General features: G+C 41.4%; 1 protein-coding gene across 2 annotated transcripts; it reads left to right on the forward strand.

Annotated features, from left to right (window-relative positions):
* Positions 1 to 56,308: 56,308 nt before the first annotated feature.
* On the forward strand, positions 56,309 to 234,850 carry SLC35F3 (solute carrier family 35 member F3). Of its 2 annotated transcripts, XM_069852329.1 has the most exons (8): positions 56,309 to 56,432; positions 56,665 to 56,894; positions 187,054 to 187,378; positions 221,348 to 221,567; positions 227,619 to 227,744; positions 230,232 to 230,424; positions 231,913 to 232,002; positions 233,179 to 234,850. In XM_069852329.1, exons 1-8 carry the CDS (start codon positions 56,380 to 56,382, stop codon positions 233,421 to 233,423), a joined length of 1,482 nt encoding a protein of 493 aa, XP_069708430.1. In that variant the 5' UTR covers positions 56,309 to 56,379; the 3' UTR covers positions 233,424 to 234,850. The 2 variants fall into 2 exon arrangements, with proteins under 2 accessions (XP_069708430.1, XP_069708431.1); XM_069852330.1 differs by lacking the exons at positions 56,309 to 56,432; positions 56,665 to 56,894 and adding an exon at positions 172,687 to 172,895 and having other exon boundaries at positions 233,179 to 234,848.
* The last annotated feature ends 12,284 nt before the right edge of the window (positions 234,851 to 247,134 follow it).

The raw sequence follows: 247,134 nt of genomic DNA on the forward strand, positions 1-247,134 counted from the left end.
AATAAGAGCCCTAACTCAAGGATACCAAGGTGGGTAAAGCAATGTCACGAGTCAGGCACCAAGGACCCATCTCTAAACAATCCCAAAACCTGTGAGTATCTGCCAAGTTACTAATTATTTTGATGGTGCAAGTATTGCTATCTCATCTTCTCACAATGAAGAGCGACAAAGCTGGTGAAGGGGCTGGAGAACAGGCCTTATGAGGAACGGCTGAGAGAGCTGGGGTTGTTTACCCTGGAGAAGAGGAGACTGAGGGAAGACCTCATTGCTCTCTACAACTACCTGAAAGGAGGTTGTGGAGGGGAGGGTGCTGGCCTCTTCTCCCAAGTGACAGGGGACAGGACAAGAGGGAATGGCCTCAAGATCCACCAGGGGAGGTTTAGGCTGGACATTAGGAAAGAATTTTTCACAGAAAGGGTCATTGGGCACTGGCAGAGGCTGCCCAGGGAGGTGGTTGAGTCACCTTCCCTGGAGGTGTTTAAGGGACGGGTGGATGAGGTGCTGAGGGGCATGGTTTAGTGTTTGATAGGAAAGGTTGGACTCGATGATCTGGTGGGTCTCTTTCAACCCGGTGATTCTATGATTCTAATAAGGTTTAAATTTTTTTTCTTTGTATGATATTAATTGAAACAAAACCTAATCTCAAAATATCAATAGTTTTTCCAATGGTTTCAGTCCTCAATGCCCTTAAATGTGAGTTTGGTGACTAAACAGGATAACATATTGATCTGTACACAAATGAGAGACTGACACTAAATGCTTGAACAAAAATAGATCCACTGGGAAAATTGTTTTCCAGGATCTTCTTCCCCATCTGCAAAATCTAAGCCTGCTGAAAACTCCCAGGGAATATAGCTGGAGCAGACAAGCAGGAATGAATGGAAAGCACACAACTCCAGTTCAGCAAGCCCGCAGGAAGGCAATTTTGCTGTATCCCAAGAAACAAGAGGATATGTATGCACCAAAATGACCGAGTAGGACAGCTAACATAACAATTTGCTGCTGCTATTTTTCTACCCTTTTATCACTGTTACACTTCTCACTCATCCTGCAAATCCAGGGGGTATGACCCTGCTGGAATGCAATCCAACCTTATTTTGAATTTATTTTTAGAGAGGATGCATCAGCATCATAATGGTGTCCTAAAGCCATTGTGTTGGCACCTCCATGAGGCATTCCCCAAGGCACATAGTCAGTCTCAAATTTTAATAACTCATTGCATTCCATAAGGTGTGAGATATAAAAACTAGAAAACCCATTTGTTGAATAATAAAAGTCATTACTGCTCTGATTTCAGAGAGTAGTTTTTCATCTCTTTCAATAGGAACCAGGTTTATCTTATTAATTGATTTTATAAATCCTCCTGTTGACAGATCATGGCTCTATCATGCTCTAGAAATGCAACCAGATTCTGTCCCTGTCATATTTGTGCTACTGTTTTACCAGAAATTGTATTGTGTGTCAATACTTTGTATTGACACACAAAGTTTATCCAAGAAGCCTGTACAAGAACTGGAACTTCTCCCTCCATGCCAAAATCCTAAATCCAGCTCCTTAATGACAACCTGGTCTCTGAAGGACTGAGGAAGTAAGAACAGGCATTGAGCTGGAATGTGAGTTCTTGTTCCTATCTTGCTTAAATTCAGTTCATCTTCTCACCCCCATGCAGCAGTCATGGTGCGCAGTTTCACGGGAGCTTAGCAATTTTAACCTAAATTTGCCCTGTTTTGCATCCAAAATTTAATGCCACTCACAAGCCATAGCACTGACAGCACTTCTTCTATACAATACTGTTTAAGCTGAAGACCAGCTAAATGGATCACAGAAAAATGTTTGTGACAGGCTGGAAGATGTTGGATAAACATTTATCATCTAGAGGGACAAACTCAAAACAAATAGAGATTTAGGCTTCATGTCAGCTGTAGGTATGTATTAATGCCACAGCAGAGCTGTGTATGTTTTCAACAGGCTTAAGACTAAGTTATCTGTCCTCTGACAGATGCTGCTGTCAAATGGGTTAGTCTAAATAGAATCATAGAATCATAGAATCATAGAATAACCAGGTTGGAAGAGACCCACTGGATCATCGAGTCCAACCATTCCTATCAAACGCTAAACCATGCCCCTTAGCACCTCGTCCACCTGTGCCTTAAACACCTCCAGGGAAGGTGAATCAACCACCTCCCTGGGCAGCCTGTTCCAGTGCCCAATGACCCTTTCAATGAAAAATTCCTCTTCTCCAGGCTAAACACCCCCAACTCTGTCAGCTGTTCCTCATAAGGCCTGTTCTCCAGTCCCCTCACCAGCTTCATTGCTCGTCTCTGGACTCGCTCCAGAGCCTTAACATCCTTCCTGCGGTGAGGGGCCCAGAACGGAACACCATTTTTTGAACCCCTCCAGAGATGGGAACTCCACCACTGCCCTGGTGGATCTTCTAGGTGGATCTGTTCCATGATCTTCCCATGCACAGATATGAGGCCAACAGCTCAGTAGTTCCCAGGATCGCCTTTTCTACCCTTTTTAAATATGGGCACAATATACCCTTCTTCCAGTCACCAGAGACTTCTCCTGACTGCCATGACTTTTCAAATATAATTGAGAGTGTCTTGGCAACCACACCGGCCAATTCCCTCAGGCCTCTGGGCCAGGTCCCATTGACTCATATATGTTCAGGTTCTTCAGGTATTCATGAACTTGATCCTCCCCTATAGTGGAAAGGGCTTTATCCCTCTGGTCCCAATCTTGTTGTTCATTGACCCAGGAGGGGTGAGGAGAGCAATTGTTGGTGAAGGCTGAGGCAAAGAAGTTGTTGAGTACCTCAGCCTTTTGGTCTGTTGATACAAGGTCACTATTTTCATCCATTCGTTAGGGGTACATTCTCTTTAACCTTCCTTTTCTGATTGTTGTACCTGTAGAAGTCCATCTTTTTAGCCTTCATGTCCCTTGCCAAGTTCAGCTCCAGCTGTGCCTGGGCCTTCCTGACCCTATCCCTACACAATCAGGAAGTATTCCTGTACTCTTCCTAGGTTCTCTGTCCCTGCTTGCACTGCTTGTGTAGTTCTCTCTTGGTCTCCAGTTTGACCAACAGGTCTCAACTCAGCCACCTTGGTCTCTTCCCTTTCCTGCCTGATTTCCTACATCTTGGGACAGAGCGCTCTTGCACTTTATGGAAAGCGTCCTTAAACATTTGCCAGCTCTGTTCTGCTCTCTTGTCCCTGAGGACCACATCCCAGGGGGTCCCTATTGACTAACTCCTTGAAGAGATGGAATTCTGCTTTCCTGAAGTTTAGGGTCCTGGCTATACTCCTTGCCTGTCCCATATGCCTCAGGACCTTGAACTCCAGCAGTGTATGATCACTGCAGCCCAGGCTGCCTCTGATCTTGATGTGACTCATGAGCTCACTTGCATTGGCGATCATCAGGTCCAGTATTGCATCCCCTCGGGTAAGGATGTCTGTTCTCTGCATTAAGAAGTTCTTTTTAATATACTCTCGAAGTCTCCTGGATTGTCTAAATTTTGCCATGCTACTTTTCCAGCATTTTCTACTCTTCCAGTAGAACTTCTTTGCTAGGGACTGAAGATGCACCAACAAGTAAGAAGTGTAAGTCCATTGTCTTTACTGACCAGGGTAGCATCACTTAAAGTCTTGAACTTTTGAATACATCCAAGGTGTTCAATAGCTAGGCAAGACTGGTTCTGAGGGAGGTTTTAGGTGAGGAAAAAAAGATTTCATGCCCATTTGCACTGCAGATTAGCAGCTGGAAAATATTGCTGGGCAAAAAATATGCACTTCAAATACCAGCTCCTTTGGTTATGTTTAAATAGGTTGTTAGTTCTTGGATTATTTATATGCATTTTTTTTTTCAGTTTGTTGTCACTTAATAGGATTTGGTTCTAATAAAACAAGAAAGCCTGAACGAGCATTCAGCTTGGGAAGGGTACAGGCTGAAAGCCCCACTTTACAAATACTCATGGTTTCTGCAAGTAAATTTTCCCCCAACCAGAAGGTCTCTCCCAAGCCAGATCTATTGATGTGTGGAAATGTTCGCAAGGCTGGACTCAGTCCAAGTCAGAGGAAAACATCCATACATTGCAAGGGCTTCCCACTTGCAGATGGCAATGCCTTTCTTCATCATGCTCTTTTCTTCAGTTTCATGCTGTCAACTGTCAAACAAGAGTTTTCCCTTGTCACACCAATACAACTTAAAATTTTTAAGAAATTAACAAGCAGAATTGTCCTGTAGTCTCATCTGTGTCACTCTAGGAGTGGAAAGCAAACCAGTCAGGTACCTAAAAGTAGTCTCTGTGCCACTGAGGCATTCATGCACCCATACCAAAAAAATATTGCTGCCTGCAATCACTCTGGTGCCCTCGAGAAGAATAAAAACCAAAATCAAAATGAACAGCATCAAGCAAGAAGGAGAAAATCTGTACTGGAGCCTAAGGATAACCAGGAAACTGGCCTGGCATGGCACTAAATCATCTCAATCTAGTGTCACAAATGCAGGTGACTAGGTCTCCTTTCAACAGGGACACTGAATAACACTAAAGAAATCAAAACCCTGTATCTTACACAACCATTTTCAAAACCAAGAAGCATCCTGGTGTTCACACAACCTCTTCTGTAACCTAATCTGATATTATCTTGTAACCATCAGATACTGTCTCTCAGCATACCTGCTCTAAGTCTGCTCTGGCACTTTATTTCTTAATACTAAATATCATCTTCTTTCCAACTCAAATAATTTCAGGGTCAGCATACACCTGGCTGATCTTAGAGCAGCTTTTATCTGATTGGAAATAATTCCTCCTTTTCTGGATTGATTGCTGAAGTGTAATCCAAGCCCCTCTCAGTCTTCTGTTAACACAGCTATGCAAGCCAGGCTATTTAATCTACTCTTAAGAAACAGAGCGAATCATCTCTTATTTCCCTTTAGCCCATTTCCCACTTGTCTGTTTCAAATCATCTTTTTGTATGGTAGAGGATGAGAAGTGCGCACTCACAGCTCAATGAGGCTGTGACAGAGCCTTAGCCAGCACTAGGGCCTTCTCTGCTACTGTGGAAAACATTCAACATGATACCATCTGGATTTGCTGTCACGTCTTTTCCAGCTGCTGAGTGCAGGAGGCTGAGCAGCTGTGGATTGTTTTACAGTACACTCAGATGACCCTCCTACTCAGCATCCCTCAACAATACCTTAGCATGTGGCAACAGACCTTCTTTGACCCCAGCTCAGTTACGCCACACACTTTCCATCACATTTCATACTTTTACCAGCCCCAGGGCTACATAAGTCTTCCCATAGAATAATCCAGTCATCCATTATAAACACAGGCCTTGTCTTGCTCCATAGGCATGAAGGGAAATGGGCTTATTTGCAATTTTGAGATACCTCTGTGTGCTGGGAACACCTTTACCTATTAATCTTCTTGCACTGTCTTCTTCATCCTTACTCTGTTTATCCCATCTCTACAAACCAATCCTTGTGAGTCACTGTACTAAATACTTCTGTAGAGATGAGGCGAAACAATCCATGCTATTGACTGGAATAACCTTTATTGCTGCATCCTCCATGTGTATGCATTTGTACATAATAATTAGGTATTTATATGATGACATTTTCTAACTCTTTTTATTGAATGTGATGTTTTTTGTAACCTGCCTAACTTCAGTCCTGCCAGTTGATAAAATGTAACAAAGGAGACTAAAAATACTTGCCAAGTGTGCCTGAAAGAAAAAGCAATGGGTTGACAGATAGAAAAACACCAACTCCATGTAGCATGAAATACAAATTCTTACATGGTTTAATCTAGTGGGTGTTTCTTCTCGTTATCTTTCCCTTTCTCCCAGTAGGAGGTGACCACACAGAGCCTGGACATGCCACTCCCCAGGCAAACAGTGTGTTTTACTTGTACAACTTCCAGCTGGTCCCCAAATCCAAATGCCAGAGCTCAAGAGTTAAATGAACCCCCCTGCATAAGAGTGAGCAGCTCTCACCTTCCCTTGCCTGCGAGAGGGGACACTGTCCTGGGCCAGGGCTGGCCAGTGGCCATCAGCCTTACTATTGCTTGGCAGGCAGGATCACAGATGGTCCGGAAATCAACCTCCTTCCACTCCAGCCCATCTCTCTGCCGTGGTCATTAATAAAAGCATTTATGCCAGTTTTCTCAGAAAGGTCAGACGTATGCTAAGGAACGACTAACACCAGTTCATTTTCCCCCAGTAATTTAAAGTTGCCATTTCCTGGCTTTCCAGGCCTGCCAGCTTACCGCGGAATTAGCTTCCTACAGAAGAAGCCTGCAGCTACCTGTTTGTGCTGTTTTAATAATTTCCTTCTTGGTGTGGGAGGGTTATTTGTTTGTTTGTTTGTTTAATCATCTCCTGCTCTGTTGTGCCAAACTCTTTCTCAGTGCCTCACACTCCCCCACTCTGTTCCAGTGCCTGCTGTTATTCTTGGCATCTGAATCGATGCTAACTGGTATATCATCAGCCTGTGTTTTACCGACCAACATTTGTTCCACTGTCAGCTTTCATTTCAGCTTCTGCTCTGATGCCAGTTGCTGTTCTACTCTCCACTGTGGGGCTCTGATTGCTTTTCTGGCTGCTCTACACCATTCTTTGGGACACTTCTAATTATTTCCATATCCACACCGGTACAGCTTGTCGCCCAGTGTTTCATCCTCACTTCTTGCTAATCCGTGTCTGTGTGTCCTGGCTTTTACACACCCTCTTGTATGCACAGGTTCATGTGGCTGTAATTCTGTACAGAATATTTCCTGATTTTAAGCCTAATATGATTAAATTTGATATTAATGGCTTCTGACAGACACACTTATACATTATAAGATACTAGTTTGAGTGTTTTGTCATAGAACCACTTCGCTACATTCTGCTTGTGATAATCCAAATGCTAAAAACCTATTTCACTCAATCCGGACTTTTCCAAATTTATGTTTTCTTGATCACTAAAACCTTGTGTTATGGCAAACAAAGCTATCTGGGCATTTATCTGCCTGTTGTCTGTGCTCACAATCTTTTCCATTGTGTAGATTGCATAGATTAGCTTTGATCTTTGTGAATAAGAGGCCACAATTAAAATAGTCTTAAGGAAAGCTGGTTTCTAAGTGTCCCAATTCCTCCTTTCCCACTCAGAGCTGTGCCAGTCACCTTTTCAGACCACCTGCCTGTTTTCTACTGAAGCATCTACATGCTAAAGTCTCGTTTGAGAGTGGCTTTCAACCCCCACTGACAGCTCCAGGAGGTGCACCAGCTTTCTCCTGTTGCAAGCACAATTGTGATGAGCGAGTGGCTGCTGACGCTGGCTGGCCATAATGCAGTGACCACATGGAGCATACACTGTCACAGGTGGAATAATAGGTGAAAGCCCCAGACATCTAGGAATATTCAGATGCCAAGGGGCTAGGAAGTCTTGTATGGACTTCTCACACTTATTAAACATCTGAAAATGATCCTCAGAACTTTCATGCCACTTACAGCAGGAGGTCTTAAAATCATATTCTGAATGTGTCTGTCCTGACTCCTCAGACCATGTCCAAGCCCTGTAACAATGATGTACACTGATAGGCATATTCACTTATTTCAGAGCAGGGTGCATTTGAGAAAATACTGCCTTTCTTTAGCATAAATTGTTTTAACAAGCAGTAAATTGTTTAAACTAATTTAAGCAATAAGTTTTTTAAATTACTGTAGGACAGGATTTGGCTAGCTTCAGGAAGACCCCCAGCAGGGACCAGTTGATAAAGGAGGATGTGCTGGACGTGCTGGAACTCGCCGCAGGCCTTGGGAAGAGCGAGATAAGGCTTTTGTTTAGAAGGAACAAAAGAGTACTGGCTATGTGAGGATGAGCACAGGTGTCTGTGGTTACAAGACAGTTACCTTGATAAGAGGAACTATTGTTGTTGCTAAAGGAAGTAAATGTTTGAAAAAGTCTTCTTTGTATTAACCAATTTGTGATCACATAGTTTAGTGTAAGGACCAATCAGTTTGAAACACGCTTCTTGTAACTAGTATAAATATGTCTTAAGAACACACTAAAATTGACATTCTTGCTTGTTTCAAGTTTTGTCCCGTCTCTCAATTGCGGCAAATTACTGCATTTCTTTGGAATAGATCAGACACTGCAACCTCTGTGCACAAATTTATTGTGCCTAGATAGACAGCAGTTATTAACAAAACCAGCGGTTTCTAGCATGGTGGAAAGGGACATTGTGTTTGGGCTGGTAGGACGTGGCATAGAGGTCACAATATTAAACCTGTGGTTAATGAAGCAGGAAAAGTGAGGTAGAGCAGGTGGGCTCATGTATCACCTGTTCTAGTCTCTAGGAGCCCTTCTTCTCCAGGGTCACATTGCTGATGCATTCCAGACAAACTGGAGGACACAGCGGGTTTGTCATCCAGCATGCAAGAAAAGTCAGCTGGAAAGAGCTGAACAGCTGTGAAGAACACTCACACCAGGGAAGCAGAATAGAAACTGCTTTTTAAAAATTTCCCCAGTTTATGAAGCAATGAGCTAAAACACCGATTATCAAAGAAGAAGAATCACAATGCTTTCCTTTCCATGCTGTGAATAAAGAAGAGATGTAAGAGTGAAGAAGGATAAAATATTCTAAAAGAGATAAGATGTGGCAGTTAATTTAAAAATAATTAAAGATGACAGCCTGGATCCCATGATGAGGCAAACAAGGATACAAAATGAGTTATCAGCTCATTAAGAACTTTGCAGATCTTTTGTGTGGCCTGATGTGTTTTCAGAACTAAATAGTTTTTTCTGTTGAGCAAATACCAATGGAGATAAACATAGCTCTATCTTTTGGCAATAGATAAAGTAGGTATTAGCTTAAAGGAAGAGTTATTCCTCAGTGGACCAAGTTCTGCCTCCAAAATTACACTCAATGCTATCTTTATGATGTTGTCATTTTCTTTCAGCTAAACATGTTTGCTGGCTTTACTAGATTAAATGTGAGTGAACAGGCACAGAGTGATCTACTGAGCTACTTAAAGAAAAAAAGTATATCCTCTGGGGTTCGGGCAGCTCTCCCTTTAACTGAGGCCAGATGGTTGGAGTACGTAAAAGCAATTAGCAGCTTCGATGGGAAAGGGCTGTATTTGAAAGGCAAGAGCTTCTTTTCTGCAGAGGGTCAGGCTAGCTGAAAAGGGATATTGTAAAATTTGAAGCAGTGTGCATGGAAAAAACATCTGGTGACACAAGTCCTGGCAGCTTTAGCTATAGAGTGAGGACTTGCAGCAGAGTAATGGTGGCTTTTATTGATGCTGGCAGGTGCAGGATGTGTTAGCAGCCTTGCAGGCAGCCTATCTAGGTCAACGCATCCATGTATGTGCAACAGCCCTGGCCTCACTCACAGAGAAAGGTAAGACCCTAGCTTGTATCTTCTGCTCGCTGCAGTTTTCCCCAGCCCAGAGTCAGAGTTGTGGAGTGTCCTGGACTGGTCTGGGGATACAGGGGCTGGGAAGTGGGATATAACTGCTGTTTGGGGTGGGTGCAGCTGTGAAGGACCTAGGGCAATGGTGCGGAGCAGGAAACTGAGACTAGAGAGAAATTAGCATGTTGTGCTGGGTGCAAGCGTAAGCCAAGAGATTTTAGACTCTTGAAATAGTTGTTTCGAGACCTAGAGAAAAAATGTTGATCTGCCCTGGGACTAAAGGATGAGCTTCCTGTCTGACAGCAAAGAGCAAGGCAAGGATAAAACCTTTATTATGAGAACAACTAAATATATTCCTTTGATCCAGCTGGGTTTAAACCTCATCCATATGTTTATTAGCCTCCTCTTATCCAGGCCATATGCTTCTTGCAGCTGTATTTCCCTTGTTGCACAGACTCAAAATGCCAAAAAGCATGTCACCCTTTAATTTGCTTCATACACCCCAGCTGTCACCTGTATCACTGTCACAAGTTCATAACTGCCCTAAGTCCTCCTTACATTCCACTTGATTGCCTGCTCCTTTCTTCTCCCAGTCTTTCCTTCACCCTTGTCCTCCCTCTCCTCTGACCATCTCCTACAGCACAACCCCACTCCAGTGATCCCCTGGGTTCTTGATTCCTTTCTGCTTGCTCAATGCACCAAGTGAATGCCTGATTTAAAACCTATTGGCATACAAAAGCATCTTCATCATAAATCTCTGGCACTGTTAGAAACTCAGGTGCTCGGAACGTTTATCAGGGGAAGGAATCGCCCGGTTGCAATGCCAAGCGAATGCCAAACAGCTGACTGCTGCAGAGTGTCAGAGGTTAGGGATGAATGCTGATGAAGTTCCAAAAAATAAAGCAACCTTCACTAAAATGTAGTCTATCAGAGACTAGAAATCTGATATGACCTTACTATGGTTATTTGGAAGAGATTTTTTTTCATGGGGACATCCTCTCAAGCCTGTGAGGAGCTGGAGGTATATTTTGATGCCCTAAGACACACCTGTAATGGTATCACCTCTGTTTGATCTCCTCCTAAGGCCACTTCTTGGCTTGATTTAAGTCAAGTGAAATTTCACATAGTGAATGCATTTGAATAGTTGAATGCAAGAAATAAATTTCCTGCTTGGTCCTAACTGTGAAAGTAGGACACAAGAAACCACGATATGTGTGTAGAGCCTGTGAGAAGCTGTTGATCTTGTAGGAGGTGAGGCATAGGAGTGTACAAAAGAGCAGACACCCCAGACAAGTTGAGTCTGAACTGGTATGAAAACCTCACCCATGCAGAGGCTTGTGGAGTGTGCAGACATGTGCTGAAGCCTCCTGGCAGAGGAGTCAGGGAGTTATTTTCTTTTTGTACTAATGTTCTAAACTTCACTGAGGGAATTGCCCAAGACATGCAGAATTGCAGCTTTTGTGTGTTTGATTTGTCAAACCACCCTTTGCGTGATGGATTTGGAAAGGATCATAATGTTTGACTGCAGCCTGCCAGAGATTTTGCTTTTGAATTTAACCTTAGCTGGCTCTCAGCAAAAAAAGCATCTTTTTTTTTTTCCCCCCATCAATAGATTTTCTTTCCTTCTTTCCTTCTTTCCTTCTTTCCTTCTTTCCTTCTTTCCTTCTTTCCTTCTTTCCTTCTTTCCTTCTTTCCTTCTTTCCTTCTTTCCTTCTTTCCTTCTTTCCTTCTTTCCTTCTTTCCTTCTTTCCTTCTTTCCTTCTTTCCTTCCCAAACTTTCTTCATGAATGAATTAACAGAGTGATCTACTGGCTCAAGTAGAGACTGATTGTTGCCTGCACCTCCACGAGTTTTCTGTATTGCTGAAGCCTCATTTCTGGTCTGCTAACCAGGGAAAGTATTTGACAGGGGATAATGTAGAGAGGAGCACATGACTGTGGAAAAAGGACAAGGGCACAGACACAAGACAGCCTGGCACAAGCTCCTGTGTACCACTTCACTGAGGGAAACAACTCTAGAAAGTTCCCAGTTCTGGCAAGTCTTCGGCCTTCCCTGAGCAGTGTATTAATGAAGGAAAACAACTGGGACAGAGCACGGCCAGAACACCAAGGTGTCACTGAAGCACAGGCATTGCTCTCATGACTATGCTCAGCAAAGGGCTGCTACAAAGGATAATGCAGTGGAAAAGTGTAAACAGGCTTAGACCAATAGTCTACAATAACACAAACTACTTCTAAACACTTCCTGCACTAAATTGTCATTAAAATGAAAATAAATAAACAAAATAAGTTTAGGTGTATGTTAGGAAGATTGATTAGGACCACTGATTTAGCCTCAGTGGCAGCCAATAAACCACCATGTCCCTATCTCTTAGAGGTTTCACCTAGTGTGAGATCCCCATGCTCCTATTTCACTCTCTGAAATGCCTGGTAGTTTTTTCCTGTTTGATTAGTGCAGTCCCAGGCATAGCTGGCCAGCTGCTTTCCCTGTTCCATTCTCTGCAATGTTTGGCTCTTTTCCATACATTTTTCCTGTTAGCTCAGCCTTAGGGCTGGCCACCAGTATGCAGAGTTTAACAGCCAATACTTCCTTCTAAATGCTGCAGCGTATAAAGGCTTTATGGATCTATTCAGTTTTGTTGGTTTCAAAAGTTCCACTTTCCATACTTTGTCTTACCAAAAAGTAAGGTTGAGTGAAAAGTAAAAAGTCTGACAAATTCTGAATCCTCTATATTTCACATACATAATGCCAGTCTCTCCCAAGCTGTTCAGCTGGCATGAACAATACACCTGGCTTCAAGGTTTAACACACTTCTAATGTTTTTGCTAAAAAATACTTGCTTTCAAACCCAGATCTGACTTCATAATAAATATCTGGTGTTCAATGTAAGGCCTTTTCGGGCATTATCAGCCACAAGCTTTCATCATGTCAGTGGCTGAGCTATTTGATTTTTCATTACCTGTGTGGTCTCACTTGCTCTCTGTGCCCTGCATTTGCTGTGGGGCTAATTGCACCTTGCCTTATCAGACAGATCACCAGGGCTCTTGGGTGCTGTTCACAACAGAATCAATCATTTTGAATATTGATCTTGGACCCAGCAAAAAAGAAACCACTTTCTCGACTTTCTGCCCAAGTCTGTAGCAACTTGAAATGTTGATTTACTTACTAATGTGTTTGGGAACAAGTGTTGCACGACGTATTAGCAGAGCTAAGGTGAGGTCCCAAGGGAGCATTCAGAAGAGCAGAAGTCTTTAAATGTTGAGTATGTGGCTGAGGGAAGCCAGAGAAGAGAAGGATGGGACAGGCTGGGGCACCGAGGGAAGAAAAACTGGAGACAGGGACCGTGCAAAAAGAGGCCACAAAGGACAAGTAAGATATGTACAGAAGGGGCAATGATTTGACCTTTTGTAACTAATATGGAGAGAATGGTTTTCACCCTCTGCAATTTATTGTTGCCAGTGACAGCTTTCATAAATCATGTTGCTTTTCTTAGTGGGAAGATGCAGTTTTGAGGGAGAAATCTCACAAAGCCCCTGTTCTAAGTCTCCGTGAGAGGGAGCTCTCTGGCAATTAAATGTTGACATCAGGCAAGTTGCTGCCTCCACACACTGAGGTCCTACCTGAATCTGCTTTGAGACTGTGCTTGCTCTTAGGAATTGATAAAGAGTGGCCTCATTTTAGAATTACCGTACATAACTGCTTAGTAAATGTGATACATTTGCTCCTGCAAGCCATAAACAGAACCATAAATAAAAAGCATTGCCTGTCTGCATAGGCCGTAACTAATGAGCATCCACAGTTACCTAGGTCCTTCTCCAAGTGACAAATTGCAAACCCTTCTTAAGTCTCCTTCACCCATGGCATTTGCCCCACTACCTTGTTTATGCAAAAGCTGACACACCTTATTTTGCTGTGCAGACAAATCCTGTAATTTATAACCCATCTTTTCTGATTTAGGACTTATGAAAGCACTTAACACTCAAACATGCCACCTATAAATATCTAGGAACTGGGCTTCAAAGCTGGAGGTCATGCCTAGATGATGTGGCACTGGGGTATGAGAAGGATGGTGTTCGCTTGCATAATGCAACTACTGTGGTCCTCCGTGTGTATCCCAGCACTGCTGGTTTGTCTAGAACATCTAAAGTAGTTCAAGTGTCACTGTGCCTCCAGCACATCAAATATTACAGAAATATTTAATTATCATGTATTTCAAGTTTGTATAATGTGAGTGCTCTAAAAGGGGAAATCCTACCTGTCTGAAGCTAGCCACGCAACAAATAGATGGTCTGACAATTCAATTTCTCTTGCTCCTCCAGCTGTAAAAAGGAAGAGAAATTGAAGGTCCCTCAACTCCAGATTTTCTATCTATTATGTATGCAGTCATTACAGTGTAAGTGCACAGAAAAGTGCAGGAGAAGCAACAATTCTCTAGTCACAAAAGAATAGAAATACAGTGTAGTTAGACAAGACAAAGAAGGTGAGATAAAACACTCCATAGCTGTATTAAGTAAGGTCCTACCTCACTCACTGTACAAATGGGTTTTGCATAGAAAAGCAAAACAAAAAGCAAGCAAAAAAGCTAAAGGAATCCTTTAATCCAATCCATTGTTTGAAAAAAATTACCTCAGTCGTAGTGTCTCCTAGAGTCCAAATAGTTCAACCAATATTACAAGATCATTAACGTCATAAGATGTGTTTTATTATACTCGTAATCCAAGAAAAGGGAAGGAGTAAAGAGATTTGTCACAGGCATTTAAGGTAGAAAGTCTCTACAAAGGTAAATGTCTGACATGGCAGGAGACAGCTCATCTGAATTTATGGCATTCCCCCTAGGACTGAAGAACTGAAAAGTGTCTGCACTGCTATGCCACACAGTATGCAATGTATTTGGCATGATGGTTGAAAGAAAAGCTGTAAATAAAAGTGGTACAGCTGAAGCAACAGATAAACAGCATTTTGGAAACTGCTTTCAGTGTGGGAAAGCATGTGACAAAACCTGATTGACAGAAAGGGTAGGAGAAGAAGGAGGGAGGAGTTGGATGTGCGTCTAATTTGTCTGTTCATCACTCGCCTCCTCTGTACAGTTAGCATCACACAAGGCATAGTCTCTCCTACAATGGGTCACCTGTTGCCTACCATCTGGATGAAATTGATAATGGATTGGGGTTCTTCCTCCTGGTTTGGTGACTGAACTTAAAAAAAAAATTAATAAAGAAGTACTTTAATCTGAAAGGAAAAGCTCAGGTTTGTGGGTTCTTGAAAAGACTATTTGATATGAAAAATAATCCTGTAGAGAGGGAGCTCTTATTCACCCTTTTCTTTGTCAAGTATTAGCATTAGCATTAAGACAGTTGTAAAGATTTTTTAATAACAAACTCTGATAAACAAGTTGCTCTATATAATAACATGTGGAAACTCTTTCATAAGCCTCTCTTCCACTGATATAGAAAAAGAAATAGAGTAAAAATTGCGTGCAAACTGTTTCCATAAAGTCACAACATGCTGGGGTATCACAGAATCATAGAATGGTTTGAGTAGGAAGGGACTTTAAAGATCATCTAATTCCAAGCCCCCTGCCATGGGCGGGGACACCCCCCACCAGATGAGGCTCCATGATTTTTCCAAACAATGTATTGCCACTGGCTCAGGATTTTTCCATATCTGCTAGGTAGAATACTTCTAAAAATGCTTCTAGTTTAACAATTACTTCCTACAGCCATGTATGAGCAGGGTATGATCACAGCTCCATGGAGGAAAAGAATGTTCTGGGACAAGTAAGAAAAACTCTGAGGTAATGCTCAAAAGGTAAATGTGCTTCAGAGAAACTTGAGTTGGGGAGGATTATATCACGAAACATCTATGTTATGGCTACACATACACATTTAACGTGTATTAATATACCTATTATACCTGTTAAAATACATATTTTAAATATGTCATTGTTTTTTATTTCCATCTTAAAGGCATTTGCATAATGAAAGCATGAACAAATAGGGTATTTAATCAAGACATTAAACTGACAGTTACAGGCATGAACCTGTCTCATATTCTGTGAACAGTTTTTAATTTAAAAAAAGCCAATAACAGCAGTTTATGGTCCATCAATATTAAAGACAAAGAGAGGGATTGAAATCTGATTAATTAATGGATTTGTATTTTGCCTCCTGAGAAAAAGGGAATTGTGCAGTACTTATTTGTGACAATAATGAAACTGTCTGGCACTGTGTCAAAGGATATATATAACCAGGGGAATATCACATGGGCAGAAAGAATGTTGTTTCTGTACAGGATAATACACACTGCAGGAATATAACGACCTGCTCTAACACTAATACTCTTTCTTAGTATGCTTTGTGCAAAAGGATTCAAGAAAGAATTTTAAATGGGAGGAAAAGGATACAAAATTTAATCTATTTGCTTACTGCAGTTGAAGGATAAGAAGTGACTTGATTGTAGAATTTTAGATTAATAGAATTGTTTAGGTTGGAAAAGACCTTTCAGATGATCAAGTCCAACCGTAAACCTAACATTGCAAAGTTTGCCACTAAACCATGTCTCTAAGCACCAGAACTACAAGTCACCTAAATACCTCCAGGGATGGTGACTCAGCTACTTCCCTGGGCAGCCTGTTCTAATGCTTGACAAGCCTTTTGGAGAAAAAAAGTTTCCTAATGTCCTGTCTAAACCTCTACTAGTGCAACTTGAGGCCATTTCCTCTATCCTATCTCTTGTTACTTGGGAGAATAAACCAACATCCTCCTCAATACAACCTCCTTTCAGGTAGTTGTAAAGAGGCATAAGGTCTCCCACAGCCTCCTTTTCTCCAGACTAAACAACTCGTTATAAGACTTGTGCTCCAGACCCTTCACCAGTTTTCTTGCCCTCCTTTGCACACATTCCAGCAGCTCTGTCTTTTCAACAGTCTTTCTTGTAGTGAGAGGCCCAAAACTCAACACAGTATTCGAGATGCGGCTTCATCAGCACCAAGTATAGGAGGACACTTACTTCCCTAGTCAGGCTGGCTGCATTATTTCTGATATAAGCCAGGATGCTCATTCTTTCAGTACTCTCGGGTGGATCCCATCTGGCCCCATAAACTTGTACGTCTCTAGGTGGAGTAGCATATTGCTAAGCATTTCCTTTTGTATTATGGGGGCTCCATTCTGCTCCTCATCCCTGTCTACCAGCTTAGGGGGCTGGTCTTACTATTAAAGACTGAGATAAATAATGCATCAAGTACCTCAGCTTTTTCCTCATCCTTTGTCACTAAGTTTTCCCCCCATGTCCAATAAAGACTGGAGATTCTCCACAGCCCTCCTTTTGCTGCTGATATATTCATAGAAACATTTTTTACTCTCCTTTACCTTAGTAGCCAGATTAATTTCTAGTTGGGCTTTGCCCCTTCTAATTTTCTCCCTGCATAACCTCACAACATCCTTGTAGTCCCCCTGAGTCACCTGCCCATTCCTCCAAGGGCCATAAACTCATTTTTCCTGAATTCCAGCTGAAGTTCTCTGTTCAGCCAGATTTGCCTTCTTCCTCACCAGCTTGTCTTTTGGCACATAGGCACAGCCTGCTCTTGTGCCTTTAAGATTTCCTCCTTGAAGAATATCCAGAGTTCCTGGACTCTCGCCATGATACCTGCCTTGTTGGCTTTCATTTCTGATTCTTACCCATAAACACTCAACTCTATCATAACTGTCATTGAGCTCTAGACAATGAAAACACTCCTTAACACACAGGGCTACCCTACCACCACTCCTTCCTTGCCTGTCCCTTCTGAAGATGGGTCTACATGTACGTGAATAAGAGAGGGATTTAAATGTTTAGGGAGAAAAGCACAAAACCTAGAAATCTTTGGTGCCTTAATGACAAAACTATCACATATCTGTATTCCCTGATCAGTTTGAATTCAGAGAACTTCTGCAACTTAGCCCATAATCTACTAATACAGATGTGAAGTAATTCTGAAATCCTCTTCTTATCTCATGATTGTTCGAAGAAATATTGAGCTGTTCAACTAAAGACATCATGAATCAGGTAATCTGAAGCATTCAACCATAAAAGTGATTTATCTGTCCAGTTTAGAGCAGAGTTTCCGAAGACTGTGCTTTAATTCTTGGTCTTGTTCAAACATCATAAATCAGGTTCAGTTCTGGACAAAGCTAAGCTGTCATCCTCCTGGCTAAAGTGTTTGACTGTACTTGTAGAAATTCTGTTTCAGAGATTTATGTGAAATATCCAAGGCAGTGGGAAATACTGATATAGAAAAGGTATGACTTGCAAGCTCCATCAAGAGGTAGAATTTACAGAAATGTCTTTGGGTCATTAAGATCTGTTTTGGAGTTGTGTAGGAAAATGAACAATGTATATATAAAGGAAAATCTGATTTTTTTTTTTTGTTCTTTTCTATGGTGAACTGCTGAGTCTTGCTCCCTGTAGCATCAACATTTGCAGTGTGGAACAAAGAAAGACAAATTAGGGCAAGGTAAGAAAAGCATGGTAACAGGAAACAGGTGTTTTTGTTTTGTTTTAAAGCACTCTGAAGAATAAGGCAGAAAAGAGTACCGAATAAGCTCTTACAGGACTGTGGGAGGAACTAGCAGTGTTCAGAGCTGCACTCTGCTGTGCTGTGTGGAGAAGCATATTGGTAAATGGAAGTTTATTTCCCATGATTGTAGGGATAGACAAGCAGGTTGATGAGAAGTGGTTATCCTTGCTGTGCAGCAGGAGCTACAACATGGGGAAACCAAGGAGGGGGGAAACATTGTAGGAAACGTTAAATACTGAAACCTTGACAAAGCAAGACAGGTAACTCAGCAGTGCTCTGAAAGAAGAGCAAGGACCTGTGAGTTAGAGGCCTCAAATTCTTCTTTGCTGTTAAAGTACACATGTCCAGGGCTGGGCTCACCCTGCAGAATGGGTCTGCAGGGACAGCTTGGAGTCAGGGGACTGCAATGGACCCCAGGTCCAAAATAATCACCAGAGCAGTAATCTGCAAGTGGAAGAATTTTCTGAGGCAAAGAGGGAGAAACTTGAAAGCAGTCATTAACTTGAGGGGGAAGATTATTAAAGATTGGTCTGTGTGGGGCAGGCCTGCAGGCTGGAGGCTGAAGAGAAGTCACTAGAGACATGCTGGTAGATTGTGCGACATCTGGATGAAGGAGTAACGCAAGTGTGTTCCCTAACTGGTGTCTGATTTGTCTTGAAATGGGATTAATATATACATTTAACTCTGCTTGACACCAGCAGCTTCTCTATATGATGTTCAACCCATCCACTCTCTTCTCTCATCTTGGTGCAGAAATTCAAGAATCTTTAAAATCTATAGCAGTTAGCATAGCTCTACAAAATTGTCCCCAAAATGTGCCAGCATAGATCCTAAATATTACACATCCTTGATCTTCATCAGATGCAAGGAAAGTAAACCCAAGCAACTCAAAAGATTGCTGTAAGTTGCTGTAAGTAAAGGTAAACTACATCTCTGACGTGGCTGAGTCTGTCCAAAAGTTCTGTTTTCTGACATATATATAATACAGCCTCATTGAATATACATTTTAAGGCTTATTTTTAGATGTTTTAGGATCAAAGTTATCCTTTTGGTGGATCTACAGCAGTCAGTGTGATTATTGGTGGACAGGATAATTTCTTTACATGCATAAATGTTTTCTGAAAGAAAAGAACAGACTATCAGCCTTGTCTCAGGTGAAAATGCTAGCTATTCATTGCACATTTTCAGGCTGATGCATAAGATCCGATGCTAATTAAGCCCCTGCTATCTATGCTTCTCTGAAAAGTGACTCCCTGATGTTTCTTGCTTCTTTCATTTGCAATCATGTGAACTCAAAAGCAATTGGCTTTTTCTCTTTCCTATATATCATACAATTTATATTCTTTACTTGCACAATGGTTATCTTCAGAATTGGCATGGTAGTTCTGAAAACTGCACTTAGACCATGAAAGCTACAATCGATTTTAAAATAATGTCTATTCCCACTTCCTGTGATCTCAGAGCAGGCTTGAATACACTAAACTTTATCTAAATTTGCTGGGCATCTCTGTAGAAGTATTTCATTCATGGCAATCTACTGTTTTCCAAAATTTTAATGGGTCTATGACCTCTCATGATATCAGCTTGGATCTCCTATTGAAACTAATTGGAGTTGTTTTGTGAGAGTAATGGCTTCTGAAGAGTACCTATGTGCAAAGACTTCCATGTGGTTTGTGAAGATGGCTCTGCAAATAAATTCTGCCCAGATAGGGTATTTCTGTACAAATTGGCTCTAACACCCACCACAAGCAGTCATAGTTACCTACTATATTTCAGATCTTCAGTCTCCTTTGTTCTATTCCTGCCTCTAGCCTCAGCAGCTATAAACAGCTGTGAGAGAGTAAGATGTATTGCTCTTAGCCCACCTAGGTATGCGAGTCTTGAACAGCTTTGCAGAAGAGCTAAGGCACACACAAAGTAACTCAACATGGCTCTGTGATGTCTTGTAGAAAAAGCTTACCAGCTGAGTGAAATCCACCTGCAGGGAAGCCCTATGAAGTCTTCTCATCGTATTAGATCTTAGACTTCAGGACCCCAAACTGTGGGCCAGGGAGTAGTTAAAAATCTAGTGACTGGCCTCACTCCTCAGTCAACACATCCACTGATACACTTGATCACGCTCCCGGCAAGCCAAGCTTTGCTGTATTTTTCCTCCTATCAATGCATGGCAAAATGACGTCTCTATACTTTAGCTTTGCCTCAGGCTTAGTGTGTCTCTAGTAAATGTTATGCTGCAGTTGTTGCCTGAGCTGCAAACACAGTGCTGTTTTGCTACAGCTGAGATATTTCTCCCCTAGTGAATTGCACTTATATTTTGATGCAGTGGTCAAACACGCAGTGTTATGATCATTGCTGCTCTGTATGTCTTCTGGAATGGGTTTTGTGGTTTTTTTTTTTTCTTTTTTTGTCCAGCACTTTCATGAAGGTCAAAATTGCTTTTCTCATGCTAGCTGTAAAGCTTGCCATGGAACGGTTGCAACTGACACCTATATGCTCTCTTTGCAGAGACCATGATCCTTTGCTTGACACTTCAGATTAGCTACAAATACTTAGAAATGGGCATTTTGTGTCTGGTAGATCAAATTCCAGGTGTGCTTGTCACATAATGGATGTAACGGGAAAGATCTGTCCCACTGAATCATAATTACAGCTGTATTGTACAGTCTTGCCTGTAAATTTGCTGCAGTAGAATCCAAACATCATATTGATGGGACCATCAATGGAAATGGGTGGAAAACTGGTTGGATGGCCAGGCCCAGAGAGTGGTGGTAAATGGTGTTAAATCCAGCTGGAGGCCAGTTACAAGTGGGGTTCCCCAGGGCTCAGTGCTGGGTCCAGCCCTGTTCCATGTCTTTATCAATGACCTGGAAGAAGGCATCGAGTGCACCCTTAGCAAGTTTGTGGACGACACTAAGCTGGGTGGAAGTGTAGATCTGCTGGAGGGTAGGGAGGCTCTGCAAAGGGATCTGAACAGGCTGGACCACTGGGCTGAGACCAACGGCATGAGGTTTAACAAGGCCAAATTTACAGGTTTAACAAGGTCCTGCACTTGGGGCACAACAACCCTGTGCAGTGCTACAGACTAGGAGAAGTCTGTCTAGAAAGCTGCCTGGAGGAGAGGGACCTGGGGGTGTTGGTTGACAGCCAACTGAACATGAGCCAGCAGTGTGCCCAGGTGGCCAAGAAGGCCAATGGCATCTTGGCTTGTATCAGAAACGGTGTGACCAGCAGGTCCAGGGAGGTTATTGTCCCTCTGTACTCGGCACTGGTGAGACCGCTCCTCAAATACTGTGTTCAGTTCTGGGCCCCTCACCACAAGAAGGACGTTGAGGCTCTGGAGAGAGTCCAGAGAAGAGCAACAAAGCTGGTGAGGGGCCTGGAGAACAGGCCTTATGAGGAACGGCTGAGAGAGCTGGGGTTGTTCAGCCTTGAGAAGAGGAGGCTGAGGGGAGATCTCATTGCTCTCTACAACTACCTGAAAGGAGGTTGTAGAGAGGAGGGAGCTGGCCTCTTCTCCCAAGTGACAAGGGACAGGACAAGAGGGAATGGCCTCAAGATCTGCCAGGGGAGATTTAGGCTGGACATTAGGAAAAAAGTTTTTACAGAAAGGGTCATTGGGCACTGGCAGAGGCTGCCCAGGGAGGTGGTTGAGTCACCATCCCTGGAGGTGTTTAAGGGACGGGTGGACGAGGTGTTGAGGGGCATGGTTTAGTGTTTGATAGGAATGGTTGGACTCGATGATCCGGTGGGTTTCTTCCAACCTGGTTATTCTATGATTCTCCCAGCAATGTAGGTAACGTGGTAGGTCACTCCATAGAAATGTGGGGTGGTTCAGATAGCCAGGTGGTACCAGGACATACAGAGCAAAAATATTTCTGAAGTGAGAACTTTTTTGCTGGTGGGCACTAAGGGACACGGTGATAGTATCTGGCTGAGGAAACCTAGCTCAGTTTCTGCTTGCTTTTAGGGAAAAAGACCAGTTTCAATGTGGAAGGAGTCTTCTGACACCTGGATGTAAAGAGCTGCTTATTCCCCACAGGCTGTCTTATCTCCTGCTGCCAGATATAGTGCCCTGAGCACACCACACTGATCTCAGCTCTCTGTGCCACACAATGCACTCTGAACAGCATTTTCAATCCTATTTGCTGCTTTAAAAATGCCATAGAGACAGCACTGGGCACGGTCTTGAGTGGTTGGTAAGTTCATCTTAGGATCTACACAAAAAGGGAAAAATATTTTGGAATAAAACTCACATGAAAGTACTCTTTGTACTACCATACGTATTTCAAGAGTCTAAAAAAAAAATTGCCGTAGCTCTTTGGTTATAGTGCAGCTCTTTTCTCTCAGGATTATCAAATGTGACACTGAACAGACAACCAAGGCACTGCATGAGCTTAAAGAAGTAACAACTTACACAGCATATGAGTTACTAGGAGCATAAGTCATTTGCAACACACAGGAACTGGTTGTCTGGTGAATCTATTCATTCCTAAACAAAAGCTTATTGAAAGTTAGCTAAATGTCTGTAAAGATTTCTATTAATATTGTATATATAGTATTCTGCAAGGATAAATAATATTTTTAAAATTCTTTATCAAATGGAGGTGTTTGCAATTGAGAACAACTTTAAAATCAAATTAGTATTTCTAGCTTTTTCGAACATACTGAAGTGAAACCAATGATGTAGCTTAGATTTCTGCTCTTCCCATGAACGAATATTACAGATGCATCTTTCACAAGCTGTAGGCTGCAATCTGTGTGGGCTTTAAAGCTCTGTCTCTTTGCTACTGCATGCTTCGACAGCATAGACATTGGACAGCCAACTCAATTTCAACAGCAGTAAATTAGTAAAGTTAGTCTGGCTTGAAACTTGTTATGTGATTTGAAATACACAGGGTTGTTCTGCTGCAACAAAAATACTTTATTCCCTAAATTTATTGTGGTTATTACAAAAAGAATATTGCCAGTATTGTAAAATAAGATATTTTCTTCCCATTGGCTTAAAAGGCTCAATGGTCTTGGGAACATGAAGGACTGCATTTAGGAAAGCTGGAGAATCCACAGTCTCAAAAAGGTTTATGAAAAAGTGATACCAGGAAATGCTGAAGGCATAATCTTTCTTTTCTGATTCAAGTTAAGGCTAATGGAGACTTAAGATTAATCTGTCTTTATCTAGATACCAATTTGACTTATAGGTTATATGAACCCACCTGATCCAGCCTTTGCGATATGAGTTAAAGCCCACTGAATTCAGCAGAGGTCAGAGTGGAGCTTGTATGTTTCAGGGAATCATGGAAGAAAAAGCAGTGTCTGGCATGACTTTGCCAGGTGAACAGTATGGATTTTGTAGCTTGAAAATCCGGGTGCAATTTGTTATTGCACAGTCCCTATACCTTCCCCCAAAGTATGATTTAAAGTATTATTTAAAAATAATGACTGTATTAGTGTATCCACAGCCAACATGACAATATTTCAGTTTTACGGTCTGTCACATCACCAATGCTTCCTATATGCTAATATTTGGCTTGCACAAGTAACACTATCTGAATGCATATTTTGACCATCCCAAAAGTTACTGATGCTGGAAAACAGCTGAAGGAAATTAACTACTGGATGGTCTCAGGCTAGATTAGAAAGACAATAAATGTTGTTTGGGCAAAACAAAATAGTTTATGGCTACAGTAGCTTCTCCACAGGCTCACATCAGCACCTCCATAATGGAAATTCATATTTTTCTGGTGTTAGAAAGCTCTAATCCATAAGCTGTGTGGTCTTCATGTTCATAATATTAGCCCAATGAAACACGTGCAAGGACAATCCTGAATATAGAGGGATCCCTGTACATTACTACACACAGGTTTTTTTCCAGTTTTAAGGAGTGCCTGGGTCAATATGACTAGCCTGGCTTTTTGAGAGCACTTACTTAGCACTGTGGGTGCTAACATCATTTGCAGCTCAGCACTTGAATAAATCAACCCCTGGATCACATCAAGGGCAGCTTATTAGTGTGTGCAAAGACTGACACCGAGTGACTTGTGGCACTTTGTAGGGTTGTCTGTGGCTGAGGTAGTGATAGAAAAATTGTACCCTGGGCAGCATTAATTTGCTTTAATCATGAGCTCATCCCTTCTGACTCATCCACTGTATGCTTTCCAGTTCTTACAACAGGCACAGGTGTTGTTTTTAGTCCTTTTCCTTGCATGGCCTTGATTCATTCCATGAGCAGCTCCATCCTGTGATCTGAAGGAGGAAGGCCCTGTGCCACAGCCTGCAATGAAGTGGGTACGTAAGAACAACATGGTAAAGCTGCAAGAGAAATATTAATTCTCCAAGCTCATAATTTCCACTTTCCTTTGCAACCCTCTATTCTTTTATACTCTCTGGTGTACAATTCTAAATACAATGTCTTACCTTCCCATACTGAATAGTCACTGCCACAGAAGTACTCAAAAAATGAATTAAATTGTGCTTAAACAAAAAATGAAACCTGCACTGTCCAGGATATCTAAGTCAACTGCTTCACCTATTCCATTTCTTGCTTGGGGGATTTTACAGTGTCTCCAAATTCCTGCTGCTGCTTCAGAAAGTACCATGAAGAAAGGCAATAAAATGTACCCAGGTATAATATTTCGAGCTATAGGCAGATGATTACCATTACACTTTTAAATATCTTTCTGTCTTTATACAGAACCATTACACTCAAAATTAAGTATTATTTTTGTATGATGAAAATCAATAAAAACATATGATGCAAGTATGGGCTTATACAGGCATGAAATAACAGAATGAGTCACACAACTCCATTTGATAATAAGACTTTTTGTTTTTACTTCAGTCTGTCACAGCTCTTTAACTTCATCCTCCCTCAGATAATGTTATTTGAATAAAGGGTTGTTTTCATGAAAAGTCTTGTGACAAGTAAGAGTTATATTAAAATGACATGAGTAACACAAAGGCAGCATAGTCCTTTGTTTTGCACGTGATGTTGGCAGTTTGGAACCCTTAAGCCGGTTGTATAGTTTAGAACCAGTTTGCTTTATGGCATAGCAACCCCATCATTTCTAATAATTTAAAATAGGCAGGATAGCTTAGCTTACTGTTCCCTCAGAGGACAGTGAGAATTCAGCTAGATCGAGCCAGACTCAAAGCCATATACAAATAGATATCAGGAGAAAGTGGGATCACTGTTTGGAGAGCAGCTGGGATACCTTTCCAGAGCATTTGATTGACCCAACAGTCACCCAGGACAGTCTTGGGGAAAATACGTAACTTTTCACAGAGTTGCAAGTGGACCTGTAGAAGAGAAACACTGACTCTCCTGTGGCTCAAGTAGAGAGCATTTGGTCTAAGCAGAAGTGGGGACACTGCATAAAAAGTTTCTGACTGCCCACATGAATTCTAATTAATCCTATAGAAAAATATAGAGATATTTTAATAGGTATTATTAATATTTTGTCTTAGTGTGCACATTTAATCACAAACCATCCATTTGGTGAGCACTGGTTTTATTCCAGGCAGTAAGAAGAGCAGTGAATCCTGAAATACTCTTCTGAAAACTAGTAAAGTCAAGTAACAGTCTTTAAATAAAAATAGGCTGTTAGCTCAAGAGGAATTTTGATCTCTGCCTACTTCCCTGGATTTTACTGACACTTAAGCTTTTTATCCATATCTGTATGAATACCGTATCATGCACAAGCAAAATTATCCCTGCACTTCTCTAACTTTTATTATCCAAAGTAAAATATAGCTATGGTGATGTTTCTTGCATTTAGAAAAATAACACATACCTACTACAGTGCCTTCCTTACAGGTGATGAGAATATTCCACCTGTATTCAAGTTCAGTGAAAATGCTGAGAAGGAATGGAATTCTTCAGCCTGTTTTATGGACACAAAAGATGCTGAAACAGGAAAATCCAAAGTCTTGGGACATACTGCTTGAACTCTATGTAGAAACAGATGGACACTGTAGGCTTCAGTCTTCATAACAGTTTTCAACTGGTCTTCAGTCTTCATAACAGTTTTCACTTGTTATGTACCTGGGTTCAAATACTGTAAGTGTGAACCTGAAATGAAGAAAACAGTTCATTAGACTGAAATCTTGCACATTGACAGGTTAGAAACAAGTAGTACATAGATGATTGGGCATATTTGGAAGTAATAATTGAAATCATATCAGAAATTCTGCTTTATCTAAGTGATGTAAGTGTGACTGGATGTCTCTGAATATTATCCTGAAAACTCTACAGAAAAAAATACTTAAACCCAGGACAAATTTAGTACAAATAAATAGTTCCAAGTTCTCTTACAGAGTTATTTCCAAGTTTCTATGACTACAAAAATCTCCCCTGCAAAGATATTTGGTTCCATGTGTATGAGCCATGACACTGACATCTGTCATATCCACAGGTGATCCCATGCAAACTACTTTTTTTTTCTTTCAGTTTCCCAGGTTGCTACATTCTTAACACTCATTGTAACAATTTTTGCTTGCTCAGATTGACACCATTGTCAGAGCATAAGTGAAAGTATTTACAGAGTACAAAATGCAGAAAATCATAGAGTATATTGCATTTGTAACGTCTCCTTTCACATGGCTTGGGATTTCTCTGTGTTCCGGCATTAGTGCTTGCTATTTCTGTTTAGAAACTATAACTTTCTGACCGCTTTGTATTTCTTTGCAAGTTTAATTACTTGATAATGAAGGGGGGGTGTTAATATACCATCGGAACATTTAATGCTTGTTCTGAGGTTTTATGCAACAGCTTGACCATTTTTTTTTTCAATTTGGTAAAATGTGTGTGTTTAGGTGTATCAATCAACAGCTATGTGATACTGAAAACTGGAGAGAGAGGATAGCTCAATAGCAGTTATGGAGGATCTAGGACATCAGAGGGTTCTGGATCTTACCAGCAGACTTCCTAAACCTACCCAGTGAGCCACCTCAGCCTTTCCTCTATCTTCTTCAGACCCATGCAGGAGCAGAAGATGGCATAACAGCCCCAGGGCTACCTGGAGAGCAGGCATGAGGTCCCACAGCAGTACACAGCACAGCTGCCAGAGCACTGCTGCTCATCTTGCAGCATGCTGGTTGTCACCTCCTCCCAGGTAACAAGAAGATTTGTGTTTTCCCTGGTGACTTCTGCACACTAATGTTTGAATGTGTCTCTCCTTGCTTCCTGCTAGCTGACAAGCTTCTCTTTCCTGTGGCCAGCACTGCACAAAATGAGTATCTGTAACAAGAATTCTTGGCCTGGTCTTACAGCTCTGAGATGCATGGGCACACTGCTGCAGAAAGCAATTGGCAAGGCAGAAAAGAAACCCCTCCAATCACAGAACAATGGAGGCTGGAAGGCACCTCTGGAAATCACCTGGTCCAGCCTTCCTGCTCAACCACGATCTGCTAGGTCTTTCCCAGGATGGTATCTAGATTTGGTAAAGCTTCTAAAATAAAGGTCGGAATAGTCTCCAACATCTTTTAGAACAGCTTTGATTTTTCTCCTTCATGGCTAAAACACTTCAAAATGCTGCAGTTTTTAGGGAACCTATTCTACTTCTATTCTCAGGGCCAGTCCAGAGGCCCCAGATGTGTGCCAACCTTGCCCTGCAAGGGCACAGAGTGTTGCATACATTGAACTTACACAGTACGGGCAGGAAACCCCTTATGTTCATAGTCAAAGTACTGGAGGGGGCCTTTGCACACAACTTATCTAAAAGTAGGATGGTTTAGTGCACTTTTTACCTTAAAGACATCTTAAAACAGGAAGAAAAGGTGTGAAGCTTGTATTTAGAAAAAATAATATTTATGCTTTTAAAATACAGAAAAGCAATTGAAAGACTTAATCCTCTGCTCCACGAAGTAAGTTCAGCGAAATACATATGCTGACTATGAAATGTATCAATCCATTCTGAATGCATGGAAGACCCCTTGGAAACAGCTAGTGTGAAGGAACTGCATTGTGGGATTTTTCCGTTGGCAGGACAATGCAAGAGAATGAATCCAAGCAGTTTGTATATCACATTGACACAAAAACCCATGCTCCTCAATGTCCGTACAAATGTACCTGCAAACAAGAAGAATGATTGTCAAAACCTATACCTTATGAAAGAGATACATGGTATTCTAGAATGTATAGAATGGCTTAATTATGGAAGTGATTGCTTTTTACACAAAAACCCTTTTCTTTTTTTCTTGTCATGAGATATTGCCATGGAGGAGGCAATCCCTCCCTGTATGTAGAGATATATTTACAACAATGGCTTTTAGAAAGAGGTATCAAGGACGTGTCGTCCTTGTAAAATGTGAGTTATGCTGGTTAAACAGAAACTTTAGTGTCAAAGGAGGAACACATTGAGGGAGTAGTCAAGATAGAATATAGCTGTGCAAGCATGATAGACCGCAACTTCTGCAGGTGGATAGCTTTTGCAATATGTATGAACTAATTAAATGTAACCAATCATGAGCTAGATTTTTGTAATATGTATAAGCTAATTAAACACTGTATAAAAGAAGCAACCGTAAATCAATAAACGGAGCTTTGATCACCTAACCAAGTTTGGTCAACTCCCTCCGTCGCTCTCCAATTTCAACACCTGTATTTTGTAGGCATATTCCAGAGGTATTCCTCTCCTGCTTGTTTATTTTTGGGTGAGGAGGCTGTTTTGGGGTGTTTATTAGGATTACAGAATTGTAAAAAATGTCCTATTTTAGTAATATTAAATGTCGGTCAAAATGCTCTTTAATTTTGGTTGTTCTTTATGAGGGAAACAGTGACCTGCTTTCTGTGGAGTGGAAAGATGCTTTAAATTACAAATATTGTAAGACTCCATAGAATTAATCCAGGAGATAAACCAACAAATTCTCCAGAAGACACTATTGTTGCTATAGAAACATGCCTAAATCCAGACCTTCATTGTGAGGTAAAACGAGAGAATTTGCCTCATTAATCATTCTTACTATCCTGTCATTGTTTGGTCGATGGGAACCCTGGAAACCACAGTGCAGAGAGTCAGAGACACAGAAAAGTGTCTCCTGCCCTTTCCAGAAGTAAAAAGAGACCAACAGAGATGCAAGCTGTTATTCAGAGCTGGGGTTAAGGTGGCCTTTCCTTCAGCCATCCAGCTGTGTGTTACAGAAAGTGATCACCAAATATGGTCTCAGTCACCTCCCATCAAAAGTTAGCTATAGTTCTGTAGTTATTTCTTCAAGATTAAAAAAAGTGAACCTCTTGTGAACCTGCAATGCTGTCACAGACCTGTCCTCTTGCGTCTTCAGCCCAAAAGAGGACTTCTTTTGTATTTACTGTTTCTTCATGGCAGTTTTTCATTAATTGGTGGATTGTGCTGCTGCACAACATCACTGGGGCAAGTACTGCACTAGGAATTTTAAAAGTGGATAGACAGTATTATTACTAAAGTTTTATCTAATACAGTAGCTAAATCCCAGGCTTCTGAAAGTATGGATGCTTTCCTCTGCTACTTCACCACTGCTCTCCTTTAGGTTTTAACAGTACAACACACATGCTTCCACCTTCCCCATTGTCATTTTTCCAAGAGCTATCAAAGAGAGTCCTCTACATAGCCAAAACATCTCCAGGAGGCAGAGCTGGTCTGTTATTTCCCTTAAGCACCATCTTAGTGATTTAGTTACAAAACAACAAATTATGAGCCAGGTTGTTCACCAAATAGAGCACAGAAAGGCAGATCAAGGATGCGCCCAGGGTGGCATGGAGATCTGCAGCATTTTTGCTTCTTTTTTTCCACCGCAGCTTCCAGAAGCAGGGTCATGCTAAGATGAACATCAATAGCATTGGCATGCATGGCATCCCTTGCTGGGAGCAAAGGCTGACTTGCTGAGATGACAGCCATGCTCTCTGGCAAAGTTATTCACTTGGCCAGAGTCCGTTGAATTTAGAAGTCAAGGAGCAGCTAGAAGCACAAAAAAATGTGTGCACTGAACTCCTCATTAAACTCTTAACATGCTCCCTGCAAAGTAAGAGAGAAAATCTTGTGTGAAGGCAGGAAAGGATGTTTTGGTACAGCTCCTTGGGGCCAAGTTAGAAAGGAGAGGGCATTTGCAATAGCCATTTCTAAATCAAGGAACTCTCAGCTTCTCCAAGCACTTAGACCTATCTCTCAGCTACATCCCCACACTCATGTCTTCACTCATGTCATGCTCTAAGATAAAAACACAGCAGCATGTTGCCTGGGAGGTATCTGCACTGCACTCTAAACAGCTGCACCCTCAGCCTGGTTGCAGAGGAAGTAAGGGCTCACCATGGATCTGCCCAGGCAAGACACACAACCACTCCTGGGGCCACTTGTGCATTGACAGACAATGTGCCATTCCAGAGGGATGCAAACTGAGCTGCTGACTCCTCTCGGCACATCATGAAGAAGGTAAAATTATGTAAAATCATTCAAAAGCTGACATGACTTCAACCACAGTCAAGTTCTCATGAAAAAATCTTTACAAGGATTAGTAAAGATTAAACCAGAAGACTGTTTGAGAAACTATTGTCATGACTACAAAAGTTGATACAGAATACTTTCTCTATTGAGTTATTTCAAGAACACCAATTTAAATATACAGTTGGAAGGATGATTTAAGTTCCCAATGGATATTCAGCAGATTTTATAAGGAGATTCGCCAGGAAGAAAACCCATTAACTTTTTTTATCAGACTCTCTAGGAATCTCCCATAAATTGATTAACATCCAAAACAGAAAGTACATCACTTTGCCTGTATTTCCTCTGAGAAAAAGCTTATTTCTAGCCTTTGCCCACTAAAATCTCATTAGAAACTTATGGTCCTTTCTAGAAAAGATATTAAAAACTAGGTTTCTGTCAAAGTCATAATTAACAGCCAATTAACCAGGAGTCGCATACTAGCCTCATTTTTTCTGTGTTTAATAAAATTTTACCATATAAATATCCTAATATTTATAATTTTAAGATAATCTTTTTTCATTAATGGCACAGGGGTATATTGATTTTTAAATGAGTAAAAAAAAAAAAAGAAAGTGCTACCAAGTTATAATGTCTGAAATAATGAAGATGAAAACTGAAAAAAAGGAATACATTAATTTTCTTCATGGGTGGTTTCTTGAAAACTACATTTCATGCAAAGTTAAAACATGAGCCTTCTCATTTGAATTTTTTATTACTTCTGGATTACAGAGAACATTAATACCATTTTTTTTTGTTATAATTTTTTCTTTGGTACAGTAGTCTATGTTCCTCAGGCTCTTTGTTGACAAAAAATTAACTACCTCCTGAAGTCTTTCACTGCAGGGAATTTCCTCCAGCCCTTGAATCACTTCACAATAGTTCATTGCATTCATTTGATTTTGCAACACTCTTTAAAAAAATGGAAATAGTGGAGCTGAATACTGTCTTGCTGTATCAGCCTCACTAGTCCACAGAGTTGTTCTCCTCCCTTCTGTGTTCTTTATCCCAGCAGTCACACGAGCCCTCTTAGCAAAGCAATTACAATAACAGCTTGACTTCAGCAAGAGTAACCCATGCAGGGCTACAAGTGCTGTTTTCTTCCCCTTGTAGTGGCCTGAAAGAGTGCGCTTTCTCCTTTTGCCCCAGTTGCCGGTTAGGCACAACTGTTCTAAAAGAGACGTCTCCAAGCACAAGTGGGCAGCAGGTGAGGGTGCTGAGGATTGCTCTGGAGAGCCCGTCAGTGAAAGGGGTAGAGAGAGGATGCTTGGAGACCACTGTGGGAAGGTTGTTGCATGTGGAAGATAGGAAAGCAGTCTTGGAGGAGGGTGAAAAAATAAAAGAAGGTAAGGGTTTATATGAGATCTGTGTGTAGCAAATGAATGTAGAGAACCCATTGCAGGATCTTACAGAAAGGGCAAACGATCTCATTTTAAGCAGAATGTATCTTGCTCACACATGTTCTCTCATGTTTCTATATATTGCTTAGGTTTTCACATCTGTGTACTGTAAGCAGAGACAGTGTTGCACAAGAAATGGGTGGCTATGAGAAATCATGTGCAACATGCAGGTCATCCAGCCTTTTCTTCTTCGCCTCACACCTATGCTTTGGAGACTGATGGTCTGGGCCACAGGGAAGTTGTTTTGGTTTGTTTTCTGTTCTCAGTGGTATAAGGACACTGATGTGCGTATTTGATACTGGGAGGTGGAGTCTCAAGGCTGGGATTTATAAAATCAGCTCTCTATGTGCTTCTTACCAAACAAAAAGGAAGTCCAGAGCTTCAGCCAGGTGGCGTGGAGATGACAGAGTGAAATGATTGCAGCTGTTCTCTGGCAGCAATTTACCCACCTAACCTCACCTTTAGGCTCTTTGAGAGATACTGAGGAAGTTACTGATATATGTAAACATTTTGGGATGGAGTTGTGGACTCAGAGGACCTGTGGGGCTTTCATGGGGCTAGGTGGTGGGATGACAGGTTCCTGTGCCCCAGGCAACCTGGGGGAGACTGAGCCCCAAAGAGCCTTTGTATATGGTTTCTGCAAGTGGCTATGGAAAAAATGAGATGCTTGTGCTAGGTAGCACAGCGGGTGGAGGCTCCTGGAGGAGGTGCAGTGTGACCACAGGTGGGAGGTTTCAGCTCTAGTCCCTCCTCAGAAGCACTGTAATCAGCAGAATCATGTTTTGGGAAGCTGCCATTTGCTAGTCTAGTGACAAGTGATGACTATAGACTGATTAATTACTTGTGTGAGTCCTTTAGACTGCTCTAACATATGGTAGCTCCCTCTGATTTGGTCTAGCAGTCCAAAGTAGCTTTCTACTCCCTCTCCTCCCAAAAACTTGGTAGCTGGCACATAGTGGTGTCGGGGTGGGGCTGTGGTTTTCTCGTCCTAGTTTTTCTCTTTACAATGTATGAAATAAACATCACTTCTCAGGTTTTTGGGTGTTAAGAACACAATGGTGAAAGTCTGGATGTGAAAATAAATGACTTGCAGCAATTTTCATTTGAAACTAATGCTTTCTTATGAATCCCTGTTTCCTATAGAAAGTTATAACTGTAAGGTTTCTGCCCTAATTGTAATTGTACCTTAAAGATATATTTTAAAATAATCGGAATAAACAATTTCTCAAAGATCTTAAAGAAATTACTTGTTTTATTGACCTTTTTTTAATAAGGAGAATTAAAAAATAAAAATAGATTGAAGACTTGTTTTCATCCAAGAGACTGTTTTTTGTCAGAAAGACAACATTACTTCTGTCATTGTTGGGTTGTAAAATGGATCCTGGAGAGATCTAATCTGTTGGGTCATGGTTTATGATCTATAAGGCTTATGGTTTGATTTTCTTTTTATTTTGTCTTTTATAAAGCTGTAACAATGGTCCAGGTTACAAAGAATTGCACAGATCTAGGAACAAATACATAATGAATTCTCTCATGACGGCAAAGCAAACCACACCAAGAAAACTGACATCTTTCTCATGCCCCTACTCTCTCAACCTAGTATATTCTGAGCATTGTACAAATTAATTTAAGCAAAGTATCTTCCCACTGGCTAGCTTGGAGAGTGCCAACCACTCTTGTTAAGTTTCTTAATACTCTGTCATTTCATGTTAGTCATACCAGAGTTAAAAAAGGAGATATGTCTGCCAGTGAAGAATATGTCTATAAACTCACATAGACCAAGAGAAGATAGTCATAGAATCATAGAATAACCAGGTTGGAAGAGACCCACCGGATCATCGAGTCCAACCATTCCTATCAAACACTAAACCATGCCCCTTAGCACCTCGTCCACCGGTGCCTTAAACACCTCCAGGGAAGGTGAATCAACCACCTCCTGTGAGTGGACTGCAAAAGGAAAAACTGAATTGTACCTCAGGTCCCTGTTCTAGCGGTTACACCTCCCTTGCATAGCCGGAAGAAATGGAGTGGAATTTTGAAATAGTGTGAATAAAAGAATTGGTCTTATAAGGTTTGAGGGAGACAACTGTTGTGTACTGGGACCGCAATGAATAAATATTCTTACCTGAGTATATATTTCAGGGGAAACAAAGATCATGCCTGAGACAGGTGCTGCTGGGGGAGGGATGTAAGTCGGATACATGGTGAATCATATGTTCAAGCTGAGTGTGTATTCAAGGGTTTGCCTGTGTTTTGTATGTATGATCTTCACAGATCTTTGTTTCTGTTAAACTGTTTTGCTAGTCAGGCATATTTTGGGCCATCTGCCAGACCAAAGGGAGCACGTTCTTCTTTTGAAATTTAGACTAGAGGTGACTGAAATTTCGTGGCTTTGTGTTGCACAGTTCATAGACCCTAAATGCAGGCAAATGAGGATGCTGGATGTGTGGAGTATCTTGGTCAGTCCCCATTGTTCTGGGGTGGGATGAAGACAAAGCCATCCTTGTAATTGCACCCAACTGATTACCTGAAGGAAAAGCTTTTATCTGCCTCTCCTCACAGCTTCCCGTCCCATCTTCCCCCCGCACCGACATTTACTAAGACGCATGCAAAACATTATTTATGAGAGGTGCACAACTCTATTAGAAGCTGTTTTCAGTGTAAGTAAATTGGCACGCGCTCCCTCTTACACAAAGAGATAAAAAGGAACTGGAGAACAGGGTACATGATAGAGGGGTTTTTTGAGATTTGCCTTTGAGATTCATATCAAATTCTTCAGCAATGTTTTTAAGCTTGGTTTAATTCTCTAAATAACTCTAAATAATTCTCTAAATAACTAATAACCATTGAGTTCATTTTCTAATGCAATTCATTTAATGCACAGTATAAAATACAGTAAGGAGTGAACGACATGGGTGTGCGATTATGCTTGCAAAAATGTATTGTAATGAACTTTTTAATTTATAGGCAGGATAGGAAGCTCTGCAATTATGGGACAGCATAAAATCAGAGCAGTGAAATCAGAATTTAGTCTTTTCTTTATCTAGGCCTATCGTCAGCAAACATGACCTTGGCCCATTCTCCTTTTCATGTAGCTCTAAAAAGATTTCTGATGAGGAACAGGTAATTTAGAGACTTATGAAGAGTGCATCATGGCCCAGAGCCTGCAGAGATATACGGCTCTAGCACTGGTGAGCAACAGGGCAATGCCCCATGGCACCCTAGCTTCCTCGTAAACACAGACATATGTGCTTATGTCCTAAAGACCTTATTGTAATCACACTAAAGCACCCCTCAACAGAGATAGACTATTTTAAGGTAGTTTTGGAATCTGCCCTGTTCTGACGCATGGTCATGCCATAAGCTACACTTCTGAGAGGAAAGAACAAACTCCACAAACTCCTTGTCCTACACCAGCCATCATCTCAAGCCACAGAGACTGAAGGTATTGAACCTTTTGTGCTTAATTACTATGAAAGTGTGGTTTACAATAGAGTACTGATACCTACTGGACTTGACAATACAAGTTCCATATAAACCTTTTTAAAAATTTATAGAAAGAATAAGGTTTGAAAGAATAAGGTTTCAAAGAAACAAAATAGATATTTAATTAATAATGCATTGATTTTTCTTTTGCAGAAAACACATCTAATAAGAATTGTATAATTCAGTATAACGTGCTCTTCATAACAATGATACTCTCTGAAGCATAGTTTCCTTTAAAGAATAATAGTTAGCTCTACATTTCCACAGAAAATACTTTGGATTTATTGCATCCGTATGAACACTTACTATCAAAAGATATGAACTTTAGAGCAGAAAGAGCTGTGTCTGAATACTCTCACTAGGAATTCTGCTTCAGCTGAAGTAATCCATGGCTACCTTTGTGATATCTAGCTGTATACAGAGAATGGAAGACAGAGGAAAGAAACTGAAAAATATCTTTGCGGTGAGGGTTAAGAGAGGCTGGAGTTCCAGCCTGCACAGGGCTGGAAAGGGGCTGCTGAATGAAAGGCTGGGCCACCAAAGGGACTAGGCCTTGTAAACAGCTGCATCTGAGCTATGGCTGGGGATCTTTTGCCAAAGCTCTTTTAGGGAGCTGAGAAATACTGATAACAAATCTAGGACAGTGTTTTCTCATGGAAAGTGCAGACACATAGTTAATTGCTAGCAAAACCACAACCCCTAAGTCTTCATTTTAAAGCAGCCCTTATGAAGAGACACTTGCACTGACCTGTTTCCTCTGAAGCTGACACAATTCAGGCATGCTTCTAGCTCTCTGGAAGATATTTTTCATGACCACTGGATATTAATTGGTTTCTACTACAGACCTGCAGTATTTAATGAATAAGCAGATTAATGTTGATTCCTTTTTTCAGTTACATAATCTTTATATTACATTTCTTTGTATTTGTATAATTGTTTTCAGTAATATGAGAATAGAAGGTATTTGTGGTCCAAAGACCTTATCTTGATTAAGCCAGAGGAGGTCATCACTTACATACATAATGCATACCTGAGCTATAAAAGCTTTTGAATCAGTGATCCCTAGCAGGTGCACTCTAGGTTACACTGCTGCTAGTGTTATGGTCTATCTAGTTTAATAAGAGGAATATATTAACAAAATTTTTAACTGTCTTAAGAAATACAAATATCCTTTTTTTCTCTTCATGTTCATAGAACCTATAACTACTTGCTACTGAAATACAAATATTCATTGTGTTAACAAGAAGCAGGATACCTATCTTTGTAATACAGAATACTGAATATTGAAGTATAGATGTTTAACATGGAAAACAAATTGCATAATCTGTGTTAATAACAAGGAACCTTCCAGATATCTGAAACTATATTGCAAATGAGAACAGATTGCAGGTCTCAAGCTCTTGCTTACTGCAAAGTCATGCTTGCTTCCTATTTGCATAACAGAACTTGATATTAAAAAAGGCAAAGTGTGACTGAGAGAGTGGTGTATATCTCGCTAGCACTGGCAGGTTTTTGTTGGAGCCTTTACTCCTTTCCAGAGTGAGGAGGCGGAGTAACATAAGACTGTTAATAAGGCTTGCTTTGGCACATGATCTGTGTGCTCAATATTGACTGCAGATGCTCTATGTATATATTCATAGAATCACCAGATTGGAAAAGATCTCTTGGACCATCAAGTCCAACCATTATGACTATTGAGCTGTCACCCATTATACTGCAAATCATCTGTTTGGGTAAACTGTGTTTGATCCTTTGGCTGGAAGTTAAGTGTTATGCTGTCCCACAAGCTGCAGTATAAACTCACCGAGACTTCTGCATTAGTGGATGCAGATCTGATGTAACTGCAAAATTAAGAGATCAGTTTTGGGGAACTCAAAGGAAACCTCTCTAAGAAGTCTGCCTTTTTCCTGTACATAGTGTTTGCTCAGATTGCCCTTTCTTCCTGTGCATCAAGAAAACAAGGAGGTAAAATTACCATACCTCCTTCACGCCACTTTATTTTTTCTCTCACTCCCAAAGACAGGTGATCTATAGAAAGTATTCTGAAAGCCCGTTGAATGAATCGGAGCTGAATTATCTTATCAATGATCTCAGAGGATATGCCTGACTTCAAATCCCAGCAATTCTATCTATCTGTCACTGGGTATGCTTATTAGGGGTCATAACACCCTCAGCCAGCTTCGGACTCCAGATAACATCCAAGCTTGATGATAGAGGACGAGGATCCTTCCTATGTCCCTTTCTGGATGACGAACTGCCATAGGAGGCTACTGCTGAATACAGTAGTTCACCTTCTAAAGCAGTCCTAAATAGGCAGGAATAGATGTGCACACATGCAAAAAAAAAATTCTGACTTTATATTTTCTGAACTTCCTGTCTTGTGAAAAGATATATCAGATATCTATAAACAAAATATTTCTGAAAGCTTTGGGGAAGCACCCCTTGTTTTTGGAAAAGCTTGTTTGGTTACAACTATTTAAGACCTAAATAAACTCAAATACTAATTCTTGTGCAACTGCTGTACTTGTCTAAATTCTCCTCCACAGTTGTGCATCTTCTATTTAATATACAGAGTAGACAAACACTTTAATACACAATTTGATTCTACTGTATTTTAACAGGACTTTTAAATTAAAGTTAGCAACTGAGCAGCTAGGAATTAGTAAAACAAAGTTTTATTTTTTTACACTTATTCTTCTAAACTGGAGTGCTTTGAAAATCAAGCGATGATATTTGAGCTTCCAGCTCAGGCCAGGATAGTGAAAATCTATGTGGTCCTGTCAAGAGGAAAAATTCTCTATAGGTTGCATTTTGTACATTAGAACAAATTTTCAACCTAATGTTCCTGACATTTATTGATATTTTTAAATGCCAACTATTAAAAAAAACCTGACTTTGAGAAAGATGATATTCTGGACTGTATGAACGGCCAAGAAAACGCTTTCAGAGGTGTTAATTGCACCATTTATCTCAATAGAATTTTTGTGCTAAAGCTGGACAGTGATGGCCTTTTTAATTTCCTCACAGAAGATCAAAGCATGAAAGAAAAGAGAGAAATTATGTTGTGGGTTGTGTTTGTTGTTGTTGGGTGTTTTTTTTTTAAGATCTTAATAAAACCTCATTTATCTTAGGCAAGTGCATGCTATTTTGGAAAGCACTGCAAAGTCAGATCTGCTTTCCCTGCCATTCGAATGCATTTTCTCCCTGTTAATGAAAATAGTATGTTTGTGCCAATGCTAGCCTTGACGTTATATCAAGTAGAACTATTCTTAGCATTCAGGTAGCTCAATACTTTTCAATACTGAAATTCTTTTCCGTTGACGGTTGAGTAGACAAGCATACACTTACATCTATCTCTAAGGTGAAGTTTGAGGAAATTGAAAGTTGCTTTGAAATTAGATGTCTGTCTTCTTTGTCTTAGCTTCTGACAGGACACATGATCAGATGAGTTGCCCAATTTATTTTTTTAGTGGAAGCAGTGTGTAAAAAGCATACAGATACCAAGAGGAATTGACTCAGAGTGCACCACGACCATCAAATGAACCAAGAGCTGGAGGAAACTCTGTGCTTGCACCTCCTATATACTAGGGGGAAGAGTTCACACCAGTGATGTGTCTTTGCTGCTCTGTGCTCTGCTGAAGACTCACCCTTAACATTTGATTTTGGTTTCACTGAGACAGTCAACAATGAGAAATGCAAGTAAAAGCTGAGAGAGATCAGACTTGGGTACTTCAAAAGTCACTGAAAGATTGGAAGGGTTTGTGCAAGCACTTCTCATAAGACTGTTTTGTGCTCTGAGTGAGGGTACGTGAACTTCAGAGAGAAAACAATCATGGCAGAATAAGACTTTCACCTCAAACTAATTTCTTCACTACTAAGCATGATGTTGCTTTTATTTCTTAAGCTAGTTGTAAATCCTTCTGAATATGATGCCACAAATGCATGAACTCAGAGTCATATGGTTAAGTAGGGAAAGATAAGAGCAATCATCTTAATGTTCCCTTTCATGTAAAATCCTTTGGTACTTGCTTACTACAGGTTCAGGGACTTTATCCCTTAATGTATTTGAAGACGTCTTGAATATATTTTTAATACAATAGTGCTCAATCAGGTGATCCTTAAACATTGATTCACAGTGTTGGAAAATTAAGATAAGATGTTGATTAAAATGCTTAAAGCAGGACTGCAAATGCTGGGGAAAATAATACCACAGCATTTTCATATTTCTGTCCATAGCACGCCCTGAGATAAGAGTGCAAGTTCACTGCCCACAGAAAATGGATTCCTGCTCACATTGACCTTAGCCCTATAATCTTATCAAGGATCAGTTATGAAGTGCTTAAGACAAAGATGATGATTAAAGTCTTGAATACGCAAGAAAAACAGACACTGAACTACAGTATTCTAAAAACTATATTGAGCTGGCGCCTGTTCCTTTGGTCAGAAATCCCAGCTCTGCAGCTCTGTGTCTAGCTTACATCAAAGTTGTCCTGGAATCCTTGGAATCCTTCCAAGGGAGCCAGTAGTTACATTTTCAGAACCTGGGTAGCAGACTCAAGTCCCTCCAGAAAATGCAGGTATGGCCACTGATTTTAAAATGTCAGGTCTCAGATGATGTGATAAAAGCAGTGCAAGTGTGAGATCTGTTTTCACATCCAATGCTACTGGTGGATGTTTAATCTCTTTTTTTTTTTTCACTAGGACAGTGCTACAGCCATCACACCAGTCTGAGATGCTTAGGAAGAGCAAAGCTCATCCAAGCAAGCCTATTCAGTTCTTTTGTTCAGGAGCAATCAGTGAGCCACTGGGAAAGAGAAGTGAAATGCGGAGAACACACAATCCTGATACTCTAGACTATCTCATTAGTGATTAGGCTATCCTTCAGTGAATGGACAGATGGACACCTGAGTTCTGTTCTTAATCATGAAAAGCTGAAAAAAAATCCTGGGGAAAGCTACAGACAGGGTCATGAGAAAAGGAGCTAAATATAGCTTAATGTTATAATATATAAATGCAAAGCACTGATTAACGGCATATTCAGTACATGTTTTAAAAGCACTGTCTTCATGTCAGAATGGAGGTGTGAGGTATTCTGCTCTCTTATGGGTTTTTCATTGCTTTGGGTGCTAACACAAAACTGCCTGTTCCACAAGCACTGAAGAAACAGATCACAATGCTCACATCATCATGTCTGCAGGAAAGCTCTGGTGGGCCTTTTCCTAGTGGTGCTGGAGGTACTAGGTGAACAACACCACCAGCATGTTGAAAGACATGGCAGTCCCAACTAGCCTGGGAACTCCAGGGTCTTGTCTGTCTTCTGTGATCTTTGTCTTCCTTTCTCTCTTAGGGCTTTTATCTGACCTCTTTGTTCTGGTTCGTAGTTTTTATATTTGGAATTTACCTTTCTCTGTCCTCTTTGAACTGTTTTTTACTCAGATGACTATGCTTGTTGTGAACTCTCTGCAATTAGTAATCAAAAGGCCCCAGAGTACAGGGAACAGTATAAAGTTCATATTTCATGAAGTAAAAAAAGTGTGTGGACCAGGCAAACAAACTCTACCTTAGTATTTGCAAGGATAAGAACGGTCTAATTTCAGTTTCTATCTTTCTCTTTCCTTTTGCTATGATAGAATAAGCATGGTACAGATGTTACCCTCTATAATATGAGCTAAGCCATCTAATTAACCTGGCAAATAGTCTCTGCTTTCCTTCTTCACTACTTCTCTTCAAGCTATGGCAGTGCATTTACCTTTCACACTCACCATATCAAAAGGCAGTATGCATCATTAATTCCTCTCTCTAAAGTTTGCATGTCATGTATGGTAGGATGTAGCCTAAAAAAAACACTAAAGAGAGCAGGTGATGTCTGTGTGATTAAAGTTAGAAGCAAGTGCTATACTTAGGGGCACTGGTGGTTACACTACTGCACTATGTAGGCCATTGTGTCAAAGGATTTTTCTGGTTCATGGGATTATTCTGATCACAGGTTGTGTAGCGGGATGCACAAGTACACTGTTTTGTTGTTCCACTCCAAAGTTCTTGCTCTGAGGCTCATGATTTCTGCAAGTTCTCATAAGAGAAATTGCAGACAGTGAGCTCAGACTTTTCTTTGGCGCAAGCACAGCTTTCAGAGTTGATGGAGTTATTTGATCTAAATCTTTGTATTTGGCCTAGTAGTCTCAGTCATGTTACAATCTACTCTGAAACGAAGGATCAATTTCTTTTAGCCCTAAGCAGAGATTAGTGCATGCAAGCAGCCCCTTGACAGGATATCATTATGTGTATGATACTGTATGTTTATCATTGCAGAGGTCTTTTGCAGATTTTTGTATGCACGCACATGAGAAAATCAACACATTCATAATCTGCGAAGCAGTGGAAAACTGCAGATGTGTGTACAATGTAAAACCTAAAGCAGGTATCCTTCTAACAAATACTTGATGAAGCAAAGAGGTTTGTGTTAGCATGTTATTATTCATTTTCATTCTAACACTGGAACCTGGAGATATATTTACCTAAGCTAATATTGTAACATTGTAAACAAATGAATTGAGTTCATTATACAGACAAGAAGAAAAATATTAGCACAAAAACATAGTAATTTATCTCATCTTGAAGCTTGTATAAACAATGAGAAATAGTTACGGGGAAAGCAGAACAGAATGGTTAGTACAGCCACCAGAGGAAACAGCCGAAAGCGCAAGTAATTTAGCGTGGAGGTAGCAGAACCTTCTTCATGGAGCTTAGTGTTAAATTCACCTGTTCAAAGCCTTGCTTTTGCACCACCTGGAGGCTCTAAGTGTCTCTGAAATGAACCTCTCCAAATTGGAGAAACATGCTTTTTTTCATTTAGTCTATTGAGACAGCCTAGTGACTTGGTGCTATTTAGTATCAAAACTTGTTCCACTGGGATTCTTTTTTTGCCACCTGTGCCCATTGCCACTAGAATTGATGCTTTACAGAAACTCAGCATAAAATTACTAACACTACTGTGGTAAGAAAATCCTGAATTAAAGTGGTCTTGTTTCCCCCCTGTTCTTCCTGACAGCAAACTCTCATGCTATTGTTTGAATGCCAAACAATTCTCACTTATTCTCGCTTATTCTCGCTCTCCAACATTAGCTCAGCTGAGGAGACTGCTACTTATGGATTTTTGGGTGGGTTTTTTGGTTTGGCTAAGTTACACAAGGGGATCCTATAGCAAAGTGGATAGGATTAATGTCCATGCCAGTGAAAAGTACATTTGGAGCTTCACTGTCATTCACTGGGTGTCACAGGTTAGGTGCCAGTACTAGGAATTGGGTTTTCATTTTTGTGCCTACCACAACCTTTTAGTGATATTAATTAAATCTCTCTTTTGTGCTGTACTGTCACCAGCTAAAAGATAGAGTTGAAGGTACCTACAGGACAGAGAAACGCTGTGTTCAGGTAAGTGATTCTTGGGTAGAAAGTATCACAGAAGTACCAGTGACATGCAGGTTGCTGCCAATCCCCACCACCTTCTGATATAAAGCATCCAGTATCACACCTCAGATCTTTTATTGAGTGTTTTCAAATGGGAGGGAAATCTAGGAATCACTTTAGCTTACCTCAAAAGACATATCCTAACAACTCATATTTGCAGTTTTAACCAGGTGCTTAATTACCTATGTGTAATGCCTGCCAGTTTAGAACTAGCCAAACAATATGAAAAGACATTATTGCACTCCACAGTGAAGGGGACACCTCTGGGATGGATTTATGACTTTAATGAGCCCCACAAAATGTTATCTCATTGCAGACAAGCTAGGACTATTAATTCATGTGGATAATGCTTGTAGTTTTCTAGAAATTATTTAAACACTGTTTAAACATACTGTTTCTGGAGAAAATGGAAACATTTTTCAGCCACCACCTTCCTCCAATGCTATCTTTGTGCAAGGAAAATCTAACACAAGTGTTTATGCATAAATGACTCAAATTTTGAACTGAGCTCGTTGCATTTGCACCTAATGATGGCACATGGAGGGTAGGGGGTGTGGCAGAGGAGAGAGGGAGGAGAAGGTAACCATTTCCAGCAGGTTCTCTATAGTTTGACAGTTAGAGCAGGAGCTGCAAACTAGACAAAACTAGAAGATGCCCAATGAATTACCAAGGCCTACAAAGCTTTATCTCTTGTCACAAGATGAGCAGAGCTGAAAGTTTCCATTTGTTCTATGAAGCATGAAGACTCCCTGGCCTCCCCAGCCTCTTGTCCAGATGGAATAGGTTCTTCTCCAGATTCTCAGCTTGCTACTGGAGAGAACAGCCTCAAAATCAAATATATGTCACCCGCCCACAACTCTGCAGCATTTGTTGGTCTCATTTCAAATGATGGCAGCTCAGCATCCCTACTAAATGTTGTTATGGTAACAACAGAAATCTAACACTGTGCACTACATCTGTCTGCTTATCTACTACTAGTGAGCCTGCTGTGTACAACTTCAAAAGAAAGGGAACGAATAGGTTGTTTTTTAAAACCTCCTTGAAGATCAAAGAGGAGAGAGACTACAAAAGTGTCCTTATATTAAAATTTAATGCTTGGGTTTGATCCCAGGTAGAGTAAGGGAGGGAAGGTAAGTCTCTATACATCTCCACAGCTAGGTCCTTTGCCTGTTTAGAGTCTGGCCATGTTCCTGCAGAAGATGGTAAAAATTCCCTAGTCTCATGTGAGCAGTCTACAGTGGGCCCCACAGCTGGTACAGTAGCTTGGAGAATGAGCTGATCAGTGCCATGGTCTGGGGCTAGGTATTTATCTGTGCGCAAATATACACAACAACCCTTGTTGGGAAGGCTCTAACAGATGGTCAGAATATGTATATACTGCCTTTAGGCAGTTTTACACCTCAGAATTGCATGGTTTGCTCACAGGGATATTTCCCTATCATTCCTTTCATCCCTCATTGTCCTTTGCTTAACATTAGCAGCAATTATGTCTTCGTAGGTGAATACCTTTAAAAATAAACAACATCAATGGGTGCTTTGGAAAGGTATAGAAACAAAGTGAGGGGTGAACTATTTTAAACTCCAATTAAAAATACAATTGGCATGTTTAACGTAGGTGAACAACATAATTGTACATTAGCTCTTCCCCCACCCTCTCCACCCCAGTATGACAGTGGTCACAGCCATAGGAGATCTTGCTTCCTTCCTTCACAGCACGAGTGGCTCTAGATGAAACCCCCTGCAATCAGCTGGACTTCAAGGTGACAAGTGGGTGCTTGAGAGTCACACTGCCTATTCCTGGAAAAGGTAACAGAGAACAGGCTAAACTTTGGAAGAAAAACTGCTGCCACTGGTAGAAAACTATAGCCCTTCTTGTCTGATGCTTAGCAATTTAGATTCCATAGTACTCTGACTTCTCAAGCATGACTTCTTCAGGTTTTTTCTCCCAAAGTTTCCTTTCCCACTTCTGAGTAGTATGAAGAGGTTCTGTGTTTTTTTGTTTGTACTTTCTACTTACACTGGGGGCTGATGAAAAAATCAGGGCCACCCTTCACCTGGATCATCTTCCTTTTAACCTTGGCTGCCTCCGTTTTGTCATTTTGATGATTGCCTCTTGCACGTGGCAAGCTGCCCTGTGTTGCAGACTGCAGGGAACTCTCTTTTGTATCTTTATAAAATGTCACCAAAGAAGCTCTTCAAAGGTTACTGCTACAAACCACATTTTGGAAAGGTGTGACATAGATAGTACTCTCTGGAGCTCTGAACTGGCTTATATGCAATAGAGCTAATGTGTATCCATAGGTAAGGGATAAGAATCACAAGTAACTTAATTTTATCAGATTAAATGATAGCTTAACTCTGGAGGGGGGAAAGTTCATTCTTAACCAGAGAATGAGCATTCAGAAAAGGGAAAACAAGTCATTACTCAAGCTCCAGGATTTATTTTCAATCTTGTTTGACAACTAAAATGTAATAAACCAGAAAAAACGAGAAGGCTACAAATAATGAGGTAGCTATTGACTAACACAATACAAAATACTAAATAGAATAAAAGCAGCAACTGCAGCAACACTTCTCTGGAAATCTAATATTAAGCCTGTGGGGTTTTTAGCATGATTTTGGCCTGGCACATGAAATGACTGCTGCCAGTGAAAAATGGAGATTGAGGCCTCCACTGTGGAGGAAAGAACCGGATGGGCCAGGATTAACCCCTTGACAGATGTTTCTAGGTGCTTATATACTAGCAATACAGACTCCAGCAAAATTCCTGAGGAAGGCACCTCTCTGTTGATAACTATCCTTACCTTACAAGGAGGTGATTAGTGGTAGCCAGCACGGCTTTACCAGGGGCAAGTCCTGTATGACCAGCCTAGTGGCTTTCTGTGGTGGGGTAACCACAGCAGTGGACATGGGAAAACAAACAGATGTGATCTATCTGGACTTCTGTAAAGCTTTTGACACTGTCCCCCACGACATCCTTCTCTCTAAATTGGAGAGATATGGATTTGATGGGTGGACTGTTCGGTGGATAAGAAACTGATTGGACAGTCATATTCAGAGAGGAGGGGTCAATGGCTTGATGTCCAGATGGAGATCCATGACAAGTGGTGTCCCTCAGGGGTCCGTACTGGGATCAGTGCTGTTTAATATCTTCATCAATAATATTGACAGCAAGATTGAATGCACCCCCAGCAAGTTTGCAGAGGACACCAAGATGAGTGGTGTAGTTGCCACACCAGAAGGATGGGATGTCATCCAGGGGGACCTGGACAGGCTGGAGAAATGGGCCTGTGAGAACCTCATGAGGTTAAACAAGGCCAAGTGCAGGGTCCTATACCTGGGTTAGGGCAAACCACGGTTTCAATACAAGATGGGGGACAACGTGATAGGTCTTGGGGGTGCTGATTGATGAGAAGTCTCTGTCCATGGCAGCAGGGTTAAAATCAGTTGATCTTTAAGGTCCCTTCCAACTCAAACCATTCCATGATTCTATGAAAGTTTTGCTCACTACCTAATCTGTAAGCATTTAACTAAGATGTAAGACCTGTCCTACGCAAACAGGAAAAATCATGCATTATCTCTCTCATAACAAACAGATTTAAGTGATCTGTGTAGGTATCTTTTTTTTTTTCCCTTGCCCAGTCTCTCAACTACAGAACAGTGAAACTCTAAAGATAGCATTTTCTTGCTGCATCCTGTCTGTTCTGTGGACTTAGGTAAAGGATGTGTTACTCCGTGCAGTCCTATTGCTACTTGGAGGATAAAATAGGTGAGAAAGTGAAAACAATTCTCCTGTTTCTCCTTACTTGGAAGTAGTAAGTATTGCCTAAATGGTGCACCTTTGTTCATGCTGCTGATGCACAAGCCTGAAAAATAGCTTTCAACCCTAGACTACCTCATAGGGAGTGTGTGTGGGTGTTTTTCATAAAACTTTGCATATGACCTGATGGTGTGCTGTCATGATGGATGCAGGTTCTCTTAATACACAGAGGTTTTCCTTTTGGAATGTAAGTGCACTCTGGAAGTACTGGGAGGCAGCCAGGATTTTTTGCATATTTTCTCCTACTGCAGATGATATTGTTTCTGTTGTTGGCCATTTTGCAAGATTTAGTCACTAATTGTAGAACGGTCTAATAAAGCTACTACTTGAATTTACTAATTTGCAAAATTGTTAAATAAGCACAAACATTGCTCCTCAGCTTAATTTAAAGATCTTGCTTTAGTCAATGGAAATTCTACTTCAGTTATTTTGTAGTATTTTTGTTCTTACTTGTCCTACACTCACAGAATACCTTAATACTAAAATAATATAAGCACACGCTGCAAAACCTACTGATTACAGAAGAAAGATGAGTATTTAGTCTTTACTGGGAGTTACACCAGAGGCTAGAATCAGCTTGCTAGCTCATGGATTATTACAATGTCAGAAAAATTGCTATTAATAATTTGTATGGGTTTTTTCATACCTCTTCAACTTCATGAGCAGAGCTGGAATATTTCTGTTGAGGTTTTTTAATTTGACTGTTAAGATTAGGCTTAAAAAAAGAAATGACCTCTGTACACTACAATATCCTGTATAGATATGCTTGTGTATAATAATAGAGACTATTATACCTGACAAAGTAGACAATGTCCACAGCTAGTGGAAGAGAGAAAGAAGGGAGGTATCACTAAGCTCTACAAGGACAGATGCATGGACTAATGGAGCACAAAGTGAACTTGAGGGGTGAGGAATAACATGACCACCTCGATAACTGCACAGCATGAGTGGGCTTTTGTCTCAAATAACATCTTAGTAACTGACAATGAGTAAGTGGGAGAAGAAGATGCAGAGAAGGCACTTTCATTTATGACAACAAAAGAAATACATAAAATTTTGGTCAGTAATTGGTGCCAAAAGGCAGGCTAAAATCTGTTGCAATGAGGAATTATTTTGTTTCAGTAGAGAATCATCATATTTAAAGTTACGAGACATAAATTTTAGTAGTAGATGAGAGGTAAAACTCTTGGCATATAGGCATGTACTGGAGGATGGCAAAACACTATCTGCAGCTCATTGTTCAGGCAGTAATAATGACTTTTACAGGGGTTATTTTAATTCCCTTTCAGTGTCTACAAAAAATACATTGAAGGCAATATAAAAATCCCATGTGAGATACAAAGGGTGCAAATTACCTCTTTACTGCACAGTAAAGTGTAAAATGTCATTTTTCAACTTTTTAATATGTGAAATCTCAACTGCTTCATCCATATGTTTTGTATCAGGAGAAAAAATAAAATTGAATTATTATAATTTTTTTTTTAGATCATTGATATAACTAAAATTTGTATTTCTGGCAGGCATTGGAAAAAGTTGTATTAGGGAATTTTGCAATATCCTTGGTTTTATTATGTACTACAGGTTCTAACAAAATAATATCAAGTTTACAATTTTTGCTTATTTTTATATCCAAATGCTTGATTAAAAAATCCACAGCGCCCTGAAGAATGTTTCTCTCCTCCAGCCTTTCTCACAGGTCCTCAATCTCACACAGCACTGTCATTTTCTGAAGTGCCATGGAGTCCTATAGCCTAGGAAACCTTTTTGTAATTTTTGTCTCTGGATTGCTATTCCAGGGACAATATGTGTATTTCAGGACAGTCAAGGTGAGTGCTCCTTTCCTTCTGAATATATCTAAGCATAATGTGATCTCTTCCTTACCTTCATATACGGTTTTTAGTTTGCCTTCCATGTACTGCTTCAAGTCTATCACATTGCTGATATGGTTTAATTTGTCTTTGCTCGATTTTCTCACATTCGCCTATTTTTCCTTGAACAGGAATTTTGCATGGGCCAACAAATGAAAGCTTATATATAAAGGAAAACATAGTGCAAACCCAAGAAAGGTAACCTAGAAAAAGGAATATAAAAGTGCACTTTAGAAGAAACATTACCAAAAGAGGAACACAAGTACCTCTTGATTTTCAAAAAGTTTTCGTGTGCTCAGCTTAAACAAAATTAAAAGTAGATAAGACACTTGCAATAAAATTTTCCTTGCAGTTACATTTCTTCTGAAAATATTATAAGGCGATCAATCACAAAAATCATGCTGCTCTTCAAAATGCAAGCCTACCTAGGAATTCAGACGCTACACACTGGAGGCAACTCAACTAAGCTGGTGAAGTTTCACCAGTGTGTAATAAATAATATTAACTGAGCTGGTGAATAAATTTACCTTACATTTTAATGACTTTAAAGTAGTTTGCTCGAGCACTTCTCACTTCTGTTGAGAAATGCACCTGCTTGTGTCTACATACAAGAAACCTATTTCCATCAGGACAACTAGCTGTGAAGAATGTTTTAATTACCTGAGATGGCCAACCTACATGTCTAAGTAAATAATCTGAACAGTGCTTCCAAAGCATAAGTTTCAGATCTGTATTATGAGCTGTTCTGATGAGAACTATAATGCAATTTACTTGACAATATAACATTCTGTAGTTATGTCTGCCACTAATGCCACTAATCATTTTTTTAAAGAAAAATGATGATATTCTTGGTAGGCATGATTATGCACAATTGGTGTTTTAATCCATTTTCTCCATGTCTTTCTGAACCATAACTGCTTATATAGAAAGTGAGGCATTAAAAGTTGTATGGTGTGGGGGGCCTGTACCAATTATTATAAATGAAAATATACCTTTAGACCATCAGGTGATGCTAGTGTACTTTCAGCTATTAAAAACATGCTAAAGGATGCTAGTGCATGCTGCTTTTTCCAAACTAAGCTTTTGTATCAAGCCTCCCAACCAGCAAGCACAGCAAAATCAAGCTTTATGCGTTGAATTACAAAAGGAGAAGCCACATTATTTAACATATTGTTTTCTGCAATAAGCAGCTCTAGCATGAATGGGCTGGGGGGAGGTATAGACAATTCAAGACTACAGCTTTTGCAAGGTCATGTTCTTGTGATTTAACCTTTAGAGAATAAGATTTAAAAGCTTTCTGACTTTCCTCAGCAAATGCCCTTTGGCAGGATCAAACTGCACCACTGCCAATCCAGCTCAATACCAAGCATGTTAATAAGGTGTCTTGGCCTTTTTATTAATTCTACAAGCAGGGCAGTCCATTCAGCAGTGACTGAAAAAGTTTAATCAAATAATCTCATTGTTCCAAATTTATCACCACAATAAAAGAACCTACTAAAGAAATAAAGATGGAAGAACTGATTTTTTAATGCTATATCATTTTTATACTAAGAAGCAGTGCAGCCTTGGAGGGCACTGTAGTGCTAACATCTGCCCCTGTGTGGGAATAAAGTATATAGGGATGATGTTGCTTACAGGACCTAGCTGCATAGTACCTGTGCCCATGGTTCTTACTGTTACTTTCACTACAAATTTATATTGTTAACAGATTTTTTTAATGCAATTTCTTGATTTTAAAAAAACCCCAAAACTGGCATAAGTGCAGTGAGACACTGTATCTATGATACGATGAAATATATCCATTGCAGGTGACAAAAGATGAAGAAATGACACCTTTTTGTACATTCTGGGGGCTGGGTGGGTTCAGCAGAATATTTGTAGTAGCTTCCAAAATTATTTCCAGAAGATCTGGAAAAATATGTGTAAGTTAACTATACTTAGGATTCAAAATGTATACATGGAAGTGAGTTGCTACGCCCCACACTACAGAACCATTTGGCAGAAGCGTACTGCTCCTTGTTCATCAGTGCTTCCAGATCAAAAATTCAGCTGTGGGATTTTTAATGTTTCAGACACATGAGCAGCTTCAAACAGCTGCCAATAACTTTATACAGTAAAAACTGCCTGTCACATCAGCCTCCAAGTGTTCCCTTCTCTTCAGAAATCTCTCCTGTAGAGAAAGCTGCACAGTCCAAGGCTAGTGACACATTTTCTGCATCAAAAAAATGTCAACTTTAAAAACCACCTTCAAAGCTAGAAAACAAGAAGTTTATCTGATGGGAAAGAATTATCTGATTTTTCTTGGGGCCAGCACACCTTTCAGATAAGCAGCTTTAAACATAATATGAATATTGTGCTCTAATTCACTGAAACTGCCTTCCATGAGAACAAATCCTTTTAAAGTTTTCTTTCAAGTTGTCTCCACAGTCCTTCATTCTCTCATCCATACCTCTGTAGCCATTGTTTTTTTTAAAATTCTGACACCTGCCCCATCTCTTTGGGTTCTTATGGGCTAGCCAGGGTAGATTGCTGCTGCTGCTGCTATGATTTTCCTCTTACTTATTCCCTGGGTCATTTGGATTGCCTCTAAGCCAAACTCAGGTGAAAAGGACAAATCAGGAATGAGACACAGATAAATACAGAAAACTTGCAAGACTAGTATTTAGTCTTTCCTTAATCTCTGTTTTGTAGCCCATTATTTCCGGTACAAATTAATTGAAAATGCAGAACAAGAAGGGATACCAAGGCTACGCAGAACACAGACAGAGTTTGAGATTCAAGTCTCTGGCATTTCTCAAAATATGGGATACTGAAGAGGACTGCTGTCCTGTGTTTTCTGTCATTGGCACCTCCTGTGGTCCCTTTGGGGCCTCTTGTTGGAGAAAATAAATGTTACTACTTTTCTGCTCTTTGCATTTCAGTTTTCAATTTCAGCTGGGAAGAGGGGCAACAGCAGTGCTCGTACACCGCCAAGACATTGTGTCATATCCCAAATTACTTTTTTTTGCACTTCTCATCTAATAATGGGTAGCAAAACAACCAATAGACCTATTTTCAACTCCAAATATAAGGGACTTATATTTTCCACTGTGTCTGACAAAAGAAGCTGAACAGTTTATACTCAACCACTTCAAAGTAGCAGATTTAAATCGGCTTTCTTTAAAGCAGCATACCTCCCAGGAACCAGGACACTGACCCTGTATGTCCCTTCCTGACAACAATAGGCAGCTACATCACAATTTTCAGAGCTTTCCAGTTGCTTTCAGCAAGGAGTCTTGTCAGAAATCCTGATGCTTGTTTGTTTTCACTTGTGCATTGCAAGGGACTTAGAACAACGTGGGATCTCACATGAAAAATGTGCTGCAACATGTCATTAATTCATCTGATTGTTCTTTCAAGCACAGTCTCTGTCTTTCTATTTGAGAGAGCAAGTGTGAGTCTGTTGAAGGTGGCTGGGCTGATTTTTACTTATTATTTGGTCTTGCATTGGGCTGTTCTCTGCTTTATCATTTTTTTCTTGGCTCTTTGGGTTTATTTAAACCATTAAAGGTGGTACTAAAAATATTAAAACACGAATGCAAGCAAGATTATCTAAGCTAGAAATTTTCTAGCTATGTTTTTTCTTTTGTTGCTGATTCAGAGTTTTGTGGGAGAAACAGATGATGCTCAAAGTTGTATCCCTATTCAGTCTCAATACGCACTAAAATTAGTCCCACTGATTGAGTTGGAGCCACTTAGATATATGATAGCATTATATTCCTGTGGATATCAAATTTCACTTCAGCTAGAGAAAATTAATATCTAGGACTCCTATAATATATACTGTATTTATGTCTAACACCCAAACCCCCTTGGAGTGAGCACATCCGATTAATGTCTTGAGTATATACCTTCACTGCTAACATACATCAGCTACAGCAGGTTCTGTTAGAAGAATCTCCCTTCTGCTTAAGGAGGGAGTCAGGTTGTCTTCTAAAAGACTTGAGTTCCTAGGGGAGATTTTTATGAACCGCATATAGGGAACACATCAACTTCATATTACAGTTTCTGCAGTTGTGATCATTTTGTCACCCAATGAAATATCTTTGCTATCTTATCCCACTACTTTCACTGTATCCTTTAAATGTTACACTTTTGGGGGGAGGGAGGAAAATAAAAAAAATCACTTATCCTTCTTATAAAATAAGTAGTATTTTTATAAGTATAGATTCATCCCAAAGAAACATTTAGTAAGTTAGTATTGATGGCAGGTTAAAATAAAGACAGTTTAAATAATATTTTCATCTGACATGGTATCACATTGTAGACAACACAATGCTAATATAACAATGGCTGTGTGTTTTAAGAGCTAATGATCAGTCAAGCATACAATTTCATGTTGTCTGGAGAAAAATAAAAAGGTGTATCTAACAGGGCAGAACAAATCACCACACTCTGGAACAAGTAGTAATTATTCCCTTGCTATAGGATTCTGCCATCTTCTAGGAATAGACCATTTCCTAACTAATAAAACAACCACAATCATCCAATCAGAATGAAGTAAAGCACTAGTAAGAGGTTCAGAAAAGCTGTTTATCGTGGCTCCTGCTTGGTGCTGCATACCATGCCATGTGGATCAAACCTGAACTGAGTCAAATCCTGCTCCATTTTGCCCACTATTCCTTAAATAGGCATGCACTGTATAGCAAATGCTTTCTTTTTAAATTTTTCCTTAGTCATGGTTGCATTGCTAGTATACCACAGTATGTTCTCTCCTCATTAAAAATCTTAAGTAACACATAAATCTACAAATTCCAAATCATATGGTATCCTATGCTTTAACTTTTAATGTCCAATGTCATATTGTTATATTTCAGTTTTAGCGACAATGCTTAAACATAATTAAAATAATATACACAAGAATTTTTACTGGCATGTCTCCACAGCTGCTATTTTTATAAGAAACATCACTTACAGCAAGATTTGACGAGATCCTAATACCTAGCTACATTGATGTTGCCTCTTACTACAATTTTGAAATGTTGTCTGTATTAAACATTTCAGTAAACTTTAAAATTTTCACTCCCACACATTTTTTTCTCTCTTGCAAGACACATGCTCACTTCAAGTTTGTCAGCACTGCCACTCCACCTGTCCAAAGTCACTTGACTGCATGACAGGAAAAAATATTAATGCCCTTTGTCATTTCATTTACACCTTGAAATGACAACTGCTGGGAAAGAATAAAACAGCAGAAAAACAATCGTAATTGGACAGAGGAATTGAGATGGTTCTAGCATATTAAAGTGGAGATGTGTGTAACAGAGCTTCTGAGTTCCATGGCTCCTCTCTGAGACTACCAAAACTGGGCAGCTAAATACTTCAATGACGGAGGCAAAATTTCTAGCAGGGCTGACCCAGGCTCTGCAAATCTGCAGTAGCCTGTGCTGAGAGGTAAGTGAGTGGTCAGCAGGTACTTGACTGGTCAACAGTCATAAAATCATAGAAACATAGAATCACCAGGTTAGAAAAGACCTCTGAGATCATTGAATCCAACCATACTTATCTGCCACTAAACAATATCCTTAAGTACCTCATCTACCCTTCTTCTAAATACCTCTAGGAATGGTGACAACCTCTAGGGATGTTGACAAACAATGTCACTTGTTTGGTTATTGGCATCTTTCCTTGCTCTGACACTCAGAACTTAGTTATACTGTTTCTCGTGCCAATGTGAATTAGTCCTGTATTGAACGTAGCCAGCCCAGACTTAGATTTCTGGGCCTGTATTATGTTATTTTTAGTAGGCTTTGATAATCTTGTACCTATAATAATGGTGGAATTTGACACTAGATACATACAGTATTACAGGCAATTCTCAGACAAAATCCTATTCTAGTTCATCACTTAAAGCCAGAGAGAGCACAGGGTCTGCATACAGAACAGTGCCGAATTTTGGAGGCCTGACTGAAATGTTTAATCCCATCCATGCCTGTCACTGCTACTCCTGCCCTGAGTGACCCTGAGAAACTTAAACCAAGCCAGTAATCAGTATCTGTAGATTTAGTGAGCACGGTGTTTTCTTTCATCCTCTCATCTCAACTTAAATCATCCTCTGGCATTGGTTTGTGTACCTTGCAAGGAGCTCTGTCACTTTGCAGGTAGGAAGCAGCAAACGCCTGCACAGTTACTCTCAGCTTGCACTGCTGGATCACGGCTGTTCACCTGTATTGGATTTTGGGACTGAACTCCATAGCAACAAACATCTTCACTTTCACAGGCTCAAAATAAGGGTTGCATGCATAAGAAATAAATTTAGGGCATCATTTGGTACACGTGTATGTAGGAAGGTAATTAGTTTGTCTTGCATCTGCCTGAGATTTTTTTTGTTTTCTATTTCTGACGACAGTGCTGTGATCTTGTGACATTACCTTCAGGTTCCATTTAGCCGATATCAGCTTTCTTTCCACATCCAACACCTTGGTGTTTTAACATGCCACATAAACCAAGCTCGTGCAGTAGTGGAAGGGAACAACCCTTTCTCTTTGGATTTAATTTTTTTTCCATACAAGACACATACCTATATGCAAAAAGTTCCTTAGCTCCAACGATCTCTTTATGTAATTTTGTCTAGGTATCAATTTCTTGTTGTCATTTGCGGATAAAACGTTTGTATAAACTACACGGCCATGCTCACACACTCATTTAAGCTTAACGGTGCATTTGCCACTTAACCTAGGTAAGTGCAGTTAAGAAAAAGAGAACAGAATAAATTGATGGAAGGTGGTACGGGCTCAGCAGCCACACGGGGACGTAGGGAAGGGTGGTCTTGTCAGGCGGGGACACACTCACCCCAGGACGGTCTCTGCATGGGTGTTATCACTCATGACCACTCCTCTGGCTGCGACTCCCTCAAAGAATCACAGAATCACTAGGTGGGAAAAGACCCCCAGGATCATGGAGTCCAACCATTTGTATCAGTCACTAAACCATGTCCCTCAGCACCTCCTTCACCCATCTTTTAAACACCTCCAGGGAAGGTGACTCAACCACCTCCCTGGGCAGCCTCTGCCAGTGCCCAATGACCCTTTCCGTGAAAAATTCTTTCCTGATGTCCAGCCTGAACCTTCCCTGGTGGATCTTGAGGCCGTTCCCTCTTGTCCTGTCCCCTGTCACTTGAGAGAAGAGGCCATCACCCTCCTCTCTACAACCTCCTTTCAGGTAGTTGTAGAGAGCAATGAGGTCTCCCCTCAGCCTCCTCTTCTCAAGGCTAAACAACCCCAGCTCTCTCAGCTGCTCCTCATAAGACTTGCTCTCCCACAGCTTCACCAGCTTTGTTGCTCTTCTCTGGACTCGCTCCAGAGCCTCAACATCCTTCTTGTGGTGAGGGGCCCAGAACTGAACACAGGATTCGAGGAGCGGTCTCACCAGTGCCGAGTACAGGGGGAGAATAACCTCCCTGGACCTGCTGGTCACGACGTTTCTGACACAAGCCAAGATGCCACTGGCCTTCTTGGGCACCTGGGCACACTGCTGCCTCAGGTTCAGACGGGCCGCTCGTCCCTTCGCTCCATCCCGCCAGAGGAGCAGTTAGGGGGCGCTCCCTCCTCCCCTCCGCCCCGCCCGCCCCTCGCTCCGCTCCCCGCCCGCTCTCCGGGGAGGGCGACACCGCCCCGCGACCGGCCGGCTGTCTGCGGTGGGGCGCCCCCTGGCGGCGGCGGGCGGCGAGGCGCTGGGAGGGGGGCGCGGAGCGTGCCCTGCCCGGTCCCCCCCTCCCTCCGCCGCCGCCGGCAGCGCCTCGCCTCGCGGGCGACGGCAGCGCTCCGAGCTGCCCTGCCCCTCCTCGGCGGGGGAAAACGACTAATTCCTTTAATTCCTCCTCTTCCCCGGCCGGTGAAGAGCCGCCGGCTCGCCCCGCCGGGAAGTCTGGGCGCCCCCCAGCCCTCGCTGCTGCTCCCCATGGGGATCCGGGAGTTCCCCAGCGGCTCCGCGCGGGGCAAAGCCGCCACGCTGTGAGTACCGCGGGCCCGGGGTGGGCGGGGGGACGCGGCCGCCCCGTCCCGGAGGGAAGGAGGGAGGGTGGGTGGGTGGCGAGGAAAGTTTGCCGCCGCGGGCGTCGTGCCCGCTCACCTGCCGGGGAAGGGGAGGGAGGTGTGGGGGGGAGGTCCCGCCGCCCGTCGCCGAGTTCGCCTGGGAGCGGCGGGGCCGCTGTCGCCGCTGACCCCGCCGTCTCCCTGCTCGCAGCGGCATGCGGCGCTCCCCCGATGTCAGCCCCCGGCGGCTCTCCGACATCAGCCCGCAGCTGCGGCAGCTCAAGTACCTGGTGGTGGACGAGGCCATCAAGGAGGACTTGAAGGCGTCCCGCTCCGTGGAGGACCTCACCAGCGCGTCCGTGGGGCTCACCTCCATCGAGGAGCGCATCCTCCGCATCACCGGCTACTACGGCTACCAGCCCTGGGCTGCCAGCTACAAACGTGAGTCCCCCGGCGCGGCCGGGCGTGGGAGGAGGAGGAGGGGGAGAAAGAGTTGAAGGGGAAACGCTGGGGCTCGGCGTGGGGGTCGCCCTGACCCCGAGTGGCCGAGAGGCGTTGGATGCGGGGGTCCGAGCGCTTTATCCGTGGGGAAAACTCGCTGCCGCTCCCCGCTAAGCGCTCCGTGTCGCCTGGGTCCTTAGGCGCCTGCTGCTTCGCAGGAGCCGAGCGCGAGAATCGCGACAGTCGAGAAAATAGGTCAAATATTTGTCTTAATGTTGCGGACGTGCTTAGTGATGCTGGCGGCCGTGTAGAAGCCCCGGTGCATTCGTGCAGGTGCTGTTCGCGCAGGTAATTTGTTAGCAGTGCGTGTCTCTGTTGTTCTGGTGGTCTGTCTGGTTATCGCAGCACTTGACCTGATAACGTGCCTTTTCCTGCATCAAATGGAGCTGCTTCTCCCATATGCCTGCACTTGCAAAAGAAACTTCTTATGGTGTCAATACGAAGAGAAGCCTGGCTTTGTTCCTCTGCGTATCTGATTCACAAAGAAAGGGATACCTTGAGTGGTTGTAATATATCGACTGGTACTTTTTGCCTTTAATCACACCTTATTTTTTGACAGTCTTTTACCACTGTGATGATTTAACATGTTCTAGGATAATTTACCAATCAACTGAAGTCATAAAAATATTTTGGTTGTCTTAATTTTCTTTATAACATCGCAGTGGATTTTCTTGTAAAAGGGATTCTGCTGTAACAGAAATCATTGCTTTACTGGAAAGACTAGCTCTGACAAAGTGATTGTTTTCATGTTGTGCTTTCCTAAGTATTACATGTAAATGTTCTGAAATGTTTACTCCTGGATTATCTGTTTGGCAGTGTGCTTAATAGTGGAAGTGAATGATACAAGAAAGTGTGGTACACAGTGTTAGTTCAGTTTTTCAGTAAGGAACAGCCACTCCCGACTTCACTAATAAATATTCTAAGACTTTTTCTGCAAGAACCTTTTGCTTTTCTTGATTGTGACGATGACAGAAAGGTCTGATATTTGCTACTTTACTCACAGGGTGTGTGGCATTGCTCTAAGACCCATTCCCTTGCCTGGATTGGGACCATTCTAAAGCTTATTGAAGTTAGTTTCTAAGATCAAATCGTATGCTGATGCCAGACGGAGTTGGATGCTAGTGCTTCTGTCTGACAGAGTTGACTAATAGTCCAGCTGAAGTTGCACTGAGCTGCTGTGGCTGAACCTTCTGAAATAATAAGGGTCGTGCTGACTCCTCAATTATAACCTATTTGTTGAAATTTATAACTCTGTCTGAAAAGTTAATTGCAACCCTAAGCCTGCTATTTTAGTTATATTTTCTCTCCTAACTCGTTCTGAATAACAAAATTACATACTCGAGTGTAATGGTGGGGGATAAATATACAAAAAGTGTCTGAGTTTCATAAATGTATGTCTAAAAATAATAGGTTATGCGAAGCTGTTGCCAATTTAAAATCTGAGTTGCTAGGAATGTGGAAGAACACACAGGAGAAAAGCCCTATCTCTCTAGCTCATATAACATGTCATGGCTGAAGCAGAGCTGTGTCCATCTGCATCGGCTGAACAGCTGACTGAATGTTTGTAAATGGGGTCAATCATCAAAAGTGGGAAGTACTTTGAAACCTCATTGAATACTCCTTCAAGCTGGGCTTATGCCCAGTTTTGGGATGTGGACTTCCCTTGTGGCTTTCTAGGTAGAAGGTTTAATTGGACCGAGAACTATGAACAAACAATTTTTATTAAGTTCAAATTGCACCCTGGGTACTTCTTGTCATCTTATTGTGCATGCTTGTAGATATTTAGGTGCTGTTGGCACTATAATATAGAATGCATTAACAATGGACCTGCTTTCTGGCAAATGAGTCTTTAATCTAGTCTAGTCTAGATTTGGTCTCTCGGTAACTTCATTTTTGTTAGAACTAAGTCACCTGTAAGGCTAGATCTGTTTCTTTCCACACTGGAGTGTATTCCACTCATACTTTGTTTAGACTGTTTATAAATATATACACAGATATATATATGTAGCTATGTATAAAATTGTTTGAGGCATTCAGAAAGGTTTTGCTAGTTGTTTGTTTTTTTTTTTAATAAAACTCCATGAGGGAAACTAGTAGAAATAATCAAAGATAGCGTTGCCATGACCCCAAAAATTGCTTGGAGACTAGTTCTGCTGTGGTAAAAATGTGACAGTTTAAGACATTCTGGGGTGCCTCAAGGTTATCTACCAACTCCAGGATTTAATATGCTTATAAATTAGATAGAAAGAGGGAAGGAAGAGGTGAAAATCTGTTGCAGACACAAACTGACCCAGATTGGACAGAACGAGAAAGTACTTGTCATTACTCTAGGGAGACCGGACCTAGCCAGGTGAATAGCCTGAAGGGCAATAAGTGACATTCAGGTATCACAAAACAGAGAAGCCTGTGTGTCCTGAAAATGGCAAAATTACCTTCAAAATTCCACATCATTGCATCATCTGGTGAGAGAGAATAGTTTGGGATGGTACACAGCTCAGGGAAGACCTCTGCTGTTTGACTGCCCTTGCAAACCAGATTTTAGGAACTGAAATAATATAACTTACCTCTGTGTTACGATGCCTTCAGAAAATTTAGTGTGCAGCCTAGTGAAGTACTGTATAGTATTGGCCATCTCCACTCAAAAATTAAGTTTACAGAAGGCCCTGAGATCAATAAGGAGAAAGAGTACAGACAATCCACAAAGAGTCTTGAGAGTTTTGGCTATTTACCTTAAATAGGTTGAAACAAAAATATTGAAAGTGCTGACACATATTGGCTAGACAGATAGAGAGTTTTTCTTCCTATTGAGTCCTAGAAGGAAAACAAGTGGACAGTCAATGAAGCTGAAAAGCCATCAATTAAAAACTGATAGAAAAATAAATAATTCTAAGCAAACACATAATTTGTTCTTGGGACCAGGAATTCAAGGGCTTGTAATTGATATCAGTGACAAGATCTAGAATTGTAATCAGTTGGGAAAAATATTGGAGACAATATTTAATGTTGTTATTTAGAGTTCAGATTAGCCCATCTTAGGCTGGGAAGGGGCTTCTTGAGGGTTTCTTGTGGTTTCCTCCATAGCATCTGCCTACCTTTGGACAGAGGATAGGAGTGTTTCCTAATCCAATCTAACAGTTCTTATTTTTCTGAAATTCTCCCTATTGATTCACAGGGTAACTAATCATCTGAATTACTGCCCTCCAGTCTAAATCAAATATTCATACTTGTCCCGTGGGGACTATTTTGCAGCTTTTGATTTAGTTTCTCAAATGCAAAGGCAGAGGGGAAGAAACACATGTAAAATGCAGTCAGATTGTACAATCATACTTTAGCATGGCTACATCAATAACATCTTTGACACTAGATACATGTAGTATTACAGTCAATAACACGTCAGTGACAGATTTTTGAAATGCTAGTTATCAACGAGAGTTATGTTCATTGACTTATAAATATTTTTAATTAACATGAAGTGATCAAAGCGTTTGATTTAAAAAAAAAACACGCCACAAAATGGATAGATCCCAGTGACAGCCTTTTTGTTGTGTGGAGATGAAACCATTGTTGGAGCTGTATTAAGAGCACTGTTCTCTTTCATGAAGGCTAAGTAAATTACTATGATTTCTGCCTCTAACAGGCTCTGACTTCAGCTTAATAGCAGAGGCAAATTTGGAGGTGAACAGCCGTATTTTAAGTTTCTGTTTTGCACCGTTCAGTGTAGGATTTAGATTCTATATATTTTTAGAAGCATAGTTCCTAGGAACTTTTCTGTACTTGAGAAATACAGGTGTCACTGAACTCTGGAACTGTCTTGCTGATCTGTGTGGAAGAGTTGTCTGTCTTAGTTATTGTAGGAATTGGCAGGGTGCTTGTTTCCACCTGAAATGTGCACAGCTAGCACCTTTGCCAAACATTCGTTTTTCTCTACGTTGAATAGGTCTGTTCTGTGGTGATTCAATATCAAAGCCTGTCGTTGTGTGATTTGTATTTTAAGTACACTCATGTGGGCTTGAGCCAGCTATACCTATTTTGCATTGCTTGCCTCTTCTTACAGATCACCTGCTTCTTCTCCTTGTTTAAGATGAGGATCTTTCTTCTAAAGCAGGGACTTTCAAATATCCTTAGTGTGTTTTTGTTAATACAGACTTGTTATGGACACATCAGGATTGTATGAGTCCCTCCCTCCTCTTAGATGTCTAAGAGACTACCTGACTTCTTTTATTCACTTACCTTCTTTTTGTGTTTACAGATGTTACTCAACCTGCAGAAAGAGTATTAAGAGAATAGTGTACACTTTTAACTCCTATCAGAGCTATTTAGTAGGAATTGATTGCAGTTCAGACTGTGGTTCATGGCTTGCGAACATACATTTCTGTGAGACATTGACTTTGTGAATAATTCTGGGTTGTTCCAGTGACGACATTTAAGTGTCGTGCTCTTGTTCAGGTGAAGGGGAAGGATTGTGTACAGTAACCTGGAAGATCTCCTGTGCTCCTCCCTGCTACTTTAAATATGTTTCCTGTTTTTAATTTTCTTCATAGTTACTGCAACGATAACAAAATACACCATACAGTTTTAATGCCCAGAATTTCAGTGTAGTACTCATTCAACATGTGGCACAGTAAGTCTTGATTTGGCCATGGAATTTAAATGCTCTCAGCAATACATGTAACATACTGGAACACATTGGCTTACAAATATCCTGAACATTGCTTAGAAAACATAAATATCTGTGTATGAAAATGCCTCAGTTACTGAACTTCGATAGCCTTTCAAGATAGTATTTTCATGTTGGTTTCAGCTTATAAAAAGTATAAGCATTGTACTCTTACAAATATTGGAGTGTCAGTTATACAGCTAAAGACCAGTGTTTCCAGCTGATCCGCAGTGCTCCTCCCTGTGATCTGCTTTTCATGTATTGTTGAGTCGTGTAACTTTCACAGTTGCTGAAAACAAATCCAGTGGTGATATGAATCAAGATAAAAATACTAATGCTAGAAATTTGTGCAAGTGCTGGTTTTGCGTATTTGCATCTGAAAGAGAACTTTATTTTTTAGGGTGATATACAGGAATCACCAGGAGTTGAGGAGTATTGTTTTCTCTGGAGAAAGCCATGTTCAGGCCAGCTGTAAGCAATTCATTTAAAAACGATTACTTCCTTTTCATAGAATCACTAGGTTGGAAAAGACCTTTGAAGTCATCAAGCCCAACCAGTACCTGTCTACTACTAAATCACATCCCTACCAATACATTTCGAAGCATAAATACTGAATACAATGCTCTTATAACTAATGCAAGACTTGGTGGTGTTGTTCATGTTGCTGTTCCTAAGGTCAAATGATTATGTGAGAATCTCCCTTTTCAGGTGAAAATATGGAGTAACCTGTAAATGTCTTGCTCTGGGAGAGCAAGTTGCATAGCTGCCTCAGGATCAATCTGTAGGTCAACTGCCTCCCTGCTCCTGAAGCTTAGAAGACAAGTAAAAATACGTGCGTTATATCCTTGTTTTAAGCCAGGCTTATGACGTCTGAGGCCTGATTTTTTATTTTTGTTTTTTTAATGCTCTTCATTGGTAGTACTAACAGAACTAATTATTATGCTACCAACAAAAGCTAAGTAAACATGGTAACTCCTACAGGTGAAAGAAAACAATGGTAATGAATTGCATTACAGATTTAAAAGTAGTAGTTGTTGTAGTGTTGTTGTTTCAAATGTCTTCTGTAGTTCTGTGCTGCAAGCTAAACCTATGCACGGTTGTACATAAACCAGGGATATTGCTGATTTATATCCACAAGACAGCTCATACAAAGCCTCCAAAAGCCCTTTCCCCGTGCATGTGGTACTCACTGTAGCTGAGAAGAACTGTCCCCAGAGACAGTCTCTTAGAATGTTTCAGAGACCTAATAAGCCTGTAGTCACAGAATATTACAGGAGACTGTTCTTATTGGAAGGGGGACCCGTTGGCCCCCAGTTGGCTTTAACTCTTTGCGTGGTTTTGCAGCTGAGAATGAGTATTAGAATAGCATAATCTGGCCACATGAAACAGGGCAGGGGAGTACGGTTGATGAAAACCGAGCAGCTGCCAAGATGTGACATGAAAAATGGAGATTGAAATATAGCTGGGCTTTCAGAAATTTCTTTTTCAAGACAGTTGCAATGGAGAAGATACATGAGGGTTTTTGGCTCTTGTCAGGTGGTAAGAAAAGTACTTTTTTGCTAATGTTTAGCAGAAAATTGGTTCCTGTTACAACATACAGCTTCATTACTCAAAATTTTAAGTTTTAAATTGCTAGCAAGCCAAACAAAGTGCAGTTTCACCTGTTTTACTAAACAATTTGAGTTGTTTAGTGAATTTTTAGTAAATGATAAATGTTTAGTGACTATTCAATAACTTGTTTACTAAACAATTCAAATTGTGTAGTGTTAAGTAGCCACCACTTTTAACTAGGGAGCTGGATAAATATTTTGTATTTTGTATCTAGTTTTCACAGTGAAGAAACTAAAATTTACCACCCTTTTTGTTTGTTTGTTTGTTTATTATTTTAAAAAACTGATTCATTGCTGCAAATTTTTTTTTCAGTACAGCTTTAATTACGTATGATCTGCAGTATGCTATTTATGCAAAGCACTCCATGGGACAGCAACTAGGGGTCTCTTGGCTTTCGACATTCATTTTATACCCTTAACAAATGTTTTCATCAAATGTTGTTATTTTGGTGGAGTATTCCACTGAAGTCTCCATTGTGAAAAGCTACTACTAAAGCTAGTTGTTCATCTTTTTAAAGTTAGAGCCTGCAGTAGCAGTTTTGACATTTGAGACTCCTTTCACTACTGAACTGTGATTTTTTAAAATAGAAATGTGAATGTGTTCACTAATCAATGTGTTGAATCCATAGTAATGGATTGTTGCTAAAACCACAAACTACTCTGTATTGATATGGAATAATGAGGGAGCAAGCTAATTTGTTAAAAAATAATTTGGAGCCTACCAAGAATTATGAACAAATGTTTATTTTTTGAACTATCTTTATTGGAGGCCCTTTCTTCTGTAATACTTCAAGGGTGTACTATATAGTCTATATTTGCAACTTAAATCAGTGTTTTGTTTAATAAAACCAATTAATTGCATAAGATAATGGCACTGTAATCTGGCTGCAAGGTCTGTGCTGGTTACCATAATATCAGATACCGTTGTGTAATTGGAGTGTCACTGAAACACAAAGCCACAAAAGGACAGAGACTCTTACTCCCAGATGGTTGTGCCTCTTGAAATTTCTTAATGCATCACCAGCAATGTTCATTAACCTTATCGCTAACTTTACCAGATTCTGCCTCATTTCAGGGTTGTCTTCGAGGGGAATTTTTGTGCCCTAATCTCACTTGAATGTTATGAGGTGTTTTATGTTTCATATTCCTGGTGTAAATCAGAAGCTGCTGCTAACTGCTGCCATTTACTTAAGGTGAAGTAGCCCTCAGAATAAAGAGAAGGATGGAGAATTTACATGAAAGGGAACTTTACCCCTTTGACTAACTGCCATTCTCTGGAGCATCTGAGGGTGTAGTTCTGGCCTTCTCTTTGTTTTGGAAGCTGAAGCTGTAGACTTTGCACTATTGCTAATGAATGATGACTACTCTGCCAATGGTAATACAATAAGCATTTATGTGTGGAGAAAGAAATCTTTCTGCAGATCATGATTCCTACCTGGGGAGTAGCTAGCCTTCATGTGTGATATATCTTGCAGAACCTACTTCCCTGAGCATATTTGATTCTTCGATAATATTTACTCGGCACATAATGTTTAGTTCCTCAGCATATCTGTGGCAGAAAAAAAAAGATGCTGTGATTGCATATAAGGCCATAGAGAACTATTTATTTTATGAACCACTCCATGAACCATGACATACATAGGAAAGATGCAGGGGTGGTATTCCCTGATTTAATTTTCTTTAATTTTTGACAAGCTTGTGCTGCACTTGGCCAACTCCTCTTATGAAAATGTGCATCTAAGTGGTTTCAGACACTTCTATTTTCTCTTGAACTTGAGGAATCTCATAAAGTTAATTTTTGTGACAAATCTGCCTTATTTTGCTTCCTGACATTTTTGTTTCCATGATCGTATCTGGCTAACGTAAGGAACAGGCTTCTTCTGGGAGCTGGAAAGGTATTCCAGTAGTGTAGGAATTTAGGTGGCCTAACACTTCGAAAAAATACGGATGACACCATGTAGCCAACAGCACATATTAACTCAGCAAGCCAGTCATATGTGGCAAGGCAGTTTAGATCGTTGAGCTCCTCCTGGGCAAGAGAATGTGACTGGCTGCTAATGAAACTGTTGCATGCTTTCTAATAAGGCAATTAAATATTCTTTTTGTTTTGCCATAACTGACCCCTGCACAACAGTTCATGAAAAGGAGCTTTACTGTCTAAAGGAAGCAACCAGATTTTCAGTTTTGAACCATGGTGCAAAGACCTACCAGTCCCACTGCCATATAAATAATGGCTAGTAGAGCTAATCTGATTGTGGTAAGCCAAAGGGTTTTATCTTTTTTTCCTTTTCTTTTATATTGGAAATAGCACAAAGCTGATGTTTTTCCTCACTATCTCTTCTTCACACCAGTTAAGGTACTAAATTAGCATGAAAGTTGAGCTTGTCCCAGGTCCACGTATGATAAAGCAGGCCAAGCCATTTGACTCTTACACTCTTTGGCAGTTGTGCTGGTTTTGAGCCTTGTGGCAGTCTGGGGGCTCTACCTCGTCCAGGGTATCTTGCTCTGACTTTGCCAGGTCCATGCAGTTGTGTGAACGGGCGTGTGCTCAAGTGGGAAGTGAACCAAGGACCTGCAACTTCAGAGATGTCTTGCTTGTGTGAGGGTGGTGACGGTGTCTTCATGGTCGTGACCTGAAAGCTTGGGAGCTGGTATTCCTTTTTCAAACAGTAACTTGTATCCAGGCAGTGTGCTTTAGCCAGTGTTCCGTAGGGATTATCTGCTTGTAAGTTTTTGCCCTAGCTGAAATGCTCAATACCAGGATTAAGATCAACCATCCAGGGTTTGCAGCGTGAAATAGAAAATACATCTTCATGGCTAAATGATTTTGTTTGCTCTCCTGCTCACTTTATGCAATGTCTTTTGAAAGCTTTGAGTCGGGTTTGATAAAATACGCAGCCATATATACTGGTGTTTGTTTGAGCGAACTAGCATGGTTATACTTATGGTAATCATGTTTAATTTTTCAGCTTACATACCAGCTACTGCTTACAGTTTTGGGTAGCACTTTCCATGGAACAGGAATTAACAGAAAGCATATTGTTCCTTGTACTTATGCTGAAATTATTTTTTGCTGTCTAGCATTTAGTTTTACAGTGTTCCACTAACCTGATAACTTCTCAGTTGTGGATCTTCCCTTTCAGAAACAAGACATTTATAATATAAAGGAATATGTCTAGGTTTGATTTTCAGAGGCTAGTTGAAGAGAAGAAATTACAAAATAATGTAAAAGTAGAAAAAGGCAGGCAAGAAACAAGACCCCAAAAATCAGTAAAGCCATGGAAAATGTCTGTAATCAGTTAGGATTTTAGATCACTTCCAAGCTGAGTAAGAGGAGTAAAAAGGGGGAAGAAAAGGCTTTTTTTTTTTTTTTTTCCCTTTTTCACTGGCCTATTGATGCTTCTACATCAGGTGTTGTGACTATGGACCTCTGTTCTTCAGGACTTACATTTCAATTGTTTCTTACAGTCATTACAAATATATCCTGTGGGCCTTAATTTGGGAGCTCAGGTTTCATGCAAGCCAGGCATTATACCCCAATGAGGCAAAGTATGATGCATTCAGGAGTTAAAAAGCAATTTAAGCTATCTGTAAAGTCCTGGGAATGGCAGGTGTGTCTTGACTTTAAAATGAATATAAGCCCACATTTACTTGGTATTGTAGGTATATTGTGGGACTTCTGCATCCAATCACACAAACTTTCTCCCAGTGTAAGTAGAGTAAAGCTCTTCTTCAAAAGATTCTCTTTTTCAGTCTGAGGAGATGCATGAGTTGGAATGAGAGCTAGATTAACATGGAGGAATAGAACTACTATATGCGCAGCTTCAGAGATTTCAGGAGGCTGTCTGATTCCTGGACAGTTTCTTCAGCTTGCCAGGTTATGCTGCTAGAATGTATGAGGATTACTTAAAGATATCTTGTGTCACCACACTCCACCAGTTGGCTTGTAAGAATTATGAAAATCCCCTTAGAGGGTCCAGCATAGAATTCAACCTCAAGTTCCTGCTCATAAAATTACTTACCAGTCTTTGGGAAGTATTATTTAATAAATAACTTTTTTAATAATCAACTTCTTTGCTTGTTTTTTATTTGTGGAAGATAGAAAATATATTGTGTAGTACTGTAGGAAAGTTTTTGTCCTCTGCAGACAGTGAGGTCAACAGGTAGAGAGCTCTGTGTACATTCTGATTTCATACAGGTTGAAAAGTAGATTTGTGTTTTACAGTATTTCTTCAAATGGAAACAAAAATGGGCAGTAAATCATAGAAGTATGAATGAGTATATTAATTTTTGAGAAATGCCTGGACAAGAAATGGGTCTTGAATCTTGTACTGTGAGCAATACTTTGGGCCTCCTGTTTCTGGTGTCTGCATAGTGTAAATTGAATCTCACTGGAAATTGTTCTGGCAAACAGTATTAGGCATTCTGTATTTATTCCTAAAACGTCAGAAGATGAAAAGATTTTTGCTTGGCATCTTTGTAAGAATCTTTGCTATTAATATTACTTTAAAATGACACTCATATACCAGGCACTGTTTTCTTTCTGCATGTCAAATTCATTTACATCCTACAATAACACTTCTTTAAAAGCACAATATCTCTTGTGTACATAATGAAAATACATTGGAAGTGGGAATGGTATCAGTACCTCCAGAGTATAGACCTAGACTCTTATGACTCCTTAGGTATTTTTCATTTCTTGATGAAATTATTGCACAAAGGAAACCAGGATATGTGCCCTCCAGTAGAGCACTGCTAGCTCAAAATAATCTATTATTCAGTTCTATACTCGTACTAATATTGCGAATATGAGAGAATTAGAAAAGCTTTTAGGATGAACTTCAGTCAAGCCAGGTTTCACCCACTAGGCTTAAGTCTTTGAGTTTGCCTTTTAAGCAGGCTTCCTGCTTTACATACTGAACATCTGTTCCTAAGGCAACTGCATCCAATTACACCTACCCATACATGGGCTTTATTATATGTTCCTGAACACTATTGAGGAGCTCTGTTTAAATTATAGAATAATTATTTCTTTTAATAGATGTGGAGTTTTAATTTTCTTTCATCTTGAACTTGGTATTTAATTACTGCTTACTAGCTTGTCCCAACATGGGTAGAAAGCATCTACAGCAATAGAGAAGGGACCACTCTTACTTCCCATTGCCTATAGAACTGACTACCCGAGGCATAAGTGTTGGAGGGAGAAAAAACATGCATACAGTAATTGGAAGTTTTAGGTTAGTTAAGGATTGAGAACTTTAACAGGGGATGCTACCAAGGCCCTGGAATAGGAGGAGAAGGTCCTCAAACTGGTCTGTTACCAGCAGAAAATGCCTGTTTCCCTAAGCACTTACTCCTTTGTTTATGCTAAATGCTAAATTGTTGTTCATGTCTTTCCAATTCAGATGACAACAAAGAATCCTTCTGTGGGGGGACTAGTGTGGGGAACAGTGCAGGGCTAGTGTGGGGAACAGTGAATGGGTCTGAGGCAGGAGCCTTCTATAAAAAAAAAAACTAGAAAGGCATTTTAGTTCCTCAGTTGTATAAACTATAACTTGGATAGCCCTAATCAGTCAACTGAGCAGTATAAGCATATAAAACAGGACCTCTTTGCAAATGTAGACAAAGGACATGGTGCAGTAGGATAGAGTTACAGTGTTCCTGGAGAAGTTTGAAATGCTAAAGATAACAAAATGTTACATGTGCATCTTTTTTTTCTTTATTTATTATTAAATTATTCCCGCACAAAACCGTACTAGTAATATGCAGGATGCGGTCTGGAGAAACTCCTGGGTAAAATTTAAAATCCATCTAATGAAGCTAGTCAATTGGGTTAGTACATTAATCTCCTATATTTCTATTTTTAAAGACCAAAATCATTCAGTCTTCACAGTAGTAAAACTATGACAGAAGCTAAGAGGAATTTTGCCTTACTAAAACCAGCAATGAATGATGTGCAGAAGTCATGAATGGAAGCGAGGGTCCGGATCTAACTGTGATTGTAATGGATCTGTGAAAGCTGTGCAGTTTGGCAGGCTTGGACACTCATAAACCTCTGGAGAGCTTCATGAGTAAACTAGCCAAAGTATTTTTACAAATACAACATGCTATCGCAAGGCCAGAGTCTCTTTTCCTCTTCTAGTGCTTCCTGCACTTTTCAAATGGAGCTGCAGAGTGGCTGCATCTGGTCCCAGCTCCCAGAGAGCATTCTTGTTGTAGCTATTGATTGATCTAAATGTGTAGTAAATTCACTTCTAGTTAAGAGCATTCTCCTTGTAAAAGTCTAGTAAATTCCTTTGTTTTCTTAACTTTGTTTCCATGCAGAAGGCAGTTAGACTGTAGGTATTTGTGATCCTCTGATTATTTATAAGAAAGTGACCCTTTTTATTTAGGCTAGATGAGGACAACACAGCAGCAATGAAACTGCCTTTCTGTCTGAAGCAATTCAAAACAGGGAGAAGTAATACATTCTCAGATGTTGAGGTAATTTGGGTCTTGAAACAAGTCTTTGGAGGGAAGATAGTAGAACCTTAGCCAAAGTTGCATGCCCACCAATAGGAATTGTACCGGAGGAATAGGAGAAATCTAGATCAATAGATTTAATATTACTTAATATGTTAGAGAATCATAGCAATGTCTGGGTTGGAAGGGACCTTTAAAGCTCATCTAGTCCAACTTCCCTGCAGTAAGCAGGAGCATCTTCAACTGGATCAGGTTTCTCAGAGGCCTGTCCAATCTGGCTTCAAATGTTTCCAGTGATGGGGCTTCTACCACTGCTCTGGGCAACCTGTTCCAGTGTTTCACCATCTGCATTGTAAAAGATTTTTTTCCTAATGTCTAGTCTGAATCTACCCTCTTTTAAAACCATTACCCTTTCTCTTGTCACAACAGATCCTGTTAAAAAGTCTATTCTCATCTTTCTTATAGGCCTCCTTTAAGTACTGAAAGGCTGCAAATAAGGTTTTCCTGGAGCCTTCTCTTCTCCAGGCTGAACAAGCCCAGTTCTCTCAGCTTTTCCTTACAGCAGAGGTGCTCCAGCCCTCTTATCATCTTTGTGGTCCTCCTATGGACCCGTTTCAACAGTTCCATATCCTTATTATGTTGGGGATTCCAGATCTGGACACAGTACTCAGGTGGAGTCTCACCAGAGCAGAGGGGCGGAATCACCTCCCTCAACTTGCTGGCCATGCTTCTTTTGATGAAGACCAGGATATGCTTGGCTTTCTGACCTGTGAGCACACGTTGCTGGCTCATGTCCAGCTTTTCATCCACCAGTACCCCCAAGTCCTTCTCCCAGCCTGTGTTGATACCAGGGGTTGCCCTGACCTAGGTGCAGGACCTTGTACTTGGCCTCATTGAACCTCATGAGGTTTGCATGGAGACACTTCTCTAGCTTGTCCACGTCCCTCTGGATGGCATGACATCCCCCAGCTGTGTCAACCACACCACACAGCTTGTTGAATACAAACTTGTTGGGGGTGGACTTGGTCATGCTATGTCACTGATGAAGATACTAAACAATGCTGGTCCCAATGGGGACACTTGAGGGTCACTACTCATCACCAGTCTCCCTCTGGACATCCAACTGTTGACCATTACCATCTAGATGTGACCATCCAATCAATTGCTCATCCACTGAGCAACCCACTCATCAAATCCATGTCTCCCCAATTTAGAGAGAAGGACTTTAAGGGGCATGATGTCAGATGTCTTACATTTTGTCCAGATGGATGACATCTGTAGCTCTTCCCCTGTCCACTGATGTAGTCACTCCAGCATAGAAAGCCACTGGATTGGTCAGGCAGGACTTGCCCTTGGTGAAGCCATGTTTGCTGGCTTGAAAACATAGATGTTTTCAGGCACATAGATGAGGCTGACAGGTCGGTAATTCTTAGGGTCCTCCTTTCTACCCTCTTTAAAGATGTGTGCAATGTTTCCCTTTTTCCAGTCTCCAGGGACTTCACCCAATTGATGTGAGTTTTCAGCTGTAATGGAGAATGGCTTGGCAAATGCATCAGCCAATTCCCTATGGATTCTGGGGTGCCTCTCATCAGGTCTTATAGACTTAGGTACATTCAGGTTGCTCAATGGGTCGTGAAGCTGATCTTCTCCTAAAGTGCAAGGGACTTTGCTCCCCCAATCCCTGTCTTGTGGTCTATACACTCGAGAGGGGTGGGACAAGAGATTGCCATTGGAGACCAAGGCAAAGTAGTTGTTGATACCTCAGCCTTCTCCTCATCTGATTTTACCAATATGCCAGTGTTAGTAGTCAGGGAGGATACACTTTCTTTTCTTTTAACCTTCCTTTTCTGGCTGACATACCCACAAGAAGACTTTATTATTATTCTTTACATCCCTTGTAAAAGTTCAGTTTCAACCCTGCCTTTGCCTTCTTGACTGCATCCCTATACGCTTACAGGGTAGTTGTCCCTGCTTCCACTGCCTATGCATTTCCTTTTTACCTTTTAGTTTAACCAGCAGATCTCAACTCATCCATGCTGGTCTCTTGCCTCACTTTCCTAATTTCTTACACCCGGGGATTGAAAGCTCTTGCACTCTGTGGAAAGTATCCTTAAGTATCTGCCAGCTCTGTTTTGCTCCCTTGTCTCTGAGGGCAGTTTCACAGGGAGTCCTATTCACTAACTCCTTGAACAGCTGGAAATTTGCTTTCCTAAAATCCAAGGTCCTGACTTCACCCTTCACCTGACCCATATTCCTCAGGACTGTGAACTCCACCAGTAACTGCCCTAGCTAAATGACCATGCATTTAAGCGTAGTTGGTAGGTAAAAAACATCAACACAATGCAGTAAGACTTCTTTTACCTGAGTTGTATAACTCTCAGCTAGTACAAGGTTAAACCAGTTGCACTATACTGTACTTTGTGCAACGGCAGCTAATTTTATGCAAGAAAATTGATGGTGTAAATCTAAGCTCCGTGTCAAAGATGGAGAATTTCTCTGACAATAACCAACCTTGCAGATCCTGATCTTTCTTGCTTTTTTATTGCTGTTCGTTTGTTTCTAACAGTCTGAATTATTCTGTCATCTGATGAGCATGGTTTCATTAGGTTTTTTTTTTATTTTAGAGCTAAAATCAGAGCAATTCTCAACCATTACCTCCTTGAAATAGTATTTCTCACATAATTTCACATTAGTTAGCTTTGGAACTAACTAATGAATTAAGTTTAAACCTTATAGTAGTTGCTAGAATGTAAGGCCCCCCTAAGCCTGTCAGTGTTGAAGAGGCATTTGAACAATGCCTGTAATAATATACTTTAACTTTCGATCAGTCCTGAAGTGGTCAGGCATTTGGACTAAACTATCATTGTAGGTCCCTTCCAGCTGAAACTATTCAATTTTATTATACTCTTTATCTCTCTCATGTTAATGTTGCACCAGTAAAATATTAAGGACCTTATCCAGTACCCAGAATAACAACTGAAAGTACCCATGGGTATTAGTATGCATGCATGGGTCATGCATCTGCTTCATACTTGAAAGATAATTCTTCAGTGTTTTTTATTCAGTTAAATAATAAGGGAACTATATTTCTTTGTGGCTACGGAGTTCCAAGGAAGTATCTCCTCAAATTTTTGATGCACGAGTTTCAAGACTGCAAAATTATAACTAACTTAAACTGTGCAGCAGCTGTGTGACCAGAAGTATTTGTTTATATATATTAACTTTTAGGATATTGATTATTTGTAACACCCAAATAGCTGGTTTCTACTGATTGTGAATCTGATTTTTTAAAATACTTATTTAATATTCTTCAAAACATAAAATATAATTTGTGTTTGTCTATGCTGATTGTAGTGATCCAGAAGTTTTCATCATTGCTATTATATATACATTGTAGGTCAATTTGACTGTGAATAAACCAGATACTTTTCCTGTGGAAACAGAAATAATTCCATTCTGTGTCAAAATACTTCCGTTCTCTTAATCATTTTGTCCTTTCCGACATACTTGTTGATCTGTGTTTTAATTTTTTTCATCAATCTGATCTTGTCATTTTTCCAGAATGTAAATTACAAAGTAATTCATGTGTGCAGGCCAGTTAAGCTGTACACAATGGTTTGTCTGTAGGGAAAAAATCTGTGTAACAGATTTGCAGTTTATTTAATGCAAATTAAAAACTATATAAATTAATGTTTTGATGGATGTTTGATTTATTTGAGAAATATATTTCTCCTGGTAATATTTCTGAATGAGCAATTAAACATTATAGCACCATGTTGTGAAATTAAGTCTTTGATATTTCTTTGCAAGAAGCCCCACTTCCTTAGTATAAAACTCTGTTCAAACGAAGTATGTCATTCATTTTATTTAAATTGGTTCTCTGTTGTTTCCATTGGAGTAAAGTACTATTTGAGCAGCACAAGTTTGTAGAATCCAGCTTAAAGTAAGTAGCCTGAAAAAAAAGATTAATGCAGGCAATTATCAGTTATAGGGCTTGTAAGAAACAGCATTGTATTTGCAAATATCTGGCTGAAAAAAAATTATTCAGATGTCCCGGATCTCAAATGTGACACGTGACAAGAAACTGTAGTTGCCCATTTTTTTGTGATCAAATTTAACTCTGGGTCAGATTTTTGAAATAAGGTAAACTGTTGGCACACACAAATCTTAGATAGACTTGTAGACTGTAAGAGACTTAATCTCATTTAGAACACAAGTCTTCATGTTCTATGTAATCCATACCTAAGGGACTGTCATCTTTAAGGAGCCACTATTAACTGCACTTTATTTGCAAGTGATTATCTGTGATTTGAACAGGTGGAATAAGAGGAGAGGGAGAGAAATTAGTCTTAGCTACCATGAGGTGAGTCATGGGAAGTTGTGCTGTTGCTTTCTGTTCTCCAACCACTGCTCTTTTTGCTCAGGTACCAGATTATCCCATTCACGTGGGAAGTGAAAAAAAGCAAGAGAGCATTCTGTAACAAAAATGATACTGAAGTTTGGACAAAGATTCCCATGAACATCAGGACAAATTACTCTATACAACTTTCTTTGTTCTTTTTCCTTTCTGAAGGAGAAGTCACTTCATTGATGTGACGTACAGTTGCAAATCCTCTGCGGATGTGTTAGCTGATTGTCATATATGAGTACAGCTGAACAAGAATCATTCTCCTCGCAAAGCTGATGAAGGGGCTGGAGAACAAGTCTTACGAGGAGCAGCTGAGAGAGCTGGGGTTGTTTAGCCTTGAGAAGAGGAGGCTGAGGGGAGACCTCATTGCTCTCTACACCTACCTGAAAGGAGGTTGTAGAAAGGTGGGTGCTGGCCTCTTCTCCCACGTGATAGGTGATAAGACAAGGAGGAATGGCCTCAAGCTGCGCCAGGGGAGGTTCAGGCTGTATATTGGGAAAAAAATTTTTCACAGAAAGTGTCGTTGGGTATTGGAACAGGCTACCCAGGGAGGTGGTTGAGCCACCAACCCTGGAGGTATTTAAAAGACAGGTAGACGAGGTACCCGAGGACATGGTTTAGTGGCAGATAGGAATGCTTGGACTCAATGATCTAAGAGGTCTTTTCCAACCTAATTATTCTATCATTCTAAGTGCACTTCAGTGTGGCTTGCATAGCCATCTAATGACCTTCCTGGTGTAGACTTTGGCAAGAAAAGGAACTATCCAAAGCAAGAAAAGGAAGAGTACCAGGTTTTATTCTTAGATTAAACACCCCGGTTTATCAGTGTTTCAGATAATAAGTGTGAGCCAGCAGCAGCCAGAAACAGTTAAGCTTCTATTACCTAGACTGATTTTCAAGTTCTGTCAGAAGACTGATACCCCAAAAGTTTTGCTGAATCTGTGTTCAGTTAACTTCAGTGAGTTAGATGCTCCAATATAAGGGTTTGCACCTTAAATTCATCCTGCTGCATTGGTCTTCATTTTCTTTTTAGTGAAGTTTCTCTAAGATGTAGCCTGGGATCTGTGACTACCTCCATGTCATTCTTCTCTGAGAGGGGCTTTATTGCCTGATGTGGTACCATGTTTGATCTCTAGCTTATATGCCATTCTTTCACCCCATGTCCTCAACTTCTTCAGTTCTGTTATTTCTACCCCATTAACCAAGACATCTGTCTTCTTTCTCAACTACTAACCAATTCCCCCTGCCTCCCTCCACCTATTTAGGCTTCTTGTCAGTTGCCAGTATGTCTCTTTCTTCTGATAGGCAGTTGCACTACTGGTTTCAGAACTAGTCATGGATAGATAAAGATCAGACCTAAAATGAAAAGAGACCTTGAAAGAATAATAGCACCCTGGGCACTGATACTTAGAAAAAAACCAAACCTGTGAACATGTTCTGAATTGTCTATAGGAAGGTGAGAGAGTCAGGGTGGCCAGTGCCAGAAAGGCAGTTCTCAAAGCAGTTTGGGGAAAATGGCAAGGGAGGAGGCTGGGAAATCATCAGTTATGCCAGTTAATGTTAACAAAAGGAGTGAAGATAGGTGTGTAAATGACAAAAGGAGGTTTCAAATCAGTACCAAGCTAAAAGTCAGATTTGGTTTTATGCTTTAGGAGAGGATCTATACAACTCCTGGGCGCCAACACAAATATTATGAATATAAAGTAGTATCTGTCCTGCAGAGGAATATATTTCCCCATCGGTTTGTATGTAGGCAGTCATCTCTGAGAACAAAATGTTAGCAAATTATACTGAAGCCCTCAGCCTCCTTTAAGCCAGCCTTTTCTGAAGAGCCTGTACAAGCTATTTGGCTTTCCCTCAAAGCTCCTGCAGGTGAAATAAGAAAAGTGATTTCAGAAAGCAAATGTCAAGGAACTCAACTGAGTTCTAGTTTGATAGTTACAATGTGCTGTAGTATTCACATGCATGTGTATTTTGGCAGTAACAAAACAACAGTGTTAAAATATGGAAATATAAAGAAAACACTGTGAATCAATTTAGTAAATAAAAAATACAAAGCAAAATAAAACAAAGTGAAAAAGATCGTTATGGAAGTATAAGAGTACGTGGGTGAGGATGCCATATGGAGCATTAGATTGCAGGCAGCCAAATTCGCATCTGATGTGAGTTCTGTGAAAACTTGTAAGGAAATAAATAGTATAAGAAAGACACCGAAGAATAGCAAAAGCACAGGAGAGGTCACGAAAGCTTCAAACAGGTCTGAAGAGCTAGAACTAGGAAGGAATCTAGGCTGCTGAAAATTTAAGAAGTGTCAGAGTTTATGGTATCTTTACACATTTCTCATACTCTTATTTAAATAGTTTACAAGCTCAAACATTTACACAGAAACTGATTGTACTCCCCAACATGCTAGCTGGGCTATGTTGCAGTTGTATTGTTTTGTTTTGTGGGTAGGCAGAGAGGAAAAAGAAAGCAACTTTATCTGAAATAACCAAACCAAAACCCAGACAGCCTAGTATGAGTCAGTAATTACCTTCACCAATAGCCATATAAAGGCTAAAGAAGAATGCTTAGAAGTTTCCCTCAAATTTCCCTCTCTCTGTAATTATATTCTAAGCATCTGTGATAAACAATTATACTTTTTGCTCACCAATAGTAAAGGGCTTTAAATTGTTGTTTGAGGTAGAAGATACAGCTCTTCCATGGAAAGTAGATTTTTAGATGGAAAATGACGTGCAATGTGGTAATATTTGTAGAAGCAGAAAATCTCTACATGTTATTTTCTGCTGACATAGTTTAGACCAGCCCAGTCCTGTATCAGGCCAGGATCACAGGAGCGAAGAAGGTGGTGTAGTATAATGGTGTGGTTTATGCCATCTCCAGATGTGCTATGTACTGGGTATTTGACTGAGAAAGTTACCCTTTATTTCCCCCCACTCCTTTACAGATAAACTGTTCTTAAACAAGGTAATACTGGAATTCACAGTTCAATCTCCTTCTTTTGCCTAGTGGCTGAGCCTATATGTGTGCAAAATCATACATATCCAAATCAAGACTGTAAACTTAATGTTACAGTGTTCTGTATTTTTTCATTGTTTTAAATTGTTTTAGCCTGGAGAAGAGGAGGCTGAGGGGTGACCTCATTGCTCTCTACAACTACCTGAAAGGACGTTGTAGAGAGGAGGGTGCTGGCCTCTTCTCCCAAGTGACAGGGGACAGGACAAGAGGGAATGGCCTCAAGCTCCACCAGGGGAGGTTTAGGCTGGACATTAGGAAAAAATTCTTTACAGAAAGGGTCATTGGGCACTGGAACAGGCTGCCCAGGGAGGTGGTTGAGTCACCTTCCCTGGAGGTGTTTAAGGCACGGGTGGACGAGGTGCTGAGGGATATGGTTTAGTGGTTGATAGGAACGGTTGGACTCGATGATCCGGTGGGTCTCTTCCAACCTGGTTATTCTGTGATTCTGTGAAATATAAACACATGATTCAAATGCATGCACACTAAATGCATGTGTGTGCAGTGTTAACCAGTGCTGCTGGTATTTAAGTGTTACCTTGATGAAAACTGTATCCCTGAACAGAAACAGTTAAATTTTGTTATAACAAGTACCCTCAGAGAACATTATGTAATGATCCACACTGATGTTTTCAGATGGTTTCTTTACATTGACTGATTGCTCTTACAGCTCATCTTCCCCCTCTCTTTCTAATCATTTAATTCATTCACTTGTGCAAATCCCATTAGTTTTGCACTGAATTTATTGTCTATATCACAGCTATGGATTTGTTCATCTGAGGCATTTTGCAGGCATTAATTTAGCCTTTTCTACTGTTGCAGCAATAAATATTGTAGTTTGACAACCAGTTATTTCAAACTCCATATGGCATTACTTGAGTGGTATTCTTAGAGAAATGGAAAAATGAGTAGGGGATAAGGGAGTTTGATAGAGAAATCTATCAAGCTTTTTACCTGGGTAGAAGAAATAAGGTAAACCCATCTAGGCAAAAATAGAGGGGAGGTATCAGAAAAGAAAATTTCCTGTGACTAAATCTGTCTGATTTAGTTGCTGTGCTAAGAAGTCTATAAGCACCCACAGTGTATTAAGATCACTGGCTTGGGCACTCAGTAGAATTCAGAGGCAGATTTTTAATGCAGGAATTGGAACATGCATTGAAAAAATTATTTCAAAATACTGCAGAAGTTTTTGTGATGCATAATGTTGAGCAGGTAGTGTATAAAAGTATAATTTGAAATAATGTGACAATATGCTTACAATGAAAAAGTTTGAGTATTTAAATGAATACTTGTTCAGGAACCTCTGGGATCCACAGACAGGGTACTATAACTGAAAGATTCCATGTTAGCTAGTACCTTTGCCAAACCCCAGATCAGACGTGCTTATTCTGGGCTGGTACTCCTCCTATTTTAGATTTTATAACACTAAGACGTAGCCTATGACCACTTAGAGCACTCCTTGCAGTGATGTTACTTGTGGATAGAAACTTAGGAATTGCCATGATTGCTATGAGTTGTGGTCCATCTAATTGTTATTCTGCCTTCAAGAGAAAGCTAGATTAGGCATCTCTGAGAAGGTCTTACAAGGGAAATGCTCCATAAAGGTGGTAGGTGTTTTGGTTTTTTTTTCTGGTGCATAAGAGTTAGCTGGTAAAAATAGGATTTAACATACTTAAGTTCTGGTTTTGGCAGCTGGTGTCTTACAGGTTCAGATACAGCCTTAAAATAGTCCAGCAGCTTGCCTATCTGTACTTAAAACTGCAAGGTAAAAAATACTGTGCCAGTTATAATGAATGGTATAGAACAAATATCTTTGGCCATGCAAGTAACAGTGGACTTTATTGGTAAGATTATCATCGATTTACTTCAGAATTCTCAAATAACAGAAAAGATAGAACAGGATTAGCTAGTAACAGTAAGCTGATCATGAAATTATGTTTTGCTAAGCAGTGAGCAAAGCTTAGCTACCGAAATAACAACAAATAAATAACTGAACATGATGTCATTCCTCCCCCTTATGCCTTATACCTTAGGAAGCAAACTTGTCTGAAGTACGAACACAAGCAGGGGATCCAAGTAAAGGAGTTTAACCTAGGGTATTTCTTTATCTCGAAAATATGAAAATGTAAAAAGTAACCACACTGATACCTATATGTCCCATGTAGTTTTGATGAAAGGCAGGAAGATGAAGAAAGTAATCTTTAATTTTCAAAAGTATTAACAGAAGATAGACTTATTTGAGTCTTGGTTTGTGTCTCAAATTAAATTAGAATACGTGTAGGATTTTTCTGAGATTGAGAGGCCTATACAAAAGTATGTAGTTCAATGGTGTGGGTATTCGTCCCCATTAAGTAAAAACCAAACTGGTCACATACTGAAACTGTTCAAAAGTGAAGACAGATCCTTGAATGCTTATTCTGTTTCACAATATCGTCCTCTTAAAAGTTTGACTTGATACCTTTAGTAGAGTTCAGATTTTCAATTATCTGTAAGTAAGCTTGAACTTCACTGTTTTGTAGGATTGTTCCTAACCAGTCACAGGTGGTGTTTTAGGGTTTTGAAAAAGTGAAATGTGTGCTTAAAATCGAAGTTTCCATGTCTGGTGATGAGGTCAAAAGTGAATTCTCTCACTTGAGTCTTACTGGTTCAATTTAGGAATTGAAAAAATTGTTTAGACAGCTTTAATGAGTTTAATAGACTTACGACATGCTTCAAGACTGTAGCAACTGAACAGGGGTATAAATAAAAACTAATTTCTGACAGACTATTAATAGAGACTGACATGAAGCCATATGCATGTATTAATACTCAGTGGGATTAAAGTATCGATAGAAAATGACAAGTAAAAATAAGTGCGGTTAGTAAAGCAAGGTTGCTTGTATTTGTAATGCCTGTAATGTCTTAGTAGTTCAAAATTCTTTGCTGAAATACTTCCATTAAAGTTGAAATGCCTTTTTTTAAAGATAAGATTAAGAACAATTAAGAAGGAAGTATTATTACTGTTAATTTGGAATGCTTTTTTACCAACATTAGAGCACCTGCAGGGCCCACTTGACAGTGTAGGGTTTTGAATGACCCAGTCTATGCTAATCTTGTGCGTCTTCGTGAGGAATCTGTAGCACAATATTAACCACCCAGTGGTGAGCAGTAGGGTGGGGTTTGACTTGTCTTGAGACATGTATTCCCAGACATATCTTCCTTTCCCAGGATTTAGCACTGTGCGTTGGTCAGGAATTTGTCTTAGGAAAAAAGTTGCTTTGCGATAGTGCAAGGAAATTTAAAGCATGATAATATATTTAGACATAGATACTTTTTGTGGCATGTTGAAATTAATTTTAATGCATGTAATGCACCAGAAATGAGTAATAGCCACTGAATGTGTCACAGTAAGATGAAAAAAAAAGCCTAAATTCCACTTACCAATTCTAATGTATAGGGATTTAGTGTCTGTTGAAGACAGAGGTAAGGTGACCATCAACTACAAGGGATGTTACCAGATCAGACATGTGTTTGAAATGTGTTATAAATATTTTTTAAAGATTATATAAGGGAGTCTACATAAAAAGTCTTTACCTCAATCAGTTCCCCACTACTGGAACAGTTGAAGAATGTGTGATGAAAGGGCAAGAAGAGTCTAATTATTATAGCATACATAGAGTTCTCTAGCATTTCTCTTGTTCGGGGTTTTATTAAGGCAACCTAGAATGGCGTTGGTTTAAAATACATTTGTGCATTGTTAATTTTATCTTTAAATGGAAGTGTATGGCTTAAACTCTTGCTATTGTTATGTTTTCAAATGTATTTACAACAAACAAAAAAACCCAAAACATATTAGATTCTTAAACTGCCATTCCAAAAAGTACAATACAGAAATGGCAAAATTGCAGATGCCAGCGCGTGGAAAAGTCAAGTCTTTACTTCTGAGAGACAGTGGAGCACATTATAAAGCAAATAGCTTGACAGTACAACCTGGTTATTCTGTGATTCTATGATTCCTGTGCTAGTTTTTTTACATACTGGAAGTACGTCTTCAAAATTTCTCTTCCGTGCTATCTATAAAAAAACCTATACCCTGATAACAGGAGTGAATTTTGAATATTGCTCCAAGCTTGGCTAAGAATTTGGTATATTTTTGCCACTGCATTTTGTCCCTAGTCCTTTTCTGTCTGTCCTTCTGTTATAGAACCCTTTTAATCCTGTTCAGCTTGCATGCTGTTGGGGGAAAGTGCTCTAAATAGTGGTGCTTTTACTGTATGTAATACTGATGATCCCAGTTTAGCTGGATTCTGAATGTTACCACAATATAAGGGTTAATAAGCTATGCCTGCTGATTGTACCACCAAGGGTCACTGTGGTTCTTGTCTGACATGGGGAGGCTGCACAGATGCAAACCAGTCAGATGACATATTTTGTGACATGGTTGGGAAGGAGGAACTGTGTGTGGCGTAGTATTAAATGGGCACCAGCTCACACAGTCAGACATAGCACTTGAATTCTCCTTATTTTGCAGGAAAAAATACATCTGTAGTAGTTGCATAAATGTTTCTCTTTTTTTAACAGAAAAAGGTACTCAAGAACTTTCCTGTTTATAACATCTATAAATATGAGACAGGGTGTTTGGACATACTGTAGAAGTTTGTTAGATAATGACTAGCAGAAGAATGCTGTTCTCTTTTCATCTGTGTCCTGTGAGGTAGTTTTGGACCTTTACACGCTGGCTTGCAGGACATGTGATGATCATGTTGTAAGGTGAGTGATCTCAGACCAGGGAGCAGCCTGGATCCTTCTCCTGCATGCTGCTCTGCAACTTGGATTTTTTTAAATTTTGTTTCACTGATTCCTTGGTGGTCAGAAAGATTATATCATGTTAATTACCAAGAAGTATTTGACAAGCTGAGTTCTTTCACAAGGTGGAAGCGTGAAGTGCAGGACTATAAATCAATAGTGTCAAACCTTCTGCAGTACTGAGATATGAAGTGGCTAGTGACGGAACAGACAAGCATCTTGGTTATTTTATAAGCAAAAAATGCATCTCTGCATTCTCCATGAATGTAAGTTCAAAAGGAAGAGAACTACATTCTGTGCTGTTCTTGGCAGTGTTTTCTTAACACCTGGTCAATTGGCCTGTGAACAGGCATGTGCAGGGAACAGCAGCAATCCTATGAGGGAAGTAAATAGCATGAGTGATGGCCTCTTCCATCTCTGGTTATTCCTGATAATGTCTTCCTACTGTGTGATTTTTCCCATGATTTAATACTTTTGTACATTGTTCTCCCAAGGAAGGGAGAATACTGGGCCAGGAATGATTTGTGAGGATTTCTTTTCTTGGTGCCATGCTTCTGGAATATAATGGCAGCTGCAAGGAAGACTTCTCTTTTTCTGTGTCAGGCTTAACTGTATGATATTGTTGAAACAGATATTTCTCACTGCATGTTCAAGGATTTTGGTTTTTATAGTGTAGGGATATGCCTGCTGAAACAATTTTAAAAAAGCTTTGCAGTGATGAAATCATGCTTCCATTTAGAAGCATTTCTCATATAACAACTGAGGATGGGAGATTCTGATGGTCCAGATGAAACTAACAGACTTGTTTGATTAGCAGCACTGGGTTGCACTTTCCTCTTTATACAAGGATGAGATCTGCAAAGCCTGAAGCAGTCCTGACATTTCCAATTTATTTTTTAGGCGACAGTGTGTTACACAAGAGTCTTGAACTTTTAGAAGTTTATTGAATTGCCGCCCCTTTCTTTAAACTTTCTTGTATTCCAGCTTCAGTACAGTGGCTTCTTGCCTGAATCTTAGGATTGTTAGTCATGGACATGGTAAACTGTAGTAAATTTTCTTTTCTTTATAGAAATAAATAAATGTGTAACTTTAATTATTTGAAGTGTTATGAAAAAAATCCCTTAAATGTAAGTAAAGTCTCATTATGAAAATTTGTGGGACTTTAATTATGCTTAAGTAAATATAATCTATTCAGATAATTCCAAGTGAGTTTTTAAAACATACCAGTGTAGCAGCTTTGTTTGCTGCTGAAATTTTAAGAAATGTCAGTCATGAAAGAGGTGAAAGCCTTGGCTGTTTAACCAGGACTACATTATTTTGAATGGGTAAGCCCACTTTTGGTATTTGTAGCCTTGTCTGGAGGAGTGGAAATAATTTTCTCTTGACTGATTAAATCACATGAGTATGCTTAGAAGCTGAAAATCAAATTATAAAACCAAGTTCATTTTCTCGTCTATGAATGAAGATAGAGTGTGTGGTTTGGGTTTGTGGTTGTTTTTATTTTGTAAAGGATGTTCTAGCTCTAGACTATGGAATGAGACAGCAGCTGGGCACAGATCGTTATCATACTTCGATTTATTACAAGAAATTAATTTTTGTGCAGACTGAACTTACTTGAAATTCAAGATAAGTTATAGTAGACTAGTTTTTCTTGCCCCAGGAATCCACTTCTCTTAGGGTAGTGTAATTAAAAGTAATAACAAAATTTTATGCTCGTTTTGCAATGTCTGTATCGAGTTGCTGTTTTCATCCAAACCCAGCATGATAAAACTGTAACATATACAAGGTTAATCATTAATATCAAGCAGCAACTCTATTACTAATTAAGAATCTGAGTAACTTACATCAATATTTAAATGACTATATACTTACCTGCTATGAGTTGTTAAAAGTGTGGCAAATCTGGTGTAAAGGCCATCTTAGGTCTTTTTTTTCTAAGTAATTTAAGAAAAAACATGTGTGATCAGAACTATAATGCAGCATTCATTGTTAATTAGATACTGAATTAAATGATTGTAGGCATCTATGAGAAGACTGTTTGGATGTTGCTTTAGTTTGTTTCTCTTCTGCGAGATTGAGGAGGTTTAGGCTGGAAATTAGAAAAAATTTCTTCACAGAAAGGGTCATTGGGCACTGGAACAGGCTGCCCAGGGAGGTGGTTGAGTCACCTTCCCTGGAGTTGTTTAAGGCACAGTGGACGAGGTGCTAAGGGGAATGGTTTAGTGTTTGATAGGAATGGTTGGACTTGATGATCCGGTGGGTCTCTTCCAACCTGGTTATTCTATGATTCTATGATTCTATGACTGTTGTTAAGATTATGGCCCTTGCTGACACCGTATATATGGAAGCCAAAAAGGACCAGGATGTGTTGGAGAAGGAACAAGATGTTTACAGGGAATAGCTGTGTTGCTGATCTTGGTCTAGATGTAACCTCTTACTTATCAAATATGTAGATGTCTGCTTGATGAAACATATGTGAGTGGAGCAGTCACACTGTGTTCATGCTGTTTCCTGTTGGGCACTGATTGTACTGGCTTTCCCCATTTCCCCACAGATGCCAGCTGTACCTTAGCAAACAAATCCCCTTCCTCACCCTCTTTGTGTTTTATTAACAAAAATGAAAAGAGGAGGCTTGAAGATTAATTTAAAAATACATAGAGGGAGCTGGGGAATTTGGGGAAAGGCTGGACAGATACTTGGACAGAGCACCCCTACTGCTCCCTGGGGGCATCAGATGATCTGCGTGAACACTGCCCTGTAGTGCTGTGCTCATGGACGTGATAACATAGAGGAATTCAGTCCTTCCTCCTTCAGCAGTTCTCCTGGATAGTCCCACAGTGTGATGGAGCCTTGGATGGGGAAGAGATTTATAAAAAGTTGAAGGGCAAAACACGAAGGGAAACAGCCAGTGTGTCGAGAGGTTTTCGGGGAGCTGACAGAGAGGCTGCAGCGTGGCGTGTTTTAACTACATATGCACCAAGTGCTGCCTTTGGCTACCAAAGGGACTTTCTCAGAGCTCCCATCACCCTTGCTGTGAACATGTCAGGGCAACTGCCCCATAGAGAGACTCTTCAGTTCCTGTCCCCCATGGCTGTGGAGTTGGCTCAGGGTGTCTACTAGGCCATTCCAGTGCCATGTGGGCCACCTCTTGGTACAGAGACATCAATTTATGTCTTAATGGGATGGAAGAAAAAGGAAATGCAGTGAGCACAGCTCAGTCACATGTAAGTATTTCCAGAGAGCTGTTTGAATTCATGTGACCCAGTGAAGAGGAATATGGTTGATATCCAGGCAGACTCAAAAAATAGAGGTAGATGTTGCTGTTCTATGTGACAATGGTTGAGGAGACTTTGCCTGTCTGCTGGTGTTACGAGACAGAGAAGACAGTTGCCAGATTCAGGACAACATTCTTTTACTGGAGTGAGCAGTGGCGACTGCTGCAGGTGGATGCCTTGTCAGCCTCTGGGTTCACCTCCTGTGGATCATTTAAACTGTAGTCCTCTGCCTCCTTTTTAAGCTGATTCTTCAGTCATTTAAAGCTATCTCCCTTCTCTTGATTGCTGATCCTTTTACAAAGCATACACGCATGTCTGATCTTCCATGGGTGAAAATTACTGGATTTGAGAGTTAACAGTGAAATCCAAGTAAAAATGGGTTTTTCTTATACACCTTCCAAGCTTCATAATGTCTCTATCTCAAACAGAAATCACTTCAGGATTACTTTTTTCTTGTTGTCTCTTTTTTGTTGTTTGTTTTTGTCTTGCTCTCTACCTAAGAAAGGTCAGGAAGACTAAGACTGGTTGTATTGGTTGAAGTACCCTCTGAAATACTGCAAAAATTTATTCACAGTGAGATATTATACCATGATTTTGTGTTAAACAGGTTTACGCAGAAATAAAAAGTAAACAAAGAATTTCAAATAACCTAACCTAACATCCTTTCTCCTTAATGAGAAACAGCACAAGTCTGAAGCTACTGAAGCTACTTTATTCTATCATGATTTCATACTGTCATTATTTTTCATTTATCCAGCAAAATGTGAAGAATCTAGAGCTATATTTAATGTAAGTGAGAAAGAACACCCATCATGGTCTTTTATTTAACACCTCCTTCTAAACATCCTTCATTCTTTGTAAAGAAGGAATAAAAGACACCAGCCTCTTTTTGGTTTGGGTGTTTGTTTTTTTTGCATATTAGTCACCTTTCTACCCATTGCCTTTTGTCAGTTCCTTGAAATGTTTCCCTTTCAGACTGAATTGTGCAGATGATTTCTTTTGCTTTTTCCCTCTCCTTAGTATAGGTAAGTGCAGATAGATTTCAATGCTGATTTAAAGGTCAAATATCTTATTTAATTCTGGCTTTGTTAGGGATTTTGAGACGTTACCCATTTTGTTTGTATAGATGAGTAATTTCATTTTCATTAGGACCTAAGATATCTTCTGCATTCACAGGGAAAGACAGGATCATATCTAATTCTAACAGACTTTTAAAAGTGAGCTATCGAGTTACTGGAACAAAAATAAAAGAAACTTTGATTTAGACTTTCATCTGGAAGTTCTATCTATTGATTTACTTCTTTGTCTCTTAGACTAACCTTAGTTCTTCCTTTTTTGTTTCCTTTAAAGCCCTAAAACTTAGTGTTTACTGGATAGTTTTTTGTGTGATTTTTTTTCATTCTTCAGACAATATTGTATGCATAGAGCAATTTTCATGTGGAAGCAGTTAGATATGCACCTAAGTCTGTCCATTTTCAGTAAAAGGACATATATACTCTTGATCCTAGTAGATCTTGTTCATTACAGCCATTCTTGTATTGCAGTCTTCCTGTTTCTGTCTTATGGGCTTTTCTTCAGAAACTGTGTCTGACGTGAGGAAGATGATGTTAATCTGTAGTCTCAATACATCTGTGCAATTAATGCAACCAGAAGGTTTGACCTGCACGTGTAGTACTGAATCCTAAATTACTTCTTTGCTGTATAGTAGAGTTGGTACTGTTACGCTCTCCCAGCAGTGTTATTCTTTACAAGTAATATCAAGTTTTAATATTGTTGCTTAATTGAATATTTATTAGATGTGAACCCAAACTATTGTGTAGAGCTGCTGAAATAATCTACTTGCAAATTGTATAAAAGAATTGGGTTTTTTATGTAACTTAACACTTTTATTATGAACAGGTCAAAGGGATGTGGAGGATGCAATTCTTTGGTGCAGTCAGATTATGTTGTTACCAAATTGGGCTTTGTTGGAATTTGCATGGTGGGTTTTTCTTTGCTTTTTGGTGGCTTGTTGGGTCTGGGTTTTTTAAAATCTTATTACACAATTACTGGTACCTTGAAGGTGATGTCCTCATTAGGGAACAGAAAATGATTAATGCTGTAACATCCAAGAGTATAAAAGCGCACTGTCTACAAAAGTGTTTTAGTTGTTTTCTGGTTGACATGTTATCAAATGATAGGGAATTCTGACTTAAATGGTATCTTTTCATGAAAAGATTCATAAAATTAGCAAAGCATCTCTGATTAAACGGGGAGAAGAATCATCGGAGCAAATAATGTATTGCTGATGCACTAACACATTTAACACTAATTCTACAGAACATCAACAGGGTCAGCGAAGTCATATTAAAGGACTGAAAGCATTTAGAAATATGAGCAGAAAAAGTATTTCTGAATTTGGAAAAGTGATAGGCTACATCCACACTCATGAGCATTTCACTTGATACTGCTTCAGAAAAGTAATTTTCAATGTCAATATTTAGTAGAAAGAGGAAAAGCCTGAGACACAGCAGTAACGAATGCGGTCTAAGAGTAGGAAAAACACTGTAGACGTGTCTTTACAATGAGATATACTGATGGGTAAAAATGTGACTGTTCATGCATAGTCAGCCCTCCTTGGAAAAAAAGCAATTGATGCAATGATGGAATTGAGTTGAACATATACTTAGTTTGGTTCTGGACATCATTTCTTTGGTGTATTGTCAAACTTGAGCGAGCCCAAGGGAAAAAACGTATTTGTGTTGGGTGGCAGGAGGGGACCAACTTGTAAGGAAAAATAGTTTGAAATAATAAGAGGAAAAGACAGAAAAGTACAACACTGATGCTCTTAGTTTAGCGTTCACATCTCTGGAAGTAGTAAAGGGACTGTGATTGTGCCGTTTTCCACATAGGTTATCAGAATCAATGTTGTCTGAGACAAACACTTTCAAGAGCACATTTGATGTGCTTTTCTGCCCATGAAGCATTGTGCTTATTGGGAGGAAATGCTTCAGGAGGTCTTGCTGGAGTTGTACGTCTTTGATCTGCTGGCAGTCACCGCATCATTTGTAGTGCAGTTACTGAGGCCTGCATTTTGCAAGAAACTACCTTGAGGAGGAGTTGATGTGTACTACCAATGGCATGTTTAAAAAATAGGTCCTGCACTGTTTGCAGGCATATAAATAAGTTGTGCCTTTCTGCAGGGTTTTATAAGTTATTAAAAGGCAACATAAGAAGTAGAAGCTGGAAGAGATTTATATCCAGGTGGCATGAGCTGACACAAAGCAAATGGATCAAAGACATTGAAAGCCTGAACAGCTCAAGGAAAAAAGTGAGCCTCCCTAGACATTTGCTGCAAATAGCCACACTTGCTTTGTTTTCCAGGCCATTTAATTTAATGAATAATGACTTTTTTACCCATAATCATGACTGATTGCATAGCTCTTTGTCCTGAGGTTGAGACCAGAAAATGTTATTCTTACTGCAATTTTGCAGAGGTTTCCTACTGCTTTAGTTCCCTCCTAATAATCCAGTAATTTTTTTGTATTAAACAAGGCCTGCAAAATATTGCAGTATATTATGGTAAGGTCTCTGCTGTGCAAAGGCTCACTTTCTGTTCTATGGAAAACTTGTGAAAGGAACTGTAGTAGACTTAGCGATGGCATAGTTGACTTCTGTATTTTATTTCAGTGGCCCTTCTTTCAAACATCAGGGAAGAAGAGTGGTAAAGTGTATTCCCTGATTTCTGCCATCTTAGTCAGGACCTGGTTAGCTACCCTTATAAAAAAAAAAGAGACCTCCTTTCTTTCAGTTGTGTCTGAAAGTTGGTCCCCACACGCCAAAAGGCTGTTTCGTACCTAGCATGGTGAGTGGGAAAGTCTTGCAAAAGTGTAGTATTGCCAAGAGGATCTGAAAAATGTGATCCTGTTCCAGGAGTAAGAGCTCTTCTTTCTGTTGCATTATTGCTCTCTAGGGACATGTCTAGGGACATGAAAGACAATAGCTCCACGGGTTCCATTTTTGTTTGACGTTTCTTGTATTTTAGGTCTGCCTCTTTGCCATTTACAAAATGATACAAAGGATTCCTGGGAAAGAGAGGAAGGGAGTGGACTGGAGACATTGAAATACCTTCCGAAGACAAATCTGAGACATAAATCTTTGTCTTTTTACCGAGTTCAAACAAATTCTTGTCTCTTCACTGAGCTTTGACTCAAACTGCCCCAACTAGCCTCTTAGTACACTGAAGTCTAGGAACAGTGATTGTCCCTGTATCGCCTAGAACGATTGGTATCTACAGCAGCTTCATCTGTGAACATTGCTCCACTGGCACCAACCAATACGTATACAGTTAACTTAGACTAGTAACTGATGAATTAATCTACATTTAGCTTGACATTATTGCTTTTGAGATCTAAACATCTTGTGTCACTGAATGCTTATCTTAATTTTCTTTTTCTTTTTTTCTCAAAACTATCAACATGAGTTGCTTATGTCATCATTCTATAATAATACTATTGACATACTCTGTTTGCTAGGCAGTCCAGTTACTCTTAAGATATGGAAGTGTTCTGTAGAAAAGGTCATAAGCTCTGAGCTTGTGAGTTTCATCAGGAATCATCACTTAGAAAAACTAAGGCTGTGATCAAAAATGTTTGTCTTTGGTGGTTTTTTGTGGCAATCTCTGCTTCCAGTAGACATTCCCCTTAACGAAGCAGAATATTTAAAATAAAATGCTCATTTTTTTAACTGAGATTTTTTTTCCAATCAGTTGTTTTAGTTTTTAGTGCTATTTCAAAGCACTAGACATGGTTTAAAATGTCAGCTTTGTTTTAGAGAAGAATCTGTTCTGGAAAGCTGTCTTTAGAATGAAATACAATAGCAGAAAGTTCTTAGATAAACCAACTGAGTTAACTTGTAAAACGCCCACTTTTTAGTACAAGCATTACATATGCCTATCTTTTTATTTTGCTGCTTGCTGGGAAAGCTAGGTGTTCTATTATTAAAATCTATTTGAAAATATTTTTAAGGACTATTTTTTTTGAATCTTACTCTCTTTGTTTCTCTTTATCCTAAGGTCAGTTGCATAAATCTTCCTTTGATAAGGTTTTGGTGTAATAATGTTTCATGTAGGTTAATGAGGTCAAACCCCAAGATCTTAAATAAATAGCTGTTTTCTTTTTTTTCCAATATATGTAATGCTTTGAAACATTTGCTTTTTCTTAGGTTTTCTGTGGGTTGTCTGAATCTGACTTAATCATGCGTTAAAGTGGGCTTCATTTAATGAAAGCACTTGTATGAAGAAGGCCTGACGCATACTCCACAACATCACAGGAAAAAATGTCAAGAAGCTTTGGTGTTCTGCATCGTCTTGGAAGATTTGAACATAAAAGGAAAAAAACATGTTTCTTAGAACTTCTTGACTTGATCTAGTTTTGTTCCTATTAACATCAGTGGTAGAATTCCCATGTTTTGAAGAGCAGCCAGTACTGAGAACTTGGAGTGTGCAGAAAGGGGTTTTCAAAAGCACTAAATAAGCACAAATTGGTCAGCTAAGTGCCTAGTACTCCTGAGGGAAGTGGTGATGGCATAAAGGGTTTATTTTAAAACAAACAAACAAAACCTGTACTTCCCTGTCTTCCATTCACCTTTTCAAACCAGTGATTGTTGTCATTTTCCTGGAGCAGTTGTGAGAGGTTTAGGGCATGTCTCAGACATATTTCATGCAGAAGTTTTATCTGTTGTCACCCTCAGCTGCCTATCCTGTGGCAGACTTGGCAAGAGTGGTTAGCATGTGTGCCCCCTCAGCACAGTCCCATTTGCAGTGCAGTTTCTGTGCTGAAACCCAGTGTCACTGGTAGTTTCAGCTTGGATGCTTAAAGGCAAAGCCTTGCATGAGAGCGAGTGATAAGTGTGCTTTTTCTTCTACTGTTGCGTGGTAAGGCAGGCAACACAGTGGAAAAAAGAACTGTGGAGTGAAAACTTACACTACTGCCACAAGATTGCCACAAAACATCTGGTAGTACTTTCAGAACAAGTTATGGAGGAGCTGGATTATTTGCTGTATTGTAGGTGAGATTATTGATATTGAATAACACCGCAACAGATTATATAGTTGGTGCCACATGGTGGTAGAAGTATGTGTCCACATGGTTATTAATTTGGCTTGTCTATTGTTTTTTTTCAAGAGATATTAAACAGAATTCAAATAATGCATACCCTAAACTGCAAATAAATTTAGTTATGACAGTTACATCGGTCGTGCGCCTTTTATGTTTATACATCTCTCTGTTTTTCATATAGAAACAGAATAACTTAAACGTGCAAAAGATTTCATGGATATATCTAAGAAATCCAGTTCTGTGGAGAGCCATTGTGAGATAGGCCTGATCCATGTGAGGATAAAGAATAAACAATGTGTTGGTCCCCTTTCAAATGATGCTGAACCTGTGGCTTTTCCTACTGTTGCGTCATCTGCTGTAATTTCAACCTACTACCAACCCCAGAGGCTTATACTACAGTGCAAGGCTTAATTATTCCCATCTGAAGAAAAGTGCCAATGAATCAGCTCATCAGCAGACTGACTATTAAAATAGTTCAGAATAAGATATTTGCTGCATTTACAGATGTAAAAGATTCTGTGGTTGCCCAGCAACCTTGGGAGAAAAAGCAAACAGAGAATACTGTTCTTCAGTAGTTGTGAGGAGCAGCAATGTTTCATTGTCATGGAAGTACTCCAAAATGGAAGAACACCTCTACTAATCTATATTTCTGCTCAGATGAACACATCCACCTCCTTCTGGACTCGTTAACCTTCACATATGCAGTCATCATTAGCCAAAAGATCAATCAGCCATAGAAGTACTTGCCCAAATGGAGAGTTATGTAGCCAGCCTTTCTAAGGAGAATGTGTGGAAGAGGAGGTGTCTCTGTAGAAAGTTCAGACTTTGAAGACTGTAAGAGCCTCTAAGCATTTAGAAAGAGAAATACATAATCACCCAGGTAAATTGCGCCACTGCATGTGGAAGGGGAGAGAGTGAACTGTAACAGGTGCCTAGTAAAAGGAGTAGTGCTAGTTTCCTCTGCCCTGGCTTTAATGCCAAGGAACAGTTTGAGCACTGAAATGGTGAAAAACAATAGAGATTTTTAAAACTATTCTAAAAAAATTAAAATTAATTTTTCGGTATGTCAGGAAATTCCGTATTGAAAATCTGGGTTTTACCTGTTTGATGCCCAGTGCATCTTTCATCTTTCTGTAGTTGTGTCAGGGTGGTCTGTACCGTGTGCAGAAAATTTGTGGTCAACTAACGTACTTGCTATTTGGTGTTGCTATCAATCGTTCCTTCTTTGCTCTTAAAAATCCATAAAGTTTATTTTTACTCTTTTCATGGTAGACCAAGACAACAACTATTATTACTACTACTACTATTACTTTTTTTCATTGGGAGAGTTCTTCTGCTGGTAAGAAGAAGTATGCAGGGGCATTATAACTTCCATAATATCCTGGGTGGTACTTAACAACCAGTTTCTCAAGTGGTTGATTGCCCCTGACCTCACAATGCAGTCATTTTCATAAGTCTGTGCTTCATAATTGGCCTTTATATTTTCCCAGTGGATTCTTTCCACGTACTTTCACAGCCTGGATAAAACTGATTCAAAAAGAGATTCTTGCAGGCTCATTATCTTCTGTGTTTTATAAACTGACATGTATAATGTCTACATATAAACTTTTCTAATTGTGAAAGCCTCAGATTGTGTAGGGCTTTCAAAAGCTTCAGATCATGCAGATGGTTTTTCCCTACTAACTTCAAGTTTAAAATACTTGTCTAAGTTACAAAACACAGTTCCAGGGCTGCATTAGTATCCGTATCACAGAAACAGTACAGAGGTAGCCCAGAAGTAAATGGTGTGAGTGGTATTTGTAGCCACTATTGCTATGCAGTATTCTGCACTTCTGATTGTTAGGGAAGCTGATGATTTACAGCTCTCCAGCAAGATGTGCAGGTGAGAGCTTTGGGACTTGTGCTTCCATGTCACTTAAGTGCTTTTCGAAATTTTTCGGCATGTCTGAGTATTACTCCAGGAGCCTCTCAGAGGCTCTTAAACAAATCTGTTCTGTCTGTATTTCAGAAGTTCACCATGACTCTGCTAAAAAGCTGAAAATTAAGATTACTTTCCTTTCTTAAGGGTCTGCCGTTTTGTTGTGTTGGAACTAAATCTTGTGAAAATCAAAAAATAAAAAACTTAGCTCCTGATGCTGCATTAGTTATACATGTTTAATTTTAAGTACAGAAGCAGTTTGTGGAAGACTTCGGGAATAACTGTATGAGTAACATTTCAGTAGTATCTATTTGCCTACAGAGTTTGGTTTCATTATTTTATTTTTTTTTGTAAGTGGAAGTAACATTATCTAGCAATAGGAACATTTTAGAAATACTGCCTTTTCAATTTCCATCTTTACAGAAATTTATCTGAAATTGGAGCAGTATATTGTTCTGATAATTTAAGCTTTGAAAAAAAAAAGATAAATTATTTTTTAAAAGTGAAGTAATTTTGAAACAGTAATTGGAGCTGACTAGGTGCAATCACTGTTCTTTGTTTTGTCAGTAATTTCACTCCTCTGCTGCCTTTGCTTTGTTTGCTGTATGGTTCCCTGCTGGCCACTTTTTTCCCTTGTCCACCCATCTCTCAACTTGCTGTATTCTTTCTTGTTTAGGTTTTAGTGTTCTGTTGCCAGCTGACACTGCATTGTCAGATCCTTTGATTTGCTTAAACAAACTGCATTGCAAATGCAGTACCTGTCTGCTGTGGCTTTGATTTGGAAGTATGGGACCTGTTGAAGGCCCCGATGTCCTTCAGCATTGAGGGCTGGCAAATATTTTAAGGACATGCAGCTCAGCATCTGTGACGCATTATCTCTTATGACTGGTCAGCAGGATTTTCCCTCTACATTTCAATCTGTAGGCTCATAAAATTTTTTATAAGGTGTCTGACATCTGCTCTCATGAAGGTGATTCAGGGATAAGCAAAACCCATGTTGGTTAATGAGCTTATTCATAGGTGATTTTTAATACGCGATCTTGTGTGTTGAATAGCAGATGTAATTAATTGTGCTTTTCCCAACAGTGGAAGTATACCAGCAGCAGAGATAATCAGTACACATCCACACTAGTGCAGACATACCTGGGGTGCTACTGCTAATTTTCAGTCAGAGTAGTTTCCTGGGTAATTTTAATAACATTGCCAGAAAGCTCACAGAGAATTCAAGGTAAACAAGCAAACCTGCACAGAGCAGAAGCCGCACCATCTCCTTGCAGAGCCCATTTGCCTTGGCTTTGAGAGAAAGCAGGTGATGTAGTCCAGGGTAATGATACCTGTCTGTATTAGGTTTGAGTGGCGAGGGTTTGGTAGCAGGGGGGCTACAAGCATGGCTACTGTGAGCAGCTGCTAGAAACTTGCCAAATGTCTGATAGTGCCAATGCCAGCTGGCTCCGAATGGACCTGCCACTAATAAAGAGCAAGACCATCAACAACTGTGGAAGCACCTTAGGGATAACAGTTAAAAAGGATGAAAAGTTGCTGCGCATTGGCAATTACAGAAGGAGAGAGGAGTGGCAATATATGAGAGAAACCAAGGTCAGTGGAGAATGAGAGGGAAGAGGTTCTGCAGGCACTGAAGCAGAGATTCCCTGGCAGCCTGTGGTGAAGAACATGGTGAGGCAGGCTGTCCCCCCTGCAGCACATGGAGGTTAACAGTGGAGAAGATATCCACCTGTGGCTCATGGAAGACCCTGTGCCAGAGCAGGTGGATGCTCCCAAAGGAGGCTGTGACTCCATGGGAGCCCTGTGCTGGAGCAGGCTCCTGGCAGGACCTGTGGAGAGAGAGAGGAGGCCACGCTGGAATCGGTTTGCTGGCAGAACTCGTGATCTTGTGGGGTATCCGTGCTGGCGCGCTCTTTTCCTGAAGGACTGCACCCCTTGAAAGGGATGCATACTGGAGAAGTTTGTGAAGAGCTGTGGCCTGTGAGAGGGATTTGTGTTGAAGTTCATGGAGGACTGTCTCCTGTGGGAGGGACCCCACACGGGGTCAGAGAGTGTGAGGAGCAGCAGAGACAATGTGTGATGGACTGACTGCAACCCTCATTCCCCATGAGGGAGGTAGAGAAATCAGGAGTGAACTTAAGCTTGAAAAGAATGGAGGGGTGAGGAAAGGAGATTATCCTACTCTGATTTGATTGGTAATTGAAGTAATTTTCCCCAAGCTGAGCCTGGTTTGCCCATGATGGTAATTGGTGAGTGATGTCTCCCTGTCCTTATCTTGACCCATGAGCCTTTTGTTATATTTTCTCCTCTGAGGAGAGGGCATGATAGAGCCAACCCACCACAATGCTGGAGACCAGATGTTGCCTGGGACCTGTCTCTGCCTACCAAGCAACAGTGCCTCTGTGGATGTGTGAAGAAGAGGAAGGCTGGTCAGAGCCGTGCAGCTGGGGAGCACAGCTGCAAGGGCAGAAAGAGTCATATGAAGTGCATCTGTCCTGTGTGTCATGGTGCAGTGCTTATTGTGCTTCCACCCAGTAGTCCGAGGACCTCTGCCCAGGAGATGAGGGACTGTGAGATCAAGTGAAAACATTTTTCTAGGAATACACATGGTCTTGGTGGCTAAAGTGTTTTGATTCAACAAAATTCGTCAGGCAGTGCTACTGGCAAGGTAATTCAGATGGGATTGCCGCCTGATTTGTCTCCAGCTGACTCGATGACTCTTGCAGACCAGACCTTTGCTGCAGGAAATACTGAGCACTGACCATTTGACCAATGAAGACTAGAGGTACTTTGCAGAGGTATCCACCTTGCAAGAGCTAATACAAGGAAATTTAAGCAGTTGTTTGATTGGTACAGTAAACTTGTACTGATGTATAAATTTGAATACAAAGGTAATTGGGGACTAGGCCTATGTACATAAAAGCAGCAGTCACACAAAATGCAGAGTGTGGCTTGAATTAAACTTAAATGCCAGCAAATCTAGCAAGCCAGAAGAAAAAAAACTGGTGGGGATTTTGTGGTCAAAAAGCCAATTAAAGCTTTACAGAGCTTACAGAAGAGATTTAAGTTTAAAACCTCTGTGAAAGCTTGCATATGCCAAGCAGAAAATTAGGAACAGTTTGCCATAGCCAATTCTTTTATCCAAAGTGAACTCTGTCATCTTAAATTGTTACTGTTTATAATCTGCATTGACTACAATCATTGCAAAAGGAAAAGCTGAGGTGAGGTTGATAATGGCAAAATACCTAGGAAACTATGTGCGATCATACAATGCAAATAAGTAAACCTGATCTTCAGGTAGTGGCAAAATGCCAAGTTCAAGCATGATACTGAATAATTTTGCTTAAAAACAAATTCCTTTGTTGGACGTCTGGTTAAAGTGTGTTATTTAGAAACAGTTTCTGATACTGTCTGAGGGGCAAGAAGAGGATTTATGAGCTGAAAATGCATAATCTCAGCACTTTGAAGGATCCTTCTTTTTTTCTCCTCTTCTTCAAGGATAAAACATTAGGAATCACAAAATATTTCATAATTTTTAAAGGAAGAACTTGTTGATATATAGGCTGTACCTCTGCAGAATGCATTGTTGTGCTGCACCTGATTATATAGATCTAGAAAGGGATACAGCTGGATGCTTCAGTACGATCAGGTTTTCAATAGATGATTCTGATTATTTTCAGTAGGTGATGGGAGCAGTTGCTAATGCAAACAACCGAAGGTGTTTTCATCAGTAACAGGTGTTGGAGGACAAAGACACTACTGCACACAGAGTGCCTAATACAATGTTTTATTCCTCTTTAGACACAACAATATAAAAAATGTCATATAATATAATATAATAGCAGTAAAAATATCTGGCTAATAGAGTTGTTTACTAAATACCTTTTTTCCTTAAGATAAGTATCTCAGGAACATTGTATCTCTCTGATGTGTTGTAGGCTTTTCTGAAGATTCTTAGCAAAACAATCGGAACAACCCAAGGACAAGTGTCCACACAGATTCTGACAAATAACAGATTTGTATTTAGCTGTGTCATATTGATCTCTTGATCTTTCTTGTGACTGCTGCTGGATTTGTTAGGATGGATCAGTGATGTAGACTCTTTGTTTACCCTCTGAGTCACTGACATGATTTACGTCAGTTTTAGGAAAGGTTGGCTGAAATGTTTTGCATTTGTGCCTAACACTTTCTTATCAACGATTATTACAGAAACTTAGATGATCAGTCCCAAATTATTACCTCAGTAGTGTATTATTCCATTTTCTCCAATTCTGCCATTCACATTTATCTTTTTATTTTTAATAATTCTTGGCTATTCTCAGGAACCAAGTGTTTAAAATTGGATGTGCTGTTAAATATTTGCTTCTGTTACTAGCCAAATTTATCTTTTAAGTAATCTGGCAGGAGAAGAAAAAGTCTGGGTCTGGTAAAATATTATCCCTTTTAGAGCTGTAAATGTCCAGGATTTATGAATCTCAGCATTCCTCAAAGTTAACAAATAACTATGAAAACCTGTGTGTGCCTCATGCTAATTAGCTTGTGCTGTTCACGTACGTGGTATCAGTTCTTTCACTAGTTGAAGTAAGAGAAGGACATTGCATCCAGAAAGATTTCACCTGGCTTGATGAATGAAGTTTCAGTAGGATGCTGAGAGTTTGGGGTTTTTTTTCTCACTTTGCTTTCACTTCAGAAGTAGAAAAATTGCCTGTGCAACCTGGATGTGACCCAATATGTATAGGTGGAGTCACCAGAGTCCTTAAATTCAGGCAATTGCAGCCTCCAGTAGCCAGTCAGTAGCTGGTTAGGTCAAAACAGTGTACCTACATCTTCTCCACATGCTTTTACTCATGACTGGCCATAGAATACTTTTGATCCTATAATTACTCTCCAATAAACCTTAGGCCTACTGAAAAGGACCAAAAAGTGTGTAGAGGGAAACACAACACAAGTGGTGACGGGCACTGCTTATGTTTTATGTCCTGCAGTTGCTGAAAATGTTCTAGTTAAATTTCACATAGACCACACCATGGAAGAGGGAGAATGCAGTCCTGAAATTCTGGACCCAGCTGAGCTATCAGCTAAGGAGGAGAAACTCAGAACTGATGAAGGCAACATAAATATGATGTGAACAGATAGCAGCCATCTACAAAAAATGTTGCAGTGTAGCAATCTGAGCTCTGTCTGCATCTACCACACAGTTGTTTGCAGCATCTGTCAAGTGCTCCGGGACAGGAATAAAGTGCAGCCACCCTTACATCTGCTACAGGAGACAAGTACAAGAACATCATTATACTTAATGAAGAGGTGCTACATTTTCTCACCACCCACTCAGCTACCTTCAGGTTAGAAAGCAGAGCAGCTGTGTAGAGCCTGCACGCCTGCATTCAGAAGAAGGTAGCTCAGGGTGCTTATGCAGCAACGGATGCAGATTCGTACCTCTTTACCAAGGTGCTACTACAACTGTGAGCTCTGAGAGGAGCTGATATTGCAGGCTTGCAGCAGCACTTTTCTTCCTTCTGCTTTGTATACTTCTGTTTATGTGGCACAGACAGAGCTGTTGATGCAGAGTCATTGTAGCAAAATGGAGTTTTGAGCATGTATCCATGAAGGTAAACTAAAGGGAAAATTTGTTTAAAAGGCACATGCTGGGCTGAATATTACAAACAGTCCTGACCGTCAGATTTGACCGAAGGCTAAGCAGAGAGTAGTGTGGGCCATACTGCAGCAGCGTGGAACCAGTGAAGAGACTAAAAAGCCAATTCTCTGCATTCCATATGTGGCAAGTCTTGCACCTTGCTTACATTCCTGTATTGGGTGCTGTGTTATTTTTTTAATCCAAAATTAAATGCCTTCTTTATAAATAGGCATGCTTATATAGAAAATGCTTTATTATTTACATAGCTTTGTGTGTAAAGCCACTTTGCAGCTTTAAGTAATCTCATATGTTCATGATAATATTGGTATTTTGCATGTTAATCAAATGTTGGTCATTTCAATTTTTAATTATCTTTTGACAGGCAGTTTTAGAACTTTCTGTGCTGATTTGTTGTCTTTTGCACAGTCACACTGGAGGTTTTTTAAATCTGCAATGCAAGTTGTAGGAAATGATTTTGTGACTAGAGGTGACTTTAAATGTCGTGGTTGTTTAAGACCACAGTTGGAATTCAAAAAATCCTTCTGATACTCCATATGATCCTGTCAGGAAGAGAAAAGTAATGATCCATTGTGTAGAAGTCAAGAAGTGTGTGTGAACAGCCACATTTGCAGACTTGAAGGTGTAGTTCTTCAGAAAAATTTTTAAACTCAGTTTTCTTCCTGCCTTATGATTGGCAAAGTGGTAATTATTCTACAAGTATAATAATTGAGTAATATTTGGAATGATTTTCCATTTCTGTCACTGAAAAAGTAACTGAATTCACAATGGCATGTGATTTTTATACTTAAAGGAAAAATCAATGTAGTTCTTAACTTACTGTATGCTTAATAATAACTTTTTCAGGGATATAGAATAAATGAGAGCCAAAAAAATCTGAGAAATGTGTTCCTTATTTGAAACTCATTCATTTCACTTTGCAAACACATTCTTAGGTTTTCTTGTCATATAAGAAATGTCAGACAAAGATAATACAGAAATTAAAGATATTTTTAAGAGGCAAAGCTCTAATATCTTGCTGAACAAGAAGAAAGTAAATACTATGTCTGTGGAGCTTATAAATCGTGGAGCTGTAACTTACTATGAGGAGAGACAAGTGGGTAGGAGTGAAAAAAACAAAATCCTCTTTGAAAAATACAAGCTAATACAATCAAGAAATTGAATGAGGTGGAAGCTCTAGTTTATCAGAAGACATTAAACAGTATTGTTTGAGCACCTCTGCAAATACATTGCATTGATCAGAACATCCCTGAAGCTTTTATGGCCTCTTTAGACAAGGAAAGTATTAAGAATATTTTTCTAGATTACAGGTATTTTGATGTTTTATGAGGAAATTATTACACCTATTTTTTAAATAAGTATGAGTGATAGTATGAGTGCAGACATTCTGGCTCTTGTAAATAGCAGAATTTATGCTCCAAAGTCTCTCCTTTTCTTGCCTGGAATTTAGTCTGGAGTAAATCATAACTGAAGAGAGTTCAGTGTTCTCATATTAGCATTCCCTAAACATCTTTGCACGTTGAAAAGGCAGTACAGACTGCAGTACATTTATGCTCTGTTTGCAGCCTTCCTCTTCAAAGCTTCAAGCACAAAACCAGACTTTACATCCAGTGCTTGGCCATTATGGACAGTGCTGTGAAGGAGATGGGGCTTCTGATTGCAACCTCTGTTTAGGCAGCGCCCCACCCACACTGAGTCTAACTCTTCTCTTGTACTTGCTGTCATAAACATCCCTGTCTACAAGGTTCTCCAACAAAATGTTTTTAAAAAGAGTGGGAGATGCATTGTGCATCTCATCTCACCCTCCAGTGAGACTTCTATTTAGTGTAAACATCAGGCAAGTATGACAGCCTTCTTCCTGCAAAGAGGATGATGGATTCTGACTTGAGGGGGAAACACAGCTCATCTACAGTTAGTGGCAGAACTCCAGCTGACTTGAGCGGAACTAGAATTTGGCCCTGGGTGCTCATCTCATCTCATCTCTAACTAGCTAAGGACAGAATAAAGCTTGGAAATCCATGTGTTTATACTTAGCGTTTGTTCATCAGATAGCTTTCTGTCAGCTCCTTAAAGCCATCTGTGGGGTTGTTTTCAGCTCAGGAACTTGAATTTCTGCCACGTTCATGCTTGGAAAGCCCAAAGATTTTCAGTGTGGTCCTACACTGAAAAATGAGTATGTGACTCAGATAGGTACAGCCATAGGTGTTCATTTTAGAAGTTAAAGCATGTTTGGGTTTTTTGTTACTCCTGCTTGCCTTGCAGAGTCTGCACACAGTAGAGCAGGTATGCATTGTGACCACTGTTGTCATCAACATGATTTTTCTTTTCCTTTATAAAACCTACCCCCGAATTCCAGCTGATGGCTCACAAACCTCTCTAAACTTTACACAGTAATGACAAGGAAACTGTACAATTTCAGTGTGGCTTAGACTTTGCCAGAAGAACTTTGGAAGGGAGGCAGCAGTAAAGGATGTTCCCTGCCACCACTCTCTTCCAGACTGCAAGTGTGCATCTGTCTGAGCTAGGATGAGAAGAGGTTGTGTACACTCCTTGAAGCTACTGTTTCTCACAATGTGCAACTGTGCATAGGCATACGTGGCTCAGAGCAAACCATGCCATGCATCTAGTCAGGCTAGAAACATAATTTCAGAGGAGAAGCAGAGATTTCAGTTCTGTCCCAGGGGTTCAGAAACAAGGACACTAACTCTGCCTTATGTATTTGGAGTCCTAGTTCTTTTGGCCCAAGCTGAGCTTTGGATCTTCATTAGCAAACCAAGTAGCCTTCATTCTGTCTGTACAGAACAGCAAATTGTTATCTTTAACTTCAAAAAATACCTTAAATGTTTTTGATGTTTGCTAAATTATTTTCATAAAAAGCTTTAAATAAAAGCCTGTACAGGAACATGTTATGTGACTGACCAGACTGTCATTTTTAAATGCCATTAGAGATGCTTGCAAAGAATCCATTTTATTCTAACTACTTTGTTATTTGTGGGAAGCAATTAAGATTTTTTTTTTCCTTCAGAGTGAGTGTTTTTTCATAAGGTCATCAAGACAAGTACTTTCTACAAACCAGCTTTAAAATAAATGAAGAAATTCCCATTTAATCCTGTATGACTTTAGTGTTGTAGGTCTTGACTTGCAATCTTGCAGAATGGTGGGTAATGATTTGCTTTTCAGTGTTTTTCTCAAATTAGCATCTGCAATTTGGAAGCACAATTTTAAATAAAACAAACGACAAACCCAAAACCTGCACAAAACCCAAAACTTTGTCCTAGCACAGTGTCGTCTGTTTGTCTCTGACTTATATGAAGTGTTTATAACCTGATTTTTTTCAACAATGTCAGTCAGTCATGTATCTGTAAAGCTGAGGTCTAAGGAACATATTTGTAAGGAATAATATCTTAGTGTGACAGGTAGTCACTGCTAAGCTTAATGAGATACCTGTTCTCCCAACTTGCCTTACATTTTAGAAGTGAATATTCTATGCAAAGAGTAGGGATTAATAGAATCATTTAATTTAGGTTGGAAAATATCTTTAAGATCTTTAAGTCCAACCATAAAGCTAACACTAACAAGTTCACCTCTAAACTATGTTCATAAGCACCACATCTGCCCGTCTTTTAAATACCTCCAGGAATGGTGACTCAACCACTCCCCTGGGCAGCCTGTGCAAATTCTTGACAACCCTTTCAGTGAAAGGTTTTTTTCCTAATATCCAATCTAAACATTCCTTAGCACAACTTGAGGCCATTTCCTGTCATCCTGTCCTTGTTACTTAGGAGAAGAGATCCGCACCCACCATGCTACATGTTCCTTTCAGGTAGTTGTATAGAGAGATGAGGTCTCCCCCTCAGACTCTTTTTTTCCAGGCTAAACAATCTCTCAGCTCTTTCTCATAAGGCTTGTGCTCCAGACCCTTCAGCAGCTTTGTTAATTTTCTTTGGACCCACTCCATCAGCTTCATGCCTTTCTTGTAGTGAGGGATCCACAAGTTAACTCAGGTGCAGCCTCACCAGTGCTGAGTGCAGGGGGAAATAAACATGAACTCTGTGTTGAACACAAACTCTATCTTAAAATTAAATGAAAGAAGACATCTCTCACTTCAGGTATGTTTCTGTGTTTGTGACTAGCATTTGAATGCATTCTGAAAAGCATTTTGTGATTTTCCAATAAAATTGTGGGGAAAACCCCAATTTTTTTATATTAATTTTATGATTACAATTAGACTTATTTGTGATAGCTACTATAGTGATGACCATTAATTCACTGATGTTTCAGAGAAGTATCCTGATGTACTCTAGGGTGACTTAAAGTAAGTTTTAAAGGGCCAGAGATCTCTGAATTTTTTTTCATCTATTTTTAGTGAACTTCTCTGCAAGGGAAAACAGCCTTTATGCAGATAAAGTCTACTTCTCCATCTTGCTTAACAGGAAAAAAGTATTTATAGATTATGGTTTCTTTGCTGTGTATTTTCATTCTTTTATGATACTTGGTGTTAACATTACACTGAAATCTTAGGGTGTTGGAATGAATAACTGAAGAATACCAGCATGGCATCACGGATGGCTTCAGTCTTTCTGTATGCTACTATATATAATTGTTCGGTTTTCTGATAAGCCTAAGTAAATGAGTTTCTTTTTAGACCTGAAAGTGATAGATACATATTAATGTGAGTATAGATGAGTGATAACAAGAACAAATTGTATTTTTCAATAGAGGTCTGGTTTCTTCCTGATAGTGTTTCTCAGTGTTTCTTTGTAATGATCTCATCTATATGATGTCTTTTGAGAGCTTTCTTTTGAAAACTGACTGGTGCAAACCTGCCACACTTTTTCTGACGCAACGTATGAACGTTGTGCCAGATCACAGAGCCTTCTAAGTAAGTGCAGTTGTTTCTTGGAGTGGCCATTATCACATATTTTGAGAGCGAAGTATGAAGAGGACACATATAAAATAGGCATTTCCTGGCAGGGAGTGAATTCCCTGCTCTTGGAAGGCTTTTACTTATGGTCTTGGGGTTTTGCAGTGAAGAAAAGTATACCAGTACGTCATGTCACGGAAGTGGGAGGAAGGGAAGCATCCTGATGGTGTGAAAAACGAGTCAATATTTCTTGACTTCATGTCTCTTTAGTAGGTACTTGGTCTTGGTTGTCACCAGGTAGTGATTGTTAAATAGGTCAACTTGGTAAAGCATCGCGATACCAGAACCCCTTTGAGTATAGGTCAGCCCCACAGACTGCTGAGTGCTGTGGTTCTTCCCTGCTCAGAGACCTCCAGTGCTTGAGGTGGTTCACTGGTGAGTTTAGGCAGCTGTGCTAGCACAGGTAATGAGGGGGCAAAGACAACTTGAGTACAAACTAATTGCATACAACCGTTGTTTCCCATGCAAGATACTTCCAGTGTACTAATACATTTTACAGTCACAGCTGTATTTTCTTCATAGACATATCCACACATAAAGCACAATTGCTTTTCTGTGATAACAGTCATTGCCATTGTACATACATGATGTAGACAATATTTTTTTTATATGTAATTCTTTGTGGGTCTTCCCCCACCCCGTTGCTTGAAATGACTCCTTAGAAATTTCCAAATGGCATTCTTCACGCTGTTGCATTTCTCTCGCCATTTATTTGTTCCCATGCTTCCCACAGAGCCAAAACTTCAGGCAATTTTGTAGTTATTTCCTTCCTAAAGCCTCACCATATTGATTGATATAGCAACAACGTCCACACAGCTTTGAGAGTATGCTTTAACTTACGTCTCCTTCCCTGACTGCAAGGATTTTCAGAAATTAAAGTCCACATATTGTAGCTATAACTTAAAGAGTGTCTATTTATTTGAGATTTTATTTTACTGTTTCCTGGCAACAGAGTGGTCAATATTTCTTGACTTCATGTCTCTTTAGTAGGTACTTGGTCTTGGTTGTCACCAGGTAGTGATTGTTAAATAGGTCAACTTTAGGGCAGAAAATGTCTATGCATTTTTTTAGACTATTATATTCTTCAATTAGTTTGTTCTCTTTCTTGCACAACTTCTCATCTTGAATACTTCTTATGTGCCATAGCTTCCGCATCTTTAGCCAAAGGCAAAAGGCTAACTGATATCTTGAAAATAGGTGGTTGCTGTTCTCTGGATAGTAAATGTACATCTCATCAGAAAATAGTTTCTCAGATTCTGGTAGATAGTAAATGTGAATGCTGCTGGGTATTAAATATATACAAAGGGATAAACCAAAGTAAACAAAAAATTAGCTTCAGAGGAAAGCATAAAAACATTCACTTATTCATTGTATAGAATATGTCTGAATGTATAGTACCTGACAAAGAGTCACTTTTTTAAATATTGCCTTGTACCTTTTTTTTTTTATGTTCAGCGGTCCTGTTTCTGACCAGTTTTGAGAGAGTGAAAGCATGTGCATGCAGTGTGTAGTGTAATCCTCCTTGAATGTTTTGTGTACAAGAAGAGCTATACTAAGTCATATAAAAGGTCCATGTCCTTCAGCATCCTCACTCCATCAGTGATTGTAAAAAATTTCCTAAGAAGGAGTAAGATCAGGACAAGCCCATACTGTGACACCTCTTTCTAATACTCTGCCAGTGTTTGCATCTCAGCACCTTCCTGGGCAATATGTTTTTTATTTTGCTTAATGACCTTCACTGGAAGCTTTTCTATGAGCTTGTCTGATTTCTCCTTGAATTCTTGTAAGCTTTGCACATTCCACATTATCCTTTGGCAAGGATTTCTGCAGATCTACTTCGTAGTGTGTGACAAGCCACTTCCTTTTTTTTTTTTTTTTTTTGTTGTGAACCAGTTTCCTACAATCTTTATTTGATTCCTGCTGGTTCTTGCACAGGAAGAAAGAGTTGACACCAACCCCTGTCCAGTCTTTTTATGACATTTATGATTTAGGTAGACCCTTTTCGTATTCCCTGAAGTCATTTCTCTTCCTGGCTGAAGAGGTGTAGCGTAGACATTTATGCCTTCTATAGAAGGCGTTCCATTTGATATCCTTTTTGCCCTTCTCTGAACTTTTTCTAGCTTTGCTATATCCTTTCTCAGATGAAGGGATGAAAACTGCATGCAGTATTCAAGGTGCAGCAACCATAAATTTTCATAGTGTCATAGCCATGCATTCATCTATTCCTTTGCTAAGAATTCCAAATATTGGATTGCCTTTTTTTGCCTGTTGCTGAGCATTGAGCTGTTTTCATGATTTTTCATGATTTATTGTGACCTCAGGATCCCACTTCTGGCCGATAGTAATCAGAACAGAGCCTTTCATTTTATGTGTGAAGCTAGAATGGTTTTTTGACATATGCATCACTTACACATATGAATATACATGAGCTGTTGAAAGTGGATATCCTGTAGATTTGACTAGGCTACTGAAATAAGTCAAGATGAGTTTGGAGTTGGCTAGTACATTTTATCATTTATTACACATCAACTTGGGATAGTGAAAAATGAATACTTATAACTCAGTAGTTAGGATCCACTGGAGATTCTCCCAAACACATGCCTCAGCCTGCTAGGAAAAAGACCCTAACCTGTATATGCATGAGGAATGAGATCAAGCTGAGGTCATTGCTAGTGGGGAAAATGCAATGCTGAACTGTTCTGAGCCACTTGTCTGCATCTTGACAGATCTATTGTCTGAGTATCTTCTGTAAGTCTCTGTTGGTTGTTGTGGAGTACTATGGATTAGGTATTTAATTGCAATAATTTCAGATCCATTTGAGAACATTAGGTACCTCTTGTTTTTCACTTTTTTTAAATAGACTTTGACCTTAATTCTTCTCTATTCAAAATCCATGTTGCAACATTCAGCTAGTGAATTGAAGGCTTAAAATAAGTATAAATGTAATTTGAAGCCCATTTTTCTACCATTATTGTTGAAAATGCTTCTGGTATAAGCAATAATCAGAGTCCTTATTTTGAACACAAAAATAAAGAGTATTATTTTATCCATGTCTGAAAAACAAGCACAAAGTGTAATTGTACTCTTAAGCACAATCTGAGGCCATTTCTAAATGGATATGGTTTGTTATTGTATGGTTCGTTACCATAAAAGAAAGGAAATGCTGCTATTCATTTGTCTAGTGTATTCTCCTCTGTTGGATGTCTCATTAGAAATTACACAAAGTGAGCATAAACATCTTCTTCCCCTTTGAATATATTTTAGCACAAACTGTTTCACTTTCCTACTCTTTGTTTTGATGTATCTATGGATACAAGTGTCCATTATTGTGAAGTACCTGGCCACATCTGCAAGTAATTTTCAAGCTTGTGCTCAGGTTTACCATACAGATTTTTTTTGTTTGTTATATTGGAACATGCCACCCATTCAAACAAAAAAAAGCCCTGATGCTCTTATTTATTTGGTGGACAGCTGGGTTGTCTTTTATAAAAGTTTGCCTTAAAACAAACAAAACCGAAGAAAATGTATTAACCCTTTCTGTTGAAACAAAACAAGAGACTGTAGAGCACTATTCCTGTTATGCCCATGCCTGTTGGCACTTAAGTATGCCCCTGCATCTTCTTTGCTTACTTAGGACTAGTCATCAAAGTAGAGTTACCTCTGCTTCCAGAACTAGTTAAATTTTCTCATAGTAAATAGTTCTGCTTCAGTTGGAATGTTTGATATATTTGGAAAGAAGAATAGAAGAGTGAATCTGAATAGTTTCTGAAGTCTGTGTATCAGTCCCTCCTATACGACTTCTGTAGTCTGTGCTCTTTTTCTGTGTCTCAATGATACATGGCTTTGTTTTCCACAAAATATTGGCATTTTACAAGTAGGAATTGAAAATCCTTATCTTGATTCCAGAACTCTGGAAACCAAAGCCAGGGCACATTTTGGGGTTGTGTACTGAGACACCATCTCACTCCGGGAAGCCAACACCAGCTCCTGCTCTGTCCTCTTCTCTCTTTCAGTTCCTTAACTACCTAATTTCAGAGTCAGTGCTAATCAGTGCACCCCGTTCTGTCACTCCTTTCTCTCCCTGTGAATGTGGGCCGGTTTCTACTCTGAAAGCCCAGCATCATCATGTTGAACATCCTTTAGTGAAGCAAACCCTAACTACATTTTAAACTCTGAAAGCATAAAAATGCAGGTTAAAGACATTTTAAAGCCTCCTTTTAATGTCAGAGTTATGCGGTTGTCATTAAGCAAGAGTATTTGTGCCAACTTATGGTATCTTATGAATCATTCGAATAGCTAATAATGGGCAATCTGTATTCTGGAGACTGATCACAGACTTTATGAGGTTTTTTGTAATTCTTAGGGATGAGATGTGAACTCTGCTGGTACAGAATGTGTCTCATCTTCATAGACAATAAAGTAGCTAAAAAAATTTCAGACAACTCATTAATTCAGATTTCCAGGAATCAAAAATAAGGTGAAGCCTTTTTGTTATGCATGAAGAAAACTTACTAAGCATTCATTTCTCACCTACTTGACTAGACATCTTCTCTGTCGTACTGTTTTTCTTGAGGGAATGCTGCTTCACTCTAGGGGTGAAGTGGGTGTGTTTATCATTTGAAACAATATGTAAAGTGGACCCCCAAATCATAGGCACTATGTCACCTGCAACAGGCAGCAAAGTGGACAAGTTCTCGTTTGCACCAAGGTATTTCCAGCTGGGGTAAGAATAGAGTGCAATCTTTGAAGTCAGTGAAGCAATGGCTGGGTTGTGGTACTGCATACTGGTGTGAGCTGAGCTTCTGGTCTCCAGCATGTTTGTATGTGGCAGGAAGAATGAAATGGAGGCTTTTGAGGACAACTTCCCTGGGGCTCAGGGCAACATGGAGCGCTGTTGAGATTTCTGAGTGGTATTACAGAGACGCTAGTGATGACATCCCTGGCTCAAATTCTAGGTTTCCTCCTCTATCTATTATTTCAACGGTTCTTTGGGGTCCCTTAGCAGCACCAAAAAGGTCCCAGAGGGTCCTTAAGTCACTTAGTCCATAATTTCTGTGTTCCATGCCATCCTGTGTCTCTGGAAGCACAGCACCAAAGGGTACCCTTAGGTAGCTGTTTTGTATGAAACACTGCACTTAAGAGTGTTTCAGTACAGGTGAAAATGATGAAAATTAAGACACAATTATAACGTGCTTTACATGTCCTAGAAGTCTGGACAACCTGTATTTAGACAAGTGGCTGGAGAGTTTGGTCAGAAGAGGAGAAAGTGTGTTTTGTAGAGTTATGGACCCCTTTAGTGCCCACCCCAGCCACAGATTTCCTTCCTAAGGAAGTAAAGGCCATGGAAAATGCTGGAGAGGGACTATTCATAAAGGCTTGTGGTGATAGGATGAGGGAGAATGGGTATAAACTGGAGAGGGGAGATTTAGGCTTGATATAAGGAAGAATTTCTTAACCATGAGAGTGATGAGACATTGGAACAGGTTGCCAAGGGAAGTTGTGGATGCCCCATCCCTGGAGGTGTTCAAGGCCAGGTTAGATGGGGCCTCAGGCAGTCTGATCTAGTGCAATGTCCCTGCCCATGGCAGGGGGGTTGGCACTAGATGATCTTTAAGGTCCCTTCCAACCCAAACAATTCTATGATTCTATGCTGCTTAAGTTTCCATAAAATATTGTCCTTGGTGTCATTTCCACACAAAATACACTGTTACATCAGATTAATAATAGTAAAAGCCTATTCCACATATAACTTTATATCTCATATAACTGTACTCCTTCCTAGCTGATACAGTAAAGTTCTTATGAAGCCTGGGTTCATTGCTTCGGCCATTTATATCTACAGAATAGTCTGTCTTATGCCTCCATGGGCTAGCATACTCAGTGAAAGAAGACAGTGAAACATGATTCACTTCTGACAGTGCCGTAAAGCTGAAACAATTGTCTACACGCAAATCTATCAGCTATCTAATTACTTTGTGTTTCTAGATTCACAGCTTGGGAATTGCTGAAATTTGCTTCCAAATGTTATATATAGATCAATTTATTTATACATATTTTATGAAAGTACAGCCAATGCTGTATTGCCTGCAGTCTGATACTTGGATAATCCTTTTAGTTCTGAATGCCATGAACACTATGAAAATAGTGGTTTCATCCACAATAGTGTAATTTTAACTAAACCTAAAATGATATAGTCAAATATTACAGAAAGCTTCAGTGTCATTTTACTATGGAAAATGTATCTTGTACAGACAGATGCATTTTAATCTCAAAAATATTTAACAAAAAATGTGCCTTTCATTGAAGTTGCCTTCATAATCATGATTTATAACAAAGAGGGTGGCTCCTTAACCACAAAAGTTAAATCACGTTTTTTAGAACGAGTCACTCCTGGCATTATAATACAGAAGGTCCTAGCTCTATGCTGTTTATAAAGCTATTCCTCAGCATGCTCCTAATAGTTAGCTAGATGATGCTGGCTTCAGGATGATTTTTGTAGAGAAACTTCTTCCCTGGGTTATTATCTATGTGTTTTCCCTGCAATGTTGCAGAGAAACATAAAAAAACATCTGATGGGCTTCCTCTTGAGTGTGAGCTTCTTTTCAGTTGTAGCAGTTAAGACAACTGCTTTGTAGTGGTTGATATAGACCCTGTATATCGTCTCAGTATTGGCCTTCATGCCATTGCTGGAATTTTTAGTAAATCTGAAGAGTAGTATTAGAATTTTAAAAACCCACCAACCTCAAGGCTGAACTTGCTGGGAGTCTATCAGTCATTGACATCTGCCCTTTCCTTGAGTTGTCATGGTGTCTTGTTAGCAAGAAGTGTGTCCGTCCTCATATTTCTGCTGCTGTTTCAGCTGCCAGTGATAGCATAATCCATTGACCTTCCTCATTGTTATTCTTAGTCCTTTGGTTCAGAATGAAACATGACTGGAAATTATAAAATCAGAAAAGATCTTGATTTTTCTTTTTTCTCCTCATTTGCGCTCTTATGGTTCAAGGTCATTTCCTTTCCTGCTCTGCCAGCTTTTTTTGTGTCAACAAGGATACACTGATACTGGTACACTGATACACAGATACACTGTCTGAGGATACACTGATACCGGTGCTAACCTGTTTCCTATCAGAGGGAGATTCTTTGTTGATCTAGTGCCATATCTTTGTTTTATTTTATATTCTCTTATTATTATAAACACATTAGGGGAAGACTTTTTGCCTTTGTCCTGTATTGTGTCATTTACAGCGTTGATTTAAACATACTGAGGGGGGATACAGCTGGCATTGGGTGAGCTGACTCTCCAGGTCATGGTTTTTTAAAAAAAAATAAATCTGCACATGGCTTTTCTTCCCTTAGAGGGAATCAGGAACTTTTATGTATGAGGGAGAAATGGCCAAGTGCCCTCAGGGTAAGAGTAAGTACCCTTTAATGTTTTAGCCAGGGTGGATTCTTGAGGTCAGGAGAAGTTTGCTTCAACTATTGCTGACTAAATTTCAACTTCGATTTGACAGAAAAAGGAGATATTCGTTAATGGATAGGGTGGGACCATGGGATTTATCCTGTGTCTGGTTTGTACCTGGTGAATGTCAGGGGAGGTTTCTTACCAAAGTTAATTTGGTCTAAGAATTTCAAATTCAGACAGAAAGCCAAAGGTATTCTGCCCCTAAGTGAAATGACGTCTATGAAGCAGCAGTTCTCTACATTCTGCACAATGGTGGAGCTTTTAACACTCTTTTGATATAAAAAAAATCCCTCTTCTTAATATGAATGATCTTATAACCATTGAATTGTCTCGATTTAGGTCAGATTTCAAATCCCTTCAACTTTCACTGGTGACTATTTTATCACCAATTTCCTGAGACTTAAATTAATGAGAATTAAAATTATAATTGCATGTGTAAGCTTAGTTAATATATTGATGTGTGGTTTACCTGTAAGTGCCATCCATGTTAGGACAGCCCTCATGAGCTGCATCTGTGTACCCCCAAAAGGTTAATAGCTGAAGATCATAGTGCAAAAGTAAGTTCAAAGTGGACGTGTGGAGAAATAATAACCCTGTCTCTCCTGCAGTCTTTTTCTTGGTACATCTATGACAAGGTACAGTAGCTGAGGTCTATTTCATTAACTTCTGTGTCAAACAGCCTCCAAAAGCCTTATTTTGTAACACGATGAAATAGCAGAGAGACATCTCTTGATTCATAATGTTATTCAACAGATATTCATTTCAAGGTTACATTAAAATGAATCTGTTAGTGAAATCAGTGTTCTGATATGTGAGTCCAGAAGGTAGAACCTGTAAGCGAGCTGGCTTAGTATCAAACAGAATAATTTTTTGATGCAGTATGTATGGTTAGTCTGTGAGCATCCAAACTGATGTATGTAAAGTTAGCCACGTGGAGCCTGTTGGAACTGTGTGTGTGCACATAAACCATACGTCTTAGAATAAGCAGTTTTTTAACTGGATCTTAAATTTTTTTATTGGAAAGTGAAACACCAGCAGTTGCAGGAGATGCTCTTCATTTTGATAACTTGAATTGTTCCTGAGCCATCAGAAAAGTTATTCTGCATGAAAATGTAGTATCAGAGCATTCAGCTGCTCAAAGCTGTAAAAAAGCGATAAATAATTCATTGTGTTTTAAAACTTTTCTTAAAATATCTTCTTTGGACATAGACACTATTGCCTGCTAAAACAAAATATTTGGAAACTAGCTTGAAAATACTGAAATGTTTTGCTGGAGATTATTGGATTACTAATGACAATAACTGGTATGTTGATTTATAATTTTACTCGGAGGTTAATGTTCTTATTCCAGTTTGCATTGCAAGACAACTTTGTATTGGTGAAAGTTATTTTTTTTATCTTGTTTTGTCTTAGACTTCATTCCCTGATGTTTGGAAAGTAACACATTAAGAAGTGTGGAGGACATAGAATCAAGAATCATTAGTAGGTTTTTTAATCTATGGGAGCTGTAAAATACAGTTTCTTTAGTCACCATGTGGCACAGGAGCATCTGGACTTCGCAGCAGCAGCAGTGCTTTGTGGTGTACCAGCCTGTCACTGTTGTTCCAGCTTCAGCACTATACTTCCATGCTTTGGGGGTGGTGTACATGTGTATGTGTGTGGGCTTTGAAGTTAGGATAGGGAAAGGGAAGAAGGAGTTATTCTTGATCAGCTGTGCTGTGCAGGGAACTTTCCTGACACCTACGGTTTGGCTTGCCTAGGCAGTGCCCCTATGAATCATAGAATCATAGAATAACCAGGTTGGAAGAGACCCACTGGATCATTGAGTCCAACCATTTGGAACTTTCTGAAATGTTCCTTGTTTAGAAATAAACTTCCCAAACCCTATTTCTGCCTTTTTCTACCTGGTTTTGTTTTTTAATTTGCCATCAAGTGCATCAAACCGGGTCATTGGTCAGCTGATGGAAATAAAATTTTAAAATGTAGTCTCTTTTCCAGCAGTTGCAGTGCTAAAACATTTCCCTGGCTTAAAACGCCTTTTAAAAAATTGTCTTTTTTCAAGTTTGAGTGTTACAAAAAGTCCTTGTCAAAATGGGTTAGTGAATGTGGAACATATGAAGCTGTCAACAGGGCAAGTAGGACATGAGAATTGCCATGTTAGTTCAGACTAGACATCTGTCCAGCCCAGTATCTTATCTCAAATAGTGCCAGTAGCAGACTGTGAAGACAGAGTTGCATACTAGGCAGGTAGGCAGCTGTAGCTCCCCAGAATATTCTCCCTGCCTCCCACAATTTGTGGCTTAGGAACTTCCTGAGACATAGTGTATCCTTGTGTTAGCTGCCTTTGAAAGGCATTATGAATGTGTTGCAAATTCGTGCCTGGGGATCTGCCTTACAAGAGAGCTTGCGTGTGCATTAGGGCACAGCTGGTCACTGGACCCAGTCTGCCCTACAAGGAAACATGCATATGTATGTGGGTTAGGAGCGAGCAGGTCACTGAACTCAGTCAATCACTGTGAGGCATGGTCCACATGCTCAGGCACTGCTGTGTTTGTTGGCATGGGTGTGAAGATTTGCACTCATGTTGTATTTTCCAAGATTTTAAGAAAAATAAAAAGTTGCAGGCTTGGTTTATTTTAAATAATCATATGTATAGATGTTGTGCTCTTTTTTTCAGTATTTGAATCATGGACCTTCAGTACTTAACTATATTTTTATCACTTAAGCTTCAAGTGGCTCACCTTCTTTGGTTGACAATATAAGACCAAGCAGGTGGATAAAGCACTGTGAGACTCTTGCTCCCATAACTTGCTGCAAATTTAGTGAAAAGGAAAGCCCTGAGGAAGTTGAATCATACCAAGGTGAGAGCCAGCTGGCTGGTTTGAAAGGGCTGCAGCTTATTGTCTAATTTGTGTTAGCTGCAGCGTATGCACTGACTGATCTGCAAAGCCGACCCACCTGGGTAGGTAAGTTAGTAGAGGGGAGGATGTGAGAAGAAGAGGATTTGCTTCAGTCTTTTCAGTGTAAACAACAATGGCAATATTTTATTGATTCTGTGAGGTACTTGGGAGATACTGATCTTGCTTTCCTTTTTTCAGCTGCATGTTTTAAGTCCATTTTGTGCTCCCTGAACTGATGGGAGAACATCTAGTAGGGAATGTGGATAGGAAGATCCTATCCGAGTTTTCTCATCTTCCTACCTCCTCTCATAAAGGATTCTGCACTGTGTATACACGCAAAAAGCAACTGCATCTTATGTACTTTACGCACTGTACAAAAAGAGTGTAAGTGAATGGAGAATATGACGTGAATGTTATATTCACGTTTCAGAGTGGGTATAAACTGTTTTCAGCACAAAGACATCAAGAATCAGAACTTAGAAATCTGAAAACTACAGTGAAAACCATTAGTGAAGTATGGACTTAGATGAAGGTGATTCTGTGTTGAAAGAGACTCCGTCACAGAAGCAGTGCTGGAGCCAGAAATACCTTTAAAATTGGAAAGTCTTTTCTTAAATGGGAACGTGCTATGTTCACTTAACTGTATGTGGCGTGTCTTTATCTTCAGGGATTCCTTGAATCCTAACCCCTACACTGTGCATTTCCTTCTTGTTAATCCCTGGCAAGTCGGTGGTGGTCACCATCTTGGAGACCATTATCCTCACATTATTTTGATTGAAAGGTCTGACAAGCTGTGACTTATTGCTCAACCATATCATGCTCATGATGTCACACCTATGAAGTACATTGTTTTTCCTAATATTTTTGGTGCTTATCTCCAAATTATCTGAAGCATCGCAGCTTATTACATTGCCAGGAAACCTTGCAGGCAGTGTTCATACAGGCTCATTCTGATAGCAATTTTAAAAGAAAAAAAGCAGCTCTAGTGGCATGATGAAGGGCATTGAGGAAGAACAGAAGCAGGAAGCAGTCATTGCTCACATGAGGAAACAGAAAGATCAATTTATAGGAGAGCTAGCATGAGTAGTAATTACAGAGCTACAGGATTTTTTGTACAGACTTGAATCAGGGAAAAGTAAGGTGTGAAACGGGAACGCTAAATAAATTTTAAAGTATGATATCCATAGTCATATATTCAAAAATATTAGGTTGAGAGGGCTGTGTGTGTTTGTTTGCTTTTAAAGAAAAGGCAAAATGATTGCTTGTTTCTTTCCTGGCATTAGCCTGATTTATGTGTGTATTTTATCTATTTTTATAGCTGTATCTTGCTCATGTATTTCTTTTCATCTCTCTGTAGATGATTGTCTGAAATAATAAGGGTAAATGTTCCATAATATGCAACATTTTTTATCACCTTGTATATGAGCGAGAAACAAATTCTTGGGCTGTATGAAATACCCTACACTGGGCAGTTCCACAGCTAAAGCAGAATTTCAGGTTGCGTGCAAGCAGGAGACCAGACAGCAGAGACTTGGCCACAAATCCAAGGGCATAGTCTGTGACACCTCTGTGCAAGTGTTTTGTATAGTATTACGCTGTACTTCTACATCATGTAGTTTGCCAAAACTGTTTGCTAGATAAAAGGATCCTGACTGATAATATCAGATAAATGCCAAAAGCATTTTTTTGGCTAACAAGGGCTATACTTTTCCAGTCTTTTATGAAAGTTTGGCTGTACTTGCAAAAGGTGCTCAAATGCATGTAGGGCCAGGGAAGCACCACTGGGATTTGAAAACATTTAAGCTAAGAAAGCACCGCCTTTGTTTGAAGCCAAGTCTTTTCACAAGTTGTCTTGCATTTATCTTTGCTATCTTTTCATGCGTCAGCTCCCTCTGTATATCTCATCTTCTGTTCTGCTCAGAAGACCATGAATCTAAATCACAGTCCTCCTGCATTCTCTGAGAGCTTGAGTCTACTGTGGGAGTAGTAAAAACAATTGGTCTTGTCACTTGCAGACCCCTATTTGGAAAATTGCTTTGTTACACATTATGGAGAATTACCAGTCTTCGTCTTGAATCTCCAACATGAATAACTCAGAAAAATCATTTTATTACATGAACCTCTGAGAGTTCAAGCAATGAAAAACTCATAACTGATTATGTAAAATTTGGCAATATACTAACATGATCTGCATTTGATTAATATCCTGATGAAAGTATTTTGTGCATTCTTTGCTGAAGATTTTAGTGGTGCTCTTGCACTTCTGCACTCTCACCCTATGCATAATCCATCACGTTTACCAAATTCTGCAGAATAAAGGGACTAAAAAATACAGAATGGACTTGGCCAATTAAATTTGAAAATTTTCACACTCTTCAAGATTCATGAAACCATTGAATGTTCATAGATTTGAGACAGAATTGTGGAACAGCATAGGTTAGAAGGGACCTCAACGGAGTATCTTGTTTAACCTTTGTGGGAAAGGGAGCCTAGATGAAACTATCTAGCTACCTGTCCTTTCACATCTAGAAAACTTCTAGTGATGGGGACCTCTCTCACCATGTCCCTGGGGAGATTGTTCCAGGTAGTTGAATGACATCTTAGAACTGTGTTCTGAATAACCCAGAGAGGAGGCAATCAAGAAGAAATGCTGAGAATTACACTAAGGGGCATTTTGTTGTTGGTTGGGATATATGCTACTATCGTGTAAGTGGACTGAATACCTGCTAAAATGAGGTATCTGTTAACTTGTGTTTGCTTCTTGAGTACAGAAAGGTTCTTTTACAGCCTATAAATCATATGCTAGATTTCACATCTAGCAATTAATGGGGTAGGAAAAGTTGGTAAAATGCTATCACAGTAGACCTACAGAATTGAAGTCAAATGGCTGCAGGTTTTTAGTGCAGGAGGGATAAACTTCAAGGCTTCACTGTATATGCATTTACTTTTTGATGTAGTAACATAAATTGTACGTGGTCATGATTTTAGCAGAATTCCATTGAGAAAATGTGCTGCAGTAAACTTAAAATTAGGCTAGTTTGACTTGCTAGAATCTGTCTCTTCAGATTACATGGAGATGCTTCTGAGACCCAAAGAGTCTTGCTAAGGCAGAAAACACGAAAAATTACATTCAGTGCTTCAGGCCAGTGATTAGTGGCTTTTACTCTCAGAACTTACTTACTAGTCTGCGCTTTTGCGCATTGCGCTCAACTCCCAGATGGAGCTGGTGCTGAAGAAAATGGCCAGCTTTGTGCAAATTCTTGATCTTCAACTAAGAGTTGATCTTTCTGAAAGATGGAGATTAGTTTCACATCATTGGAAAGGAGAATCTGTGCTGAATCTGGTAATATGAAGCATCTATTGGGAAAAGAAATTTATACCTTCAATTCACAGTAACAGTTTGGTCATAATAGCTACAGGTTTATGAGTCAGGTTTCAGAACAGGTGGAGGTGAAGTCATGGACATTTTTCTAGAAACCATACCTCAAATTACATCAGTTGTTAAAGAAAAACTTGCACCAAGGCTCAGAAACTTCATTGATGCTTCTCTGATGTTGTGGCTCACCCAAAAGGAGAAGACTTGAAGAGATTTATCTCTCAGCTTAGTGGATTTCAAGGGTCTCAGCAAGGCCAAGGGCCTTTCTCGACAGAGGATTTCTCTGACTTGAGTACGTCTCTTCTTGCACCTGAAGGACTCGATTGTGACATTTGCGATCTAATTTTGCATTGAAACCCAGCTGCTTCATGTGTTAGTTGGGGTGTCTTTTAAGCAAATGAATTGCCTTAGGCTGCCTTCCTTAAAATATAACTCTTTCAGATGCCAGTTTTCCTTAAAAGAAAAAAAGACTGGTTTCTAAATTAGCTGTGTTTAGCAAATGACTCTCCCCAGGATTCCTGTAAAACCACTGCCCAGTTTCAGCCCCAGTCTTGTGGAAGACTTACTTAGCTCTTGAACAGAGATAGGAGCTATTTATTAGCTCAGCATAGATTTTTATTGTGAAATAATTAAAAAAACCCACACTGTTAATTAATGCAACTAAAAATACAAATGTGTTTAATGTAATATCCATAGTAAAAACATTGGCAGGACTCTCTTGACAATGGGATATCTCTGGAAGCTTATCTATTAAGGAAGAATAGCAGTGCTGGGCAAACAGACTGTGAAGTGCTTCTTGGTACTGAGTAGATGTTTCTGCTCCCATCAGCTGTGGATGCCAGCCATCCACCCACTACTTACATGTTTAGACAAGCACATTTGTCTTTTTCCCCTGCTTGAGAGGTGCAAACTGCCTCATCATCTTAATTCTTACCATCCTTTGTGCTTTTTTTTTTGTCATGTCTGCAAAAGTCATCGATGGCTGGTTTGCGTAGCTATTTCTTGTCATGCTGACCAACAGTAAATTACAGTGTGCACACTGCCAGCCTTGTCCATAACCTTCTATTACTTATTGCCTCATACCTACATCTTAATCTGAACTGAACCCAGCAAAGCTTTTATTATTCCAAGGGACTCAAGAAAAATGTTGACTAGATGCGTTACTGATAAATGGAGATTCAGGTTGACTTTTGGATTCTGTGAACGCTTGTTTGAGATGGCTTTAGGAGAGATTTCCAGCAATGTTGTTTGTGGTTGTTTTCATCATGAGCAGAGGGTGCGTTCACTTTATTAGTATGATTCATCATTTTTCTGTGTATCTTAAAACGCTTGGAAAAAAAAATTGTCTCTGTGATTTTGTTGCAGGAGGAATATGTGTGATTAAGCCTTGTAGCCACTGTCAGCCTTGGGACAAATAGATTATGTCCAAAGCATGGATCAGCAACCTTTGACAATAATAGATGCGTAACATGAAATGTCCTGCAATTATTCTGCCCTTGAGTGTTTCAGGTACTTTAGCTTCTCTTATGAATATCTTGAGCTCCAGCCTTTGAGAAAAGTTATAAATGGTTCCACCAAGAACAATACTTATGTGCTTTGAATGCTTCCTGGTCTTCAAGTCTTGCCTGTAGTCTAAATGGTATAGAACTGGGTTCTGTAGCAGTGACAGCTCACAAGCAGAACTGTCAGCTTCTACAGGAAAAGCAGCAACACCATAAGAAAATGTGTAAGTCTTTGCAAGTGGCACCTGCATCCTGTGATGGTGACACATACTGTGAGTAGCCTGTCATCATGAAGAGAGAGGCTTCATAGTTTAGAGATCAGATGAGAACTTACTTACCTGTGGTTTATTGAGCAACCACTATAAGTTCCCCAAGCTCCTTTAGGAGGTTTTTTTTTACACTTGTGTCATGAGCAAGTAAAAATACATTTCTTTTTCTACAAAAATACATTTAACATTCCTGTACATCCAGTGGATGTAAACACCTCTGGTGCGACCTTTTAACATCTAGTCAGAAACAACAGCAGAGAAACCTCTTCCTAACAGAGGAAAGCCTTGGGGTTTTTAGTCCTTGCTGCCTTACATTGCATGGTAACAAGCTTTTTGTAGTAGCATACATCTGGAATTCCATGATTTGTTCAAAACTGTTGGGGAGACTTTCAGTTATTTTTGGGGGAACCATCCCAACGCACATTTAAAACCGCACTATATAATCTTGGGACTTAAGGCAAACAGATGAGTGTTGACCATCAAGGTCTTCCACGTCCAACTTCTTTGCTTTTCTAGAAAGTATCTTTCACTAAGGAAATGCTGTGTTCTGTGCTATACAAACATTTATCCATGGAAAGATTTTTTTATACAAGGCTCTGCTTATCTCTGAGCCTCCCTTGGGAACCAAATTCACAGAAACACATCAAGGAGTTCTAGATAGCTTCAAATTGCCTCAGAAGAAAGCCTGAATTATTGGTTCTATCAATTGCAAGTGAAAAGGGATTTTTCATCTTCTCAACCAATTTCTCTAATAAGTGTGGCTTGACAGCTCCATTCAGGATGCTGATACCTTTTATTCCACGCTTCAGAATACAGTGCCCCAGGGAACAATCAGTGAACTACAGCCATTACAAGTTTTAGCTGTGCTTTCTTCACCTTTTAGTTTCAGGCAGAGGGATTAACTGACATAAGTCTTACCCTTTCATCAGATGACATATTTGTTTTCCAGGATCTCAGGTCACTGCTGTTGGTACACTGGTGCACACATCAGATTTCCTGGTGTCCATGAGTCAGATTATATTTATTTAGCTTTAAACACGTTGTGTATGTGTGTGCATTTTAGCGTAGGTTCTGAAGGACCTGCAGCTAGGTTTACAGAGTGCTCTATCTTGGCTAATTTACCCTCCTGCTCAGACAGGCTTCTTCACTTAGGTACCATATTGAAGTGCCAATGTCATGCCCAGGACCCAGTTTACCTAATTAAATAGTTCTTACATCTCCACTAAACTCCATCATGCAAAGTAGACATTCTCTTAACTCTTGTGTAGGTTTTGTTAGGCAGAACTGTGTATTTAATACTTTTCGTTAAGATGATCTTAGGATTTTTCTTGTTGCTCGATGCAGGCATACATCTGCAAGCAAATGATTACTTCTGAGTTGAAAGTTTTCTGTCATGATGAAGTATCACGAGTTGTTAAGTAATGTGTTTTGCTTATACTTTTCCTTTCCCTCGAGAGTATTAGATGATTTTGACTTCTTTTTTCCTTCCTGACAGTGGATGGTTTTAGTAATGGCACTTGTGTAAGGAGGAAGTTGTTCAGATTTGTTAATAACTGCTGCTTTTCAAGGCCAGCAGGTTACATGTTATGTTTAATTACCACTGCCCCTGCCTGGCTGGAGATTTTAATTGAAGATACAGGCTGGCAGGGTCAATGATTATGAAGTATTCATCCACTGTGGAGTCCTGCATTCTCCTTTTAAGCCCATGTTCCCAGCCACAGTGCATGGGAAGTAATGCATTTGATGGACTTAAAATGAAATAATGTTCTCTCACAAGGAAGGCACTTTTATCTTTTATCTGGTGATGAATATTCTGTACTTCCTGAGGACTCCTGAGAAACATTGTCACTATCCAAATTAATAGTAGAGACTTTCCTATTAAGCGCAACTGTTTCACAGCTGAAAAGCATTACTTTCTCTCCTGGAAGTTGTATTAATGAATTTGCTCTGGGATTTTCATACTAAATTAAATCTTTCAAGCCTGCCGTTTGATATCAGCTAATGGTAACAATTTTTCCACTAGGACCCAATTCTAAATTGCTTTTCCTGCTACCTTCACAGAAATCTTTGACATTGGGAGCTTTCCTAGAAGTCTGTTTTCAATTTTCTTCTCTTTTTCTTTTGCCATTTGACACTTACTGAGGTGACTGGGCCTGATCTTAACTTCAGGAACATTACATCCAATCTGAAAATTAAACAGTTTTAATACCCCAATACCTAGAAGCACACAGGGGAAGTCAGTATGGGGCAATCCAGTACCCCCCAGTACCTGCTGTTTGTGAACAGAGAAGGTCTTGTGGGAGATGCTGTGGTTGGAGGACACCTGGGGCATAGCAATCATGAGATGATAGAATTCTCAGTTGTAGGAGAATTAGGGAGGGAGGTTAGCAGAACAGCTACCTTGGACTTTCAGAGGGCAGACTTTGGAATGTTTAGAAGGCTGGTTGATAAAGTTCTATGGGAGACAGCCCTTATAGGCAAAAGAGTCCAAGAGGACTGGGTGGTCTTTAAGAAGGAAATCCTGGCGGCACAAGAACAGGCCATCCCCATGTGCTGGAAAATGAGGTGGAGGAGGAGAAAACCAGCTTGGCTGAGCAGAGGGATCTGTGTGGATATAAGAAAAAAGAGAAAAGTATATGAGCTTTAGAAGAAGGGGCAGACCTCTCAGGAGAACTACAGGGATAAAGTGAGATTGTGTAGAGAGAAAAGCGGAAAGGCTAAAGCCCAACTAGAACTTTCATTGGCCAATTCTGTGAAAGAGAATAAAAAATTCTTCTACAAATTTATCAAAAACAAAAGGATAATCAAGGAGAATCTCCATCCTTGACTGGATGCCGGGGGCCACTAGTGAAAAAGGGTGAGAATAAGGCTGAGGTACTTAATGCCTTCTTTGCCTCTGTCTTTAATAGTAAGGTAAGATGTTCTCTGGGTACTCAGACTCATAAGCCAGAAGACAGGGAGGGAGAGAGGAAAAAGTCTCCCATGATTGATAAGGAAATGGCTAAAGACCTGCTCGGCCAATTAGATATTCACAAGTCTACGGGGCCAGGTGGGATCCACCACCACCATTAAGGGAGATGGCAGCGTTGCTTGCCAAACCCCTTTCCATCATCTACCAATGGTTCTGGTGGACTGGAGAAGTTCCATTGGACTGGAGGCTGGCAAATGTTACACCTATTTACAAGAAGGGCCAGAGGGAATATCTGGGAAACTACAGGGCTGTCAGTCTGACCTTGGTGCCAGGGAAGATCATGGAATAGGTCATCTTGAGTGCCATCACACAGCACACACAAGACAACAGGGTAATCAGGCCCAGTCAACATAGACTTATGAAAGGCAGGTTCTGCCAAACTAACCTGATGGCCTTCTATGACAAGGTGACCCACTTAATGGATGAGGGAAAGGCTGGCGTTGTAGTGTACTTGGACATCAGTAAAACCTTTGACACTGTTTCTCACAGTAATATTTGAGAAACTGGCTACCACTGGCCTGGACAGGCGTACCCTCTGCTGGGTTAAAAATTGGCTGATGGCCAAGCCCAGAGTAAATGAAGTTAAATCCAGCTGGAGGCTGGTCACAAGTGGTGTTCCCCAGGGCTCAGTGTTGGGTCCAGTTCTGTTCAATATCTTTATCAGTGACCTGGATGAAGGGATTAAATATACCCTTAGTAAGTTCATGAATGACACTAAGCTGGGAGGAAGTGTCAATCTGCTGGAACGTAGAGAGGCTCTGCAAAGGGATCTGAACAGGCTGGATCAATGGGCTGAGGCCAGCAGGATGAGTTTTAACAGGGCCAAGTGCAGAGTCCTGAAGGAAGGCCAATGGCATCTTGGTTTGTATTAGAAACAGCATGGCCAGCAGGACCAGAGAAGTGATTCTGCCCCTGTACTCAGCACTGGTGCGGCTGCATCTTGGTTACTGTGTTCAGTTTTGGGCCCCTTGCTACAAGAAAGGCATTGAGGTCCTGGAATGTTTCCAGAGGAAGGCAGCGAAACTGGTGAAGGGGCTGGAGAACAAGTCTTATGAGGAGCAGCTGAGGGAACTGAGGTTGTTCAGCCTAGAGAAGAGGAGGCTGAGCAGAGACCTTATCACTGTCTACAACTGCCTGAAAGGTGGGTGTTGTTGGTCTCTTCACTCAAGTGACAGGTGATAGGACAAGAGGGAATGTCCTCAAGCTGCGCCAGTGGAGGTTCAAATTGGACATTAGGAAAAACTTCTTCAGGGAAAGGGTTTTCAAGCACTGGAACAGGCTGCCCAGGGAGGTGATGGGGTCACCATCTCTAGAGGTATTTAAAAGACAGGTAGATGAAGTGCTTAGGGATGTGATTTAGTAGTGGACAGGTACAGTTGGACTTGATGATATCAAAGGTCTTTTCCAACCTAGGCATTCTATAATTCTATGATTCATATGGAGGGCTGCACAGTAACCCTGAATGAGTCTGCTCCGGAGTCAGAAGCACTGAAATAATTTCAGCGCAGTGTCAGGCTTGGCCTGTGAGACCCCATTGACAGATGGAGCTGATAATCAGCCTATTGATGCAGTACTCTTTGGTCTCTCTAGGTATCTGTGCAGAAGTCCCTGTCCTTTGTGTAGAGTCATGGGCCCAAGTGGATATTCCTAAAACTGCTCACCAGTGTTGAGATATACTCACAGAGAGCTGACAAACTAGTCTTTTGTCACACACAGGAAAGCAGTGCATAGTGGGTGATCTGTTACCATGTGTGATGTCCCACATTAAGTTCAGTGAAGACCTTCCTTCAACTTTCTGTACAGTATTTGCAGGGAAGTAGCGCATACTTCCTACTATGCTAGTAGATAACTTGGAAGATGAGCAGAGGGTAAGTGATGAGTACAGAATTACTTTGAAGACTGTGCTGAAATTCACAGGATTTGGGTCATATATCTTTGATCTTTAATATCCGTTTTACTACATAGTCTCACAGTAGTGTTCTCAAAATGAGTGCTGTTGCTGGTATGTGATAGCGGTATAGAAGATAAGAATTCAGAACAAAGTGTATTATGTCCTATCAATAGGCACATATAACATATTTCAGGCAGCCTGAGTGTCATAGAATCATAGAATCACAGAATAACCAGGTTGGAAGAGACCCACCGGATCATCGAGTCCAACCATTCCTGTCAAACACTAAACCATGCCCCTTAGCACCTCGTCCACCCGTGCCTTAAACACCTCCAGGGAAGGTGACTCAACCACCTCCCTGGGTAGCCTGTTCCAGTGCCCAATCACCCTTTCTGTGAAAAATTTTTTCCTAATGTCCAGCCTAAATCTCCCCTGGTGGAGCTTGAGGCCATTCCCTCTTGTCCTGTCCCCTGTCACTTGGGAGAAGAGGCCAGCACCCTCCTCTCCACAACCTCCTTTCAGGGAGTTGTAGAGAGCAATGAGGCCTCCCCTCAGCCTCCTCTTCTCCAGGCTAAACAACCTCAGCTCTCTCAGCCGTTCCTCATAAGGCCTGTTCTCCAGCCCCTTCACCAGCTTCGTTGCTCTTCTCTGGACTCGCTCCAGAGCCTCAACATCCTTCTTGTGGTGAGGGGCCCAGAACTGAACACAGTATTTGAGGAGCGGTCTCACCAGTGCAGAATACAGAGGGAGAAAAACCTCCATTCTCATTTGCATTAAAACCTCTTCCTGTAATTCTAGTAATGTTAAGAAACTTAAGAAGTTATTTTTACATGAAGTTTATACCTAGAGAAATGTAAAGGCATAAAGGGAGCTGATGTGAATGAGAATAAGACTTTCAGTGGAGAAATGGTTCAAGCTCTTCTGAGCAGAAGGCTTCATAAACTAATGTAGAGAACTAGTACCAACTCACTAGATTCTCCCATCCTAAAGATACGATGGGAGCTCACGTTGTGGGCTCCAAAGAGGCAGCAGCATTGATGAAAAACTTACTTTTGTTTTCAAGCCTTCTACTTGCATTTTTCCTGGACTTTGGAAGCTGGTAACGCAGCTGCAAGGACAGGAAGAAGGCCACTGCTGCAGACCGGTGTGCAAAACAGCTGGGGCAAAACTGTGAGAGGCAATGGCAGGTGGGACACAAAAGTAGCAAGAGTAAGGAGAGGGTAAGTGGGAGAAGTCAACATGAAACGGCTGAAGAATGCACTTAAGAGGAAATTACAGGATTTTTTTTCAGCACATTTCTGTTACTCAATATCAAGTTTGTTACTTCAATGCTAAAAGTTATGTAAACCTAAGACTCTGCAGTCCCAGGTAAAGCAGTTTGATATAGCCCATTAAGATTTGTGCTGAGATGACTTTACAGCATCTAGGAGGTTTCAAAAACTCCTTAATATTGACAGAACTTGTTCATTGTTACACTTTTTCACTCTACCAGAGCAATTGGACGTGAACTCAGTGTGACTCAGGATCAAGTGTGTTTGTCCACACCCAAAGCTGGAAGCCAATGGGTCATGTGTAACCTGATACTAACTTAGATTCCTGTTTCTATTCCTGGACAACACTTGAAGGAAACAGAGACTTTTCCTTTCATCTGAGGACAGCAGCACCAGATACTGGCAAGCATTATTGTGCAGTACAGGAGCAAAATATTATACCTTTCCAAACTCCAAATCGTTTCTTTTATTCTGGAACTGGTTGTTGGTGCTGCTCTGTGACGTCATGCTCACTAAGTCCCAGACACTCCTCGCAGTAGGATTGTTGCATGGTTTCTGTTAATGATCAGCTTCTCAGTTGAAGGAAGTGAAAGAGTGGGCTAGTACGTATTTTTTGAGACTTATGCACATAGTGATGTAGGATTTGCAATTATTTTCCAGGTAGCTTCTAGCTGTAGGGATGAATTAGCTGACTAGGAAGAGAGATGAAAAACTAATGGGGGAGTGAGGAGGAGTGGGATTTGTTAGCGTCATCTGAGACTCTTTTTTTCTTGGTGAGAAACCTTTCTACGCTGCTGTTGCCATTTCTTGGTACTTACCAGCTTGGATGCTGAGAGTGCCGCTAATGAGAAGGCCTGCATGCTGCTTGGAGGATCTGTCATTCACTTCCATCTTTGGCTAATTGGTTCTCTGAGGAACTTGATTTTCTCCCCTCTTTCGTCTCATGGTGGAAGAAGAGAGGGATATTTTTGTTTCCTTTACTGCTTTTCTCTGTTGAAGGGCACAAGCCTTTATAGCCAGCTGTTTCTCCAGGCCTAGATTTTTGGCACTGTGTATCCAAGCTTCCATTTCACTTTATACTGCCCTAGTAATTCTGGTACCTGCATCTGCTGTATTCTTGGATGTTCAGTATTTTAATCACTAAGCTTACCAGAACTGCCAGTCAGAAATCAAATAAAAGGGAGGGCTTGGAAATCAGTAGATATAATAATAAATTAACATTTTACTGCTGTTTATTTTATCTATTAATTCTGTCATTTTATGACTGAATCACAGAGTGTACATGCATTGAGTTTTCAACCCTTTCCCCTAGCCAACAGTAATAGGATTGTTTTTAAACGTATTTCAGATTCTTACAGGGACATATCTGCAATTCTGGTGGAAGCAGAATAGCAGGTGTCTTGAGATCTGCCTTGAAATTGGGAGAAATGGCAATGCTACAGATTCTCTTCAAAGTATGAGGTTAATAAAACTGAGGTGATTCTTTCCACAAAAATTTCTCCTGTTTACTGCTGCACTGATATTTTTTTGCAGCCAAAAGCACAAGCTTCTTTTTTGGTACTATGCTGCAATAACAATAGATACATGGACACTTCTCTCTCTTGTATAAACTTGCTAGTGAGTAGTTGTTGCCTTTTAATTTTGTCTTAAAAATCTGAGATTTCCAAAGGTACGCTTCACAGGCCCCCACATAGTGTAAGTGAGAACATCCCCATAGGATGCTCTTCTTGGTGCAATATACCCTGCATGCCTACTTTCTAACCACAGAAGACAATTGAACACCTTCTCATCACTGAGACAATACGGTTTTGAGGCTATGACAGTGGAATGCAAGTCCAGCTTTCCAGAGTATAGCAGCCCACAGCAATTCAAACTGTCACGTGGCTGCTCTGCTTGGGCTTGGAGCCTAGCAAATGGAAGATGGTTCAGTCTGTGAATTGTAACCACCTTCAGCTGAGCCCTTCAGTGGATACACAGAAGTCTGCACCCAGCCTTGAGCACAAGCCCTGAGACTCTCTTTCCAGTGCTGACTGGTGCTGTCTAGTCACTGCTGCATCTTTGGTGTCTGAATGTCCCCCCCTGCAAAAGGGAGACTTTGATCCTTCTCAGTAAAGGAGTAGAAACAGTCACTGCCCTTTTAGATGGGGAAGAACTTACATATACATGCACGCATACATATATATACAATATTTACACATAGATATATTTACACACTAAGTACTTTTTACTCCAGGATTTACTTTGCTCAAGGATTGAAAGTTATAACTCCAATTTTGGGGTTTGTTGTTTGTTTGTTTGTTTGTTTCTGAAGCAACCGTAAATCCTGATTTTGATCTCTTATTTCTCAGGCCCCGAATCAGCATCCATTTATCTTCAGATTTCATGCATTGTGTGATGAAAAGTGTTCTGTTTCCAAACAGCTTCCATAAATTATTTAGAAATGAACATGCCGTGTTGAAAAAGTAAAAACAAATAAACAGAGCATCTCTACTGCTAATGGAATTTGAGATTAAAAGGAGAGGGGTTTGTGCTCCCTCTTCTGGCCACGACCAGGCAATGATATAAATAAAACTTTTGCAGGCACAGTCTGAGATTAGAGAGAGAAAATATCAGTTTTCTTTGGTAGTGTATGGATTGATCTGTCAATGTATGGATGTTTTATTCAACATATCCACATGGGCAAATATTAATTCCACCAGTTGGAACAACAGTCTGAAGAATGCAAATTCAAAGTAGCTGAATATTCTGAATATTTTATTTTACCTCTGGTTTTCTTTCTACCTTGATTTTTGAACTGCATTTTTTTTAATCTCGTGTTCTTTAAAATAGATGTGTTGTTTGGTGAAGGAAGGGCTCACACATTCACACTTCAGATGCTTAAAGTTCTCTTAAAACTTAAGAAACTAAGTTGCACTCTAGAGTGGAGGGAAACAAGGACTGCCAAGTGCCATCTGTTATCTCAGATGCTTGGGCTGGGAATGTTCCTGCCCCGCTGGCAGAGATGGCAAAGGCCCTGAAGAGCCACAGTGGGACTTCATGGTGAGGGTGGTTGAACACTGGCACAGGTTGTCCACAGAGCTTACAGAACATCCATTTTTGGAGATATTTAGAAGATACTTGGATATGGTCCAGGGAAACTGGTCTAGATGACCCTCCTTGACCAGGATCTGGGCTAGATGTCCCATCCTGCCTCAGCCCTTCTGTCACTCTTTGATGAAGGTTTTTTTCACATCTTTGAATTAGTGACATAACTCAAGCACTTCTAGCTGGATATGGCATCCAATAGACTGTCACTGAAGTGAGGACATTATATGGGCCCAAGAGTGCTGAGATACAGCAGGTCAACGTGTAGCAGCATCCAGCAACATTGTTCATGCACCTGATAACAAGCAAGGTATGGCTGGTGTTGGTGCTGCTCACAATCCTGCATCATGCTGCTATCTCTTGGGATAGCAACTCTTCTTCCCTTAAGCTGCCTGGAACCTCCTGCTCACTCTCCTGTCCTTCTTCATCCTCATTAGATCACAGTAAGATCTGCAATATCAGTGACAATGCTAAAAGGCCATGGCAAGTATTCCTCTGTGTGCTATTTTGAAAGGCCAGTGGCAAGGGGAGGTGCTCATGTGTTGGTAAAATACAAGTTTTAGAAATCTCTGCTTCATGTAGCATATATCGTTCCCCAGGGCAATGCCCGTATGACTTTGGCACCCTGAAAGGGATACTCTTGTTAGGTCTGTTCTCTGAAGCAGCCTCACAAAACACTGCAGGAGTAAGCACTGCCTAGCAATACTCATTAGGAAGAGTACAGCAGAGCAGCTGAATGAACCATTTAAGCTTCTCCAGTCCTCGGTTAGTAGCAAGTAGTGCTTCATGTTTGATATTCATACTACAGGGAATGAAGCAGAGCCCTGTGTCCAGCTAAGCACTTGTGCACACTTTCAACTTCCCTGCATAACACCTTCTAGATGCATCTCTTACCCATAAGCTGCAGTTTCAGTACACTGTTGGTGTCTGTGCTGTCTGTGGACACCATATGTGGTTAGAAAGTCCTAGAGCTGTGGTTGTTAAACTTTTCTTAAAATATATCTAAATGTAAATAACATGCATTTATTCTTAAATAAATCTGCTGCTTTCTGGATTTGAGAAAGACATCTAGTTCCTTGAGATACTGATGAAATTATTATAATATGCTCAACTTTAGTGGAATTTTCTCACTCATGCTACAAGTTTCAGGATAATCTTTAGGGGATTCTTTTTAATAATTATTTCATAATTTTTTCTCTATGAGGTGCCCTAGAATTCTGCAAGTTTTCTGTTGTAGAACAATAGTGACTTATCTTTAGTGTTGTACTGCATAAAGAGTGGCAGCTTGTCTTTTCTTACTAGAGATTTTGCAGTTTTAGGAAAGCAGAATTCCAGCTGTTCGAGGTGTTAGTCAATAGGTCTCCCTTGGAAGCTGCTTTCAGGGACAAGGGAGCAGAACAGAGCTAGCAGATCTTTAAAGATACTTTCCATAAAGTCCAAGAGCTCTCAGTCCCCAGGTTTAACAAATTGGGAAGGGAAGCCAAGAATCCAGCCTGGAAGAGCTGAGACCTGCTGGTCAAACTAAATGGCAAGAAGGAAATGCACAGGGAAGATCATGGAACAGATCCCCCTAGAAGCTATCGTAAAACACATGGAGGATGGGGAGGGTGTCAAGACAGCCAACATGGCTTCACCAAGGGCAAGTCCTGATTGACTAACCTAGTGGCCTTCTGTGATGGGGTGACTACAACAGTGGACAAGGGAACAACTGCAGATGTCATCTATCTGGACTTCTGTAAGACATTTGACACAGTCCCTGCCAACATCCTTCTCTCTACATTGGTGAGATACAGATTGTATGGGTGGACTGCTCAGTGGTTATGGAATTGGTTGGGTGGTCGTATCTAGATGATAGCAGTCAATAGTTGGATATCCACATGGAGATGAGTGATGAGCAGTGTCCCTGAGAGTTTTGTACTGCGACCAGTACTGTTTAGTATCTTCATCCTTGGCATATATAGGGGGATCGAGTGCACCCGCAGCAAGTTTGCTGATGACACCAAGCTGAGTGGTGCAGTTGACGCACTTGAGGGATGAGATGCCATCCAGAGGGACACGAACAAGCTTGAGTAGTGGACCCATGTGGACCTCAAGAGGTTCAACAAGGTCAAGTGCAAAGTCTTGCACCTGGATCTGGGCAAACCCTGGTACCAATACAGGCTGGGAGATGTAGGGATTGAGAGCAGTCCTGCAGAGAAGGATTTGAGGGTACCTATGGATGAGAATCTGGACATGAACCAGCAATGTGTACTCACAGCTCAGAGCCAAGCATATCCTGGGCTACATCAGAAGCATGGCCAGCAGGCTGAGGGAGGTGATTCTGCCCCACTGTTCTCGTGAGACTCCACCTGGAATACTGTGTCCAGCTCTGGAGCCCTCAGCTCAGGAAAGACATGAAGCTATTGGAGCAGATCCAGAGGAGTGCCACAAAAATAATCAGAGGGATGAAGCACTTCTCCTGTGAGGAAAGGCTGAGCTGAGGTTATTCAGCCTGGAGAAGAGAAGGCTCTGGGTAAACCTTATTGTGGCCTTTCAGTACTTAAAATGGGTTTAGAAGAAAGACGGAGACAAATGGAATGGTTTGCCCAGAGAAATTGTAGAAGCCGCATCCCTGGAAACATTCAAGGTCAGGTTGAACAGGGTTCTGAGTAGCCTAATGTGATTGAAGATGTCACTGCTCATCGCAGGGGGTTTGAACAAGATAAGCTTTAATGGTTCCTTCCAACACAAACTGTTCTATCATTCTGGAAGGCTTCATTGGCACAAATAAAGGTTGAGGAGTTGTTAGGATTAGGAATAGTATCTGTACACAAGGTGGCACTGCAGGAATAAATTCTGTATCGTTTAATTAATGTTCTGAGTTAATGGTCTTTGTGGTGCTCTTAATAGGCCACTGAGAGTATTTTTGCTTTGTTTTACAGAATTGGTATGGGCACATTTACTGTAAAATGAATAGGAATCAAGCACAGCAGCATGGCTTAGCTGATCACAGGGTGTGGAATTTATGCTCTGAAAAATATGAACAAGCAAAATGCAAATACTAACCCCCTCCCCACACTGAAAGCTTTCTTTTTCTTTTATGTTTACAAAAATTTGAAAATACAGAGAATGAGAAGCATCTAGAGTGTTGACTAAATTACTAACTTGCTAAGATGAGCTAGTTTTCTTGTTCTTTACCATCTGTCTGCTGTTCCTTTCTGGTTTGCTTTGCCCTACACATAAAGTGTAAGATACCTGGGTCAGAGGCATTATTTTTATTGCACTTTTTATAGCTCCTCACAAGGCTGTCCAGTATGTGATAGGACTTCTAGCAGCTATTAAAGTAGGCATCAATTGCAAGTAAAAAATCCATGCTTTTTGCTATTGCCAGTCTCAATAAGTTTATCTCAAGGACTATATACCTGCAAGTCCCTGATAGCCAGTTAAAAGTTTGCTAGTTGAAGACAAACTTACTTTATTGACAACTGAAATTTGGTGACTTCAAATCTCCTTTGGTTATGTAAGAAGTGGAACAAGATGTTCTAGTGCCTTTGCTACTGATTTTCTGAAGAGCTGCTCATTCGTTCATTGCTGTGTCATGCGGTACTTATGAAAACACATCTGGTCACTGTTTCACTTGTTGGGTGACATTAAATGTACCGTGCACTGTACAGCTTTTGGGCTGGGGGATAGTACAGTATTTTTTGTCAAGGTTTTCATGAATGCTGCTCTGTTTGACAGAGCTTGGGATCCTATCACGAGCCACAAGCACTCAAAAGCTATGAATTGCCCTTCACAGTCAAGTCGTCATCTCACAAAACACAATATGCTGTTGGAACAGGTCCAGAGGAGGGCTACAAGGATGATCAGAGGGCTGGAGCATCTCCCATACGAGGACAAGCTGGGAGAGTTGGGGTTGTTCAGCCTGCAGAAGAGAAGGCTCCGAGGAGACCTTATAGTGACCTTCCAGTACCTGAAGGGGCTACAAGAAACCTGGAGAGGGACTGTTACAAAGGCTTGCAGTGATAGGACTGGGGGCAATGAGTATAAACTGGAGAGGGGCAGATTTAGACTAGACATAAGGAGGAATTTCTTCACTATGAGGGTAGTGAGGCACTGGCACAGGTTTCCCAGGGAAGCTGTGGCTGCCCCATCCCTGGAGCTGTTCAAGGCCAGGCTGGATGGGGCCTTGGGCAGCCTGGGCTGGTGGGAGGTGTCCCTGCCCATGGCAGGGGGTTTGGGACCAGGTGATCTTTAAGGTCCCTTCCAACCCAAACTGTTCTATGATTCTATTATTCTATGATTCTATGCTTGTTTCTTCTTACAATTGTTAGCCTAAATGTGCCTATGTTTTGTAAGCCTGGTTTCTAAAGACATGCAATTATGCTTAATGGTAGTTTTAAGCCTTTTTTCTTTTTGACAGCATTATGGTCTATAAACATTTTTGTTGCAAAATCTGAAATGCTTATACGATCAATTGATGCAAGTGCTGGAACTTTAGCACAAGAAAATATGTGATAAAATAAGAACTGTTGAAAACGTTCAAAATTTCATTCATCCAACTCCCATAGCACTAAAATGTAGAGCTGTGGGTTTTTCTGTATCTCTTTACAAAGCTGCTTTAGATAGGAGTGATTCCCTTCAGGCAATTAGAGGGTATTTTAACTCTCCATATTTTTTCACTCCCACCATTTTCTGCCTGCCAGTCTTTGTATCACACAATGCTGATATTGGCAGAATGGCCAAAAGCAATGCCCTTTGTCATGTGGTGCCAGTACCTGCCCAGGAATAACACATTCCAGCTAGTTTAGAGAAAGATTAGAATCCGGCTGCTAACCTAAGCTAAAGACGTTCCTCTTGCTTTTAGTCAGTGGTTCCAAAACATGTCAATGAGTCTATGTCAGATAATCTTATCAGTCAAGTTTTATATGATTTTCAAATAAAAGCCTGCATAAAAATAATGTATGGTACTCCACAAGGAAGTTTGAAGACTGACTATTGATCCAGGAAGCTTAGAGTCATCTGGTCTTCAATGCTGTCTTTTAAAACATTTCTAGTTAGAACAATGTTTCATAACCTGGAGAGACATTATATAAGGAGCTGCTGAGACCTCCCAACTCAGTCCTAGTGTACTGCTTAATCAAGCCTCTGTGAGAGCCCACCTTACAGGTAGTCTCTGAGACTGGAGCAGAGTTTGCTTCTTGTAACACTCTTCTCTTAACATTTGGGCATACTGCAGCTTAAAAAAAAAAAACAACAAGGGAAAGCAGGGAAAGAACTGTAAAATTACATAATAAAAAACCTACTAAATTACTTTCTTAAAACACATGAAGCTTTGTCCAGATAGACTCATCAAGTTCTCATCAAGGTAGCAGGATCGCTGTTCACTGGAGATATTTCCCCTATAAAATGCTTGTTGTTACAAGAGAAATCCAGACACTTATCTTGAAATTGTGTAAATATGTGATATAAAAAGCCACATTTTTCAAATATTTAGCAGAAATTTTTTCAAATTTACAGCTGGAAAGGGACTGCCAAACAAAGAGAGGAACATAGTCTCTGTTTTACAAAGCTCTTAGGCTGCAAACTGCTGGAAGGCAAAAGAATGTGTCAGAGGTGTGGTTGTACATTCACCCTCTCCTTTACTCCTTCCCAGAGCTCCTGTGCACAAAGTATGTGCCCTAAAATACATACACTTGGCCACACACATATGCATAATACATATTAGTTTTCTTGTTTCTGTTTTTCATTTGCAGCGCATGACCACAGGTCCCGATTTCTCTAAAAACTGTTCTGCCTGACAACAATGTCCACTCTCTAAGTGATCACATTTGCTCACAACTATGTGGTGTGACTTGCTGATCTTACTCATCAGCTCCATCCATCTTGCAGGACACTTCGCTCTCACAGTCGTTACTGCTTTGCTGTGCGTGATGGTATTTCCTACAATGTACATGGTTGGAAATCTTACCAGTGTGCAGGGAACTATAGTGAGGCCCAAAGTCAGTTGCGTCCATTGAGCCTTGCCAACTCAACCCCAAATCTTGGGGTTCTGCCCCTGGACCTCAAAAAAGAAAAGGATATATTCCTATGGAGCCAGAATATAATTTCTTCTCTGTTGCATTGGAAAATATCAGATGGAGATTCAAAATATTTGGTTTGGGGTTTGTTTTTTTTTTCTTTTAAAAAAAATTGTACAAATAGTAATGTGTAACAATTTTTAAAGTGTTTTGCAAGCAACTTCCTAAACTCATGGTACATATATATTTTAAGTTTGAAGCAGAAAGCCATTAAGTTGAACTTAAAGTAAAATCAAATAAGATTCCTACCTTAAATAGTTAAATTATTGCAAAATTTGCTCAAAAAGTTTTATTGTTTTATTTCAGTTACAAATTCAAAAAAAAAAGTCCTTTCTCAGTAATAATATTGCAGTTGTGGTTTCTAATTAGTACCATTCCTGTGATGAGTGATATACAGTGATGCTGTTTCACTGTTCTAACATGAAACAGAAGGTCTTAATATGTATTACTTCTCATTAAAGAAAAGACTATGAGTTGTTATTGAAAGAGTTGTTTTCACCGTAATGACACAGAAGTTCAAACCTGCTAATGTATTCCCATCATTTATTGAGCTTCCTAGTAGTGTAGTCTCTGGGCATTTACACTCTTATGATAAAAAAAGGGGGCTGAGCAATAAAGTAATTTCTAAAAGTCTCGCAGGAGATTATCTTCCAGGAAGCTAATATGGGGGCTGTTTTGTGAGCAATTTGGCATAAGCAGACATTGACAGAACTCACAATCCTGAAAAACTGATTTATGTTCGTAGGAGCTTTTCTGCGTATCATCACTGACACAGTTGACTTCCTTCACCGTTTGTGTAACTTTGATTTCACATGCACATTTGAAGCCACATAATCCCTCTTCATCCAGTTGTTGAATGTCCGGCAATGACTAACCCAGTTACAACAGCCCACAAATGCACTCAGCTCTTCTTAGCCAGCTCTCCCGTCCACTTCCAAATTTATCTCAGCAAAGGCAAATGAAGGAGGTGGTTCTGGGGGCCTGAGCTGACAATTTTTCAGATAAATTGCTTCCAGAGACTTTTAAAATTTTGGATTAATGAGAACTATGTGTACTTTTTAACAGCACCAGTTTCAATCCATGATACTTACTCCAAAGCAATAAAATTTGTAGCCAATATACCACCCTTTCTCTCTATTGAAGCAAAACATTGCAAACCTTCTGCACGCTAGAGCTGGCATCTTAGAACTGTATTGAGTCATCTCAACTCCATGTGGACTTTTTGCTCAAAAATTCAGGAAAGAGCAACAGAATTCCAGCCAAGAACTTGTTACAGCAAGCACTGCTGTAAAGGAGACTGCTTATCAGGAGTGACAGTAAAGAGTAAGGAATCTCTACCTTGCTTTATTATCTGCGAGGCTTGGTATAGAAGTGTCATGCTGCCTATCAGCGCAGCTCCTTAGTGCTGAGCACAGTGAATTACATCATCTGTGGTTTAAAATGGGGTCAGTTCTTGAATGAACTTAGGAAATGCTTAGTGGTCTTTAAGAGGGGAACAGAGCAGAGTGAGTGAGCCAGAGCTGTGGTTTTGTCCCTCAGAGAGCAGATACATTATCTGAAGAAGTCTCATTTCATAAGTGGGAACTGTTTAGCAAAACGAAGTATTTAGACCTAACTTCTAGAGCAATAATCGTTAGCCCATTTTTGCTGAGATGTTTACTGCATCTGTACATCTTCAGTCCACAATCAATTTGGGAAGGCTTTGAATCATGGAAAGTGATGGGAGCTGCAGTGTTTGGGAAGTCTGTAGGTCTTTACAGCAAATTTATATAATCCATAACAATGAATAGTATAAAAATTGTTCGCATCTGAAGAGCTATAATAATGTTACAGATTATTTGATTTTGAACTACTCAGACAGCTTCCAGGTTCTGAGCAGTGAGGAGAATCATCTCTTCCTATTTCTTTTCTAGTCACTCACATCTCAAGAAAGTGAGGGTAGCTTTCTTCCAAAACAAGAGTAATGCTCCTATTCAGTGCCCTGTGTTCCTTAGGACACTACAAGCCTCCTCCTTTCTCTTTGAATATCATAGAAACTTAGTTTTCTTCTTTACTAATAATTTCTTGGTAGTCAAAAAGCCTTTGACATTGCTGATCTGACAGTGTCAGCATTCATCAGTGCCTGTTCAACTTCTTCCTCGACAGCTGGAAGAACATACAAGATAGGGGTGCTGATAGAGTTAGAAAGCCAACTTCAGTAGCAACTGTCACGTTGTGCACATCTTATGAGCAACAAGAGAAACATGGTTTTAAGCAAGCTTTGTTTACAAAAAGAAAATGCTTGCCTGTAAGTAAAGTGGCAACTAAAATATGTATATCAGATAGGTATCTATTATATCTGGCCAGTAAAACCTACGAACTGCAACATCTTATCACAGGAAGATCACACAAATGGGTATGGTGAACGAGCAAGGATGAACAAAAGCCAGGAAAAATTCAATTAGAAACATCAATTTTTGTTTAGCAACTACAGCAGAGAGCTCTTCAGGAAGGTCTGACAGCTATTTGCTCATGCTGGCAACGTCTTCTTTTTCTAGTTGCCCAAAGAAATCCCTGTGGATATGGTTAGAAACTTTCATTTTCCTGGTATTGATGACCCCAGTGTGATGGCTTACATGCAAGAATCTTTCATTATTAAGGAGTTAGACTTTGTAGACCTAGAGCATTTTGGCATTCCTGTGTTATAGGATTATATTGTAACCATCAAACTCTTCGTTGTTCTCAAGATATTGACATTTTACTCTGTTTTCACTTTTGATTATAAATGCTTTATCACCATTCACTAAGCACAAGAAATGCTGTGTTTGTGTACTGGTTCTGTAGACCCAATCAAATTATAATGAAAGAGTCACGGAAGTCCATTCAGGTTTTCCATAGTGCCCTGAGAGCAAAATTACAATGTCTTCCCTGTTACAGATAAGGAGATGAAGATTTGGTTTGAGGCATTGGCCTATAATACATAACTGAGATGGTAAAATAGTAAAGAAAAGACAGAAAGGAAAAAATATTAGTGTGACCAAAACCTCTGGAGCTTCAGCAGCTAGAGAGCAATGTATGGTTTTTGGTTGACCATTTTAAAGAGCAGAATCCTGTTGGCATTTCTTTCAGTATATTTGCTTTAATCTTCAAAATACTGAGTTGAGAGGGGGTGTGTTAGAGTAATAGAATGTGAATTAGCAGCTCTTAAGAAACCTTTTAAATAGGTTTACAAGGTACATTTGAATTTCCCGACTCTAGAATTCTTTGAGTTTCTTGTGTTTTCTTTCACAATCTTCCTTAGATGCTATTTTGGTAATTAGATAAAATATTGACCTTTTTAGCACTGTTCTGCTCTCGTTCTTATGAGTCATTACTCTTTCTGTATCACTTAATTTTCACTGTTTAAATACTTTTTGTTAATATTGATTCCCTTAGATAAATAGACACTTCCTTCCCCACATCACATGAAATTTAGAAGACTTGCCTTAGGTGGAATTGTTCTCATTATTCCTTTACTTCTGACTCCAATTGTCTTTCATAGCTCTTAAAGAACTCATTCTCCAGGTGTCGGTATCTCCGAAGGATAAGCCACCTGGATGTATTCATAAAGCCGACTCAGTTAGGTAACTGCTACTGGAGCTAATTTGCCCCTGAGAGAGGGTATCTAGCGCACCCACTTTGTTCTGCCCTCAGCTGGCTCTGTGTGTGTGTTTTCTCATGTGCAAAGGCAGGTTTTATAACCTGTTGCAAATTTATCAGTGAGTTTATGTTGTTGATGGCCTGAGTGCTGTGGACTACTCAGAGGTTTACTGGTGGGCCTTCAGTTGTGCCAGGGCACTAGGAGATACAGAAGTGGAGGACCTCTGAAGTATCTCAAAAAACAAGGCAACATCTGTGCTCTTGTTCTGCGGTCTCCACAGCGGACACGTGAAGGACTGTCAGATGTGTGTTAAATGTTTTGCAGGCAATGGAGCTTCCAGAGCAAGCGCTGCCCTTGAAAAGCACAGAGTGGGGAGAAGAACTTCACTCAAGCCAAAGGGTGACTTATGTAAAAATAAAATTACATACAGATGTAGAATAACTCTTTGAAATTTACATTGTGATTACTTATTTCCACAGAAGTCATTGCTTTCTAGGAAGCCCTTCCCATGTAGTTTAAATTTTAAAGGTTTACCAGCAATAGGAGATTATTTCAGTGATATAATTAGTGCCATATTAAATGTTTCATCTGTTTTTATTAAAAGTAACTAGCAAATACTTTATGGGTTTGAATATTGTATCTTGAAAAAGCCACTTTCAAGATTAGTGAGTCTAATAATATATATTTCAGAAAGGATAGCAGGAATTCATTTACTTCCCAGAATATGCATTAATTTCTGGTGAGCAATGCTTCATACTCACAGAGTGATTAGTTGTATTTTTACATCTCCCACAATTTATCATGATTAAAGTTACCGCCAAGTGCCAAGCATATTCAGATGTATTCATAGCATAGCAGCTTTTGTTTGACGAAACTATCTGCCAAGCACTGTACACCTTTGATTGCCTCTAATCAATTGTTATTAATGAGACTTTCAAATACTTCTTTCCATTGCTTTGGAAGATGTTTCAGCACTCCATTACTTCATTTTATTTGAAATCTTAAGAACTAATTCATAATGTGAGATACTGAAACCAATGCTACCATTTAATCATCCTTTTTAAAGATGCATAGCCCTTCTTTCTGTGACCCCATGAGCATAAATTCAGCATAAGCGTTCAGCATAACATCTAAGAGAAATGGGAACATGTGGGAAGTGCAAGCTCTTGCAATTTGTGGGGCATGTTAGAACAATGAACCTCTGCAGAACAAAGGCTGGCTGGTGTATAGTAGGGATCTGGACAGAAATCTAGTCATCTGTTACTACAGTACTACCAGCTGGTCAGTTGAAAACCTCTGATACAATAATTTCTTGTTGCAAAACCAAAACATTTTGTGCAACGTGCAGAATATATGTACTTTTATCTTGAGTGGGAAGATTGTTTTACTGGTAGTAAAGTGTTCACTTTGATTTTGCTTTTGTAGCTTCTAAGTTTAGTGCATTTTTTTACTGCAGTCATGCTATTCTATTTTATGCTTGCGCGATGTGGTTGTTGCATTTGAAGTTTGTATCATTTAATTACTTTTCAAATTCAGATAAAAATTCTTGTTTTGCAACTGTTTCATTCTCTTTCTCTGAGCTTCAGAGCATTTGCTCCTTCATTCATCCAGGCATTCATGCTTCTTAATCTCCTGTCAATGTTTGTAGTTCCGGGATTAAATGATGGATTACCTTGCTTGTGCTGATCCAAATGCAGCTTTCGATTCTGTGCTCCAAAACTTTTTGTATCAAGCTGGTTTTCAGGTTGACAGCAATGCACAGTCATTTTTCTTACCTACTTACACTTTTAATATTTAATAAATCATATAGAAAAGCTAAAAGTAGTTCTGGATTTTAATGGCCATATTTGAAAGCAGAAAGACCACTGGGAGAGAGCTTCACTTTAAAGCCATTGTACTTTCATAAAATGTTAATCACATGGGATAAGATCCAGTCTGCCTACCCGACTTGCATCTCAGTGTTGTAACTCTGCATCTGACTATCTAGCCTGGATCTGAATTTTAGATGTCTAGTGAAGAAAGCTTCCTAAAATAAGCATCTGCATCCTCTGTCAAATGAATGGAAATATCTAAACTGCTGCAGAGTGGGGCCCTGTCTAAGGAGGCATTTATCCCTCAGCTCAGCAGTTCAAATGAAAAGATAAATTTTGCTTTAGTAATTCAACATGTAATCTCTCACCGGGTGCAAAAATGAAATGGCCAAATAAAGATCTGCTTATGCAAGTCACGCTACTAGCCTGTGTAGATGAAAAGGTAGGACGTGATCTGTCTATAACTCCACCTCCACATTACCAAGGGCATTTTATCCTAGGCCATTATTGGCACAGACACTTAAAAAATGGTTATTTGTGGAAATTTGCTTTACCTTGAAACCAGATAAACCAAGATAATATTGTCTCGGAAAACATATTTGCCTAACTTTAAAGGGCAGGTATATTTTTTTAAGTATTATTTACAACAAGTGAATTGTGGTTTTTATACTAGTTTGGGAGCAATACCAATGTATGTGACCTTCACTTTAAAGATGTGCAGGTTTTTTGTAGTAGTCCAAAGGGAGCACTGTCAGCAATCATAACTCCATTTGTACAGTACAGTATATCTTCTTTGCTTCTGAAAAGAAGATGTAAGGCTCTTCTTGTTGTCTGACCTTTCTAATTTAAAAGTAACTTTTCAACAGTGTTTTCCAGTTAGAGATATGAGTCCATCCTCAACAAGTAACAAGCAAAAAATTGATAAACTTTAAAAATACAAACATGAATCTTAACTAGAATTTTGCTTCTTGGGGGTGTGAGGGAAACCTATGTGATAGATGACATGGCTCTCGAAGCTCATTATTTTTGATAGATTTCTGCTTCACGTGGGTTAACATTACTAACTTCATGGATCTGAAAAAGCTTGAGTCCAAAGAACAAACTGGAGGTTTAAACTTAATAAGGTAAGTATACCCACAATGGCATTTTCACTGATGTATTCCTATTACTTTGAACAGGTTTTGATATACAAGTTTTCTGTGGTAGTACTTCATTTTTAAAAAGGTTGCTATCGTAATGAAGTCCATGAACAAAACAGACAATAAAAGACTGTGCCTTGACTAGTCCTGAATGGGCAAAACCCAGCGTGAAGGGCAGACAAGGCCACTCGGCCGTGGCCAGCTGACTACTTGGAACCATAAACTGTCTGAACTACTTTGGTAGCAGTTTGGGGAAAAGGTAAGAATTGCTTTCCTTGGCACCGCAGGGCTTGTTTCTGTCTTTTCTCTTCATGCCTTCAGTTTGAAATGAGAAAGTACTTGATTGAGTTCAATGTAGCAGAGGTTGGTAAGGGCCAGAAATGTTGCTGTCTGGCCAGATTCCTTCCAGTTCAGAGGTGAGTGAGCAGGAACATCCTTTCCCAGCTCAGTATGTTCCTTTCCTAGCTCAGTTTGTTTCTTCCCTCACTTTCCTCTTCTTCAGGCAGGCAGGGGCATCTGTGTTGGCAAGAGGTGGCAAGGCTGACAAGTGCATGGGCATATGTACCATAGTCTTGTAGAGAATACAGCAAGGCATTTATACTGCTTTTACTATTCCTGCTTTGCTGAAGAGCAGAGAATATCAACTTGGAAGGAACCCATAAGGATCATCAAATCCAACTCCCCACTCATCCACATTGCAATTTCATTTTGCTTTTAAATAGACTTATTAACTTTTAGTTGACTTAAAAGGTGAAATCCAGCATTTCTTTTGCTTCAGTAATTCTATATTTTTTTGTTTAAGTTTTCTGTGTTTGGAGCTTTTTTCATTTGTTAAATTTAATTTTGCAGTAAGCATTTTAAGTCTCTGGAAACATGCATCAGATCTATAGCAAGTCAGTTAAGATGATCCATATGAAGCATAAAAGTAAAACTATTGATTTGAAATGTTTATTGGAAAAGAAGCTGAGATGCTATGTGAATATTTATATATTATGGATGTTTAACGTAGCTAAATATTGCCTGTAATCTTAATGTTTCCTGGTTTACATTTCATTTTACTTTTTATATCTTTAGTAACACATCCTATGATTTAAAGAACTCAAATAATTTCTAAATAGGATAATCTTTGGTAAACTGTGTTCTGACATGAATGTCAGTTCAAGTGCAGAAAGCAACAACTGTGAAAGAGGATTACAAAAGTCAATATTTAGACTATCACTAGTGTCTAATAAAGCTGATTCTGGAATACATTTAGCAGGTATATCAAGTATATTGAAGCAATGGGCCGTTTGTCTACAAAACTCTTAAAAATACCACTGACAAATATTATTAGAATAACTAGCCATATGACAGTCCCTCCTACTTGAGGAGAGTGTGTGTGCTTATATGAAATGAATCAAATTGTGTTTATACTTTCCTTTCTAATAGGACTAAAGCCAATTCTATTAATTTGATAAGCATGTCTATCCCCATGCACCCTTGAAAATCTTGACCTTCAGTTAATATTACTTTAGAAGAATCTTCGGCTCCTGAATTAGTCAAGAAACATTTGACAATGTTTTTCTTTGTAATTTTTTGAATGCTTTTTGTAAAAATATTTTGAAAAGCTTTTGTATGCCTGATCCATCTGGCACATAGAACTAACAGCTAAAAGCTGGATTTTAGGCCAGGCATTTAAAGATAGTGAAACACTTGAAGATTCAGAGAGACTCCTGATGTTGTTGATGGAGTTCTGGGGTCCTAAGACTCTTTGACTTACACTAATTACAGTGGAAATTCGGCATATTACTAGCTTCTGAAGTTCCTAATCTATACATACTAGTACCTTCAGATTTCTGACTTTTATTTGACACTCAAGATATTTATTATGTGTTTAGTTATTCAACCTTTGTAATTTGTTCCTTGAACTTGGACATTTTAAGTTCTTTCCAGCAAGATCAGCATTAGGGTTGCAATTACTTGATCTTACAGCATTTCCCAAGGGGAAAGTGAAATACTAAGACACCAGTACTAAGATTTTCCTCTACACATCCATCTTTTTCCTGCATGCTACAGTGCTGACTTTTGTTCAACAAGGATGCTGTGCCCTGAACAAGCTCTCAGGTGTGAAGGTGTTGCAGCAGTACACATTCATACTGCAGTATAAGTACCTCTTGGCCATGGGAGACAATCTGCACCTATTTGGGGGGGTGATCAGGGTTAACAGGCTAGAAACCCTGAAGTAAGAGGAGAAGACAGTGTAAGTGGTGGAGAGATTTAAGAAAAAAGGGTGAAATGCATTTTCCTTCTGAAGAATACTTCTGTTTGATACAGAGAACATACTGGCATGCCTCAGCCCATTGCCTATCATGCAGAAGAATTTTGAATAGCCATCCATCGCTCCTTTTCATTGTAGATGCATCCCCCTTATCTTGTGGGACACTCACATGCTGAGAAATAAAACATGGTTTTTGTATTTTCTATTGTAAAACTGAATTTCATTCAGTACGTCATTTCTGTTTAATTATTCCCAAAACTCTGTCCCATCTATCCCTTTGGAGACCAAGTCTAATGATGGCTTGGTTAGACATTCCATTTATAGGCTGCTATTCCTCTGCTGGGGTGTGATCATGTCCTATTACTAACTTGACAGCTTGCCCCTTTCAGCAGTTTAATAGACACGAACCTATGTCATATATGGTCTCCTCCAACTCCAAGCAAACAAAAAAAGAAAATGAATCTGAATTATTCCTTTCACACAATTCTGTGAAATCACAAAAAAAAAAGAACTTGGAGTAAGATGCATTTTTAAATTGTAAATATCAAGATTCAAAATAGTCTTCTCATTGCAGCTAAAAAGTGCTGCTGCAACTCAGTTCTTGGGTGTGTCTATAAAATCGGAGTGGATGAAAAATCATTAAGGGTAGGGAGAATTGTTCCTTCGATGGACTACATTGAAGGGAGGAACCCATCAAAAAAACCCAGGAAACTTCAGCTCTTGCCTTAAAAGATGAAAACCAAAAGTGGTTAAGTGAATAGGCTTCTGTCAACTCAGAAGTTACAATAAATAGTACCTAACCTAAGTGATTTGTGACAATAAAATGATACTGAAATGATAAATTTTTAAATCTCATGGATAATACTGAAAGTCACTGTGTATCTTTAGAGATGTCTGAGGGTGCAGTGTTGCCCATCTGTTAATAGTTGGCTGGATTTTTGTCCAAAGGAGACCTGATATGGCACCAGACTTATTTACAAAAGTCAACAGCAGATCTCAGTAGTCATGGGAGTTTGAAGTATCCAGTTATGGATTGCTGTCAGAAACTTCAGAAAGAAATGTAACCAGTAGGTTCAGGTTGTGCAACTTCTCAGCATATTTGCTAAGGGTAAGGCTCTCTGTTGCAGTTTAAATACAGGCCTGGGAGCCAGGAGGTCTGGGTCTATTCGTGGCTGTGTGCTGTGACCTTGAACGAGTCAGGGTAAGCTATATGGGCTTCTGCACGTCCAGTATTGTATTTACGCTTAGGTAAAAGTGTTGGAAAGTGTTACTACTGTAGTCACTATACTTTTCTGAGGACATCCTTGCTTTCAAGGCAATAGGAATGCTAGGAGGATGAGCAGGAGATTTGGGGTTTTTTTTCCTTATGAAGTCAGTGTTATTAACCACTCCAACTTCACATGTGCTTAACTTCAGTTTTGTATTTGTCTTCCCTCCAGGGACTGAGTGTCACTGCATGCGGATGAATCAAGACCCCTTTTCCTCCACATCACCCCAAAGCTTAAGATCTGTGAGGAAATACTGTTCCTCCTCAGTGGCAATGAAGGAGATGTAGGTCTTGCAGTTTTCTCCAACTATATTCTTTTAATCAGCATGACATACAGAAGTAAAATTAAGAAAGTACACTAGCTCCTCTTTTTCAAGCAAATTTATACAGCTCTCTGGTTTCTGAACTGTAAAGACAAACAGGACATTTAGCATTGCTCTCTTTCACACCCATACTTATGACTGTCTTCAGTCACATCCTTACTCCGCACATTCTGAGGCGGGTTTTCCCAGCCTGATTTCCTCACGCACTCAAGATTCATTATCCTGTGTGTCTTGATCGGAACACCTGGTCTTTTAATCATCTTTATTCTGATATGCTTGATATCAGCTTAATGCTTTTATCTTAGTCCTAGTTAACCTTCCATATACTTGGCATTGCTTCCACACTCCTCCTTTACAGGGCATCCTTTTGGTCCTCCCTCAGACCCCAGTCAGCTAGGAGGTGTCACCCAAAGGCTCCTGCTAGAGCCTGGTGTGTCCCCAGGGCATATCTGTGCATGAGTGTGATGTGGAGGAGTGACTTGTACCCTGTTTCTGATCTTGACAGGTTACACAAGCAATGTTGCTTATGAGGCTGTGTGCTTTTATATTGGACTTTCTTCCTGGATGAGCTGCTCTAAGACAGATACTGCATGCTCTCACATCCACTTGTAGATCCCCATGCAAATGACCTGGCATTTCTAGACTCCTAAAGGATCTTGCTGCAAGGCTCTGGGTCTCAGCAACCTGCATGGCCCCCGCCTGCTTCGATGGGGGCTTGGCTCTTCTTCCCACACATGGAAGAAAAAGATAGATCTGCCAGCTAACTGTTAAAACTAACAGTGTTTCTTTTAGTTTTTACTTGATTTATTGAAAGTAAACCTCGATGCAGCAGTTGCATATGTGATGCTGAGCACATGCACACATAATACATAATATTGTGAACCCCACGCATGCTTTTCAGCAGCAAACCCACTTGTGAACGTCCCTGCTGAAAGAGAAGTGCTGAGATGAAGCGGTATCCTCTCTCGTTTGTGGACACTAGAGGGCAATATAGTAATATAGTCTCCTAACTCTCAGTAGTAGGGCTTGCTGCTCGAAGGTTGTAAATAGGGATTGACGTTTTTAGGCAGTTATCTGAATCATTAGTAATCCATCCATTGCTAATCATACAAATCTCCGGTGTTAGCTACAAAGGACACTCATTCTTGGTTCTGTGTTATAAAATACTTGACTAAATAACATTATTGTATCTGGACAAGGCAAAAAGAATGGATCACAGACTTGTTTGTTCTTTTCGTGTTGCAGCTGGTTCTGAGCCCATCCCTTCTGCACTGTGCTTCCAGATCAGGCAGTGGAGGAGAATTTGCAGAGAGCTGACTGCACTTTTCCCTTCTGGCCACAGAGCAGGTGGAAGCTGGTATTTTGCTCTGTATCTAGCCGTGTACAGGTTGGTTACAGCTATGTAGAACGCAAAAAAACGAACCAAGTCAGAAAACTTGGATCACTGAAGCCACTAGAACATGACAGTGTTCTTTGTGCAGCTCTGGAGGTGGCTTTTATGCAGGAGGTGGTGGGTGGTTTTGATTTTCTGCTGCCCCATGACAATGAGGAAATAATAGTTGGAATATGAAAATTAAGAGCTGTTTTCTTTACTGTCTGAGACAGGGAGCTGTGAAATTGTGTCAATACCACAAAGGGTAGAGCAATGTTTTTATTAGGCTGTTCTGCTTCATTTTCCTTTCCTGCAGCATCTCTGACAGCACAGAATCAGCAGGTAGAAAAAATAAAAGGAATTAACCTGATTTTTTATTGCAGGGTTTTCATCATAGAACAAGAGTGGGAGGCAAAAATAATAGGAGTAGAAAATGCCATCAGGTAGAAAATTAATAATGCAGAAAACTGCGTAAGATCTCAAACATTTGATGTCACATGCTGTGTAATGGGGTTTAGCTTTCCCTAGTGTTTGGAATTTTCAGAGAACACGGAAGATGGCTTAATGCTTGAGATCATTGCAAAGTCTGTTTTTTCAACCTGAAGCAAGTTCTGGAATGGCTATACACATTGGAAATTTTGAATGCATTTAGTTTGTGGTTGCATGAAACACCTGGGATATTGAGATAATAGAAAACAGTTCACCTTAGAAAGGTTTTGTTGTGTTGACACCAGCCTCAATGCGTTTGCCCCCATCTCACTGTCACATCAGACTGATCTTAGCTGGAGTTCTCAGTTGTTTCTATAATCCGAAAACTAAATCCCATCCCACAGCAGTCATGTCTGCTACTGTTTCTGCCTTAGAACATTTACATCTTTGGCAGTTCACAGTTCTGTGACTAGTGGGTTGAATGCATGTCTTTTGCTTGCAATTTAAAACCACGTCTTGTTCTCTCTTTCTTTTGCAAGCACTGAGAAATTCAGCCTTTGTCTCTACTAAAGAAGGTTTTGCAGATACGGCAGCACTGGCGGAGTGCAGCCCTCCTAAATTTACTTCTTACCAAGAGAGGGGTCTGCCTGTACAGGTTACTCCAGTAACAAAGTAAGGTAGCAAAAGGGTTTCCTGTCAGTGTGACAGCTGTCCTGGTCCTTTTTCTGGTAGAGCTGCATACTTTATGGACAAGATATTTTTTCACAGTCCTGACTGGTACAATTGTTCTACTGAAGCCTCTGGTGCGTAGGTCAGGTCTTACTTAACACCAAGGCAGTACTGTGTAGTAGCAGCAGCCACTCTGCTCCACTGGGGCCTGAACAGGAGAGGCAGACAATGTCTGCCATTCCTTTTGCAAGTCAAGGGAAGGAACAAGCTCCAGATTTTTATGACACCACATTCTCTGCTGGAAGAAATAGAGGATGTGTCCATGCATAAAATGAAGGTGTGGTATTAGCTCCCTTGTCTCAGCATGCTCCAACTAGCTGCAAAGACATGGATTTTAGCACATAGTGGCTAAAGTCACTTGGTATGTTCAGCCTGGAGAAGAGGAGACTGAAGGGAGACCTCATTGCGGTCTACAGCTTCCTCACAAGGGGCAAAGGAAGAGCAAGTGCTGATCTCTTTTCTCTCTAAAGACCGATGATAGGACCCAAGGGAATGGTAGGAAGATGTGCCAGAGGAGGTTTAGGTTGGATTTTAGGAAAAAGTTCTTCACCAAGCAGGTGATGGAGCACTGGAATAAGCTCCCTGGGGAATTAGTCATGGCTCCTAGCCTGATGGTATTCAAGAAGCATGTGGATAATGCCCTCAGACGTATGGTGTGAATGTTGGGGTTGCCCTGTGCAGGGACAGGAGTTCAACTCAGTGATCTTTGTGGGTCCCTTCCAACTCAGGGCATTCTATGATTCTATGATTAACCAACCTGAGTACCAGAATCCCCAGAGGCTCCCGCTCCCATGGCTAGCTCATGCTGAAGCACCCACCACTGCTGTCCCTTTCCTGCCATGGTTATCCAGGGTAGTGCAGCAGACCTGTCCTGAGCACCGGACAAGTCTGCCCTTGCTCTGAAGTGCTGGCAAGCCCTCAGCACCCTGCCCAGAGGGAAAACAGCCTTCTGTTCTGCCTGTGCTATGCCATGATTTTGTAACTTCTGAGTCCATGCATTTTAAAGATTTGCAAGCTCATGCTGTCCCTGTGGGGAACTGATTTTTTTCCTTATGCATTTCACCACAACCAGGCAATGTTGCTCTAGTTTGCTTTCTTTTTTCTCGCACAATACATCAAACGGTGAAAAAAACCTCTTCACATCTGCTTTGCCATCAAAGTCTGCCAGATATTTACCTACCCATCAAATTGTAGTTTAAGTGTTTTGTTTCATCCTGAGGTTGTTAATAAGTTTCAAGCTGAAGTCTTTTCTCAGATGGTATTGCAAATGTTATTTCAATTACACACTAATGCATTAGTGGCACTTCCAGTGGAACAAGATGACTTGCCAGAGAAAAAAAATGTTCTTTACAATAAGGACACTTAATGGATGTTGGCATATGTGACTTCGTAATGTCATATCTGCATTACTGCCAGTGAAAGCAGAGGTAAGCAGCAAAGGTTTCTTTCCATCTTTGACTCTCCCACTATTAGGCAGAGGGGAGCGTATAACTAACGCTTACAAATACTAAACCAATCACTTTTGTATTGCACAGAAGCAAGAGAATGAGGCTTTCACCTGGCATGTGCACTTTTTGTCCATCCTTGAACACATGCAGAAGTATGCCACAGTAACAGAAATTAGTTGAAACTTGTCCTGGAGAGCATTTCCTGAAATAGTCTTGAGTCTTTTCCTTGAACTGACTGAATAACTTCAATCCCTTCTCTCTGCAGCACTTCCATGAGCTCATGTTCTGCAATGTGGTTTTGCTACCCTGTATTCTATCTTGCTGATTAATTTCTAGCATAAAAGATGTGACAAAGCATTTCCAAAGGCACACAGATACTCACATGAATTTAGAGAGGGAAACTCAGGTGACAAACCCAGACTGAGCAATATAATCACCAACAGATTTACAAATAACTGTGATATGGTAAATTTTGACCAGGCATGCGTGATATTCTGAGAACTTCAAGTCCATTAAATTTATTCCAGTCACTGTCTCAAATTCATTGTCCTCTAAAAAATTAGTTTTGGGAATAAGATGTACCTATATAAAGAGAATGTTTCACTCAGTGGATCATTATGAAAGACCAAGAATTGGAAGTCATATACCCTGAAGTAAAACAGTGTAATAGTGGGCCGTATGGAAACAGTTATGAGTTTTATGAAAAACTGATATGTTACAAGTGTCTTTTTTTGTCTCTTCCTCTGGTAAACACTTACAGAAAGAATCCAGCTTCAAATCATACCCTTGCTTTGTGTTAGCAATAAACAGCCATTTGTTAACAATGATGTGTTTTGATAACTCTGTTCTCTGACATTTCAGGGTTTCTTTCTTTAAAATTGTTCCTCTGTGCTGCCCAAACTGCAGTTAACTCTTCTTGTGTTAGAGAGAACAGAAAAGCTAGAAAGTCATCTCTTCATATTCATTCATGCAGGTCCATATGCAGAGTATTTAATAATCTCAGTTTTAACATCTGCTACCCCAAAATGCTTCCCAACACACTCAGCTGTGCCTCTTTATAGCTCAGATATAAGGAAATGTGGCTTTTCAGTCCTTGTAACCTGGGAAGGACTGGAGGAGGAGAGGGTCAAGCTGCAAAATCATTGACTTGAAATTAAGGGAGAGCAATAAGGTAGAAGAATGGGGCAGGAACCAAGAATCATGTTTGTTATGGGCTGAGGCACGAAGAGGTCATCCAGCAGATGTAGCACAAACCATGACCCATGTGGGACAATCCACAGGAAAGTTAAGCAGGAGCTCCAGTTCCACTGTATGTGGATCAAAAATAGGGATAAAAGAAGGAAAGAGCAGGCAAAAGAAAGGACATACGGAACCACAACACATAAATCTGCCAGTGTGACACAGTTATGTGTTATGGACAGCCATGTAAGTGCTTCCTTGTCTCTCACTTTACTCAGTCTACAGATCTGAAGGTAAAGCCTGCTAGGCCAACTATAACCGAACACAGCAGCTTATAGTAGAAGATTGTTCAGGATTTTACAACCTCCAGAACTGAGTAATTGCCTAGTAGTATTACAGAAAGACTAGAGATGTGTTGGAGGACTTCCTGAGTTTGGTCACCTTTCCCATACTTACACAGTGACCAAAGGTGGCAGGCTTATCCCAGCACTTTGTGTTTCCATGATGAAGATAACATCTCTGTGGTAACTTTTAACAGTTCTTCACACTTCTATGAAGACTTACCTGATTCAGTTTCATTAAATAGTTAAGGAATAAAAGGATTTATATTTATTTCTAGTTGAAGGGTGAAATGAACAGAACAACGTTTACTTCCTCTGTTTAAATTACAGTTGCTTTATTTGAAACTGAAGCTCAAGGCAGAAGGCTTTGAATCCTACCTTTGGTTGGTTATTTTAAGCATTTTGTGGGCTGCAGCAGAGTAGGAGGGTATCACTGGCAAATAAGCTTTGTATTTTTGACAAGGAGTCTTGTGACATTTCAGTAAGTTAGATTCTTATGCAGCAGAGGGACTGATATGTGTAGCAGTGTTTCTCATCTGTGAGTTGCTTCATTTGGAAAAGAAACTCCTTCCTTTAGTAGTAAGGAAACTTCTGCATCATCTTTGCAGGATGAGAGAAAGGAACTTACTGGCTCAGATCCTGTACATAGTAACATCATAGAGCGTGACTAAGAGATAAACCATTGATTCTGCCTGAGGATTTGAAGGCAATCTTTAAAAATCCAGATTTTTTTATATAGAGTTTCCACAAACTTTAACATGTCAGGACAAAATAGTCACTTTCTTAGAGAAAGTTTCCCCTTCCCTCTCCTCTCCAAAGAACAGAAAGCCTAAAAGAGAGTCAACTTCTGTTATTCTGTCCATGCATTTCCCCCACAAGGTCTGTAGAGGTTTCATCCCAAAACACATATGAGAAAGAAATTCCCTAATAAGTTCATACTTGGTAAGTTTACAAGAAAAATATGTTGTTGTTTTCCTTCTTAGTTATAAAGTCACTGGGGATCCTACGCAGGAAATATTTTGACACAATTACCTGTAATACAATTAACCTTTATAAAGATTTTTTTAAGTGGAACCTGCCTGGAAAGGATTGTTGATAATATGCAAGGCGGAAGAAAGTCTCAAATGGCTGCCCTTAAAGCTGTGCAAGCTCTGTAGAGCTAAAACAAATAGAATTTTAGGTTGACATTTTCACCTCAAATGCTTGAGGAACAGGGCAGGAATGTGTATTTTAATAATCACTTTTCTGTGTCTCAGTAACACTGGATAAAGAAAATTAGAGATGCACTTGAATTCTGGACTCTGAACTGTTCCGTGGCCTGGAGACAGGAAAATAAATGAAGGACGCTTATTAAACATGGAGGATTTGCACCTGAGTGCCATTGAAATTAAAAATCAAGCATACTCATTCCTAAAAGCAGAACTTGGTTTAGGAATATTTTTGGAGCTGACTATAGAATTAAGCAAATAGTGACAGAAGAGGATACCACAGCGTATTCACAATGTCACAAGTATAACCCAGTGCACTATTTGATAGCTTTTATCCTACAGACTTCATACCCAAGTTGAAATACTTTCTTCTTGAAATCTGTCTGATTTTCTTAAGCCTTGAAAAAGATGAGTCAATATTTTAGCTGGTCATTAGGCAGTTTTGGGGTTGTATTCCTATCCCATGAATTTGTTTCACATTACTTATTTTTCCTATATTATAAAAGCTGTCAAACTTATGAATGGTGCTGCTGAAATTACTTTCACATCATATTGCTTCTAAAAATAGCTTATTTAAAAAATATGAAGATGAATGGCTAGTCCTTAGTTTGAGAAGTGGAAGGAGGGGCTGCATGTTCAATATTACATTTTTCAGACTGTTTCCTCACGTAATTTTCTTAGGGTAAATGTTATCAGTTCTATAGCTCACTCAAGTCTGGACTGGTTGTACATATAAGCGAAAGCTTCCCAGAATCATACTGCAGGTGTCCACCTACTGGCGTTCTTAAGAAAACTCTTTATTTGCAAGATCTTCTGAAGAAGATCCTGATGATGTCTGAGAAACAACAAACAGGAAGAGGTGGAGAGAAGGGAGATGTGTTATTACTGTCTGGAATTCTCATTGGGCATAACCCTTTCACTGGATGTTCATTGGATGAAATCCTTTCCCACACAATTAAAGCATTTCATCTTGACTTCAATCAAATTTCACCTGAGTTTTTTCAACTAATGCTACCTTTGCATCATACTCTCTTCATGAAAAGAATGTCTTAGGAGACAGCAGAGAGGTAATTTCTGCTGCTAACAGCTCTTCAGAACAACTAAAACTCAAATCCCACTTTACAGTATTTGTATGATCATTTGATCTGCTTTTAATATTGTCAGCAATGGAAGTGTTTCTACCCTTTCCTGCCATATAGCCCACTTGCAAACTAATTGATACACCCTATAACAGCTTGGAATAACAAAACTCTGCTTCTGTCTACTCTTGTAAAGAGAGATTACTCCTTTGTCTTCCAGCCTTACAACTTTGTACCCCTTTCTTGGTTTCCATGCAGAGATATTTTTGTTAACCTAAGGATCGCTGAAGGTGGTAAATTATCTCCTCTTTGCATAACTTTGCCTGTGAGGCAGTGGATAATATAGTGCTTGGCAATAAGCACCTCCAGTGCCTGCAGGTTCTTCATAGATAGCTGGCTGGAGACATAGGGTGAGGGCAGTGACAGCCAAGGCATCCTTTTGCCAGCAGTGTTTTTCCTGTGGAGTGGGTCTCCAAAACTACCCAGCAGAATAGGCAACTTAGTTTGCCACTCTAATTTGCTTTGGGAGCTCTCCTGCAGTTTGAATCTACCTTGCTCCTCTTTTTAGGATGGATTTCTCTCTCTGATCTGTCATCTCAGTCCTGCCACCCACCAGCAGGTAAATTTTATGCTTCTGAGCAAATGGCTATGGTGAGGCAGCCTTTTACCCTCTTCCCTCTTCACCATGCTCTGAAATTAAAAAATGCAAAAATTAGCTAGGGGGACATTTCTTTCTCCCCAGGCTTCTCTATTTTATAATCCTATTATGTTTCTTAATTAGCATATTCCTTCAAGTTTGAATGGTTACTGCTTTTTGTGAAATAACTGTGCTAGTTTTTGATAATAACCATGTTTCTAGGACTGTACCATAGTTATATATCATGTTTCTGAAGTATTCACTCTGCATAATCTAATAAACTCACAGGTTTCTGTTTCTTTTGGATTATTCAAAGACAGCACACAAAATATACAGGTGGTCTACTCCATAACCTTTCCCGGCACTGAGGTCAGACTGACAAGCTGGTAGATCCCCAGATCCTCCTTCCAGCCCTTCTTGTAGATGGATGTAAATGGATTAATTGTATTTGCTAATGCAGTTAACTGGGACCTCCCCAGTTAGGTAGGACTGCTGATGAATGGTGGAAAGTGACTTGGGGAGCACTTCCACCAGTTCTTTCAGCATTCTTGGGTGGATCTTATCCAGCCCCATAGACTTGTGCATGTTTATGTGGATTAGCAGGTTGTTAACTATTTCCTCTTGGATTATGGGGGCTCCATTCTGCTTCCCATCCCTGTCTTCCAGTTTAAGGAGGTGGTACCCAGAGAATAACTGGTCTTGCTATTAAAGACTGAGACAAAGAAGGCAGTTAGTACATCAGCCTTTTCCTCAGTCTTTGTCATTAAGTTTTCCCTGCCTTCCACTAAAGGCTGGCGCTTCTCCTTAGCCCTCGTTTTGCTGCTAATGTATTTATCGAAACATTTTTTACTGTCCTTTACATTAGTAGCCAGATTTATTTCTAGCTGGGCTTTGGCCCTTCTAATTTTCTCCCTCCATAACTTCACATAACTTCTCCTTCTTCCGAAGGCCATGAACTCTCCTTTTTTTTTCTGAGTTCCAGCCAGAGCTCTCTGTTTCAGTGACTGCAACTGTATCATAGTTTTCCTGCTGTGCAATGGTTTCCAGTTCCTCCTGTCTGCTGTCCATGCTGCATGCATTGGTGTAGAGGTACTTCAGCTGGACCGTCAGCCACTTCACCTTCTTAGAGGAATATATGTCAATTCCTTTGACGTGTTCCACTGGTGTTTCCCTCTTGGCTCCTGTTACCTCAGTAGCTCCTGACTCATCTCTGTACAACTTTAACTGTGCTCGGGTGTACCTAGCACATCTCAGAAATGCAGTCTGAGGGCCCTCACTTGCATCCCATCCCTCTAACATTGTTATGTCATCCCTTTGCTTGTCTTGGGCAAATCTGCATTGTCTGGGCTTTAAACTGGACTTGAAGAGGGAGGGGAATAATTCTTTGAACAAATACATAGAAGCAGCAGAGAGACAAGTACTCAAGCACAAATTCTGCCTAAAATCACTGTCAAATGCTGTAAGAGTGTTGAGATCTTCTCCTGGGATGGCTGAGCAAGGCCTTGTGCTTACAGAGCTCCCAGGTGCCTGAGCAGACACATCTCCTCTCCTCACTCCCCAAATGCCTGTGAGAGACTTGTGCCAGTGCCAAGTTACCCATGGTTAGCCTGGTGAGCTGGGAGACACCTGTGCTCTGTCACAAATGAGTTTTCTAAAGAGAGTGTAAGATGCCCATGCCGATTTTTCATAATTTATTTCCACATGGTTTTACACATGTAACAGTTCGTCCACAGCATCTGCTTCCCTATCCTGCTGGTTTTTGGTTGTCTAAGCCATGTCTTAGTTTGCAGGCATCCAGAGTTTGACCATAGTACTGCTTTATTTGAAACTTTTGCTTCTCACAAGATTTTAAGGATGGGCAGGCATAAAATAAATGAAAACAAGCACTGTATAGCAAAGCAGTAAGCTACCTTCTTATTCATAAACCTGATAACGTGGTTACAAATGAGATTGTTTAAGAAGGAAGAGTTAGAGATAAAACCAAAGATATATGTGAAATATTCTCACTGTCTTCTAAATTTTTTCTGAGACATCTCTTAGCTCTTATAGCCAAGGGCTAATCAACAGATCCGTGATACTGCATTGTGGACTAGAATAAACTTTGGGCTTTCTACACACAGTCTCTTTTTTAGAGTTTCTCTAACATCTGAGTTTTGAGGAAGACAATGTGTACACAGATATGCCATAGCAATTCTAGGACCTCTGCTTTCTTATTACTCCATTTAGGGAAATGTATAGTATTTGCAGTCTGGATTGGCTGCAAAATGTGCTTGAGACATTATAATGGATATAATGAATGTGCTTGTAATATTGTTCAAGCCTGTCTCGGTTTGACTGTGAAAAGTCTTTCTTCATAGGTGAGGTGACTTTTACAACAGCAGTATCCTCCTGCTAATTATATTGCAGTCTCCTTCTCTCCTAGACAGAATGATTGCAATTTGAACATCTTCTCCTTTTTGTAGGAAAATGTGATTTACATATTATGAAAGGTAATACCTGTACAGCATTTTGGTCTCACAAATACACTTACAAGAAAGATACTTAGCCAGCTCTCTATATTCCTTAGCATTAGAAATATTAAAATGCGACTTAGTATTCAGAGTTCCTTCTTTTCTTTCTCTGACTTTTGTCAGACCTATGGACAAGACTAACCACTTTGAGCCAGAACACCAAATTTAAATGAACGCTCTTCTCACAGAGTCTCTCTGGGTTCTATACTGAAGTAGCATCATTTCCCATAACAATAAATCCATAATTTAATACCTCAGATTTAGCTGTTGTTTACAGTTTGGGCCAACCTTTCATGGACCAACTCCAGCAGGAATAGGAGAAACACAAGGTGAGGAAAAGAAAAGACCAGAGTCGTTGAGAAGTTTCAGGATGAAGAGAGGATGGAAAGACAGAGTTGTTCCATTTAGAGAGGCATTAAACGTAAGAGAGCAAAGTGCAGGCAAAATAGAAAATGTTTTAGGGACCATGGTTCAGATTTCTGTCACTTGCATTTTCTCATAAAATGAGAAAAAAGGGAGTTGTTTTTGATTACTTACTCAGCAAAACAGCAGCTGTGAAACAGAGTAGGTTTATTAACATGGGGCAAAACTTGCCTGTAGGACTCCTGCAATGAAAAATATACTGAGACCATGAGTTCATTAGGACTCGGGAGAGGACGGGACTTCTGGGGCGGAGTTACACTGTAGTCCTAACAAAGTCAGCTGAAAGAATGGGAAATGTGTGTTCTAGTGTTGAATCAAATAGGTGACATGGAGGGAGGGAGGCTAATCAGCATCAGTAAAGCACTGATGTACGTTCTTTGATTTAAACATCTAATTAATCCCACCCAGAAAACCACTTTGTAAGCAGATACAGAGCTATGAGGATGTATTCAAGTCATTTGAAGTTGAAGTTTCATTGTTTGGCATTTTGATTATGTGCCTGGGCACTTCTCCATGGTATAAGGCCTGGAATTGCAGTATGCTAAGGAGTAACGCCAGCAGCGAGCATACTATCTATGTAATTATAAATCATGCAATACAGCAGAAAAACCTGTAAAGCATATACATCAAAAGAAGTAACATTCAAAAGCAATCCTTCCATTGCAATTGCCCTGACTTCAGCTGATGAAACATTCAGCTCCCTAATAATATATGTGATTATCATCAGGAATCAGGGCACATAACTGACATGGGAGATAAAAGTGGATGACTTACAATATGCTACTTTATATGATTATAATATAAGTAACTTTGTGCTGTGCTTACTTCTTTCTTGTGAATCTGAGGCTCAGTTGAAGTCATCCTTGGGATCCATGGAAAATCCCTAAGGTTCCTTCACATTGAATTTTATGCTGAGGAGAGAAAGTCTGAAAAGAAAAATGAAATCCACAATAAAATAGGCCCTTGGTTGAGATTAATAATAAATGTTTCTGACACAGTCTTATGTGTTATTATCCACAGTTGTGTTGCCTTTTGCATCCAGGTGTATTTTGACTCCTCCTTTTTATCCAGCTTCTCTCTTACTTAGGCTTTGGATTCTCCTAATCTTCCTTAGTGCTGAGCAGCATAAAATTTTCCTGCAAGCCTGGAGGATCTTCTCTGTTCCCTTTCATCCATCTGTATTATGTGCAGCAGAAGTAGCAGTGGTTCTAATTATGGAATTTCTGTAGTCATTAACATTTTATAAATTATCTTGTTTCTTCTTTGAGATGGTCCTATTCCAGCAGCAGATAGTTTCACGTTCCCTCTGTTACTGGCAAATTGTTAGGTATTTGGCATTCTGCACTCAGTGAATTTGCAAAGAACCTCGCTTCCCCCATTTGATACACTAGTGGGTACCACTTTTCTGTTATCTCTTCTAAAAGTGTAGTTTGTTCATGTTTGTTTACAGTATACAAGCAGGCAGGAGAAATATCAGAATGTTAGTGTCAAAGTGACAAGGGATTTCTATTTGCTCTTCAGCACCTTTCTCCCCAAAGTTTTCCAGATACTAAAAAACCAAACAGAATCCCCAAACCCTCAGGACTGATGGCACTCACTGGCAGTCATTTTGGGTAGCAATTTCATTATATCAGATGTGCTGTAGTTTTTTGAGGTTGGAAATAAAAAAGAAGGCATAATTCCTTCAGCTGAATCACATAAAAGCATAGGATATTTTAAAAAATTGCCGAAACCTCATGCTAAATGGGGTAAAAAGAATGAAAGACGAATAGGAAAGGCAGAACATATTGACCTTGGTTTTTGCCAGCATACAAATGCATCCACACTAACATTTACAACATCTCCGTTGACTTTGAGTGACATCCCCTGAAGGAGAGAAAACAATTTTGAGACTACAAACCATCATCAAGTGAGACCAGGTTGGCTGAACTTGTTACAGAGCTCTGCACATTGAAATGCAGTCATTTTGCTGGTAATGCTATAGGATGTGTTATCTCTTCAGTTAAAGACTTTTTTCAGGACATTCTGTTGCAAATGAAAAAGCAATTAAGAGTAGGAGGGGTAAAAAATTGCTGTGAAATAAAGTATACAGAGGACACTTTTTATGCAAAGACCTAGGAAAGGTGGAAATGTAATACCCACACCACAGGTAAAGTCTTTTCAATGAATACAAGCTGCTGAACGTTAATTTTGGTGGTGTTCAATGACTACAGCATGCGATGAACAGATGGCACTTCTGTTTAAGGGTGAATTGTTCAAGATTCTCCCTGATTAGCAATAAAATATGACAAAGATATGTTTGATAAGATATAGGGGAGATAAGGATGTTGTAACGTAAAAGCATATAGATTGTCTCAGTGCTAATGTACTTACAAGGGTAACATAGAATGTCCTTATCTAGGTGTTGGAGTGGTTGTATGATCCTTTGCAAGATAAAGAAGGGTTTTTTTGAGCAAAGTACTTAAACCAATCCTACTTCTTAGAGATTTGGACAGTTGCCAATAAGACATTACCTGGCAGTTAAATTGGGTGAAGCCTAATCTAGTTGGTATAGATAGACTAAAGCACAAGCAACATATTTTTTTATCTTTACCTATATTATAAACTGCCAGAGGGAGGAGAACAGGATCAGAACTCTTTAAGATTAACTTAGATGAAGCAGTGACTATTGTTTTCATTATTAATGTTTTACGTACACTGAAACATACAAATTAGGAGTTCCATTTCATCTAAATGTATCCTTCTAAAAACTGGAGTTGTAGTTTGGGGCATTCCTCTGTAGTGCTTCAACAGTTAATGGGAAGAGACTGGCTTGAGGGATCCATATCTGGATTCTGTCCAGACAGCAGAAACATTCTTATTTTTTTTAAGTAATTTCCAAGTTAATCTTTACACTCCTAAAGTAATGAAGTGGATGCAAGCTATCTGTGAATGCCTATTTGGATGCTGTTTTGGACTGAGCTCTGTTGCATTTATCTCTGCAAAGCCAACTTGCACTCCCAACATTTGCTTTGTTATTATTTCATGTCCTCCCTTTCTGTAGCCTTAATTGCACTAATAAGTTCTGTATGCTTCTGCCTGTCTCCTGCCTTTGGATTGTTATCTTCAGCTGATGCCATTTGCTTTGCTAGACACAAAAGTATCATTCAAAAAAATGTCTCCTACAGATACACCTTCTGTGACCTTATTTTACACCATGATTATATGAGAGGCTCTTCGATACTGGGATGACAAAACTATTCTGAGTTCCTAGTTAACAAAATCAAGCATCTTCTCCTGTTTGACTGGCAAGAACTTATCTCAAGCTTAGTCATGCAGTGGTTTTAGCTCCTGGTAGATTTAAAGCTGTGTTTTGATTCCTTCATCTATCTCATGCAAGCCTTCCAGGCACGATTCTGCTTCTCTACTCACAACCTCCCTTGTTCAGCCAAACAATGTGGAAAAGAGCACAAGATAGGCTTTTTGATGGGAAAAAGAAACCAAGAAAAAGCTTGTCAATTCCCATATTTAATCTTCTACCTGGACAGTAAATAAGTTTTCTCAATCAGTGTTTCTATAGGGCACTACCTACGCCCTATATGGTGATTAGAAGCTCCAGGGAATAAGACCTGAGAGGACTTGTAACTTTCCAGTCTCCTATAAATGCATTTGCTTACTGATTTGCCCTTCTTTTCTTCATGCATTTGTTGTTGTTGTTGTTTTAATCCTCTCTAGAAAGTCGATCTTGGAGAAATGCCATTAGTGGTGAAATACTGAGCAAAGAGCAAGTCTGGTATTTACTTCTGATGAAGTGCTGGCTTATTCCTAGAGGTGTTTGAAAGGGCCAGAGAGTCTGGACTCAGGCTAAGACTTTATTTTTTAGATCTCCATGAGCAATAGTCAAGTAAAACAATGTTTGGTTTACATTTTGCACTGGAAATGCTGGTATCTGAGTTGGGTTTAAATTGACATTGAAGAGTTAGTTCTTTTCCATGAGTTACTACATGAAACAGCTTTAAGTTACTTGCAAGGTGTTTTATAGGTTGTTAATCAGAAAAAAATTGCTTGGCATTTGTGTTATTTATTTCCATTACGTGGTATGGGACCTAGATTTATGTTTCAAAGCTTTGAGGAACTGTTTTGCATTGCTGAAGGCCTTAGGCTGTTCTATGAAAGAAAAGCAATTGAAGAAATATATGCTGCTGCCTGAATTATTACATATATCTGAATAACAAGGCCCTGGCCACGTTTGCCTTCTACCTGTAACTGCAATAAAAGGTACTTGTAATTTTAATTACTTAGAGCAAACTTCAAGTGATTTGTTAGTATCAACAGGACCCTAGGACAGAATTACAGTCATGTTTTATATACACTTGGGAGAATGCTGGTGGAAATAATATGCAGGATATAAATCTAACTCCATGCTGCATCTCAGTTCAGTGGAAATTTAAACTGAGATCCAGACCTGCATCTTTAGGGGGTGAGAGAGGAAGAGGAGCACAAACAGCCACCGTGGGGGGGGAAGCTCCATTGTTCCATATCTTAGGGGGATGATTTTGCCATCAGTGCAGAGGCTGGAGCCTGTTTAATGGATGTTCAATGCAGTTGAGAAGGAGATGAATAGAATAATAGAATTATAGAATGGTTTGGGTGGGAAGGGGCCTTGAAGATCATCTAGTTCCACCCCCCCTGCCATGGGCAGGGACACCTCCCACTAGACCAGACTGCCGAAGACCCCATCCAACCTGGCCTTGAACACCTCCAGGGATGGGGCAGCCACAGTTTCCCTGGGCAACCAATTCCAGTGCCTCACCACCCTCAAAGGGAAGAGTTTCTTCCTAATGTCTAATGTAAATCTTCCCCCCTCCAATTTAAAACCCTTCCCCCTTGTCCTATCACTACATGCCCTTGTAAAAAGTCCCTCCCCAGCTTTCTTGTATATCCCCTTCAGGTACCGGAAGGTCTTCCTGGAGCCTTCAATTCTTCAGGCTGAAGAACCCCAACTCTCCCAGCCTGTCCTCATAGCAGAGGTGCTCCAGCCCTCTGATCATCTTCGTAGCCTCCTCTGGACCCATTCCAACAATTCCATATCTTTCTTACGTTGGAGATTCCAGAACTGGACCACAATGTACGCCAGGTGGGGTCTCGCAAGAGTGGAGTAGAGGGGGAGAATCCCCTCCCTCGACCTGCTGGCCACTCTTCTTTTGATGCAGCCGAGTATACAGTTTGCCTTATGGGCTGCAAGTATGCATTGTCAGGTCGTGTCAAGGTTTTCATCGATCAGCATCTCCAAGTCCTTCTCTGCAGAGCTGCTCTGAATCATGTCATTCCCCATCCTGTATTGAAACTGCAGATTGCCCCGACCTAGGACCTTGCACTTGGCCTTGTTGAACTTCATGAGGTAGGCCATGTCTTGCTCTCAGGTCCCTTATGCTATCATCATCTAGACACCTGCCCTGTTCCTAGCAAAGATCAGAGCACACCTTATCCTACTGTGACACTAGAAGCTGATGTTCCCCCAGGGATGTGCTAAGACCGTAGGGTAATCAAGCAGGGGAGCCTCAGATAAAGTGCCAATCTTCTCTCCACTACTTCTGCTTCATATCCGTGTGCCATCCAGCAAACGCTCCTGTGGCTGTATCGACAGGTTTGCTTTGTGTGACTGGAGGGTTACAAATAAGCTGGATTCTCACAAGAATTTGTACTGGTGGCTGTGGTGAAAGGATCAAACTGTAGCTAAAGAACAAGTTGGAAGTCCCTTTGCACAAGGATATATGTTAACCCCAAACAACATATTAGAAGACAAAGAGCCTCCTTGTAATAAAAATCTGTGCTTTTAGTAGCCTATTGTTAACTCCAACTGAAAGGAACAGGATCTCACTCAGAGGGCGGTGGAGCACTAGAACAGGCTCCCCAGGGAAGTAGTCATGGTGCCAAGCCTGGCAATATTCAAGAAGCATGGTGTGAGTTTTGGAGTTGTCCTGGGCAGAGACAGGAGTTTGACTCCATGATCCTTGTGGATCCCTTCCAACTCGGGACATTCTATGATTCTATGATCTGCTGACTTCCCACACTCTATCCAAAGCACACATGGACTTTCTTCACAATAGATAGGTGCTTCAGTTTTTCTTAATTAGTCTGATCTAACTCTTATTTCTGATTCCAAGCGTGCTTTGTATTTGTGTTCTGATGCTTGCCTGAACTATTATGCATCTGTATTTGGTCTATCTTATCTGGTGGTCTTCTCTTTCCTTCTTTACCTTAGATATTTCTGCCTAATGCTTTGCCCTCTTTTAGCTTTCCTATGGATTTATAGCTTACTGTGACACACACACCCCCTCCTTCTGCTCCGTAAGCTAATATTTTTAATTTGTCTACTTTTTAAATTTAATTTCCTTTTTATTATTGCTGTTTTATCAGCATTGGCAGTTCCAGTGTTGAGTACATTGAGTGCAGTGGTGAACTTCCCATTAGTTCAAAAGAAAATTGACTGAATCACGGGTATGTAAAACCACGTGTGTAATCTTATTACTGATATCTCTGGTACTGTTAATTAATGATCCGCATTCATTCCCCAAAAGCACTAACCAAATCCAGTCTAGAAGTTGAGGGATTAATGATAAGCAGCAGAAGGTCTTTATAAAGAGCTGTCTTGTAATTGTGTAAAATACGGGGCTTATTGCATAGAATGACACATCTTCAATGCTCACAGCCATTGTCACATAAGCATAAAACTTGAAGTTTCTACTCTAGCATTTTTTAAAAATCATCATGCCTGTTTTAACAAAATCTTCACAGATTTAGCAATTACTGGCTAGCAGGAAACCTCAAGAACCCATTATACCTACTTTCTTCTCATACTGCAAGAGAAAAACAGACAAGATATACCAATGGACATTCACGCCCCAAGGAAGAGTGTAGAGATCTCTGCCTTTTGGAACAATATGTAAATTGCTCACTCCTAAAAGCTGGCAGGAATCAAGCTGAAAAGGATAAAAGTTGTGTATCATACAGAACCTTCAGCGCATATACCTTGAGCCCTGGTGGAGAGGTAGAAAGAAGGTATCTGTAGTAAATTTGTGTGCTATCATATAGTCCTAGATAAAAACACAGAGAAGCAAGAGAGTGACTAAGGGAAACCATTACTTTCTCGGTGGTACTTTCCTGACCTCCTTCACAGACCTGTATCTTCTGAAATCAAAGGCAATCTATTAGACCATCTATTTTCTTTCTGGTCAGTATGTGTGAAATTTTTAGAGCGAAGCTGAAATTCACTGAAGAATTTTTAAAATAAACCACAAGATTTTGCTTATTTTAGACTAAATAAATTAATCTAATAGAGAACATAATGTTACAATCTTGTCATGTTTATTTGAAGTATTTCTGTTGGAAAACAGTTTCAGTTTTCCTCAGTCTCATGACTGCTTTTTGAGGGCTAGTACAAACATGATGTTATAGTTTAAGTAAAAGACTGAATTCGGTGCAAGATACTTGGAGTCGATTATACTCTTTGCTGCCTGTGCGTTCATCTCATATGGCTGCACAGAAATCTGTGAAATTATTCTAGTTTTACACTGTTATGAATCTCCTGACTGTGTTCATGGTCTTTCATATGGAGTACCTCCTTTCCAAAGGTACAGAGCAGCTCTCCTAACTTTCCAGCCAGAACCTTGACCTTGTTTCCCATCTTTACCCCATGCTCTATTAAAAATTCCCATGCCCTTGAAACAGTCAAAAGGACTTAAACATTCTCTGTGGTGTTTCCCATGAATATGAGGCAATATACCTTTGCTGTAGGTATTCAGCTGACATTGTATTGTTCAACAATGCACTTGTGAGGTTAAAATCATTCACTCTGTAAAGATCTGTAAGATTATAACTCAATTTATGAAGACCTAGAATATTAAGAGAGGTATTTCTTGGTCTACTGTCATTTCAAAAGCTCAGATTTACAGTATGACCCAAAGTTTTTAATTATTCTTGCTCCAGTGACAAACAGCGGTAGCAATACATTCACTCTCTGCACTAGTAATAAATCCACCCTCTTTACCAAGAAAGCATGATAAATTATAAATAGTAAGCCTGTTAGATATACTCCAAGTGTTTAATAACAATAGTGCTTGTCTCTTCTCAGGGTTTTTCAGCATAGCATCTCAAAAGCACACTAAGGAAGTAGCTAAGTTATGTCCCAGGGTACTCATAAGTAACTTGTAGCAGAAGCTTAACTCACACCCTATGTCATGGTAACGGCAGAGCATGAAATGGAATGTGAGGATTGTACTACAACTGCTTGAAGCACACACCAGTAGGTACTTTTAGTTTTTATAATAGGCATTACCAACCCAGCGTTCTCTCTCTTTTCCTTTTCTCAGTATCTGAAGGCTGATATTCTTCTAATCAGCATGCTTATATTGCTGTCTCATAATAAAATAGCTGAGGCCCAACTGTATTGATATCTCCTCTAACAGCAGTTGGGAGAAACAAAAGGAGAAGTCCCCAGAAAAGAGGGAAGTAGCCAGTGGGCTCGAGAAGAAGCAATTAGCCTCTCCAGGAGTGGGAAGCTGGAGTGATTAGGATTGCAGGGTAGGGAGGATGTAATTACAAAGGACTTCTTGCTAAAAGGTTCATCCTGTATAATGCCTTTTAAATAAAACCTAGCTTGAAGGAGGAACTCGGTGTGCCAAACTGAATAGCCCCTCTGAGGGCAATCAGCACAGCTACTTCAAGCATTTCAGTGAGAGGTCCCAGGAAAATTAACCTGTTGCTTCCAGGGATCTGACTTGCTGCTTCCTGAGAGTTAACCCAGAAGCCTCCTCTGCCAGACCTGGCACGGAGCTCCTCTAAGGAATCAGGGCAGACTCAAAAAAACTGAGGAGAGGTAGTACCTAGGGCATTATGTTTCATTCTCAAATTCTTCTGGACATAGCACTGATAGTGTGCACAGGCACAAACGTAAAATCACAGAGCAAAAGATAGGAGAGCTTGAGAGGTAGACAGCTTCTGGAAAGCTACAGTGAATTTACTTTGAAGCTTTGTATTGTGAGTTTTAAGACACCTCAAAAAATCCCAGTACTACCTGTTAAGGGTTATGATGGGCCTGAACAATAAAAAAAGGATCCCATAACAGAATGTTTTTTTCAGTTTGTATGTGTAACTTTATAAGTGGATGTGGCATTCAGTTCATATTGCAGGCTTTTTAGTATTAGCACTGGGAGAAATTTGACAAAGGAAAGATATGAAAGAGGAAAGGAAAAGAAAACGCAAAGAAAAGAAAACAAAAGAAATACTGACATAAAAAGTAAGGAAAAAGACAAAACCAAGAGTATGCTGAGAGTATACTGAAAAGAACAGGAAAAGATATCATTATATTAAGTATTTAAAATCAGTCTTCCTAGTAAGAGGGCAACACAGGAATCAGTCTGGACCTGCTGGCTCTTACACGTCTTTGGATTTTAGATTTTTTTTTTACTTAGCAATTTAGCAATTTTTTTCCTGGCAAATACCTGACAAGTTATTGATGCAGGCTGAAATCCTCTCCAGTCCAAAGGCCACTGAGCGTGCTTACATCCTACATCATCTTTGCTTCAGGCAGTTGACAATAAAACAAATTTGACAGACTTTGTGATTTTCATCCCAGAGCACTGTCCATTAAAAAAAAAAAAAAGGTGACTTGAAATAATGAATGTATTTGCTCAGAAGTGTCTTCACTGTTATTTTCTGAAAGATCTTTAGATGTCCCCTTGTCATCTAATTTTTTACTCTTTTCCTGCCTGATACTGCAGGGGAGGGCAGTGCAGAGTTCTGTAAATATTCAGGTGAGAAGAAGAAAGAAAAATGTGATTCAGTTTTCATGGTCTCTGCTTGTGTGTTTGAGACTGGGAGCACGTATTTATTTGCTCAGTCAATTCTGAAAGAACCTCACAGATTTAATTTATTTTTTTTCTCTCTGAGCCTGTTTTCACCTGTTATTTTACAATGCTAGAAGTGTGAGCTACTGCCAAACATTGTCTCCTGGCTTTCACACCTTTACTAAGAATCAGGTTCTCCTAAGCTGGACTGTTAGAGCAGTAGAGGTTTAACACAGCTTACACACTGTTTCTAATGGTGGAAAACATGCACAACTACATTTAAATGCGCTTCACATCCAGTGCTTTACAAAGACAACTGGCGAGCAGTGGGCTGGTATTGAAGAATGCAGAGGTGATGCCCTGTTATTTTTAATACTGTATGTATCCTAGATAATGAGAGGCTTAAGAAATAGTTGTTACTGTCTTTTTGATATTGATGGCATAGTGATGTATTTTGCATGATTTGGGGTCATTCACATCTCATAGTTAGTGTCCCACATGCAAATATGCAAGGAAAATCAATTGCCTGTTAAACCCAGAAGTGTCATCAGAAAAACTGCCAGGCTGTTAGGATATAAGAACACTCTTTTCTTGTCTCCAGCCACAACTGCACAGGGAACTGGTAGCTTTGAGAATCGACATTTGAAATGGCTAAAAAGTCACGAAGCAGAAGGAGGGTTGGTGGAGTTGTCAGGAGCAGCTAGCAAAGAGCAGCATCTACCAGGCAAAACTGTTGAGCCTGCTGGAGTTCCCAGAGAATGACAAACTGCAGGAAGACAAAACAGCGTCTTAAGTGTTTTCCTGGTTTATTCCTTTTCTGTCTCTCATGTGTTCCCACCATTAATATCAAGAAATGCTATATATTTAGGTAATCTGATTGCACAGCTCCTAAAGGCAAATCTTGCAGATGACCTCACTGAACAATCACAGTTGCCATATAATAGGTTGTTCCTGAGCCACCTGGTCCAAAAGTGCATCTGCATCTGTAGAGAGGCAAAGATATAGAGCCAGCCCACTCAAGAAGCTGTGTGGGCATCATGCAGTTGTGACAAGAGCCATGTGCATTTGTGTTGTATTCATGGACCATTCACCTTTAAACATCTGCTCTCCTGCTCTCAATCTACTGTCAGTCCTAGTAGACCCAATGGCCTTCAGAAAATGAATAGGAACAGTTTGATAGAAAATGAATAGGAACGGTTTGATAGGAACAGTTGGACTCGATGATCCGGTGGGTCTCTTCCAACCTGGTTATTCTGTGATTCTGTGATATTTTTCCTGCATGTCCATTTTTGAGGAAGTATTGCCCAGAGCTAATATCAGTGCTCATTTCCCCTGTGTTGCCAAAGACAATAAAGACTGAGTCTGAGTGGCTTTAGGATGCCCTTAACCCCTGGCAATGTCAAACAGGCTTGAAGCAGCTTGGCAAACATCTGATTCCCTTGGAAATGTAAGGCTTTGTTCACAAGTCTTCAAAATCCCATACCTGCCTGGCAGCACTGACTTAACTCTTCTTTAAAATTCAAAGCAATATAAATGTTTCCCTTCCAAAATATGGTTAAGACATTAATATTTCCTGTCAAACTCTTAAAGCACAAGTCTGAAAATTAAAGTTATATAGTCCAGTGTTGAAACTCTGAGAGTTAAATAACCTTTTTTTAATATATTTTGTGAAATTCAACAGTATTATTTGAAATGCAGCTATTTTTTATGCACAAAACCAGAAGAACTTCTCAGAAAATATTGGAAACAATGTTTTATGAGGCTTGAAAATAAAATTTATCAGTGCTGTCTCCTCCAGTAATGCTTACAGCTGTTATAAACAGAAGGTTAAAGAAAAAATGTGAGGAAGATATTCTCCTCAGGACTTTGCATCTGTGTCTAGGATATGTGGTCAATATATACAATCTGCATCCTTTATGAACACCTCAGATCTGACTGGTATCTGTAGCACTGGATATCTGATCAAATTTGAAGAGAAGGCAGTCAGGTATAGCAGTAATTCTATAGCAGTCTCTGTTTGGTTTAGTCTGGCAAACACCTCTGGCTAGACAGGTTTTAATCCTTCTTCTTCCCTTCGCTGCCTGGTTTTGTGAATTCAAGACGTGATACTGAAAGTAACTGAACTGTTTTGAATTAGGGAAGATGGGAAAGACATTGTCCTTATAGACAAACTAATACTACAGGGAAAGATTGTATGGCAATTTGACAAAAGCATGAATTTGTTTTGAGTGGAGATTGTGAATGTAGGAGGCATGTAAACAGAGTAGTGGTGGATGGTCACCAGACAGCACATCTGAATGCAGATTTCAGAATGATTACGGGACAGCAAGAAACACTTTCAAAGCAGCTATTATTTGTGTTGGAAATGCGCTTTTGACATCAATGTTTTCTTACTTGGGAAATAAAAACAGATTAGAAAGATGGTAGTGAAACAAAACTAACACAGCATTCAAGTATAACACGCTCATCACAAACAGACTAATAATTAATTGTGGAGAATATTCACCAAATAACTTCAAATTAATTAGAGGAAAGGGTGATCTGTTCCTGACACTTTGTGAGCAGGGTAGGTTTCATGCATGTATTTCACTCCTGGCAGATGAATTTATTCTGGCATGAGATGGAGCCTATTAGGAAATTGGCTGCACAAGTAGAAGTCCACACTACATTTCCTTTAGGGTTGCTAAGCACAACATTTATTGCCTTCAGTGGTAAGGCAAGCACTTAAATTAATAAATGTCCTTTTAATGAGTACACTAAACATGAAAATGTCTGAACTGGAAAAATACCAACTGTGCACATTACCAACTGGCTGCGTGTTTCGTATTGGTTAGACAGCTAGTTAATAGGATAAAAGTTGATGGTTGCAACACACCTAACTATGAGAATTTAGTTTTGTCTTTTATCTACCTTTGTGTGTCAATAAGAAATCTTTCAGAAAAGTGGTAAGCTTTAAAAACAGTAGGATGCTGAGTATTAGCACACTTGTACATAGGTTTATGTGTAAGAAAACTGAATACAACAATTGTTAATATAGAATCATAGAATGGTTTGGATTGGAAGAGACCATGAAGGTCATCTAGTTCAGCCCCTCTGCAGTAAGCAGCGACATCTTCAGCTAGGTCAGATTGCTCAGAACCTTATCCAACCTGACCTTCAGTGTTTCCAGGGATGGAATCTACCAACTCTCTGGGCACCCAGTTCTGTTTCTTAATCTAATGTGAAGAAGGGTAACTGACTGTAACAAAACCAGTTCCATCAAACTATAAATTCTTCAAACCGGGCAAATTCTAACTATCCCATCCTGGCTATTTAATCCAACCTTGCCTTTCTCACGTGAAGCATCCTTGCTCTTGCTGAAAATGAAAGTCTGCTTTCTCCAGTTTTCAAGCCTTGAGAATTATCTCTCCACATCTGTAAGCTGCCTGCAGCCCAGGCATCTTAACACCTTCTCTTGCTTGTTGAATATGGGAGAGCTGTTGTAAAGGAAATAAGTATTAAATTTGACTTGAAATGTTATCCTGAGTGCACAAGTTTTGCCTTGCTTATACTGTAAAATGCTTAATGTAAATGAATGAAATGAAATCCAGCAGCAAATGTGTTAAAGCTTAGGGAGATAAGCAGACTGCAGCGTCATACACCTTACAGAAAGTAACAAGCCTGCTGCCCAATCCAGCTGTCACTGTAGAGCCCTTGGAATGCAGTTCTCAGGTACCCTAGTCTTCATTAAATAAAACCAACTTTTTGTTACTGTGCTACCTGGCTGATATTTTATGCACAGAGTGACACAGGGGCGTAGTATGAGTCCCTGGTCTAAGTGTGAGTGCCTGTAAGGGCAGCAGTAGAAATCAGAGATTGATAGAGTTAAAATGCTCTGGGATCATGGTTGAGCAGAGCCATTTCGAACTGCATCAGCTCAATTAGCTATACTTTACACATGCATTGGGCAAAAGTTTTCCAAAAGCCTGCAAGTGGCTGGATGTCCTATCCCCAGTTTGAAACCAGTCTTGGTTGGATGCTAGTTGTTCTCAGTGGCTTTGAAAGCTTCTCTGAGGTGACTAAATTCACCCCAGAGCAGTGAGTCTTGAGTGCTGTGGTTGTGCAAAGCATCATCAGAGAAGGAAGGGGAACAGGAGGTTTGAAGGCTTAGGTGCCTCCTGCCCTCTTGCAGCACCGTCTGGCAGAGGTGTGCCAGTCTCTGTCAAGCAGTGCGCTTGGGCACCATCCTCATCTATGCAAGCAGAGGTCCAGCCAGCCACAGGAGATATTTCCTGCCATGCAAGTCTTTAATGTTTAGAGTTCTAGGCTTAAATAAAACATTGCAAGCCTGAAACATGTTAACAACTCTACAAATCCTGCAATATTAAATATATGCAGAGTTAAAACAACATGCCATCAAAAAGTCTTGTTTTCAATGTGATTCTCTAGGTGAGTAGCACCATCCTCCAAGTAAAATAATGTGCTTACTATGTCTTTCCTTTGAAAAATAAGAGAGTATAAACCTTTCAGAAAGGAAAGAGCGTAAGTGCCCAGCAACAAAGACTTTTTAATAAATATCCTTTTAATTGTTATGAATGTCCCGTTGATTACAATACAGAAGTCTGATTGTCCTGCCTTGCAGAGCCATTTACGTCTAAGAAATGTAAGTTAAATTTGGATGTTAAATGCTGATTTAGTAGCTTCCTACTTACTTACTCAGGTGATCCTGGAAGCTAAGCTCAGACCAGGGTTATTCAGGTTCTGTTCCTCACTGATGTTACTTGGTCCTCTGAATCTGAGGGTGTCTCTTACATTCTATGGCTGTATTTTACCCACCAGTGAGACTGAAGTTTCTTCAAAGATGCAGTGTAAAATTAGTATTTTATAACATGCCTTGAAATCCTCAGATAAAAGGCACTGCACCATTGCAAAATATTTCATAGACAGAACCATCCAAGGTGAGATCTCCCTCTTTTTATGTAACTTCTTTCTAAGATCAAAAGTTAATTGGACTCTGAGATAAAATAGTGTAGTTAAATGAGATGGACCACAGTTCCCAGCATACCTATGATCTGTAAGATCATGGGAATGGATCAGATAATTCTACTAAGAAGGCCTGGAAATAATCATGAAAGACAGCTGGTTTGGGGTTTTTTTTCCATTTGACCAATCCAACCTTTTGTGGTCTTAGCACCGAGCACATGAATATACTCCCCAGAAGGATCACTTCGAAAGGATCCTAATGCTTGGGGTTTTTTTTTTGTACAAAGGTAATCCCAAAGGCTGACATGGAAGAGGGATAAGAAATGTAAACCATCCCTGAGCTTCATCAGACTGCAGGTCACAGGACGAGACCTGCACAAACTAGCAGTCCGGACCTGACCCATCAAGAAAGGTCTCCTCTTCAATATATGAGCTGTCCAGACAGCACAAGTAAGGTGGTGTTTTCCCACAGTTTGCTAAACAGTCTGTCTGGGCTGCTTTTCAATAGTTAGTATTTATATAATTAACAAATACTTTGGAATGTTTGTGGAGTGTTGATGGCTGCCCAGTCTTGTTTGCAAAGTACGCTTATTTTAATTTGACCAAATCTTAAGAAACGTTGAGTATTTGCATTTCTGTCTGCTGACGCATCTCATATCTGAACCTGGTAAATGTGCCAATTATTTTCATACTCACAGAAGAAATCACTGGAAGTAAAGGGTGTTGAGCTCACTGGGCTCAGCATCTTGCGAAACATGATTCTTTCCTTAGAGCGACCTGAGCTTTTTTGCATGTTTTGTATTCATTCATTGGAATCTGTTCTCTCCTGGATCCACTTGCAGTGAGTCTTGTTAATTAATACCAGGTAGACTTTTGCATATTGACAGAAGGGTAAATTTACCACACATTGTAGGTATGTCATAACCTAAAATTATGGGGGGGGAGCACCAGCTTAAAAAGTTGCTACATATAGACAGCATCCAGTTGTGAAATACCACATTTTAACCTGACCTGGCTGCACGTATGGAGGTGTTTTGTTTCATGCCTCAGAAAGAAGTTGGTAAGCTGTGTTAAGACATCTGTGGAGTGTGGTACTGCCACTGTCGGAATAGTGAATCAGTGGTGCATCCTCATCCTGGATGCCGTGTCTAATTTTGGTCTCGTTTTAGAAGGGACACAGTAGAAATGACTAAAGGCACGGGCGAAAAGCGACTTGAAAAAGAATAAAAGAGGGATGTAGGACGGGGAAATGAAGAGAGTGGAGCACGAGGGCGGTACGAAGGGAACGAAGCAGCCGGTGCAGCGGCGGCAGGAACCGCGGTGGCTGCGGGCAGCCCCGGCTCGGCGGTGTCCGCAGCCGCATTACGGTCGGGGCTCTCGGCGTGCCCTGCCGGAGCGGTGCCCGGCGAGGCTCGCCAGCTCCGAGGGGGGCTCCGCAGCGCCCCTCGCCGCGGCGTCTGGGCGCCAGACCCCCGCCTCCGCTCCCCATCGCTTCCCTCGACCCCGAGGGGCGGCCCCGGGAGCCCTGGGGGCGGGCGGGGGGGCCGCGCCGGTGACGTCGGGTTTGCAGCATCCCCGAGCGGCAGCGGGCGAGCCCCAGCCCCAGCCCCCGCCGCCCGGTGCTGCGGCAGAGGGCCGGGAGCCGAGCCGGGGGCAGCGCCAGGATGTAGGCGCGGGGCGGCGGGGAGGCTGCTGCGGGCGACGGGCTCGCCATGAAGAAGCACTCGGCCAGGGTGGCCCCGCTCAGCGCCTGCAACAGCCCCGTCCTCACCCTCACCAAAGTGGAAGGTAAAACCGCCGCGGTGGGAGCGGGACGGGGGATGCTGCCGCGGGGGTTGCGCCGGGGCCACCGGGCACCGACACGGGGGATGCTCTGGGGAAACCGGGTACCGACACGGAGGATGCTCCGGGGCCGCCGGGTACTGACACGGGGGATGCTCCAGGGAAACCGGGCACCGACACGGGGGATGCTCTGGGGCAACCAGGTGCCGAGATGGAGGATATTCTGGGGCTACTGGATACTGAGTCCCGGCACAACCAGGTGCGGTGCCAGGGCGATGCCCGGTGGTCTGGGGGATGCGCAACCCCGCAGCTGCCAGGCATCACTGGCTCTTTCTTTGCCAACACTCCAGAGGCAGAGCTTCTCTCCTGCAGCTCCCTTTGGGGCCCCGGGAGCAGCCGCCAAGCTCGTAGGAATGTACCTCCCAGGTGAGACCCCTGGCAGGAGAGAGGGAGGATGCTGGACAGATTGGAGCTCCGATGGGAGGAACACACTGGACTTGAAAGAGAATAAAGAGGGATATAGTACGGGCAGGTGAAGAAAAATTATTTGGGGAGTGTAAATTATCCTCTCCAGTAAGATGTTAAGAAGGAAATTGTGGGAGGTGTCCCTGCCCATCACACAGGCGATGGAACTAGATTATCTTTAAGGTCCTTTCCAACCCAAACTATTCTATGATTCTGTGAAATGAAGCAGACCATGAAAAGCTGTGAGCCTTTTTCATACAGCATCCCAACCATCTGTCCTTACCTCTGTCTGCCAGTCCAGCTGTATGGTAGCAGTGGGTTTGGGGCTCAGTGGCCAGGAGGGACATTAGGAGCCTGAGAAGAGTGGGGGGTTGGCAGACCTTCAGGGACCACAAGGGCTTTTGGAGACTTTCAGGGGTCATGGCTGGGGACCTTGGAAAGGGCAATTATGTGCTCAGGAGGGCTTCCAACAGAACTCTGAAACTCTGAGTGTAGCCAGTGGGGAGGTCTAGGGCGAGGAGCTGCAATGTTGAATAGAAACCTACTTGTAGACCACGACCTGTAGAGGGAGAGCAGGTGGGATGGAGGGAGGTGATGCAGAAGCAGGAGAGACAGAAGGAGGGTGCTGGTCAGGAAGAGGAGCCCATCGGAGGGATGTATGTGGAGTTCAGTTCCTGTGGGAAGGGCAAAGAGGAAGCCACTGGTTTGGAGAATCTGCTGGAGGATGTGGTAGTTGGTAGAAGGAATGGGGTTGATGGGAGCAAAAATGTTGGCTGAGAGGAGTGGAAGGAGGAGAGTCAGAAAGGGATGAGGAGCAGGAAGAGGCAAAGAGGAAGAACAACTCAAAAAAGGAGGTGATTGAACAATTAGAGGTAAAATGTGTGTGTGAGACTCCATAGAAAGCTCATGAAGAAGAAAAGCGAGATTGAAAAACTGAGGAAAGAGAAACAAAAAGAAAAGATGGTAGCAATAGCTCTGTAGAGGAGAAAGTGAGAAAATGCAGAAACACCCAAGAGGGGGGAAGAAACTAAAATCAGCCAGTAAAAGTGGAAAATTGGGAGTACCTAAAGGTTGTTTTTTCACTTCATAGAGAATACAGCTGTTGCATTCCCCCAAGATATGAACCACCTGCTGTAGAGATAGGAAAGGAGATCTCAGTATTCTGACCGAAAGAAGAAGAAGTCTCTTCATTACACTGTGACTACAATAAAAGCCCTAGGAGTTAGTCCTGTGCATAATAGAGTGTTTTTCGAAAGGTTCATGTTGGAGGCTTCTCTGGACAGTAAGTACATCTCCCTTTCATTTGGTGCACTGCATATGCTTTATGAATCATAAATAATAATAACCCACCAGGTTCCAGCTTTGAAATGTGGGTCATCTCATTCCTCTTCTACCAGTTCAAATACAGTTTATTGCCTGTCTTATATAGCAACAGAAGCAATGCAGTCTTTTCCTGTGACATAAAATAGAATCCTTTCAAGCATTTCTATGTCCACTTTGCATACCAGCTCTCAGATACCCTGTCGCCACCCACCAGGGACTTTGTTGACCTAGTTGGGCTTTTCTTTCTTTACTTCAGGTTCTTTTTTCCTTTATCATTAGTGGCAAAATCTAAATTGCCTTGCTGGTCTATGATAGGAGCCAGAAATTGTATAGAGGTAGGTGGGATTTCCCTTTTCTGTTTGCTTCCTCTTAATGAAACAGACTGGCTTTGCTGGAGACCTTCTCTTTCCAAATCACTTGGCAACATTTCCTTTCAAACTATTATTGACTAATTTTGCTAAATGGCCTTTAAAGCCATATGAAAAAGCCGAGATGTAGTTATAGGCAAAAATAAAGTAAAGCAGTTGGCATACTGTGGACTGCTTGCTTCCCTTGGTCCAGCGGCCGTACCTCTGATAAAGATTTGTCTTCCTGAAGTTCTCTGGTAGTCCAAGTCTCTTCCAAAGCTGCAACCAATGCTGCAAAGGCAAGGCAGCAAAAACTTTCCTCTGCTTTGTAGTTGTGATTATTTTCTCCCCTATCAACCATTATCAGAGCGTTTCAAGGATCTTTGGCAAAAGCACTGGGAATATGTTTCTCTCTAGGGTAGTTAGCCAAGAGGAGCTTTTCATTGAAATGCATTGCTGTAAAGCGTTCCAGCATTCCCTCTATTTTCCTGTCGGTGCAGTAGCTTCTTTGCTTTAAAAAGGAGATAAGGACTTTGTGCGCCTTCAGAAGCGTGACTGCCATTTCGAATTTTTTCAGAGATTGAATCATCAGTATGCTCTGAGCCTGCTGTACCAGCACTTCTCCAGACAACTGTATCTACATGCATCACTCAGGCAGGCAGTAACCATACCATGTCTTTTCTGTGCCTGGTACCATTGCAACACTTTATATTTTGTGAGATGTAGTCTTGGTACCTGATTTGTGCTTGTTCATCTTTATGTTATTTATGTTACTGTCCATAACACAGTGGTCATTCCTCTTGGACCAGCCAACTGACTGGTTTCACCCTATTTGTACATGAAAGCACGGTGTCCTTTGAGGACTGATTTCCCTTCCTTGAGAAGGTAAATATTTCCATCCCTGCTCTGCATCCTGGGATCTTCCAGGCATAGGTAATGTCAGCTTTCGCAAGGAGCTGCAGGGAAATTGCTTTGCCAGAGAAAATCCATCCTCCACTTAATCAGCCCCTTTTTAGAGCTATTTATTCCCAGGGTTCCAGCACCAAGGAATGGTATTGCAATGTCCCCATATAGCACATTTCCTCTGTTACAGCACTGTTCTGTCAGGAAGAGTGACTGGTGATATTCCAAGTTCCTTATAAGGCAAATTATACCTCTCTGCTTTCAATTGTTACACTTAAATGTCTAAACTGAGTTGCTGTGGAACCTGAGTCTGCCACATGCTCAGCTGGAGTAACCTTGTCTGTATCACTGGAGGTGCAGGGAATTTGTACAAGTACAAATGAGAAATTAATTTGGCCTTTAGTATATTCGTATGCCTGTGGGGAAATCATCACAAGCATATCAACACTGTAATCACTTTAATAATAAATCTTTTTCACTTCTTTAGCAAGCACAAACTGAAGATCCCAAGCACAGCAAAAGCTTTCATGAGTGGCAGTCTGATTCTTTAAGAGATGCAATTCTTATTATCCTCATTTTGCAGATGGAGCAGCTGAGAAACTGCAGAATGAAGCAACTTGTCTAAAAACAAGCAGTACATCTTTTCACCCACCAGGCAAGATAAGACCTGCAATAGATAGGAATGGACACACAAACTTCCCACACATGTTTTCTGGCTGCGGGAGGGCACTGTCACAAATTGATGCAATAGGGGTGCAAGAAGACTTTTTTTTACTGAAGTCTTTGACTTCAGGTTCTTTTTTGGTCAATAAGCTCAAATGCTGCATAAATACATCACTGGATAAATACTGTGTAATTACTAGCAGTGTTCTACTGATAACATCTAAAGGTTTTGGTAGTCAGGCAATGCTTGTTTGTACTTTGACTGAGCCCTGTGAAAATCTCACCCAGGAAGTAGCATTTGTAGAAGCAAGAATCAGGCCCTCTGGTCTTTCACATGAGAGCTGTACATTATAGAAATATGCGTGCTCATGCGTTCTAGAATACAGAAGCAGCTGAAGAGCAGTAGAGACAAGTGATTTGGTGGCTCCGCCAGGGCTGTGGGCTTGTGTGTGCTTCCGTACTGACATGGTCTTCACAAGGAATGTGTGTGCTGGCTTCTGCAGGGAGTCTTTTGCAAAATCTTCACTTTTGATCAGCCTGTCTGCCTGCATGTTTACTGTGTACCAAGTATTAAATACACCTAGGCAGTAATTACACTGCAGCTTTTTCCCATTTTTCCTATTCCTTGCGTTATTTTCAATTAACACAACAGTGTATTTGAGCACATACCAAAGATCTTGTTCCAAAGGCATGAGGCGTTTCTTGTTGCATAACTCCTGACTCCCTTCCCAAGTGGCAACATGCTTTCTTAGGCTTTAAACAGCCTCAAAATGAGCCACTCTTAGCTGTCTGAAGCTTACTCACTGGGGATTCCCACCAGCTCATCTTTGATTGTGTCCCACTGGTTGTTTCATGTACCATCTGCCCGTGCAAACTCAGAAGCTATAGGTTTGGAGGTGACTCATTACTTTTGCACTGTATGTCCCCTCTTCAAATGATAAAAAAATAAAATTAGACCGTTTTGTTGTTACTAAATTAATGTCAGAGCAGAAGCTTTAATGCATCATGAAGCAGAAAGAGAAGTTATTAAAGATATATCCAAGCTTCCTTACTTTAGTGGCTGAAATGATCCAATACATACACCCTATGGACAAACAATAGTTTCATTTACAGTGACAGAACTTAAGAATAACAGCAACCATTTTATCATCTTGTCAGACCTTCTGCAGATCACAGGCCATTACATTTCATCCACTTACCCCTAAAGGAAGCAAGGTCATCTTGCATCAATTTAGGCATTTACTCTCAAAAAAAAAGCAGATTGCTAATCCACCAATTTGATTATAGATATGTCCCATGAGAATTTGGAACAAGAACTAGTAAAAAGTAGATATTAAGTCACCAAAATGCGTCATTCATTGTCTCCTATTTTCATTTTATATTTCTTGTAAAAGAAATTTTGTCCCTCTTCCATACTGGCAGACCATCACAGAGAGTAGGATTTGTAACACAGAAGCAGTTCAGTATGAGAGACAGATTTCAGAAAAGGCTGGTAGTTCATCATAAAAGTCTATGGTATCTCAACGTGAATTCCCCAGCAATTTCCCATTATTAGCCTCGCATATAGCATTATTTATGTTGTAGCTTTCCTAGCACATCTACTAAGCAGCTCCCTCCACTTGGCTGGAGTAGTATCATCAACCTTTTGTTCACAGCCCAGTTAATCTTTGTTAATTATAAACTGTGAGGTGCCACTGCAGACCTGGATAGCATCCTGCAGAAGCAGGAATTTGGCCAATAGCAGGGTAGATTTACTTTGTAATCTTCACTGAGTTTTTCTGACAGCCACTGCAGCATAAGATCAAAGGCAGCAGGAAACAAGGCATTTTTAGCAGTGCAGAGATGGTTTGCTTTTAGGCTGAGCTACCTAAAAAATGTGTAGGCAACATGTGTTGGAGAAGCCAGGTACCACCCCCGATGTTAACTGCCCAGTTCGAGGAACCTGGATCCACTCTACCTGGACATAATGCAGGGGTACTTAGCCTGGAAATTTTGGAAGTCCAGCTCTCAGCAGGAATTTTGCCATGAGATTTTGCAGTCTTTGATTATGTAAAAGTTATTTTTTGACTCTTCTGGAAGTAATAGGTCTACATTTTGTTAAGTGTCACTATTTCTGGCCAAAATCTTCCTCAAATAAAAAAAAAATACATTAAAAAAAAAGTGAGCCCTATAGTTAGCATGAATTCACTAACCTCTTAATGTAAAAACCTGTATATATATATACTGTTATAAATGTGCTATTTATATTAGTATAACTACTTGAATTCTCTTGGAGATAAAACTATTACTCAAGAAAGATGTGTGGCACTCAAACACCTAACTAATTAATACAGGAGTTGCCTGCAGAGAATCTAGTCTGTTTTTTTCACTAGATCATCTCTCAAAGCTTTTGGGGGAATGAAATATGCACAGACTCTGATCAAAATTTGCCCAGAACACATTTTTAGTCATAGCTTATTTTTGTTCTAATGGAAGTTCTTCCACAGAGATGCTGGTCTCCTCAAAGTAAATCACAAAACTCCCAGTGGCCTTGCCAGGTCACTCACTGTAAGCTCCAGTCCAATTTTTATTCAAAAAGGGAATGCAGAGTAAGGAAAATATACATATATACTTTCCCATGCTATCAGGAATATGTATCTTATGATCACGATTATTCTTTATATGCTTTTATGGCTGTTACTTTCCAGTACCACAGTGCTGATAGTGTAATAAGCACCCACTGTCTTCCGTTTTCACTCTGGACTCCGGTCATGCATTCTGATTAATAATAAAAAGGATATTATTTAGGGGAACTCCCCACTCGGCAAAATTCAAAGTGGAATATTGTATTTTAATGAGGCTCATTCGAATGCAGCAATTTTAATAGAATTTCTAAGCAGTTGTCTCTGAAGATAAATTAAATGGATTAAAGTCCAAATTGCTGCAGTATGGAGTTGATAATTTTTCAGCTCTCTCTCTGTGTCACTAACAGGAATAAGAATATAAATTTTGCAGGAAGCCTTGCTGGAGAGTTTGACAGAGGAAGAAAGGCATGTATGTGCTAAGGAGGAGAGTTTCGCGTATCTTCAGCAAATATGTGTGGATTATTTAATTCCAACTCTTAGTAAGCTTATGTATAATATTTAGCACGGGATAAAATAGGAATTAATATATGATAGCCAGTAGTGACAGATAATACTATATCGATGATTAATACTTTAGGATTTGGGAGAAACTTATGCTTATTCGGTACAAGTTAAGCTACATGGATGATCTGGTGGTATCAGTGGTCTGGAGCAGATTTCCACAGCCAAGATAACAGGAGAATCATCTTGATGATTCACCCAGCTGGAATTATGGTGAGATGATAATATAAGCCTGAATAGCCTGCATGGATTATTGTAACATTTTATTTTGTATAATTAGTTAATTTATATTATGAATTCCAATAGCAAGAGGATCTGAACTCAGAATGCATTTGTTTTGCTTTGAATCTGTGTTCATGCAGTTTTACCCATTTCCAGATACCTACATCCCTTATTCTGTAGCCTCAAGCAAATTCAGACCTTCTGACCTAGTAGGTTAATACCCTGGTTTTGTTCTTGAAAATAACCTCTACTGTGGATTTTAAAACTATCTGCTTTATTGATTTAGTCTTAATTTAGTCATGCCATTCCATGGTCAAATTAAGTTAAATTATTTTTGTCTGTTACTGTAAAAGCCAAGTATTTAAAGAAAGTGCTTTAAAATTTTACAGTTTCCCAAATAGCATGTAAAAATCCATATGTGCAATGCCATTTTGACCAAATATTCTTATTTAAAAGCTGATTTAATAAAGGTTTATGGGCTTTTGTCATTTTTCCAATATAACACATTAATTGCTATTAATTAAAAATACAGCACTGGTCTGTTAGACTTTCAGCACCAACCATGACTGGAAACTTAGGGAAATGTGCACAAACCTAAACTCATTCAAATGCAAAGCATTGTGGACCCACGTGCCAGACACCCACAGAGACTCACCCTTTCCCTGTAGAAACCTAAGAGCAATTTCCTCAACAATCACATGCACCATATGGGGCCCAACCAAAGTTCTGTTTCGTCCTGTCTGCAACTCAGTGGAATTGATCAGGAAGGTGTATTTTCTAGTCTGAGATACATCTCTTGTAGTGTGGGTGTGCTGACAGCTGCAGTAGGAAACAACTTTTTTTTTTTTTAATTCCCTGTTGTCTGCTTTATTCCTAGTCAATTTTGGCAGTTATTTTGCTTTTTTTTGGCTTCTTCTGAACACCAGGTTGCCCTTTCTGTGGAGCAGCCTGTGAAGGGCTCAGGATCCCTGGTGGCAATGGCCAGAGCTCACTGCTGAGTCTGCAGCATGTGGATTGTTTACTCCTACCTGCACCACGTCTCCATCTGCCAGTTTATGACCCAGTCACGCAGCCTGTCAGCCGTCACAGCTGGCCCTCACGCCTGATGACCTGCCTGACTTCATGTCATTGGGAAATTTTTGTCACCTCATGGCTCGACCCCTTGGTCAGGTTACTTCTGGTTATGGTGAAGACTGCAGGTCCCACAGCAGATCTTTGCAGAGCTTCGGCTGCTTCACACTTTTCTGTATTAATGCCTCACTGATTTCCTATCTTGTACGGAGCCTTTTATCCATTCCAACACCTTCTCTGGTTGCTTGTTTTCTGTAAGGTCCTTTGGAATGGATTTTTGTCAGATGCCTCTTAAAAACCTAGAAAGGGAAAGTGTATCTCTTCTATCAACATGCCTATTGACCCTTGTAAGAGGACTCTAGTGAGGCTGCAGGATGAATAATCTAGCTTCACCTGTAGGTAATGCTGAAGAGAGACCTGTGCTTTGTGTCATGCTAAGATGCCTGTTTTTCACTATTGCTCACTCTCTCTAGCCCTGACTCCTCTGTTTCAGAGTTGAGTTGGCAGCTAAGTGACTGAACCCTTTCCTTCAAAAAGCGTAGGTGGAGTGTGTGCTCCTCTTCAGTAGCTCAGTGTGTAGAGCAGCCTCCCATCCCCTGTGCTAGAAGGAGCAGGGATCCCGTCTGCTCAAATAGGTGCCCTAACCTGCAGGCCTTCAAAGACCGGGGCAACCCAGATATCAGCAAAGGTGATCTGCTTAAAATAGAAAACATCCTTATTTATTTGCCCAGAGGAGAAAAATGAGGCTCTCGTTCTGATGACTACTTCAAATACAGAATGGGAATATTTCTTGGAGATGACTCTTAAAATGAGAGATGGAAACTCTGAAATGTGTCTTCTTTTCACAGGATGATGCTTCAGCTGATTTTTAACAGAGTAGGTCAAAAGTCATGGACAACTAAATAATGCATGGGTAGTATGGTAGACAAGAAAGCGATAAGAATGCTTTGAGGCATTTGGGAGTCTGCTACTGAGGCAAATGGTATTGTGTGTCTAGAAAACCACCACTAGAAAACATCATGTGTGTTCTTAGGTATGTTTGTGACTGGTAGGTAATTGCATTGGAGCTAATGGTCTCCAACTGATCTCTCTGTGTAGTTAAGTATTGGATGAAGAAGTCACACAGCATTCAGGGCTATGAAAACATACCTTATTTAGGGTCCAGCTCTGGTGCTCGTGCATGTCATAGGTTTGTAGAGATCTAACGACACTGAGGATTATGCGCTGTCTTACAAGACTTGTCTCGGCTCCTTTTCCCCTATTTATGATAAGCATATAATATTTTTACAGGTTTTACAAACTTGTTCTATGCGGTGCCCAAGCAGCCGCAAAACATCTGAGAGGCTGAAAAGATGGAAATGCCTTGAGGATGGCTCATTTGTAATTGTCACAGAGACTTTTGAGGATTCTTCCTTCTGTCAGAATGTTTTCCAGAAGCCTGATTGAAACAACTGTTAAAGAATATGCTTGCGTTGAAGCATGTTCATAGCCTGGGGAGGCTGGCAGAGTTTTGTGTTATCTTTAGGCAGATGTTTCAGTCCCTAAGAGGCAGGACCTTAGTCTGTGAAGGTCACTTTCTCATTCTGAAGGGTTGGCAAGGACACACAGCCTTTTTGTAACACATCTTTCACTTATCTGCTGAGTAGATGGCAACAGCTAAAGCAGTTTATTGGTGACAGTTAAATATGCTTGTGTGGCGGGACTCGGCTCTGAGCCTACCAGTGCTGTCTGCAGTGCCTTCTTCTGTTCCTGACAGCAGCAGTGGGGAGGTGGGACTCATCTCACCCAGCTTCAGACACCTACACTAGAGACACCTACTCCTGAGCTTTTCGCCCCAGACTGTTTAGAGCCTGTGGAGAGAAACAAGCACTTGGAGAGGGTGATTCATCTGGCTTGTTTTAATCGTCTGCTTAGGAGAAGATAAATCGTGCTATGGAAATGTCTTTTTTTTGTCTACTAGCTATGCAGAAAGTGTAAATGACTGTCTTAGATATACAAGTCTGCATAGCAGATGTCTCAAACTGAGAAGATGAATGTCACTCTTGGTTTTTATCAGTATCACATTTTTAGCATATACAGTGAGGTTACAGTGTGGTCCTATGGTAAGTCTTTAACTGGCTAGCTGTGCACAGGAGTCCTAAACTTTAAAAAAGTTTTGAAGTGGTCTGGACTGGCTATTTAAAGGTGTTACCACTGCTGGTGTGGATTTTCTCCAACCCAGTGCAAGCATCTGTAGTCAGTAAGAAAGGGCACAACTTTTAAGGTTATGTTGTGCCTTCCAGTGCCTGTTTTTCTCCATGGTCTCAAGTGGAAGAGGGGAGCAAGTAGCTCAGGTTTAGATGTCCCTACCGAAGGTATCCAAAAACAACTGAGAGGGACCTTATCCATAATGGAGTAAACGGAAGGACAGCTGTTTTCTGAGGCTGAGGTTCCCTGTGGGTAATGGCACTGGCAGTATCATTGGGGGTGATTTCCTTCCGTTATTTCTGAATGCTATGGGAGACAGTTTGGCTGAAAGAGAGGGAGGGAAGAGTGGTTCCAGTTGGGATTTATAAAACAGGAAAATGAATGAAGGAAAGGGAGAATTTAAAGCCAAATTTAGTAAAAGCAAGATAGGCATTTTTGCTTTATCTCAGCATCTTGATTTACTCTCTTGGGGGCTACAGTAGCATACTGAGCAGTCTGCTGCAAGGGGTAAAGGAAGAAACCCATTAAAAGTCCGGAGGAGGATGTCCAGAAATAAAATTCTTTAGTGTCCTGCCTCATCCGTTTTGAAAAGCCCCTTTGCCTTCTTTAAATTCATGTGCATTCTGTTGCCAGCTGGCCCTTGAGCAGTGTTAGAAAGAGAGAGAGGAGTTCCTCATCCACGTGTGGGTTTGGTGGCATCCTGTCTGTGCACCTGCATCTTGGGTGAGAAAAACTGTTCCCCTGAGGAGGGACTGGGCAGGGAAAGGTACAGCTTTGGGTGTGATGCATGCCAGCTGGCAGGCAAGTCCCCAGCATGGTAAATGGGAGGGCAGGCCGACATGGGTGTATATCATCTATAGCATCCACCATTTCCAAAGACAGTCTGTTTTAGGGCAGAATGCATGCATCCCAGGTGTCCTCAAGAACAGTGCCGTATCCACTGAAAAAGGCTGGGCCCATTTGGCATCTAGCCCTGAGGCAGCACAGGAAATTATGAGGGCGTGATGCAGTTTCACTGACAGATAGTTAAAAGAAGTCTTAGCTTATAACTACTAATTACTGGGTCAGTGATTTTTACCCCAAAATAAGGGGCCCATCATCTTGAAACCCGTTATGCCTAGGATAATCTTTTACTCCATCCAGCATGTTAATGCACCCAGGGAATGAGCACCCCTAGAAATGTAGGCTTCAGGTTGCAAGATCTCCTCAGAAATGGTACATGCAGTATTGTCTTTCACTGAAAGTAAATGTTTCTGTTAGTGTATTTAACACAAAATTAAATTCACCTGCCTTCAGCCCTGGGTGGGGAGAAGATCTCACTGATGACTGTGTGGAGTGTCCATCAAACAGTGCATTATTTTATCTGAATATCTGGTGCATCAGATGGTATAGTTGTGATCTTCTCCCTTTTCAGTGACTGCCAGAACTACTGGGCTGGAGGGGCAGACGTTATGTTGCTGTCTCAGTGATCAGTTCTTATTTTAGAAAAAGTAACACCACTTCAGTGTTATTATTCAGACCACCTACTTATTTTGGCCTATCATATACACTGGTGGCTTAAGGCATGTTCCCTAGTGTTAAATATCTTCTGCAGGAGTGTTTTAAATCTTAGTTTCCTGCTTCCTGGGAGAATAACTGCAGAGAAGACAGGGATGGCAGGTAGCCTGCTCTCTATCTTGTAGTTTTGCCTACCTCTTCAAGTAGTTGCAGAAATGTAAACTGAGTAGAGGAAGGCACAGTCTTACAAATCCCTCATAAGCTCTCATTTGACACCTTGGCTGCCTAGATTTCGAGCTTTTTCTGTGCTCAGCTCTCCCCTCAGTCCCTGGGAAGGACCCTGACGTTTGTTATGGTGTATGAATTGTTTGGTGTTACAGCAACAATGCCCAGCAGAAAACCTTGGAAGGAAATGAAAAATTCAGTAATCGTTGCAGGACTTCTGTGGTGGACAGTGAAGAGAGCACTGGCAGCTGCCCATTAGGTGGTGAGGTTAAAAGAAATCAATGTACCGTTATTTGGTAAACTAAGCCCTGACAGGTCTGTGAAGTGAGTGAGGAAAGAAGCAGTAGTTACGAACAATGTATTACAAAGAAAATGTATTATAATTATTTTGAATGAGGTAGGGGTGCACAGGCTGGTTTTTTTTCAATTCCAGCTTCTTCTAACATCTAGCAGGTAGCCTGTAACCTTTTGTAATGTATTAATACAAAACCACATTAACTTTGGGTAATTCATTGGCCTACTGGTGCATCTCCTGTTATGTGGGAAAACTGTCCACACAGTCTTCTGTTGAAAACTGAAATAAGCTGAGAGATCAGCAATATCCTCATCTCTCTTAAGGCCACCCAAAGAGACTAGATGTTTGTACCTTTGCTGCTGTATACTCTTTTTAGATTTCAAGATATCAGAGGCCACAGTTTTTCCCATAATAAAATACAGCTTTACTAGGCAGCCTAATGGTATTCTTAGCTGAGATCATGTTTTTCCTATCTGTGAAGAAATAATTAAGTAGTTCTCTCCATTGAATAAACCTTTTCTTTAGCAGAATATTAGCTCATATTAATACAAATTTAGATTAACCTAAAATAAGGGATTTTGCATTCCAAATACTGATTTTCACCAGGATAAGGAAAGTTTTATGTGTGGATCTCTCTTAGTCTGATTTAAACATATATAAATGTTTGGTAATAATATAGTCTCTTGTTGGCCTCCCTGTACTTATAATTCTCTTTTCACCTTTCAGTGCAGGCAATGACCTCTGGACAGCTTTGTAGTTGTAAGTTCCTGGCTTTCAACGTTAATTATTAGGCTCTTACATTCTCCTTCAAGTGAATGGACCAACTAAACTGAAGTCAGATTTTAACAGAAATCCCTGCTGAGCGTTGCACTTGGGTGACTGATGGCTTTAGCAGATGTTGAATGAGGTGAATATAAGAAAAGCAGAGGAAAGCCCTAGAGGCAGTGACCTGCTGCTAAGGCCTGACAGCTTGTTTTGATTTCTATAGGAGCTGAACCACCTAACCTCACTTTTCTTATTCATTCACAAGCTGGATACAGTATCTGCCATTAGTGGTAGTATAACAGGGCCATAACAATTTATGTTTAAGGATATAAGGGGCAAGGTATTAGCAAAGAAATTTCCGCCAGCATGCTAGTCTTAGTTATATCAGGGCAAAGTTCCAGTTCAGTCTTACATCATGCAGAACTCGAGCTAAAAAAAGTTAGAGTTGTCTCATCTGAAATGCTCTTCAAGGCAGGCTATGGGCTGGTCTAATTTTTGCCACCTGGCTACAGCCTCAGGAGAGCAGTTTTGCTAGGAATCAATGAAATGTTTGGTGATCCAAGTTCAGTATTAGATGTGCTATTTATGTTGCAGCAATCATGCTTAACTGCAGGATTAAATACATTGTCTCCTTTCTCCTTTGAGAAACGCCGTGTTCTGTAAATTACCCATTTCTGCATTTTCTAAGACAATAGTAATTCCAAATGTTGTTGTAATCCCCTTTGCTGCTTTATTAAACTCAATGCCGTATTTTTCATTCATTTACGTATCCTAACAGCATCAGTTTAAGTGGTGTGTTAAGCCTTTCTATGTATATCAGAGCAACATGTAATTTTCATTTCCATTTTACACAGTGACTCCTAAATCTAGAGGTGATAATTATTATTTGCATTGTAGTTGTGCCTTAGTTGAATCAGAGGTTTTGCAGTGATCTAAAAATGAAGGACATTTTGTGGCAAGATCTGGCAGGGGGGCTTTGCTGGAAAACCTCCCTGTGACTTCAGAAGGGCCTAGGATTTGAAAACTAGAGTGCAGCCTGGATTTCCTTAGTAAGCCTTGTGGTTTTTTCTCCATAGGGGATGAGCGGTCCCGGGAGTCTCCAGCCCCAGCCGAAGCACAGATGCAAGCCGGGGCAGAAGGCGGTGGAAGGGTGAACCGCTGTTGCTGGAAATGCTCTGTGACGCAACTCAAGAAGATCTTCTGGGGTGTGGCCGTGGTCCTGGGTGTCTGCTCCTCCTGGTCAGGGTCAACCCAGCTAGCAAAACTGACCTTTAAGAAATTCGATGCACCCTTCACTCTAACGTGGTTTGCAACAAACTGGAACTTTTTATTCTTTCCTTTGTATTATCTTGGACATGTTTTTAAGTCGGCTGAAAAGCAGTCTCCAAAGGAAAGATACAGGTATGGGAACTTTTTAATTTTTTTCTCCTGTGGTTCTTGCATGCTCCTCTACATTCAGCAGACATTTTATTCAGATCAGTCAATTAAATCAAACTTGCGTTTGCATCCCACTCCAGGTTTGCTAAAAGATGTTCTGGATTCATTGTGTCCTGCGCTAGGTGGCATTTTATTATTCTTCATACAATTTCACTGCAACAGTCAGAAATCCAGGTTTATTTCTAATACACATTAATTATATATGAAAGTCCATGTTTTCTGCAATGCCTTCTCGAGAGTTTTCTGTTCAAACCTCTGTGAACATCATTTTTTTATTAATGTCTTCTTCTTCTACCCACCGCTAACTTTTTATGGCAATCTCTGAATAAGCTAAATAAGCTTTGCTCTTCCAAACTCAGGACTAGTGCAGTGCCTTGAATTGCTAGGTAAGAGGTCTTGCAGTATTTTCCTGGCATTACATTGCTGACATCAAAAGCCAGTGTCTGATCCCAGTTAAACTTGAGCCGTCGCATTTGTTTCTGAAAGGAAGTGCAATCATAACCAAAGGCAGCACTTGCGTCTTCAGCACACCTTGTCTTTACAGCAAGCCAAATCCACAAAGCCTGAAGCACTCATGGAAAACCCTGAGTGCCCGTCCTCTGTGAGGGGCTGAGGATACTCTGGCTGCTTGAAGGAGTGCCTCTTGGTGAGTGCTTCTTCATCTCATCTCATTTTGGCCTGAGACATGCCTGGGACAGATGGGATGACTCAGCCATCAAGATGTCTTATGTCAGGGAGCTTCCCTATACATGGAAGGATGTGAACAATGTTTTCCCCTTCTGTTACACAGTGGGGCTCACAGCCTTTTAATGAAGTAGCTCAGAAAGTAAACAGTAAGAAGTACACATTTCTTAGCTTTCAGCTGTGCCACAGTGAGGTAGAAACTTGCTACAGGACAAATCTAAGAAATCAGAGTAGTCATAAAATGCTCTACCTCAGATGAGTAGGATTAAGATTATAAATGCTGAAATTTCGCTGCTTAGCAATTGTTACACTTTCTTCACCTTCTAAGTCATTTGAGGCTTCAGATAAAGGAATTTCACTGTTCACTGCAGGTCCTACAGCAATACCCAGAAGTTTGAAAAGCATTTTAATAAACTGCCATGTTTCCTGTACTTCAGTCTTCAGTTTATATTTGCTGTTTATAGCAAACGTACTTGCTTCAGAAATGAAAGAAATATAGAGGTCAGAGAATGCAACAGTTAGATATAAAACCAGTAACAAATGCTTCCCCAAAACAATTACATTTTCATTTCTTTAGGTTTTAAGTATTTCTCTTTCCAGCTGCTCTCAAATAATGTTTTAAATACTGCTGAATTCTGGGGTGAGCGGTTGTGGTTTGCCAGATCCCTGGGGTTAAAACCAGAACATCGTACTCTTTGTTGCTGCAGTTAATTGATATGGTTGGTAGTTTTATGTCTTCCATTTAATTAAATGATGGCTGAGTTGAGGAGCAGGTGCAAGCCCTGCAGCTTGTTTGGGGTGCAGGGGGACATCATTACAAGGAAGTTTGCAGCAGGCTTAGTAAAGAATGTGCATTTGTGTGTCTGATCAGCAGGTGGAATGGGATTAATTTACAGAATTTTTTCTCAATGTCAGGTTAGACTTGGGCATTTGGAGCTTTGGTCACTAGCTTTGCTACAGATTTGTTTTGTAGTTTTAAGCAGATCGCTACACACTGTCAATTTCCTCATGTTCTGGCTTTTTTCAGTGAGACAGTCCTTCAGAGAGAGGACTGTCCCTTTCTGTGTGTTTATGTAATGTCTGCTTCAGCATGTCCACTATCTACACTGAGACCTTTCAGTGGTCCTGCACTAAGAATTACTGTAAAGAGAATTACTGTTCATTTGCCTGCTCCGTTATGGCTGCCACATGCACATACATCTGAAAAAGCAACATGCTACAGAGGCATGGCATGGGCTTCTGGGTAGTTAAAATAAGACAGTCCTGACCTGGAACTGGCAAGCAACTCGTTTAATCACTTGCTGCTTCTTTTATCTGTCACCTTCATTTATATTTTATATACCATCTGAGCTTTCTGGTAGGAATTTGCCATGAGGTAACTGGAAAGGTGGTAGCGGGAGAAGGGGGAAATATGACATCTAAGTCACCTTAGCAGTGATGTAGTAAAGGAAGAGATCCTCAGATCTTGCCTACGCAGGCTGCTGAAATCCATGGGCACCTAATCTTTTTGGCAGAAAAGCTCCCCAAGGACACCTGTGCAGCCACCTCCTCCTCAGCAAGCTGGGCGGCTCAGCCTCCTCTCACCACAGCACAGGCAGAGCCTTCACACCACCCCTTCCTTGGTGGGCGGCAGCTTGGGGCCTGAGCCAGCAGGCGAGCTTTGGTTCATCTCACTATAGAGCTAAAGAGCATGTAAGGAACAACAACCGTTAGGAAAACTATGCAAAAGAGGGATCATAAAATGTAGTAATAATGAAGAGATGTATAGTTCCTCCTGTACAAATTTTATGGTTTTAAACTCCTATTTTGTACTAGTATGTATATTTACTGTGCTGTAAATGTATGGATTTGTATGTTTTGTAGTCTCACAGAAGAACATACGTGTCATAAACAAACAAGTTTAAAGCTGCACAGACTTTTCCCCATGTTACAGAACACATAATTGTAATAAATTTGCCACCAAAGTTTTGTACTAGCAAACTACATTTAACAATAGGTTTATTTGTTTCTTTATAAGATTTTGATACTTAGGCCATAATGTAAAGTATTAAGGATTTCTGATTGACCCATATTGCATGGTAAGGAACTTTCTATTTAACCTGAAGTAGACTATCACAGCATGTGATAGTGTTCACAGCATGAGGAAGAGAGTTACTCTTCAAAGCAACCCAAAACTCGTGCATTCTCATCCAAACTGCTCTAGGCTCCCTGTGCAGCTCCATCAAATGCCAAAGCTGTGCCCAGTGCAGACTGCTCAGGGACAACTTGCCCCATGCTCACAACTATTTGTGTGGGGAGTGACTCAGAGAGCTCTGGAAAGTCACTGAAGAGCACAACAGGGTCAGCACTGTTCTTCTTATGCAAGTGCTCAGTAGCTTAAAATAAAATTACAATAACTAAATTATCATTCCTTTTAACCACTGTCCAGTCCAGAAATAACACACGTAATGATGTATGCACCTAATGGATCATTTAAGGCTACTTCATTTTGGCTTGATACTTTTTTCTTCCAACCTGCTTTATAAAATGACACATTTAATCTGATGAGCTACCCTCCGTCATACCTACATTATTAATTTATGTGGTAACATAAATTAAAAGCACTAGATCTTAAAGCTCCCTGGCTACATGAAAGATAAATTAAAATCTCTGTAAGATATTGCTTAGCTCTGTGTGTCTCTAGGCTGGACAAACCCCACCTTTTATAAAGATTCACTCTGTGCATGCTAACTGGGGGAATAACAGAGGCTTATGCTCACATTTAGAAGGAGAATGCGTGTTTATTTTGATAGTATGGTCTTATCTAATGATTTTTTGAGGAGGAAGTGGCAGGACTTGCCATAACTGTTTGCAGGATTACTGATTTATTTGTTCAGCATTTAGATCTTGATTTTTATTTCATAAAGCATTAGGGCTAAAGAAAACACCAGAAGCTAAAGCTAAATCTCTTCCACAACCTTCACTAGGGCTGATGTGTTAGGTGAATGAAAGAATTGTTGGACATACCTCACTTGCACTGATCTGCAACCACATTTAAACATGTTTTAACATGTTTCTTTTAACAGAATTAGAGTTTTATTTCTGTATGGCCCCCAGATTACCTGCCACTAATCTTTCAGAATTTGAAGATTTTTCTTTGAGATGAAAGAAAAAAGTTGCAGGCAATGCTGAAGTATAGTTATTTTTTTGAAACTGAACCAAAATACTAGAAGCAGGTATGGAAGAGGACTAAGTAGTAGATCTCACTCTGATTTACCGGCATGTTGATTTCACAAGAGTAACTTTTGGTTTATATGCATATGGGCTCAGAATCAAGACTTAGCTCTTCAGTGGCCAGAAATCACCAGTGCCATAACTTCACATGATGTCCAGGAGAATGTAGGCTAATTTCTAGATGCATTTCATGTGTATTTCTGCTAGCTTGGAGAAGACAAGCCTGGCGTCCCCAGCAGTTCCGGGAATTGGGTCCATTATTCAATCCTGACTCAGAAAAGTGCCACTGGCTTCACCATTAGCACTGCATTCCTGTTCTGCAGCGGGCAGAGAGCCTGGCAACACAGTGCTGGTTGGCAACCACCTGGCCATGTTGAAACTCTAGAGAGGTCACAGCCTGATTTGGCGTGACCAGATGCTTTTTTACTATTGATTTTCAGCATTTTGTATTCATGAGTCTCTCTTATCCAACAGCATTAAAACGTTGCAGTGTGGTTTATTTTTGGCATCCTGCTGATTTATATTACTACACCATCAGAGCAGACAGCATTAACAGAGTCATAAATAAGCTACAAAAGCATCAAGGCATGATGAATGCAAGCATTTTTAGCAAATGTCACCCAATGAAGCATGTTTTCTTTCAAAAAACTTCAGTTTATAAACTCTATTTGTCTAATTCAGTACATTAGGCTTAAAATAATATCTATTTACTTTGTGTTCCTCAAAATAAAATCACTTTACAATTCAAGTTCCCATTAGCTTGTTGGGGAAAAAAGAAAAGCAACAAGGAGAGAACAAAAAGAATCCTTGAAATTATTGAAATCAAAAGAAGTAGCCTGATTCTTACTCAGGTTAGATAGACGCAAGCCAGGAGTAACTCCAAATTAAATCTGTTTCATCTCTACAGCAGTCTGTCAGGCTTACCTTTGTGCTTGGTATCAAAGCAATTAATTAAAAGGAGATGTGGATATTGTCCAATACTTTCTAATTTAGCCTCCTAGTTTATACTTGGAGATTGCTTTTGTGTTTCAGACCATGATGTTCTGTAAAAAACTTAACATTCATGCTTAGTGAAACATTTTCCCTTAATCTGAAGTTCCTTCATCTATTGAGGATCACCTATTCTGGGATTTTGGACCTTTGTGGAATACAGATAAAAAATAAAAATTGGGTATTGCCTGATCAGGAGAAACACATGTTCTTTAATCTTGAGCCTGGTTTGCAAAAATGTTTCCAAGGATGATTGAATTAAGTGATGTCCCATAATTTTGTCTTGTTGTTAAATTACTTTTGTGTTTTCTGCTGTGGCTTGAACAGATTCTCTAAAATAATTAGTGTTATATGCCTCTTATGAGTTAACAGTGCTTTAGGCAAGGACTAGAAAGATAATTGTTCTCGTTACCTGCAGACAGGGCATGTGATATGAAGCAATCTGTTTATATAATGGTTTTTGCTTGGAAAAAGCATTGTGTCTTACAGCACTGAACAGTCTCTGGTCAGTAGTTAAATTGCACTTCATTAACCTGCTCTTCCTCTGGTTAGTAAAGCAAGCTGCCAAGCTTCCATGCTGCTAGGGCTTTTCTCAGGAGCCCTCAGGAGCAAATTCTCTTATAGTGATCCCACCCATGTCAATCCCTTTGCACTGACTGAGACCATGGAACCAAAGCAAGCCAGGCTGAAGGGACCTCAGGGGTCACTTCCTCCCTTCCTTGCCCCCAGGCATGACTTGCATGCACAAACAGAAAATTAACTACTTCTTATGGCTGGCAGAGGAAGAAAGAAACCGGGAAAAGAATGTGTGAGCATATTTACTGTGTGGGGAAAGAAGCAGAAAGCTGAGGTAAGCACAAATATGCTGGTTTTCCAATCATCATAACATGGAAGAAGATAAGACTTCCCAGCTGGTCTTTTTCCAGGAATTGTTTTGCCTTGCTAGTCACATCAAGTGCCTTGACACCAGGGGCACAAACTTATTAAACAGGGACTATACTGGTCTGGTTCTCCCATGTTGTTTTCAACAGCAACAAAAACAACAATGAAACCGGGGGGATTGATAAGGAATTGTGCCTTTTTTTTTTTTTCAGCCCAGATCTGTGTCAAAATATCTGAAGGCAGCTACCTTTAAGGCTGTTTTATAAAAAAGGAAAGTGCCTGTATGGTAACAGACTTCATAGCTATAATTAACAGCTCTCAGTAAAGACAGATGATACAGTGAGAAGTGTTTGAGGCTGGCAGTACTACAGAAGTGGAAAAAAACTTTTTGTCCTGCTGCCTAGTGGTAATGGACCATATCCAGATTTCCCAGGATTGTTTGTGTTCATATGAAAAGGCTGCCTCGTGTAAAAACACAAGTACCTGATGGAAGATCCTGTTCAGTTTGGGTTTGCAGGAGCTGCTACCCTTGCTTGTTAGTCAAAGCTGTACCTGGTAAAAAGGGACAGCTAGCCAAAGGTGAAGATTGGAAGGAACATAAGTGCTATATATGAACAGGGCTTCAGATATTGAAAAACCTTGTCAAGCAGCTACATAATGTTGTCTGTGAACCACCATAGATTTTTCAGAAGAAAATAATGGTAGGGCATAAGCTAATATGTAGACAGGTTCACATATGTAGTCACACACTCATGTACAACCATTTCTGTGTTTTCCAGTGTCCACCTTCTAAATGGTAGCTTCCTGATGGAGAACACAATCCAAAATGGAGCAGACAAACAAAATCTGGTTTTGTTGCCTTGTTCACCTGCTTTGGGTTGCAGTGAAGATCACATCTCTTCAGTCTAGCTGTGCACAAGGAACAACCCCTCTGTTGTTCTGTTTGTCAGTCCTCAGGGTCAGGGCTCAAATTGAGCAAATTCAAAGGAAAGAGCCTCATTTACTTTATGACCTTACGGTCATTGCCGTGTTGTTTGGGTCTGTTGTCCTCAGGAAGCCTACACTAACCAAGCCCACTGTGGCCAACTCATCCATTCTTTGTTCCCTGTATTTCCAACTGAGCGTTTCCCCACATGGAGCTTGTTTTGATTGCTTGTGGTTTGTTATTTTGGAAATCGTATTCCTTCTCTTAGGAGCTTTTCCCTTCTCTTAGAAGGGTTGTTTCCTGGTTTAGTGAAGCTGCTTATTTTGCAAGTGTGTAGAGACTGCTACAATATTTCCTCCGTGTTTTGGAAAACCTTCCACCTCCTTGGTAAAAGGTTCAGATTCTCACATGGGAATGGGCCTCTGGAAGTCTTAGGTAAAGGGTGGCGTTCCCTATCTCTTCCAGCAGATGCAAATGTGAAACCCCAGGGATCTTAAGTCATCAAGAATGTCCTTTCAGTGATTAACCTTTGTGTAGCAGTACATTGCTAATACGGGGCACCCATGGATGGTATGAGCCCAGATTCATTTGCTAGAGGAGTACGCTGTTCCTCTGCTTTATCCGGCATTTGTCCTTGCATTGCACCTAAAAACTCTTCTGCTTCATCAGAATAATGTGGAATTTTTTTCCTTAATTATCTTCACTGTATCTGTTGTAGGGGCCAACCAGGCCAACTGAAAATTGTAGCCTGCTTTTTCTGCATTGAAACTACATCCTTCTTTACTAGTCCAGCTTGTTATGCTTTCAGCTGGAGTACATATAGATTTCCAAGTACAGACAGGTAATTCATCACCTATGAAAAGATTTCTTGTTAAATAGCATACTAGAAAATATGGAATTGCACCTTTACTTTCACTACCTCTTAATAGTACCTAGAATAAAAATGAGGCTACAGCTTTGTAATGCTGTCTGATACTTTCACCCTTTAACAAATGATGTTGTTAGACCATCTCTTCATGATATTCTGAACATCAGGATATCATGTACTTCTCGCTGCTGGGGACATGGGGAAGAAGCTCTCTACTCCAGTCTGCTCAGCATAGATTCACAGCGTATCTACTTTTTTGTTTTGTTAATGGTTAGTGACCTGCAGACACTAAAAGTGACATAACTATTATTATTTAAATTGATATGTACTTTATCACATCTTTTCATGTGCTGTCCCTAGATACTCCAATACATCTATGTAGCAGAATGTATTGGCATGAGTTATACCTGTTCTGTTCTTTGCCCCTTTTAGCCAGAGCCACCTTAAATTATTTGTCTGTCCTCAGGCAAGAACATGTTGATTCAAACCCCAAGGATTTATTTTTTATTAAACTTGAATTTTTTTTAAGAATTGCATTAAGCCACAATAAAGTGTTTCTACCTAAGTTATTTTTAATTATCAAACAGACGTTCAACTTCTATTTTCAGTATGTCATGAAATTCTCTATATTAAATGTGATGGGTACAGTCAGCACTTAACCCTAGCTAGCACAGCTCCACCATGTCCTATGACAGCATGTGGATTTCTGTCAGAGAAGGCTCTAGCTCAGTGAAATTACAATTAACAAGTTAATAACTATTAAGATGCGTTTTGTCTTTCTGAGGGGAACTCGGGCTTTGACCAGGCTGAAATTCACCCTACTCTCCCACATTAGTTTTAAAATGTTTCTTTTGATTCCGGAGACTGAAGTAGAAAAACTTAATGTTGAATACCAGTATCCCAGAAGAGGACACAGTGACGTACAGCCGGATGATCAACTACTGTCCATTAAGGTACCTGCAGACCTGAAGTTGCTCATGAAATTTTTAGCAATTAAGGCCAACGGTCTGGAAGTCTTATAGCGTTTAACAAAGAGCTCTATTGATTTTATGGATTTTTTTCAAACAGCTTAAATAACTGTGCTCTTCTGTAGTTCCAGGTTAATTCCTATAATGCCATTTCATTCTGTCTTACCAAGTTCCACATAGCTTTTTTAGTAGAGTTATACTCTTCATCATTTAAAAAGATAACTGTAGGGAGATAGGATAAAGGTCAGCTAAATCATGTATAGATTAGAGGAAATGAGAAAAGAGGTGGGTGGCATCAAACAGTGAGTGAAGTGTTTGAAACAAGGGAGGAGGTTTCTATCAGCATGCAACTGAGCTGTTAGAGTGGTTAGTGCATCCTTGGGAATCAGATGTGAGGCAAATGTGACCTGTTGTGGGAGCAGATTGCATGAGCTCTGCTGAAATGTAACACTCATGTGAACAATATAGTTGGTTTAGCTCTTCTACAAGCTAAGCTAAATCAGTAAATCCTACATGATTTTAATGGTCAGCATGCTTAATGTAGTATTGCTAATGTGTTGAGTCCTGTGGCTGCCTGCAGGTTCTTTGCATGAAATATTCCAGAGCTCAGCAGCCAGAGCCATCCAAGTTACTGGGGTCCAGGCAAGTCCCTCAGGAGTATCTAGGGAAGATTTAAATATACCAGCAACAGCCATTTCATGTGTTAACAGATTTGTTTCTTAATATGGATGAATGTACAAATAAAACTTACCAAACTGCTAAAGATATTTTCTTGGGATCTTTTCAAAAGTGAGCATCAAGTTAGCTTTATTTTTAGGTAAACAGGCATCATAATGAGGACGTTCCTCTTGAAAATCATACCATTTATATGAATAGTTAGTTTTGGAGCTTAGTTTTGGCTGACAGGTTGCAAAATATTGTCCGCTGCTTTATATTTCTTGAACTTTGTTTTGTTTTAAGGATTGAAAAAAACCCAACAACAGCTGGCTTCCCGGATATGTTTGTTGCAGGGAACCAGAGACAAGTAGTTTTGAGAAACTGGAGACAAGTGTGTTTCCTCCATAGCAATTACGCTAAAAACAAACTGTTCTCTTTGTCAGTGTAGCTTCAGACACTTTCCACTATTACGCTGCTGGTGTCTGGAGTGTCATTACGTGAAAAACCTTTGTCTAGAACGGTAAATAACCACGGATTTTAGGCAATTGTAGAAACATCTTATGGGGGAAATCTGAGAGAGAGATGACAAATTATGTGTTGGGATCAATCTAATGTCATGATCTGAATGCACAGTGGTAAATCATCCTTCCTCAAGTAACTTGGCTACTGAAGGCTATTTGACTTCAGCTTAAAATGTGGCATTTTCATGCCTTTGGGCTATCAGCCATGACCACTTGGCTCCTCTGCATGAAGCATGCTGATGGCACCTACTCAATGTTGTGCAGCTGACAGGAAAAAGATGCAGTAGTTCTTTAGTTTTATCATTCTGTTTAATTCAGACATTTTCAAAAGGGATGGCACTAAAAGCTTTGTAGTACTGAAGGTGCGTCAAAATTGCCCATCTGCAGCTAAAGTGAGATAATTGCCCAGGCATATTCTGGTTTGCAGAAGAGATTTTGAATAATAAATGTTTATAAAGCCCTTCTGTCATCATGTTATCCAGTCCTTACCCTATGAGTCAAACTCTCAATTCATTTACACTCTGCAAACCAAAAATCTCTCGTGTCAGCACAGCTCTGGGGTTGATGAAGATGAGAATGTGGACTAGTGTAAGTCACCTGAAACTGGCTCCTGGCTCCCTAGGAACATTTATGAGCCAGACTAAAAGAGAAGAATCAGCAAACCTCACTCATTCATTGCTACTATTATTTTCTGTATCTTTTTTTTTTAACTAAATTACTGGAGTTTAGGGGTGCCAGTATTGATTTTCAGTGATGCTGAACGGTGCTGTTTCATGAGGGGCAGGGCTTGTCACAGGTCCAGATCCACAAAAGGGCTGAGACACATGCCCCATCCTGCAAACAGGCATAAACATCTATGTGCGGTTTCCAGCAGACATTACTCCTTTCTCAAGAGACTCCTTCTCTCTCAGAGGTAAAGCCTGAGCAGATCCATCCTCACAAACACAGACATTCTGAGGATATTGCGGGACTGGCAGCTGCAGGTGAGATGTAAGCCTGTGTTAATTATGTTTATCATGGCTGAAGTAACCTGCTCCTGCAGGTTAGCATGGACACAGATCACGCAAGGCCTTGAACACAGTCTCCATGCCTGACAAAATGCAGACAGCTGAAAGACATGTCCTGGTTTAAATCATTCTTATTTGGTCAGTCTCTCCTCCACAGGGATGCGATTTGTAACCACTCCTGTATTCTGGTGCTCTCCCTTTGCCTGGCAATTTAAAGATACAAACAGCACTGACCAGACAAGATTTATTGATGCAACTGTGTTATATTTTACTTCTCAGAGAATGAAATAATTTATTTTTTTCCATTAGACTTGATATAAATCATACCAATGTGCCCATCATCCTCAGTATGCCTGACTGATTCCTAATAGCTCCCTTGTAGTCTTCACAACACGTCATACCTCTCCCATGCTTTCATGCAGCAACTAGAGCTTTTCATTCTATCCCAGCACTACTAAATGATCAAGCACAGGTGACTACAGTAGGATGGAAAACATTTCCCGCTAGATGACAGGATCACTCACTTTCTAGCACTGTCTGCCACTGGTCTTTCTGCATGAACAGAGGAGCTGCTGTTCCTGTTGTGATATCCCTTCAGCAAAAGAGCCACCTGCCTCCCCATTTTCTGCTCACCCTGTAGCCTTTCAGTTCAGGCACTGTAGTGAGATTTCAGCGGGCTGTACCTCTTGGATAGACCCAACATGGGCATGGCAAAGCTGACTAGCTCTCCAGCACTGGGACAGTAGCCAGCAATCCTAGGAGATAGCTAAGCTGGCATCCCCAGCCACTGTGCGCCCAAGCCCTGTGCACCTCAGAGGTGCTTCGCACACCTGCATCAGTAAGATTTTTCAAATTCCTTCATTGGACTAACAGTGCTGTGCCAGATGAACAGCACTCTCACTGCTAGGGATCCAGGAGAAAGCAGGATAGCAAGACAGCTGTGCCAGGTCTCTGAAGAAATAAGTTTCACCTCAGAGGCTGAAATCACCTTGCTGCTCTTGCTGTTCTTCCTAGGAAACAACCTGAGAAGAAATTCAAATGTGACACTAAAATTAGTAATGATGAACTGTTGTTAAGAACAATTTTCTCTCTCTCAGGGGCTTAAGCTTATTGAGTAACCTACCTCTCTCTCAGTTTCATCACAGAGCATTAAGTTTTGAGAAAGGGCTGAGCCCAACCACTGAAGCTCTTTATTCTAGTCATGTAAGTACAGTATTAGCAGAGCCAAATTTAACACAGTTTCCCCAGTGCACAGTTACAGTAAAAAGAGACAGATTTTGTGTTGTGTACATCCGGGAGGTTGGCTAGGGGTGTTGCAGGGCACTGTGACTCTGAATGACTCTGTTACTGAGACTCCGTGAGATGTCAGGATATTTTGGGTAGCAGCTTTGAGGTACTGCTGCTGGATTCTCCACTCTTACTGAAGACTGTGGTGAAATTGTAGTAACTCAGTTGCAAGGAGTGGTGAACCAGTAGTGAAAGCTGTTGGAAATGTCTCCTTATAGCTGTGTACAGAAGTGTATGTGTATGTATGTGTGTATATATGCACCGTTTGAATACACATACATAACCCCTTTTGCCTGCAGGAGGGATAACGGACTGTTTTACGTTCAACAGTCTTCATATAGCATCCTGCAGATTAGGAGCTCTCCTGTAAAATACACACCATTGAAAAAGAAAGGAAAATAAAGCCACAGATTTTGTGCTTTCTAGCTGTTGAGTAGGTGTAGGGTTGTGCCTTTGACTAGGGTGGAAAAATCTCCTTGCACAACATGTATCTTTCCCTCTGGGTTTCAGTGGGAAAGCACAGTCTCCAGAATCAGGCCCCAGCTTGTTTGCTGAGGGAGCTGACACCTGCCTTCTCGCAGCAGGAAGGCTGCTTATTCTCAAACATCTGTCTGCCTTGTGCTGCTCCAAAAATCCCTTCCTGACAAACAGAGCTGAAGCCCTAGGAGGGAGGATGAGGCACCCACAGCACTTACCTGCAAACATGGTGATGCCTGCAGCACAGGTTGCCCCAGCTGGCTTGTCATCACCACCACCAGCCCCCCTGGCTACCCTCACCCCAGGCAGGGCCCCAACTGTGTGAGGGAATCAAGCCGCAGGATGGGCTCTTACCTCCATTTACACTGTTTCCCATCCCACTCACGTTCAGTATAGAATGAATGCCCTTGACAGCCCTCTTCTTCATTCTTCATACACCCACACATTTTTAAAAAAACTTGCTTTGGATAAATGATCCTTCCTCCACAGCCACATGCAGATACCGTCCCCGCTTTCAAAATGCAGATTCCCCTGAGCAAGGCTTTTCAACTCTCCTGGGCTGGAATCCCACCATGGGTGATACCCTGTGCAAAAGATGTCGTGCTTAACCTTCCTACTTCTATTTTAAAACCTAAATTTCATCACCCATTATTCCTTTTGAAATCAGTGGGTGGTGACAGTCCTCAGCGCACTGGAAAAGTCAGTGCATTAGGTACCTGAATATGAGTTTATGGTTTTAATTTGGTGTGAACCTCCTAGGATTTTAGTGTGAAACTGGAGAAATCCAGTAATTCCTTGCAGCTTGCTTATTTGTGTGTCTAGGGATTATTTGTCAAATTCTTTTTATATTGTCTTCATGAGAAATTCAATGAATCTCATCCACACCAAATAATTTTTCTCTGCTGGTTTACTTTCCGGGATGATTTATGTATACATTAAAAGTAATAGTGAGTCCTAACACATGTAAACTTCAGTTTTCAAAGGCCTCTGGACATGCTGTAGCTTTTAATAACAGACTCACATAAAACACAGTTACCCTATTCAGACAGCAGAGGTGGGTAAATATGGATATGGGGAGTTAGTAAAATAAGTTTGTTATTTCACTAATTATAATTACGGAAAACTCTCTTCTAAGACTGTTTTGACCATGTATCCTAAACTTGGTATATTCATCCTTGTTGTTACATGTGTTATTGGTCCTGAAGGGAAAAAGTTAAATATCTTTTCTATTGAATGAGCATAGTCATAAAATAAAATTCGCATCAAAACAAAAGAGAAAGAATTATTAGGTAGATTTTTCTTCCCACTATGTAACTTCAAGGTGTTATTCCATATTTTCCTCTTGTGCAGCTGACATTGTTTGCTCCCTTCTCCCATATAATCCTGAAGCTGCCTGCTCAGCCTCTCTCACATACTGGGAATAGTTTGGTTTATGGTTCAGCCCACCTACCAACTTTTTCAGCTACTGAGATGCAATTAGCTAATTAACAAATCCATCATCTTACAGATTCCTCAGGTGCCATGAGCAATAAGGAGACTTAGCCTTAATCATCTTCTTACTATTTCTCCCAGGCTCAGCATTGGCTTAACTCAAGTCCATACACATTTCTTTGCTGAACTGTTCATTCACATATTTTTCTTCTCTATTTATTGACTTCTAATTCCCTTCCTCTCTTATTGTGCATGCAAGATTATATCTCCATGTAAGCCTGTGTCTCCTTTGCCTAGCTCACACAGCCATGTAAGTATCATTATTGCTTAATATTTATGTGAAAGTAGCATCAAGCAAATCCTGATCTGCACCAGTGGCTTGCACTGGGTGCTTTTCCAACAGGGAGACAAACGGCACCTGTGCCACAGAAACTAGTTGAGGTTGAGGCACGTACCTGCTAAAATCTGCTATTTTTCATTTAACGGGTGATAAGTGCTGACTTCTGCAGCTACTGTTTAGAGACCCTGTGAAACAGGGCTGTGGTCCCATGGTACCTGCCAAGAGTAGGTTGGACAGAAGGATGAGGACACTGAGGGGGATGCTTTTCTGACCCCTTCATGGACCTCACCGTGGACATAAGTAACACAGCATGCAATGTAGTAGCACAAGCTGGCAGATGAACAAGAAGGGAGATAATTGCAAAAGTCCTCATAGATGAGGACAAACCCAGGCTTTTCGTAGGCCTAATTCCTCTTCTGCACGAGATCTGCTTTCTGCCAATGTAACACCACAATCTCACCCCTTTCATGTCAGAACATAATGCAAGAAGTCCAGATCCTACTAATGGCAGTGAAAGAGGAAGCGCTATGTGAGAAGTAGGCAAATGACAGGTCTCATTGTGAAGCTGCTTTAGAAGGCTTGTAGTACTGAGCCTAGCATGGTTGGGCTGGCTTAACCAAAAGATATTTATAAATCCAAGGTCGAAAGAAATCTTAAGATTTTCAGAAAGATGTAAACCTGCTTTTCCAGATAACACTGACAAGTTATCTGGTTAAATTAATCTATGTCTGAACTTAAACTGAAACAAATGATTACAGAATATGTAGGCTGTGATACATCCCCAGCAGTAATTCTGTTAAATTTCTCGACACCCTCTGCTGTGCATGTGTAAGGATTCGCAGGCGCACTGAAGCAGGCCGACTAACTACGCTCCTCTCTGCTGTTAACCACTCTCAGAACAGCCTTGTGCCTCCTCCTTGCAAGATCTCTGCTATAAACCCAACCATTTTAATTTCCCAGGCAATCTATTGTACGTTGCTGGAATTGCACTGACCATAACGGCAACCAAAGGGTATCCGATCCAAATTATGTAGCACATTCTGGTATTGGCCTCTGGAGCCACAGATCTGGGAGAGGGCCAGAAAAGCCATTTTACAATTATAGTCTAAGCCACCAGCTTTATAAATCCTTTATAAAAAAAAAAAAAAAAAAGACAGAGCAGGCACACCCACAGGGCAGGCATTAATCTTTAGTTTAGATAAATTCCACTTCTCTCCTATTCTCTCCTAGGTGGCAGACTGCAAGGTTTCAACAGGAGTTCACTCCTGCTGCAAGGACACCCCATCTTTTTTGCCTTAACAGTGCTTTTGCTCTGTAATAGCAGGGAGCACATTTTTTTTACTGCTGTCTGTGCAGCTGCTCTGGAAGCAGAGTGTGATCCTGGAAGTAAGGATCACAAAGTCATTTTCCAAAATGAAGGAAGGAATAAGCATGTCACAGGAGCAGAAGGTGGAAGATAAATGAATCTAGTAATTTTGTATCTGGCAGATGCTGGGCTCTCCTCACTGCACCTCTGCTTTCAGAAACAGCGAGCAGTTGGGAGACTCAATGCACAGCCCTTACGATCTCACTTAGAAAATCACAGTTCTGCACTGTATCTCCTTCTACCCATCACATCCAGAAAGGTGCCATGAACTGCAGCTGTGTGTCACAGCCTTATTTCATTTTAGCCAAAAGTGAGTGCTATAAAAATGGATGTGCTGCACATTTTGCTGATGTAGATTAAAAAGAGCTTGATTCCTGTAGTCAAAAATAGTCAAAAGAACAAAAATTACTTTTGTGACCCTAAATCAGGTTATAGTAGGCAAGGGTCTTTTCTGATATTCTTACATTTTATTTTAGAAATCCTCTATCATAAAAGGATGTTGATCTGTGCTACAGTCAATCACATGGTATCTGAGCATCTAAATGTAAGAAAACTCTTTAACAGGCTCCATTCCAGACGTTTTATTAAAGCCATTACCAGAGGCACATCAAAATGTAATAAACACAGAAGCAGATAATGGTCAGAACATTTCTAGCATGAAATGCACTATCTATTCCGATTAAGGGAAATCCAGGTTAAAAGCTGTCATTTTCATTTGGCAGTTTCAAATGTCACAGTCACATTTCTGAGCCAAATCCACATGCCATGTTCCTGAGTCCCCTCAAGTTTACTGTCAGCAGTCAGTCTCTGCCACTTAAATATCAAAGGGCTTTTTCTGCAAGTCTTCCAGGTGCTCTCACTAGACAGGGGGTCTCCACCCTAGATAATCCTGACTCTTGTCTGTGCTATGCAGTTTCCCAGAAGGTAGCTGTCCTGGTTGTCTCCAGAGATGTAGTCCTAGTGAATCTCAATGCCATCACAGCACCCAGTATGCATGGTTCCTTTTGAAAGGAAGAGATCCCCAACTTGGCCGGGCCAGCTGGCAGACTGAGCACATGCAGCACACTCCCCAAGACTGTCATAGTCCAAGCTGAGCTGAGCAGATGATCAGGAGCTTATCACAGTGGTTCATATCATTCTGTCAATGACAATAGAGCTGTACTTTGGCTCTGCACTTAGACCCAAGCGGTTCAGAGCACTTTAATTAATGAAGTGGTAATTTATTCTCACACTCCTAAACTGCAGGGAGCTACACTTGTCTTATAAGCTGAGTGAGGGCACATGGCTAATGCAGCCAAGGTGGATGAAGCTCAGGAGTCAGAAGAGAAAGGCAATAAAGTGGAAAGTTGTCCCAGGGGAAGGATTTCTTCATGTGTGCTGTATCCTAGTTTCTACCAGTGGCAGCTGCTGGAGACAGGACAGGGCTTGGCTGGACCCAGGCTGGTAATTCCTGTGTGGTCCAGGTCCATCCCTTCACTGGCACCTGTGAGTGAATGCATCACTGACATAGACTGGGCAGACAGACCAAGCAGAGAGGAAGGCTTATGTGATATAATTATTTCAGTAATTTTGATGCTGACGGCAGGAGTGTAGCATTTGGACCAGGCGATGGATTTTTCAATTCATCAGCTCAGGAGTTCTTCATCTTGTTCCAAAAAGTTGCTGCGTTGTTACTGTTGCAGAGAAGGCCTTCTTTCTGGTTTCCAGTCTTTTACAAAGTAAATCAGTACTCTGGTTTGAAATCCTAATTTGCAATTTCACACCCAGGATCAGGATGGCACATGAGGTGCTAGTGAGGCACCAGCTTGCTCCTCATCAGGGCAGTTTTCAAAAGTTTTCTCTGAACATAAGTGTTTTCTTTGCACTGAGGATCACACAAAATAGAGCCAAAAGAAACTGTTTAGTAGGCAATAAAAATTTAAAAGAAACAGAACAAGTACATAAAAAATGTCACTAGGAAGGAGAGCAGTGTGTGCTTTAACAGCCTGATCCAAACCACGCTGATGTTCCCCCCACATATGCGCAGTAATGACCTGACCTTGCTCTTTTGTATTTTACTATTGCTGTGGCACGAGACTCCAACTGGAGACTTTTGATGCTCCACCATCTCTTTTTGTGTAGGAGTAAAATCTTAAAACCGTGAAGTATTTCATATAAATAATTTAATATTTTTAAAACACACAGATCAGCGCTCTGAATCACAGTATCTGTGAAAGGCTTCACATTCGTAGCAAATTTTTTCTGGCCTCTGAAGTACAGCTATGTATCCCATCTAAACACATAAATAATAATGGCTAGTGTCCCGTTCAGAGGGGTGCTCACAGCTTCCAGAACTTTTTAGTCACGAGTGCCATTTTGCTCCACCATCTTAACTTGGAGCCTGGTTTTTAAATTTGGCAAATCTGAAACCTCCTTAAGTTTTGCTTCAAATTCCTGAGTACCTCTCAGCACTGTTCTCATTTCTGGTCTTTCCAAGAACTTCAAATAGATCTCATTTTCTTATAACTTCTAAGTAGTATAACCACCTCAATGCCATAATCCGTTTGTTTACTTGTAGAATGAATTGATGTCTCTCTCCTTATATTTCTTCTCTGTGCTTTCTAATATGACACTTGCTTTACTGCATTCTGAATGAAGCAGTTAAGGGTTAATAACATCTTTGGGGTTTTATGTTCTTGTTTTGTCTCTAATGAGGATCTTCACTGAAAAGTCCAGAGTAGCGTATTGACAGCAGCCTGAAGAAGAGGCAACACAACTCCACACTTCCAGTAATAACTGGGGAGGCAAATAAAGCTACACCATCCTGGAATTCAGATGAGGTTAAGACTTAATAGCCCTGGTAGCTGATACCAGTTTTAAAGATCTGATCTGTCCAGTAAAACAACAAGCATAATGGGGTCACTAAGGCTCTTTGAATATGGGGTATTTATTCACCGTTTCTTCTGCTTCTGGACCCCAAGTTCACATCAGTATTAGCAAGCAAGGCTCTGCTGGAGTTTGTCTTTTGTGCCACAGCTGGGGGATGTCTGCATCTGATGCCATTTAATGGCCTGCTTTGTTGCTCTCCTCTCTCACTGGCCACATCCCGGAGAAGATGTGTATGGGCACATGGCTGCTAATTGAAGATCTCTGGAGACATCTTTTTACACCTTTTGCGTACCCAGCCCATGATACAGCTGGGTGCAAATGATACAGTTCTCAAGGACAGAAGCTGCCTCCTGTAGAAACAGAGGCAGCTAGCTTTAGCAGAGGAGGAGTGGCAGGGCTTACTGTCTTCCAGAATTCTGAAATGTCAACAGCTTTCCACCTGGACTATCTGGTAAGTTGCAAGGAGCTGATAGAAGGAGATGGAAGTTTTCTGAGCTGCAAGAGCAGAGACAGAGTATGTTCTTAGAGCTGCTCTGTGATAACTCAGCTTCCTTTCTGGAGGAAAGACCCAGCATGAAACTCAGCTGTCCTCCTCACTTCTTTGGAGGGTATAAAGGTGGAAAGCTTGTAACCTGCAGAATGACGGAGTGTGATACTGAGGTTCAGTTTCTAAACCATGTTAGAATGGCCTATCAATCTATATGCATAAGAAGAGCTTGAAAGAAGAACTATAAGGATGTAGACCCCTCAGAATGCAAGTAAACTGAAAATAAAATGTGGTTTGCATCTGTCCTCTGGAAATGCTTCTGGTGCTTAGAAAGAAATTTAAGTTGATGCTCTGTACTCTTAAGTCTTGAGAAGAATCTTCAGAGAAAGTTTTGCTTTTGCATAGAATCCTTATGTAATGCTGCCTGTAATTTTACGGACTCCTTTGTAACTCTGAAATGCAGGGAGGAGAAAGTTGCTTAGAGGTAAGGCTCCTGAACTGGCACGTGCATGATCTCTCTAGCAGAGTTGGGATTATGGTTTTGGTTTTTATAATATTTCCTCCTGTGAGTCTTATTTAGGAAGATAACTATAAACTCTGTTGTAAGGCTATCGAGGGAAAACTCCTCTACCTCAAAACATAGTTCTTGGCCTTTTATGCAGTCACATTGAAGAGCTGTTAAGGAATAATAGAAAAGGGTCATTAATAGACTGGAGAGGCCATTATTTTCTTTAACCAGGAGGCATTCTGAAACTTTAGAAGGAATCATTTTCCAAAAGGATGAAAGGTGAAATCCAAGAGCATCCACAGGTAGGAGATGAAAATAAAAACACCTTTCAACTAAAATACATTCTTGCCTATTCTTTTTTAGTATGTTCTGCTGATTTTGATTACTTCCATTATTTTCTACTATAGATTTAGTGAATATTCATTTTTAATTAAAAAGGCAGAATTCACTTTAAATGTTCAAATGGAACTATTTGAAAACCTCTTTCAGGATTTTTTTATAAAATTTTTTTAACTTATACCTTTCTTCATAAGCTTCTGTTTCAGTCAATGAGCGTTATTTTTCACTGCAAATTGAATGAAAATAAAAATTTACCACTTGGACAATAGGTAATAGATTTTCAAGCTGTTCTCCATTATTGTATGCCACTTGAGAGACCTAAGTGTTCCAGTAATGCAGAGAGCAGCCATTCAGTTTGTGTTAGATATCACTGTGTTTGTACCATTTATACTAAGGTCTTACACAAGATAAATGCAGCCAGCAACAGCAACTTATCGTAGAATGTTTTCTGAAGGACTAGCCTCTTGGGAGAAAGGTCAAAACAAGTAAAGCTGTTTGGAAATATGGATCTCAGAAGTGTTGTACATTGTATTTTATAACACCACCTTTTTGGCACCAAACTCATCAACTGTACTTCGTTTCATGTGATGTAAGACTGTCGAGTTTCTCAGTCTCTCACAGGCTACTTTTCAAAGCTCACCATGATCTGAAGAGTGCTGTTAAATCAGGCTCTGGGATGAAGGCAGATGCCATTACAGTGCCTTGGCACCTCCTCACTCCACTTCCATGGGTTGTTCAGGACTCTCTTGCCTCCTTGCTGTGTGCAGGATTAGGATGACATTGTTGAAGGACAGAGTAAGGGAGTATGGAGCAATGTGCGCTCTGGTTTTGTGTTAAATGGACATCAACAGTGCAATTAAAAAGGCAAACAAATTTCAAGCAGAGAAGATTCACCTGTTTTTGAAACAAGGTACTCTAAAAATGACCACAAATACAAGTATTTAGAAAAGATTATTTCCTTTCTATATCCTGGTTTACTTAATGCATCTAGGGGCAATTTGTGCGTCATAAATGTCAGCTTCTCTGTTATGTCAGCTAGCTCTCAGCTTTCTTTTTTGTATAACTTTCTTTTCATTGACTAGTTGCCAAGTTGACAATGTCTCTTGCAGTATCTTCTGACTCACATGCCTTCCTGTTCCCAGCTGTCCCAGTATCCTGTCATGGTGCTGAACGATTAGTGCTTAGGCTATGAAGTTAATTTATTTCCCTCATTTTCTGTATTACAGCGTGATGCTATTGTGAAGTGAAGATTTGCAGAGCAAATAGTTTATGCCCGTGGCCTAAGGCTGGTGATGCCAACAAGAGGAGCCGTGGGCTGGCAGGGCTGTTCCTAGCTGGACCCTTCTTCACTCAGAGTCTTTCTGACAGTCCACAGGCACAGAAGTCCAAAGTAAATGTGCATATGAATGTATGTGTATACCTGTATTCTAGATAAGTCTTCCAACATATATATACATATGTGCTTCTGTAATAGTTATCTCAGGGGGTTTGCGTAGCTGGGTGATAGGACAAGAGGGAAGGGCCTTAAGCTGCTTCAGGGGGAGTATAGATTGGACATTAGGAAAAAATTCTTCACAGAAAGGGTTATCAGGCACTGGGACAGGCTGCCCAGGGGAGCTAGTGGAGTCACCATCCTCGGAGGTCTTTAAAAGGGCAGGTAGGTGAGGTGCTTGGATATATGGTTTAGTAGTAGACAGGTACAGTTGGAGCTGGTGTTCTCTGAGGTCGTTTCCAACCTAATGATTCTATGTTTCTATGACATTTCTATCATCCCTGTATTGCCTCATCTTTTTCCTTCCCTCTCCCAAGACACAAAAACACTGTTCCCCCCCCCGTTAGCACTGTCCTTCTAAATCAGCAGAGACAAAACCCCACATTTCCAGAAGCCAAGATAGCTATTAGAAAAGTGTTTTATTCTTGCATGCTTTTTTGTCTGCCTATACCAACCACGACAAAAATTCAATTCACAGGAGGCTGTCTTCTCCTAAAAGTTTCACTTTGACTTCCAAAAAGTAGTAAGTGGCTCAGGTCACAGCTGAAGAGTACAAGCCAGGTATAAATCACATTGGGCCAAGCTTAGGATATCCGCAAGCAGTCGCTGCACAATTTCAGACTCCACAGGCCTTTCACATCCAGAGCATCCACTGACGTCAATGGAAATTTTGGATGATGACGGAGAGCAGTGACGATGCTGACTCCGGCAGTGGAAGCCTTGAGAGCCTAATGTTTAGGTTTTCTCTGCCTTAGTTTGTGTATGCTGTCCCTCAACGCACACCGAATGCCGCACAATGCTTGTCTGCATATACTTCAGTACAGCCATGGGGAGTAACAGCAAGCCTGTACCCTCATGCCCCCTGAAGGGGCAGACAGGCTGGCTGGCTGGCTTTGCCACACTTACACAGGGAATTTCTGATAGACTGTCACAGTGGTCCTCAAATTCAGGCTTCCGGTGCCCTTTCCAGCACTTTCCCTGGGAGACTTTTCATCTTTTCAGTAACTGAAATGTTTTAACATTGCTTGAGGTGCCTCTTCAAACTGCTGGCACCTGCAGGGAATTAACCTAATCCACTTAGGTAACATTAAAAACAATGTGGGTTTGTCATTTGGGTGGAGATTTTTTTGTTCCAAAAAAAATCAATTAACTCACCTTTTAAAGGCCAACATTAGCACACATGTTCATGTGACATGCCTGGACCATGCAGGACACAAGTTAGGTGTGACTTCAGTGCTGGTGCATCTCCCTGGCTGCCCTTGCTTCTCAGTGTAGCCCCCAGCAATGTTGGGTGAGGCAAGGGGCCCTGAAGCAGCTGCTCCAACAGCTGGGGTGCCCTTCCCAGAAGCTGGGGTACGGTCCCCCATCCAGCTCCAGGGCTCTGGGGAGGCTGGGACAGTGCAGCCACCCATCCAGAACGGGGCTGCATTGCAGGGCTCCCTGCCCAGGGTAGATCTGCACCTGCAGGGGTGAGAGGCTTTGCCTGCAGGCTGGCAGTGCTGCTGGCACCTCGAAGCAGCAGCAGCACAGAGAGGCTGTGGAGCTGAGCTCTGCGGGGTTGTTTTTTTTTTAATTTTGGCTGCACATGATAAAAGGGAGGAGGAAGAGCCTCCAGGGTAACAGTCCCTCTGGAGACCCAGCAGCCCCGGGCCACTTGTACCTGACGAGTGCAGCAGGAGATGGTTTGAATTCATCTACAGGGTCTGAATTCATTATCGCGCAGTTGCTCCAAGCAGTGGGTGTCCTGTTTTTGAAGACAGCGGTCATTAGGTGCATGATGTAAGCAGGAACAATCCTGCTAGAGTCAGGCTTGAAGGGCACCTGGTCACCAGCCATTCCACTGGGCTGAAAACATTTGCAAGTGGCAGCAACATCCCGACTGTGTCAGTGTGCTCCTTGAATCAGGCCTTCCCTGCTGTCTTCACTCTTTGATGAACCTAGGAGGAGGAAGACGTGACGCGGTGCAGTCTTTAATCAGCAGTGGTCATCTTCAAAGTGGATGCCCAGCCACAATCACAACAATAATTAGATTTAAAGTATCTATGTGAAATTTGTTTTGGACAAGAAGGCAGTTTTAAAGGCAAAATTACAGAGCCCCATTACGAATTCCCCATTTCATTGTTGGGCTTTTTTAAACTCTCAAGTAAATACCGTCTGGCAATTCGCTGCTGCTTATTTTGTCAGTTTGCTCCATAACTCCATAAGGACCATAGTTAGCTTGAGTACGGCTACTGACTGCTCTTCATACTCTGCGGTGACGTGCCTGCATTTGCCTGTGTGGGGGACTGACAGAGCTGATGTAAAAGCTGCTGTTTGGCAGCGATACTTGCATTTTCCAAAATGACACATCTTCTCTGGCCTGATGGAAGACCCATAGATGCCAACCTGCCCCACACAGCACACTGCAGGGGAAATTCAGTGGGGCCATCTGACCTCTGTGATAACACTCTGCAAGTATGAATCATAGAATCATAGAATCCCTAGGTTGGAAAGGACCTTTGAGATCATACCTGTCCACTACTAACTGTACCTGTCCGCTACTAAATCATATCCCTTAAGCAGTTAATCTACCTGTCTTTTAAATACCTCCCTGCATCGCCTGTTCCAGTGCTTGAAAACCCTTTCCATGAAGAAGTTTTTCCTAATGTCCAGTCTGAACCTCCCCTGATACAGCTATGCAGCCATTCCCTCTCATCCTATCTCCTGTCACTTGGGTGAAGAGACCAACACCCACCTCTCTACAACCCCTTTTCAGGCAGTTGTAGACAGTGATCTCCCCTCAGTGTCCTCTTCTCCAGACTAAACAACCCCAGCTCCCTCAGCTGCTCCTCATAAGACTCCAGCCCCTTCACCAGCTTCATTGCACTTCTCTGAACATGCCTCAGGACCTCAATGTCCTTCTTGTAGCCAGCGGCCCAAAACCGAGCACAGTATCCAAGATACAGCCGCACCAGTGCTGAGTACAGGGGCAGAATCACTTCTCTGGTCCTGCTGTCCACACCATTTCTGATACAAGCCAAGATGCCATTGGCCACCTTGGCCACCTGGGCACATTGCTGGCTCATGTTCAGTCAGCTGTCAACCAACATCCCCAAGTTCTTCTCTGCCAGGCAGCTTTCCAGCCACTCTTCCCCAAGCCTGTAGTGCTGCATGGACTTGTATCCCAAGTGTAGTATGCAGCACTTGGCCTGGTTAAACCTCATCCCATTGGCCTCAGCCCATTGATCCAGCCTGTTCAGATCCCTTTGCAGAGCCTTCCTACACTCAAGCAGTTCCACACTTCCTCCCAGCTTAGTGTCATCCATGAACTTACTAAGGTTACATTCAATCTCCTCATCCAGGTCATTGACAAAGATATTGAACAGAAGTGGACCCAGCACTGAGCCCTGGGGAACACCACTTGTGACCAGCCTCCAGCTGGATTTAGCTCCATTTACCACCACTCTTTGGGCCCGGCCATCCAGCTAGTTTTTAACCCAGCAGAGGATGTGCCTGTGCAAGCCAGTGGAAGCCAGTTTCTCAAGCAGTGAAACTGTGTCAAAGGCTTTACTGAAATCCAAGTATGCTACATGCACAGCCTTTCCCTCATGCGTTAAGTGGGTCACCTTGTCATAGGAGGTGATCAGGTTGGTTTAGCAGGACCTGCCTTTCATAAGACCATGTTGACTGGGCCTGATCACCCAGTTGTCTTGCTCAGCTCACTCTTGTGCTTGTGGACACATGTGACTGTGGGAAATCTGTTGCAATGTCTGTTTGCACTGCCACAGCCAGTGCTCTTCCTCTAAAGCATCAGCAGTGTGGTAGTGCTGCTTCACAGTTTTACATTCTCCATGACGTTTTCCCTTACGTTCCCTCAGGGGTGGCTGGTGGTCCCTGCTCTCACAACAAACAACCGAGATGCAAAATTCTGCAGTATGTTTGGGTGCAAAAATTAAATTAAATATTTATCCTAATGCGATCCATTTCCTGAAGCCTTTTTCTGTAGTCACGTATGAAAAGCTGCAGAGTGTGTCCTAGGACTACTTCATTTCAGTGAAATGGACAGAGGCAAACCAAATAGATTTAGTGTCCTGGGCACAGCAAATTGTGGGATGGAGGACCAGATAACAGTATGTGAATTTTCCCTGTGGTTTGGTCTTTTTCTTTTAAACCTTTTTTAAAAAAAATGTTAGTTTAAACAGTCTGTTATTGAGGCTTCTGAGAATGTGCTGAGGCTTGTCTTGGAAATGTGTATTCAGGTGGTTTATAAGATTTGTATTATTTGCTTCTTTTGGAGCCGTTCTGGTGTATTATGTAAATCCATAGCTAAGCGTTTCCTGGGACCATTTATTGTGCAAATGCCTAGTTTGGCATGTGTACAGTGCTGAGCAAAACCAATTGCTTCTGCCTCTCTAGTTCAGAGAAGGAAAATCAGCCTGGAGATTTTTAGTTTCATTTAAGAGAAGAATTTTTTTTTATTTCATTGCTTATCAGAATTAAATTTTCTGCAAATGAGCTGGAAATTCCCAGAGCTTATAAAAGTTTAAAGACAGAACATCAGCCCCAAGTCATATGTAGAAACAAGTAACGGTCAACATCAGATACGGACATCTAAATGTGGCAGCTGGATGCTAGATTGACTTCGATGGTAATTTCTTGCATTTATTAAAATGCTTACAGAAAAATATGCATGGGATGACAGGCATTAACAAGCCATTAAGCTATTGTACGTAACGTCCATTTCAGAGAAACTGTTTAATCCCTTGAACAGTATTTTTCAGTTCATGTAATCAGAGAAGTTTGGTGACAAGCCCCAGATCTACCTGTTGCTTTACGTGTCAGTTCAGGCCTTTTTCTGTGTACTTACTCTGCACCAATTCATCCCTAGAGCTGAGGAAAGCAGGCGTGGGAATTTGCTGGCACCAGGAAATTGTCTATCCTTTCATAGATTCCAGGTTTGGCATTCCCTGGCCAGGTCACTGCTTCGCTCCCCCCTTGGAAGCTCAGGAAGGGGCTATGAGTTGTGGTTTGCCTCTGCGCCCTCCCACAGGAAGGGGATCTGCAAGGGGCTGTCTTGGGTTACAGGCAGTGATTTTAAGGTTTGACCCCACCCCAAGCCTCCAAATTGCCTCCTTGGGGTTGCTGCCAGCCACACCTGGAAGGTCAGAAGAAGCACCGAGCTCCTTGCAGACGTTTTCAGCTGCAGCTCACGGGTCTCAGCGGGGATGTGACAAGCTGTTGGGGGTCACAGTAGAACTTGCCACCCCACAGTCCCTCTGAAAGAAGCCCCCGGTTACTTGGAGCTGGTAGCGGGCAGCACTGCCCCATCACCCACCTCTCTCCTCCACAGTCTGATGTCCCTAAGTCCTGAGACACCTCAGACAGCAGAGCTGTGAGGCATGTCACCATCACTTGAGTTTAAATGAAGCTGGAAATAAATGTTTTGAATTATGTATCGTGGTAGAGCATCATGTTGTGCCACTGAACTGTGCTAGAGGAATGGCATGTAAAAGCTGTTTTCCACTTGTGGGGGGAAAGCCTTAACAGCGGTGTTATCCCCTCACAAATGGTCTAATGCCAACAACCGTGGGTCCCTGTTCAACACTAAACCTCCCATGTGAGCAGTGCCCACACGCCACAGCAGCTCCCCTCTGCAGCCTGTCCACAGCTGGGCGTAGAGCTAGTGCACAGCCCTGAAACCCACTCTGCTTGTCAGCTGGGGATCCCTCCAGCATGAGCCCCAGGCACTTGAAAGGACAGCACAGGATGGGGGATCTCTGCCAGGGAGGGGTGAAATCCTTACTGTAGTGGGGTGGCTATGAGCAGATGTGCTTGGCATGGACCTTGGCTCGTCGCTGGGCTGGGAGTAGCTCACCAGCATGACAAAGCACAGCACAAACCATGGGCGACCTACTGCTTGAATTTCATGTTGCATAAGATTTATAGACATGCTCTCAAATTGACCTGACCCTGAAGACAGGAACAATCAATTAAACTTCTTCTTGTGAAATCAGCTGCAAAAAATGGTACTTTTATGACAACCTGTCCTTCCTAAGGACAGGATGCTCCAAATTTGAGATTTTTCTGACAGTAGTCAAGCATTCCTTCAGCTCTTCTCGGGCACAGATCTGGTAAAGGAGAAATGCGTGGCTGAGATGTGTCACTCACTAAACAGCTTAATGGTGCCCCTTCACCAGCCATTACTGTGGGCTGTATTAGTTAATAGCCACTTGAAACATGCCAGGCATTTTCCAGGAAAATAAGGGACGCTCCTTGCCTCAGAGTCCAGAAACCAGTGCCATCACCAGAGCTGATGTTACCTGCCACAATGCAGGGCTCCAGTCTCCTGATAGGTAGGCTATAATGAGAGACCTAAGAGCCAGGATAAGCAGCCCTAGTTCAGTCCCCAGCGTTGATAGATGGGACCGGGTAAGCACAAAGTGTCTTAAAGGAGCGACGCAGCTGCTCTCCTGGCCCTGTCCTCTCGCTAATGGCCATGGGCTGCAGCATGCCTCAACAGGCTGTGCATGCAGCACAGGAGGCAAGGGGTACCAGCACATCCAGGGCAGGTCTCAGACCTCTGCCCTGTAGAAACTGAGGAGGAGCTTATACTCTCCCAGCTATCCTGGGCTGCTCCAGGTGCATGGGAGGAAAGATGGAGGCAGGGATAAATGGATTTTGTTGTAGGAGCTTCGGACTAGCAGGGCAATAAAAGCCACTGCAGGAATCCTGGGCACCTCTCTGCAAAGTGCTGAGGCTAGCAGACTTATTCGCAGCTTTTTATGATCTGGGACACACCACAGGAGCCTCTGTGCAACTGTTCTGCTGGCATGTGAACCTGCAGTGACTCAGGAAAAAGGCGGTCAGGGCTGTCTTGATAAGTAACAGAAGGCGGCTATAAAATAAACATGAAGGAAAAGCAAATCCCCAGTCCTCCAAAGGTGCAGCCTACAAGCAGCCCTTGCTCTGCCTCTTTCAAGCACTCAGAGACTTCACCTCTGCTTGCCCCAGCTTGCACATCTATAAAATAGGGGTTATGAGCCCACCCTTCATTCACACTGCTTCAAAATCTGCCCGAGAGGCTGATTTTGTCATGACTGCTATTCATATCAGCATTGGCTTAGAGGGGTGGGGAAGTGGAGCCGAAGGCATGATCCTATTTTCTGGGAAACACAGCAACTATGCTTCTGAAGAGCATTTCTGAGGAATATTTTGGCTTAACTTATATCTTTTATGTACACAGCAGTCTTTTACCTACTTCCACTTGTGAGCGTGATGCATGAGGGATGCTGTGGCCCTAACAAGATGAACTATGAAAAAAATACCCCAGGAATTTCTTTTCACTATGAGAAACTAAACTTGGGTTTAGTTTCCTTCCCTCCTTTTATCAGCCGGGGCACCTCATCTCTCTTGTTTACTTTTGCTTGCTGCAACTGGCTTGTGAGTCCCCCAAGAAGACGTGGTGGGACATTTTAGTCCATGTCTCTTTTTTCATATGTTGGACAGAAAAATGTATGACTGTTAGCAGTGCATCTGCAGATTATTTGTTCATGAAGGCCTACTCAGTGCAGGGATTAGCAAAACAAGTTTTGCTAGCCAATCTTTGATCAAGAGGGCAGATTCACTGGTGTGGTGGCAGCTTTGCTGTGCTCCAGGGAGGCAGTGCTCACTCTGCTGAAAATCAGGAGTAATTTAGCCAAATTCAGTTTGCAGGTACAGACCTTGCAAGGTCGAAGTAAGAAGCACAGTCTACAAAGAAAAAATACCATCTGCTAGGAGCAACAGCAGATCCAAACCTGCTTTGGGGGAGAATGCTTAGTATGAACACTGCGACAATGAGAAACTGTAACAAAAGTTAACAGTCTGGAAAGGAGAAATAAGCAGCTTGTGCAAAGTATCCCCTTAGGATGTGTGTTCCTCCCAGATATTTTCTGCTCTGCTGCATCTTTCCCAAAGATGTGATGGCAGCTTCAATGGCTTATTGACTTTCCTGGCGTAGAGTTGATACACAGTGAGCATCAAGAGACCAAACCCCAGTCTGGGGGAACACACTGGGCATGTTTTTTCTGGTTCTTGTCTACCTTTCTTCTTTATAGGTGGCTAAGTTGGGTTTTGAGTTTTTTTGCAAAATATGAGAAAAAAGCATTCCTTTTGTTCTTGTCAGGTTTTTATACATTCATTTGCATGAGGTTCAAAGCAATGGAGAAACATCCCAACTACCTAGCAGTAGTTAAAGGCAAAAAAAAAAGGCAGTGGAAGGTGAATAGTGTTAAACATATAACTGACTTCAATGGGAAAAAAAAATGGAGCTTTTCTGTCATATTTTGTTTGCAAGTTTATTTACCTGCAACACCTGCTTATAATATCATTAACTCTTACTTAGCATGCAATTTTTGATGCTAACTACTTCTGATTTACTTCACTGGGAATGGTTGGTTCCGGTGACAGAGGTATTTTGCTAGTCATTTTGTGCTGGAGACATGCGTAATGGGATAGAGCTAATTTGCCATTTGCTGGATTAATGAAGATACACATTTAAAAACATTACGAGGAAAAACAGTGACTCGTATGTGAAAGATTAAGAAACCAGCAAACACAGAGTAAAAATATGAACAGTATGATTTCTGTGCCTTAAGCTTCTACGTAGTATCTTTCTACAGCACAGCTTCTGTAGTGCTGTAGCATCTATGTAGCATTCCCAGGTGATAATACACATTTCCATCAGGCCTCAGTACGTTCTCAGGGCACTCTGTGACAAGCAGCAGGGGACAAGACTCCCCATTTGGAAGAGGGAACTGCTGGTGTGTGTGGTTCCCACTGCTTAATTTTGTACCTATGTGCAGGTTTCCATCTGTCCCCACTGCTATCTTCCCATGCAGAGGATGCCCTGAAAGCCAGGCAGCATTACACCACCCATCCCAGTCAGCATCCTGAGGAAGAGGAGAGCAAGCAGTCCAAGTTTGGAGGAGATCCCCTGTGCCATCTCACCAGTGGTGCTGAGGCAGCCAGCTTTCTCTGGTGCAAGCAGAGGACTCCCTCCATGTCCTGTCCTGGGCAGGCAGACCTGCAAGAGACTGTCCTGTAAAACGTCGGGGAACCAACCCCAGCTCCCCATCACTTCTGTGGCTTTGGGAGACTTGAGGTCAGTCCTTATACAAGGGTCCTTGGTGCTGGGTTAGGCTCTAGAGGGCATCGAATGCTTTGAGACTGCCCTCCAGGTAGGGTAGGTTTTGTCTTTCTTAAAAAGTAATATTTTCTTTAGCAGGTGCTGTTGTTGAAATATTAATAGTCAGGCTTTCCTGCTGCAGTCAGACATGCCTGAAGCACCACAGAACACAAGCTCTGGTTTTGCCAAAGAGTATCCATAAAATATCAGGATATTTGTTGGGTACAATGTACCCTTGTGGGCAAAACCGAAATTACTGGACAGTGGGAACAACTGTGTCCAAAATGTTTTATCAAAATATTTAAAGTTGAAAGTTGTTTTTTCTGGAGTGATTTCATCCCTGACTGCTTTGGGATTACAGTGTAGGTTATAGCACAGTCCTGTCTTGCTTCCCATAACTATTTGTCTACCATTACTCGCTGACAACTCTCTTCATCAAACACTTTGTGCTACGGCTTCACAAGCTGCATTATGGCACCAAGGAAAAATCAGTTTCCCCAATAAGCAGCAGCAAATCTGGGAAGACAATTAACTGTGAGGGGGTTATTGTACAGTATACAGTCATCCTGGCACACAAAACATACCACATTTCCCCAGCAGCTCCTCAGACTTCACTGATGATACCAGGTCCAAGAAAGCCATCTGACCCCTCTGCTACCCCCACAAAATATCTATGGTTCAGTAGTGCACCAGCAACAACATTTGCTGTGCATGCGGGTATGTCTGGTAGCACCCTCCACTTCCCTGGGTGTCCTCAGAGAGAAGCTCCTTTATAACCCCTTGCTGGATGGCAAAACCTCTGCAAAAAGGAGGTCTCCTTTGGAAGCTGGAGCCACTCTACAAGAAGCAGTTCAGACTTGATGAAACCAGTCAAAACAGCTAAAAGAAAGCTCTATTGTATACCCTGTTAAAAAGGATCCTGATTCATGACAAGGCAAAGTTGTCCTTTGGGGCATCATGACACTACACTAGGTGCTTCAGGGCTGCAGGCAAGTGCCAGGTTATTCTGCTGCATGAATCTAGTAGCATCTGCTAAACGAGAGTCAGGCCCACAGTACAGTAAAAGCATGTTTCTCCTGTATATGCAATAGTGATACCCAGTTCTGTATGTAGGGAACAGATTTTTGGCAGGAGGAACTTTTTTTTCCCTAGAATGAATCCCAACATAAATTCCATTTTAGTCCTTTCATTTGAGTACAACCTTCCTGTCCTTCCCTTACTAAAGGGATTTTAGTACTAAATAATACTAAAGGGAATTACTAAATTCCCTTACGTCATTTAATTTAAACTGTGCCTGCAGCTTTTGTCTTCAGAGCACTAGAGACTAGCTACCTGTGACAAACTGGCAGTCAAACGTCTTGGGAAGCAGATTTAAGCCTCTAGTGAAGTTCACGACTGGGTTTTTCAATTTCTGTCTGCATCCCTGTGCCCTCCCTGCATCCCCTGTGGCAAGTAGCTGGTACAGGCAGTGCTTCACTGGGCTGAAGGCCAGATTGGAAGTGGGTATAGTGTTTGTGAAGAGGGAGAGTGGATCCAGGCCATGTGCTGAGCACAGGCAGCATCTGTTGGTGCTGCACGCATCCCTGAACAGCCCTGCATGGTGCTGGCAGGATGGAAGTCACGATGCGGTTTCTGGTGCAGAGGAGTAGTTCTTTTGCTGATACAGAGATGTAGTTAAGAGTTTCTGCAGAGAATAGACTGCTGCCAGCAAGTAATTTCATACAGGAGAAAGGACACTCACAAGCTGTCTGTGACACTGAGTGACACCATGCAGAACCAGCAGCTCAAATGGAAGAGTGTGCGTGTGTGTGTGTGTGTGTGTGTGTGTGTACAGCAACCAAAGCATCAAGAGATGGACAAGTTCTGCATAGCCATAACTCAACACAAGAGACTAGCAGGCAACGAAACACAGCAAACACAAAAAATACGTTTCCTCTACTCTGCAGCCTTATGCCTGCTGCAGCAGAAAGGGTGTAGGCAGAGAGTTAGTGATAGGGAAACCTGAAAAGGCTCAAAGCGTGGATGAGTTTTTTTAGGTAATAACCTGATGCAGCCCCATCTTCTGAGCAAGTGGATCACAATCACGCTTTCATCATACTCCAACTAATGAATCTTACGTGCATAGGCACAGGAAACAAACAGCTTAAAATTAAAGGCAGCAGTAAAAACGCATTGGGCATTCATTGTAAGAGGAAAATCTAATTTTGCTCTATTTTTGTCAAAGCACCTCATTAAAATACTTCAGTGGCTCATGGGTTTTGCAGGTTTGAAAGCAAGCAAAGCCAGCCCAGGCCCTGGCACCACTGTGGGCTACTACCTGCACACTTCAGCAGCCTGCAGGCTGCACCCTGAACCTCGCAGTTCCCTGCATTTCTTCTTTGCAGTATTGAATTTCCCTGCAGGCAGCAGCTTCCAGCTCTGCTGCCTGGCAGAAGCAGGTTGCATGCAGGCTTCACCTCTTAGTATCTCCACAGAGGTGATGCCTGCAACCCCATCCCAGCCCCCTACCAGCTGCCTCTGCCAGAGCCACAGCAGCAAGGCCTGGCTGCACCTATTACCTCCAATCCCCTTTTCCCATTTGTGCCTCAGGTTCCTGAGGTGCTCATGCTGTTCCTCATTCCTCAGCTCCTCCATGTGATCTTTTCCTAGCTTTGCTTCACCAGCCAGGCTCAAGCAGCTGCCCTCAGACTCCCTGAATACCTTTCCTGTGCCCCTTCAGCTCTCTCGTTGTCAGACAGGGCACAAATAAATGGCTGGTGTTACCTTTTCCCACACAGGGCTGTACCTGCTATGGCTGCTTCCCCCTTGAGGATTCACAGCATCCCCAGCCCTTGCTGTATACATGAGCTCCTGACTCCCCTGCCCTTTGCTGCCACTCCAGCTGACCTGGTGCATCCCTGCGTGTCACCGTGTCCCTTTGCACATCCTCACCCCAGCAAGCAGCTGCCAGGCATCTCCTGTCTGCTTCTCCCAAGGGTCTTGAGCCGGGACCCACCCCACAGGTGGAGAAAACCCAAAGCAGGTTCCTGCAAGCCGCAAAGATCTTTCTAAGTCCTGCATAGCAGATCACGGATGGGCATCAGGGTTGTGGAGGAGCTTTGCTACCAGCCCTGGCCCTGGCCCCTCAGCATCCCGATGCCCACAGGGATGAAAGGAGGAGGATGGCGTCGTGCTGTTCCAGGAAGTCCAGTGTGAAGACACTCATGGCGAGGGTGGAATTTCACCTCCTGGCTTCACCTTTCCCCTTGCTCTTTCAGTGCTGTCCCTCTCATGTTTAAAGCCCCTGCGTGTTCATACCCTGTGCAGGTGGTGGCTGTTGCAAAAGATGCTGAAACTTGTATTTCTTCTTCTCTTCAAGGTTTGCACCTCTCTTTCCCCAAAGAAAAAGAAGTGGAGCAAGAAGGAAATGAAACCTGCATATTTGCTGCAGACTGTGAATGGCTTGTGTAATAACGCTGCCTTTCTCTCCTTGTTTTAGGGAGTGCTGCCGATTTTTCGGAGACAATGGCTTGACTCTGAAGGTGTTTTTTACCAAGGCAGCACCCTTTGGTGTTCTTTGGACACTCACAAACTACCTTTACTTACATGCAATAAAGAAAATAAACACTACGGATGTCTCCGTGTTGTTCTGCTGCAACAAAGCTTTTGTGTTCTTGCTTTCATGGATCGTTCTGAGGGACAGGTTCATGGGAGTGAGGGTAAGTGACACCTTATCTGTCTCTTTTCTTCCTCCTCACTCTTCTGCCTTTATTTTTCCCTTTCTCTCATTCCGGCCAAGTTGAGCAGCATGCCTTGCAGATGGCCAAGTCAGCATAGAAATCCTTACATAGTAGGGATGTGTCCTTCTGTGTCCCCTGCTCAGTCCCCGTCTCTCCCCACCTGGTGCCTTCGAGCATTTTCCTTCAGAAAAAAGAGGTGACTTGCTACAGAGCTTGGCATGAGCTGCTATACCCATGTGGATGCACATCAGCCTGTGCCTGCCCCTTCCAAGGGAAAATTCCCAGGTTGTGGCAGCAGATCAAGTTGTTTCTAACTGCATATTCCTGGCTGCACACAATGTGTTTCTGGTCCCAACCTGTGTATGTAACGGGGCCCTCATCTTTCTTACACGTGACATCAGGCTTGCAGGGCAGCACGGTTGTTCTTTGCACCTGTATTAGTCAGTAGCAGCTGCGGAGAGGAGAGCAGGTCTGTCCTGCTGTCTCAGCCAAAGCTTGTCTATGTGGTGGTGGTGGAGGATCGGCGTAATGCTGGTATGTGGGGACTTGCGCCTGGCCAGCGTCTGTGGGCACAGGGCCAGGCAGCACGGCAGGCAGTGGGGTGGCAGGTGTGCTCCCACAGGGCAGCTCTCCCAGTGGCTTTTATGTTTGGTTACACCTTTAGTCCTACACCCTGGGCACTTGGTGTCCTCTGGCAGCTGAACCAGTCAGATGAGTGCCTGGCATCCGCCCCAGTGACCCACCACCCCAGGACCAAGGGAGATCCACCAACACTGGGAGTAACTGCAAAGAAAAGGCACCTCACTGCACCAACAGGCAGTTATTAATATTATTAATATTAACGGCAATAATGGTAATAATACCTATTTTTCACCTACTGTTTGAAGAGCTCTCTGCTCACCCACCCGGGCTTTCAGTGCTCAGAAGAGTTTGTTAGCCTTCGCTGCATGGAGCAACCAAGAGTTAACTTTTCAGGAAGTTAACTTTTCGGGGAAGCTCTCCAGCAGGAGAGCTTGGCCAGCCTTGTGGTGGTGGCAGCCAAAAGGCTGCTATGGAAATTGTTTCAAAATGAACCTGCCAAAAGCCTGGCCTGGCCAGCTGGTGTCTGTGCTTGCCCATCCACCTAGTGCTGGTGGGATGCCAGGAGGGGAGGTGTGTGGATGGCTGACTGCTGCTCTCCTGCGTGTGCAGCTTGCTCTTTGATCTTCACGTGCCATCTTTCACTGCTGGGTATGGCTGAGGTCTGGGGGGAGAAGCCAGCCTGTGTGTCGAGATACCCATACAGGCACATAGACACCAGAGCAGACACACTTCTCATGCTCTTCCAGGTTCATGGCTGTGCATGAAGAGCCAAAGTGGTCGGGGGCTCTGTAGCACTTTCCTGGCCAGGCTAGTTCTTGTGCATGGCAGGTGACAGGCTCTGAGGAACTAATCCTGCTCTGGATCCCTCCTTTCTAAAGGGGAGTAAGGCAGCAGGGAAGCAGACCCAAATGGTGGTATTGGCCATCTCCAGTTGTCCTTTGTTTCTTATCAGCACTGCCTTGGGAAAGGCTGACTTGCTAAAAGCCTAGCAGCAAGAGGGGTGTAGGGATGCTTCTGCCATGCAACCCAGCCCTGACCATGGCATCTGGCACTGACAAGGGGTACCAGATTGAGGGGAAGGGCCTTCCTGAGAAGCCACTTCCATGCTCAAGGAAGAACATGGCCTTTTCCCATCCTCGTGACAGGTCAGCAAGTGGCCTAGGCACAGGGGCAAGGGGCTCACAGGAGGACTGAGCTATTTGCTTTTGGGCAGATGTGGCATCCTGACATGTTGCAAAAAGTGAGTGAGGACGTGCTTGTCCCTGGGGACTGGCAGGGCAGAGAGCAGCACAAGCAGTCCTTCCACCAGCTTTGTGTGGCACAGCAGGAGTGCTGGGACATTCCTGTCTGTGGAGGTATATAGTGTAAACTCTTCTGGCAAGATGCATTTTCTTCCCTCTTTCCTCCCTTTTCTATACAGCCCAGGTGAAAAGCAGCAGTCAGTGAGTGTGGCCGCTGCTTGGCAGGCATGCTTGGGCCAGCCTCAGGATGAACCCCAAAACAAAGCCCGCTTCCTGGGACTGGCAGCCAGGAGGGCAGCTGCTGGGGTTTCTCTGGGAATGACCTGGGGACTGTAAGCCAGCACACAGCACAGTCCCAGAGCCTGTGGTCTTTCGGGGACATGCTGTGGGTGCTAACCCATTTAGAATCACCCTTTGCGAGGTTATTTGTCAAAGGAGGCTGAAATGGAGGTGGTTCCTTGCCCTAAAACAAGCAGGAGCCATCCCACATTCCCTCTCCATCCCCCCAGCAAAGCTCCGACTCCCTGTTCACATCTGCTGGAGAAGAGGCCAAGTGAGAAAGGCACCAGCTCAGGGAGGTTTAAGCATATACAAGTACTCTACTTCACCTTCAGCAGTGCAACTACTACTAGCTCTACAAGCACTTAAATCACAATTTAGGTGGAATTTAAATGTAAGAGCAAGCTACAAAATCCCATCCTCGCCACTCAGGCACTTTTATATGCCTACATGCCTGAAACGAGGTTGCACTTCTTCCCCTTTCCCTTCACTGCAACCAGAGCACAGTGTGTCCAACTGAGCCGCGAGCTGTTGTATTGCTTTCAGAGAAGACCCACGTGTAATGAAGCTGTTGCCTCTGCAAGCCCTGCCGTGCTGAGGCATTTGCAAGTAACCACGGGCCGGTGGCCATGGCACAATGCAGTGCAAGCAGCCTGTCACTGCTGCTAACAATGTGCTTGAGAGACAGGCTGAAAGCTTCCAGAGAAAGTGTATGTGACATGCTGGGCATGTTGACAGGAGAGCCCTAGACTCATCTGACACTCATGACACACTTGATAGAAGAGGCAGGGACTCCGGCCCCAGCAAAACTGTTTGCTGAATGCATTTATTTGCATTGATCTTGGGTATTGGTATTTCCCTCCATGCCACAGTAAAGAAAACAGCTCAGGATGCAAGAGAGCCATTGCTTGCAAGTGTCTCCTGCACACATAATGCATAGACAAGCACACCTGCCAGTGGGACTTGGAAATAAATACACTATCAATCCCAAATAGTAGTCGTCTTTTCCAACCAGGCAGAAATCCAGCCTCCCAGGAGGTGCTCAGTAGTCAGCCAGCCCCTAACGTTGAAAGCAAAACTGGATGCTTTTTATTCTGCAGTTCATTAATGCATCCTCCAAGTTTCAGCTGCAGTGGAGCTGCATGTGCCAGTGGGGGCTTGGGCAGGATCTCCTCACCGATATGCGTAGATGTACCCACTGTTTGCCACAGCCTGGCGTGTGGATGTGGTCTCCAGCTGGCTCTGCAGTGAAGGCTAGTCAAGCCCCATGCATCTCAGACAGGAGACAGCCGTGCCTGGAGCAGATGTTACAGGATGCACTGCATCTTCCACTCTTTGTCACCTGGTCTATAGAACATGTGCTGTTGAAGGGCTGGGGTTGCCATCTTTCAGGTAAGCCCAAGTCACATATCTTGCAGCTCCACAAAGAGTCATACTGAGTCAGAGCAAAGGTGTGTCTGCTCCAGGAGCCTGGCTCCAGCAGCTGCCTGTAGCAGACACCTAGAAAAATCTGTCTAAACAGGAAAATCTTATAATGGTATTTCCTCATGAGACTTTCCAGCCTTTAGCAATATGAGGCTGAAGAACTTCCTGAGATGGAAACAGTTTTCCTATAGTTAATAGGCCTTGATGGATCTTTTTTTTTTTCATGAGTTTATCCTTATAAACTTTTCACATTCACAGTGTGCAATAGAATCATAAAATAGTTTGGGTTGAAAGGGACCATAAAGATCATCTAATTCCAACCGCGCTGCCATGGGCAGGGACACCTCCCACCAGCCCAGGCTGCCCAGGGCCCCATCCAGCCTGGCTTTGAACAGCTCCAGGGATGGAGCAGCCACAGCTTCCCTGGGCAACCTGTGCCAGTGCCTCACCAGCCTCATTGTGAAGAAATTCCTCCTTGTGTCTAATCTAAATCTTCCCCCTTCTAATTTAAAGCCATTTGCCAATACTAAAGCTTTCCTTGGGGAATTGTATGTTGGGTGCAGGCAAATCTCTTTTTCATTGTTCTGCACCTGCTTCATGCTAGTCTCACTCAATGACCTTCTCTCTTGTGCTCTGAGGGCACTCTGTCTAAATTTTTATTTAAGAAGCACCAGCATGCTCACCAGGGCTGCTGAGCTCCTTCAGTCCTGCTTATCTGACACAGGCCCGTGTTGCTGTAGAGCCACACGTTGGGGTAGGGGCCTCTGGGGGAGAGTGTGTCTTTCCTTGCCTTAGAAACTAACCTTTCCAGGACTGTAGTTACAGTTACACCATCACCAAGCTTTGTTTTAGAAATGATGCCCCACAGCTGTGCATGAAGAGTTCTGATGCCAATGGGGCTGCAAGTCAAGATGCTGTATCTGAACCTCCCCAAATTCAGCTTGTGCACACCCAGCCTTTGCAGCCTTCACTTGGCTCCGCTCTGATCAGGTCATAAATCAGCATCTTCAGAACCCGCTGCAACCTCGTGACTTGGCTGTGTGAGAGGCTGAGCAGCTGAGGAAAACCCTGTGCCTTTACAGCCTGACGATGATGTGCTCATGCAGCATCTGGAACAGCAGTACAGCAATTTCTAGCCTCAACCCCATTCTTGTTGAGATGGTATTAGTAGCTTTATTTTCCAGGCAGTGTCAGCTTCTGCTGACACGGGCTTTTTTCTACCTTTACACCACCCTGTCATTCTACAGCAACACCTCTGGAGAAACTGATCCCTTTCCATTTGCAAAAATGGGGAATTTTGCTCATGAGGGAGATTGGAGGTGATGATGTCAGAGTGCAGGAGGGCTCTGAGTGATTGTGGAAGCTTTATAGGTGACTCCCAGCACCAGGCCCAGCTCAGCCCAGGGGAGCGGCTGCTGGTGCTGCTGGGATGGGGATCTACAGCTGGTAAAAGAGGTTCCCCCCACCACAGCTTGCTCATCAGGCATCAGCAGAGCTTGGCACGCAGGCTTTCCCCCTGTATCTTCACAGCAGCCCCAGCATCTCTGGTGAACGGGAAAGGGAAGAGAGGAGGCCCTTGCTTTTGAATGTGTAGGCAGCTGCAGTCTGTCAATGGAGCTTAAAACCCCAGTGTGACCTCAGGAGAGGGGTCAGTTGGTTGGCACTGACCCAGCTATAGGTCAAAAAATGTTCATGCTAGTCCCAGTCATGTTAGAAGCGTCACCAGGACTGTGCAGCCTAAGGGCACGTGGTCTAAGCAGGGTGTCAGTCACACCACTGCAGAGCCAGGATGCACGAAGGATGCAGAAAGCCCTTTTCACCCCAGAGTTACCACCTGGGGAGGCTTGAGGCACCTAGCAGGGCAGCCCCAGAGAAGACAAGGATCTCTTGCTGACACAGCTGAATTGGGCAGTTGGTCCCCTGCTTTCATGAATGCCAGTTCTCTTTGGGTGACACCCCTTAGGCGCTGTTGTGGGCCTGGCTGGCTGGCTGGCTAAACCTCCTCTATCCTCTGAAATGACATGTCTGAACTGGCAAGTAGTTGTCTGAGTTTTATTCCCCTGTTTTTTCAAAACAGTTTTTCCTACAAAACTTCCACAGGACACAAATTCTTTCCTGCAAGCACCAGGGAGTTAATACTTGTGTACTATTGTCACACACAAGCTGCAGGGACCCACTGATGGGGGGGACACAGTGACAGAGATTAAATACCCACTTCAGCTGAGTCCGAGACACTGGGCCCTGCTGTTTTGCTGCACACCTCCTCCCCACCACGAGGCAGCTGCTCCTGCACAGTTCTTCCTGAAGCTTCCCTACAGCCAGGGAAGCCACAACAGGCAGCAGCATCGGCTCTGCGAGTACTGACCTGGGCTTGCCACTAGTTTTTTACATAAGCAGATGATACAGAAGTACTGCCCTCTCATTTAAAGCTGCTTTCATGTTTTTTGCATGTTAGGGGTTGTCCAGTAACGCTTGCTTGCTTTCTTTCTTTGTCTCCAATCAGATCGTGGCTGCTATATTTGCTATTGCAGGGATAGTTATGATGACGTACGCTGATGGGTTTCACAGCCACTCCGTTATTGGGATAGCCCTGGTGGTGGGCTCTGCCTCAATGTCTGCTCTCTACAAGGTAAGCATACCTGGGTCTTCATGCCCAGAAAGATGCCAATCAGTCACCCCCCCATCACTCACTTTAGTTGCTTCTGTCTTACTTGCAGACCTTTATGCAGTTCAGTGCCACGTGCCCTTCTTTGAGGGGCTGTGCCATAAACACACTGACTCTGCAACACTGCATTCAGGTATTCACTTGCTTTGATGTCTGCCCTCACTTAGAGTAAAATCCCCTGCTTCCTTGGAAGAGTCTTTTTCAGTGCCCAGAGGAGGATTTACAGATGTCCCATTTTCTTGAAAAATGAGGTGGCTTTTCCATAGGTGCTGGATTTGACCACTCACTCTGGAAGCTACCTGCAGAGATTTACCTTCTCTTTCACGTTGTCACCTCCCCTTGGCAGTCCTCCATCAGTGGCATATGTAGCCTATGTTGGAATTAAAGTATTGCATAACATGGAATTAATCACATGCTGAAAATCCAATAACACGTGCCTATGAATCGAGGTCTGTCCTGAGCAGCTGGGTAAGCTGCACTATGTGTAAGATGACATGCAGCCTTCTCTGCTGGGCAGAGAGCCATTTCACTTAGCCTGGGACACATACGTACATTTGCCCCTGTGCTGCTCGTGGTGCTCAGAGTCACAATCCACAGAGAGGAATAAGCACTTGTAGGGTGCGGTTCACCCCCCTGGCTCAGACGTATAGGCTGCGATGAGGTGTAGACGTCTCTATGTGGTCTAACCAATTGCACTGTACTAGTCCTTCAACAGAATTTGGCCAGACAAGCCCTGCGGCCTTAACACAAGCAATCCAGGGAGACCCAGCAAACAGAGATGTGTCCTTCAGCAACTGTGCAGCAACGCTTTTTGCTCTCAGCCTATCTTACATAGATAATGAAATTTCTTACAGACCCAAGGAAATGCCATGACTCTGGAATCATCTGCAGGCAGGCAGGTTTATTCAAGGCTAGAGTATAGCTTTGCCCCGTCTCCCATGGCACTGCTGCAGGGACAGGAGTCTCAGGGCTGCTCCACCAGAGCCTGTGATGGTGGCAGTGCCGGAGGGAGTTACTCTGCAGTGTTATTGCATGCAAGGACAGATGGAGCTGTGCGGCTTGTTCTGCGATGAATGCTACTCTGCTGCTGCCACTCTGCTCTTGCATTCTGCAGTCTGGCTCAGGTTTGTGTGCTGAAGGGCCAGGCAGATAAGTTGTAGCACATGCAGCAGAGCCGCCTCGAGCTGTGCTCCTACATCAGACAGACACTTTAACCTGCCTGTGCCAGCTGCCCGCCCTGACAGGGGCAACACACCAGTGGTGGCTGCGAGGTGCTGGGACTGGGCAGCAGCCCTGCGAGCCTGGCAGCCCTACAGACTTGCCTGCAGGGCTCTGTGTAGGCAAAGGGAAGAGATAACTGACACTGAAGAGGGAGTCTGCCATCCCAGCACAAATCAATAAGTTAGAGTTCATCAGCTCGCATGGTTTGCAGCCCGTGGCACGGGAAAGCTGTACCCAGAGCCCATGGGATCCATCAGATCCTCTGCAGTTCTCTGGTGGAAAACTGATGCACATCCCAGAGCAGACCCGTCTGTGGGGGTGCCCCGGATGGGCTGGCATGTCCCTTGTTTCCTCTCTCTTTATCCTTTCTCCCACTAACAAACCAAAGCTTTTAAATCCCTCCCTGCAGTCTTATTAGTCAGGCTGCAGCTATGCTCTGGGCTTCCTTCTTTCTGGGGATGAGTTCCCAGGGAGAAAGCATTCTGGCACTCTGCTAAGAGGCAGAGACAGTGGTGCTCACAGGACAAGGTGGGAGGACAGCCAGGCAGCATTGCTCACCAGCTCAGTGCTCTCAAGTGGCAGGCAGCTCAAGGCCTGGACCAGTGATGTCTCATGCAGAGAGAACACATATGCCTTACTTCCTCTCCTCCCTCTGCCCTGCCCCACCAAGTCTTCTGTTTTTTAAGTCAAATCTTCTGGAGGTTTTCCTGGAGGAAGTGTGCAGAATCATAGAATGGTTTGTGTTGGAAAGGACCTTAAAGATCACCTAGTTCCAATCCCCCTGCCATGTGCAGGGACACCTTCCACTAGATCAGATTACTCAAAGCCTCATCCAGCCTGGCCTTGAATGCCTCCAGGGATGGGGTATCCGGAATGACCAAAGGGTCTAGGCTTAGGGTAAGCAACCATTTCTTTTGTGAGGTGCATGACCAAAAGTGCTGAGCGTCCGTCCCTCATGGGCTCATTTGGCAGCTGCACCTGCTTGTGTTCCATGGGGATGCCAGGAGGGAAAAGGCTGGGGTACACAAGCTGCTCTTCATGAGCTGCCATCTCAAGTGTCTGGGAAGCATCACCACACAGGCGCTGACTGACACTGCTGGGCACCCAGCCCATTGGCCTCAAGCACTGGCCAGTGGGCCAAGATGCTAAGAGCCACTGGAGCCAGGACAGCAGCCTTCCTCCCAGAGAAGTGGTACAAGCGAGTTAAACCCATGTGTTTTCCTTTTGTAGGTTTTATTCAAACTTCTTCTGGGCAGTGCTAAATTTGGAGAAGCTGCCTTATTCCTGTCTGTGTTAGCTGTCTTCAACGTCCTCTTTGTTACCTGTATTCCCGTCATCCTTTATTTTACCAAAGTGGAGTACTGGATCTCTTTTGACATTGTTCCTTGGGGAAACCTCTGTGGATTTTCAGTTCTCTTATTGAGTGAGTAGACGGGGGCTTTCACACTGCTTGGGCTGGAGGAGGGTGCCAGAAACTGGTTGCTAGTGGAAGCTGCAGACCTCTGACATACTGGGGCTGTATTCTTCTCAACCTAATTATTCGCATGAGCAATCACACAGAGGGCCCATTCCTAGCTGGCAATGTAGACCCCGCTCCTGCTGTTATTACCAAGCCAAAATATTGTGGCCATCATTAGAAGGTGCTGGGGGACTAAATTGTAAAGCTTGTCCTAACTCCTACTCCTTAATTCCACTTCAGAGAGACAAGTGATGCTTACCTGCTGTGATGGGTAGCAGTCCTGCTGGCAGGACATTACCTTGGGCTCATCAGCATCCCCCAAGCAAGCAGGTCAGGCCACTCCAGTAAAGTCCAGCCTCTGATGCCTCTGCTGACTTCAAGAATAGTGAATTGCTGTTCTTAGAGAGCAGGAAACTTTTGAAAATGTAGCACTGCGTAAGACTGATGAGAATTTGGAAGGCAGCACTCCTCTCTTCTGCTGCCACTGCTGTGCCACTAAGGGAACTAGGCTGTATTAATTGTGCTGCCACAGTTAGTTCCTAAATTGGATGATGGCATCACATCTCCTAAAATGTGCTTTTCATTTCTACTGAAAATAGCCTTCCTCCATCCCTGTTTTGAGTCTCAGCTCCTTTTACCCTGAACAGTCACCATGCTAGACCCTCAAAGTACCTCCAGTTGACTTAGCAGTGGATTCAGTGCAAGTTTTCTGTAAGGAGGTACTACAGAACCTGGCAAGCTATCGCTGGGGTGTGCAATGTATAGGTACAAATAGAAAACAGTAGGCTCCTGACAAGCTTAGTACTGGCAAGGCTCTCCTGACTTTCCCAAAGCCAGTCACTGTAAAACAAGGGTGAATCTGGTCCAAAGCAATTACTAATTTGTCATAACACACTCCACGAACTGTGTATGGTATTGCAATGGAGTGATATTATTAAAATCATTCAGTTGTAATGATACTATAATTTCATTGTATGAAATTATGAAATTATAATTTCATTGTATGAAATTATGCTTAGCAAGTTCTTGTCAGGAAGAGGGCTGGATTTACAGCACCTTCCACCTGTAGTCAGAAGCAGCATTTCTACAAGGAAAGTATCCAGACAAAAGCAACTGTTTGGCTGAAACCTCCTAAATGAAGTTTGTTTAGTCTTTCAGCAAGGCAAAGGGGCTTGGTATAGAGAGTGGGAATCAATGCAGATTATGCTGAGAGACAGCTTGTAAACAAACCTTCCCTTGATCCTGTCACTGGCCTCCAATGGGATGTAGAATTCCCTGGGAACAGCAGTGTCTCAAGCAAGAGGACAGGCATCCGTCCACAGATACCTTCCAGAAGTTAATGCCTCCTATATGAACAACATACAAAAGGGGTTAGAAAGCATAAATGTTTCAAGTGACATCCCCTCTGCCACATATCACTGTGGTAAAAGATGTTTTTCTTTCCTTCTTCAGCATTCAATATTCTACTTAATTTTGGGATTGCTATTACCTACCCCACCTTGATTTCTCTTGGAATTGTATTGAGTGTGCCAGTGAATGCAGGTAAGAATTTCTGCCTTGCATCTTAATGAACACATTAAGTCTGTGGTCTTTCAAATACACAACAGAGATAAAAGCAAATAGCTTAATTAAATGTGTTCTGCGTCTTCTCTCAATGACTTACAAAGATGACACTAATTCAAAATATATACTTGGCATGTTAAATATGTATTGTACAATATTACATGAATATTCATAATCCCTAGAATTGCTTTTTAAGTTACTGTCCAAAGAAGCCAGTATACTGAAAAACAAACTGTATTTGAAGTTATCCATCTCTGGGCTGTGATGAAAACTCATGGATGAAGTAGAAATCAGTTCTCAATAGTTTCTTCAAGGCAGGCTTAACACTAAATTGAAACAAATAAAATTGCTTATAGTTTAGAGCAAATATGTATTAGCAATTCTGCTTGCCTTGTTAAATAATATTGCGGGTGCTTATCAGGAGCACTGGACAATTCTATTCTGGGCATAGCCTGGTAGATTATCAGTTTTCTGAAATTCAGCAAAAGCCAAGAGGCTGCAGAGCCCAAAAGAGCTGGGCAGGGTAACGCAATGGCAAACCTGACCCAAAGCAGATCCACCTCTCCCAAACCAGACTCTTAAAACACACTGTGCTGAACTAACACCACAGCACAGGTGGTAGGTCCCAGCTTTGTGCTGACAACACGCATGCAGAGCAAGAGATCACTGGCTGCCGTGTCAGACTTTGGTACCAAACAGTGTGATCCCCCCCAGAGTGTGTGCACAGCTCAGCATGTGCAGGGCTTCTAATTTAGCAGGGCAGTCAAGCTGAGAAGAAAAATTGCACAATTTTTCTTCTCAGCTGTGCCAGGGAAGGGCAATGCCCCTTTCTCTGCCATACCTGGACCTCAGTGAGAGTTCCCGTACTGGCAGTGAGCAAGGGAGACAATGCTACAGCGGACAACAACTGCAGCTCCAGATATCATCACCTTTTGAGCCCTGAGACCCCAGGCCAGGTCTGCCTGCTCTGAAGGGGGCCATAGCCTGCTGTGTGCTAAACCAGAAGGAAGGGTAGTTTCACTGCCACCATCTCCTCCGTGGTCATATTCTCCTACCCTAACTAACCTTCAGAGCCTGGGAGGTGAGGGGGAGGTAAGGGGATACTGCCCTAATGCTTTGTCCCATGTAATGACGCCCGTTCAATGTCCCAAACAGTTGTTGACCACTACACGAGTGAAATAGTCTTCAACAGTGTCCGAGTAATTGCCATCATCATTATTGGCCTGGGCTTCCTCCTGTTGCTTTTGCCAGAGGAATGGGATGTCTGGGTAATAAAGCTCCTCACGCGTCTCAAAGTCCGGAAGAAGGAAGAAATCCCTGAAGGAAATGGAGACATTGCTTCAGGACTGCCTAACAAAAGCCGGAGAACACGCCCCTCCATGTCATCCTTTGCTCATTAAATGCTCTTTTTACCAAAACTTTGTGGTTAACCTTGTATATCATGATGCAAAGGTCTTTTCTTGGGAAGAAGCACACCTGTCCAACACGGTGTACATACCTGTACAGTTTTGATATGATCACCATCTAAGGCATTGAGTCTTGGCATGTCCAGTTTGCTTGTACTTTTTTCACATCAGACCTTTCACTTAGGTAGTACACTGAAAAAAAAAAACAAACCAACCTGCAAACCAAGAACCTCTCTTCTCTTTTTAAATGAATGTAATATATAGGCAAGATATATTTGCATAGGTTATTTTAAAGAATGATTTTCATGAAAAGCAAGGCAGACATTTTGAACATTAGGTATCGAATGATGCATTGCACACTGTGATTTAAAAGAAACAAATGCTATGCTACATCACACATTTATTTTTGACCAGAGCTGTACTCTGAAAGTTTTTTAAGAAGCCAAAAGGAAATCTTTTTGGGGGCAGGAAGATGGGGGGGAAGAGTGGAAGGAAGGAGCTTTGGAAATTGCTCTGTGTAGATGAGCGCGTGTTGTGCTGCAACCAGGAGAAAATTCAAGCACTAAAAATGCTTGCACTGAAGCACTAGAGAGAAAGCAGTTTAGAGCCCAGATCTCCTTATTCTGCACATGACTGTAGTCCACGTTTAAAATCATGCAAGAGAAATCCAGTGCCTTCTACAGAACTCTTGTCTTTATCCACGCAGAACCAGGTCCTGCCGTGAGGCACTTGCTATCGCAGGGCTCAGGCTTGCGGCCCCAGAGGACCCCAAATTCTCACCGACATCAGGACGTGCCCCCCATACACGCCGTGGCTTCTGTGGGAATGTGGGGCCCGGGGGACTGCAAGTTTGCGCGCAGGAGACCTGGTTCTCTTCTCACTTGCACAGGTTTTGCCCCTGTGTGGAGCTGCACTTAACACCAGTGTGAGGAAGGGGGAGTCTTGGTCATGTGTGGGACAATCCAACTGAAAATGTTGAAAGGGGCTGGCAGGAGCGTGGTTGCTGATGTACAGTCTGAGAGCACGGACTAAGGGGGTGAATCGCTAGTTGCTTTTACTCCATAATTGTGAGTGTTAAAAGTAAAAAATGTAAGATATTTACATCAAATGTAACACTTTTTATGAAACTTGTAAGCACCAGGATGTTTACTTATGCGATTTTGGTTCGCCATTAAATTTCTATCTGTGATAGATCACATGCTATGTAAAAAGGGGGGGGAAAGGTTATAGTTTACTATTTTTGAAGTTTACATTGTTGCATACAAAATTTAAAGTGTTCTTTTGAACGGCTGCCATAGCCTAAGGGTTCCTGCTGCCACTGAGGCCCTCTTTGTCTCAGGCAGTGGTGGCATCCACTTCAAAACATTTTAGCAAATCAACTTAAGATTCCATTATCTGTTTGGCAAAGCTAAATAATAAAAGATTTTAAACTCAGCCTTGGTCACTGGTATCTGTTTCCGTCTCTAAACTGCACCTTTATTCCGGTTTTATTGTGGGTAGTATTTGGCCAAAGCAATTGGAAGGGAGAGAGGCAAGATCATCCAGCAACGACAGCTGCAGCTGATGCTGCCATCAGAGGATGCTGGCCATCCTCTTCTCTACAGGAGCTGTTTTAGACTCCCTGGACAATCCTGTCCTAGGGGCTGATGTTAGGGAATATTCAGGAAACACATGTCCAGCAGAAGCAGACCAAAGGAAAAGCTGACTTTCCTTTGAAGCCATCAGTGAGCAGTCATAAATGCGTATGCTAATACGTATTTAGGGGCTATGGATGGGACGTGAGTTTGTACATCAGTAATTAGGCCCTAGACCAGGCCAATGGCATCTTGGCTTGTATCAGAAACGGCGTGACCAGCAGGTCCAGGGAGGTTATTCTCCCTCTGTACTCGGCACTGGTGAGACTGCTCCTCAAATCCTGTGTTCAGTTCTGGGCCCCTCACCACAAGAAGGATGTTGAGGCTCTGGAGAGAGTCCAGAGAAGAGCAACAAAGCTGGTGAAGGGGCTGGAGAACAGGCCTTATGAGGAACGGCTGAGAGAGCTGGGGTTGTTTATCCTGGAGAAGAGGAGGCTGAGGGGTGACCTCATTGCTCTCTACAACTACCTGAAAGGAGGTTGTGGAGAGCAGGGAGCTGGCCTCTTCTCTCAAGTGACAGGGGACAGGACAAGAAGGAATGGCCTCAAGCTCCACCAGGAGAGGTTTAGGCTGAACACTAGGAAAAAAATTTTCAGAAAGGGTCATTGGGCACTGGAACAGGCTGCCCAGGGAGGTGGTTGAGTTACCTTCCCTGGAGGTGTTTAAGGCACAGGTGGACGAAGCGCTGAGGGGCATGGTTTAGTGTTTGATAGGAATGGTTGGACTCAATGATCCGGTGGGTCTCTTCCAGCCTGGTGATTCTATGATTCTATGATTCTATATGTTGTTTCCTACATATCTCTTCATATCCCTACATATCTCAACAGGCACTAATGACTTGGTAACAGGGATTACACACACAAGCAAAAATCTGAGACTGTGTCAAGCTGCTTGCAGCCACTGCCCCATTCAGTGTTACACACCTGAATTTTTAAATCTATTCCTTTGGGATGCAGGGGAGGGTAAGACACAGGACAGGAGCACAGGTACAACTCTAATAACTGGTCTGAAGGGCATACACAGGACTTGATCTCAAAGCTCCCAGCTTAGAGTTTACTTCATCTTCGGGCATATAATTTTGTCATCCTCAAAATACCCCACATGACACGCAGCTCCCGTGTCTGAGACTAGTCTGGAGAATAATGTATAAACAGTCCTTACATTTTCCGTAGCCCCAGTAAACGGCATCTTCTGTCATATCTCAGCTCCATTTTACTGTGAGTTTGATGCAGTCTGGTAGGTATCCAAAAGGCTCTAAATGCCTCTTTAAAAACTGCAACTAATGTGTGTTTATTACTAAGATGGCAGCAGATTTTTTAACATTCAGAACAGATCATGGGGGAATTTATGCACCAGAATGGATAGCAGCATTGCTAAAACTCTGTGATTTACCAGCTGCAGCTGTCATTGGGTTTGTTGGCTCATCCTTCCCGAGAACAGGCTAAACACTCGCAAAAGCTGGAAGCACTTTATTACAATCTCTCTTCTGAGTGAGAGTCTGGCAAACTAGATTTACACATGTGAAGCAATTCTACACTACACATAGACAAATTAATCAGATGAAGTGACATATATTTCTCCAGGTAACACCTTGCCCCAAGGTTAAACACCTGACTTGACAGCAAGCAGCTCCTTCGCAAAAATCTTTTAGACAGCGAAGCCCAGGATGTAACGAGGAGAATGTTAGGAAAGCAGCACGTCCATATGAGTACATGTGTGCATCTGTAAGTGCCAAAGCTTAACAGATCTGAAGCTGAAGAGTGAAAGGAACTGGAGTCATTGGCACCCACCAGAATGACAAGGCAGAGAGCAAACCCTTCTGAGAACCTTCCAGTGAGGGTGAGATTGAACCCTCCTGGTCTTGGACTGTTAAAGGACTCCGAGGACAAATTCAGTGCCCTGGAAAGAAGGGATGAGCTGTGGCAGGCCCTGCTTGTCCTCACAGGCCAAAGCATTGGGTACAATTTCTGCAGCACCCTGCGAGTCAGATCCACTGCTGGCCTGTGTGGAGCCCACACAGCTCTGCAGGGCCGTACCTGCTTTGCAAAGAAAAGCAACACAAGCCTGAAACCAGCACACTTGGCCACCTCAGCCCTCCTTCTGAGGTACAACCACAGGACCTTGCAGCATCAGGCCTTGCTCCCTGGTGTCTTTGAAGCTGGCCTCCTGCATCATCGCTGTGTAGCTCCTGCTCTCTCAGAACACTGCTAGCCACCAGCATGCACTCTTGTTCAAGGGCTGACCTCAGTTGTCAGCTTTCTGTTTCAATTTAGCTCTCACAAAGCGTCTTGGCTCCTCCAGCAAAAGGGGGAAACCAGTAACAATCCAATGAGCTTAAAACAGCAAGTTGCAAAAATATCTGAGGAAAGTAAACAGCATCACCAGAGCCCATTGCAACTGTCAGCTTTCATTGCTGCACAGTACACAATACAGGGGTGAGGAATCCAACAAAGGAATAGCAGTTCTCCCCTCCACTCACGTCTTACTTCTTGGCCTCTTGTCTGTATCTCCTGCTGATATCTTTATCATATTTTTTTATTTCAGCTCTCCACAGTGACTTCATAAGCCATTCATCAGCACATGAGTCCAAGCTAGGCTAATTTTAAATAGTTTCTTCTGGTCTTCTGTCTGGAATGGTTGTATTCATATCTGTAGCCTTCAGAAAACAGAAATAAAAGGCAGAAACCCAAACACAATACTCACCAGATGGACAGAGGACACTGAAACCGAATTATAGCTTTGGGAATCCAGGGTAAACTAGCAGAACCTGTAGATCACCAACTTATGTGGCTGAATCAGTGACTCGTGTAAGCTTGAGGACAAGTCGCTCATCCCCAGCTCTGCAGAGGATTCTGTAACAAAGATAGTGCAATATTGATTTGGTCAGGATTGATACAAACAGTACCTTCAGCCTATAGGGAAGGACATCACCAGGTGGACACCATTTCTGGTCAAAAACCTTTCTGCTGCTGTACCTGCAGGCCTGCAAACCCACTGGAAAGTGAGGGTTTCCCTGTGCATTGATAAAAAAAAGCATGAATCGACTTGCATAGCTCTGGATTGCATTTTTAATAAACTCAAAAGTCTGCACAACAGAAACACACATGAAATACCTCTCTTCTTCACTGAAAAGGATGTCATCAGTCTCCAGGACTTCAGAAGTTCAGGAATAACACCAGCCGCCTTGCTGGGCTACGTACACTCAGAAAGCAGGCTGGTACTGGAGGTTTATTCAAGGAGTGGGGAACGAACAGAAGCCAGAAACAATGCAGCTGCTGATGGGATCTGGACAGAAATGCTCTTTGGGAAATGCTTTCCAGTAGGAGATACCCACCTGCCCTATGCTACAACTCCAGTTTGAAGAAATGGGGACTGTGCACATGCTGTAAAGTCATAAAATACCTAGAGTTTGTCTCCATGTTCATGGTTTGTATTGCAAGAAGGATGGAGTCCTTTAAGGCCTCCAGACCTGAGCTACTCCTTGGCAAAGGCCAAGTCTCAGAAGCTTCTTTCACAGTCTTGTCCTTGTGCAAGCTGTCTTTGCAGAAACTGCCAGCAGTAATGGATTTTGATGGATGAGATTAATTAGCTCATCGTTATTAAAAGAGAAGCAATTAGATTTTCTTCTTTAGCTGACATGTGCTAAGACATTTCCATAATAACCTGCAACTTATCTAAAAGTCCTGAACATTAAGAAGGGAAATAAAAAAAAAAAAGAGCTGAAAGATCTTGTGAAAGAGAAAGTCAAATGAACAGATGCCCACCTGCAGCCTAAAAATTTTCTTTTAAGAGGAAATCACATTCCTAAGGACAGGACTAGCAGCTCAAACTAATTTTTCTGAAAATAATGAGCCTCATATTTCTCTATTCTACATGAAAGTCTGCTAGAGGGATCTTTATAAATGCACAAGATCACTCTAAAGAAGGTGATGATCAGTATTTCTCCATGCACATCACAGATACACTAGGATGTGTGGGAATATCGTGGAAGATTGGCAAGGGGGAATTGTAAAACACGCTAAAGTGACCTTGCAGTTCTGATGCAGAAAACCACATACATCATGCTAATCATTGTCTAGTCTTGTGTGCCTGACAAGTAAAACCTTTGTGTTTAGGTAACATAGGCCTGCAATAAACTCAGGGCTATCTTTGAAAACATGCTTGAGATTTCTGCCTTGCTGTGAGAAAGATCAAGGCACAGTGGAAAACTACTCCCACTTCCCCTGATAAAATATGGGCAAAGCAGCAGGTTTGGGATTCTCACTCTCTATCAATGACTAAGCTCCATGGTGCCTGCATTCCCACATGCTGTTTCAAAGTTTCCCCGGTTCATAGGGTAAAGGAAATAAATTTACTCTTTGCATTTTATCCATGGCTTTGTGGTTGTTCCTGCGTCCTGCCTATGTTTGGCTCACACAGGATGCAGCCAATTTATTTCTCAGTAATGAAAAGTGAAAGGAGAGTTACAATTCTGCAAAAGGCTTAAACAAGGGAGGTTGTGGATCTCACATTAGTACTGTATTTAAGAACTAGCTATATACAATTTCTCTGCAATTATCTAGAAACTTTTCTTTCATCCTGCTGCTGAACTAGATGATCTCTTCAGCAGAGAACTAAAGAGTGTTCCAGCCCTTCATCTCCACGTTTCCCTCCAGTTCAACTAACACTCAGCCCACCTAGCATCTCAAGACAGTCATCAGTGCACTGATTTCAAACAACAGCAATCAACCTTCAGAGCACCTTTCACCCAAACAAAAAGAACTAAAGTAGATGTGCTTTGACAGACTTATCCACCATAAACTAAGAAGCTTTCTGATGAGTGACAACAGTTAATTTAAAGCCAGCCACCATGTATTTTAGGCTTTTTCACCATGTCCATTACCTTGCCACATCCCACCAGTTAGTTTGCTGCCGGCCACATGACAGTTAGAGATCCTCTCTCATTTTCAGTCTTCACTCTCCAGAATCAGTAAAAAAGTAGGATCAGTAGATGATCTTTTATGTGTACATACAAGAAGAATGGCCTCAACACATCTCCTTCGGTAACAGCAGTAATTTATTGATGTTCTTGGCTTCCTACCTCACTAACCAGCTATTAGCCACAAGAAAACTTTCTCTTTTGAGCCACAATGGCTTCATTTCTTTGGTAAGAAGCCTCATTAGGAACTTTTCCAAAATCTAAGTGAAGTGTTTCCTACTCTCTCAAACAAAGGGTCAAGACAACTGTGTGGAAAGTCATCCATCTTCCAGACTCCTTTTAACATGAAAGGACAAGACTAGTGAGAGACTGAGACTTCTCCTTTGTTTTTCTGTAGGCAAGGGTTGCCTTGGCTAACATTTTCAGATTATTTACAGCAAATTGTAACTTCTGCACTTACCCATGACTGACCCAGATGCTTAAAACATTCTTATAAGATCCATAGAAGAATCCTAAAAGGTGAATTCCCGTGAGGTCCAAGCAGCAGGATTTGTAAGAACTTACAAAATGAGAACTTCAGCTTGGGTTTCCTGCCCTGCTGCCCACTAGCATACAGTATGGGCCAGTGACCATAGCTGTGCTGTCTCCCACTGATAGGTCTCACTGTCCTACTGGCTTCTGAAGATGCCAAGTCTTTAATGACTGCAGCCTAGTAAGCAAATAGAGTAAGTTGTGCAAGAGTGTCCTTGCAATTTTTAGCCAACTATGCATTTTAAATGCTTTCCTGATTTGTAAACAAAAACATGAAATCTCTCATTGTGTGATTCTGGATTTGGTAAAGGCATGCCACTTGCTAGCTCGACTGCTAAGAAAATTGATACTAATCTTGGGAACAAATACTCACCATGTTTGAGAATGATGTTGCCTTTGTGCACGTGTAAGCAATGCCATCTACTACAGCACACCTATGCTTCACAAGTTTATAGTGAACATAAGGTAATAAGTGCAGCTGATGGATTATTAAATAAAATAACTAAATGCAAGCATACATCTTGACTTTTTATAAAGAATTTTAGGATGTGTTTCAGTCTCAAAGAGAACTAGGAACCATTTATTGCTTTTAGTACGTAACATGCCACAGAAATTTGAAGGCATCTAAGTGAAACTCAAAAGATGAGTTTTCTTTTTCCATTTACATAGCTTTGAAAATCGGTGTCTGCTTGCAGAACAGGCATATTCTCAGTTTTCCATTTAGCTTTCTTAGAAAAAGCTGAGCATCCACGTTGCCGCAAAGCAAGCTTGTCTCATCCTTGGTGGGCTTGGAGAACTGCTAGTCAGGAACCAATAGAAGAGCAAGAATTAGTCAGTCTGCCCACTTCACCATAGCCTGCTCTTCCCAAAATATGCCTTTTTCTGTTTTCTTCCTTCCTGACAACTGAACAAAAATGAAATACTGGCATTTAAAAGTAAGTGTATATAATTAATTACTTCATCACCTTAAAAGAATGCTAAACCTCCAGTAGTTGTGGTTTTAATTAATCATAATCACCAGCGATTAGCTTAATGATTTTCAGCCTGCATTTCGTAGAGTACTCCATGATGTCCATGAGAAGTTATGAAGACAAGCAAGCCTTTTTCAGCAGACTTCAGATCACTCAACAGAGGTCTGAAGAAGTGAAAATCACTGTTCCATCTATTCTTTCTCCTTATGTCTCCATACCAGCCAGCACAGACATCTTAGTCCTTTCTAGTCAAACGTGTTTTTTCAATAATAAAACAAGGCACAATTGTGATTGTTTTGCTCTTTTTGTCTATTTATTTTTTTCACCAGGCATAGCAAGGAATACTCTAAGACCAAAGGAATCAGAGTTTCATCCTTAATGGACATCTGAAAGCAAGAAAGAGAAAATCTTAGTATATTGTTCTCTCTCACTACATATTTTTTAAGTTTTTATTAAAAAACTGCTTGGTACTCAGCAATGGAAGAATGTGTCCCAGGCTACCTCAGGTAATGTTATTATTTCTATCAAAATAAATAGTTTGACATGGTGCTAAACTGCTTAAAGGACTCAATTTTTAAATACAATTCACTGAAAATCTATTATGGATAAGGATCGTGTATCAGAATCTATCACTGAAAAAAAACCCAAATTAATTGAGCTCCTGCTATAAGCACAAAGTGGAAAACAGCTATAATACATCAAGGGTTGCTCGCAATATTAGTCCTTGGGATGCTTATAATATGCTAACTGTTTCCAAAGCGAAAGAAGAAATCATTATGATTGCCAATCTAAAACCTGCTGGGGAAATTTCAGTTAAATATCTGGTAAGTAAGGCTGCATGTGAGGAGAGACCTGTTAGATGTTAACTGGAAGACAAAGCACACACAATGCTGTATCCCAATTAACAAGAACAGGCATAAAAGAGTCTAAGAACTGAACCACTGTATAAATTCCACATGATTCACTTTAATGCATTACTGGCAAGAGTTTCAGTGGGAGACTCCTGGGTTAGGCTGGGATAGCGTTAGCTTTCCTAAGAGGCTGCAAAGGGACACAGTACAGGCAACAGACCCAAACTAAGCAAAGGGATATTCGATACCATGATGTCATGCTCAGTATGAAAGGGGGATAGTTGGCCATGAGGCAGGGTTGGGGATGTAGTTGGTGGTGCAGTTGGTGTTGCAGTTGATGGTGTGGTTGGCAATGTGGTTGGCAGCACGGTTCACAGATTCCACATCAGGAGCACGTGGGGCATCAGCAGTGAGTGTTTCGCTCTATGCATCATTAGCTTTACATATCCTTTTATTGTTACTGTAGCTATGCTTTTTTCTCCTCCTTTGCTCTCCTGTTAAACTGTTTTTTATCCCAACCCACAAGTTTTACATTCTTCGTTTCTGATTCTCCTCCCCATTCCACCAGGGGTGGGGAGGAAGTGAGGAACTGGCCTCATGGTTCTTCATTGCCAGCTGGGGCTAAACCACAACAGAACTTTTTGTCACCTGATGTGGGGCCCAAAGGGTTGGCGTAATAATAGATTTGATCACAGCATGCTAAAATAAATTAGTTATTTGCATTTATTACATTAGTTAGTCACTGGTCACAATGTGGCTTTGTTTGTTAGCATGGTTGTTGTGTAAGTCTGTATATGCAATATATATCCCTTGTGATGCTGTTCAACACCTTTAAGAAATTGTTCAAGATGATCATGATCCTGTCTTGTGTAATATTGACTTATAATAACTTCACTTACCATGAGGTTAGGACAACATGCGTATGCAGCACTGCTGTCATGTCTATGCCTTGGGTGCCACCTCTTGGAATTTGTTAATAGTTGCACCCAGTCTGTGGGGAAAACGGGAAAAAAGAGAGCAATTTCCCCTTCCATCTCCCCTTTATTCCTCAGGCTAGTTACAACAACTTCTGAGAATTTTGAAAAGCCTTGGGATGTTCAAGCCAGCATGCTCTTATTGCTAAGTCTCCTGAACGTGTCTCTGGTCTTATTTTTTATATATAACCCTTATATTTAGGGTTATGAAAAATTTTAAACTATCACCCAGAGATCTGCCCCAAGGCTCGATAGGCATAAATGATAGGGCATGTGGAAGAATATGGGTGGGTAGCTAGAGAACGTCTCACTCCCCAGTAGTTTGGAACCTCATTCCCAAACAACTACAGGACCCTGATGGAGTGATGCATGTTTGAAAGGAAAATGGCTGTGGCTATTCCAAAAGAGGCACAACTTACTGCATAGTGCTGGGCCCTAGGCAGTATCTACCAAATGCTGCTCTGTATTATGCAGTGCTTTCACAGGGAAGAGAGAGAAAACAGACCAGCAGGCACTGAGGCTACTCCAACCCTTGTGACAGGCACTGTGGCTACTCCAACCCCAGCTACCGGCACTATGGCTACTCCAGCCCTGGCTACAGGCACTACAGCCGAACCAGAGAACTAACCCTTGCCATACAAACCACTCCTATATAGAAGAAGTACAGAGGAAGAAGCAGAACCAGAGATAATCACCCTATACCTTCACCCCAAGTGAGTTGTGAGATATGTGAAAAGATTTCAGCCACCATCCAGGAAAGCACATTGTTACCTGTTTGCTTCAATAAATAACAGGGCCCGTAGCTTGGAATTAGAGGGTAGGGAAGCCAAGTAGCTGGGATCGCTGTCTAGGGAAGGGGGCACTGACAAGGTGATTGGAAGAAAGACACAAGTCCTCAGCCTCTGGAGGAGACTTCTGGCAGGTGTGAGGGAAAGGTACCCCTTCAAGGAGGATGCTACATGCCATCAGGCAAGAGGATCATCACAGAGAGAGGTATCCAGTACCTCTGGAATTATCTGTGCTGGAGGTGATTTATAATGATCCAAATAACAAACAGTTACCCAGAGATCCAGATGAAGTCCACTGCACACCACCCATGTAGCCAAAGTCTCTATGGAGTGCATCATTATCAAATGCCAACTCACTGGCAGTAATGTTTGGAAAGAAGGCGAGGGACAAACAGTGCATGAAGTGGGTGGCCAGCTCCAGCAACACAAAGGAAGTCTCTCTTCCTCCCTATGGGCCTGCATTTCAGCAGCAGGAAGACTGTCCAAAAAATCTGAGAACAATGCAGCTAGCGGTGTGGTCCACAGATTCCACATCAGGAGCACATGGGGCAACAGTTTTCCAGTTTTCCACTGTGTATCATTCGCTTTGGATATCCTTTTGATATTGTAGCTATTGTTTTTTTCTCCTCCTTTGCTGTTCTGTTAAACTGTTCTTATTCTAACTCACAAGTTCTACCTTCTTCATTTCTGATTCTCTTCTCCATCCCACTGGAGAGTGGGAAGGTGAAGAGTGAGCAAGCAGCCACATCGTTCTTTGTCATTGTGTGGGGCTAAACCATGACAGAGATGGCACCTATTTAACATCTATCTCACTAATCTCTAAATGAAAATATAATATAATTTAAATGTGGCACGTAATAAACCTGGAATCTTTTCAGCCTCACCTCTTTCTAGAACATTTGCCTCTGCCTGCCTATTATAAATAACCTGTTTATTATTTACTGGGCACATTTCTCAAAAGTAATAGACTCGAGCTATATACTTAGGACTGGCAAACTAACAATAAAAAAATCCACCTCCTTGTTATGGTCCTTTAATCAAATGGCATTAAATCTGTCCTTTTTTTTTCCTCTTTATGCACTTTCTAAAACCAAATCATTAAACTTCCATAATATCCATTACACAAAGTTATTTACAGCTGTCTCCAGTGAGTATTTCTTGGGCTGCAGGTCATTAAAGTATTTATCACAAATATTCCAGATGTTCTATTTGGGCTTTGTGATTTACTACATATAATCCCATTATCCCCTCTATTTAATTAATGCAGTAACTGAACAACATTACATGCACCATAAATTCTGAAATCTAAACCACAATCGACATTTCCTATTATCATGTTTCAGTCTTTAGACTTTACATTCATTTTCTTCTGAATATTCATGCTTGTAAAAGCTTGCTTCGCAAAAGCTGAGTGCAAAAGGGTCGTAAGTAAGCTGTAATACAAATTTACTTTTATTTTAATTCTTTTCAACAGGAAATATAATTGAAATTCTACTTTCGTAGTTACTTCCACTCACCTTAAAACTCCTGTTCTATGAGAAATTAAATTACTGCATTTCTGTCTCTTACCTATCATAGTCTAGCAAAAAGAAGGGGGTTAAGCAAATAGACAGGGACCAGAATATGGACTCCGTTATGAGCTGCACAGCGCGCAGCAGCACTCACATTCTCTTTGCTCTAAAAAGGTATCCCCTCCAAGGGGTTGGTCATGTATTTCAAAAACCAAAATCCCCTCCAAATCTGGCTGGCCTACAGCGGGCTCTGCTGAAGAAGTGCAAATCCTCGGTCTTCTCTTAAAAAATCCCCTTTCCTTGTATTCAGACAAGTGAGCCACCTGCAAGGAGAACCAAAAAAGTATGCCCACCACCACCAGCCAGAATTATTATTGTGTAATGAGGAAGAAAACAAGCTCGGGCCAGGTAGGTGGCCAATGACACCCTCTCCCTGACCCAGCTGTTAAGCAGCCTCATGCACCAGGAGTACCAGCTATTCACAAGCTCCTGGTAAAGCCACCAGTCTGGGAGCTGCCAGGGGCTCAGCACCTTGTGGCCTTAGAATCATAGAATCACCACTAAACCACGTCCCTGAGCACCTCATCGATCCGTCTTTTGAACACCTCCAGGGATGGTGACTCAGCCACCTCCCCGGGCAGCCTGTTCCAGTGCCCAACGACCCCTTCTGTGAAAAATGTGTAGTCTAAACCTCCGCTGGCACAGCTTGAGGCCATTCCCCCTTATACTTGTCCCCTGTCACTTGGAAGAAGAGGCCAGCTCCCTCCTCTCCACAGCCTCCTTTCATGTAGTTGTAGAGAGCAATAAGGTCTCCCCTCAGCCTCATCTTCTCGAGGCTAAGTGTCCTCAAATGTCCTCATCTCAAGGCCACATTAGGTCCCTATTAAACGCATCTCCCCAGCTGCCAAAACTTCATATTCCCAAAACTGCAGCATGTTACTATGGGCCACAGCTTTCAAAACTGCAAACCCACTCTGCGTTTCCAGGCAGCCAGTGCAGAAGACTATCAATTCCTTGGCTATCACAGCCCCAAATGCCAACCGTTTCCTGGGCTGCATCCAAAGAAGTGTGGCCAGCAGGGCAAGGGAGTTGATTCTGCCCCTCTAGTCTTCCCTTGTGAGACCTCACCTGGAGTATTGTGTCCAGTTCTGGAATCCTCAACATAAGAAGGATATGGAGCTGTTGGAACAGGCCCAGAGGAGGGCTACAACGATGATCAGAGGGCTGGAGCACCTCCCATACGAGGACAGGCTGAGAGAGTTGGGGTTGTTCAGCCTGGAGAAGAGAAGGCTCTGAGGAGATCTTATAGCAACCTTCCAGTACCTGAAGGGGCTACAAGAAAGCTGGGGAGGGACTGTTTACAAAGGCTTGTAGTGATAGGACTAGGGGCATTGGATATAAACTGGAGAGGGGCAGATTTAGACTAGACGTAAGGAAGAACTTCTTCACCTTGAGAGCAGTGCGGCACTGGCACAGGTTTCCCAGGGAAGCTGTGGCTGCCCCATCCCTGGAGCTGTTCAAGGCCGG

This window comes from Phaenicophaeus curvirostris, chromosome 2 (assembly GCF_032191515.1).
Source record: "Phaenicophaeus curvirostris isolate KB17595 chromosome 2, BPBGC_Pcur_1.0, whole genome shotgun sequence".
Taxonomy (NCBI): Eukaryota; Metazoa; Chordata; class Aves; order Cuculiformes; family Cuculidae; genus Phaenicophaeus; species Phaenicophaeus curvirostris.

What these genes read in the sequence shown, in the direction of transcription:
- SLC35F3 (XM_069852329.1), top strand. Translation starts at nt 56,380, where the DNA reads ATGGGGATCCGGGAGTTCCCCAGCGGCTCCGCGCGGGGCAAAGCCGCC. An exon ending in CGGGGCAAAGCCGCCACGCT is followed by an intron (nt 56,433 to 56,664) that starts GTGAGTACCGCG and finishes CCCTGCTCGCAG; the next exon opens with CGGCATGCGGCGCTCCCCCG. An exon ending in TCTCCAAAGGAAAGATACAG is followed by an intron (nt 187,379 to 221,347) that starts GTATGGGAACTT and finishes TCCTTGTTTTAG; the next exon opens with GGAGTGCTGCCGATTTTTCG.